At 42.6% G+C, this 288,358-nt stretch overlaps 1 protein-coding gene across 2 annotated transcripts; it reads right to left on the bottom strand.

The window, feature by feature from the left end:
* Positions 1–110,182: 110,182 nt before the first annotated feature.
* CRISPLD1 (cysteine rich secretory protein LCCL domain containing 1) lies at positions 110,183–218,234 on the bottom strand. Of its 2 annotated transcripts, none has more exons than XM_073631823.1 (15): positions 218,078–218,234; positions 216,410–216,737; positions 165,453–165,571; positions 165,237–165,369; positions 164,217–164,332; positions 162,628–162,728; positions 155,126–155,302; positions 153,623–153,683; positions 150,144–150,210; positions 147,272–147,402; positions 147,096–147,139; positions 146,930–147,002; positions 125,901–125,976; positions 123,361–123,494; positions 110,183–114,006 (listed from the first exon to the last, which is right to left on the bottom strand). In XM_073631823.1, exons 2-15 carry the CDS (start codon positions 216,665–216,667, stop codon positions 113,955–113,957), a joined length of 1,542 nt encoding a protein of 513 aa, XP_073487924.1. In that variant the 5' UTR covers positions 216,668–216,737; positions 218,078–218,234; the 3' UTR covers positions 110,183–113,954. The 2 variants fall into 2 exon arrangements, with proteins under 2 accessions (XP_073487924.1, XP_073487923.1); XM_073631822.1 differs by having other exon boundaries at positions 155,126–155,305; positions 218,078–218,233.
* Between the last annotated feature and the right edge of the window lie 70,124 nt (positions 218,235–288,358).

Below are 288,358 nucleotides of genomic sequence, written 5' to 3'. Positions count from 1 at the left end.
AAAATGACAGTTGTAACATAAAGCATCTATGATTATTGTGCAGTGAGCCCTTGTATGTCTACGCGTTTCGCCGTTAGGCTTCCTCAGGACACGGCCAAGGTTCACAGATGAAACAGAGAAGGAAATATGTCTCTATCTTAAATTGAAATGCAAAAACATGCAAATCACGGTAGGATGAGAAAGTTCAATCAGCAGTTAGAAAGTATATTGGATATAGCTAAATATCTCAGCAGGGGCATGTAGATAATGTTACTAATTATGGGAACAGCCATTAGAGGGAGGAAGGCCAACACCGGATGCACCAATTAGATCCAGGATTTAGTATCAGCAATGCTGAAGGCTCAATATAATCCCATCGCTGTATATTCAGGATACAAATACGCAAGCGTGCCCCTGGGAGACAGCATTACACTGTGTGCAGTGTAATGCTGATTGAGCTTTCTTATCCTACCGTGATTTGCATGTTTTTGCATTTCAATTTAAGATAGAGACATATTTCCTTTTCTGTCTCATCTGTGAACCTTGGCCATGTCCTGAGGAAGCCTAACGGCGAAAAGCGTAGCCATACAAGGGCTCACTGCACAATAATCATAGATGCTTTACCTTACAACTGTCATTTTGTTTTTTAGATATTTGTATTTTTCAATAAATTTATATTTTTATACTGCTATATCTTCTCCACTGTTTCTTAGCCTAAAAAGTCCGCCTCCCTGGTAATACTCAGTACTACCTTATTTTATATCCTCAATATTTTATGGACGTGGCTTATCTCTGGTGCACTTTCCTCCCCTTGTTTTGTGAACAAGGCAGACCACTGTTCTGTCAGGGAGTAGAAGAGAGATCTTGTGTTTCTGATAAGCAGAAACAAGGATCTCTCTTTTCATCCAGTGCATCTACCCCCCCCCCTCCTACAGTTAGAAAGCTAACCTAGGAGCACACCTCAAGTGTTACTAAACCCAGTAATATGAAAATAGTTCATCCACCCCTCCCAGCAATGCCCACAGCTTATAAATCTTCTTTTTACATTAAAATACTACCACTATATACCTTTTTGGCTGATCTGTATCAGTGAGTGCTGAGTGTTCAGGTAGGAGGAGATTTCCACTATAGCCTGTGTCCTCATGCTGTTATAGGAGGCGGATCATCAATCAACCAAGATGTGACATCCCACCCAACTGGGTTTTTTTTAATTACTGCAAATGTTGGAGGAGGGAGGGACTGGGCTGTCATTTATGATCTGTATACACGCTCACATGTGTGATGTCAATATCATGTGACCTGAAAATCTCAGCTCAACAAGAAAATGTTCTCTCCAGCAATAGCGACCATAGTGAGCATGTTCAGCTTTACTACCCTCACTGTGTCCTATCTGGCCTTGCCAAGAGAGATCCTGCAGGAGGGGAGGATCTGTCCATACAGATCAAAGAGCCTTTTTACACAATACAGAGAATTAACCCCTTAAGTTCTACAGTGAGTATAACAAGCATGCGATTCTTCATTTACAGACAGATTTTAGTGTTGTGGGTTTGGTAACACTTTAACTCCTTGATCGTCCCTGGTGTTAACCCCTTCCCTGCCAGTGCCATTTATATAGCGACAGTGCATTTTTTTTTAGCACTGATCACTTTATTGGTGTTACTGGTCCCCAAAAAGGATCACTTAGTGTCTGATTTGTCTGCCTCAATGTCACAGTCCCGCTAAAAATCGCTGATCACTGCCATTACTAGTAAAAACAATAAAAAAATAAAAAGTCCCTAAAAATATCCCATAGTTTGTGGATGGTATAACTTTTGCGCAAACCAACCAATGTACACTTATTGGGTTTTTCTTTTAACAAAAATATGTACCAGAATACATATTGGCCTAAATTGATGAAGAAAATAGATTTTTAAAATGTTTTAATTGGGTATGTTTTATAGCAGAACGTAAAAAATATAGTTTTTTTTTTTCAAAATTGTCATTTTTTGTTTAAAGCGCAAAAAAAAAAAAAAAAAAAAAACGCAGAGGTGATCAAATACCACCAAAAGAAATTTGTGGAGAAAAGGACATCCATTTTATTTGTGTACAGCATCGCACGACTGCACAATTGTCAGTTAAAGCAATGCTGTGCCATTTTGCAAACAATGGCCTGGTCAGGAAGGGGGTAACACCTTCCGAACCTGAAGTGGTTAAGGGAAGCTTCCTTTACAAGGTGAAAAGGTCATTTTCCTTTAGTAAATCAACCCCATTAAGTTTTCAGATTCATGGTGTCCCTGGAAATATCTGTCCAATCCCCTAGTCTGCAGTACCACCTCCCACCCCCAGTCCATTTTTGTCTGTCAACATTACTTAGATCATCAATTATGCATCATTGCAGTTTGCCTGAAAAACTCACATTCTTCATTTCAGGTGACTGCTCTATTTTTCAGATGTAGATCATAGCAAAACAATTACAGTTTAAAGTCATTGCATGTGAGAAAGATCTGCTTGGCCAACAGGCTTCCTGAAAGCTTTTCTACACCACCACACACCCCCCTTCCCCTCAGTCCACCTACCTATTTTTTAAATTGTATTTTTCATTGTTCCTGTACTCTTTGGGCCTGTCCATTGAGAACATCAGTCCTTCCGTAAGTGCTACTACCAATTTAAGGAGTAACAGGAACAGCTGAGGTGTTCCTTACTCCTCGACTCCAAGCACTGTTGGTTCTGCTAACATGATACCAAGGCACACAGAAAGTGAGTTGGATGATGCTAGGTATCATTATAGACTGGTGCTAGTTCAAGGAGTGGCAAGTCTTCAGATGAAAGAAGCTGGGAGGAGGTAGGTTTTGCAGTCAGCACTACTTTTATATTTGCAAGGGTGCTGGGCAATCATTTTTTAATAGTACAAAATATTAAACTTAGCGCTGTTCCTATACATCAAAATACATGAACTATAATTAAAGTGCTATTGCAATCATAAAGTTCATAATGGTGCAATCATGAGTGAAAGTCCATCTATGCAAAAAAAAGTGTCAAACGTGTTCAATTCCTGCTTGTGACAATTCCAGTGCCACTCTTTTCTCCCCTCCTGGGTCCCCACTCACCAGCAGTAAGCTTTAAAAACACAAGGTCTTTTCCTTACATCAATGGCTTGGATATCTCCTTCCTGCTCCTCCGGTAGTCAGGTTTTCATTGGGATGGTAAAGGTATGTGATATTCCAATAAAGAGAGATGTGTAGCCTAATATTGCTTAGGTTTATTGTAAAATCAAAAACAAATGCACTTACATCAAAGAAAGGCAATATAAGTAAAAATTGCCGCCTTGGGGTGCTATCAGCCGTCACAAGGTCTCATGTATCTTGTCCCCGCATGACGCATTACTCCCCTCCCACTGGGCTTCTTCAGAAGCTGGTAGCACCCCTTACTGACTGACAGCCACTACACCCAAACCGCCTGCTCCTCTCATGGAGTGCGATGACTGATTTGTCACTTCCTGCTTCGGCTGGAAATGTTGCAGCCGCCATATCATTTTTTAATATCTAAAAAGTGGAAGTGGAAGTGGAGGTGGATGTTAAAAACCCAAAGTGCTACTCAAAGTGCTACAAGGTTTGTACTGAAACAGAAGGGATCTCAAAAAGTAAGCTGAGACATTTTATTCCCGGAAAAATAAATATAAAATATTACAGTTAATACAATTAGACTCCTAACAAATGACTACTGCAAATAAAAAATAACTTTACGCCCATCAACCTCCACTCCATCGGTTTATATTTTATTTTTTATTGCCTTTTTTTGTTTGAAAAAAGGAGATGGGGAGGAGAGCTCCAGCGCACAGCCTGTGGTTCACAGCTACCGTTGCACTTGTTCACTGTGTAGAATGAGGAGGGGGTGTGTCCATTCCCGTTAATCAGGGCTCAGAGTTCTTCTCCCTTAACTGTGCAGTGTGTGAATTCAGATGCATGTTCCTGCTTTGTGCTGCTGAGAGATGCTGACAGACTCTGTGTTAATCTCTGTGTTGTAGAAGGTTGTACAGGACAAATCATTGCAGATTGTTAGGTACAATTTATGTAGGAGCATTTGTTTCATCTCTTTGTATAATCTGAGGCCAGTCAATTTACTGGGTATATGTGAAGGTTTATAACCAGTTTAGAGATAAAAAATCATCTCGCAGTGACTTCTTGGTAAAATTAATTGATACTGTGAATGGAATTTTAAGGTCGAAAGGAAAAGTACACCAATATGACTGGAAAATGTGGCCTTGTTTAAAAAAAATGAAACAGATGAGCGATTAGTAGAATACTGCCAAGATATTTTAATGTTTATGGCTTACTCCTACTTCCATTAACTTAACAAATGACTATGACTGAACATTGCTAGTTTTGCAATATTGACTATGCAATTTATCTACCAGACAAGGAAAAAAAACTATACATAATATTATCAAAAGTATTGGGACACCTGCCTTTACTCGCACATGAACTTTAATGGCATCCCAGTCTTAGTCTGTAGGGTTCAGTACTGAGTTGGCCCACCCTTTGCAGCTATAACAGCTTCAACTCTTCCGGGAAGGCTGTCCACAAGGTTTAGGAGTGTGTCTAATGGAATGTTTGACCATTCTTCTGGAAGCGCATTTGTGAGGTCAGGCACTGATGTAGAACTAGGACTAGAAGGCCTGGTTTGCAGTCTCTGATAGGTGTTCTATCAGGTTGAGGTGCAGGCCAATCAAGTTCCTTTACCCCAAACTCGCTCATCTATGTCTTTATGGACCTTGCTTTGTGCACTTGACTGGCCTGCACAGAGCCCTGACCTCAACCTGAAAGAACACGTTTGGGATGAATTGGAGCGGAGACTGCTAGCCAGGCCTTCTCGACCAACATCAGTGCCTGACCTCCCAGAACTGAGCTTTTTCTCAGTTTGTCATTTTAATAACATTAAAGTGAATCTAACCCCAAGAACAAAGGTCAAATATATTGCAGTTTACCATTCTCAAAGGAACAATTTATCATGAAGATTAGAAAACGTTCAAGTCATTCCCCTAAGGGTAAATAGCACCAGTAGCATATCATCACTCCCCTCTCCGCTACAAAGCAATAAATATGGTGCCCCAACCGTGTCAAGAATTAATGTTTATGTTATTCAACTGCATGACCAGATCATGCCTACATGCCTTCCAATGTAAAGGATCCTTTAGTGAACACTCAACCAAGACCATGGTTGCTGTGTAGGTTCCTGAGTCTCTACCTTTGGCACAATTATGCCCCTATTTTCCTGTAGTATTATAGCATTTTATGCAAACTATGAGGACTGTCCCAACTCCCAAGTGAGTGAATTTGGGCCGGTCAGAAATCTGATAGCCTTTGCAGCAAGGTTTGTGGATATTAATCCACTGTCCTTAATGTCCATTATTTTGGAAATGTGTGCGTTAGCTATGAGATTGCAAAACTCACTATATTACCCAACATCTGCTCTGACCCTGGATACAGCTTGGCGACTTGATGCAGCAGTTCATTGGCATTCTACCTATTAAATCCTATTATACAAGTGCAAACTACCTTTTGATGTAGTGCTTGGAAAAAGAGAGTGGATAAGAAGAGGATGTTTTAGGAGGGTAGCATCCCAAGCAGTTACTCACTAGTTCTGTATATGTCGCAGATGCTGACAATCCCAAAATCACTGTAGCTGCATTTAATTAAGAAAAATATGCAGTATATTTATAAAACAGTGAATGTAACATTCACCAAAGATTCACTGCAGATGTATCTTTCCAGTGCATGTACTTTGAATTAGAGTGTTTTGTTCACCTGCAGTGAATGTTTGGTAAATTATTATATAATTATAAATATGCCTGTAAGCATTTTTGTTTTGTAAATCCATGGTAGCGTTAGGCACAAGACTGACAATCTCCCAGTACGGGAAGTTGGAAAAAGCTTGGGAAAAAAATTATTAATTATTTTATGTCAGGCATTAAGATTACTGGTGAGCTGAAAATACCTGGGATTGGTTTGAGGTATAGGGTTCCTTCCACCTCCCCCTCCCCCTGACCACCATTTACACCAGGCCCTTAAGGTCTGGTATAAATTTTAGGGGAGAGCCCATGCAAAAACTAAAAATGCATTATATTCCCCCAAAATTATTGTTCAGGAAAGGGAGGGGCCAAATGTGTAGCTCCCCCTCCACACCAGTGCACATGCCCTCAACAGTGGGTTATTTTCTTTCAGTGGATCAGCAGGCTTTGGGCATCATGATTGACGTGGATCTACATCTCTAAATTACGTGATCTGATTCTTGCCAGCATTCTTACCTGGCCGGCACATATTCAGTATTTAGTAATTTGGATATAGCCTTAATAAATGAATCCCAAAATTGGGCACACATCTATTGCAATTCAGACTGCTGCTCATTAAGCAACATATTTGCAACATTTTTATTATTTATTATTTTTATTTATTACAACATTATTTTATTTGCTTATCTCCAATACTGAAAGAGTAAGAAAACAGATGTATATTAGTGAGTATGTTTGGAGAATGTTATCAATGATTTTGTTTTGAGAAGGAACATTACATCCAGAGCCAATCCATATCTATGCCTTGCGGTAATGTGCAACATGGTACACCAATGCAGCATTGTACCACAATTGCTTTAAACAACATTGCCAGCTCTCCTAAATGCCTTTCCTTCTGGCAGCAATGTTTTGGCAAAAAAAATGCTTGACATGTGTAAACACAGGTAAATGCATTTAGGTGCACCAAGTGCTTGGGCGTTTATTCATTTCATTGGCCAAAATAATAATTAGCCACTTCAGCCCTAGAAGGATTTACCTCCGTTAATGACTAGGCCATTTTTTGAGATACAGCACTGTGTTCCTTTAATTGACAATTGCACGGTCATGCAACGCTGTACCCAAATAAATTGTCCTTTTTTTTCCACATATAGAGCTTTTCTTTTGGTGGTATTTGATCACCTCTGCGGTTTTTATTTTTTGCACTTTAAATAAAAAAAAGCGACAATTTTGAAAAAGAAATAATATTTTTTACTTTCTACTATAATACATATCCCAAAAAAATGTATTCATAAGTTTAGGCCAATATGTATTCTTCTACATATTTTTGGTAAAAAAAATTGCATTAAGCATATATTGATTGGTTTATGCAAAAGTTATAGCGCCTACAAAATAGGGGATATGTTTAGGGACTTTTATTTTTTTTTACTGGTAATGGCAGCAATCTACAACTTTTAGCAGGACTGCGACATTGCGGCGGACAAATCTGACCCCAAGTGATACTTTTTGGGGACCAGTGACATTATCACAGTGATCAGTGCTAAAAAATGCACCGATCAATGTATAAATTACACTTACAGGGAAGGAGTTTACACTAGGGGGAAATCAAGGGGTTAACTGTTTTCCCTGGGTGTTTTCTAACTGTGTGGGGGGTGGGCTTACTGGGACAACATAGAGATTGCTGTTCCTGATCACTAGGAACAGCAGATCTTGGTATTGTGCCCTGTCAGAATGGGGATCTGCCTTGTTTACATAGGCAGATCCCTGTTCTGCCTCTCTGTACCCACAATCTCGGGTGGCCGGCGGACATCGTGCACGCCCACACTATTACATGCACGGACCGATGTACAGGTACATCAGTTTGCGCAGCCGAGCCTCCTTGCCGCAGTATACAGTGGGGCAAAAAAGTATTTAGTCAGCCACCAATTGTGCAAGTTCTCCCACTTAAAAAGATGAGAGAGGCCTGTAATTGTCATCATAGGTATACCTCAACTATGAGAGACAAAATGTGGAAACAAATCCAGACAATAACATTGTCTGGTTTTTGAAAGAATTTATTTGCAAATTATGGTGGAAAATAAGTATTTGGTAACCTACAAACAAGCAAGATTTCTGGCTCTCACAGACCTGTATCTTCTTCTTTAAGAGGCTCCTCTGTCCTCCACTCATTACCTGTATTAATGGCACCTATTTGAACTTATTATCGGTATAAAAGACACCTGTTCACAACCTCAAACAGTCACACTCCAAACTCCACTATGGTGAAGACCAAAGAGCTGTCGAAGGACACCAGAAAAAAAATTGTAGACCTGCATCTGGCTGGGAAGACTAAATCTGCAATAGGCAAGAAGCTTGGTGTGAAGAAATCAACTGTGAGAGCAATAATTAGAAAATGGAAGACATACAAGACCACTGATAATCTCCCTCGATCTGGGGTTCCACGCAAGATCTCACCCAGTGGGGTCAAAATGATCACAAGAACGGTGAGCAAAAATCCCAGAACCACACGGGGGGACCTAGTGAATGACATGCAGAGAGCTGGGACCAGCGTAACAAAGGCTACCATCAGTAACACACTACGCCACCAGGGACTCAGACCCTGCAGTGCAAAACGTGTCCCCCTGCTTATGCCAGTAGATGTCCAGGCCTGTCTGAGGTTTGCTAGAGAGCATTTGGATGATCCAGAAGAGGATTGGGAGAATGTCAAAACCAAAGTAGAACTGTTTGGTAGAAACACAACTCGTCGTGTTTGGAGGAGAGAGAAGGCTGAGTTGCAACCAAAGAACACCATACCTACTGTGAAACATGGGGGTGGCAACATCATGCTTTGGGGCTGTTTCTCTGCAAAGGGAACAGGACGAATGATCCGTGTACATGAAAGAATGAATGGGGCCATGTATCGTGAGAACCAGGGGCGGACTGACCATTGAGCCACTCGGGCACTGCCCGAGGGCCCTGGATCACTAGGGGGCCCCATCAGGGTTGCCAGCCTCAGTAAAACCAGGGACAGTATAGACCAGGGACAGCCAATAGACAGTATGGACCAGGGACAGCCAATAGAAACATGTCTGTGTATACTGTGTGTACATGTATGTGTATACTGTGTGTGTGTACTATGTGGCCCCATAATCTCTGATTGCCTGGGGGCCCCATAATCTCCTATTGCCCGGGGGCCCCATGAGTTGTCAGTCCGCCCCTGGTGAGAACCTCCTCCCATCAGCAAGGGCATTGAAGATGAAATGTGGCTGGGTCTTTCAGCATGACAATGATCCCAAACACACCACCCGGGCAACGAAGGAGTGGCTTCGTAAGAAGCATTTCAAGGTCCTGGAGTGGCCTAGCCAGTCTCCAGATCTCTTAGAAATGATAGAAGGGTTTGGCGCTGTTCCTATTTAGTTTCCTACCTCCATATAGGTTACTAGATTAAAATAAATTCTTAGGTGCACCGTGCATATATCAAATATTAAATACAAATTAACAATATGAATTCCCAAGTATACCGTGCATGTGTCAATTAAATATTCTGTGGCAATATTGTGCAATCATAGGTGATACATAGACATAACTTAAATGCTTACATATGTAATATTACTAGGGAGGGAAGAAAGGGGGGGGGGGAAGGAGGAAAGGGGGGGGGGGAAAGGGAGAAGGGAGTGAGATAGGGAGGTGGGGAGGGGTGTAGGAAATCTGTTCCTAAGGAAAATTACAATAACAAGATAAAGTGCAAATGTGCTGGTGCAATCCAAAAGGCAACAGTGACAAGATAAAAGTGCAAACGTGCTTCAAAATTCTTTAGTAAGTCTCTTGTGTCATATTCTTGTGCTGTGGTGATAATCCTTCACTTATAATATCTCTTTGCTCTGAAAGTGCAGCCACTCACCAGATCACTTCACCCCTGCGGGGGTAGTAGGCAGTTACAGTTTTATCGCCACTGTACAGCGATCGCTGGCGGGCTCAGGATCGTGGTATATCATATATAAAAAGAGAGGGAGTGCCCATAGCGTAAAATTGCTTTAAAAAAGTTTTATTACACAAAATGAAAGGGTACTCACACTTTTGCAGTAAAAATCAAGCGAAATGGTAAAAACGTCAAAACCGTCATTAATATCCTTCAGCGCTGGTACAGGAGGTGATGTTTGGGAAGCACAGATTAGGCCACGCCCTACGCGTTTCATCGTTAGGACGTCTACGGGAGCGTGACCTGTGTTGTGTCTTCCCATCCTTATATAGTGTGTGTAGGTGTCCCCTTGTTAAATTTTCAATTGGCATCCATTTTCCCGCGGACCGGAAGTTCGTCCGCGGCCATTTTGTTTGTATTTTGCAGACAGAAGTCCGACTTCCTGTGTTAATAGCAGTGGGACTACTAGTGGCCATTTTGCCTGAGCTATTTTTAGACAGTAGTTCAAGTTACCTGTCTCTGTGTATTTGTATTGCATAGTCCGGCGGCCATTTTGCCTGTGTTTTTGTGGACAATGGAGACCGGCGGCCATTTTGCCTATGTTTTTGTGGACAATGGAGACCGTAAACAATTCTCCCCATTGTTTGTATTGCCTAGTCCGGCGGCCATTTTGCCTGTGTTTTTGTGGACAATGGAGACCGTAAATAGATCTCCCTATTGATGAGACCGGCGGCCATTTTGCCTATGTTTTTGTGGACAATGGAGACCGTAAACAATTCTCCCCATTGTTTGTATTGCATAGTCCGGCGGCCATTTTGCCTGTGTTTTTGTGGACAATGGAGACCGTAAATAGATCTCCCTATTGATGTCAACTGCAGATATATGGTGTTAAATCTATCACACACTATAAAAGGTTTATTGTACATTAATCGGCTTGCTTTATATGACGCTAAAAATCATACTAAATTCAAAATGATTTAAAACCCATAAGAAATACATAAAGAAACATAAAGAATACATAAAAATCAATGCAAGTAAAAATTAAAATTAAAATTAAAATCATGAGGAGCACATAGAGGATCATGAGGAATACTTAAATGGGAGCTTACTAAATACATATCGTTCTTAAATTAAAATAAATAAAATAAATTGGAAAAAATTGGAAAAAAATTTATTAAATAAATAAAACTTAACTTCATATATTATATGGCATTTTTTGTGTATCTAAAGAGAGGGGGAACATATTTTTATTTTTAAGGGGGCTTGTTGTATATATTAATCTTTTAGGGTGTCCACATTTATACATTATATATCCTTATTTTTAAGAGTAATTACTTCTATAGTGCGTACGTGAGAAAGGAATCTTAGATTTTTTTATATTTAGCATTTCTTTCTGGATATTATGTCCCATACATGGACTATATGAAGAAGATATATGTAAAAAATTATAAAAATATTATAAAAGACAGTATAAAAATATATATATACTAGTATAAAATGGCTTAAGGAAGACAGGAAGAATAAAACGGGAGGAGAAGGGTTAATTTCGAAATCTGTATTATACTATTCGTGCGTGTATATATATATACTAGAGGGTGTACTGGGTCTGTTGGTTATTTTTCATGTTTATATCCTATTGCGGTACTTTCTGCTCATTTATAGGGAAGAAGGAAAAAGGGGGTAATTAGATGTCAGAGTGTTTATGTGTCGAGAGTATAGGTGCTCTATGTCTCCCATATTTGATATGAATATTAATAATTTGTTAGGAAGCAGTTGAGGTCGAGGTCAATGTTCATGCCCATAGGCTGCAGGGTATCTAATAAGAATATCCACTTGGTTTCGTTTTGTGAGACCTTAATTTTTTTATTTTCGCCTCTCCAGTGACCCTTGATTTTATCTATTGCGTAAAAGGTCATCTGTGCCGGGTCTCTATTGTGGTAATCTCTGAAATGCCTGGACACGCTGTGTTTGTTAAAACCTTTCTTGATGTTTTTAATGTGTTCTCTGACCCTGACATGCAGCTCTCTCGTTGTCCTTCCTACATATTGCTTCCGACATGGGCACTCTAACACGTAAGTGACGTGGGTACTGTGGCAGGTAATGAGCTCTCGAATATTGAACTCTTTTCCATTAGCAGTAGACCTAAATTTCGTTGTTTTCTTGCTGGTTCTTTTACTGGTTCTGCAAGGTAAACATTTGCCACATTTAAAAAACCCTTTTAAACCTTTTCCTATTTTTATCTCCCTAGGTGGATCTATTGCATTGTGTACCAGTTTGTTCCTCAGAGTTGGTGCTTTTTTGTAGATGAAAACTGGTTTCCTAGGCAATATAGAGTTAAGGGTCCTATCAGATTGTAAAATGGGCCAATGTTTTTTAATTATAGTCTCCACATGTTTGTATTGTCTATTGTACCCTGTTAGAAAAGCTACTTCCGGTTTTTCATTTTTTGTTCTTCTATGTTGTATTCCTGTTTCGTCTAACATTTTGTTTCTGTCCATTTTCCCGACGGTGTGTTTCATTGCCACTAGGTCCTTTCTTTTATATCCCTTTTCCACGAACTTGTTTATTAGAGTGTCCGTTTGTCTCTCATAATCGTGTTTGTTGGAGCAATTCCTATATAACCGCATGAACTGACCCTTAGGTATATTTCCTAGCCAACGGGGGTGATGGCAACTGCTAGTTGGGATATACCCATTTCTGTCCGTAGTTTTGAAATATGTTCTTGTTTTCAGCTGTCCATCCTCTTTATATATTTGTAGGTCCAGATAATCCACAGTCTCTTTATTCCAGTTTCCTGAGAAGGTCAGTCCATAGGCATTGCCATTGATCTCGTTGAAGAAATTCTGTAATTCCTCTATCGTACCCCTCCATACCATGACAATGTCGTCAATGTACCTCCTGTATAATTTCAGATTTCTTCTTTCCTTACTATAAATTTGTTCCTCCTCCCATTTATTGAGTAGTAAATTGGCTACGCTGGGGGCATACTTAGCCCCCATGGCTACTCCTTTTATTTGGGAGTGGAAGTCACCCTTGTGCCAAAAATAGTTATGGCTCATGGCCAATTTTAGTCCCTCCAAGATATAATTGATTTGTGTTACCCTTAGATCCGTTAGCGTGTGTAAAGCCCATTCGACACCACTAATGCCATCTTTCTGTACGATGTTGGTGTACAGAGAATTTATATCAACGGTTACTAGTATGTCGTTATCATTTATTTCAAAGTTGTTTAATTCCCCAATTAGCTGTTTACTGTCTCTCAGAAACGATCTCCCTTTTTTAACTAGGGGCTGTAAGTAGCCGTCCAGGTATGCTCCCAACCGGGAGAACAGTGAATCAATGCCACTGATTATCGGTCTGCCGGGTGGGTTCTTTTGGTCTTTATGGATCTTTGGTACGTAATATATAATTGGAGTTTTGGCTATTTCAGGGGTTAGATATTTGGCTTCTTTTTTTGTTAGAATCCCCATTTCTTCTCCTTTTTTGACATAGGTCTTCAGTTTTTTCTTATATTCTGTTCTTGGGTTGCCCCTCAGTTTCTTGTATGTGTTGGGTACCTCCAGTAGCTTCTTCATTTCTGACTCATAGTCTTTTTTGTTTAAAATGACCAGGCCTCCTCCCTTATCGGCCGGTCGGATGACTATATTTTTCTTCTTCTCTATTTCTTTAATAATGTTCCATATGTTTGTTTTTATTTTCTTCGGTTTCATCTTCCTAAGATCTTGTTCGACCATTTTTTTAAAAGTCATCAGGCTCTCATTTTGTTGAATATTCGGATTGAATGTTGAATTGTTTCTTAGTCCTGAATGTTGGAATAAAGGGGGGTCATCATCTGTTCGTACGTTCCTATTAATATCTCCTTTCATTAAGTAAAATTTTTTTATGTTAAGTTTTCTTACGAATTTTTGGAGGTCTATATATACTTCGAAGGGGTCAAGATTCTTATCAGGGGCATATTTTAAGCCTAAATCCAACACTCTCAATTCTTCCTCATTAAAATTGGCTTCGCTTAGGTTAAAAATTCCTGTACCTAATACTCTCTTCTTCTTTTTCTTCTTGATTCCTCCTCTCTTACCGCGTGCTCTTCTCCTCTTTCCCATCTCTGTGGTCTGTATGTATGCTCTGTTCTTTCTTCTCGTTGGGTTTCTTCTTGCATTCTGTTCCTCGGGCCCATGTATGTGTTCCTGGTGGTCCTCAGACCCAGTACCCAGTACACCCAGTACACCCTCTAGTATATATATATACACGCACGAATAGTATAATACAGATTTCGAAATTAACCCTTCTCCTCCCGTTTTATTCTTCCTGTCTTCCTTAAGCCATTTTATACTAGTATATATATATTTTTATACTGTCTTTTATAATATTTTTATAATTTTTTACATATATCTTCTTCATATAGTCCATGTATGGGACATAATATCCAGAAAGAAATGCTAAATATAAAAAAATCTAAGATTCCTTTCTCACGTACGCACTATAGAAGTAATTACTCTTAAAAATAAGGATATATAATGTATAAATGTGGACACCCTAAAAGATTAATATATACAACAAGCCCCCTTAAAAATAAAAATATGTTCCCCCTCTCTTTAGATACACAAAAAATGCCATATAATATATGAAGTTAAGTTTTATTTATTTAATAATTTTTTTTCCAATTTTTTCCAATTTATTTTATTTATTTTAATTTAAGAACGATATGTATTTAGTAAGCTCCCATTTAAGTATTCCTCATGATCCTCTATGTGCTCCTCATGATTTTAATTTTAATTTTAATTTTTACTTGCATTGATTTTTATGTATTCTTTATGTTTCTTTATGTATTTCTTATGGGTTTTAAATCATTTTGAATTTAGTATGATTTTTAGCGTCATATAAAGCAAGCCGATTAATGTACAATAAACCTTTTATAGTGTGTGATAGATTTAACACCATATATCTGCAGTTGACATCAATAGGGAGATCTATTTACGGTCTCCATTGTCCACAAAAACACAGGCAAAATGGCCGCCGGACTATGCAATACAAACAATGGGGAGAATTGTTTACGGTCTCCATTGTCCACAAAAACATAGGCAAAATGGCCGCCGGTCTCATCAATAGGGAGATCTATTTACGGTCTCCATTGTCCACAAAAACACAGGCAAAATGGCCGCCGGACTAGGCAATACAAACAATGGGGAGAATTGTTTACGGTCTCCATTGTCCACAAAAACATAGGCAAAATGGCCGCCGGTCTCCATTGTCCACAAAAACACAGGCAAAATGGCCGCCGGACTATGCAATACAAATACACAGAGACAGGTAACTTGAACTACTGTCTAAAAATAGCTCAGGCAAAATGGCCACTAGTAGTCCCACTGCTATTAACACAGGAAGTCGGACTTCTGTCTGCAAAATACAAACAAAATGGCCGCGGACGAACTTCCGGTCCGCGGGAAAATGGATGCCAATTGAAAATTTAACAAGGGGACACCACACACACTATATAAGGATGGGAAGACACAACACAGGTCACGCTCCCGTAGACGTCCTAACGACGAAACGCGTAGGGCGTGGCCTAATCTGTGCTTCCCAAACATCACCTCCTGTACCAGCGCTGAAGGATATTAATGACGGTTTTGACGTTTTTACCATTTCGCTTGATTTTTACTGCAAAAGTGTGAGTACCCTTTCATTTTGTGTAATAAAACTTTTTTAAAGCAATTTTACGCTATGGGCACTCCCTCTCTTTTTATATATGATATACCACGATCCTGAGCCCGCCAGCGATCGCTGTACAGTGGCGATAAAACTGTAACTGCCTACTACCCCCGCAGGGGTGAAGTGATCTGGTGAGTGGCTGCACTTTCAGAGCAAAGAGATATTATAAGTGAAGGATTATCACCACAGCACAAGAATATGACACAAGAGACTTACTAAAGAATTTTGAAGCACGTTTGCACTTTTATCTTGTCACTGTTGCCTTTTGGATTGCACCAGCACATTTGCACTTTATCTTGTTATTGTAATTTTCCTTAGGAACAGATTTCCTACACCCCTCCCCACCTCCCTATCTCACTCCCTTCTCCCTTTCCCCCCCCCCCTTTCCTCCTCCCCCCCCCCCCCTTTCTTCCCTCCCTAGCAATATTACATATGTAAGCATTTAAGTTATGTCTATGTATCACCTATGATTGCACAATATTGCCACAGAATATTTAATTGACACATGCACGGTATACTTGGGAATTCATATTGTTAATTTGCATTTAATATTTGATATATGCACGGTGCACCTAAGAATTTATTTTAATCTAGTAACCTATATGGAGGTAGGAAACTAAATAGGAACAGCGCCAAACCCTTCTATCATTTCTAATATATCTCAGCTGTCCCCATTTTAGGGTGACTGCCTGTTGGGAGGCAGCAGTTCCAAACTTTACCAATTAAGTCTTTATGTCCACTGCGCGGGTTCACCATCCCTTTACTAGTCACTGTTTAATTTAAAACTAAACAGAAACCTGCAGCAATGGATATCTTTAGATACCTAAACAACAGAAACATCAACCTCACCGAAGTCTTTAATCAAGAACAAGTAGCCATACGGCAGGATATAGACAGTCTATTTAAACATCTGAAACACAATATCGAAAAACAAATAAGAGTTTGGTGGGATATAGCAACTATTGAAATGTACATTACAGAGAAAATCACCCCAAGACGTTTGAGGTGGGATATCTCACCCAACGATGCAGTTAATGATAAAGGATTGATGGAAGATTGGTATAAATTCTTCAATGATAGCGAAAATGCACTGCTCGGGAAAATAGTAATACGAAGACGACATAAATTAAAGAACATAGAAACAGAAATACTACAAATAAGAGACCAACTCGTACCTTTCTTGGAATCCAGAGAATATAAAGAAAAAGAGAACAAACTACAAGAAGCCATGACTAAATATGATAAAGAAATACAGCTGAAGAAACAAAAAAAGTTTAGAAGAGATGTGCTGGACTACAAAAACCAGCAGGTATATAAATGGCAAATAGATGAGAATTACATGGAAGATAACCACAACATCTCTATGATAGACGAATCAAGGGAAAGTTCAGTAATAGAAGATACTACACCATGGCAAGAGATAAGACCCACAGAAATTAGGACACCAAGAACAAGACCAGAAGAACTACCAAATATAAGAATGAGAAGAGAGGGAACTAGCCCGGAACGTCGGTACTACAGGGATCAAGCTGGAGATGAGAATAGACCACAACAATGGAACAACCCCTCAAGTATTTTGAGGACACCAAGATATAATAATAGATACTCCCCTCTGAGGAATGAACAACATTACACCCCCTATGAAGAACCATCACATAGGCGGGGTTTTTTTCCCAGGGAATACAGAGGGAGACCCCCAGTCTTCAGAAACAGACGGTCTCCCTACAGGGATACATATGGGCCTCAAGACAGACAAAGGGGAGGGCAACCCTTCAGGTTCCCCACCAGGAACCGAAACAACGGAGACCCTCGACGGAGCTGGAACATGAGGACCACCAGGAACACATACATGGGCCCGAGGAACAGAATGCAAGAAGAAACCCAACGAGAAGAAAGAACAGAGCATACATACAGACCACAGAGATGGGAAAGAGGAGAAGAGCACGCGGTAAGAGAGGAGGAATCAAGAAGAAAAAGAAGAAGAGAGTATTAGGTACAGGAATTTTTAACCTAAGCGAAGCCAATTTTAATGAGGAAGAATTGAGAGTGTTGGATTTAGGCTTAAAATATGCCCCTGATAAGAATCTTGACCCCTTCGAAGTATATATAGACCTCCAAAAATTCGTAAGAAAACTTAACATAAAAAAATTTTACTTAATGAAAGGAGATATTAATAGGAACGTACGAACAGATGATGACCCCCCTTTATTCCAACATTCAGGACTAAGAAACAATTCAACATTCAATCCGAATATTCAACAAAATGAGAGCCTGATGACTTTTAAAAAAATGGTCGAACAAGATCTTAGGAAGATGAAACCGAAGAAAATAAAAACAAACATATGGAACATTATTAAAGAAATAGAGAAGAAGAAAAATATAGTCATCCGACCGGCCGATAAGGGAGGAGGCCTGGTCATTTTAAACAAAAAAGACTATGAGTCAGAAATGAAGAAGCTACTGGAGGTACCCAACACATACAAGAAACTGAGGGGCAACCCAAGAACAGAATATAAGAAAAAACTGAAGACCTATGTCAAAAAAGGAGAAGAAATGGGGATTCTAACAAAAAAAGAAGCCAAATATCTAACCCCTGAAATAGCCAAAACTCCAATTATATATTACGTACCAAAGATCCATAAAGACCAAAAGAACCCACCCGGCAGACCGATAATCAGTGGCATTGATTCACTGTTCTCCCGGTTGGGAGCATACCTGGACGGCTACTTACAGCCCCTAGTTAAAAAAGGGAGATCGTTTCTGAGAGACAGTAAACAGCTAATTGGGGAATTAAACAACTTTGAAATAAATGATAACGACATACTAGTAACCGTTGATATAAATTCTCTGTACACCAACATCGTACAGAAAGATGGCATTAGTGGTGTCGAATGGGCTTTACACACGCTAACGGATCTAAGGGTAACACAAATCAATTATATCTTGGAGGGACTAAAATTGGCCATGAGCCATAACTATTTTTGGCACAAGGGTGACTTCCACTCCCAAATAAAAGGAGTAGCCATGGGGGCTAAGTATGCCCCCAGCGTAGCCAATTTACTACTCAATAAATGGGAGGAGGAACAAATTTATAGTAAGGAAAGAAGAAATCTGAAATTATACAGGAGGTACATTGACGACATTGTCATGGTATGGAGGGGTACGATAGAGGAATTACAGAATTTCTTCAACGAGATCAATGGCAATGCCTATGGACTGACCTTCTCAGGAAACTGGAATAAAGAGACTGTGGATTATCTGGACCTACAAATATATAAAGAGGATGGACAGCTGAAAACAAGAACATATTTCAAAACTACGGACAGAAATGGGTATATCCCAACTAGCAGTTGCCATCACCCCCGTTGGCTAGGAAATATACCTAAGGGTCAGTTCATGCGGTTATATAGGAATTGCTCCAACAAACACGATTATGAGAGACAAACGGACACTCTAATAAACAAGTTCGTGGAAAAGGGATATAAAAGAAAGGACCTAGTGGCAATGAAACACACCGTCGGGAAAATGGACAGAAACAAAATGTTAGACGAAACAGGAATACAACATAGAAGAACAAAAAATGAAAAACCGGAAGTAGCTTTTCTAACAGGGTACAATAGACAATACAAACATGTGGAGACTATAATTAAAAAACATTGGCCCATTTTACAATCTGATAGGACCCTTAACTCTATATTGCCTAGGAAACCAGTTTTCATCTACAAAAAAGCACCAACTCTGAGGAACAAACTGGTACACAATGCAATAGATCCACCTAGGGAGATAAAAATAGGAAAAGGTTTAAAAGGGTTTTTTAAATGTGGCAAATGTTTACCTTGCAGAACCAGTAAAAGAACCAGCAAGAAAACAACGAAATTTAGGTCTACTGCTAATGGAAAAGAGTTCAATATTCGAGAGCTCATTACCTGCCACAGTACCCACGTCACTTACGTGTTAGAGTGCCCATGTCGGAAGCAATATGTAGGAAGGACAACGAGAGAGCTGCATGTCAGGGTCAGAGAACACATTAAAAACATCAAGAAAGGTTTTAACAAACACAGCGTGTCCAGGCATTTCAGAGATTACCACAATAGAGACCCGGCACAGATGACCTTTTACGCAATAGATAAAATCAAGGGTCACTGGAGAGGCGAAAATAAAAAAATTAAGGTCTCACAAAACGAAACCAAGTGGATATTCTTATTAGATACCCTGCAGCCTATGGGCATGAACATTGACCTCGACCTCAACTGCTTCCTAACAAATTATTAATATTCATATCAAATATGGGAGACATAGAGCACCTATACTCTCGACACATAAACACTCTGACATCTAATTACCCCCTTTTTCCTTCTTCCCTATAAATGAGCAGAAAGTACCGCAATAGGATATAAACATGAAAAATAACCAACAGACCCAGTACACCCTCTAGTATATATATATATACACGCACGAATAGTATAATACAGATTTCGAAATTAACCCTTCTCCTCCCGTTTTATTCTTCCTGTCTTCCTTAAGCCATTTTATACTAGTATATATATATTTTTATACTGTCTTTTATAATATTTTTATAATTTTTTACATATATCTTCTTCATATAGTCCATGTATGGGACATAATATCCAGAAAGAAATGCTAAATATAAAAAAATCTAAGATTCCTTTCTCACGTACGCACTATAGAAGTAATTACTCTTAAAAATAAGGATATATAATGTATAAATGTGGACACCCTAAAAGATTAATATATACAACAAGCCCCCTTAAAAATAAAAATATGTTCCCCCTCTCTTTAGATACACAAAAAATGCCATATAATATATGAAGTTAAGTTTTATTTATTTAATAAATTTTTTTCCAATTTTTTCCAATTTATTTTATTTATTTTAATTTAAGAACGATATGTATTTAGTAAGCTCCCATTTAAGTATTCCTCATGATCCTCTATGTGCTCCTCATGATTTTAATTTTAATTTTAATTTTTACTTGCATTGATTTTTATGTATTCTTTATGTTTCTTTATGTATTTCTTATGGGTTTTAAATCATTTTGAATTTAGTATGATTTTTAGCGTCATATAAAGCAAGCCGATTAATGTACAATAAACCTTTTATAGTGTGTGATAGATTTAACACCATATATCTGCAGTTGACATCAATAGGGAGATCTATTTACGGTCTCCATTGTCCACAAAAACACAGGCAAAATGGCCGCCGGACTATGCAATACAAACAATGGGGAGAATTGTTTACGGTCTCCATTGTCCACAAAAACATAGGCAAAATGGCCGCCGGTCTCATCAATAGGGAGATCTATTTACGGTCTCCATTGTCCACAAAAACACAGGCAAAATGGCCGCCGGACTAGGCAATACAAACAATGGGGAGAATTGTTTACGGTCTCCATTGTCCACAAAAACATAGGCAAAATGGCCGCCGGTCTCCATTGTCCACAAAAACACAGGCAAAATGGCCGCCGGACTATGCAATACAAATACACAGAGACAGGTAACTTGAACTACTGTCTAAAAATAGCTCAGGCAAAATGGCCACTAGTAGTCCCACTGCTATTAACACAGGAAGTCGGACTTCTGTCTGCAAAATACAAACAAAATGGCCGCGGACGAACTTCCGGTCCGCGGGAAAATGGATGCCAATTGAAAATTTAACAAGGGGACACCTACACACACTATATAAGGATGGGAAGACACAACACAGGTCACGCTCCCGTAGACGTCCTAACGACGAAACGCGTAGGGCGTGGCCTAATCTGTGCTTCCCAAACATCACCTCCTGTACCAGCGCTGAAGGATATTAATGACGGTTTTGACGTTTTTACCATTTTGCTTGATTTTTACTGCAAAAGTGTGAGTACCCTTTCATTTTGTGTAATAAAACTTTTTTAAAGCAATTTTACGCTATGGGCACTCCCTCTCTTTTTATATATGATATACCACGATCCTGAGCCCGCCAGCGATCGCTGTACAGTGGCGATAAAACTGTAACTGCCTACTACCCCCGCAGGGGTGAAGTGATCTGGTGAGTGGCTGCACTTTCAGAGCAAAGAGATATTATAAGTGAAGGATTATCACCACAGCACAAGAATATGACACAAGAGACTTACTAAAGAATTTTGAAGCACGTTTGCACTTTTATCTTGTCACTGTTGCCTTTTGGATTGCACCAGCACATTTGCACTTTATCTTGTTATTGTAATTTTCCTTAGGAACAGATTTCCTACACCCCTCCCCACCTCCCTATCTCACTCCCTTCTCCCTTTCCCCCCCCTTTCCTCCTTCCCCCCCCCCCCCCCTTTCTTCCCTCCCTAGTAATATTACATATGTAAGCATTTAAGTTATGTCTATGTATCACCTATGATTGCACAATATTGCCACAGAATATTTAATTGACACATGCACGGTATACTTGGGAATTCATATTGTTAATTTGTATTTAATATTTGATATATGCACGGTGCACCTAAGAATTTATTTTCATCTAGTAACCTATATGGAGGTAGGAAACTAAATAGGAACAGCGCCAAACCCTTCTATCATTTCTAATATATCTCAGCTGTCCCCATTTTAGGGTGACTGCCTGTTGGGAGGCAGCAGTTCCAAACTTTACCAATTAAGTCTTTATGTCCACTGCGCGGGTTCACCATCCCTTTACTAGTCTCCAGATCTCAACCCCATAGAAAACCTTTGGAGGGAGATGAAAGTCTATGTTGCCCAGCGACAGCCCCAAAACATCACTGCTCTAGAGGAGATCTGCATGGAGGAATGGGCCAACATACCAGCAACAGTGTGTGACAACCTTGTGAAGACTTACAGAAAACGTTTGACCTCTGTCATTGCCAGCAAAGGATATATAACAAAGTATTGAGATGACCTTTTGATATTGACAAAATACTTATTTTCCAACATCATTTGCAAATAAATTCTTTCAAAAATCAGACAATGTGATTGTCTGGATTTGTTTCCACATTTTGTCTCTCATAGTTGAGGTATACCTATGATGACAATTACAGGCCTCTCCAATCTTTTTAAGTGGGAGAACTTGCACAATTGGTGGCTGACTAAATACTTTTTTGCCCCACTGTATATACGGAAGGTGGTCGGCAAGTGATTAGACATGTGCGATTAATTTGGTTACAAATCTAATTTCAGACAATATTTTCTTTGTTTCAGTACATCTGAATCTCCGAATCACAATAGTAACCAATTTCAACTAATCTGAAATAAATTATAACAAACACAACAAAGTCTTTCATATTCATTGATTTCATTTGGATGACACAATGTGATAGTTTGGTTATTTTGTTAATGTTTGATAACATAACAACATAACTAATGATCCCAATTGATTCAGAATAATTTTGTTTTTATTATGCAATAAAAATTTTCATAATTATAAAAAAAGGCACTACATATGAAATGGAAACATGTTGCAATAAATACAGTAAGGTATAAAAATGAAATAAGATAATTCCTACTTATTGCATTTGGGTTGGATGGAGGTGGATTCATCAGAATCTGTGAATCATAACATAACAAATTAATCTGAAATTGATTTTGTTCCTTTCATGACTTTCAGATGCATCCGACTCCAGTCGATATTGTCTAATCAGCTCATTCCATTTCTCTTTCTGGGTTGAACTAGCAGAATGCATAAGCGTTCTTCTGAAATGATGAATCAACACATTAAGATTAATATAGCCCTACCATTGTCCTAACTGGAGCGTATTAATCTTTTAAAAATGAAAATTATACCAAAATGTATGTACCTCTTTAGACACTCTCCTCAGTGGCTTCCTGTCTCCTTTTTTACAAGATTAAATCAACTTTTCTCTTCCTTTTTATGGGGATCAAAGCACCCCAGGTATAAATTAATCACCCTGATATGCCCTTGTGACCAGGGTGTTTTGGCTTTTCCTGATTTATATAAATATTTTTTAGCCACTCAGTTGGTTACGGCCGTATGGTGGCTGAGTCCAGATTTGTCAAACTCCTCCACTCGTTTGGAAGCAGCGGCGGTAGGTTCTATAGAAGCCCTTAAGGTACTTGTATTTAGGGGCTGTAAAGTACCCTAAACAGTTGACTGCCTTAATGCTTAACACTCTTCGAGCTTGGGAGGCTGGCCTTAGATGTGAGCATTATCCTAAGGATGCGATCTCTCCAAATGCTCCTTTATGGCTTAATCCTACTCTTCCCCAATTTTGTAAGTTAACAGAGCCTATTGCATGGACTAAGTATATCATTGAATTACTTTCTCAGGTGGTTACTGATCAGAAACTGTCTACTTTCTTTACACTTAGCTCAACTTTTAATCTGCCTAGTTCTCATTTATTCATGTATATTGCCAGTGTTCCCATACTTTTCATGCTCAGTTCCCAAAAGATAGTTTAACCACTTCAATACAGGGCACTTATACACCTTCCTGCCCAGACCAATTTTCAGCTTTCAGCACTGTCGCAGTTTGAATGACAATTGCGCGGTCATCCAACACTGTACCCAAACTAAATTTTTATCATTTTGTTCCCACCAATAGAGCTTTCTTTTGGTGGTATTTGATCACCTCTGTGGTTTTTATTTTTTGCTAAACAAATAAAAAGAGACCAAAAATTTTGAAAAAAATAAAAGTTTTGCTTTTGTTTCTGTTAAAAAATTTTGTAAATAAGTAAGTTTTCTCTTTCACTGATGGGCACTGATAAGGCAGCACTGTTAGTCACTGATAAGGCGGCACCGATGAGGTGGCACCAATGAGCGGGCACTGATGGGCACTGACGATGAGCACTGATATGCGGCACTGATGGGCACTGGTAGGCGGCACTGATGGGTGGCACTGATATGCAGCACTGATGGTCATTGATAGGCGGCACTGATGGGCACTCATGGGTGGCACTGGGTGGCACTGGTGGGCAATGATGGGCACTGATAGGCGACACTGATGGGCACTGAAAGGCTGCAAAGATGGGTTCTTATGGGTGGCACTGATGGGCACTGATAGGCGGCACTGCTGGGCGCTGATGGGCACTGATAGGCAGCACTGCTGGGCACTGATACGTGGCACTAATGGGCACTGATACTCGGCACTGATAAGCTGCACTGATAGGCATCCCTGGTGGCCCTGGCAGTGGTAGGCATTGTGAGTGGGCACTGATTGGCAGCTGCCTGGGTATTGATTGGCAGCTGCCCGGGCACAGATTAGTATTTCCCTGGGGGTCTAGGGGGCATACCTGGTGGTCCAGTGTGGATGGCTTCCCTGGTGGTCCTGGGTGGCTTCCCTGGTGGTCTTAGGTGGGATCCGAGGGGGGCTGTGCTGATAAACAATCAGCACAGACCCCCCCTGTCAGGAGAGCAGCTGATCGGCTCTCCTCTACTCGCGTCTGTCAGACGCGAGTGAGGAAAAGCCAATCACCGGCTATTCCTATTTACATCGTGATCAGCCGTGATTGGATATGGCTGATCACATGGTAAAGAGTCTCCTTCAGAGACTCTTTACCTAGATCGGTGTTGCGGGATGTCAGACTGACACACCACAACAACGATCGCTGTGATGTGCCCCCCGGGGGTGCGCAGCGGCTCAATATCCTGTGGACGTCATATGATGCCCAGTCAGGTTATTGTAACCACTTTGCTGCCGTCATTCTGCGATATGGCAGGTGGTAAGTGGTTAATTACACAATCTACTTTAGACTCAGTACTTAGGTCTGAATGTTTGGAGAGGTCAATCTTGAGACTGTATTCTCATCTTACATTAGTTTCCCTCCTACCATTAGAGGGTCTAATGCCCTGTACACATGGTCAGATGTTCCGACGGAAAAAGTGCGATCGGATTGTGTTGTCGGAAATTCCGATCGTGTGTGGGCTCCATCGGACTTTTTCCGTCGGAATTTCCGACACGCAAAGTTTGAGAGCAGGCTATAAAATTTTCCGACAACAAAATCCGATCGGTTAATTACAATCGTGTGTACACAAATCCGACGCACAAAGTGCCACGCATGCTCAGAATAAATTAGGAGACGAAAGCTATTGGCTACTGCCCCGTTTATAGTCCCGACGTACGTGTTTAACGTCAACGCGTTCAGAGCGATCGGATTTTCCACAACTTTGTGCGACTGTGCGTATGCAAGACAAGTTTGAGCCAACATCGATCAATGTCCGATCGTGTGTACAGGGCATTAGAGTTAGGTGGATGCGAGATATACCGGATTTGGACTTGGAAGACTGGAGGAGTGTGTGTGATCTTCCTTTGCGATCTCTGGTATCCTTGAGAGACCATATGATCTAGTTTGAACCGGTACATAGAGCATATACCACGCCACACTGACTGCTTGTTCTTTTGAGTGTTGGTGGTGTGGAGCGGCTCAGGGGGATTTCACACACATCTTCTGGACCTATGTCTATGTCTGTATGTTTGTTGGGCCTGGTGGAGGCTATTCTCCCTACAGTGTCTTCTCCTATGTGTATATACTGGAAACAATTGGTAAAAAATAATCTCCCATTGTATAGAGACACCTATATGAATAGAGGCTGTCCTAATAGATATTATAAAGTCTGGGCAAAGTGGCTGTATAAGCCATATATGGCATCTAATGCCCATGGGGGTTGTGGATTATGAAATAGGTATTTAATATATAGGATATTCAGAGCCTTAGGTTTTCTTATGCATGTCTATGCTCTCTGGCTCACACTACCTGTAACATCGAGTGTGGATTTGTATGCTGTGCTTCTGACCACCTTCATGATCAACGGTCCACAGCATCATATGACTCAATTGGACATTTGAGGTCCCTGGAGGAAAAGGTCCTGGCTGGGTATTAGCCACAAGCATCAAAGCTTGTGCAGCTAGTAGTGCACGCTCTATGGTGGTGGATTCACTCTGTCCGTCCTTAAAGTCACAGGATTTTCATCAATTTTTGCTCTTTGTCTATTCACTTAATTTTCTAATTGGAGGAATTGCCGAGATTTCACTGTGCATTGGAGGACTTTATATATGTCACATGACTCACTCATTGGGACTTGTTATTATTTTTAATTTTTCTAAATTTGTTTGCATTCACATTTGACAATATGTCAATCTGAGAGCACAGCTCCTTATTTAATCTTTCTTTGTTTGTATGTATTTCATTTTGAGTTGCAGCTATAGTTTTAGGTTTATATACAGCTCAGTCTTTTTTCTTATATAGTATTAAACATCTGTGCACAGACACATAGGCTAACATGGAGGGGCATTTACAGGCAGAAAAAACAAACACCAGGCACCCCTAAAAGTAGGGTTTTTAATGCTCAGTGTGCATGAGACCGAAAAGATCAAATGTAGTATATGTCAAATATCTAATTTTTCAAATGGCCCTTTGGGAAATTATAACCATTTTCAAATATTAACATAAATTTTTCTTTGTTTCTGTTATAAAATGTTGCAAAGCAATCATCTTTCTTCATACATTTAGGCCAACATTTATTCTGCTTCATTTCTTTGGTGAAAATAACCCAAATCAGTGTATATTATTTAGTCTGTAGGAAAGTTATACAGTCCACAAACTATGGTATATATCTGAAAATTGATCAATTCTTATGTACTGACAGCCTATCTCATTTCTTGAGGCCTGAAAATGCCAGGACAGTACAGATATCCCCCAAGTTAACCTTTTTGGAAAGTTGGCAGTCCAGGGCATTTAGTAAGAGGCATGGCGAGTTTTTTGAAGTTGCAATTTTTTGTCATAATTTTTAGGAAAATGGAGAAATGAAAAAAAAAAGTAACATTTATTTTTTTCACATACTGTCACCAGTGCAGTACAGTGTCATAACTGATGTGGCCATGATTAGGGACACGGACTGGTGACAGTATGAAAAAAAAATAAACAATTCTTTTTTTAATACACTGTGACCAGAGCAATATAGTGTTATCATAGTAACACTGTACTACTCTGGAGAAGTGATCAGGATTTTTTTTTCTTACACATTATGATTGCTTATACCAATGAATTTCATTGGTATAAACAATCATTTTACTGAATTAAACTGATTCATTTATAGATTGTTGTTGTGATTAGCTATGATTGGCCACAGCTAATCACATGGTATAGATGGGCTGTGATTGGCCCTGTCTGTACCATGTGATCACGTGACCAATCACAGCTAGCAACACAATTGTACACAATGGATGGCATTAAAGGAAGCCATCCATTGTTTACAATTGTCATGGAATCTGCTGTGATTGGTCAGAGCGATCACATGGTACCAGCATCAGCCCGGTGCAGTGATCTACAGTATAATTGGCTGTGTCTGGTGGACACAGCGGGTGACAGATCATGCCCCCAGCATGACCGCATGGCTACACAAGGTGCATTCCAGGAGGACATCATATGCTGTCCACCCGGGGGGATGAAAGTCCTGCCCGGCCATCATTTTGCAATAGACCAGGCAGGAAGCAGTTAAAGGGCTGATTCATGAAAACTGAGAAAAGAAGACAAATACAAAATTGAAGGTGTTCCTCATTGTAGTGTACTTCTTTTTCATTTTTAATACAAAGAAAGCAGTTTAGGTGCTGCAAAATTGCTCTAGTATTGTTATGATGACTGCTCCCTGCATACACAGAATGCTTACACGGCAACTTTTGAAGGCATAGGAAGCAGAAACACCTGTTTGCAATTTACCACAATTTTTCTTGGCTGGGAGAGAGCTACAAGTCTTGGGATAACTCATATGCAGTGATTTTTTTCCTTTAACTCTTTACCTATTAAAGTGGCGTACGGCAATGTTTCTCACTTCTTTGTATTCAGTTAAATATTCAACAAAAATCTCTCATTGAATACTGACATTTTTTTACCTCTCTTAAAACAAACTTCAGCTACAGTGTTAGTCTGTGTGGCCCATATGTTTTAGATAATGTGAGCACTAGGTCACATTATGCATCATGTACTTTGACTGCAAATGTAGGTCAGAGCTGCCAACTATACGTTTTTTAGTGATCATATAAAATACTTTACATTTCTGGGCTTTTTCTGTATCGTTGGAAGTTCAAGTCTGTATTTGGTATGTAATAAAAAGGATAACTACGGTCAAGAAAGAAATTGTAGATTCTGGGCAAAATAGAATTCCTGCTTGACTGTGTATTCTAGCTGTAGCTACAATGAGGGTTCCTGTTCTCAGCACATACTTGACATTGAATTTTGTGTATATACAATGCAGGAATAAACCTGCACCCTAGAATATAGCATTGGGAAAACTCTTAGGGTCCATTTACACGTTAATGCTGTGCATTAAAATGTTACTAGACCCAGGACCCTGCATTCACTATATTTGGTCTCCCACAGTACACAGAACATGGAAATGCAATTATTTTAGTAAATATAAACTGATAAATATTTTTTCTCATCAGCAGTATATAGCAGTCTTGTGATCTTTGTCATTGTCTGGTTAAAGCTTCTAGGAGGAGTTTTCATTACCTCCTGATTGTCCTTTAAGGATGCAGTACCTCTGACCCTCTGTCTGGACAGTGCTGATTGTCCCTTTGCTGATCTCATGCACCCTCCCAAGAAAAAAAAAACTCTCTAGCAATACACACTAAACTGAGCATGTGCAGCTTGCCCCAAGGCTCTGTTCTATCAGCAGATAGATTGGGGACAGTGGAAGAAGAGGAGGTTAAGAGAAAACAGGATCAAACAGCATTTCTACACAATGCAAAGCATTAACCCCTTAGGTTCCACAGTGGGTATAACAAGCATGCTTTACTGCATACACAGACAGATTTTACTGACTTTCAAACAATACAGCATAATGCATGGCATTTGTGCATTGGGGTGCCGTTTTAGATAACTGAAGTCTCATTCGAAATTAAAAGCACTGCAACCCTCTACAGTAATTGTGTTGTTGTGCATTCAAGTAACCAGAACTCATAAGTAGAGATGAGTTCTGGCATCCTCCAAACTCCTCTCTATGCGAACATCAAAAGAATGCTTATTTTCTCTCCAATCATCTGTTGGCTGGGTCATTCTGCACCCTGCAGCGCACAGAAACAAAGAGGTAGGATGCTGGTGATGTCAGTCAATGCCATTGGCTAAATTTGGTCCTGTGTATGCAACTAATGACATCATAATGTCCACTCTAGACAGGGCCTCTGTAAACAGAGTGGATTCCCTTCTTAACAGTAACAAAAAACAAAAAATTAACCAGTAATCTAATCAAAGTAATTGGAACCAGAGGAACTACTGCAACCAGTATATAACAATAACCATAAGTATATAGATGCACACAGTATGGAAATAATGCAAGCTTTATATAAGAAAACATTTATATGGTATATACATCCAATGCACAAACAGGTATTATCAAGAAAGAGTCTTGGTGGAATTGTGCACATATTCCCAGGTATATATACATTTTCGCCTCTATGTGTTAGTCCACTAGATGATTGCCTTATTCTGCCAGCAGTTCACCTTTTGGTCTATGAAGCTCCTTAGAGCTCCATAGACAAGTAGGTACAAGTTAAGAGGTCTATTTAGTGGTTATTGTCTGATGGATCCATGGAACAATATAGCAGAGTTCCACTATATAAGAGCACACGCTTTGAGGAAGCCCACCGCAGTGAAATGCATTGGTTAACTTGTGGCACCATTATGGCATGAGACTCTACTTCCTGCAGACAGTGTTTCTGCCTTCTCCACTTCTGATTGCTACTTGTCTTGTTGAATACAGCATTAAATCCTCTTGTTTAAGCATTACTATCCTGTGGAGTGGAGAAGGATCTGGGGGTTTTGGTAGATCATAAGCTCAATAATAGCATGCAATGCCAAGCTGCGGTTTCCAAAGCGAGCAAAGTCCTTCTTGTATTAAAGAGTTTGTTAACCCAACAAATATTGATCCTGTTTCTTTAAAGTATGTTATACAGCACAGTACTTGTGCTGTGTGATTTGGCCCCCTGTAACACCTGTAATACCTGTTTGATCCTGCAAGTTTCTGCCCTCTCACCTGTAAACTGACCACGGTTCATCATGACTGCTGAGCCCTGACAACGTGGTCAGTTTAAGTGCCTTCGTCATACGCAGCCTGCTATCTGCAGCTCTCCTCTCTGCTCCTGTATCCTCCTCCCCCCTCCCCCCTCCCATCTCTGTCCATCAGCTCTGTGTGTTGAGTTATTTTGAGGGGACAGCACATTTACACTGTTATACAAGCTGTACACTCAATAATTTACATTGTAGCAAAGTGTAATTTCTTCAGTGTTGTCACATGAAAAGATATAATAAAATATTTACAAAAATGTGAGGGATGTACTCACTTTTGTAAGATACTGTACATCGTGTAATCCTAGCAGAGGTGCTGGCAGTGGCTGTGTGTACTTTAAACACTTTAACACAAGCACTCCAGAGAGAGAGATATCATTTTCCCCTGTTCAAATCATTAATAAGACCTCATCTGGAATATGCAGTTCAGTTTTGGGCACTAGTTCTCAAAAAGGATATCGGGAACTGGAGAAAGTGCAGAGAAGAGCAACCAAACTGATAAGAGGCATGAAGGAACTCAGCTATGAGGAAAGATTAGAAGAACTGAATTTATTCTCTCTTGAGATGAGGAGATTAAGGGGGATATGACCAACATGTACAAATACATAAGGGGTCCATATAGTGATCTTGGTGTTGAGTTATTCACTTTAAGGTCATCACAGAAGACAAGGGGGCACTCTTTTCGTCTAGAGGAAAAAAGATTTAATCTCTAAATACGAAAAGGTTTCTTCACAGTAAGAGGTGTGAAAATGTGGAATAAACTCCCTCCTTAGGTGGTTCTGGCCAGCTCAGTAGATTGCCTTTTTAAAAAAGCCTGGATTCTTTCCTAAATGTACATAATATAACTGGCTACTGACATTTATAGATAAAGTTGATCCAGGGAAAATCTGATTGCCTCTCGGGGGATCAAGAAAGTTTTTTTCCTGCTGTAGTAAATTGGAGCATGCTTTGCTGGGGTTTTTTGCCTTCCTCTGGATCAAATGTGGGGAAAGGATTGTGTATATGGGATTGAATTTTTTTGTTATTTTTTGGTTGAACTAGATGGACTTGTTGTCAGGGCTGGGCTCAGCCCTTCCTTCTCTGAGCTGGCCGCTCACCTGTCAGCTAATTGCCAGCTCCTATCTCTCCACATAGACTCACCTGTTGATGATATCCTGCTCGTCAGTCCTGCCTACTTAAGCCGTCCAGCCCAGATGATCTGTGCCTTCGCCTTGGTCAACATCACAGAGACTATCTCCTGTGTTCCTGTTAAACACTTGCTTGGCTGACATTCCTTCTGGCTCCAGATCCTGCTTGCTATGTTTTGACTACGTTTGTTCTATTTACTTTTATTATTAAACAAGTGTGATTTAACTGTACTTCTGTCTCGGTCTGATTCATGATTTCTGACAGTAGGCGAAGGCCATGAATTCAGAAGATGCAGTCAATCAACTTGTTGGTAATATTTTTTTCAGATTGGATGAGCAGGATCACCGCATGGATCAGTTAGCCATGGCGTTACAAATGCTCCTGATTTGCACGGCTCATCTCCCACTGTGGCTCCTCCAGTACAATCTGTGTTGCAGGCTGTTCCTGCTGTTGTTCCAGTCTCTGTGCAGGCACCCGCCTTGAGTATTACCTCTATAAGAGGTATGTCTGGTTCTGCTCCGCTTCACCAGCGATTTGGGGGCGATCCAGTTCACTGCAGAGGGTTTCTCAGCCAGGTTTAGATATACTTTGAGATGCTGCCCCAGGCGTTTCTCATGGACAGAAGCAAAGTAGGTTTCGTGATATCTTTGCTTTCTGAGAGAGCCTTGGCCTAGGCAAACCCTCTATAGGATATGCAAAAACCTGTTGTCTTGAGTTACCCTGAGTTTGTGGCTTCTTTTTTTAAAGGGTATTTGATGCTCCCGCATGCTCCGCTTCTGCTGCCAAGCGCCTCATGTCCATCAAATAGAGTATGAGAACTGTTGCCAATTACGGCATTGAATTCCGTACTCTGGCAGCAGAGGTTGCTTGGAACAATGAGACCCTCGTGGCTGCTTTTTCTCATGGTCTCTCGGATACCATCAAGGATGAGATAGCAGCCCAAGATATACCCACTGAGTTGGAGAGGTTGATCACGTTTGCTATCCTCATTGGCTCCAGACTCAGAGAAAGACTCTCTTTTAAGGAGCGCTTGTGGAAGGCTCCTGTACATTTGTCTCCAAGCTTTGCAGTCCCACCCTGGCCTCCCTCAACTCCCATGCCTCCTGGTACAGAGTTGGTCAGTGAAGATGAACCCATGCACTTGTGCTTCATGCGTCTCTCTGCGGATGAGAGAACCCTTAGGAGGAGGGAGAGATTGTGCCTTTATTGTGGCCAGGCAGGTAACTTTTTGAAGTCTTGTCCTACCTGTCCAGGAAATACCCGAACCTTGAGGTCCTGTCACGGACAGACCTTAGGTGGCATTGTTTCATCCCCAGTTATCCAGAAGGATAACCCCCTGGTTCCATTTACCCTTTCTTGGGCTGAGTCGTCCATTGAGATACAGGCTCTAATCGACTCTGGGGCTGCAGGTCTGTTCATTGATGCTGCCTTTGTATCGAAGCGCTTGATTCCGCTGCAGCTGTATGACACTTCACTTGCCATTGAGGCTCTTGACAGGAGACCTCTACAGCCTGCCCATGTGACTCAAGAGACTGTTCCATTGTCCATGGCCGTAGGGGCTCTTCACCATGAGATAATCCAATTCCAAGTTATTTCATCACCTAAGTTTACACTGGTTATTGGTTATCCTTGGTTACAGAAGCACAACCCTTCTTTTGATTGGCTCCATGCTGAGGTTCTCTCCTGGTCGCCACAATGCAGTAAGAGATGCTTCCAGAAGGTAGCCAAGGTCCTGTGCACCACTTCACTATCCTCCCTACCGGAGTAGTACCTTGATTTTAGCGATGTCTTTGACAAAGGTCAAGCAGGTAGTTTGCCTCCACACCGGTCATATGATTGTGCAATTGATCTTCAACCTGGTGCTATACCCCCTTGTGGCTGGGTTTACCCTTTGGCCATGGAGGAGTATGTTACAGACGCACTTTCTCAAGGTTTCATCCTTAAGAATGCCTATCCAGTTTCCCACTGCACATGCACCAGCCGTGCTGCGCTTTGTGAATGGTCCCGCAGTCTTCTGGGACCTGAGATTTGTCCCGGAAGGGGGCCGAACTTCAGCTCAGATTGCCACGGTGAACTGACCAGACTTGGTAGCCAGTACCTGTCAAAACAAGGTGCCCGTTCCCCCCCACCCCCCAAAAGAAGTGGCAATAATTAAAGAGGAGGGGGGAAGGATGCAAAAAAAGAGTGTTTCACTTTAAAGCAACTGAATCGTTAAACCAATCAACTCAATCACTCTTATTAACTGCAACCACTATGCCAATAGTAAGTATAAAATTAGGCATACACTGGTTAGACTTTTTATCTTTGACTATAATAGTCCTGCTCCTGGACAATTTTATACCGCTTTGTCATCTGCAGTCTTATAATTCTTAAGAACACCTGCCTATGCCTTCTTTCCCTAGTACATTACAACCTAGTCTTGCTCATAACAACTGTTCTGCTGCTGGCTAACCCTTTTCATTATATGCAGTCTCTTAGCTCTTAATGAGAGGTCAATAATAATTTACCAGTGGCAGTACAATTTGGCATCAACAAAAGCAGGGACAGCCTCAGGAAACTACTGATCTAATTTTGACTGCTGACCAAGGCAGGCCTGTTACTGCTTGATGAAAAAGAATGTGTCACATGTCAAACTTACCTGAATAAAAGTTTCAGGGGGTTTTTTTTGACTGAGGGCGGGTTCACACCAGGAACGTGCTTGCCATCCATTCATTTGAATTATAAAAGTGAAAAATATATACTTGCGCTATATCCTAAATAAAATGTGACCAATCTCCTGCAGCTGCTGTTCACTAAGTGTGAAACCACTTATAACTTAATTAATAAATAAAATAAAGAATGGGGTAATGGCGCTACCTAAAAGTAACAGAATAAATAAAGTGAAGGGAAAAGAACCCAAAGAAATATATATATATATATATATATATATATATATATATATACCTACATACAGGCAGCTGTGCCTATACATTAGCTAGGTAGAACAAATGGTGTGCAGTTAGTGAATTGTTACCATACAACCCATACAGACCATGAATCATGCAAAATGAAAAAAGATGTATTACTTTAGCCTGGATACAAGGCCATATCCTCTGTAGCAAAAAAACATTAATATGCAGTGATATTGCTATCTGATGTACCAATAGTGAATGTGATGGGCAAAAAACATATAAGATAAAATTGTGGATGCATGTGCCATATATGTGCTCACTGTGTGAATATCAACCAAATAACATAAACATAGTACAAGAAATAGGCTAACAATATAATGACTCCAGGACAGTCAGGCTGTCATACAGGGACAAATAAAGTCTGTAATGTACATCAAAATAATATGTGACAGTCCCTTATGCACAATAGGAAGTGTCTATGTAGGATGTAAACAGCATCAACAGGTGACTTTAAGCGCTTGGAGTAATTCCAGGTGACTTCTGTGCTCCCCCTCCAGGGTTCCTACTCACCAGATCCACTCACCCCCTGCAGGGGTAATAGGCATGTAGTACTCAATATGGAGATCACTGCTGCCTGGTGTCTGCTATAGGTGTCCCCGAGGTGTCCTTTTGATTTCAGATGAGTTGGATGTGCCCATAGACACGTTCCCTCAAATAAAAAAGAAAATAGCTCTCATGGTGTAGTAAAAATATAAAACGTCCATTTATTGAAGTAAGAAAGTATAGTAATCAGCATACATAGAATCCAATGCGTGTGTTGCTGCACCCAGCTTCCACACACTCTGCACCAGCGCAATTAAAATAACACTTACAGAGAACAAAACAGCCCTATCTGTAATAGTAGGCCTCTTCTGGGTTCGCCGCAACTCGGCGTGCATTCCACAGACAGTGGAAGTGACGTAGTTGGTTAGGGAACCGGCAATTGCGTCAATGTGTTTCGCCCCTCCCACAGGGCGTCATCAAGGACATCTCCTTGAGGATTTATTCAAAAGTTAAGTATGTGTAGCGCTACTCCCGCAGGAGCTGCTGGTTACTGTTCCCCCTATTCCTGCACAGCCAGACAACATGCATTTGCAACTTGCATCCAGACACAAGAATTCAATCCATGGGCTTGTTTTTGCTGTTTTATTGGGGAAAACATCTTGGATAGGGTATAGGGATTATGGGATGCCCATCTTGACTTGAAGAACAGATGAGGACAAACTTTCTTCACTATGTACAAAAATTAAGATCCTGGACTGTACTCCCTCTGGAATAAATCAGCAAATTGTATGCAGAAGTATCTTGCTTCCTCTGTAGAACTTCACCTAGCTCTGATGCTTCCAGATACTATCAGCCCACCTGGCTGCCTTGACTATCAGCCCGCCTGGCTGCTCTGAAGAACTCCCCAGGACAAGGGATCAGGATTTAGCACAAGGCTGTCCTTGGAAAGTATGCTGTGTCTGGCAGTCTTTCCCCTTGTATGCCCCTGGGTGTGCTGAGGTAATCACAATGTCCTTTGCTCACGGCTGTACTGGGCAAGACTATTGTTCAGGACTCCAACTGATCAGATCTTCCCATGCCAGTCCGGATGTCCAAAGGTAATGAGATTCCTCTCTAACGCCCTGTACACACGATCGCACATTCCAACAAAATCCATCGGATTTTTTCTGACGGATGTTGGCTAAAACTTGTCTTGCATACACACGGTCGCACAAAGTTGTCGGAATTTCCTAACGTCAAGAACGCGGTGACGTACAACACGTACCACAAGTCTATAAAAGGGCAGTTCAACACCAAGCGCGCCACCCTTTGGGCTCCTTTTGCTAATCTTGTGTTAGTAAAAGTTTGGTGAGAGACGATTCGTGCTTTTCAGACTCCTGGTTTTCAGATCGTTTTTCTGCTGTTCAGTTTGTGCTTGTGGGTTTGTATCTGGTCTTCAGTGCGTGCAGTGAGTTTGCATCGGTTTATTCAGTGTGTTCTTGTCTGCTCGTTGCTGATTTTCAGGTCGCTCTTCACAGGCCTTGCTGTTCTTCAGTGCGTTCTGTTACTTCGTTCTGACCAGCCGACCGTTTTGAAGCCATGTTGTGTGTACGTACTCATCACAGAGTTCGTGCTGTGCGGGGGCTTGGTGTTGGGGTTCTTACTTTGACACAAGCCCAGTCCATGAACAGGGTGAGGAGGAGTTCATGGACCAAGAATTGGTTGCTCCAGTGTGACCAATTCTCTCACATGCCTTTGCTCCGTGAGATCCGTGAAAATAATCCTGATGATTTCAGGAACTTTCTTAGGATGACGGACCCCGTTTTTCACCATTTGTTGGCTTTGCTGACCCCTTATATCAGCAGGCAGGATACCTGCATGAGGCAAGCCATCACTCCGGAGCAGAGGCTAGTCGCCACGTTGCGGTACTTGGCGACGGGGAGAAGCCTGCAGGACCTCAAGTTCTCGACAGACATCTCCCCCCAGGCTCTGGGGATCATTATCCCAGAGACCTGTTCTGCCATCATCCAGGTCCTGCAGAAGGGCTATAATAAGGTAAGATTTTTATCCTTTAACATCACATTTTATTGTATTTAATGTTTGCTAAATATATTGTATTTCTTTCCTCATTCCCTAAGTGCCATGATTGTAATATGCTGTGAATGTCCCCTTTATCCACATGCATGCTGGAATTTTTTTAAAGTTTGTTTTTTGTCCTTCATGCATATTTGCCTTCACTTACCTCCCCAGCATTCTATCCTGGACCCATATCCACCTTGTCTAGTCACTTAACAATGTATTTTGTCAGCTCCATTGTAGTGCTTTAACCTAAACACCCCCTAAAATGTGCAAAATGTTATTTGTGTCCTTAAATTCAGACAGAGCGCCAGAGGCTTTTTTTGGGGGTCCCAAACTCATTTGGAACCCTCCCTCCCCCCCAACTGCTAAGTCAACCATTACCAATCTTCTATCTGCTGACTTTGCTAAACCCATACACACTACACCTAACTCTTTTGTAGTCATATTTATGGATGAATTCCCCAAAGCATGTAGTGAAAGGGCCTGCCTGAATAATTTCAAATGGTACTGTTTCAAGTTTATTATTATCTTGATAGGTAATTGCAGTATGTTAAAATGTGCTTAAAAGTGTACAGTGTGTATTCATATTTTTGTATTATAACACTTCTTACCTGTCCAGTGGGCTGCCAGTAGTGTAAGTAAGGAGGGCCTGGCCAAAGTAACACACATTATTTATGCATTCATCTCTCAATGAAGTGGAGAGGGTTTCCTGTCCAAAACATCTTTTATATTGGGCCATCAGAGGGGGTGATGAATCTGATAAGTGAACCTTATACTCTTATCTTTAAATACTCCCTAAAATAAATGTTATACTGATGTTGGCCAAGAATGTTTGTGTCTAATCTGCTTTCAATGTTTATGTGCAAAATTACTATTTTTTTTTTCTTGTTTGACTCCACAGTTTCCTTCCACGCCACAGGAATGGCAGGCTGTGGCATCCCACTTTGCCCAGCGGTGGGACTTTCTCAACTGCGGAGGGGCAATTGATGGGAAACACGTCCACATAGTCCCACCCCCCAACTCGGGGTCATACTATTATAATTACAAGGGATTCAATAGTATTGTGATATTCAAACAAGAAAACTGCGCTTAGGATACGTCTGTGGGGTCAGAAGCCAAAGGTTGCTGCCTCCCTCACACAAAGTCCCTAAAAGGATACTTTGCAAAGCATAATAAATTATAGAGAATGGGTATGATGGCGCTACCTCTAAGTTTTAAACTGGGACAACCTAAAGTTAAGCGACTCAGTAAATGTGGTTTATGAGATGTTACACATATAGAGAGAAGTTTTTTCCCTTTAAACCACATTTACTGAGTCGCTTAACTTTAGGTTGTCCCAGTTTAAAACTTAGAGGTAGCGCCGTCATACCCATTCTCTATAATTTATTAATAGTATTGTGATGTTGGCGGTGGTGTCGACTACTTACGAGTTCCTGTATGTGGACACGGGGAAGAATGGCCGGATGTCGGATGGTGGAGTCATTGCCCAGACCGAGTTCTACAGACATCACCAGAATGGCAGTTTGGGCTTGCCACCTCCAGAAGACAATGGGGAAGGACTCCCATTCGTCTTCGTTGCGGATGAAGCGTTTGCGCTGGGGGACCATCTTATGCGGCCATTCCCTGGACCAGAGGGTTTTTAATTACCGGCTGGCCAGAGCCAGAAGAGTGGTGGAGAACACATTTGGAATAATGGCCAGTCGGTGCCACCTCTTTCTTACACCGATACACATGGCGGAATATAAACTCAATCACATCTTCCTCTCTTGCTGTGTTCTCCACAACTTTTTAAGGAGAAATTCTGTGAACTATGCTGCCATAGTTGGGCCTGAGGCCGGAATTCTTAATGAACAAACCCTGACGGCACTGGAAACTGGCCATCCTGGCTTGCCCCCCCAGAGGGCCTGCAAGGTCCGTTTAAGATACCTTAAATACTTTGCGGGTAGGGGGGCCATCAAAATGCCAGACAATGTCTGAGACATTTTTAAAATAAAATTATTTTTGAAATTGAACAATTATTTGCTTTGATTTACTGCCTGGCTTTTTTTTAGCTGTCTCCTCGGTTATCTTTTAATGGTATATTTTTTTGGCCTTGTTCTTCAACAGTGCAAACGAAATTTCTTTGAGACATGAGGTGACAATCTCTTCTTCGGCTAACTATTATTATTATGTTGTGGGTCTGCTACACACACCTTGTTTTTGTAGTTAATGTATGTAATGCATTACTGACAAAAATATTCATCATTTTCAGCACCATGGCCGAAATTTGGGGAGTCATGAAAATGGCGTGATTGTGTAAAATTATAAAGCACTGTTGGGTGTTATTTACTAAAGGAAAATCCACTTTGCACTACAAGTGCACTTGAGACTGCACTAAAACTGCACTTGTAGTGCAAAGTGGATTTGCCTTTAGTAAATAACCCCCATTGCCACGGAAAAAAACAACTATACTACAAAAACTGCTTTTGAGCATTGAAAGAAGAAGCCACACATTGTTGATTATCATACTTTTTACTTAAAGCACAATCGCATGTGCGTTTATAAAAGGGTTTTTGAACAAACCAACCTGTTTGTTGTATAACATTTTTTTAGGTCACATTAATGATAAATAGCCTTTTATAGGTAAAACAGGCATGTTTCAAACAATAAAACAATACACAACCCTGGAACTTACAAAGTTTAACTTTTAGAAAGTGAAGGCAATATCAGACATGAGTATGTACAAACTGTGTTTGATACTGCCTTCAGCAGATGGGGCGATGTCACCCCTGTAAAAGCCAAATTTTGAAGATGCACACAAATTGTCTTTCAAAATGGAGATTTCCCTCCTGATCCCATGGCTAAGGTCAACATCATGGGGGATCAATGGACGTGTTTTGTGGGTGCAACCCCTTCCTCTCACCTACTTTATTATCAAGGAAGGGTTTGCACCCACAAAACACGTACATTGATCTCCCGTGATGGCAGATAGCACATGTTGACACACTGTGTGTATCTGCAAAATATGGCTTTTAAAATAGGTAAAAAATTAGTCATAAAAAAAAAAACTGAAAAAATTTAGGGATTTCTGGGTGTTTTAGATTCTCCCTAAAACATCAATAATGTTCTTCATTATGTTTTGAACATCATTGATGTTTTCCTCTAGGTTTTCTAAATCCCTATTATACCCGACTATCTCCCCGATGAGGATCTGGGCACTTTCACTGATGAAATGACCTTCTTCCACAACATCCCCATCACCTACAAAAAAACAAAAAAACACCATGTATTATAAATATGCAGGCATCCATCTATTACCTGAAGCTGTGGTCGCAGACACTCACCTGTTGTGGTGACAATTTCGCCAATTTCTACAATGTCTCCCTCCTCCTCCTCTGGTTGGGTTTGGGGGATTTCACCTTCTTCCTGAGGTGTGGAGTCCCTGGTGTCCTCTGATGAGTGGTGTCCTCCGAGTCTTTTCTCCCCATGTGGACAAAAATAGGTATACTTAGCACAGATATTTGATGGCAGAAATAGGAATATGAAACATTGCTTTGAAGTGCTGTACAATTGTCTGTTTTAGCAGAGTTCCAAGCTGAATCATTTTTTTTTACCTTTGTAAAGCTTGAATACTTACCTGTTTTGTGCAAGCTTCACAGATGGAGACACCCCTATATTATTCACTGGAGCACCTGTGTGGGCCCCCCTAATAAAATGGGTGTTCTTTTGTCCCACACTAGTGCTCCAGCATCCAGATGTGTAAACAGCTGCTGAGTGTCCTCTCCTTACACAGAATCTAGTTTGCATTTCATTCTAGTTACAAACCCATCTAGACAACACACTTTTTTTAATAGAAGTAGGCCAGAAAAAAGGTATTGAACTGCATCTGGCCAAAACATCGTATTTTAGTGACCGAACGAACAATGCTTCCTACGAACGATTAATGTGCCCATGAACATGAAAGTTGCGATTTTAAACTGTACAACAATAAACAAAAGCACACGGAGCAGCACGAATGTAATACAAATAAAGAATAGGAATACAGGACAACTACTTACTTTTTTGCAGCACTCTCCTGATCCTTCTATACTGATCCTGCTCCCTTAATTTGAGGTCCGACCACCGTTTCCTCAGTTGATCCTTGGCTCGTCGTACCCCAAAATTCCTGTGCAGACTCTTCACAACTTCAGCCATGATCTTGGCCTTTCTGACATTTGGGTTTGGGTAAGGTCCATACTTCCCGTCATAGTCGGCCCCGTCATAGTCGACCATCTCCACCATCTCTACAAAGGCCATATGCAATGCCTTAATTCTCCTGCGGGATCGTGACGTTTCTGGCTCTGGGCTTTCCTCTTTGTCGTTGCTGGAATTATCATGCACCTGTTGTCTCTCCGTCATGTGCTCTTCCCCACTGCGCTGAAAGAGAAGGGGCGGGGAATAGACTAGAAAGAATGTCAGGGACAGGCGGAGTTTCACGCATGCGCAGTGTATATAAAGCGTAACACGCGTGCGTTATACGTACGATCTTTGAGCAGAGGAAGGAGTATTAGAAGCGCTGATCGTGATAACGAAGGTACAATTTTAACTTGGGCCTATACTGCTTATATATTGAGGCCTATATTGGGACAAGATTAGGAGAGTTTCACCTGACATTAGGGTTTGTCTTGTGTAGAGTCTTGCAGAGAAAATGGATCTAGTCAATGATCATGACTTTGTGCCAATATTCATTGATATGTTCAAGGAGCTGCCCTGTCTGTGGCAGGCAAACCACCCCAATTATAAGAATCAAACAAAGAGGAAGGCAGCGCTGGATCAATAGGTGGAATTAGTGAAGCCAGTGATCCCCACGGCAGACATCCCCTATTTGAAGGCCCTAATTGGTGGCATGAGGAGCACTTATATTAGGGAGTGCAAGAAGGTCCAGGATTCCCTGAGATCAGGAGCTGCAGCAGATGACATTTATGTACCCAGGCTGTGGTACTATTACAGACTGCATTTTCTGGCAGACCAGGAAGAACAAAGGCCAGCACTCTCCAGTCTTCCTTCAAGGCTTTCTTCCACCTCAGCTGAGGCTTCAGACAGCCAACCTGGACCTTCCAGGAAGCAACATGTGGAGGAGCCCAGCTTGAGCCAGGTATAGCATTCTTCTAAATATTTCTGGTTGTCAAATTAATGATGTTAAATATATGTTAGTTTTGATAAATAATTTCTGATTTCACAAAGTGTTTTACATATCAATAGACAGTAGTGGCCACAAATGATTGGGACAAGAATGAAAAATGCTGGGGTCAGAATGATAGTCTTTTCTATTTATTAACATTCAATTTGCAACAGTCATGAGATGAAAAGTGTGTGTGATTGATGAACCAAAAACTAAAACGATGTCCCTTTTTCATACACAGGAAAGCCTCAGCCAGGAGGTGGCGGGAATAAGTGGCAGCCTTGAGGTGGCCGGGCCCAGTAGCCTGCCTGATACCCAGGTCCCTCCCCTCCGCCTTCCACAAAAAAGTGGCAGGAAGAGGAGTAACCTGGAGGAGGCATCAATTGGCCTATTTTGGAAGGCTACTGCAGCCCTCAGAAACCCCCCCAGTGTTCGAGAAGACTTTGTCTATATTACAGCCTGCAAAATGCTGTAAATGGAGGAGGGCCAACGCCTACTATGTGAGTATCTCATCTTAGAAGCCCTAAATAAGGGGTGGAGGGTCCAACTCACAAGCCAAAGCCGCATTTGTGAGTTCAACCATGGTCCTCCTCCTCCTCTAGGTCCTCCTCCTCCTTCTCCTCCACCTCCTGCCACACCTCCAACACCGGAGCCATAGCCTGGAAGGAAGCATCTAAGGAAGACAAGAGAGTAATGGCCTGGGTTCAGTCTGGTCTGGCAATAGATGCAGGCTGTGGTATGACCACAGCCTGGGGACATATATGTCATCTGCTGCTGTTCCTGATCTCTTGTAGTCCTGGACCAGATTGTGCTCACTATTATAAGGACTCCTCAGGCCACCAATTTTGACTGTAAAATTATTGATATCTGCCCTGGGGTACAAAGGCTTCGCTAATTTCACCAGTTTATCCAGTGTTGCCTTCCTCTTTATTTTGTTATGACCCAGAATAAATGGCTATTTATTTTTCACAAATACTTGCCTATGTGTTTTAATTCAAAAAGGAAAGTTGGTTTGTGAGGAGGCAGGTACATTTCAAAAATACTATTTGAAATTAACAAGGGACACCAACCAATCTCCTTGAGATTCTAAAATACAATATAATAATGGTGTTGTGGTAACTTGACACACAAAACCCACAAAAATAATTATGGAGATCACCAAAAAAAATAAAAAAATTAACAAAAACAGGAGATCTTGATTAAAAAAACAAACAAAAAATTATCAAAAATCTAAAAACATAAAACCAAAAAAAAATTTGGTAGATCTGACGAATACAAATATTATATTCATGAAATCACAAGAAATAATAAAGAAAGAAGTTTGTGAGAAGTCTGTGTGAATATAAGCAGCAAAACAACTTCATTCTTCTAGCATTATAAAGAAGAAGAGAGTGTGCTGCATTAAACAATTTAAAACATTGCAGCGTGACGAAAGTGCTATATCCATTACGAACGCTAATTTTACCAGACCGAGCAGTCCATCTCGGAATTTATTCTGAGCATGCGTGGCACTTTGTGCATTGGAATTGTCCAAACACGGTCAGAATTTACGCAAATGGATTTTGTTGTCGGAAAATTTAATAGCCAGCTCTCAAACTTTGTGTGTTGGAAATTCCAATGGAAAAAGTCCGATGGAGCCCACACACGGTAGGAATTTCGAACAACAAGCTCCGATCGCACATTTTCCTTCGGAAAGACCAACAGTGTGTACAGGGCATTAGGCTCCCTCTCCTTCCTTTCCTCATGTCCAGCCTGGAGGCAGACCCCCTAGCCTGGGTTCCCCTCCCAGTCCACACAACAGCAACCTCAGCACTTCATCTTTCACCCGATTCCTCTGCTGGCCAGGCTTCACCCTATTTAAGGGCTGACCCAGCCACCCTGTAGGCCCTCTTTCTGGGATTTGCCAGATTCCCTCAAGTATGCAGATGATGACCTCCTGGCCTCTGCCCACTAACTTCCAGAAGCTTCTCCTAGGTTCTAGATCCAGGGGAAGGTGCCAGAGCCCTGTCCTGTAGAGCCATCCAGCCTGACCTGCAGTGACCCAACCTAATTACAGACTCACACAGTAACTATAAGTCATATCAAATAGATTTACCTACACTAGTTGCACACTAGAGGGTGCTCTCTCTCTCTCTCTCTCTCTCTCTCTCTCTCTATATATATATATATATATATATATATATAATATATATAACATTTTTGGCATTGGTATATGACCTTTGTTGCAGTGCTCATACTTTTTCTTTAAATAGCTTGCCCATTAGCCCTAAAAATTGCCAGAATTTTCAAACATGTTTGCCCCCCCCCATAGACTTGGGATTTGCCACTGATTTTGGGTTCTGTAAGTTGCAAACATGATTCACCAAACCCTGGGCAAATCAAACCCAGACCGGTTCGTTCATCAACTATTAACAACTTTACTCAACATGAACATGATAAGGTGAATATGTACTGGAGAACTGACCCAAAACCTTGGAGAGAACTTTGTCTATTGCGGTGCTCAAAATGACAAGATGGTAGATGAAAGAACTGAAAGCCATCCCTCTAAATCTGAGTTTTAACTTTTGAGTGGTTTGAAACTACCTATTCTAAAAGACAGTCAGTTCTGGTGGTAAAGGTAGAAAGGTCTGTGTAAACTCAGGATCAAGCTAATCAGAGCTTACACAGGGCTGAGGAGTCTCTCCCTGCCCCCATGTGACAGCACTAAGCACTAATCACCAGCACTGTCACTTGAGAGGAAAGGGAGTGCATCCAAGCTCCTCCATACTTGAAAGTATGGTGAATTTTCTTCATTTAAAACTGCCATAAGGAGCTGCAAGGAGTGAAGGTATGGTGAGTATATTATGCTTGGGAGTCAGTTATTAAAGTAAACCTGTTGTTTTATAACAATAAACTAGTATAGCGCTATCTTGCAATCCGTGATAAAGTGCATAAATATATAAATTTCATAAAGATAATAATAAAATCCAAATACACTTTACACATTTTAATTTTGCATGATATGTATTTTTACTAGTCTTGTTTTTATTTATTTAATTGTGATTTGCACATATTATGCAGATTTGCATAGGTTATGCACTGAGTTATGGAATATAAGGTAGCACCAGTTTTATAAATTATATTTTTTATTTATTTGGGTTTTATTATATATTTATTAATGTTTATATTTATGCACTTTATCACAGATTGAGAGATAGTGCTATACCAGTTCATTGTTATACAAATTGTTTGCATTTTGCACAGATTAGTGGATGCTTGGGGTGTGAGCAGCTCTACATACACATTTCTGTCTGCTATACTTATGCAGATTTATTTTGAGTGGTGTAAGTTTATTAGTTACTATATTGTGTTTTTGTGGATTAGCGCAGGAAGTATCTCATTTTGATTTAAATGTGTTATTTTGTCGTGCATAGGCTCTTATAAAAGATCTCTATTTTGCCACTATAGACTGATCTCAGAAATGAATGCGCAATTTACAATACACCATTTATAGGACTGAATGGTCAACTGGTAATCTTATGCAATTTTATATTGATTTTTCCATGGCTCAATGTTTATAACATTACATTTTAAAATCAAGTTGGTATTGCACCTAAATCATACATTTACTTTCTTTTATAGATTTGCCAAAAGTTTTTATAAATATGACATATCCGTGTCCAAAAAGGTCTTTTATCCCTACTTACAGTAAAAACCATGCCCAAAGTAAGGGTTTACCATGCAATTTGTGGACAAGATCTCTAATATATAAACCATGTAAATTTTAAACGTTCATCAAACTAATTGCTACTGTACAAAAACCATTTATATCATCCAAGTGTCACAACTCCCCCAAACTACTGCGTCATGTTCCTAAGACTGTCCTAAAAAATACAGAGCGTTTGTGACCCAAGCCTTGAGGGATAAGTTGACTGTGGCTTAGAGGTCAGTAACTGAAATAGACCAACACAGCACTCTTTCTGTATGCAATAATGCAAAATGATTTCTATTGACTAAGAGAAATAAAACGTTAATAAATAGACCACAGGTTGTATTATTTCTCAGCATAGGGCCTGAATGTGATGTTCTTGATGCGTGAAAATCATGTTTGTTTATGTGGGGAATGGAAGGAAAAAAGTCAAAGACATTGAATGGAAACATTGTAAATCCGTCAGCTGGGCAGGAGACCACTTTGGCACAGGGCATTTAATGGTTGTTATTCCTGGCTCCGACTGTATGCTGGCAAGTTCACCTACCTTCGCCGATGTAATACTAGATGCCGGCATCACTAAATAGTAAATGATGACAAAAAATATTCTGCAAACTTGTACAGCTTTGTCCGGGTGAGTAAAGGTGACTTTGAAGAGTAGATTTTCTTAACATTATAATATTTAGAATTCGAGCTATTTTGCTTTGACTTTATACATTGAAGCTCATTGCTGCCAAGGATAAGCTGAGCTGTTCACCTAAAGAAGAAAAACAAGATTGAATGTTATTACTGAGTGCTCCATGTAGAATCTTATATAAATATTCCCACTGGTCTGTACTTGTAAATAGAGATGAAAAGAAATCTCACAGATCTTTCTTATCTTATTTTAGCTCAAAGAAGTATTCTTTTCAATAGTCCTTTCATCTGGGAGATGGGTTTCCACAAAATGTATTTTAAAAAAGGTTTTCTAATGGGATTTAAAAGGGTAGGGAACATAAATTACAAATTGGTTTTATGAAAGAATGTTTGGTAACATAAGAATGTAAAAGGCTCAAGAATGCATTATAATCAAGGTTGGTTTTACTGGAGAACATAGTTTTTTAAATTGTCTCTTCTCATGATACTATCCACCACAGAGCTGGAGTTTAGTTGGGTAAAATGACATCAGTTAAAGAGTGAATTAAAGTGGTTGTAAACCTCAGACATGAAAAAAATTAACAAAGCATATCCCTCTATAGTGTGTGCTTGTCATAATCCAAAGCACTAAGTGTCATTTCTGTCTGCTGCTTTGTTCCTCTGCTATAAGCATGAATCACCTCTGACAAGTTTTCCTGACACCGAGAGAAAAATGGTGACAAGGGAGGGATCTCTAGCTGATTGACAGCCTCAGCTCTGTTCCTGTGTACTGTTTGAAGGGTGTGTGTCCATTCCCTCCAATCAGCTCTCGGAGCTCTTCTCACTGATCTAACTTCAGATCTCCACCCCCTGCTTATCAGACCTGAGCGATCCTGTGTAAATTCTGCACTTTGAATAAATGTAGGGGAAAGAAAGCTGCGAATAAAAAGGGAGAATTGATGTAGGGGCATTTGTTTCATCTCCCTATATCATCTGAGGTCAGTCACTTCCCTGGGTATATGTAAGGGTTTACAACCACTTTAACTAATTAGCACCATATGTACATTAAGATGGCATGAAACACAGACTTACAAGTATACCATATCATCAGTACTGTAATTATCCATATGTGGGCTTTTACTATTGTCAACAATGGGGCCTAATTTGAATCCAGGTATGGGCAACTATGTCGTTGATGACTGCTTGGTTAACTTATTTTAATGAACAGGATTAGTTTGTTGTGCAAGCTAAAAGGTTGTCCTCTCCTCTTTAAAACCCTAGTCTTAAACCTCAAGTCTTTAGATTTTATAGAGCACCAGAAGGCTATATGAAGATTTGGCCTTCATTACAGCATCACAGTACAACTTCATGAATCTGGCTATCAAAAATTAAAAAATAGAGAGAGATAATAAGATGGTGATAATGCTGGTCAGTCAGGTCTCCATGCTTCATATTCCTGTAATAACCTAGTATTAACCCCTAGGTGCCAACGGTACGCAAATATGTGGCCTCTCGGTGGGTGGGCCTTGGCGCCGAGTGACCGCATATTTGCATGCCAATTTACAGACACAGCTGTACCGAGAGCGTGTGCCCTGGGCGTTTCCACCACAGTTACCAGCGGCTAACAGGAAGCTCCCAATCGCTTCTTGCAATTGGGAACTTTCCGATCATGAGATCACATTGACAGCCAATCATGGCGGTCACATGAGCATAAACCCCATCTTCTGGGATCTGAAACCTTTTACACTGGCTGGAGGTGCTGGCACAAAGGGGTTCTATTTATACCGAATGATATCCTCCTAGTTGAAGTGCAGGTTATGTGGTTGAGAACTATTTATATGGCTCGTACATTTATACTACAAAAATGGATATCAAACTATTCACCAATGATACATCAATGGATCAAAGCAATTAATCTTAATATAAGATGAGAGGAACTGACATATAAACATAGGAGATGTCCTAAAAAATTTGTGAAGATCTGGCATTGGTGGTTAGTCTCCAATCTGCCTGAGCAATCAGTTGAATATATTAATGATATGGAAAATTAATAAAGAGATACAATCTTGGAGGAAAATAATTACATAATAATGCATGTACCATCTGGGTAAAATGTGAAGGAGGGGAATGAAAATATGGTTTGATTACTGCAAATAGGGAAGGGTGAGATTTTTTTTTTTTTTGTGTTGTTGTCGCTGTTGTTGTTGTATGGATGTTGGGTGGGGTAATGTGATAGAAATGTTATATGTGCTCTTTTGTTGTATAATATGAAAATTCAATAAAAATTATTTGATTGAATAAAAAAAAAAGGTCCCTGGATTGGCACTCACTGATGCTCCACAAGCATCACCTCTGCTGTCCTGCTGGGTGCCTGACTTGGCACTTGCTGAGGTTTTCCCACTTCTTCACCATCCCTGGCTGATGAGAAGTCTGCTCTGGTACTGTCCTCAGCTTACTCACAATGGTCTCCGGTAGCAAGGTGAATGGTCCCTTAGTGGTGACGACTTCCCCTCTACCTCCAACCACAGCTGGTTCCCCAGCTGGCGGAACTGCTACTTCTGGTTGGACTACAAGCCCGCAGTCCCAACCCTACGCTGCTCTCCTGCTTCTGGATAGGCCTCAGACAGCCTAGCAGCCAGATGCCCCTGAGATTGGCCTCAGGGTTCCGGCCTAGCAGCCTGGGGCAGTACAACACACGTTCGCCCAGACAGCCATCCAGGTGGCACAGAACCCCAATCACCTGACTCCACCCAAATAAAGAGGCTCTCCCAGCAGGCCAAGGGACTAAAGAAACCCCTGCCAATTGGCTGAGACACCCCATTTACTCATAATCTGTCCTTGCTATGCCCTTGTCATCTAACGTCACCAGAAAAAATGACACCCAGTGACATCAGAGGAAAGTGCAGCAAGTCCAGGATTAGGGGGAAATCAATCGATCTCCTAACAATTGGCCAAGGCAACTATCGCCTGGCAACTAAATTTAACCACTTCAGCCCCGGAAGAATTTACCCCCTTCCTGACCAGTGCATTTTTTGCGATTCGGCATTGTGTCGCTTTAACTGACGGTCGTGCGACGTGGCTTCCAAACAAAATTAACATCCTTTTTTCCCACAAATAGAGCTTTCTTTTGGTGGTATTTGATCACCTCTGCGGTTTTTATTTTTTGCGCTATAAACAAAAAAATAGCGACAATTTTGAAAAAAACGCATTATTTTTTACTTTTTGCTATAATAAATATCCCCCCCCAAAAAAATTTTTTTTTCTCAGTTTAGGCCGATACGTATTCTTCTACATATTTTTGATTAAAAAAAATTGCAGTAAGCGTTTATTGATTGGTTTGCGCAAAAGTTATAACATCTACAAAATAGGGGATAGTTTTATGGCATTTTTATTGATTTTTTTTTTTTACTAGTAATGGCGGCGATCAGTAATTTTTATCGTGACTGCGACATTACGGCGGTGATATTGGAACTTTTTGACACATTTTTGGGACCATTGTCATTTATACAGTAATCAGCGCTATACAAATGCACTGATTCCTGTGTAAATGACACTGGCAGTGAAGGGGTTAACCACTAGGGGGCAATGTAAGGGTTAAGTATGTCCTGGGAAGTGTTTCTAACTGTGGGGGGCTGGCTACATGTGACACGTCACTGATCTCTGCTCCCGATCACAGGTAGCAGAGATCAGTGACACTGTCACTAGGCAATACAGGGAGATGCTTGTTTACATTAGCATCTCCCCGTTCTTCCTCTCCGTGAGGCGATCGCAGGTATCCCCGTGGCAATCGAGTCCGCAGGACTCATGGAGCTCCCGGTTGGCGCGCGTCTCCGGTAGCATGCACGCAATGACATGGCAGCAAATTTAAAGGGACGTACGGGTACGTCCCCTGTGCCATTCTGCCAACGTACATCGGCGTGCGCCGGTCAGGAACCAATTAATAGCAGCCCTGCCTAAACATCAGGGTGATACATGTAATAGGCTGGTACAAAGAAAAATATGCATGACCTGAAGAAACTATAAAATAGTCCTATTATTCATTATGAGCTAGACTCTAAACAGTAAAGGACTATGCAATGAATATTTGTGCCTAAGTTACATATTAATCTTTCTGAAGAAAACTGGATTAAAGTATTTTAAAATTTTGATTGTCGCCAGATGTTTCCCCTCATTTTCTATCTTAGTGACTATTGAAGGACATTTTCCAATGGAGACACATACAGAAATAAAATAAGAAATCATGGGAGATCTAATATTTCCCTACTCACAAAGGGAAGCTTGCATTGTTGTCTATGTTCTTCTGGAAGATAAGGGTGGGTGGGCTCCCCATCCAGGCCAGAGAAGGTATCACAAAGCAAAATAATTTCAGTTTATGTCACCTACTAGGTAAGAAAGTTTGGTGCAAGTGGCAAACTAGATAAGCTGGCCACAGCTGATACAAAGCAATTTTCATAGAGCAGATAAAATTAATAAAGTTGACAACTTTATTAGGTAATCTGATCCTTTAGATCAGGGGTAGGCAACCTAGGCCCCCCAGCTGTAGTGAAACTACAAATTCCATCATACCTCTGCCTCTAGGAGTCATGCCTGTGATTGTCAGGGTCTTGCAATGTCTCATGGGACTTATAGTTTCAAAACAGCTGGAGGGTTGAGCTTGCCTACCCCTGCTTTAGATCAAGGATCAAGGGGTTTCAGTAACTCTGTAATCCAATAGATTTTAACACTTCATATTTATAAATCTTGAAATTGAAGTATAATTTATACACACATACAAAAATAATAGGCAAAGTATTACATGCACAGGAGGTTGCCCTTTCATAACTTGCAGAGGATAAGGGGCCTAAGCCTTTTTGATGACTGCAATTCTAAATTAGGATCATCAGGAGGACCCTATCAGAATACCCAGACCAGCACACAGTATCATGACATCTTTCAGTCTTTAGTTTCACTGCTTCCATAATGTTAGGGCTGGGCTCAACCCTTCCTTCTCAGAGCTGGCCGCTCAGCTGTCAAGTAATTGCCAGCTTCTATCTCTCCACAGTTAATCAGCTGTTGATGATATCCTGCTCGTCAGTCCTGCCTACTTAAGCCGTTCAGCCCAGTGGATCTCTGTCTTCACCTTGGTCAACATCACAGAGACATCTCCTGTGTTCCTGTTTAAAGACTTGCTTTGCTGACATCCCTTCTGGCTCCAGATCCTGCTTTGTGTTCCACTGCATTGATCCCTGACTTCTGGCTTGGCTGACTATCCATTCTGGTTACTGAACTTTGGCTATGTTTTGCCTACGTTTGTTCTTTTTACTTTTATTATTAAACAAGTGTGATTTAACTGTACTTCTGGCTCAGTCTGATTTCATGGTCTCTGACACATAGTCTAGCTTTGGAGGTCATAATCAAGTGTAAGGTTGCATACTTGGGAGTTCAAGCACTTAAGATTAGACTGGTAACAGAAAGATGTGGTTATTTACCTAGGCTAAATACTAGCTGTAAAAAATAAAAGGAGTTAGGTCATAATTTTAGCAAATAGATTTGTAATGGGGAATTCCAAAAAAAGTTACAAATATCAAGTTCAGTAGTACCTGGAGAAAATCTGACTTCTGCAGTATATACAAGAAAACTGCACAAGCAAATTCAGTTAAGAAATTAAAAGTGTTTTGTGTCGACTTTATCCACTTGTTACCAGTGGGCTAACTTGTGATTACCCCATGCAGGGAATCTTAAGAAGCCTGCATCCCCTACCCGACCAGGATGCAAGATGATCAGTTTTGAGTTTTTACACATGACATGAGCATGCCATTAGTTAATCTCCTTTTGAGAGGAATTCACCACACTACAGCCTGTGAAGACTAGAGTGATAAAATGTGGAGTTCTCCACAATGTTACTTTGATGAGGGAGTACTAGGAGTCACCCTTGTGTAAGTAAAAGAAAAACCCTTTGTTTACAATGTACTACTACAAACACATGTTTCTGACCATTGCCTGTTTGCTGAAAATTATTTAATTATAGGTTTTTATTTTTCAATTTAATAGGAAGGTGGCCTGTTAAAGAAACATTGCTGAAGCAACTATTTTCTGTCCAGTGTACACTCCTGTTTAAATCATCAGCATTTCAGCAAATATTGGGTATAAAGGGTCCTCTCTTAACTTCAATTGTTTTATCACCTCAAATAACTTACCATATTTGATTCTAAAGTTTTTTTCCACTGGCCCATTTTTTAACACCAACGTGCTGAGTTAAAATTAGTTTTATTGCATTCTGAGATGTTGTTTATATGGCACACACACCATTTTTACTGGCTATGAGACAATGCTAAAATTTAGCCAAGCTCATGCAAAAAGGAAAAACTATTATAACCCAATTTACATTAGTAATGATTCAACTTCAATCTGTCAGTTTACCCATTCCTTAGCCAAACACCAGAATACTCTGTTTCCAGTTAGGCCAAAACTCATGGAATTACTCTTGAATCCACCATCAACAATACCATCTTTTTGTTGCAGTGATAACATTAGGATTATTGCTTACCTGGGAAGATATAATTAATGTTTGGCTAAATATTTAAAAAGACAAAAAACAAGTGAAAATGTAAAATGCAATCAAATTGAATGTCTTTTTGGCAGCTAAATATTCATCTGTTTCAGTTGGCTAGCAACAAATTTAAATCTAAACCAGAAAAAGGAAAGAATGGCGGTTCAGAAAATATATTGCTGCTCGCTTTCAGCAAACTATTATTCAGTAGTGTTTTGAAACTTGAAAAATGTTGAAAAGAAAACAATAAAGTCCAAAAAAGCTAGCACTGATGATAAAATATAAGCATGTTGATATTAAAGTGTATTTAAACTTTAACAATACATTTTTCTTATTTGCCCCCTTTTGATCTCTTAAATATACCATTGAAAGTTTTGTTTTTCATATCTGTTCTATACAAAATAGAACAGATATCAAAATACCATGTGTGAGTGCCAGCCTTTTCTAATTTATTGCTCCCCTGAGTCCTATCCCTGAGCTACTTACTGTATCGAAAATAGAATAAGAAATATGTGTTTTGCCTTAACCACCTCAATACTGGGCACTTTCACCCTCTTCCTTCCCAGACCAATTTTCAGCTTTCAGTGCTCTCTCACTTTGAATGACAATTACTCAGTCATGCTACACTGTACCCAAATGAAATTTTTATCATTTTGTTCACACAAATAGAGCTTTCTTTTGGTGGTATTTATTCACCACTTCATTTTTTATTTTTTGTGATATAAGCGAAAAAAGAGCGAATATTTTGAAAAAAACCCAAAATTTTCTACTTTCTCTTTTAAAAGAAACCAAAAAAATTAAATTTTGTCGAAAATTTAGGCAAAATTGTATTCTACCACATGTCTTTGGTAAAAAAAATCCTGATAATTGTATGATCATTGGTTTGTGTGAAAGTTATAGAGTCAGGGGCGCATGCGCGGCGCGAACCGAGGAGGAAGCAAGGGCTGAGAGCTCCGTGAGCCGCGGAGACTAACGGCACTTCCCCGGGGCTATCAACGCACGTTATCCACCCAACTTATCCCCGCACCCCCGGCGGAACACTCAGCGCATGACGGGCACCAGAAATCGCCGTGAAAAACCGGCCCAAAGATCCTTAACGACTTATTTGTTGAGAGAGAAGGAGAGAAGCATGCAGGCCCAAGATGGCGCCCGGAGGACACAGTCACAGGCACATTCTCCTGCAGCAGCTCCCTCACCACCGCACTCCCAGGGAGATAGTGAGTACACGTTTCAACTTACTAAGGCTGACCTGGATGAGAGCTTAACCTTAATGTATGACAAGATTGCCCAGAAATTTCAGTCAGAGCTCCTCAAATCTACTAACACGCTGTCCCTGGAGATTGCGGCCTTGGGTAGCAGAACCGACTTACTAGAAACAAAACATGATGAGCTCACCTTGGTATATTCTGACCTAAGGAAGGAGCATGAGTCACTATCTGAAACGGTTCAGCAGCTTCAAGTCCACATTGAGGACCTTGATAACAGGAACCGTCGCAACAATCTAAGGGTGCGCGGTGTGCCCGAATCGGTCACCGATTTACTACCCACGGTTCAGAAGATATTCCAATCTCTTTTACCAGACTCCCCACTGTCGGCTTTCTCCTGTGATAGGATTCATAGGGCCCTATGCCCTCCCCCTCCCCCAGAGAAACCACCAAGGGACATAGTGCTCTGCCTTAAGGACTTCCTGATCAAGGAGGAAATACTTAGAGCTTCACGGAACACCCCTAATATTCGTCTGGAAGGCACCCCGATTCAAATCTACCCGGATATCTCCCCTACCACCCTGGATAAACGCAGGAGGATGAAGGAAGTCACTGCTGTTCTTCAAAATGCCAGTATTCGCTACCGATGGGGCTTCCCCTTCAAGCTGCAGGTGCCCCACAATGGCACAACTTACACTGTAACCACGCTAATAGAAGGAAAAGAATTATTGGTGAAACTGGGCCTCCTGGACGCAGCTTCCCTGCCCAGACTACCCTCCACTCCACGTCACTCAGCAATTTGGGCGACCCCTCCAACTAGAAGAGACCGCCGAGATCAACACCGTGACTGACGACAAGACACTCTTCTCTTTTTTTCCTCCCTTATTTTTTTTTGTGTTTATCTTTTCCCCTACCCTTGTTTTTCTCTTTGTTTTTCTCCCTCCAAGGTATCGAGATGTGAAAATCTCCCATCATGCCTACAGAAAATTGGACTCTCCCGGCTCATTACGGACTCCCGGTTGCATCCGCATGATTGTCCCTACACTCTTTCTTAATGAGAACTGACTGGCTCCCCGTTTGGTTAGTGATGTCAGAGCTGGTTGATCCTCTACAGGTAAATTCCTCAGACAAATTTATGTCTGCACGGAAGACACAAACACTATCACTTAGAGTGTTGGACCCTTTGGTCCGAAAGGACATTTTTTTTTGGGTCAATGGGATGTTTTCCCCCATGACCCCCCGGAGCTATGTTTGGCCATTTTTTGGCCTAGTACTCAGGTTTCCTGTTTTTTTCTTGCTGTTTTTTTTTTATGTTTATGACCTTATGTTCTTGTTTTTTTTTGGTGTTCTTCACACCAATTGGTTTATTCTATGTGATTTATGTGCTACTGTCTCTGAGTATAGATACACGCAGTCCCATAAGACTGTGCGTCATAGCTATGTCATGCCTCTGAAGAGGCCGGGTTGCTGTTTGGCGGCTCCCTCTCGGCCTGGACCTCTTACTGATCCTAGCAGATTCATTATAGACTGCCATGGGTATTAAAATAATTTCCCATAATGTTAAAGGGTTTAATACCCCTCAAAAAAGAAGAAAAGCATTCAAAATGTACAAAGCTCTTGGCGCAGATGTTATCTTGCTCCAGGAGACTCATTTCTCTAGAGATAATCACCCATCATACTTTGACAAATCTTTTAATCAAAGCTATTTTACCACGAGTGGGTCCAGGTCTAGAGGGGCGGCCATTTTTATCAAAAACTCAGTGATGTTTCAAGCTCAAAAGATTTATAAAGATCCCAACAGTCGTTTCGTTATAGTTCAGGGCACCATCCAAAATAAACTTCTAACTATGGCTTCAGTGTATGCCCCAAACGCCTCACAGGCTACATTCTTTAAGGAATTCTTTCAGACCCTAGATAGGTTCCATTCCCCCCATATGTTAATCGGTGGGGATTTTAATTTAGTAGCCCACTCAGGACTTGATAGAAGCCGAACATGCCCGACATCTAAGGCCTTTCCCAAATCCCTTCAACATTCCTTGAAATCCTCCCAACTCATAGATATCTGGAGAGCCCACAATGTCGGCTCTAGGGAATATACGTTCTATTCACACCCTCATGACAGTTATTCACGCCTAGATTATATTTTTGGCACCCCCTCTCTGACAGTAAATTCTACTACAGCCAACATACATGTTTGCCCCTGGTCGGACCATCACCTGGTATCAACCCATATCTCATGTTTAGGCCTCCCACATATAGCCAGGTCCTGGCGCCTTAATGACGCATTACTCACAGATCCTGTGATTATGGCTCAGTTGATGGAACGTCTTAAAGAATACTTTAGGCTTAATAATGTAGAGAACATTTCTCCGATCTCGCTGTGGGCAGCCCATAAGGCTGTAATGAGGGGCCACCTGATAGAGCTTTCCACGACCTTAAAACGACAAAAACAACAGGACACCCACAAACTCACCTTAGAATTAGAACAACTATATCATAGACACACTCAATCCCCTTCACAGGAGGTGCTCCTCCAAATCACCGAAAAAAGGAGAGCCCTTGATGATATATTGTCAGGTCACATCGAGAAATCTCTTAGATGGTCTAAAGCTCGCTTTCTCCTATACAGTAAATCGGCTTCTACGATGTTTGCGCGAAAGCTTAAACAGACCACCCAACGACCCACCTTTATAAATTAAAGGATAGCCTTGGAAACCTAACCTCTCATCCAAAACATGTTCTACAGATCTTCTCCACCTTCTATCAAAAACTTTTTTCTGGCCCAGACCCTTCTCACCCTCCCTCCATGCAGTCCTGGCTGGATGCCCTCTCGCTTCCCCGACTTTCGGGGGAACAATTGGATATCCTCAATGCCCCCTGCTCATCAGAGGAAATTGCCTCCATTATCTCCTCTCTTAAACCGTCCAAGGCCCCGGGCCCCGATGGCTTCTCTCCCGTTTATTATAAAAAATTTGCTGAATCCCTTCTCCCCACACTTACTAATATGTATAACCAAATACTCAAAGGACAATCCTTCCCTGAAGAAATGCTACTAGCCAACATGTCCCTTATTCCTAAACCCGGCAAAGATCATACCCTCCCCCAAAACTTTCGCCCCATTTCAGTTATAAATAATGACCTTAAAATTTTTGGGAGGATCCTGGCCGACAGACTGGCCAAAGTTATAATAACCTTGATATCGCACGATCAAACCGGATTTATCCCATCGAGGCAGATCACAGATAATATACGTTTAGCCACTAATATCCTGCAGGACGCCCATATGAACTCAAACTCAGTATTGTTTTTGAGTTTAGATATAAACAAAGCATTTGATAGCGTTCTCTGGACGTATTTAGATACAGTCCTATCTAAGTTTGGATTTAGTGGGGCATTTATACATGGCTTCAAAGCCCTTTACCATAACCCAAAAACTCGAATTAAGCTTCCAGGATGCTACTCAGACTATTTCTCCCTGAGGTGTGGCACTAGACAGGGGTGTCCTTTATCCCCACTTCTGTTTGCGTTGGCTATGGAGCCCCTGTCTAGATCCATTGCTAGTGACCCAAACATCAAGGGCTATAGAAAGGGTGATCAGGAATTTAAACTTAGCCTCTATGCGGACGACGTACTATTATTCATTTCAGACCCCCTGCTCTCCCTCCCTAACCTCATGTCCTCCCTTGACTCTTTCTATAAATTATTGGGCCTAAGCGTCAACCCCTCTAAATGTTCGGCTCTACCAATTCACCTCCCGCAACATCTACTGACCACTCTCACAGATAAATTTAAATTTTCATGGAACCATACCTCCCTACAATATCTAGGTGTTAAATTAGCCCCCTCTCTGAAACAGTTATTCTCATTGAATTATCCTCCAGCTTTTTCCAATGTCAAACGCCTTTTAAATCAATGGTCCTCCTATCACATATCATTTCTGGGGAGAATCCAGGCAGTGAAAATGAACATCCTCCCCAAGCTACTATTTCTCTTCAGATCCCTACCCCTATATGTTTCTCGATCAGTTATTCAGAAGGTTCAGATGGACCTGCTTAGGTTTATATGGCAAAATAAAAAACCACGAATGGGAAAAGTACTGATGTATAGAGCCCAGAGGAGGGGAGGCTTGGGATGCCCGGATCTATGGAAATATTTTCTGGCATCACGGCTTATCCAAATGGCACAGTGGCACATTGTCCCTGCCCCTGTGCCATGGCTACAATTTGAACAGATCTCGGTAACTCCATACTACCTCCCCGGCATTCTGTGGTCCCGCTCAGTCTCCCCTAGAGATATCACCCCATTAAATAATATTGTAGGCCAATCTCTTTATCTATGGTCTCTCTATCGCAAGAAATTCAAGTTGCACTCAGACGTCCCCCTTTTATCCTCTTTTTTGGGAGAACCTTCATTTCCCCCGGCCTTCTCCTCCAGTTTGCCATACCATAAATGGATTGCACTAGGCTTGGTGAATCTCGCATCCCTGCTGCAGAACGCCTCCTTTTGTTCCTACACTCACCTGCAGCGGACTTATGATATGGGCAAGTCTGGGTTTCACCAATACCTGCAAATTCGACACTTCTACTCGACTCATATGAAGGGCGTGGTGGAAGTGTCGAAAACCCCATTTGAACTTTTATGTGGAGGAGAGGCGAGGGATAGGGGGACCATCTCCGTACTTTATAAATACCTTAATGATCATAACTCCCCTCAAAAATCCTTGGCAATGGTAGCTTGGGAGGTTGAGATGGCCCAGGAGGTTCCTGACGGAGATTGGCAGGACATGATCAACAACATGCATAAATGCACACGTTCTGTGTCGATTAAGGAAACGGTACTCAAGCTTCACACCAGATGGTACTACACTCCAGAACGCCTTCATAGAATATATCCCCTGGTCTCTGGCACATGTTTTAGAGGATGCCAGGACAGGGGCACGTTGTTACATACGTTCTGGAGCTGTAAGGCCTTAGACACAGTTTGGAACAAAACTACATCCCTCATAAGGCTTCTCTCCGGAATATCGCTTACACTGACTTGTCAAATGTGTCTGCTGTTTGCGGAGCTTCCAGGTGTTCCCCTCCCCCTACAAAAATTAATCCATACTCTCTTCAGTGCAGTTCAGTGGGCAATAGCATTGAATTGGAAGCGCCCCCGAGTATCCTGGTCACAGGTGATTTCCCGTATGGAGTCCATCAGGTCTATGGAAAGAATACATCATACTCTCATGGATTCCATACATATATTTGTTCGAAAATGGAGCATCTGGACAGCTCACCTGCTTAGCAACAGCCTGGAGGACCCCTCGGAGCCCATGGCTGACCCCCATTAACGCGGGCCTTGATCCTAAATGTCGGAGCTTGCGGGGGGGTCACTCTTGGGCCACTACAGTATATTTGATTCTCAGAAAATTAGATACACCGTTTCTTACTCCCTGACAGCAATCTCATTTTAATAGAAATGCACATTTGTCACAACGGTATGTTTCTTATTTCTTTATTTTTTCTTTATCTGTTTGTCATTTCATTTCCTTTTTATTTTACTACCTTCGTTTTATGGGCTCATTTTGTACGATTATGAGAAATATTGTTCGCACTGTGCGTGATGTATCATCTTTCTGTTATGGGCATTTTAGCCATTATGTTTCATGTCACTACAGTGCCTGTACACCCAGATGTTATACTTTTCTACAATAAAAAACGTTTGAAAACGAAAGTTATAGAGTCTACAAGCCATGCTACGCATTATTGAAAATGTATCAATCCTAATGCACTGATGGCCTAATGCACTGATCTCATTTCTTAAGGCCCTAAAATGTCAGGACAGTACAATAACCCCCCAAATGACCCCTTTTTGGAAAGAAGACAGTCTGAGGTATTTAGTAAGAGGCATAGTGAATTTTTTGAAGTTGAAATTTTTTCCCCACAATGCTTTGGAAAATTAAGAAATATAGATTTTTTTTTTCCTTCACTAAATTGTCATATTTACAAGTTATTTCTCACACACGGTGCAGGCATAATTGCAATTACACCCCAAAATACATTCTGCTATTCGTCCTGAGTATGGCGATACCCCATGTTTGAGACTTTTCCACAGCCTGGCCCCATACAGAGGCCCAACATCCATATAGCACCATCAGGCGTTCTAAAGGCATAAATTACACATTTCATTTTCTGAGTACCTATCACATTTTTGAAGGCCCTGGAGCACCAGGACAATGGAATTACCCACAAAATGACCCCATTTTGGAAAGAAAACAACCCAATGTATATTCTATGAGGCATACTGAGTCTTTTGAACATGTCATTTCTTTCCAGAAGTTTTTGGAAAATGTGGAAAGAAAATGAAAACCTATTTTTTTCTCACACAGTTGTCAATTTAGAAGATCTTTCTAACACATAGCATGTACATAGCCAAAATGACACCCCAAAATACATTCTGCTATTCGTCCTGAGTATGGCGATACCCCATGTGTGAGACTTTTCCACAGCCTGGCCACATACAGAGGCCCAACATCCATATAGCACCATCAGGCGTTCTAAAGGCATAAATTACACATTTCATTTCCTGAGTACCTATCACATTTTTGAAGGCCCTGGAGCACCAGGACAATGGAATTACCCACAAAATGACCCCATTTTGGAAAGAAAACAACCCAATGTATATTCTATGAGGCATAATGAGTCTTTTGAACATGTAATTTCTTTCCACAAGTTTTTGGAAAATGTGGAAAGAAAATGAAAACCTATTTTTTTTCTCACAAAGTTGTCAATTTAGAAGATCTTTCTTACACATAGCATGTACATAGCCAAAATGACACCCCAAAATACATTCTGCTACTCGTCCTGAGTATGGCGATACCCCATGTGTGAGACTTTTCCACTACCTGGCCACATACAGAGGCCCAACATGCAAGTAGCACCTCCAGGCTTCTAACACATAGCATGTACACACCAAGAATTTCACCCCAAAATACATTCTGCTGAGCAAAAGGTAAAAAAAAAAGCTCACCTGTGGTTTTAGCAGGCAGGAATACCATTCCAGAGCAGCCAAAGCATTTGTCCAGACAGCCAAAGGAAATGTCCAGGAATTGTCCAGGCAGCAGACAGATATGGAAAAGTATGAACATGGTTCAGTACAGTCCAAGGTTTAGCAGGCAGTTCAAGTAACAGGCATAGGCATGGCCAGTCCAGGTGGCAGGCAAAGGCATGGCAAGGTCATGTGGCAGGCAAATGCATGGCAAGGTCATGTGGCAGGCAAAGGCATGGCCAGTTCAGGTGGCAGCAGGCAGCACTTTGTACATTGGGCCTTGGTCAGGTAAGACCTGAGGACAGGGGTAGAGGCTTCTTCCCACCCAAATCTCTACGAAGCCTCCAAGTCTCCAGACCCTAATCCGAGAAAACTAAAAACCCGGAGAAAAATGTTTTCTCCACTCGGAAAACCTTTTCTGGAGCCCCTCACATATGTGAGACCCCTGTGCTGTACAGTGGCAGGGCAAATGATCAGTTCAGGAGGCAGGCAAAAATCATGGTCATTTAACAATCTGGGTCAATTCACGTTGAAGGCAGAAAGATGTTTGGCAGAGGCATAGTCGTTAACAGTCCGGGTCATTCACAGAAATGGCAGATAGTGGAAAAAAATCATCTTCACTGTACTAATAGTGTAGTGAAGTATGATAGCTCCGATAGCACGTTCCAATACAGAGCCCTGGCTGGGAGGGACATTGGTGACAGTAGTATCGGGTGTCATGGCGAATTCCTCTACTTGCACATACACAACATTTTTTGGGGGGTTTGAGACCTGTTTGGGTAAGAGGGAGGATTTCGGGAAAGTGCCTTTCATGGAGTCTGGCTAACGCATCGGAGCGAATTAGTTGAGGGGCTTGGCCTTGGGGATAGAGAAGGGCTCTGAAAACTTCTTCTTGGAATTTTAGATAGGGTAGGGAACTTTGGGTGCACTTAGAAAAAATGATATAGGAATTAAATAGGGCAAGTTGCATCAAATAAATGGTGACTTTCTTGTACCAAAATAGTGATCTCCTGGTGGCCAAGTAGGGCTGCATCATCTGGTCGTTCATATCCACCCCCCCCATGTATAGGTTGTACTCATGCACACAGTTTGGCTTCTGTATGGGGCCTCCTCTTCTCTGAAGTTCCACCAAGGTGTCGTCATGTATTGTTGAAAGGATGTAGACATCTCTTTTTTTATCTCTCCACTTCACCGCTAGTACTTCTTCAGTTCGCATACTGGCCATTTCACCCTGCTTCAATTTCTTGGCGACCAATCTTTGTGGGAAGCCTTTGCGGTTGGTCCATGCTGTCCCACAGGCCACAGTGTTATTTAGGTACAAATGGCGGAAAAGTGGAAGACTAGTGTAGAAATTGTCTACGTAAAGGTGGTAACCTTTCCCAAGTAATGGTTGGATCAGCTGCCAGACAATTTTGCCACTTGTTCCCATGTAGGTAGGGCATCCAGGGGGGTTTAGCTGTCTTTTACCCCACGTCTGGCTCTTTTACTGGGGAGGTATTGTTTTATTCCCAGTCTTCCGGTGAAGTGCACCAGGGATTCATCCACGCATATGTTTCTATCAGGGGTAAACATCTCCTTGAAGCTGGCGCAAAAAAAATTGATTAGGGGCCGAATTTTGAATAACTTATCGTAACTGGGATGATTTCGAGGGAGGCATTTGGCATTGTTATTGAAGTGTAAAAATCTCATGATCATCTCATAACGGGTTCTGGGCATGAATGACGAATAGATCGGCATGTGGTGGATAGGTTGGGTAGACCAGTAGGAATGGAGTTCATTTTTTTTGTCAGCCCCATGTTGAGGGTTAGGCCAAGGAAAATTTTAAATTCTTCTACGGTGAGGGGTTTCCAAACAAAAGGACGGGCATATGAGGAACTGGGATTGTTGGCTATATGTTGGCTGGCGTATAGATTACATTGCTCCACAATGTAGGTTAGGAGATCATTGGTAAAAAATAAATGAAAATAATAAAGTGGGGTTACATTTTCCGTCTGCATCTGAGGGCCTGGCTGGGCTGTGAAAAGGGGTATTACATGTTCTACTGATGTATCGGGCAGCCATGTTGGATACAGTAGAACATCTGGGAGGCTAGTATGGGCACTGCCTCGTTGATGGGATCCGTTGCTAGCATCTGGCCTATCTTCTAGGAAGGTTGCAGAACTGCTGGTGGATGCCCGCCTATCCCAGAGTGCTGCGCTGCTGGTGGATGCCTGCTGGTGGATGCCCTGGAGTGCTGCGCTACTGGTGGATGCCTGCATATCATCCTGGAGTGCTGGGCTGCTGGTGGATGCCTGCATATCATCCTGGAGTGCTGCGCTGCTGGTGGATGCCTGCTGGTGGATGCCCTGGAGTGCTGCGCTGCTGGTGAATGCCTCCTCCTGCTCATTTCTCCTGATTCTCCTTGTTAGGATTGTATCTTCCTCTGTTTCCAACTCGGAGCCACTGCTTTCCACTGGCTAATAGTCACTATCCGAGTCTGACGGAGAGAATTCCCCGCTACTCTCGTCCGACATACTCTGGAGTATTTGGAGAGCCTCCTCTGCGCTGTAAGACCTTTTTGTCATGTTGGCGGGCAGATGTGTCAGATGGCAGGCGGCAGATGTGCCAGATGGTGGGCGGCTGTGCCAGATGGTGGGTGGCTAGATGTGCCTGATGTTGGCGGGCAGATGTGCCTGATCGCGAGCAGATGGCGGCTGGCAGATGTGCCTGATGGCGGGCGGGCAGATGTGCCTGATGATGGTGGGTGGCTGATGTGTCAGCTGTTGACGGGCTGATGTGTCAGCTGTTGAGGGGCTGATGTGTCAGCTGATGACGGGCTGATGTATCAGCTGATGACGGGCTGATGTGTTAGCTGTTGATGGTGTCAGATGGCGGGCAACAGATGTGCCTGATGGCGGGCGGCAGATGTGCCTGATGACTGGTGGGCAGATGTGCTTGATGACTGGCGGGCAGATGCGCCTGATGACTGGCGGGCAGATATGCCTGATGACTGGCGGGCAGATGTGCCTGATGACTGGCGGGCAGATGTGCCTGATGGCAGGCGGGCAGATGTGCCTGATGGCGAGCAGATGTGCCTGATGGCAGGCGGGCAGATGTGCCTGATGATGACGGGCTGATGTGCCGGCTGTTGGCGGACAGATGTGCCCGCTGTTGGCGGACAGATGTGCCAGTTGTTGACGGGCAGATGTTCACTGACAGGTGTTTTCACTGTTTGGGGACACTGTGTTTTGGGGACACTGTGTTTTGGGGACACTAGCTGGGTGATCAGTGGGTAAACAGCAGACAAACAGCTTTATTACTCACTGATCTCCTGGCTGCAGCACAGATCTCTCTTCCTCTCCTCACTGACAGGCTCTGTGTGAGGAGAGGAAGAGATGAGAGCAGTTACTACGCTCTCTATTTACATTACATGACGACTGTGATTGGACACAGTCGTCATGTGATCAGGAGGGCCAATCACAGGGCCCTCCTGTGTTGTGCTGTCTCTGGGGGACACAGGCAGATCGGGCTCGCGCCACTGCGCGGGCATGTGGCGGCGCGATCTCCTGTCATCTGCCACCCCCTCCCTCTTGTTTACTATGCGATGGCTGTGATTACACACAGCCATCGTGCGGATCAGGAGGGCAAATCACATTGCCCTCCTGCCGCTCTGAGATGCGGCGTGTCCGAGTGACACGCGCGCATCGGGAGCGCGCGGCTGCGCGGGAGCGCGCCCGCGTGATCCCGCTCCTTCTGAAGGACGTTCGGGAACGTCCAGTCAGAAGGAGGGAGCTCCCACCCGGCCGTATATGTGCAGTGGCCGAGTGGGAAGTGGTTAATATATACCATAAATCACATTGCTAAATGCATATTGTAAACTTGTTTGTAGCCTAATTTTGTAACTCTTGGAAATGCAAGTAAAAACTTGGCTGTGCCAGTAAATTTTGGGTGTCATGTCAGTAGATGTGCACTACCGAAAAATGTGTTCGTTTTTGTTTAATTCGTTTTTTTGGGGGGTCATTCGTTATGTAGATTCGAAAATTCGTAAATTTGAAAATCCACAAATTCGAAAATTCCGAAATTCGAAAATTCGAAAATTTAATAATTCAAAAATTTGGAAATTCAAAGATCCGAGAATAAGAAAGAAAATCCAAAAATTTGAAAGAACGAAAATCTGAAAATTCGAAATAATAACTAACTAATAATTAACTAACTATGAAATTATAGGTGTTGGAATTTCATTCCAAATTTGGTTGTTATTCAATGTAACGAATACGAATGTATCCAAAGTTACAAATTATCCAAAATAACAAATGCCGCATCTAAGCATATGAAATTGAACAAATTAATAATAAATAATAATAATATGTCTTTATTATTACTATTATTATTATTGCTATTTATTATTATTAATTTGTTACGTTCCATTCGTTTAGATACGGCATTCGTAACTTCAGATAAATTTGTATTTGTTACGTTCACTAACAGCCAAATTTGAAAGAAAATTCTAAGACCTATAATTTAATAGTTAGTAATAGTTAAGTTATTATTAGCTAGTTATTATTTCAGATTTTCTAATTTTCGGGTTTTCGAATTCTCGGATTTTCGTTCTTTTGAATTTTCGTTCTTTTGAATTTTCTATCTTATTTTTAGATTTTTGAGTTTTCGAAACTTCGATTTTTGGAATTGCCGAATTTCTGAGTTTTCGGATTTTCAAATTTAGAATATTCGAATTTACAAATTTACGAATTTTTGAATATTCAAATTTACGAATATTGGGAAAAATTTGTTAAACAGGTTTTTGTTAATTTGGATATTTCCGAATTAAATAATTTGTCAAAATTCATTAAAAAAAACGAATTCGGAACAAAACTAATTGCACATGTCTACGTGTTAGTAAATTTAAATCTGGTAGGTTGGCAACACTGGTTTAAATATACTTTAAATAACAGCCTTAAGCTTTCATTTGCGGAGACTAAGCAATTGGACTTGAGTATATTCTGTGAATTCTATTTGCCCCATGCAACCCATACACTTACCAAATCAATAATTACTTTTTGCAGACTCATATTTTTATCCCAGACACATTTCCAAAAAATCTTGATAATTCCCATACTGATCATAATAGTAATGATATTATGTATCAAAAATTTGCAATCAGGTATGACGGGATGGAAACTCTCTGTATAATGTTAGTGACATACAGAGAACTGTCTAGGGGAAGCCTCAAATTCATTTTTAAGTACTATTTCCTTTACGGTGTAAAGAAGAAACATATCTGTTACATAGCTTTTCATCTTGTGTTATAGAGAATACCAGAATAATGTTAATCTGTTAGGGGCTGCATTTTCTATATGAAGTCAGTGTAAATAATATACCGGTATATTGTTTTGGTCTCATGCTTCATTATAAGACAATGGTATTAATTAGAACAGTGCTAGTCAACTTGAACATTATAGACACTTTCAGAGGGCAGCACATTTTAGTGTATTGAGGTGCATTGGGGGAGATTTACTAATACTGGAATACACAGAATCTGGTGCAGCAGTGCATAGTAACCATTCAGCTTCTAACTTCAGCTTGTTCTGTTAAGCTTTGACAATAAAACCTGGAAGCTGATTGGTTACTATTGTAACCAATACTTTGACTTTGTGTGCATCACCCCCATTGTGTCAAGTAAGGCAACCTATTCAAAATGAATAGACTATAACGCACTTCAACGCCCAATGGTCCTGCTGCATAATAACCACCTAATATTGGTGTCAGTGAATGCAAAACATCCCTCAACATTGGTGTCAGTGGGCACAATTGTAATCCCCAGCACTGGTGTCAGCAAATTCTATAATAAGCCCCAGCATTGGTACCAGTAGATGCAACAATAACCCCCAGTATTGATGACTGTGAGTGCAATAATACCCTCAGCATTGCTATCAGTAAGCGCAATACTAAACCCCAGCACTGTTATCAGTGAGTGTATTAATTACCCCCAATATTGGACTCAGCGTCCGCAACAATAGCCCCCAGCATAGGTTCCAGTACTATTAACTTCCCCCACATGGTCACTGGCAATTCAATTATTGGAATTGGTGGCCATTGTAGTGAAATTTTACTCCCACCACCCCTACCCCCCACAAATGTGTGGTCACTGGGAGTGAAAGATAACCCCCATCCCCTCTATATTGGTGATCATAGCAGTGAAAGTTAATGCCCCATCCCCTCGCATTGGTGGTCATGGCAGTGAAAGGTAACCCCCCAGCCTCTACCCCTGCAGTCATGGCCATGACAGTGAACGTTAACCCCTCCCCTGTATTCGTGGCATTGGCAGTGAAAGTTAATACCTCATCCCTCGCATTGGTGATCACTTACCTGATCACACGCTCGTGCGCTGCTGTCTCTTTCTCCCCAAGCTGGGACTTTACTTGTACTGTGGGCAGAGAAAACTCACAGTACAGTCTTTCTTTCGGTGCCGATTTCTGGAATACAGAGAGCATTCCAGCACCTGACACCCACTTCTACCTTGCTGCCCAACTAGTCCTCAACAACTTGCACACCACAATCAGAGGGCCGGCGGGCAACGTATTGAGAACCAGGGATCTAGCACTATAGAAACATTTATTAAAACTGTTTAGTAGGAAATGAAACAAATATGGATCCATGGTAGGATAATTTATGAACATATACTGTATATAGCTTTAGGAGAAAAGAGTGAAAGGAAGCACAAAGAAAAAAGAGGTTTGAAGGAGTGGGTAAGGATTTGGGGTAAGGGAGGAGACATAATAAGAACTCCAGGCCCCCTTTGACCCTCTAGTCAGCATTTGTGTTTTGTTCACTTAACCCCTTTCCACCCATCCGTCATGGCCCTTTACCTGGGTCTTAAGGTGGGAGAGCAGGACGGACTTCACAATCACATGGCCACTATGATTGGCTGTCACAGTGGTCACATTATCAGGAACCCATCTTGCCAACATCTGATCATATTTAGAGACCAGGAGCTGTTGGTGACAGCTCAGTCAATGTTCTAGGAGCGTGCAGCAAGCACGCTCTCAGTATAGAAACTTCATCCTCCTTGTACGCATGTGTGGCATGTGAGCATTAAGGCCCACCCTCCTTGCTGCCACACATATTCATTATGTGTTTGGCAAGAGAATAATGTTATAAGTAAAGATGAAAGGTTTCCAAGGACAGAAATTTTCTCAAAGTAGCCATCGCAGTTGAGGGGCCTCTATTTTACTCATTGCCAAACATTTTCCATGTAGAAATATTCATTTTGCATACCCATTCAGCTAAAGCTGGAGTGTCATCTTTGCATCAGTTTCTGGATATGATCATTTGAGCTGCTAAAAAAAGTGTCTAAGGAGTCCCTGTTTGAACATTTTATACTATCAGCTGATCATAGAGAGTAGTGTAACATCTGGCATTTGTAGTATCTAGTAATTTTATAATTGCGGTCCTAGGTTTTGCAGGAAACTGACATAGTGGTGGAGAATTACTAAAACTAGAGCACTCAAAATCTGGCACAGCTGTGCATAGTAACCAATCAGCTTCTAACTTCAGCTTGTTCAATTCAACTTTGACAATAAAACATGGAAGCTGATTGGTTTCTATTCAGAACTGTACACTCTCCAGTTTTAGTAAATAACCCCCAGTGTCTGAGAAGATAAAACCTCTATCGTAATTTTCACAGCTCAAAGATGTAGTAGGCTTCTTTCCAATTTGATCAAAAATTTTGGTGGATCAGAGTAAATCTGCTTGAACCATAATATACCATTTTATGTGATAGTGGTTCTTTAAATCCATCTTCCCTAATGATGCATAATTGGATATAGTACTTGATATCAAAAAGAAAAATATATAAGCTCATTACATTCAGATTTCAGTGGTCCAGTAGAAGATCTTAAAGGAATAATCATATTGATTTCCACAGTCAATGTACTGAATTCAGCTGCCACTTCATGTTTTAGACAACACTCACAGATCAGCTGAGGCATATAAAACCAATGAAAGAACTCTGGAACACAATTAGTCAACTCATGAGATTTCTTACCTAATTTCCCAAGAGAATGACAGAAGAAAGCTGACTGGGTACATTGAGCAAAAACACCATTTTTTCCTTTAGTTTCTTGTTTTATTACTGCATCAGGCATAGGGTCTACTGCCAAAACACTACTGTAATGCTGAAGTCTAAGAGATAGAAACTCTCTCAGAAATTCATAATCGGTGTTGCATACACCCTTAGAACTTTAGTTGGGGCGCAGCACCAAAATTTACCATGCTTGCAACCAATTCATGTACCTGTCGGAGACAAGCAAAGGAATCTGCCAATGCTGCCACTAAAATCAAAGTGTACATACGAGACCCTACTTCTTCAGTGTCTTCCATCCCCCCTCCTGGCCACTGTACCTGTCACTCCGACAGGTGCACAGTCAAGGATTTACATACTAGGGGTGGACAGAGCCTGACGGGGAACTGAGACTAGCTGTCCATCAGGTCCGCTTTACTTTTGATCTACAGCATATGGCAGTGGTCAGATTTCTAGCCACTATTCAGTCCAACAGCAGCATTCAAATCCTCCCACTGCCATGTGCTGTCAATCACAAGCAAGACCAATCTGATGGTGAATTACTCTCAGAGCTCCCCATCACGCTCTGCCCCCTAACAGATGCAGCAGCCATGAATTTGAGTTGATGGGTAGACAGAGCCTGATGGGGAACTCTGAGACTAATTCCCCATCAAGTTTGCCTTTCCTGTAATTGAAAGTGCTCAGTAGTGGGCAGATTTAAGAACTGCTATTGGACTGAATAGCGGTTATCAATCCACCCTCTGACGTGTGCTGTCAATCACAGGCCTGGCGGACCTGATGGGGAACTAGTTTCTCATAGTTCCCCATCAGGCTCCACCCACCATCAGTTTAGTGTGACCTGCAATATTCTACCAACCAATGATGCACATAAAGAACACATTTAAACATGTAAATAAAGTTTAACAGAAAAGAGTTGCGCTACTTGATACCGGTGATAATAACAATCATAAGCAATAAATATATAACATGCAGTTTACACCGAATGAAGGATAAACTTAAGCAAATAAAATTCCAGGTGCAAATAAAAAGATTGTGCAACTGGAAAAGAGGATCCTCTTCTGAAATGCTCAAACAGATCTGTTCATACAGTGGACATCCATCACCATTTAAAAAGATCCAAGCTGTGACACCAACACCTCATTACAGGAAGAATGCAGGCTTACCAATTTCATAAGACCCTCTAATTAAAGAAAGGTCAAAAGAGCATGTGGCCAAACAACCTGGCCAGGGTCTTCCAGGAACGTTTCTAAAGGATTCCTTCAGAAGCAGTTGTTTGGACAGTAATGATCATCCAAGCGTCATCCCAAAAAGGCTCATCCTCAAAACATGGAAAAAATTGCTCCAAATAGTGTAAAACCTTTTTAGTAGATTTGGTAAATGTTAAATTGCACTTACATCAATAAATCATGAATAGCGCTAAGATAAGATAATAGATAAGGAACATCCTCTCCGGCCGAACATACAGCATACCCCTGCACCTCCAGGGAATGAGAACATGTGATGACGTCAGCACGTCGCTGGGTCCTACGCCTTTCATCACACATGACAAAATGCTTCATATATTGTAACTCCAATTTTTAGTTGGTCTTACCACCAGTTTACTTATCTGTGAACTGAAGGTAATTCTTTTAGAATCAGTTGCAGCCATAATGATAAATTCTAAAAATGACATTAGTAAGAACTACCTGTATGTGGCACATGTGTCACTAATAATACAGAAACTCACTCAAGGCTTTCATGAATTAGGTTAAAGGGGCCATACCACCAGAAAAGGGAAATTGCTGCTTAATTGAACTCCTCTGTCTGTGTTTGTTTGCAATTGGTATCTTTTCATGAGTTAACTTCAATCACTGGACACTGACAACATTGTACTGGTGTTTAGGTGGTCCTCAGCAAATTATTTTTCATGCAATTTCTGAGACACAAATATGAATGTAAGGAAAGAAAAAAGATAACAATAAAACCATATTTTTGTGTTGTTAGCATTATTTTTGCATTAGTGTTTTGTGTGAACGGGATTGCTGCCTAAATTAAAGTTTTGTATTTACAGATGATGCTGTCAATCAAAGTCAGTCAGCCAATGAGGAGAGAAAGGGGGTGGGGCGGGCCGCGTTTTTCATCTCAGAAGAGGAGGATCTGGGCTGCTCTGTGCAAAACCACTGCACAGGGTAGGTAAGTATAACATGTTTGTTATTTTTATCTAAAAAAACTGAGACTTTAGTATTACATTAAGCCATAGGGCTCGTATGATCATAAGTGCAACATGGCTCTAGAGAAAAAAGTATATTGCATCTACAGTATATTGGCCTTACTGCATCTCTAGCCATTCTAATTTCACGCAGGAACTGAAGATCGCAGAAACTTTGTTACTGGCTAAAAATCTGTTTCTACCTTTTCCGCCAATATATAAATTGCTGGGCTACTATAGTGAGCTTCCACAGGATACAAAAACACTACATAAGGCAGTATAGACCTGCTTCATTTCAATATCCAATCTCCTCAAAGGATACTGCAGCATCCATTGGCAGAATGACACATCTCGCCAGTCTGATGAAGATTCCTTAGCCAGCTCTGAGTTAGATGTAGACTTTTAATAGTATAGACCTTCTTAATTTCCATATTCACTCTCCTCCGAGGATAATGCGTTATCCATTAGAAGAAAGGCAGCTCTAGTCAGCTTGATGAAGGCTCCTTGTCCAACTGCCTCTGAGGTACAGGTGGACTTTAAACAGATAAGATATTATGTTATCCATTGGAAAGATTTTATGTTATCCATTGGAAGGATGACACATCTGGCCAATCTTATGAATGCTCCTTGGCCAACTGAGGTAGAGGTGGACTTTAAACAAATGTAGCTTTATGTCTTAGGGTCTTAGGCTTAGTATCAGACAATTATTATTTCAGTCAGTTTGATCAGAGTAAAAGCATTTGCTTTCTTTACCCCCTTGTCCACTTCTGACTCTGACAAGCACAATTGACATAACATCTTGACAGTTATGTCAGCTAACCTCAAGATCAGAACCATTCAAAAGCTGGATGATCATTGTAGCATGGGGTTTTCACTTTAGCACACCTCCAATGGTAGTGTCTTGAATGCATAGCAGTTTCTTCAGGGCTTAAAAGAGAAGTATGTTTTTTTTTCCCTTTTATACTTACTTAGGCATCTGTCCCCCAGCGTCTCTACACTGAGAGCCGAGCCATCGAACACCGCCAATGGCTCAGTTCTCACAGATCCCTGAGAGGAGAGCTGCTGACTGTCGATCAGCAGCTCTCCTCTCTGCTCCTCCAGGCTCACTGGAGCGCTGACCTGTGGAGGGGGCAGGGATCGGCCATCTCAGTCTCCCAGCAGCTCGCTGACAGGCTGACACAGGCATCAGTCCAGGCACCTGGCGGATCCAGACTTCATTGTCATGATGACGCGGTGCCTAGACTAATTCCAGTGATGTCAGCAGAGAGCTGACTTCGGACCATTCTCTGCAAAACGAATTGCACTCCTGCGACCCATAGGAGAAGCCCAGCCAAACGAGCACAGGCTGGACTTCTCATTTAAAGAGAACCTGCCATTGTGGAGGGAATGAGTCGCCCCTCTTTGGTGCTGGAATTGAGGGCTGGGGAGATTTAAAATCCATCATGCTAGGGTTGCACCAATACAGATACCAGTATTGGTGCCAATACTAAGCATTTGTACGAGTACTCATACTCATACTCGTGCAATTGTTTCAATACCTAAAACTGATACCTTTGCGGAGCGATCTTAGCCCATACACAATGAATAGGCTCAAACCACACTGCAAAGATTCACATGTGATTTGAACAGCAATGCAGTGCGATTCCTGTCTGAATCACCTGCAGTTCCCCCACTGCTCCTGTGTGAATCCAGGCTTGTCATAGTGACTTCAGCCGGGGTTCATATAGGAGCAGTAGGAGAAACTGCATGCAATTAGGAAAGGAATCACACTGCATTCCTGTTTAAATCGCATGCAGTTTTTTGTAGTGTGATTTGCACCCATTCATTTTGTATGGGTTTAAATTGCACCTCAAAACATAGGTGTGCACAGCGTGTGTATTAGCGTGTGCACCCAAAAGTTTAAACACACCCACACACATATATATATATATATATATATATATACAGTATCTCACAAAAGTGAGTACACCATCACATTTTTGTAAATATTTTGTTATACCTTTTCACATGACAACACTGAAGAAATGACACTTTGCTACAATGTAAAGTAGTGAGTGTACAGCTTGTATAACAGTGTAAATTTGCTGTCCCCTCAAAATAACTCAACACACAGCCATTAATGTCTAAACTGTTGGCAACAAAAGTGAGTACACCCCTAAGTGAAAATGTCCAAATTGGGCCCAAAGTGTCAATATGTTGTGTTGCCACTAGATCTGCACAATTAATCGTTAAAATATCGTGATCTTGATTCACCTCCCCTGACAATCTCTCCTGCAGAGGTTGCTGATTCTTTCATAAAAACAAGTGGAGAGACTTTATCTGCTCACTCAGCTGTCAAAAGAAAGCATCTGGGCATTCTGCCAAGTCTTTTAACTTGAAACATTGTAACTAAGCTTCCTTCTTAGATCAAAGGCATAGAACGTCTGTGTAAATAAATAATCCAGGTAGTCTGCCAAGTTTTCAACAACCTGATGAAGTCACAAGATGACGTAATGCATAGGGAGTGGCCGGAGGTTGAATAATACCGGAAGTGACGTGAGAACGGCATCCAAACGCCATACGATCTGTTATTTGCTTGTTTTTTAATACATTGATGTAAGAGTCCAGCCTATTCTATTAATAAAACTACATTTTAATTATAAACATACTACACTATTGGAGTTCTCTGTCTCTACCCATCCCTTCCTACTCCCCCCCTCCCCCCTCCGTCTTTGAGAGTACGAGGCTATATAAGGACGTGGATGTGAAGTGTCCATTCAGGTTTAATACTAGGTGGAACGGAGGACTCTCTGGTGGTGGATGTTGGAACAGCAGAACAGATTCCTGTACATTGTCTTATGCTGATATTTTAAGTTATCAAGGTGAGGGTTCTGTGAGCTCATTTATGGGATTGTATATCATTCGCCTTACTACTGTGTGGCTCTTCTAAAACACATTTTTTGAAGAAATCTCCCCCTTCTTTTCTTTTTGGACGTTTATTGCAAAATGCTGGATTAATGGACAATCACCACATTTAATCTAATACCCCTGGATTGTCATACCAATTTATGGACTAATCACCTTTATACTTTATTATTATTGGGCACCATTTGTACACTGTTCATTTATTTTATTTACTAGGCACTTTTGCACTTTATTATTGCTGTAGCGCGGAATCACTATATGAGTCTATATATGTATGAGTGAAATGTGAACACTGTCAGATTCTGCTGCAGACAGTTTTTTTTCACTGTATTGGATTGCACTTTATTGCACGATACGCACTTTGCTTATTTTCTAATTTATGAGGGTTGCCCTCTATATATCAATTAGTCTGAAAACATCTTAGTAGCGCGAGGGCTTTTTCATTTATACTCAAACTCAAATTGCCTGAGGGCCACATGACAAGTTTTCATATCCCATGGGGGCCGCATGTAAACTTTCAAAACTTCAAAAACAATAAACTATACCAGCAATAGTATACTATACCAGGGATCTGCAATTAGCGGACCTCCAGCTGTTGCAAAACTACAAGTTCCATCATTCCTCTGCCTCTGGGTGTCATGCTTGTGGCTGTCAGAGTATTGCTATGCCTCATGGGACTTGTAGTTCTGCAACAGCTGGAGGTCCGCTAATTGCATATCCCTGTACTATACTATGCCCAGCAGTGGTGTCAGCAGACGCATTATTAACCCCCAGCACTGGTGTCAGCAAACGCATTATTAACCCAGCACTGGTGTCAGCAAACCCATTATTAACCCCCAGCAATGGTGTCAGCAAACGCATTATTAAACCCAGCACTGGTGTCAGCAAACGCATTATTAAACCCCAGCACTGGTGTCAGCAAACGCATTATTAACCCCCAGCACTGGTGTCAGCAAAAGCATTATTAACCCCCAGCACTGGTGTCAGTAAACGCATTATTAACCAACAGCACTGATGTCAGCAAACGCATTATTAACCCCCAGCACTGGTGTCAGCAAACGCATTATTAACCCCCGGCACTGGTGTCAGCAAATGCATTATTAACCCCCAGTACTGGTGTCAGTAAACGCATTATTAACCCCAGCACTGATGTCAGCAAACGCATTATTAACCCCCAGCATTGGTGTCAGCAAACGCATTAATAACCCCCAGCATTACCCCCACATTGCACAAATACCCCCCACAGTTCATAATTGCCCCCACACTGCACAGATAGCCCCACACTGCACAAATCGACCCACACTGCACAAATACCCCCACACTACACAATTACCCCCCACACTGCACATTCACCCTCCACACTGCATAAAATACCCCTCACACTGCACAAATTTCTACCCAGTCACCCCACTAAGGACTTTGCCTCAGTGTGATGGCTCACTCACCTCTCCTGGCAGTCAGGATCATCTGCCTCCCGAGTCCTCTGCTCCTGGCTTCCACACAGGTCTAGTGAAAGGGGACTCAGAGAACACAATCTCCCACCCTGAGGTGGCAGCAGGACCCTGGATCGGGGCTCTGTTCGATCGTCAATGCCTAGGTGGGCGGATCGATGAGCGGATCCTTCCTCCGCTCCTTCCTCTGCTCTGTTCTCTCTCTGGGCTGCAGCAGCATGCAGCAGAGAGGACAGAGGAGATGGAGAGGTAAAGCTCTTTGGCGCCTCCCCCTCTGCGGTGCCTGGGTGCAGTTCAAAAAGACGTCCTGGATAGAGGTCGACCGATATGGGTTTTTCTCTGGCCGATGCCGATACCGATATTGATGGCCGATATATGATGCCGATTTTGGTGGCCGATATTTTAGGCCGATTTAAAAAAAAAAACGCACCCACTCCTCCCTGCTTGCTCCTGTCACTCTACCACACACTTGATGTCCTCAGTACAGATGGCATTTGTTGGCTGTGGCAGGTGGCACTGGTTGGCTTAGGCAGGTGGCACTGGCTGTCACTGGCAGGTGGCACTGGCAGGTGGCACGTGGCACTGATTGGCAGGTGGCACTGATTGGCACTGACAGATGGCACTGGCAGGTGGCACTGATTGGCATTGGCACTGGTTGGCACTGGAGGGTGGCACTGGCAGGCATTGAAAAGTGGCACTGGTTTGGAACTGGCAGGTGGTTCTGGTTTGGAACTGGCAGGTGGCACTATTGGCACTGGCAGGTGGCACTGATTGGCAATGGAACTGGCAGATGGCACTGATTGGCAGTGGCACTTGTTGGCACTGGAAGGTGGCACTGGCAGGCATTGGCAAGTGGCACTGGTTTGGAACTGGCAGGTGGCACTGGTTTGGAACTGGCAGGTGGCACTATTGGCACTGGCAGGTGGCACTGATTGGCATGGCACTAGCAGGTTGCACTGACTGGCGTGGCACTGGTTGGAGGTGGCACTGGCAGGCACTGGTTGGCACTGGCAGGTGGCACTAATTAGCAGTGGTACTGGTGCGGTGGCACTGGCAGGCACTGGTTGGCACTAAAAGGTGGCACTGATTAGCGGTGGCACTGGTTGGTGGTGGCACTGGCAGGTACTGGTTGGCAGCACTAGCGGGTGGCACTGATTGGCGGTGGCACTGGTTGGCATTGGCAGGTGGCACTGGCCGGTGGCACTGGTTGGAGGTGGCACTGATTGGCAGTGGCACTGGCACTAGTTGGCACTGGCAGGTGGCACTGATTGGCGGTGGCACTGGCAGGTGGCACTGGTTGGCACTGGCAGGTGGCACTGGCAGGTTTTACACTGAGCGGAGTGTAACTGTGTGTGAAACTGACAAGTAACAGAGAGGAGCTGTCAGAATTGAGCTTAATGTCGGGGTGGGCGGGACCCAGCAGCTATCAAACACCAGCCAATGATTGGGCTGCTTAAGAAAAGGGGCAGGCCACATACACGTAGCGCCCCGCCCAGATCTCATTGGCTGGTGTTTGACATTGGCCGGGTCCTGCCCACCCCGGCCGGGTCCCGCCCACCCCTGACATCAACCTCAATTCTGACAGATCCCTCTGTCTGTCTCCTCTGTGTTACGTGTCAGTTTCACACAAGCATCAAGCGCTGAGTGTGGAGAAGGGAGGAGGAACGGTGGTCAGTGTTATATATCGGCCTAATGGCCAAATATGGGTCAACCTCTAGTCCTGGATCGGCCCTGCCTGCGGGCCATTTTTAACCGGTCCGCGGGCCGGTACTTTGAGACCTCTGATCTAGAGCAACAATTCTTTTTTTCAGATCCTCAGAAAGTTCTTTGCCATTAGGTGCCATGTTGAATGTCCAGTGACCAGTATGAAAGAGTGAGAGCGATAACACCAAATTTAACACACCTGCTCCCCATTCACACCTGAGACCTTGTAACACTAACGAGTCAAATGACACCGGGGAGGGAAAATGGCTAATTGGGCCCAATTTGGACATTTTCACTTAGCGGTGTACTCACTTTTGTTGCCAGTGGTTTAGACATTAATGGCTGTGTGTTGAGTTATTTTGTGGGGACAGCAAATTTACACTGTTATACAAGTTGTACACTCACTACTTTACATTGTAGTAAAGTGTCATTTATTCAGTGTTGTCACATGAAAAGATAGAATAAAATATTTCCAAAAATGTGAGGGGTGTACTCAGTTCTGTGAGATACTGTATATTACATTACATTAATTCATTTCACCAGAGAGCTTGTCAGGTTACCTGCCACAAGATGCAGCTTGTCACTTGCCTCGTCACCTGCCACCAGATGCGGATTGTTACATACAGAGAGGCTAGGGTATATAGAAGAGAGGCTAGTGTATACAGAGAGGCTAGGGTATACAGAAGACAGACTAGGGTAGTACAGAGTTTCCTGCTTCCCCCTCCTCCATGATCTGCACCCACCTGCTGCCTCCGCAGCTCAGGAGCTCCTGTGAGAAAGTACCTCTCGACTCTATGATATGGGTGGAGCAAGGGAGGAAACTCGCTCTCACACTGATCTCCTGGCTCTGGCTGTCACGGAAGCTTCGAGTGCAGACTCAGTGAGAGTGCAGTGGCTGTGCAGGACAGCGCTGTGTCAGGCAGCTCGTGACACTCTCACGGTAGGGCCGGCCCTGGACTCGGGGCTATGGGCCCCAGATTCTGGGCTCTAGCTTCAATAGCCACCCCCTAATTACTAATAGTAAGTTCCCTGTGGAATTTCTAAAAACATTCTGAAGGAAACTACTCACTAGGGATGAGCTTCGTGTTCGAGTCGAACTCATGTTCGACTCGAACATCGTCTGTTCGGTCGTTCGCCGAATTGCGAACGATATGGGCCGTTTGCGCCAAATTCGAGTGGTGCGTCACGGCCCATAATTCACTGCGGCATCGCAGTGCATTGCTGGCTGATGATTAGCCAAGCAAGCACTATGACCCGCATGCTTGGCCAATCACAGCACAGTCTGTACAGAGAGCTGTAATTGGCCAAAGCCAGGGTGGCTTTGGCCAATTATGGCTCAGGGGGTTTAGTACACGCCCCACACTATATAAGGCCGCCTGCATGGCGGCCCTGTGTAGTGTGTTCCGGCGTTGAGAGACAGAGACAGAGAGACAGTGTCATTTGATTTAAGTTAGATAGATTAGGCAGGACAGTCAGTCAGTTAGCTGCACTTACAGTGTATTGTGTATATATATGCATCCCAGGTGTTGTATATATATATATATATATATATATATATATATATATATATATATATATATATATAATTTATTTATTTATTTATTTATTTATTTATTATTATTTATTATATATATATATATATATATATATATATATATATATATATATATATATATATATATATATATATATATGTAAAGCGCTGCGTAAACTGACGGCGCTATATAAGTACCTGAAATAAATAAATAAATAATAAATAAATATATATATATATATATATATATATATATAGAAACTGTATTCAGTTTAGCTAGATCTGTTCTTCTTATTCTCTTCCTACTGACAGGCAGGCAGGTGTTGTTACAGTATTTACAGCTACCTGAAGAAGATTGGTGGTGTTTTTCTGATCCTATCACTACCGCAGGCAGCTACATTATTTACAAGTTAGTGTAGTGCGACCTCTGCACAGTTTTTAGCTAAAGCTTCAAGTTAGTGTAGTGCGACCTCTGCACAGTGTTCAGCTAAAGCTACGAGTTAGTGTAGTGCGACCTCTGCACAGTGTTCAGCTAAAGCTACGAGTTAGTGTAGTGCGACCTCTGCACAGTGTTCAGCTAAAGCTTCAAGTTAGTGTAGTGCGACCTCTGCATAGTGTTCAGCTAAAGCTACGAGTTAGTGTAGTGCGACCTCTGCACAGTGTTCAGCTAAAGCTACAAGTTATTGTAGTGCGACCTCTGCACAGTGTTCAGCTAAAGCTACAAGTTAGTGTAGTGCGACCTCTGCACAGTGTTCAGCTAAAGCTACCTGTAGAATATTGCTGGTGTTTTTCTGATCCTATCACTACCGCAGGCAGCTACATTATTTACAAGTTAGTGTAGTGCGTCCTCTGCACAGTGTTCAGCTAAAGCTACAAGTCAGTGTATTGCGACCTCTGCACAGTGTTCCGCTAAAGCTACCTGTAGAAGGTTGGTGGTATTTTCCTGATCCTATCACTACCGCAGGCAGCTACATTATTTAAACGTTAGTGTAGTGCATCCTCTGCACGGTGTTCAGCTAAAGCTACAAGTTAGTGTAGAGCGACCTCTGCACAGTGTTCAGCTAAAGCTACAAGTTAGTGTAGTGCGACCTCTGCACAGTGTTCAGCTAAAGCTACCTGTAGAAGATTGGTGGTGTTTTTCTGATCATATCACTACCGCAGGCAGCTACATTATTTAAACGTTAGTGTAGTGCGTCCTCTGCACAGTGTTCAGCTAAATCTACCTGTAGAAGGTTGGTGGTGTTTTCCTGATCCTATCACTACCGCAGGCAGCTACATTATTTAAACGTTAGTGTAGTGCGTCCTCTGCACAGTGTTCAGCTAAAGCTACAAGTTAGTGTAGTGCGACCTCTCCACAGTGTTCAGCTAAAGCTACAAGTCAGTGTAGTGCGAGCTCTGCACAGTGTTCAACTAAAGATACAAGTTAGTGTAGTGCGACCTCTGCACAGTGTTCCGCTAAAGCTACCTGTAGAAAATTGGTGGTGTTTTTCTGATCCTATCACTACCTATCACTACCGTATGTCTAGAAGGTTGGTGGTGTTTTCCTGATCCTATCACTACCGCAGGCAGCTATATTATTTAAACAATAGTGTAGTGCGTCCTCTGCACAGTGTTCAGCTAAAGCTACCTGTAGAAGGTTGGTGGTGTTTTCCTGATCCTATCATTACCGCAGGCAGCTACATTATTTAAACGTTAGTGTAGTGCATCCTCTGCACAGTGTTCAGCTAAAGCTACGAGTTAATGTAGTGCTATACTACTAATAATGCTAATAATACTACAGGCAGGCAGTTGATTTTGCTAGCTGCAGTATCAGTATATATATATATATATATATATATATATATATATATATATATATATATATATTAATCCCAGCTTAGTGCAGCTACATCTCACTGCAGGCCATTAGTATGTCTGTAAGGCCAACAAAGAGAGGCAGACAGTCACAAGCCAATAAAAGAGGGCAAGCAGGCTCTGTGTCTAGAGGCAACAGTGCTGGTCGTGGACACGGTGCATCCTCATCAGCATGTGGCCGTGGGACACGCTTGGCCTTTTTTTTGACAGCTGACCATGTTGAGCCGCAACATGCGGAAGACTTGGTCGACTGGATGACCAAGCCGTCCTCATCCTCCTCATCCTCTCTCACCCATGCTCAGGGTACTTTGTCTGGCAAAGCAGCTGCCAACCCGGCCTCTTCCCTCTGCTCAATGGCATCAGTCACTCCTTCCCTAGCCCCACCATGTCCTCCTGAGTTGTCCCCCGAACTGTTTTACCACAGTGTTGGGTACATGCTCCAGGAGGATGCCCAGCGTTTTGAAGGCTCCGATGATGGTACTCAGCTAGAGGAAGGCAGTAACATGAGCCCAGACAGAGGGGGTGCCCAAGAAGGACAGCAATCTGGCAGTCATGTTGCCCCTGCTGCAGCATACTGCCAGGTTTGCTCCAGTGATGAGGAGGGAGGGGATGATGAGGTCACTGACTCCACCTGGGTGCCTGATAGGAGAGAGAAGGAGGAGGAGGCACATCACCAATGAGGCAGGATGCCCTCCAGGGGCCAGCTTAAGGGCAGCACACTGACTGCATCACACCCCAAAGCTCCGCATGTGCAGGGCGCTGCTGTCTCTGCGCGTTATTCCAAAAGTTCTTTGGTGTGGGCTTTTTTGAGACGAGTGCATCAGATCGCATCGCTGCTATTTGCAACATATGTCTCAAGCGTATCTCGCATGGCCAAAACATCTCCTGCTTGGGCACCACATGCTTGACCAGACATATGTTGACCTGCCATGCAGTTCGTTGGCAAGCGTACCTAAAAGACCCACACCTAAGAACAAAGAGGACCTCTCCTTGCTCCTCATCAGCTGAGATCTCCAACCCCACTATACCTTCAGTCCTCTCTGAGACCTGCACTGAGAGGAATGAAGGTGTAGAATTAGGTGTGTCATAATCAAGTACTTGTGGGCAATCTGCTATCGGTACACCAACGTCAGATTGTACCAGGCAAATTTCCCTGCCCCAGCTGCTGAACCGCCGAAAGAAGTTCGCTCCCAACCATCCACATGCCCAGCAGTTAAATGCTAGCTTGGCAAAATTGCTAGCACTTCAACTGCTACCTTTTCAGGTGGTAGACTCTGCCCCCTTCCGTGAGTTTGTGGAATGTGCGGTTCCTCAGTGGCAGGTACCCAAACGCCACTTTTTCTCACGGAAGGCGATTCCGGCTCTCTACTGGCATGTGGAAGGCAATGTCCATGCCTCGCTGGACAGGACGGTCAGTGGTAAGGTGCATATTATCGCTGACTCATGGTCCAGCAGGCATGGACAGGGACATTACCTAAGTTTCACGGCGCATTGGGTGACTCTGCTGGCAGCTGGGAAGGATGCAGGACAAGGTGCAGTAGTGTTGGAGGTTGTTCTGCCACCACGCCTCCAAAATGCTACTACTGGTGATTCTGACACACCTCTCTCCTCCACCCCCTCCTCTTCTTCTTCCTCCATGGCCTCTTCCTGTGCTTTGTCCTTGGAACCAGTGGTGCTCCGTAGGCGTTCAAGGGGCTACGCAACTACGCAGGCCAAAAGATGCCATGCAGTGCTTGAGCTGGTGTGCTTGGGGAATAGGAGCCACACTGGGGCAGAGGTTCTGTCAGCTCTGCAGGGGCAGGTTCAGAGGTGGTTGACGCCATGCCAACTTAAGGCAGGAATGGTGGTTTGCGACAATGGCACCAACCTCCTCTCCGCCCTCTGACAGGGACAAATGACCCATGTGCCCTGTTTGGCTCACGTCCTTAACTTGGTGGTGCAGCGGCTCTTGGACAGGTACTGGGCATACAGGATGTCCTGAGGCAGGCCAGGAAAGTCTGTGTGCATTTCCGCCGGTCATATAATGCCAATGCTCGGCTGGCTGACCTCCAAAAGGAATTTAACCTGCACAAGAACTGCCTAATCTGTGACATGCCCACCAGGTGGAATTCAACGTTGGCAATGCTGCAGCGGCTGCACACGCAGCAGAGGGCCATCAATGAGTACCTGTGCGACTATGGCACCAGGACAGGGTCAGGAGAGCTTGTTTTTTTTCCCCACGCCAGTGGGCCATGATCAGGGATGCATGCACTGTCCTGTCACCATTTGAGGAGGCCACGAGGATGGTGAGCAGTGACAGTGCATGCATCAGTGACACTGTCCCCCTTGTCCACTTGTTGGAGTACACGCTGCGTGGAATAATGGACAGGGCACTTGAGGCAGAACAGAGGCAGGAAGAGGAGGGCTTCCTTAGCTCTCAAGGCCCCCTTTATCCAGATAGTGTTCCTGCATGCCCGCCGATCACACAGGAAGAGGATGAGGAGGAGGAAGAGGAAGAGGAGGATTGTGTCAGCATGGAGGTGGAGCCTGGCACTCAGCATCAGCAGCAGTCTTTAAGGGATCATTTACAGTCCCAAGTAACCCATGGACTTGTATGTGGCTGGGAGGAGGTGGCTTCAGATTATGTCGTCCTTAGTGACCTAGAGGACTCCGGACTGAATGCCTCAGCAAACCTGCGCTGCATGGCCTCCCTGATCCTGCAAAGCCTCTGGAAGGATCCTCGTATTCGTGGTATCAAGGAGAGGGATCAATACTGGCTGGCAACCCTCCTTGATCCACGTTACAAGGGTAAGGTTGTGGACCTTATCTTGCCGTTGCAGAGAGAGCAGAGGATGAAACATCTTCGGGAGGACTTGCAGAAAGATCTGTGCAACGCGTTCCCAGAGACTGGGAGGTTACAAACTCCTGTTCCTGGACAACGTGTTGCTGAGGTATCGATCAAAGAAGGAGTGGTGGAGAAGGTGGCCATCTGACTGATACGTTCAGACAGTTTTTTAGTCCGCAGCCCCAAAGTATGATCGGTTTCAGCAACCATCGCCAGCATCTGTTTTATATGGTGCAGGAATACCTAGGGGCAAGATCTGACTTGAACACCTTTCCCACCGAAAATCCTCTGGGTTACTGGGTCTTGAGGATGGATCACTGACCAGAGCTTGCACAGTATGCAAATGAGCTACTGGCCTGTCCTGCATCCAGCGTTCTTTCGGAATGCACATTCAGTGCTGCTGGAGGTTTTGTAACCGATCACAGGGTGTGCCTGTCCACCGACTCGATCGATCGACTGACCTTCATAAAAATGAATCAGTCTTGGATCACCACCAGCTACCAAGCACCTGATGCTGATGTAAACGAATAATTTTTTTTGAAATGTCAGATCCCTTCAAGACTGCTTATGCTGATGCTGTGTGACTATCCTGTTATGCTGAGTGACTATCCTCTTCCTCCTCAATGATCATGTTGAAAGCTTGTAAGAATATTTTTGGTTCTGGGCGCCGCGACCAGTGGCTAAGGCCCAATTTTTCAGCCCCTGTTTAACAGGGGCATGTAATTACAATTTTTGATGTAATATTTTGCAAGGAGGGTTCGTTGCTGCACTCAACTAGAGTATTTGTGAGGGGTTGCAGTGTTGTGACACCAGCACCAGGGCTGTGTTTTGGCCTAGGCCAACAAGGCCTAGGCCTAGGGCGGCACTTTGCGGGGGGGTGGCAAAAAGGGCCGCCCCCCCGCATGAGAGGAAGCCCCCCCACCCGTCTTGCCGATTCCCGGCTCCCGCTGCCGCCTCCCGCACACATGCAGCCCACGGCGGCCGGCTTTCTGTAGCGGCGCCGCGGTGTATGGGCGTGCTTGGCAGAGGGTGGGGGCATGTACCTCACGCCCCCCCACTCTCTGCCAAGCACGAGGTGGCAGCCGGGAATCGGCAAGATGGGTGGGGGGGTTTTCTCATGCGGGGGGGCGGCGTGTGTCACTCGCGCCCCCATAAGCAGCAGGTGACAGGTGGAGCCTTAAGCTCCGCCTCCCCTCCCCTGCAGTGAATCTTCTCCTCGGCCCTGGGGCAGGATCTGGCTGTGACGTCAGATGGAGGAGAGAGAGGAGCACGAGGGAAACCCCCAGGACAGCAGGTATAATGATTAAATAAATTATATCAGTGTTATGGGCAGTGTTAGCATTTGATGGGCACAGTGTTAGCATTTGATGGGCACAGTGTTAGCATTTGATGGGCACAGTGGCTACGTTTGATGGGCACAGTGGCTACGTTTGATGGGCACAGTGTTAGCATTTGATGGGCACAGTGTTAGCATTTGATGGGCACAGTGGCTGCGTTTGATGGCACAATGGCTACATTTGATAGCACAGTGGCTGCATTTGATGGGCACAGTGGCTGCAATTGATGGGCACAGTGGCTGCAATTGATGGGCACAGTGGCTACGTTTGATGGGCACAGTGGCAGCATTTGATGGGCACAGTGTTAGCATTTGATGGGCACAGTGGCTGCGTTTGATGGCACAATGGCTGCGTTTGATGGCACAATGGCTACATTTGATGGCACAGTGGCTGCATTTGATGGCACAGTGGCTGCAATTGATGGGCACCGTGGCTGCAATTGATGGGCACAGTGGCTACATTTGATGGGCACAGTGGCAGCATTTGATGGGCACAGTGTTAGCATTTGATGGGCACAGTGGCTACGTTTGATGGGCACAGTGGCTGCGTTTGATGGGCACAGTGGCTGCGTTTGATGGCACAATGGCTGCGTTTGATGGCACAATGGCTACATTTGATGGCACAGTGGATGCGTTTGATGGGCACAGTGGATGCGTTTGATGGGCACAGTGGCTGCGTTTGATGGGGCACAGTGGCTGCAATTGATGGGCACAGTGGCTGAAATTGATGGGCACAGTGGCTGCGTTTGGCACAGTGGCTGCGTTTGATAGCACAGTGGCAGCATTTGATGGGTACAGTGGCTGCATTTGAGGGCACAGTGGCTGCAATTGATGGGCACAGTGGCTGTGTTTGATGGGCACAGTGGCTGTGTTTGATGGGCACAGTGGCTGCATTTGATGGGGCACAGTGGCTGCGTTTGATGGGCACAGTGGCTGCGTTTGATGGCACAATGGCTGCGTTTGATGGCACAATGGCTACATTTGATGGCACAGTGGATGCGTTTGATGGGCACAGTGGATGCGTTTGATGGGCACAGTGGCTGCGTTTGATGGGGCACAGTGGCTGCAATTGATGGGCACAGTGGCTGAAATTGATGGGCACAGTGGCTGCGTTTGGCACAGTGGCTGCGTTTGATAGCACAGTGGCAGCATTTGATGGGTACAGTGGCTGCATTTGAGGGCACAGTGGCTGCAATTGATGGGCACAGTGGCTGTGTTTGATGGGCACAGTGGCTGTGTTTGATGGGCACAGTGGCTGCATTTGATGGGGCACAGTGGCTGCATTTGATGGGCACAGTGACTGCATTTGATGGGGCACAGTGAGGCTGCAATTGATGGGCACAGTGAGACCCCCCCCCCCCCCCCCCCCCCCGTGATAGCATTAAAACTCAGCAGCTACAAATACTGTAGCTGCTTATGTTTAATATTAGGACACTTACCTGTCCAGGGATCCAGCGATGTCAACACCTCAGCCGATTTTCGGATTGGCTCTCGGGTTTTACCACTATCATTCATGGTAAGGGAAACCGCAGTCTCCCGGAAGTGGGGAAGGGTACCTGTCAGAAACAGGTACCCATTCCCCCCTGAAAGGTGCCCAATAAGCCTAAAGAGGAAGGGGTGTGGTTTACAGATGATAGGGTGGGTCTTAAACAGGAAGGGGTGTGGCCTTGGCAGGATGGGGTGGGTCGTATTTAAATTAGGGGGGTGCATGCGTTTAGTCAGGCCTAGGGCAGCACAAAACCTAAATACACCACTGACCAGCACCAGTGCCTAAGACCCAATTTTTCAGCCCCTGTTTAGCGGGAGTGTGTAATTACAATTTTTGATCCAATATTTTACAGGAGGGCTCATTCCTGCGCTCCAACTAGAGTATCTGTGAGGGGTTGCAGTGTTGTGGCACCAGTGCCTAAGGCCCAATTTTTCTGCCCCTGTTCAACAGGGACATGTAATTACAATTCTTGATCTAATATTTCACAGCAGGGCCCGTTTCTGCACCCACCAAGAGTAACTGTGAGGACTTACAGTGTTGTGGCACCCGCACCACCAAAGGCCCAATTTTTCTGACCCTGTTCAACAGGGGCATGTAATTACAATTCTTGATCTAATATTTCACAGCAGAGCCCGTTCCTGCGCCCACCAAGAGTAACTGTGAGGGCTTACAGTGTTGTGGCAACACCAACACCTAAGGCCCCAATTTCTGCAGAGTATATAGGGCAGGCCCCTACTTTCAAACATCCAACTTACAAACGACTCCTACTTGCAAACGGAAGGAGACAACAGGAAGTGAGATGAAATCTACCCCTAGGAAGGGAAATTCTCTCCTGTAAGAGTTAATATAGGAAAAACGTTTCTCCTTTCCACTGATGCTTTATCACCAATCCTTGTTTCACTAAAAACCCCAAATTGTCAAAAAACATTTGTCATTGGGACAGAAAGTGAGGTAAAATCTTCCAAAGAGGTGCACAGACAGCAAAACAAATGTCACAGGGGCGATATTCCTTCCCTATGTTTTCCAAAAAGCTTAAAAATAGATTTTTTGGCTGGAGCTGCACTTTAAAAATGTACCAGTTCAAAATTACAAACAGATTCTACTTAACAACAAACCTACAGCCCCTGTCTTGTTTGTACCGCCTGTATACTGCTGTTCAGAGGGCCTGGGGCCCCACACCTTTCCTTTTTTAATTTGGGTGCGGGGTTTCCCTTAATATCCACACAAGACCCAAAGGGCCTGTTAATGGAATGGAGGGGTACCCATGCCATTTGTCTCACTGATTTTCATCCATATTACTGGGACCTGACATTACATTAAAGCCGTAAGCAGTTTTAAATGACTATTATTCCTTTAAAAATGTCATTTTGTGCAGGGACTGTTCTAAGCACAGGAAACACGCGCCACTTTACAGGCATACTATAGACACCCCCCAGGTACAATATTTAAAGGAATATTTCACTTTTTTTTCACTTTAAGCATCATTAAAATCACTGCTCCCGAAAAAACGGCCGTTTTTAAAACTTTTTTTTGCATTGATACAGGTCCCCTCGGGCAGGACCTGGGTCCCCAAACCCTTTTTTAGGACAATACTATGCAAATTAGCCTTTAAAATTAGCACTTTTGATTTTGAACGTTCGAGTCCCATAGACTTCAATGGGGTTCTAAAGTTTGCGTGAATTTTCAGTCCATTCGCAGGTTCTGGTGCGAACCGAACTGGGGGGTGTTCGGCTCATGCCTACTACTCACCAATAGGCAGCTAAATTTTCTTTTTGAATTTTAGCGTAAACTCTGAGTGAATACTTGATGTAGTTTGCTGTCATTTACTTCTATTCTCTCCATGCTAAAGCATAACAAGCTTTGTATCAGGGATGAAAAACTTCACAGATGCTGTACTGTCTGCTGCTTAAGGTCAAGGAAAGAACAGATCGGCCTCTATAGAGGCTTCACAGCTTGACATTGGGGTATCTTTTTATCTGACACGAGAGAATACTAATGACTAACAGCACACAACTGCTGCAGAAATAACAATGTTCTATTGTAATATCTTATGAGGAAAGATTCAGATTCTTAACCGCTTCTGGACCGCCCCATGCAGATATACTGCGGTAGGGCGGCCATCCTGTGCGAAATCACTTACAGGTACGTGATTTTGTGCATGGGGTCTTGGACGCGCACTGCCAGCGACCCGCGACCACTGTGATTGGACACAGTGGGAGTATGTAATAAATGTTTTTTTTTTTTTAAATTGTCAGTCTTTTTTTGTTTATAGCTCAAAAAAAAAAAAAAAAAACCACAGAGGTGATCAAGTACCATCAAAAGAAAGCTCTATTTGTGGGGAAAAAAAGGACATCAATTTTTTTTGGGTACAGCATCGCATGACCGCGCAATTGTCAGTTAAAGCAAAGCAGTGCCATATCGCAAAACATGGCCTGGTCATGAAGGGGGTAAAACCTCCTGGGGCTGAAGTGGTTAAAAAATGCCCATTACGAGTTCTCTTTCAGGTGCAAAAAAACTAACTATATATCTGCGGTCCACCATGTAACAGTCATTATGACAATTCAGATTGAATTTGTGTGTGCAGCTGCTCTTCTCCTCCAGTAATAACTTACCTCCCATGGTACCTTGGGAGCCAAGAAAAGCAAAAGATGATATAATTTTGTCCACTGCAACTGGTTGCCCGACTAAGTGCTTTAAGTCCTTGCTGAGCCGTGTGTGGATTACTTATTGGTGTTTAAAACTAAACTGAAAGAACAGGGGAGTTACTTGCACACACAGTAACCATGTGCCAGAAGATATGCACTCCCTAATTTGCATGTTGTCCACCAGAAGATGATCAGAAAAATACAAAAAGCAAGCTAAATTATATATTTTAGTAAATGTACAAACATGCAGGTTTAGCTTGGTGTTGTAGCCTGATGCTCTCATTTAGCAAGAGGATGCCCTTTAAATTTAATTATGTGTCTGCATGCTTTGTGCGGTCAGTAGATGACCTTTGAAGTATGTACGTATACCTCTATATGCCTTTCCACAAACAGCACTGTCATCAAATGAGCTGCACAATACATACACAAATGAAGTAAGGTAGATGTGAAAACTATACTCTAGCTCTGATTAGTGAATTCTGCAGAAAATGTAGCTGGCACTGTCGTTATTGATCTTGGCAAGTGTAGTTTCCTGTCATAATTTTAAACAGATGGCTTGATGTACTTGCACCGTAGACCACACAATTAACATTAGAAAAGAATTTATAGAATGTAGAACTCTCCTGTGTATTTCTGGTCTATTTGCAAACCATGTTTAATGCTTATGTTGCATTTTTTTATGATACAATGTGTTACACTAAGGTTTGTGGCATGTATTTTGTTTTAAGCGAAAAGCAAGGCAGATAGCATAATAAGCAGTTTTTAGTGAAAATGTAAAATATAGAGTAAATGTCCCATATAGAACTTACATTGTTATTCTTTATAATGTTTGTGCTCTGCAAATATGTAACCTTAAACATTAGTTGGCATATGTGTAGCACCCCCTTAACTCGTAGGAGAAGATGAAATGAGTGGAACACTATCAACTAGCTTGGGTAGTCACTTTTGCCTAGGGCAGGATGGCAACATATGCTTTATTCAGAATGTGACTGCCATTTTAAAGGAAACACTGTAAATTGTATCTGAAAGAGATAGCAGCTGTGCTAGGTATGGCTCCCTAAAAGCTGGTACAGGAGAGCAGCAGTACCATTACATCAATGCTTCTGGACTGAAATAGAATTTGTCACTAATGTAATAACGAAGAACCTTATTGGGCTTTATTGTGCATTTGTTAGGAGCATTTAAAATGCTCTTTTTGTATCTATGCCAGAAGTTGCTCTTTCTGTTCCTTGCCCTGCAGCCACCATTCAGCCATGCTTTCTTTCTGGCCCTGCATTGTCAGCAATGCCCCTATGCTCTCACTTGCCAATGGCAGGAGATCTCCCTGTTGCTAAGCAGCATCTCATCGCTGCCTGTTCCACCTCCTCTGCCCTGATTTGTCACCAAGGCTGTGGTGCCCTTTTTAAACATCACAAGCCCAGAGCCCTGCACCTAATGCCTAACATTAAGCTTCCCAGCTCCTGTACCTAGTGTCTTGCCAGGTGTTATGCCTCTGACTGTTCCAGTTTGCTCTCCCTTGTCTGGATTACCGATATGCTACTGATTGCAGCCTGCCCTGACCCTTGGGACTGCTGGTGAGAAACCCAGTTCTGTGAATATAGGACTGCGCCTTAGGTCCTGGAGCATCCAAGTTAGTGAAACTATCTGAAGTGGTAAACCTTACAGCATTATGTTTATATCTAAGCGTGCATCAACTTGAAAATTGTAATGATAGCATTAAGCAATCTCTCTATTTACAAGGCTGACATCAACCAGTCTCTATCTGCAGACCAATATCATTTGTTTTTAAGCCTGTTATGAGGAAACCAAAGTAGTGTACATATTGTTTTTCACTGCCAAGCTTGTTTTCCATGGGATATCTCTTCATTTTGCTTGGTCTCTAGCTCTCACAACAGACGCACGTGTGCAATATATCTCTACAACTGTGGCACCTTGAAATGCATGAAATATGGAGTTTCTAAGGTGGGTGATGGTTTATGAGGTCACATGATCTTTTGCTGAGAACCTAAGATTTTTCACGAGGAGCATACCTAAAAGAAGAGTCCAGGGCTCAGTCCAGGTTTTAGTCGCTTGGCTGACTTTTAGTATTCCTAGTCATGGTTGGTATAGATCAGAATAGGGTGAGCCAATCCCTCCAGGAAATACCTCCACTCCTCCAAAGCAGACTTAAGCGGCATGCTGCAAGGCAGGGAATGCCTCCTCTGCCTAGGAATGGCTTTGACAGTTTCCTGACCTGATAGCTCAGTGCGACAAACATGCCTGAACTCATCACTTTCCTGTACCTCACTTCCACTCTAGGGGAGGAGCACTTGAGGATCAGCAAGGCAGGACTGTTAAGACGATCTATTCGTCACCTGCCGGACTCCTGCCTTATATCTTCCTAGTATATCTTCGGTCAACTCATATTCATTTTAACATTCTACTTCAACTATTGCTAGCCTGCTCCTATTAATCTACTTGAATTCTTTGAATTTTGTGATACATATTCAGTATGTCCTGTAAGTAGGCACTGCTGTGCCACACATTTCACATAAGCTGCTTTCTGACCTACAGAGGTGCTGAGTGGAGGAGTTTCGGGAGGTGGAGTAGGTATAGGAATCACTGAATCACTTGCAGGCAGTAAGGTACCATGAGATGTGTAGTCCTTAGAAAGTGAAATAAAACAGCATAGGAGAAGCTGCATGCACTAAATCTAAGAAGTTCTGGAAAGAGATGGCCAGCAGACAGGCAGCAACCACAACATGAAAGGAATTTTTTAAAGTAATCTTATATTGAATTGTTAAAAATAACTAATGTTTGTATCACTGTTACAAAGTGTAAGCTGTGACCATAGAAAAATCAGCAAATGCTTACTTGCAGTGTTTTAACGATCCAAATTTTTTTTTTTATCCAATTGTAACGTGCCTTTGAACTTTAAAATTGAATTAGTCAATTCCTAGCTCAGCTCCCTTTCTCCTTGCACATCATAGCCCTCCCTTCTTTTTGGAGTGTCTAATTACTCTCTGTGTTTGTCCAGTTCCTTCTCCCCTACCTTTGTCACCTTGCATACCCTTTCATACAACTGCTGGGGGAGAAGCGAAGGGGAATATGTCATTTGAGTGACAACTCTGAGTCGTCTGCTAGAGCTGCTGACATCACATCCAAGTCATCAGCAGTTTCAGGGCTTTTGTATGTCTAGTGAGGTTTATAGAGGCAAATAACATAGAAAAAATACCATAATATTTTATAAGCATTAAATATAATATGTAATATTTTTTTTGAAATGATTGGCCTGGTGACAGGGTCTCTTTAACCACTTGTCATTCAGAAATCTGTCTCCCTAGGCCTTCCCTTTGTGGTGCTTATGCAAACAGTGATTAGCACATTTTTTTGTACAAAGCCACCCCAGCATATTGTGCAGTCAGCCATTGTCCCTGATCACTAGCCTCCTCAATATCAGTGCTGCCACACCAGTGTAATGCTGTGTACACACGGCTGGACTTTGACCAAACTTGTCCGACAGACAGTTCGACCGTGTGTGGGCTTCATTGGACCTGCAGTGGACGTTTTCTGTTGAAAATGTGACGGACTTTAGATTTAGAACATGTTTCAAATCTTTCCGACAGACGAGTCCAGTCGAAAAATCAGTTCATCTGTATGCTAGTCTGATGGACGAAAACCGACGCTAGGGCAGCTATTGGCTACTGGCTATGAACTTCCTTATTCTAGTCCAGTCATACGTCATCACGGTCGAATCCGTCAGACTTTGGTGTGATTGTGTGTAGACAAGTTCGATTAAATGGAAGTCCGTCGAAAAGTCCATTGAAAAGTCCGTCAAAAGTCCGTTGAAAAGTCCGACGTGATTCAGTCCATCGAAAGTATGGTCTTGTGTACACAGCATTAGTGTTGCCTGACCTGTGCAGCCAACAACAGTGTTCCTGATTGCCACTACACCAGTGCCAATGTTGGCCAGGAATGGTGTTCCTGGTCACTAGTCACATCAGTCCCAGTGGCACTAAATCAGCACAAGCCAACAACAGTGTCCCTGATCTGTAGCCACAACAGTCCCAGGATCACCAGGCCAGTGTATGCAAGCAAAAATGTTTCTCATCCCCACCACACCAGTGGCAGTGAATCCAGCAACAGTGTTCCTGATCACCTCCCCAACAGTGCCAGTATTACCAGAGCCAGTGCAGCCAGCAACAGTGTTCCTGATTACTGCCACATCATGACACTGTCACCAGAGCCAGTGCAACAAGCCACAGTGTCCCTGACCACTGCCACACCAATCCTAGTGTCACCAGACCAGTGTGAACCAGCAATGGTGTTCCTGGTTGCCTCCACAACGTGGCCAGTGTCATCAGGCCAATGTATGCCAGCAACAGTGTTTTTGATCACTGCTACACCAATGGTGGTGTCACCAGACCAGAACAGCCAGTAACAATGTTCCTGATTGCTAGAAACACCAGTGCCAGTGTCACCACAGCCAATAAATACAGCAACAATGTCCCTATTCTCTGTTGCATCAGTACAGTGTCACTAGAGCCAATGCAGCCAGCCAGAAACAGTGTTTGCTGACAATGTATCTGCCTACTGCCTGAATTGACCCATCTGCACACCCCACTGACTATGTTCTTGTGAGACAGCAGTCACAGCCACAGGTACGCTTTTTCCAGCCTCCTGTACTTCCGGGCCAGTAAACATAGCATTGTGTATAATTCATGGGGGCAGCCACGTACCAGTAGGGTAGACCTACTTGTCTTATAGGAATGGGATCTACTATAGGTGGAACTATACGGTATTCCCTTACTACTTATGTAGAGGCAAGCATTACAGTACACTGTTTTTGATACAATATTGGTTGCTTACTATAATTCACAAGCTGCAATGTCAGGTGCATAATCAGTCTAAACATTGAAAAAATCTCACACATGTGGAATCCCTATACTCAAGGATACTTTTATATACATTTTTTTAAAAACTTGTGGAAAAAAAAAATCTTAAAAAGACTCATTTTGAAAATGACTTTTTTGGGCATTTCTATTGTGGTGCTCCAAGGCCTTATAAAGGGTGATGCCTAGTTTATGCCTCTTGAAAGTCTGAAGAAGCTTTTTGGGTTTGGGGCCCCTCTATGTGGGTAGGCTTTGAAAAAGTCTCCATATACAATATGATATCCTTATACTCACGAGAAGGAGCCCAATTAATTTTGGGGTATAATTCTAAATATGCCTATGCTGGGTGTTAGAAATATAATATTAATTGACATCTTTGTTAACAAAAAACATTCTTTCAATTTCCAAAAACTTGTGGCAGAATTTTTCTTTTAAAAAGACTCACCATGCCTCTAAAAAATACTTTTGGATGTTTGCTTTCCAAAATGTGTTAATTTTTTGCTTCTTGAAAGCTTGAAGGTGCTCTTGGATTTTGGACCCCTCTATGCAGCTAGGCTCCAAAAGAAGTCTCACACATATGGTATCCCCTTAAGTGGGAGGAGGGGCAGAATGTATTTTGGGGTAAAATTCTAAGTATGCAGATGCTGTGTGTTAGAAATATCTTAATCATTTACAACTCTGTGTAAAAAAAAATTAAATTTTCTTTCTGCATTTTCCAAAAAAACGTGTGGAAAAAAAAAATTCTAAATGTTTAAAAGATTTACTATGCCTCTTGAAAAATACTCTTGAAAAAATATAGGATATACTTTGCAAAATGTGGTAATTTTGTGGGTGTTTGTGCTGTCTTGGCACTTCAAAGATTGAAGAAATGTGATAGGTAGTTATTAAATCAGATGCAAAATGTATGCCCCTTGAAAACCTGAAGGTGCTCATTGGATTTTTGGCCCCAATATGCCTAGACAGGCAGCATATCTCATAAATATCTCACACATGTGGTATCTACACTTGGGAGGTGTAGCAGAATGTATTTTGGGTTTTAATTGTATGTATGCATGTATGAGAAATAACTTGTTAAAATTATAACTTTCCGGAAAAAAAAAATGTTTTATTTACTTTATATTTACTTAAAAAAACAAACATTGGGAGTTAAATACCACCAAAATAAAGACCTACCTATATCTGTCTCAAACAAATTATCTAAAATTCATTCGGGCACAGTGTTCCATGACCAAGCATTGGGCAGTCAAAGTATCACAGTGATAAACACTGAAAAAATGGCCTCAATAGGAAGGGGGTTTAATGTCGGTCTTCAAGTGGTTAAAGTACAGGTCTGTACAAACCTTTTTAGTAATACAATATGGTTAAAGCTATGTTACTATGAAAGTATTTATATTTATGGGCCCTTATATATACAGTCCATACAATAAACATGAGCCTATCAATAATGTTTACCTATTAGTTTAGGGGGATCATATTTTTTTGTAAGGATCAAATAAAAAAATCTTAGCATAATTACAAAACCCTATACAATATAGCCTTTGTGTAACGGCAAACCTTAAAAAAGCCTAGAAGACAATCTATGTATTAAAATGGCAGTTTTGTTTCAGTGCTGTGCTCAGCATGCTGCTTAAAGATATTTAAGATGTTCCAGAACTCAACAGAAAATACATGCTCCAAAATGTAATGATCTGCTAACTGAAAAATAAATAACAGATGCCTTAAAGTGTCCATTTTGCCTTAGTTTATTTTTATTCAGTTCATTTTATGATTTAAACAATATTTCAAATGGTGTGTTTATATGAAAATTGACTTGACACAATAGCACATTGTGTCTGTAGACACATGTGAAAGAGGAAAGCTAAAGAGATTTCTTAGAGTGTTTTCTGTTACCGTTGTAAAGGTTATTTCAAAGGAACGTGGCAACGTTCTGAACAACAAGGCTTATTTAATGACAACCAACTAGGTAACAGTTTGTAGCATCGTGACTGATTCGTGACTGATTCAGTTATAATGGGATGTTTTGAAGTATGTTATTTTATTTATTAGTTCTTATTTGATAGACCATACATACAGTATGGTTAATTTACGTGTTAATAATGAAGAAGTAAAGCTATGAACATGATGCAGAGAAGAGACTAAAAGAATCAAAAAGATCTTCATATGTCCCATTTAATCATATAACCCCACAAAAAAAGAGGATTAATCCTCATTTCAAAATAGTGGGCATGAAAGGGTATTCTGGATGCTCCAATGGCCAACTGTACATCCAGAATTGCTGATACATTTACAACTTAAAGTGTTACTAAACCCACAACAGTAAAATCAGTCTGTATATGCAGAATAGCATGCTTGTTATACTCACTGTGGAAACTAAGGGGCTAATCCTCCGCATCCTAAGACACAGTGTCTGGAGTCAGGCTGCACATGTTCAGTTTGGTCTCTATTGCTGGAAAGAACATTTCCTGTGATTATCACATGGTAATGACATCACACATTTGGACAGGTATACAGATCCTAAATGACAGCCCAGTCCCTCCCTCCTCCTCCTTGCCCAGTAACTAAAAATAACCCAGGGGGTGGGATGTGGCATTTTGATTGACGGATGATCCGCCTCCCACAAAAGCATGTGGACACAGGCTATAGGGGATTTCAAGAGGCACTGATTCCCATAAAAGAAAACACTCCTGTACATGCTACTGCGCTGTTCTATATTAAACATGCAGTAATTCAGCTATGATGTCCATCACACCTGGCTCCTCACTGCCACCTTGCTAACACCCTGTCGTGCCACCTTTCCGCACAATAATTGTGAATGAGTAATTTTCTGCAGGATAATATTTTTAAGATACAGGATCAGTCAATATGAACACAGACTAAAAAAAAAAAAATAGGAGAATTATTCACCAAACTTCTATTCACACCAAATAGTTATATATGAGGGTAGAGCGGTAGCCGCAGTTGCTGCTACTGTCAGCTAGCGTCTTGACCCCCAACAGGAGGAGGAAAAGGGACTATTACGGTACTCAATATCGGTATACAATAATGGGTATGGAACAAAGAAATAAAATTTATTTATAAAAAATCACTTTTAATAGAGAAAATATTGATAAAAATGCAATTCCACATACAATTGCGATTATAAACAACAACACTACATATAAACATAAAAGAGGAGATACCACATAGTCTGAGCCAGTGGATTCCACACAGTTTTAGATGGGAAGTGTATGTAAAGCTTTAATTCTCGACCGGTTTCGCGGTTAGCACCGCTTCTTCAGGAGAACCATATCTACAATATGACATAAAGTAGCTTTAACAACACAAGTATATATATATAGAGAGAGAGTTATTGCAGCAAGATTATTGACAAGATATCAAAACACTCCATACAAAAAAGGTAAAAATAAGGACAAGCTCACCCACTCAGGAGATTTCTGTGGGCACGCCGGACCCCGTATAAATCCCCCCGCAGCGGACACAGGGGATGACAGACAGCCTCTGATGGATAAATATTTGATTAACCGATTATGAACATCACCATACTGTGATATCATAAGAAGGTGTGCCATTGTCATGCAATTACGATAACCCGAGGTGGTGGTATAGGAAGGAAAATTACATGACAATGGCACACCTTCTTATGATATCACAGTATGGTGATGTTCATAATCGGTTAATCAAATATTTATCCATCAGAGGCTGTCTGTCATCCTCTGTGTCCGCCGCGGGGGGATTTATATGGGGTCCGGCATGCCCACAGAAATCTCCTGAGTGGGTGAGCTTGTCCTTATTTTTACCTTTTTTGTATGGAGTGTTTTGATATCTTGTCAATAATCTTGCTGCAATAACTCTCTCTCTCTCTCTCTCTCTATATATATATATATATATATATATATATATATATATATATATATATATACTTGTATTGCTAAAGCTACTTTATGTCATATTGTAGATATGGTTCTCCTGAAGAAGCGGTGCTAACCGCGAAACCGGTCGAGAATTAAAGCTTTATATACACTTCCCATCTAAAACTGTGCGGAATCCACTGGCTCAGACTATGTGGCATCTCCTCTTTTATGTTTATATGTAGTGTTGTTGTTTATAATCGCAATTGTATGTGGCATTGCATTTTTATCAATATTTTCTCTATTAAAAGTGATTTTTTATAAATAAATTTTATTTCTTTGTTCCATACCCATTATTGTATACCGATATTGAGTACCGTAATAGTCCCTTTTCCTCCTCCTGTTGGGGGTCGAGACGCTAGCTGACAGTAGCAGCAACTGCGGCTACCGCTCTACCCTCTTATTTTCCTTGATAATGATATTCTGGGATGATGCTACTTGTACCTATTAAAATTCTTATGGTAATACAGGCCATTCAACTTTGTAGTATACATAGGGTGGATAATACACCCATCTCTGTTGTGTATCTCTAGGTGGACAGCAACACCTATCGATACTTTCCTGTTTTTTGTGCCTTTATATGATTTTTCTTTACTATGGTTATTGGTTTGTAGTCCTTGTATCCCTTGTCACCATAACATAATTTAAGGGTTGTCTGTCGCAGTTAGCTACAACATGGACGTTTTAGGCACGGACTGGGTGGGCTTTATGTCCAACCTCAAAACTGCATGCTTGAATGAACACAAAATTGAAGATGATATCCAAACGTTCTTTGTTCGAATGTCGAAACTTCTTAAACGTAAGTCACACTTGCATTGGCATATTGAATACTTTAAATTGTATGTCAGTGAGAAAATCTGCCCCCTTGGCCTAAGGGGCCAGATATTTCCCACCTTAAAAGATCCTTCAGTTGATTTTAAGAAAGCATGGGAAGACATACTGACAAGGAATAGCCTTGAATTAATAGGACTCGTCATTACACAGTATGCTCACGATATGACCCTCCTTGATAGCGACATTGAGCGACTCAATACAGAGTATTCTCATTTGAGTATTCTCAATACGACGTTTAAAAATAAGTGGAAAGAGCTCAGAGAACGCTTGGAAATTATGAATAAGGACATTATTCTTAAGAAACAAATTAAATTTGGGAAAGATAAATCAGCCTTTGCTGAGGGCTTGGCCTACCGATGGCCCGGTAGGAGCCAGAGTAGACGAGGCCCTCCTCGGACTAATAATAACAGAAACTTCACTACGGACATCGAATCGGATTCTTCCCTCTCTTCTACCTTGTCCTCCTTAAGCACTATTCAACCGAATGCTTCATCTGCCCTTAACTCGTCACGCAAGAGACTTCGTTTTGGAGGTAACACTCCACCAACGAACTCCAAAAAAGATAAGAAAGGCCCGAAAGGCCCTAGATCTACACGTGCACCCCCAACACAAACCCCACATGACACCAACGCCCCCCTAGAAGGGGCAGTTGGTCACTCTACATTACATGGCACGATTCCCAAAATCTTAAACTCAGCTTTAATGACAAATAAATATACTAAAATTAATGAGGATGCTATTTTTTTAGATCTGAAGAAGCAACAGAGCAATCTAGACGCTTATGTCCTGAAACCTTCATAAACCTGTCATAAACCTCACCCCGTATACACTCAACAACGAGGAAATCTTGTTATTGCAATTAGGACTCGGTTTCTGCCCTCTTGTTGTGCTTAAGGTTACTGAGACAATTAAGGACCTGTACTTGTTTGCACGCAACTTGACTTTCAGATATATTTTTGATAAGGATCGTGTTAACCTCGGCCTGGAGCGTGAGCTTGCGGAGCGGACCAAAGGCTTCTCTATGGAGGAGTTTAGGGCGCTCCGTGACCTCATGCTCTTGTTCGATGAGGGTGATACCGGGGACCCTGTTTTGTCGCAAGACAATGGACCACCTGGTGATATCCCTTTATTGGGGCCCTTAACGGGGATGTTCCCCGCTGCCCCTTCCTTACCTAGTGCTTCTTGCCCAACCGTTCCTCCCAAACAAACAGCACTGCCCAAGTCTTTCCGACTACAATCACGTAGGTTTCCTGACTTGAATATATGCCCGGAGATATGGGCCTTTCTCCGAGTAACTATCAGTGACCTCAAAAAACAAAAATGGCCTGACTTTCCTTCGAACCTTAACCCGAGTCAAACGCGAACTCTCCAATCTCTACAGAGACGCTCAGATGTCGTTATAAAACAATCGGACAAGGGTGGGAATATTGTCCTTATGACACACTACCAATATCAATCAATGTGCCTTGCCATCCTTAACAACAGGAATTGGTATAAACCTATTACTCAAGTTCATGTATCGTCCTTTGCACATGAACTCCAGGCTCTTTGCACTGAGGCCTACATCACAGGCCTCATTGACAAAGACACCTTAGAGTTCCTGGTCCCCAAATTTCCCCGTATTCCCACCTTTTATTCTTTACCCACGACCCACAAGAATGTGCAAACCCCTCCAGGAAGACCTATAGTCTCGGGGATAGGCTCGCTAACTGATAATGCCAGTAAATTTGTTGAAGCATTTTTGATGCCTCATGTCCTCAGCCTTCCGTTCTATATTAGAGACACCACGGATCTATTGCAACGCCTTGAGGGAATCCAGATCCCTCCGGATGCCCTGCTCATGGCTGTTGATATTGAGGCTTTGTACTCTAGTATCCCCCACGAGCAGGGCGTACGGACGGCTGGTTCCTTTCTGTTTGAACAGGACACAACCACATGGCCCCTAAATCATTTCGTACTTGCATTGTTGCATTTCATACTAACGAAAAATAATTTTACGTTTAATAACCAATTGTTTTTGCAAATACAGGGAGTTGCAATGGGGACGTCGTGTGCCCCAGCTTATGCAAACCTATATCTAGGCGGCTGGGAGAGGAATTTCGGAATTTCTAAACTATATCTTTTATGGTATCATTTCATTGATGACCTATTACTGGTTTGGACGGGTCCCAGGGATAAATTACTACAATTCCTCCGTGAACTAGACATTAACGATTTAAATTTAAAATTTACGTTTAAGATCGATTCAGAGCAGATCTCCTTTTTAGATTTGAATATTATTAAACAACCGGATGGAACGTTGGGTACCGACCTCTACAGAGAGTCGACTGCTGGCAATACTCTTTTGTTTGCTACTAGCGCGCATCCGAGCTCCTTGGTGCGGAGCAGACCATATGCTCAGTACCTACGTTTACGTAGTAATTGCACACGGGATAGCGAATTTAAACTCCAGGCCAAGGCACTACGTGAACGCCTATTACTGCGTGGTTATTCCCCCACAAATCTACGTAAAGCATACAATAAGGCCATGTCACACTCTCGGACTTCCCTACTCTTTAAGCGTGGGGAACCTTCCCCTTTAAAGGATACCGTGAGATTCATCACGACCTACTCTGCACATCATAGCTTACTTCGCAATATCTTAACCAAAAACTGACATCTTTTGGCTGAGCATCATACGCTGGCCAAATATATTCGATCCACCCCGGAAGTTGTCTTTCGTAGGGCCCGGTTGCTACGGGATCAATTGACCTCTAGTCATTACACTTCTACTAAACCTCCTAGGACTGGACCCAACGGCACATTTAAATGCGGGGATTGTCCCCGGTGCCCTTGGGTCCACGAAGGTAGATACTTTGCTCTACCCAATGGGGAGACCCTGGTCCCATGTACCTTTGCCAATTGCGGCACAAAAGGGATGACTTACCTAATGAATTGCACATGTAAAGCATTTTATGTAGGCAAAACGATCCGGGAATTTAGACAAAGAATCGGTGACCATCTGTATGATTCGGAAAATGGGAAACTAACCACCATTGGCCGACACATTGGCTTGCACCACAGATTTGACAACTCGGTCGTCAAGTTTCTGGTGCTGGAGGTAGTTTAACCCAACTCCAGGGGTGGCGATTGGGATCGTTCGATACTTCAAAGGGAATCCCTCTGGATCAAGCGACTCAAAGCCACTATCTCCCCTGGCCTCAATTAGTCAGTATCATTCAAGGCATTTCTGTGAGGTTCTGGGTTTTTTCCCCTTGTTTTCCTCTCCCTTCTCCCTTGCTCTTTCCTTCTCCCTCCTTCTCCGTCCCCTTGTGGTTTCCCCCTCCCCTTCCTTCCTTTCCCCACCCTTCCTCCCTCCCTCCATCCCCTCCCCCCTTCTGAATTCCCCTCCCCCCTTCCTTCTCTTCCCCTGCCCTCCCCCTTTTTTCTCCCCCCTTTCTTTCCCTCCCTGTCCCCTTCCCCATGGTGCTGTTACTAATTTTACTTTAGGATGTTCTAACACGTGACATGTTTATCCACCTGTGACCACCCTTGACGCTGCTGGGACAAATATTTGTCCTTAGTGACATGTGTAATTATTATGCACTGCAATTATATATTTTGGTTTTGTGTTAATTGTTTGTTATCATGATCGTTCAAAATTTGCTGTAAAAGGACAATCTCTCCCTCCTCAATAAGGATTTGTTGGTGCTTGTCTGGTCCCGATTCTCCTTCTCGCGGCGGACACATGTTTGCCCTGGCAGCCTTTTGGCTGCTTGTGTCTCTGTGTCTGGGAACTTGTTTCCCTTTGACAGGAGCGCACGCTTGCGCAGTAGCACATTCTTGTGCACCTGCGCAGTGCGGGCAAACAGACCCAGTGACGTCAGGGACCGCCCATGTCGGCGTGCCCTGACTTCCGGGTTGGGAAGCTCTAATAGCGGCCAGCAATGGCTGCTGTATGAGCCTGATAGCCTCCTGACGCTGAGCCAAGTCCTGGATTGCTTCACATAAGGTCAGTTCCCTCTTTTCCCTTGTTTGTTATCTTGCTGCCTGTTACCTTGTGCCCCTCCGTTCTGTATATATGTGGCGCTGTTTGGCGCTCACTCTACTGCTCTGTGTGCTTAGAGTGTGTCAGACACTCAGCCTACCTCCACATTTTTGGCTATGTACCCCTATATTATCTTATGGATGCGCCTTCTCAGTTTTGAGAGGGAACTACTACGCTTATTTTTTTTATTTCACCACTCTTTCTCCTATTACTCTCTGTTATCCTATCTCAGTAATTTTGTTTAACATGAGACTGATCCTTGTAGCATATAATCTTTATAGCCCTCAGTATCTGCATGGATGGTGGTTCCTTGGGTCTCCTCCTTCCCCTCCCCTTCAGCCCTGTCTTTCCCCCACCCCCCCTTCCTCTCCTCCCCTAATCCCTTTCTCCTTCCCCGTTATGTCCCCTTTCCACTCCCTGGCCCTCTCCCCTTCCCCCCCTCACCCTTTTCCCCCTCTGTCCCTCTTCCCCTCCCTCTCCTTCTTCCCCTCCCCCCTCCCTCCCTGGTTTTCCCTTCCTACTTCCCTTCCCCTTCCCTTGTAGGTCGTTCCCCCTCCCTCCAGGCTCCTCCCCCCTACTTTCCCTAATCTTACTCCCTGGTCTCCTTCCTTCCCCCTTCCCCCCGTGCTTCCCCCTCCCCCTTCTGCCCTCCCTTCTTCTCCCGCTTCCCTTATTCTACATTCTGTCCCCTCATCCTTTTTCCGTATCCTCTTTCCTCTCTCCCCCCCTTTTTATCCCCCCTGTCCTTTTCCTCTCTTTCTCCCCTATCCCTTTCCTCACCCCTCCTTCTCCTCCTGCCCTTTTTATTTTCCACATTCCCTTTCCATCCCTGCCCCCCTCCCCAACCCTTTATTTCTCTTCCTCGTTGTTTCTCTCCTCTTTCCCTCCCCCACTGGTTTTTCCCTTAATTTTCCTTCCTATACCACCACCTTGGGTTATCGTAATTACATGACAATGGCACACCTTCTTATGATATCACAGTATGGTGATGTTCATAATCGGTTAATCAAATATTTATCCATCAGAGGCTGTCTGTCATCCCCTGTGTCCGCCGCGGGGGGATTTATATTGGGTCCGGCATGCCCACAGAAATCTCCTGAGTGGGTGAGCTTGTCCTTATTTTTACCTTTTTTGTATGGAGTGTTTTGATATCTTGTCAATAATCTTGCTGCAATAACTCTATATATATATATATATATATATATATATATATATATATATATATATACTTGTATTGTTAAAGCTACTTTATGTTATATTGTAGATATGGTTCTCCTGAAGAAGCGGTGCTAACCGCGAAACCGGTCGAGAATTAAAGCTTTACATACACTTCCCATTTAAAACTGTGCGGAATCCACTGGCTCAGACTATGTGGTATCTCCTCTTTTATGTTTATATGTAGTGTTGTTGTTTATAATCGCAATTGTATGTGGAATTGCATTTTTATCAATATTTTCTCTATTAAAAGTGATTTTTTATAAATAAATTTTATTTCTTTGTTCCATACCCATTATTGTATACCGATATTGAGTACCGTAATAGTCCCTTTTCCTCCTCCTGTTGGGGGTCGAGACGCTAGCTGACAGTAGCAGCAACTGCGGCTACCGCTCTACCCTCTTATTTTCCTTGATAATGATATTCTGGGATGATGGTACTTGTACCTATTAAAATTCTTATGGTAATACAGGCCATTCAACTTTGCAAATAGTTATATATATATATTGGTTGACAGAAATAAATGCTACATAAAATATTGAAAACTAATTGAAACACCCGCTAATGGGAGTGTTGTACTTTTTAAATGACACAGAAATGATAAAACTTCCCTGTGGAGTCAATAACCATGTATATATGACAATTAGACAGAACGTCTGTATTTCATGAATTCAACCATTACTATACTGCAGGTAAGTAAGTGATCAACAGAATGAAATAAAATAGATGCCTGCTATGTCAACAAAAAGAAAAATTACAAAAATTGTATGGTAAAAATGAAGCTACAGAAAAATCTACAAGGTGGTTATCATCGTGAGAGAAATAGTTATCCAACTGTTTATAATAATCCATAAATGAATATTTTCAAATAAAACATTTGAATATAGGGTAAAATCAATACAATATAATTACCCTTTCCAAAATGGCTGCTGGTCTAAAATGGTGGTTACCAGAGTTCTAAAATGGCTGCTGTGGTTTCCAAGATGGCTTCTACTTAAGGTGGAGCTGCGTCTTGTGTCCTCAGAGTTTAAGAGTATAAGGCATCAAGGAATCTTCATGAATGTGGGTGCGGTTACAAGTATGGTTACGTTTTTGGAATGTATGAAGTTGATGAAGTGTCTGTGTCTGTGTGTCTGTCCCTCCTTCGGGTAATGGGCAGTGGTCTTAAATACCACTATGAACAATGAACTCATAAAAATTTTCATAACCTAACCCACAAGGTGTGTCTTCGTTTCCATTGGATGAGGTTGCTAATAATTTACCTTCCTGCAAATCCTTTAGTTTGAATTATCACTGCTCCTTTAAACCACCAAGGGTCATCGTAGAGCAGAAATAATTAACCTTAAATATCTTCTAAGTAATATTTTGTAGAAAATGTTCAATCTTCATTATGTGTATCTGATTGTATAGTGTTGCTAATATATATATATATATATATATATATATATATATATATATAAATAATATTTAGGCACTCCGGTAACCAGTACAATGTGAGGGTATAATTTTATACATGAATATCACACAAAATAACTGAATATTAATAGGCGTTTTACCCCTCTAGCTACTATAATTACTTATGTATCCAGGTAAAAACACCTGCTATATGGATATATATTTCTGCATACATGATTAAGAAATTATAATATATATATATATATATATATATATATACATATATACACACACACACATACACACACACACACACACACACACACCATATTTATCAGCGTATAACGCACTTTTTTCCCCTTAAAATCAGGGGAAAATTGTGGGTGCGTGTTATACGCTGAACCCCCGCCAATTGTGAGCCTCTTGGCGGCTCTCGGCCATTCTTGGCAGCTCTCCCTGTCCCGCGTGAGCGGTCGAAAGCCGGCGAGAACGGGCGAGAACGGCCGAAAGCCGCCAAGAGCCGCCGAGAACGGGCGAGAGCGGCCGAAAGCTGCCAAGAGCCGCTGAGAACGGGCGAGAGCGGCCGAAAGACACCGAGAACGGCTGAAAGCCGCCGAGAATGGCGGCGCCATTTTTAAACGGGAGTTCAGTGTACTGACAAGTAAATGACACAGGGGCAAGGCTGCAATGATGGACAAGGCTACAGCTAAACACTGACAAGCAGGACCGGTACAAGGGGGGGGCGGAAGGGGCGGATGCCCTGGGCGGGACCATTTAATGGAGGAAGAGGGGCGCAATAGAAGCGCCAGTGAACTGGTGTTGTACAAATTCCTGCTACCTATGCAGAGTTTACAACACCGGCCGCACGAAAATTGATAATTTTTAACATGTGCCGAGTGCGCTCCTGCACCCGGCACAAGCCTGAGACCAGCCCCGCTCCGCCCCGCCTCTCACTTCCCTATCAGGGTTTCTATCTCGCATTGGAGGATCTACCCGTCAATCGCCGACAGCTGGCGCCTGACGGGTAGATCGAGATGCATGCAGAGCAGCGCAGGAAGCATCTGTAATAAGTTCTCTCTCTCATGTCACGCTGCTCCCCGGCGGCCCCTCCTCTCTTCTCGTCCTTCCCTATTTGCTTGTGACATCATCTGGGATGGACGAGAAGAGAGGAGGGGCCGCCGGGGAGCAGCATGACATGAGAGAGAGAACTTATCACAGATGCTTCCAGCGCTGCTCTGCATGCAGGCTAGTAAACAATGTGCCACACTTAATGTGCTATGTGCCCTATGATGTACCCTGATGTGCCCTATAATGTGCCATATGCCCCCATGCCCTGATGTGCTCCGTGCCCTGATGTGCTTTGTGCCCCGTGCCCTGTACCCTGATGTGTTGTGCCCTGAACCCTGATGTGCTATGTCCCCTGTGCCCTGCCTTAATGTCGTGTGCCCCGATGTACTGTGACCTGATGTGCTGGGTCCTGATTTGCTGTACCCTGATGTACTGTGACCTGTGCCCTGATGTGCAGTGTCCTGTCGCTCCGATTAGAACAGCGTCATTGTACTGAATGGGGCACGACAAGTTTCCCCAGTGTGAACCGCGCCTAAGTCACTGATCGCCGCCAATACTAGTATTTAACAAATTCCCAGTATAGATCCCATCGTCTGTAGGCGTTGTAGCTTTCACAGCGGCGGGGGGGGGGGGCGCAGTTTTCCATCTTTGCCCTGGGCACCAGATGACCTTGTCCCGGCACTGCTGACAAGGCTACAGCTGGACACTGACAAGGCTACACTGACACTGATAAGGCTACACTGACAAGGCTACGACGACACTGATAAGGCTGCATTGATGGGCATTTAAATGTAAGTTTTTTCCTTAAAATTCCCTCCGAAACTTGGGGTACGTGTTATACGCCGATAAATACGGTATATGTGTCATTCACAACAACAATTGGTATACTTAAAGCTATCTTCAATTCTAATATGCTCTAAATCAAAATAATATATTTTGTCTTATACAGAGTTACTATTGTGCCAGCATACACTGAAATCATAATTATATCTATGATATATTTCATTAAGGCAAAAAAGCGGTCCAAACCTGCCTGGCTTTATGTATAAAAGTAATTTCCCCTAAACCTAAAAACTGCATTCAAGTGTTTGTGATAACTGGCAAGGAGTCTTTCACATTGCTGAGGAGAAATTTTTGCCCACTCTTCTTTGCAGAATTCTTTTAATTCAGCCACATTGGAGGGTTTTCCAGCATGAATGGCCTGTGTAAGGTCATGATACAGCATCTCAATTGAATTCAAGTCTGGGCTTTGTCTAGGCCACTCCAAAACCTAAATTTTGCTTTGTTTGAACCATTTGGAGGTGGACTTGCTGTTGTGTTTCGGATCATTGTCCTGCTGCATAACCCAAGTGCGCTTAAACTTGAGGTCATGAACTGACGGCCGGACATTCTCCTTTAGGATTTTTCTGATAGAGCTCAGAATTCATGGTTCCATCAATTATGGTAAGTCGTCCTGAAGCTGCAAAGCAGCCCCAGACCATCACGCTACCACTACCACGTCTGACTGTCAGTATGATGTTCTTGTTATGAAATGCTGTATTAGTTTTATGCCAGATGTAACGGGACGCACACCTTCCAAAAAGTAACATTTTTGTCAACAGTCCACAGAATATTTGCCTAATGTTTTTTGGTAAATGTGAGATGAGCCTTTGTGTTCTTTTTGGTCAGCAGTGGCTGTGGCCTTCGAACTCTCTCATGGATGCCATTTTTGCCCAGTCTCTTTCTTATTTTTGAATCATGAACACTGATCTTACCTGAGGCAAGTGAGACCTGCAGTTCTTTAGATGTTGTTTTGGGTTCTTTTATGACTTCCTGGATGAGTCATCGTCATGCTCTTGGAGTAATTTTTGTAGGCCGGCCACTCCTGGGAAGGTTCACCACTGTTCCAATGTATGTCCAATTGTGGATAATGGCAGCGAAATAAACACACAGGTTGGTTGAGACTGGTGTCTTTATTCATGGACTGGTATCATTATTCTACCTTACAACTTTGTAACTATGTAACCCCCCCTTACCTTACCCATCTTTTTGGTTTTCCCAGAGCTGGAAAAAGAATGCTAGCTTGGCTACACCTGCATGATAGTGAAACATTTAGGATTAACCAATCATGCATTCAAGACCTGACAACTACTTCTAACAGTAGCTTGACTTGCACAAACTCATACGGGCCAATTTCCTCTCCATCTAGAACTAAAAGCTAAAGATGTCATTTTATTAGGGGTGATATCTACTTTAAAGCATTGTGTAGGGCTGCAACTAACAATTTTTATAATTGATTAGTTGGCTGATTGTTTTGAATAATCGGATAATAACTTTAAAAAAATTGTGGTGTATAATTTAGTTAACCACTTCAGCCCTGGAAGATTTTGCTGCTCAATGACAAGGCCATGTTTTGCGATACGGCACTGTGTCGCTTTAACTAACAATTGCGCGGTCGTGTGACGCTGTACCCAAACAAAATTGATGCTTCTGGCTCCTCCTGCCTTTAGAGTGCCCCAATAGCAAGCTGCAAAGTGTAATATAGCGTGCCCCTATAGCAAGGTAAAAAAACTTCTGACTTTAGAACCACTTACTTCCTGCCCAGGACTACATGTGCCATAAGGCATTGCTTCTCGCACATTCACAAGTTCTCAGGCACTTACTGACATGTATGGATGGTTTACTGAGCTGTATGTGTGCTGCACTGTATTTCCTGATATGTAAACAAATAATGTATTCTGTATGCAGGCCAACTAATCGACTGGCTGATTAATCGATTACGAAAATAGTTGTCAACTATTTTCATAATCGGTTCGTTGTCGATCAATCAATTACTTTTTTTGGCCCTAGCATTGTGCATCATAAACAATTATTTGTCACAACTCGGTGCTGATGATCTCCTGCAGGCTCCTTGAAACCATTTCCTTCCTCCATGCTTGTACTCCAGCCATGACTGCATGGCATTTTTCAGGACGGGTTTCCTGAAGATGGCAGTAACGGACCACGTCTATATAATGTGTATTGAAATGGCCACTTCAAAGCTGGCATGACAACCTAATAATGCAAAACATAACTGAGGGACAGGGACAGATGTATTCCCACCCCATAACAGCAAGTGCCTGAACAAAAACCTTCATGGCACAATTGCCAGTATAATATAATTGAAAGCTACAGATGTAAAAATAATGATGACTTTTTAAATGACATTAAGATGTTAAAGTTATGAGATTTCAGTGATTGGATTTCCATATAGTTGTAGGATCCGAACAAAAGGCACTGCCCCAAAAATTCACTTCTTTTCTTCAGTCAGAATCGTGACAGGTGCCCACCTATAGGGAGCCTGTCTCTGCCCCATGCAGCACCACTTTACCAAACAAAAGGCAGCACTGAGGACACAGGATCTTTGTGAAAAGCTTTATTAAGTAACCATGCTGGAAGTCCCTGTCTGAGAACCACCCCTCTCTAATGTGTTTCTCCCTTATGGGACACAATTAAACTCATAAGGGTGGAACATGTCAGCTGTGGTGGTTTGGTGGTTGTTGGTTGGGGACATCCAATGTGTGTGCTTTAGCTGAATGAAGAGTGGTATTATCAGTGACATTTTTATGAGTTACATCATTATAGTGCAAACTTTTTTTTCTGGTACATATACCTTAATGTTGATTGCCAGTTTGAACAATGCCTAATTAAATAAATACTAAGAGAAGATGATAGCAAGTCTTATAAAATATTTATTAGAATATCTCTAACAGAATACAAAACTCAAAAGCATGTATCATTATCCAAATGTGCCAAAAAAACATTTCAGAATAGTGCTGTTAATATGAGTTACAGACTATCAACAGATTTACAAAAACACACTCATCTGTAACATCTGCCTTCATCAAGCACAATTACTCCTCATACAAACACATTTCAAAATTAACATTTTTGTACCAACATGTGGTAAAACATTAAAAACGACCATTTTTCAATGAAAAACATTTAGACGGCATACCAAAACTGAATGCATATTAACTGCATCATAAACTACTTTGCTGTACACTTCCTGGCCTGCAGGAATATTCGCCAGGTTATTACAAAAAGTTGCAAATTTATATAGAGTAATTTATTCATCATAAAAAAAAAAAAAATAACAGACAAACCTATTTGAATATATAAACAATATGTACATAATATAAATTCTAAAATTCAAAACAATACAATAACCTTCTTATATGAAATAGCAGCAATAAATGATCCACTGCGAGTAAAACATATACTTCACATTTCTGAGTTGCTATCTACTTTAGGGCAAAATTCAAAGTTCCTATATTATTTTAAGGTGAAGTGGTGGAAAAATGGAAAAGTGATCAGAGAGTTGTATTTTTTTAGTCAGCAATTACAATACCCAGATCAGGTCTACCACATGTGTGTGTCAGTCACCTCAGAATGTTCCCGCTGTTTCTGCCTACCACTGTGTTGAAGTTGATGAAACAGTCAGATCACTCTAGCACAGTGGTTTCCAAAGTACAGCCCAGGGGTCAGATGGGGCCCTTTGCTTTTATCCACTGGCACAAAATAAAGGGCACAGTTCCTCCCAATGACGCCAACGATAGGGCCCGATGAAACCAATGATGGGGCACAATTCTTCCCAATGACACCAACAATGGGGCACAAATCCTCCCAATTACACCAACAATGGGGCCTATTGACACCAATGATGGGGCACAATTCCTCATACTGACACCAAATGATTGTTTACTCCCACTGACGCTGGGACATTTTGTACTCCCAATGGCCCCCTAAAGTCTGAAGGACAGTAAACCAGCCCTTTGTTTAGAAAGCTTGGAGACCCCTGCTCTAGCATATAGAGGCATCATGTACAGTAAGGGGAGGAGATTGGTGGGGGAACTTCATAGCAAGAGCACACATTCACAAAGGGGCTCCAGATGTACTGTAACTATAAAGTTACACACTGATCTCTATCCCTTTCTCTTTGAGCAAGTTAAAGAAAACCTATGCTGAAAGAAAAACCAGTCCATCATCGCCAATCTCTCACTTTAAATGTTTTGGTTGTCTGGCTGTTATCAGATTCAGTGGCTTCAATACATTGAGTCACTGACCCAGGGCAAATGAGGATCTGGAGTTCTCACTGGCTTGATATTTGTTCTAGGTCAGTGATTCAGAAAAGTACTGAAGCAGTTTTTATCTGTATGACAGCCAGGCAATTTTGCATTTTCAGAGGTAGGTGAGCAATTGGCAGCCTATAGGTTTTCTCAGTGTACACACAATAAAATCAATGTTATATTTAGCTGACTAGAACTAAGGACAGATATTTAGGGTAAGTAAAACGTATCTGTTATCTTATTTTAAGACCGACGTATTGGGGGAGATTTACTAAAACTGGCACACACAGAATCTGGAGCAGCTGTGCATAGTAACCAATCAGCTTCTAACTTCAGCTTGCTCAATAAAGCTTTGACAATAGAACCTAGAAGCTGATTGGTTAATACCATATTCTGTGTGCAGCAATTTTATTAAATCCCCCCCTTTGTATTATTATACTGACCTTTATTTTCTCACTAAACCAACAACACTGTGAAAACCAATTAGGAATCTACAATATGGTCATGTCTTATGTCCGCAGTCATACCATTAATGAATAACTATACTTTTGGAATTTGTGGCTACATATGCCCCCCAACCTCTCCCAGTCCTTCCATTTAGGTTTAGCTACCCGCAGTAGGATATAATGGAAAGCCCATTTTCTTTTCTGGGCATCATGGAGTAGGGAATTCTTACAGTCTCTGGTTGCCAGCCACACATGCACGTAAAATCACCTTCTTCCCTAGTCTTATACCCCGCTGTACACCACACAGTTCCTTCTTCAGCCAGGCCCTTCTTCCATGCACGAATCTCTATTCCTATAAATAGGCCTTCCACTGTTGGGACACTTCTGCATAGAAATGAATAGAGATTTCACCATGCATATGTCAAAGAAAAAAAGCTGGAGCAGGAAACATCGTCAGCGGTAACTAAGTGGCTACGGGGGGGGGGGCTGAAAATCAAAAAAGGTATTGGTGGAGTGAGCACAGGTATGTATAAAACTTGGGGATTGCCTTGAAAAAGGGAACCAACTGTATCTTTGTTGAAGCCTATCTCGTCAATCCTTATGACTTGTGATGCGCTTGAGCTTGGGGTTGGATTTGGTCCTAATGTCATTGACCTAATATTGTGGACATATTTGGTCAATGATGTCACATGCATACTGCCCCTTTCTATAAGTGCAGGAGAATCTTTTGCCCAAAGCTTATTGACCCAGCATTGACAGCTAACTATTGGATTTAAAGCAAATCCAAGCTCATCATTATTGACGTTGTAAAGGAAGCATAGACACAAATCTTTTTCAGGGTATCAGATAATAGACTGCATATTAGCTTTTTGCTATTGGATAAAAGAAAGGTAAAAGAGATGCCGTTTTTTAAACAGTGAAACCGTTTCATTTTTATGGACCCGAGCAATATATTTTAGAACAAAGAACAAAAGATAGTGTTCTCCTCTAAACATGGTTTTACACAGCAATAAGGTGAAATACAGTACATTAGCTTGTTTTTGAGAAAGAAAACAGCCAACTTCCTAAAAGTAGCAAAATTTGGCTGGGACAAGCACATTTTTTTCAAATTGATAACAAATTATTGTTCTACTAAATATATTTAAACAATTTCTTAATAGCAGTTTGTTTTAGTATAGGTGACCAACCTAACATTTGCCTCATTGGTAGGGTCAGTATCTGCCAAGCATTTCAAAACGAAAGGCAACATCAATGCCATTTTTAAATATATTCATCTTGTATAATACATTTTCAAATTACAGAACAGCAATTGCAAAATGACTCCTATAATCACACGATGGTTGTCTTTAAGAGTTAAGGCAAAAAAATAACTTTTAGCAACTGGATATTTTAGGCCTATCCTTTAAAACTTTCTGTATCTATTGAATGACGCAATAATACTAAGATTTATTGACCATATTCACAATTTCCACAGCTGATTTGGGTATTCTATAGCTGATAGCAGCTGCCCAGCAATTATGTTTCCTATCCATCTTTCATCAGTGACTCTTCTTCTTTCTATTAGCATGAGGCAAACATAGGAAACAGAAAATTGATAAAGACAGCAGCAGAAGCACTGCTTATTATTAACATATAAAGTATTCCTCACCAACTGTATGGTATGTAAAGATATAGTTTTTACAACACAAGTGGTACCATATAGCTTGAATGCTGACAAGGGACAAATTACAGCAGGAATTAATAAAATACATTAGTTTTCTTTTTAAAATTTTCTGCGTTTCATTCTGCCAAAATCTTCTTTGATCCACATACATACCATATTATATTAAAATGGGTGCTATATTCTGTACAAGAACAATACATCTTTATACAAACTTTGAAACAGTTACTCCTTGATTGCTGAGCTTTCCAAATGCCTCTTCTCAACAGTTTCAGATGACTGCAAATATTCTGAAAGCCTTGCTGCCTAGTGGGTTATGTAAACTGCAGAAACAAAAAAATAGGACACCCTTAGTAAAGGAATTTATAGATACAGTCCCAAGTTTTCCAAATGTTGCAGATTTTGGAAAGAATAATAGGTGATTGTTAGGCTGTACAGTATCTCACAAGAGTGAGTACACTCCTCACATTTTTGTAGATATTTTATTATATCTTTTCATGTGACAAAACTGAAGAAATGATACTTTGCTACAATGTAAAGCAATGAGCGTACTTGTATAACAGTGTAAATTTGCCGTCCCCTCAAAGTAACTCAATACACAGCCATTAATGTCTAAACCGCTGGCAACAAAAGTGAGTACACCCCTAAGTGAAAATGTCCAAATTGGGCCCAAAGTGTCAATATTTTGTGTGGCCACCATTATTCCCCAGCGCTGCCTTAACCCTCTTGGGCATGAAGATCACCAGAACTTCACAGGTTGCCACTGGAGTCCTCTTTCACTCCTCCATGATGACATCACGGAGCTGGTGGATGTTAGAGACCTTGTGCTCCTCCACCTTCCATTTGAGGATGCTCCACAGAAACTCAATAGGGTTTAGATTTGAAGACATGCTTGGCCAGTCCATCACCTTTATCCTCAGCTTCTTTAGCAAGGCAGTGGTCATCTTGGAGGTGTTTGGGGTCATTATGTTGGAATCCTGCCCTGCAGCCCAGTCTCCGAAGGGAGGGATCATGCTCTGCATTCGTATGTCACAGTACATGTTGGCATTCATGGTTCCCTCAATGAAATGTAGCTACTTAGTGGCGGCTGCACTTATGCAGCCCCAGACTATGACACTCCCACCACCATGCATGACTGTAGGAAAGACACACTTGTCCTTGTACTCCTCACCTGGTTGCAGTGTCACACGCTTCACACCATCTGAACCAAATAACTTTATCTTGGTTTCATCAGACCACATGACATGGTTCCAGTAATCCATGTACTTAGTTTGCTTGTCTTTAGCAAACTGTTTGTTGGCTTTCTTGTGCATCATCTTTAGAAGAGGCTTCCTTCTGGGACAACAGCCATGCAGACCATTTTGATGCAGTGTGTGGCGTTCGGTATGAGCACTGACAGGCTGACCCCTCCCCCACCCCTTCAACCTCTGCAGCAATGCTGGCAGCACTCATACATCTATTTCCCAAAGAGAACCTCTGGATAGGACGCGGAGCATGTGCACTCAACTTCTTTGGTCAACCATGGTGAGGCCTGTTCTGAGTGGAACCTGTCCTGTTAAACCACTGTATGGTCTTGGCCACCATGCTGCAGCTCAGTTTAAGGGTCTTGGCAATCTTCTTATAGCCTAAACCATCTTTATGTAGAGCAACAGTTCTTTTTTTTCAGATCCTCAGAGTTCTTTGCCATAAGGTGCCATTTTGAACTTCCACTGACCAGTATGAGAGAGTGAGAGCGATAACACCAAATTTAACACACTTCCTCCCCATTCACACCTGAGACCTTCTAACACTAACGAGTCCCATGACACCGGGGAGGGAAAATCCCTAATTGGGCCCAAGTCAGATATTTTCACATACTCACTTTTGTTGCCAGCGGTTTAGACATTAATGGCTGTGTGTTATTTTGAGGGGACAGCAAATTTACACGGTTATTGAAGCACTACTTTACATTGTAGCAAAGTGTCATTTCTTCACTGTTGTCACTTGAAAAAATATAATAAAATATTTTAAAAAATGTGAGGGGGGGAATTTGTTGTGCGGGTCCATGAGACACATACATGATGTTCTTGTATGCAGTGGAACTTTTGAATTCTGTCCATTGGACCCAGATTGCTTTTTCATCTGTTATAGGAAGAACAGTTACTGGGCTTTCAGCACGAGGTGCTTGGCAAAGCCCAGTAAAAAGCTTACAGTTGAAGGACAGCTATCTGTGGGACATGTCTAGTAAAAGGGCAGCAAAAGAACAGCATGGCATGGGTAGTATTCCATTGTCCATGAATGAGCTGCACTGCCTTAAGCCTCATCAAGATGGTGGGTGCTCCAAATGATACAATGGATTATGCCATTGAAGAGATAGCCACTAGTACTTTGAATATTTTTTTTTTTCACCACAGTGTAAAATCATCATGTGACTGCTAAATTGTGTCATGAATATTATGACATGATGGTTTCATAGTAAAGCAGTGAACCAAACTATTTAAAGTGCTGGTGACTTTGTACACTTAGTTGTTTGGAAGAGAATCAGCAAAGGGAGATGTGTGGGTAGGTGCATACTACTCCTGGCATAGAAAAACGAAAAGTTATATAACTACTTCCAGATCTGTTGCTTCTACAAACATCATTTGCTACAAACCTACACCACTTTAAGGTTTTGCTTACTTAGAAATAAATCAAATGTTAAAGCTAAATCTCTATTTACATCCGGCAGTTTTATTGCACTTCCAGAAGACAGCTATCACTATTTCCAGGAGCCTGACGCTGATGCTTCAGGTCCAAGCATCCTCAACATTAGAATCTGTGCACCTGCTATGGCTGCGCCCCCCTCCCCCCACCTAATCACAGAAGCCTTTGTATTATACAAACTCATTTACAAATTACAAAGGCTTCTCTGAATGGGCAGCAGAGGGGAGGGGCAGGCTTAGCTGCTTTGTGTGTGTCTCTCTCTCTCTCTTTTTTTACAGCCTTGAGTGTCAGTGCAGAGTCATAAACCTGTCAGATATAAATGTTAGAAATACGTTTAAAATATGCCATGCACCTCCTTGGACTAAAGCCTCGTACACACGATCGGACTTTATACAAATTTTTCCGTGGATTTTTGTACAAAGGGTGCTGGCCGTGAACTTGTTAAGCATACACACGAGAGGACTTTTTAGGCAACAAACACGGACTTGCCGCCGTCGGACTTTTGTTGCCGCCAAGTTTGTCTGTTCGCACAGCCAACATTTGTCCGATGAAAACCGAAAAAATTTGTCCGATGGAGCGTACACACGGTCCAATGTTGCCTTAAAACAGCTAATTTGCATGTTTGTTGTCAAAAAGTCAGATTGTGTGTATGAGCCTTTAAAGTGTTCGTCACCCTAACATTTCATATTCCTGATGTGCCTGCTGTACCATATATGTATGAAAAAGTATCCTGTTCTCTTTGTATCACTTTCTTTGTGTGAAATATCTGGTGTTCCTGCCAGTCCCTCTGCTTTCCTATTAAAAACTGACCATGCTAAGCAGGAGAGCACAGCATGGTCAGTTCTCTAGCTGTGCTGGGAACTCAGCCTGCTCTCTTCCAATGATCAGCAATGATCAGACATGTCCTGACACCCCCACCCCCTGCACAGCCTTTCACTGGGAAGATCAGTGTACTGTTGCTGCTCCTTCTCAGCTGCATAAGAGCTGGGGGAACACAGGGAATGTGATCTCTTATAAAAAAGGGGGAAAAAAAAAAAGTATTGATCATGTTCAATATCTATAAACAAATCTTTTTGAATTTCATCTCCATTTTAAACTGAACGGATTGTTTCACAAGGGAATCGTTTACAATCAATTTAATACACAATGTGCCTGCGCATTTTAGCTTTTCCTGGAACTCCGCTTTAAATGTTGCCTTCTGATATTCTGCATGTGCAAATCTAGAAACAAATCTTCAGAACAGGGAAAGAAACCACCAGCCGGGCCACTTGTGTCTTTAGGGATTCACATACTTACCTTACAACAGGGCTCAAAATTTTAAGTCCAGAGCTACTAGCCAGACTTTAAGGGTTACCCCCCACCAGTTGCCCCACCCCTAATTCTGCCCCTAAACACACCTTCATAAATTATCTCAAGTAATTACACTTAAATGTTTTATGCAGATTTAAGTTACAAAAAAAGTGCCCATCAGTGAAAGGAAAGGGATGGTCGGCACTCAGAGTGCCATCCAAAATAGTATTTTTTATTAAGTTCATGTACAAAGCCGTAAAACAGCTTTGTATATGTAGGTAATAAAGAAATTCTATTTTGGATGTCATCCTGAGTGCTGAGCATCCCTTTCCTTACTATAGTACATTGGAGGTGTCAGCAGCCTCAAGGTCTGAGCACCAGGTAGAGAGCTTTTATGCGGGAAGGTTGCAATGCCTATACACCAGTTTTCCTCAGTGCCCATCAGTGCAGCTTGACCAGTGCCCATCAGTACAGCTTCACCAGTGCAGAGGAAGAGGCGAGCTGCCCGGATCATCAGAGAGTGAGGATTGCCCACTGTAACAGCTTTTATTTGAATTGCTTGGTGTTCCCAGTGCTCACTGTCACACAATCCCACCTCCTAGCCCAGCGTCTTTGATAGACGACACACGGCCCGGCATTGGACTGGTGTTCTGTCTATCAAAGGTGTCGGGTCAGGAGGAGGGACTGTGTGACGGTGAGTGCCGAGAACAACGGGCAATTCAAAAGAAAGCTGTTACAGCGGGCAATCCCCGCTCTCTGATGATCTAACTGGCTCTCCTCTTCTGTCTTCCCCTGGCTGGGAAAACAGCTCTCATTCAACCCCGCCTGCTGGCGGTGCTCGCTCCCCGACCGAGGCAGCCCACGCTCGCCATCAACCATTTTCCACTCACAAAATGTGAGTGGAAAATTTGAGGGCTGCCTTATAGAGACTTTAAACTACAGGCAGATTTTTAAAGGAGTTGTAAAAGCAGAAGGTTTTTTTTCTATGCATTAAGATAAAAAGCCTTCTGTGTGCAGCAGTCCCCCTCAGCCCCCCTAACACTTACCTGAGGTCCCTCTCTGTCCAGCGATGTCCACGAGTGTCTCAGTCGTTCGAGATTCTCCCTCCTGGTTGGCTAAGACACAGCAGCGGCGTCACTGGCTGTCGCTGCTGTGAAAGTCAGCTAGCCAATCAGGGGAGAGAGGGGGCAGGGCCGGGTTGGGGCTCAGTGTCTGAAAGGACATAGGGAGCTGCAACTCAGCTCGGGTATCCCCATAGCAAGCTGCATTCTGTGGGGTCACTGAACAGGAAGGAGGGGCCAGGAGCACAGAAGAGGGACCAGAGAAGAGGAGGATCCATTCTGCTCTGTGCAAATCAACTGCAACAGAGCAGGTAAGTAGAACAGGTTTGTTATTTTTACAGGAAAAAAAATGAGACTTTACAATCACTTTGAGGAAAAAAAAGAATTTAAAACATGTATTATTTAAAAAAAAAAATCATTAGATGTATATTTTTTATGGTGGGAATGCAAATAACAATGTTAGGGGCCGCAACATTTTGGCCGAAGAAAAAATTTTAAATGATCAGTAAATGTATTTTTAAATATTTTGAGTTGCTACGGACAAGTATAAATATGTAGTAAGCTTGCTCACTGTCTAAATCAGTAGCCTCAGAACAAGCTGCACTGGTCACCTCTACTGTAGAAAATGGAGAAAACAAAAAACTGTAAATCTTTTCACAAGTAAATCTTTCACACTTTAACTGTGTATGTAGCCATCTGCCTGGACTTCAGGTTTCACCCATCAGGTTGCTCGCTGCACAGTTACCAAAACTAGATCCAATCTGATTTATTTCCACATTTTTTCAGCATTAACGTAGCCGTTACTGCATGTAATAATGCGACTTTAGTACAGTTAAAGTAGAACGAAAATGTACTTTTTATTAAAAATGAAAACACTTGGCATTATTTTTTTCTATTTTAACGCAAATTGTAAGTTAAAATAGTGAATAAATGCATGTTTGCAAAACTGCAGCTTGTGGCCTTCTCAAAAGGTTTTCCAGCTGCTGTGCACACATAATAATAAGTCCACCACCCCTCTCTGCCAATCCCTCCACTGGCTTCCCATTGCCCAACAAATAAAATTAAAAACACCAACAATAACATACAAAGCCATTTACAACTCTTTCTCAAGCTACATCACTAATCTTTTTCTCTAAATATCACCCAAACCATCCTCTCTGACCTCCTGCTCACTAGCTCCCTTGTCTCTCACTCCCATGCTCATCTCCAGGACTTCTCCTGAGTCTCTCCCATCCTCTTGAACTCACTACCCCAATCTGTCCAGTTATCTCTAACGCTGTCCACTTTTAAGCGATCCCTGAAGACTTATCTCTTCAGAGAAGTCTATCCTGCCTTCTGCTGATCACCGAATCTATTTTTCCCGTCAGTTCATCCCTCACAATTATTACCTTTTGTTCCACCAGCCCCTCCCTATTAGATTGTAAGCTCACAGGAGCAAGGCCCTCCTAACCCTCTTGTATTGAATTGTTTTGTCACTGTATTGTCTACCTTTATATTGTAAAGTGCTGCACAAACTGTTGGCGCTATATAAATCCTAATAATAATAATATTATTATTATTATTATTATTATTATTATTATTATTATTATTAATAAAACCTAGGGTTGTCTATGACGTCTTGGCTTGGCCACAGCTATCTGCACAGCTCAGAGGTCATAGGCTTTCCACACCTCCCTCTTAGCACATAACTATGCTCATACATTTGCATAGGGTGCAGAGAGCATCACCATACAGAAGAATGGCTTCTCCCTGCCCTGCCTTCTGTTAGTTGCAATTAAAAAAAAACTAACAAGCTTCTGACAAAAGAGCAGAAGAAGAAGGATTAGGGTGGTGATCCTCCATCCCTCTATTATACACCTATTTGACAAGCAAAGACAAAATTTCCTACAGAGAACACCCTGTAAGAAAATATTTACATCACTTCCCACAGAGGATAGCACTACCTTCATCACCTCCAGCTAAAATGGTAAATAGACTTTACAAGACAGCATATTGATATCATAAAATAAATGCCAACACAGATTTGAAAGTTTGAATAGATGCAGCATTTTAACTTACAATTTAAAAGTATTTGCATTATAAAAAAAAAAGTTAGTTTTGCTTTAAACAAAGTGAGTGTATTATTAAATGTCATTTATTAAAATAGAAACAAAATAATGAGTTCCTTATAATAAAATGCTATATAAATCACGTATGCACTCTTATAGAATTTTGTATGTACCTGGTATTATGGCTTAACTGATCAGCTTAGAATACTTATAGGAAGCAAAGTCTAGATGGAGACTGTGAGCTACAGTGAATGACTGGTTTTCTTCACTCATTGCATGCCTATGGCAAAATAGTCTTCAGATGCTTAGAGGAAAGTATCGTATCAAATATTACATTATACACAGAGGGAGAAGTGAACCGCAGAGCTGCTCTGACCTATAAGCAGCTTGCTAGGCTATGATTTATGGGATTACAGGAGACAAGCATTTATGGTACCACAGCTTCTCCTGAATTCACTTAATACAATCAGTTACACAATTTAAAAAGTAACAATGGTGAGTCTATTCAGCTCTTTGCACACAAACACAAACATGCATTTGTGTGAATTGCTACATTTTAATGGATATGCTTAGAAATAATTAAACTACATGTTACTTTTTCTCCTTTCAACTATTAGATCTATATTCACTTGCACAAGTTCTATTAATAAATGCTTTAAACAGTTGGAGCTACAGACATAGCTATTTTAAGGACATATGGTACACTACAAGTACACTACAAGTGTGATTTCCTGACCTATTTGTAACACTTTTATATGTTAATAAGTGTTATAAGTGTTACTAAACCCACAACAGTAAAACATCAGTCTGTATATGCAGTAAAGCATACTTGCTATACTCACTGTGGAACCCAAGGGGTTAATCCTGCATACTGTCTAAACAAAGCTGTTTGATCATGTCTTCTCTGATCCTCCTTTCTTTTACTGTCCCCAACCCATCTCCTGATAGAACAGGGTCTTGGGGGCACTCTGCCCATGCTCAGTTTGGTGTGTATTGCTAGAGAGTATTTTATTTCTTGGGAGGGTGCATGCAATCAGCACAGGTCAAATTAGCACTGTCCAGACAGAGGGTCAGGGGTCCTGAAGCCTCATAGGTCAGAGAATGAAAACTCCTCCTACAAGAGTTAACCAGACACTGATAGAAATCTCAAGACTGCTATATACTGCTGATGAGAAAAGGTAATTAGCAGTTTATATTTACTAATAGTATTGCATTTCCATGTTCTGTGGGAGACCAGATATAGTGAATGTAGGGTCCTGGGTTTAGCCCAACAAAGGTACCACATATGTAAGGGGTGATCTTATGCCTCCCACTGAACTGAGGTCCTGTAATATTCCTTCAATCAGGAGAAGGGTGCCATTTTCTGAGTGAAAAGGTGTTCCGCAGAGGCTGTTGAGAGAGTAAGACCGTTGAAATCTGCAACTAGGCCTGCCACGTGATTGACCTCCTGTGTTCCTCTCTATTGGGGGAACACATGACAGAGTCAGTGTTACCCAAGGATTCCTTTGATCTGAGAGACTGTGATGCGTGATTTAACTAGAGACCTTTTCTTCCAAAATGTTTTTGGAGCAGTGGATCAACATCATGCTGTTTAAAAGAAACCTGTACTCAGACATATATATGTTGTCATTGCTAAGCTTTCTTTCCAAAATGCCAGTCTCCTGGCTTTCATGCTGATTTTCGTACTTAAGTCACTTACATAGAGAAAATAGGCAGAAAGGAAGTTCTGACTTACGGTAACTACAACTTTCTTGTATTAAATGCTTTCCAGGTCAGTGACCCAGACAATCCTGAATCCAGAGACAGCCAAACAGCTACTGTTATCAGAATTGGCTCAGTAATACACATTTCTCCCAGTACAAGTTTTCTTTGATTAAAACAAACCTATGCCACATAATATTAAATACGTTGCATATTTAAATCAAACAAACAAGAACAACCAGATGAGTTATGATGAGATAGAACAAAAGAAACAAATATTCCTCCACCAAAGAAGTGTGAAGCACAGTAGATCTTTCTTAAAACAGAATGTGGGAGACTTTATAAAATTGGAGCACTTAGAATCGGGTGCAGCTATACATAGTAACCAATTAGCTTCCTACTTCAGCTTGTTCAATTGGGCTTTGGCAATAAAACCAGGAAGCTGATAAGTTTCTATGCACAGTTGCGCCAGATTTTGCGCCATGCAGTTTTAGTAAATAACCCCAATGTATCTGCAGGTCTCGCTTTGATCACAACTTCCAAAATAAGGGACAGTAAGTGGAGCCCTGCAAATCATTCCTTTCTGCCCATAGCTTGACTGCGGAACTTTCTTCATACTTCTTAGAAGCCATTGCTTCCATGTAGTGCACAAAAAGCAAGAAACAGCTATGTGTAGTCTGAAATAAATTGCTTTATAATATTATTCTGATTCTGTGCTGAAAATCAGCGGTTCTGGATGTACAGTTGACCCAGGGGCCTAAAGGAACAATTTGCATGACTTCATCCACAATTTTGAAGGGATTAACTCTTTATTTTGGGCATTTAGATGAAGGCGAGACAAGGAGACACATTCTGTTTTAAGAAGCCTCTGCTATATTTAATCATATAAATTTACCTCTCTGAAGTGATCCCATTCTGGGTTGATCCAAAGTAGTGTCTCTTCTTATCAATTGGCATAACGTCCACGTAGCCTCCTTGAAGATTGCGGACCACCCCAGCATGTAGAGCTGCTTTGCAAATACTAGATATCTATGGCAGAAAGAAGGTTTGGATTATTCACATACATGTTCTCTCCTTAGTTAATTGAAGACTACAAAGAAAAGGGACGGGTGGATTTTCCTCATTGCAGGAGTCTTCAAAGGAGAACCCAACTGAACAATACATCTTTCCATTTTCAGTATTGACCAGTTTTCCAGTCCCTACTGATGAAAGGAACCCCCATAGCATGGTGGTGGCAACATGGGGATGGTGTTCTCAGGGTAATGGGAAATGTTGGGTTGGTGCTACTCATAGCATTTGTTCTGATGGCCAACAAAGTTTAACCAAAAAGTCTTGTCTGATCAGAGAACCTTCCTTCAAGTGTTTGAGTCCACCACATGCGGTTTGGCTTTTTTTTTCCAGTAATGGCTTTGCAGTTTCTTCTTTGGTGTTTTTGCTGACCTCTCATTAATACTCTTTTTGCCCAGTTTGTAGTTGTGTGATTAGCCTTCTCTTGTCAGATTTGTAGTGGTGCTATATTTTTCAATTTTGCTATAACTGATTTAATGGTGCTCTGTGAGATGTTCAAAAGGTTGAGAATTTTTTTTTTTCTAACACAACCGTGATCTATACCTCAGTGCTCAGTGGTGTTGCAGTCTCGGATGTCTTTCAGAATAGGAGTATTGTATTTATACTGAATTCATGTGACAAATATTGTGACATTTTGAATGCACATAGATGGAACTTACATAAGAACTTTCATCTAAAACATGGGACCTCTTCTTAAGGGTGATAATAGCAGTGATTATAGCAAAGGGGGTGAATGCATATGCACATTCAAATTTGATGTTTTTTTGTCTTGAATATTGATTTTGTCAAAATATTTTTGCACCTTTAAAAAGGTCATTGGCTTGTTGTGTATATCACATGGTACACAGCCTCAAAACACATTTTAATTCCAGGATGTAATGCAACTGAAAAAACAAGGGGTGACTACTTTTGCAGGGACTGTACACAGTCATTTAATAAACCAACTAAAAACCAGTTACTATGTTTAACCCCAAGCTCCAGGAACAAAATGTAACCCTAAATTCCAAGTGTCCTCTAAATTTAAAGTGTATGTACACCCTAGCAATGAACTTCTCTTAGTTGTTCACTTTGGTCTGCTAAATGTGCCATCGAAAGTGTTTTGCTACATGTTTTATATGTGCAAAAATGACCTGTTGATTTTTCCTGGAATTCTGTGAGCTGCCAACTTCCTGCGCTCTCTACCTGGCACAAGGATGGGTTATGGAGATAAAAAGAGGGGAGGAGGAGGAGAGGTCTGTGTTTTTTTGTAATCCTTAAAAAATGAAGTAGGCAAGGCTAACACCATGTTTTGGAATTCAGAGCCAAAAACATACTGTTTTGTCTTGTCAAAGAGGAAGGTAGAAGTATATTATGAGGTCAGTTTACTGAAGGCAAATAGGCTGTTCACTCTACAAGGAAAGTTGCACTTTGCATGGGAATTTTCCCCAGAGATTAGTGGATGCAGTGAAAATTCACTTTGCAAAGAAAATAAAAAATAAACTTTTGCTTGAACATGACTGAACGATGGAAGTTAGCAGAGCTTCACCATAATTATTAAACTCTGGGGAAATGTTCTTCGAAAAGTGAATCTTTGCAAAATGAACAGTCCATTTGCCTTCAGTAAACCAACCCCTATATTTCTAGCAATCCAACAGATTTGTTTGTATTTGCAGTATGTTTAATAGGGATTAAATACGTATGGGGAAATGTGCATGTTTTGCAGATGTACAAAGCATGTTTTCTTTTAAATTTGCCTTGAAATACACTTTAATATCTGTATTCTAAAACTGATCTAGATATCGCTTGTAACAAACATTTTTCAGGTCTACACTTATGTCCAAGATCACATGTCTGCTGAGGTCAGAGGTCTCCAACTCAGGTCAAGGAGGATTAACTTTCTGCTGTCTTCTCATACACTTGCCTGGAGAGCTCTGGTCAACTACCAGTTTTAGTCTGTGGTTGGTATCATATAGCCCAAGTGAGCTCTTTTATTAGGACAGTTTGTTATTGCAACACAACAGGTGTCTTAGGCAGTAATCTCTTATAAAGCTGTCAAGTATATTCTAAGAACACTGCACTTAAATGTGAAATCGCCAACAGTACACATTATGCCAGGAAGGTATTCAGTGACTAATTAATCCTGCAGAATAAAATTATCCTAAAGATGTACACCTTAAATGGGTGACATTTAGCATACTAAAATGCTGTACATTTTTTATGCGAAAGCTGCAAATTTAAAAAAATGAAATATGACTTTTGAAATTAAAATAAGATGTTAAAGCTTATATGAGATTTTAGTGGGTGAGTTTACATACACTTTAAAACTTCTATTATAACCACAGGTCTACACGTTTTTCTAAACAGAATACTCTTAATGAAAGTACTTACATCAGAATAAATCCGGGTTCCAAAGACTCGAGCATAATGTGGACTTGCTTGAGCACAATTACGTGGACAGTATACTCTAGGAGACAAAAAAGTTGTAAAATGTTATTCATTAACTACATTGATGTATCTAGTTTTGTGTTATTCAGCCAGTGTTGAAATTCCATATCACTGACCAAGCTCTATGAAATTAAGCACATTTATAAATTAGCCACTTTATTAGGTACACCGGTTCAATTGCTTGTTAACACAAATTGCTAATCAGCCAATCACATGGCAGCAACTCAATGCATTTAGGCATCTAGACATGGTGAAGATGACTTGCTGAAGTTAAAACCGAGCATCAGAATAGGCAAGAAAGGACTAGGATTTTCAAGCACAACCATCTCTAGGGTTTACAGGGAATGGTCCGAAAAAGAAAAAAATATCCAGTGAGCAGCAGTTGTGTGGACGAAATTGCCTTGTTGATGTCAGAGGAGAATGGGTACGATGATAGAAAGGCAACAGTAACTTAAATAACTTGTCACCACCAAGCAGCAGAAGACCACACAGGGTGACACTCCTGTCAGCTAAGAACAGGAATTGGAGGCTACAAATTGCACAGGTCCATCAAAATTGGACAATAGATTGGAAAACGTTGCCTGGTCTGATGAGTTTCACATTCAGATGATAGAGTCAGAATTTGGTGTAAACATGAAAGCATGGATCCATCCTGCCTTATATCAACAGTTCAGGCTGGTGGTGGTGTAATGGTGTGAGGGATATTTTCTTGGCACACTTTGGGCCCCTTGAGCCCAATTGAGCATTGTTTAAATGCCCTGGCCAACCCGAGTATTGTTGCTGACCATGTCCATCCCTTTATGACTACTGTGTACCCATCTTATGGTGGCTACTTCCAGCAGGATAATGCATCATGTCACAAAGCTCAAATCATCTCACCACTGGTTTCTTGAGTTCACTGTACTCCAATGGCCTCCACAGTCACCATATCTCAATCCAATAGAGCACCTTTGGGATGTGGTGAAAGGGGAGATTCGCATCATGGATGTGCAGCCAACAAATCTGCAACAACTGCATGATGCCATCATGTCAATATGGACCTAAATCTCTGAGGAATGTTTCCACCACCTTGTTAAATCTATGCTACAATTAAGGCAGTTGTGCAGGCAAAAGGGGTCCAACCAGGCACTAGCAAGGTGTACCTAATAAAGTGGCCGGTGAGTGTATATTTGTGCAGTGTAGTCACACCTTTCCCTCACCACTGGTAAAAGTACCATATACAAAATAGGAACAGCTAAAATTTGATACTACACTTGCCAGTCAGTGACATGGACATGTCTGTGTAACTATTTACGTTAGTCAATAACCTTTCAAGGGTCTTATAATTAGTGATGGAATGTCCATCATATTGAATTACCTACTCCATTGCAAAACACAAGAAAAGACAGATAAAAGGTGTTGGTTTTCCATTAGTTATGGAGAAACAGGAGCCAGCTCCAATATCATATTAAGTCATTGATGAGTTTTGTGGGTAAAATGATTATCTCTCAGTATTAAGATGTGGACATTAAAGTCCAACTCTAGCCAGAGCTATTTAACTCATGATGGAATGGGAAGAGCGACCGTTCGAGGTTCCCCCTCATTTCCTGTCAGGACAGAAGTAATGGGAAACCTTTTCAAAGGTAAACACTGGCAAAACAAAAAATATTTTAGTAGATTAAAAAACTTTTGACAATGTGTTTTCCTTGCTGTCTGTGCCTTCCTCTGCTCGTATCAACTGGTGTGCACCTCTAGATCAGAAAATATTCCCAACAGGGTCACAGACAGTGGTGAAACCAGATGAATTGGTAACTATTCCTCATGACTCATTCCCAGGAGAGGTTAAAAAGAAACAAAAGCAAAGTGGTGAATAATATGCTAGTTAGGAGCAGAGACCACTAAATTCTGGTTGTACTGTATATACTGTACTTTATTAACTGGAAACCCACTTTTTTTATTTATTTTCTAGGACTTGACTTTCTTCATTTCAGAGTGAAACCCCCAAACAGTAAAGACATGGACAGAAAATGGCAGTTAGTGGGGCTTACCAAGGCTAAAGCTGGCCATACACATAGATTTCTTAATTCAGCCTATGAATTGAGCATAAGAAATCCAACAGATTCGTCCATCTTCACAACCGGTGTGAATGAACAAAATCTCCTTGGCCAGGATACTGTATTCTCCAGTGAAGAAAATAGCATACAAGAAACACTAAAACTTTGATGCAAATTCAAAGTAGTGAGAGGACAAAAACATTTGCAAACTGGCTCAGATTAGGCTGTTCACAACAGACAGGGCACTCCTGTGGATACCCATCAGGTTATCAGAAAAAAAAAGTATTCACCAATGGAAGGCGTGTCAGACCAAACAAAAAGAGTTTTGAGCTTGAGTTAAAAAGAAACTTGAATGGACACAAAATAGGGCTTTCCTGTGTAAATGTAAGAAAGCTAATTATTGTATTAGGTGACTTACTAAAAACCACCAAAGGAAAAAGACACCTATGCTGGGGCCAAGGGGGAGGGGTATAAGTGGGGTAGGGGTTTCCCCATCTTTTCCATGGTTGCTTTTACATGTATGTCCAATGAAAAAAATTTTGTATTGAAATTGATAGCCTTTGTAGGTGCGTTTTTCCTTTGGTGGTTTTTTTGGCATGTATATTTTGGAAGTATCTCCCCCCTCATTTAATAGGGTATAGGCACTTTTTTCACAACACTCCCAGGATCCATACAATTGTGTTTTTTTTTTTTCTTTCCTTAGGTGACTTACTAGCCTTCAGCATCTGCATGAGTAATCAAGATCTTGCAGTTGATTCGTTGCAGGTGCTGTTTGGCCTACAGTTTTTGGCCTCACGTTTTTGATTTTGCTGGCTGATGAGCCAAATAGCACTGTCTTCTGAAACATTCAGCTATGTATGAATGCAACCAACCCCCAATCCAAGTTTCTGGTTAAAGAGGAGTTCCACCCAAGGGGTCCATTAAAAAAAAAAAAAAAAAAATTAAAAAAGTCAGCAGCTACAAATACTGCAGCTGCTGACTTTTAATTGGACACTTACCTATCCCAGGGTCCAGTGATGCGGGGGATCGAAGCCCCGCTTGTCCCCCCCCTCCGCTCGTCGGCATTTCAACTGTGGGCACCGGGCTGTGGCTTCACAGCCTGGCACCCACAGTGCATGCGACACCGCGCCCCGTGATTGGCCGCTCAATCACCTGGGACCTGTAATGGGTCCCAGATGATTGACAGGAGGGAGGGAGCAGAGCCGAGATCTTCCTGTGCCGAGGGGGAAATGATGTCACCAGCCCAGGCAAAGGAAGAGGCAGACTACGAGGGACCACCTAGCAACAGGCATTTAGAGGTAAGTAAACAAAATTTTTTAGAATTTTTCAGGTATTTTTGTTTTTTTGGGTGGAACCCCACTTTAAGGCCCAGTTCATACTGGAGTGACATGCACACCGACCTTGAAAAAAACAATGATTTCCTAAGAGAGCTGTCTTAACTGGTCAGACTTTGGAAAAGGTTCCTGCAATACTTTGGTCCGACTTTGGTGCGATTTCAGCCTATAGAATGGAATAGAAGTCATATTCAAGGCGGATCAACATCTTAAAGCGGGGGTCCACCTATCTATCGTTTTTTTTTTTTTTTTTTGAGTTCATTCACAAACTTTTCTTCTTAGCATTACATACTCACATATTGTGTGTAATATGTCCGCCTGTGTCAGATTTCGTCAGAAAGAATAACTTATATTATTCACTGCAGGCGGTTTCCATCTTCATTGTGGGCATTTGAAGCCCACAAGCATTTATTTCCTGGATGTGGTGAATGCTGTGCTCCCAGCATTCACCGCTCGTTCCCGCACATGCTCTGGGAAGCCTGAGACTAGCTCCCAGGAGTCTTGGAGAGGCTAGAAACACGCCTACTCCCACGGGAGGAGAACCAGGAAGTGCAAAGAAGAATAGAAAAATAAAAGGTAATTAGGCGATTTAAATTTTTTTAAACGGCATGTCAGCATCTAGGCAAGGAAGAGAATACATACAGATATTGTTCAAAATTTGGGTGGAACCCCGCTTTAACTGATCTGACTTGTGGCATGCGACATGTGCTCCGAGGTAAAGTGAGTGCAATGTTAGCAATGCAAAAAAAAAAAAAAAAAAGGCATGGGGTCCCCCCCCAAAAATCCCACAAGACCCTTATCCAAGCATGCAGCCTGGCAACATGCACATAGCAGGCCACATGCCCGCAACATGTGGGGGGGGGGGTGCTTTGGCCCCACCCCAAAGCACCTTGTCCTGTTTATGGGGACAAGGGCCTCTTCCCCACAACCCTGACCGGAGGTTGCGGGGGTTTGTGGGCCAGGGGCTTATCGGAATCTGGAAGCCACCTTTAAGAAAGGGGTCCCCTACATCCCCCCCCTATGTGAATAAGTATGGGGTACATTGTACCCCTACCCATTCATCCCCAAAAAAGCAGTTTCATGTAAAAAAAAGAGATGGTTTTGATAAGGCCTTTAATAAAAGTGAATAATGTCCCCTGTGGTAGTTCCAACTCCAATCACGATGTCCACCACCCTGATGGAAAAAAAAAAAAAAAAAAAAAAAAAAAAAAAAAAAAACACTCCAAGGATGCTTGCTCCTACTTTTCTGTCAGATCTGGTGTCTGACAGTTCTTATATAACTATGAGGTCACACCCTCTTGTGGTGTCATGGACCGGGTTTTGGGAAAGAGGCCCTTGTCCCCATCAAGACCACATGCGCCCCCCCCATGTTGAGGGAATGTGGCCTGGTATGGTTCAGGAGGGGGGCCGCCCCCTTTCCTGGTCTGCCAGGCTGCATGCTTGGATAAGTGTCTAGTATGGATTTGGGGGGGGGCACGACTTTTTTTTTTTTTTTTTTTTTTTTTTTTTTTTTTAATTCTGGGGTCTCCCCTCAAAATCCTCAGGTGTGGTATGGATTTGTTTTTTTTTTTCTGAAAGTCGGATCATATTCGGATCAAGTTCATTAAAGTTGCATGGAAATCGTATCGATGTCGAACTGAAGTTGCAGGGCAAAGTCGAAACGACAGTCGCAGGACTTTCATGTCGCACTAGTGTGAACCAGGCCTTATGACCAGTGATTTCTGTGGACCTATAATCATAACAAATAACAGTTTCAAATTGCAGCCATAAGAGAATTTGGAGCAAGTCCACGCTGCCACAAAGACATTCCATGAATTATTTACACGTTTTCTGTTAGGAAGATAAACTTAGAACCTCATTCGGACACACATATGAAACATTTAATACAATGAGAAGGTTAAAACATTCATATTTTGCATACAGAGTCTCAAAAAGGGAGATTTAAATGATTTTCACACATTAACCACTTGACGACCGCCTCACGCCGATGTACGTCGGCAAAGTGGCACGGACAGGCAAAATCACGTACATGTACGTGATTTGCCTTCCGCGGGTGGGGGGTCCGATCGGACCCCCCCCCCGGTGCCCGAGGCGGTCGTCTTTTGTCCAGCGGCGATCCGTGATGAGGGGGAGACCATCCGTTCGTGGCCCCCCCCTCGCGATCGCCGCCGGCCAATGAGAACACTCCTTTGCTGCTGTATGCTAGACAGCAGCAAAGGAAGTGATGTCATCTCCCCTCGGGTCGGTATTTTCCGTTCCGGCCCGAGGAGAGAAGACATCTATGTGAGTGCACAACACACACACACACAGTAGAACATGCCAGGCACACAAAACACCCCGATCCCCCCCCCCGATCGCCCCCCGATCCCCCCCCAATCACCCCCCCCCCCCCTGTCACAAACTGACACCAGCAGTTTTTTTTTTTCTGATTACTGCATAGTGTCAGTTTGTGACAGTTACAGTGTTGGGACAGTGAGTATTACCCCCCTTTAGGTCTAGGGTACCCCCCTAACCCCCCCTAATAAAGTTTTAACCCCTTGATCACCCCCTGTCACCAGTGTCGCTAAGCGATCATTTTTCTGATCGCTGTATTAGTGTCGCTGGTGACGCTAGTTAGTGAGGTAAATATTTAGGTTCGCCGTCAGCGTTTTATAGCGTCAGGGACCCCCATATACTACCTAATGTTTTAACCCCTTGATTGCCCCCTAGTTAACCCTTTCACCACTGATCACCGTATAACCGTTACGGATGACGCTGGTTAGTTCGTTTATTTTTTATAGTGTCAGGGCACCCGCCGTTTATTACCGAATAAAGGTTTAGCCCCCTGATCGCCCGGCGGTGATATGCGTCGCCCCAGGCAGCGTCAGATTAGCGCCAGTACCGCTAACACCCACGCATGCAGCATACGCCTCCCTTAGTGGTATAGTATCTGATCGGATCAATATCTGATCCGATCAGATCTATACTAGCGTCCCCAGCAGTTTAGGGTTCCCAAAAACGCAGTGTTAGCGGGATCAGCCCAGATACCTGCTAGCACCTGCGTTTTGTGCCTCCGCCCAGCCCACCCAAGTGCAGTATCGATCGATCACTGTCACTTACAAAACACTAAACGCATAACTGCAGCGTTCGCAGAGTCAGGCCTGATCCCTGCGATCGCTAACAGTTTTTTTGGTAGCATTTTGGTGAACTGGCAAGCACCAGCCCCAGGCGTCAGGTTAGCGCCAGTACCGCTAACACCGACGCACGCACCGTACACCTCCCTTAGTGGTATAGTATCTGATCGCATCAATATCTGATCCGATCAGATCTATACTAGCGTCACCAGCAGTTTAGGGTTCCCAAAAACGCAGTGTTAGCGGGATCAGCCCAGATACCTGCTAGCACCTGCGTTTTGCCCCTCCGCCCGGCCCGGCACAGCCCACCCAAGTGCAGTATCGATCGATCACTGACACTTACAAAACACTAAACGCATAACTGCAGCGTTCGCAGAGTCAGGCCTGATCCCTGCGATCGCTAACGTTTTTTGGTAGCGTTTTGGTGAACTGGCAAGCGCCAGCGGCCTAGTACACCCCGGTCGTAGTCAAACCAGCACTGCAGTAACACGTGGTGAGTCCCATAAGTGCAGTTGAAGCTGGTGAGGTGGCAAGCACAAGTAGTGTCCCGCTGCCACCAAAAAGACAAACACAGGCCCATCGTGCCCATAGTGCCCTTCCTGCTGCATTCGCCAATCCTAATTGGGAACCCACCGCTTCTGCAGCGCCCGTACTTCCCCCATTCACATCCCCAACCAAATGCAGTCGGCTGCATGAGAGGCATTTTTATGTCCTCCCGAGTACCCCTACCCAACGAACCCCCAAAAAAGATGTTGTGTCTGCAGTAAGAGCGCGGATATAGGCGTGACACCCGCTATTATTGTCCCTCCTGTCCTGACAATCCTGGTCTTGCATTGGTGAATGTTTTGAACGCTACCATTCACTAGTTGAGTATTAGCGTAGGGTACAGCATTGCACAGACTAGGCACACTTTCACAGGGTCTCCCAAGATGCCATCGCATTTTGAGAGACCCGAACCTGGAACCGGTTACCGTTATAAAAGTTAGTTACAAAAAAAGTGTAAAAAAAAAAAAAAAATATGAAATAAAAAAAAATAGTTGTTGTTTTATTGTTCTCTCTCTCTCTATTCTCTCTCTCTATTGTTCTGCTCTTTTTTACTGTATTCTATTCTGCAATGTTTTATTGTTATTGTTATTATGTTTTATCATGTTTGTTTTTCAGGTGTGTAATTATTTACACTTTACTGTGCTTTATTGTTAACCATTGTTAACCATTTTTTTGTCTTCAGGTACGCCATTCACGACTTTGAGTGGTTATACCAGAATGATGCCTGCAGGTTTAGGTATCATCTTGGTATCATTCTTTTCAGCCAGCGGTCGGCTTTCATGTAAAAGCAATCCTAGCGGCTAATTAGCCTCTAGACTGCTTTTACAAGCCGTGGGAGGGAATGCCCCCCCCCCCCCACCGTCTTCCGTGTTTTTCTCTGGCTCTCCTGTCTCAACAGGGAACCTGAGAATGCAGCCGGTGATTCAGCCAGCTGACCATAGAGCTGATCAGAGACCAGAGTGGCTCCAAACATCTCTATGGCCTAAGAAACCGGAAGCTACGAGTATTTCATGACTTAGATTTCGCCGGATGTAAATAGCGCCATTGGGAAATTGGGGAAGCATTTTATCACACCGATCTTGGTGTGGTCAGATGCTTTGAGGGCAGAGGAGAGATCTAGGGTCTAATAGACCACAATTTTTTCAAAAAAGAGTACCTGTCACTACCTATTGCTATCATAGGGGATATTTACATTCCCTGAGATAACAATAAAAATGATTAAAAAAAAAAATATGAAAGGAACAGTTTAAAAGTAAGATTAAAAAAGCAAAAAAATAATAAAGAAAAAAAAAAAAAAAAAAAAAAAAACACCCCTGTCGCCCCCTGCTCTCGCGCTAAGGCGAACGCAAGCGGCGGTCTGTCGTCAAACATAAACAGCAATTGCACCATGCATGTGAGGTATCACCGCGAAGGCCAGATCGAGTGCAGTAATTTTTCCAGTAGACCTCCTCTGTAAATCTAAAGTGGTAACCTGTAAAGGCTTTTGAAGGCTTTTAAACATGTATTTATTTTGTTGCCACTGCACGTTTGTGCGCAATTTTAAAGCATGTCATGTTTGGTATCCATGTACTCGGCCTAAGATCATCTTTTTTATTTCATCAAACATTTGGGCAATATAGCGTGTTTTAGTGCATTAAAATTAAAAAAAGTGTGTTTTTTCCCCAAAAAATGCGTTTGAAAAATTGCTGCGCAATTACTGTGTGAAAAAAAAAAATGAAACACCCACCATTTTAATCTGTAGGGCATTTGCTTTAAAAAAATATATAATGTTTGGGGGTTCAAAGTAATTTTTTTGCAAAAAAAAAAAAACTTTTTCATGTAAACAATAAGTGTCAGAAAGGGCTTTGTCTTCAAGTGGTTAGAAGAGTGGGTGATGTGTGACATAAGCTTCTAAATGTTGTGCATAAAATGCCAGGACAGTTCAAAACCCCCCCAAATGACCCCATTTTGGAAAGTAGACACCCCAAGCTATTTGCTGAGAGGCATGTCGAGTCCATGGAATATTTTATATTGCGACACAAGTTGCGGGAAAGAGACAAATTTTTTTTTTTTTTTTTGCACAAAGTTGTCACTAAATGATATATTGCTCAAACATGCCATGGAAATATGTGAAATTACACCCCAAAATACATTCTGCTGCTTCTCCTGAGTACGGGGATACCACATGTGTGAGACTTTTTGGGAGCCTAGCCGCGTACGGGACCCCGAAAACCAAGCACCGCCTTCAGGCTTTCTAAGGGCGTGAATTTTTGATTTCACTCTTCACTGCCTATCACAGTTTCGGAGGCCATGGAATGCCCAGGTGGCACAAAACCCCCCCAAATGACCCCATTTTGGAAAGTAGACACCCCAAGCTATTTGCTGAGAGGTATAGTGAGTGAGTATTTTGCAGACCTCACTTTTTGTCACAAAGTTTTGAAAATTGAAAAAAGAAAAAAAAAAAATGTTTTTTCTTGTCTTTCTTCATTTTCAAAAACAAATGAGAGCTGCAAAATACTCACCATGCCTTTCAGCAAATAGCTTGGGGTGTCTACTTTCCAAAATGGGGTCATTTGGGGGGGTTTTGTGCCACCTGGGCATTCCATGGCCTCCGAAACTGTGATAGGCAGTAAAGAGTGAAATCAAAAATTTTCACCCTTAGAAATCCTGAAGGCAGTGATTGGTTTTCGGGGTCCAGTACGCGGCTAGGCTCCCAAAAAGTCCCACACATGTGGTATCCCCATACTCAGGAGAAGCAGCTAAATGTATTTTGGGGTGCAATTCCACATATGCCCATGGCCTGTGTGAGCAATATATCATTTAGTGACAACTTTATGAAAAAAAAAAAAAAAAAAAAAAAAAAAAAGTGTCACTTTCCCGCAACTTGTGTCAAAATATAAAATATTCCATGGACTCAATTTGCCTCTCAGCAAATAGCTTGGGGTGTCTACTTTCCAAAATGGGGTCATTTTGGGGGGTTTTGTGCCACCTGGGCATTCCATGGCCTCCGAAACTGTGATAGGCAGTGAAGAGTGAAAGCAAAAATTTACACCCTTAGAAATCCTGAAGGCGGTGATTGGTTTTCGGGGCCCCGTACGCGGCTAGGCTCCCAAAAAGTCCCACACATGTGGTATCCCCATACTCAGGAGAAGCAGCTAAATGTATTTTGGGGTGCAATTCCACATAGGCCCATGGCCTGTGTGAGCAATATATCATTTAGTGACAACTTTTTGTAAATATTTTTTTTTTTTTTTTGTCATTTTTCAATCACTTGGGACAAAAAAAATAAATATTCAATGGGTTCAACATGCCTCTCAGCAATTTCCTTGGGGTGTCTACTTTCCAAAATGGGGTCATTTGGGGGGGGTTTTGTACTGCCCTGCCATTTTAGCACCTCAAGAAATGACATAGGCAGTCATAAACTAAAAGCTGTGTAAATTCCAGAAAATGTACCCTAGTTTGTAGACGCTATAACTTTTGCGCAAACCAATAAATATACGCTTATTGACATTTTTTTTACCAAAGACATGTGGCCGAATACATTTTGGCCTAAATGTATGACTAAAATTGAGTTTATTGGATTTTTTTTATAACAAAAAGTAGAAAATATCATTTTTTTTCAAAATTTTCGGTCTTTTTCCGTTTATAGCGCAAAAAATAAAAACCGCAGAGGTGATCAAATACCATCAAAAGAAAGCTCTATTTGTGGGAAGAAAAGGACGCAAATTTCGTTTGGGTACAGCATTGCATGACCGCGCAATTAGCAGTTAAAGCGACGCAGTGCCAAATTGGAAAAAGACCTCTGGTCCTTAGGCAGCATAATGGTCCGGGGCTCAAGTGGTTAATAATTTGCTTCCTGCACAGATGTATCAATCTACACTCACCAGCCACTTTATTAGGTACACAGGTTCAATTCCTTGGTAACACAAATTGCTAATTAGCCAATCAACGTGGCAGCAACTCAATGCATTTAGGCATCTAGACGTGGTAAAGATGACTTGCTGAAGTTTAAACCGAGCATCAGAATGGGGAAGAGAAGAGGATTTAAGTGACTTTGAACGCGACAGGGTCGTTTGTCTCAGATGGCTGGTCTGAGTATATTTAAGAAGCTGCTGATCTACTGAGATTTTCATGCACAACCAACTCTAGGGTTTACAGAGAATGGTCCAAAAAAAGAGAAAATATCCAGTAAGCAGCAAATTTATCCACTTTTATCCAGTAAGCAGCAAATTTATCCACTTTTAGGCGATCCCTGAAGACTTTCCTCTTCAGAGAAGCCTATCCTGCCTCCATCTAACAACTGCATTATTTTCTCCATTAGCTCATCCCCCACAGCTATTACCCTTTTGTATAACTTGACCCTCCCTCCTAGATTGTAAGCTCTAACGAGCAGGGCCCTCTGATTCCTCCTGTATTGAATTGTATTGTACTTGTACTGTCTGCCCTAATGTTGTTGTAAAGCACTGCGTAAACTGTCGGCGCTATATAAATCCTGTATAATAATAATAATAATAATAATAATAATAATAATAATAATAATAATGACCATAGAAAACCAGCAATGCGAAACCCTGGGGATACTCCCTATAGATTATTTTAAGAGACAGCACAGGAGAACAGCTTGCTTTGCATTTCAGTTTGTCTGATAAAAACCTTTAACTCAGATGCCACAGCTCTGACAATTCATTCCAGTTGAGTAAACTTTTTTAGCACAGCTGAAAAATAATCATGCTAATAATGTAAAATAAATCAGAGCTCAACCATCTGGCTGGAAATAGGAAATTTTTTTTTTTATGCATGTTTTACTGGTGATCTTTTTTGTTTTAGTCCTAACCACAAAATTCAAAAAGTAAGCATATGTTCAAAACCAATATACATGCCATTTAAGAAAAGTGGTAAAATTAGGAACAGTTGGATCAAGGCTAGGTCACCAAAATTACCTAGAACAGGATATATTTTTATCTAAACTATGTAAAAAAAAAAAAAAAAAAAAAAAAAAAAAACTACTGAAATTTCTAGTGTGTATTTAAGTCATTTTAACTGTGCACAGTGACATGTCTGTTTTCTTGTGAAAAGTTCAGGACAAGAGCCACAGATGTAACACGTATTCTTCTACAGTAAATCAGCAGTGCCAGCACAAGGCCTGCACTGCATATCACATTACTTAATTTGAAACTTCATTCACTGCTGAACTGGAAGGCAGCATACATGAAATAGCCACAGGCATAATAACCTGCGCGTAGGAGGGGATTTCTGTGGACCTATAATCATAACAAATAACAGTTTCAAATTGCAGCCATAAGAGAATTTGGAGCAAGTCCACGCTGCCACAAAGACATTCCATGAATTATTTACACGTTTTCTGTTAGGAAGATAAACTTAGAACCTCATTCTGACACACATATGAAACATTTAATACAATGAGAAGGTTAAAACATTCATATTTTGCATACAGAGTCTCAAAAAGGGAGATTTAAATGATTTTCACACATTAATAATTTGCTTCCTGCACAGATGTATCAATCTACACTCACCAGCCACTTTATTAGGTACACAGGTTCAATTCCTTGGTAACACAAATTGCTAATTAGCCAATCAACGTGGCAGCAACTCAATGCATTTAGGCATCTAGACGTGGTAAAGATGACTTGCTGAAGTTTAAACCGAGCATCAGAATGGGGAAGAGAAGAGGATTTAAGTGACTTTGAACGCGACAGGGTCGTTTGTCTCAGATGGCTGGTCTGAGTATATTTAAGAAGCTGATGATCTACTGAGATTTTCATGCACAACCAACTCTAGGGTTTACAGAGAATGGTCCAAAAAAAGAGAAAATATCCAGTAAGCAGCAATTGTGCGGACAAAAATGCCTTGATTTTAGAGGAGAATGGGCAGACTGGTTTGAGTTGATAAAAAGGCAACAGTAACTCAAATAACCACTCATTATAACCAAGGTATGCAGAATACCATCTCTGAATGCACAACACATCGAACCTTGAAGCAGATAGCTACAGCAGCAGAAGACCCCACTGTGTGCCACTACGGTCATCTAAGAACAGGAAACTGAGGCTACAATTCACACTGGCTCACCAAAATTGGACAATAGAAGATTAGAAAAATGTTGCCTGGTCTGATAAGTCTCAATTTCAGCTGCAACATTCAGATGTTAGTGTCAGAATTTGGCATAAACAACATGAATCTATTCTGCCTGGTATTAGGCTGGGCAGACATTATTGTGAATTGGATGCGGATTTAACCGCATCCAATTTGCATAGCAGGAGATTGTGACCGGCTCTCTATGAAGCCGATTCACACATCTCCGCAGCGGCTCCGGTGCGAATTGCACCAGAGCCCGGTGCGACTTTTGGTCGGTTTCAGGTCCGAATTCAGCCCAAAATTCAGGCTGAAATCTGACCTGAAATGGTGAATGGAGACGCACCGGACTTCTGCTGTGAGTCACTGCGTGCTCAAGTGCGAACCCAGCCTCAGAGGTTCAGGCCTCATGGTGGTGGTGTAATGGTGTGGGGGATATGTTTTTGCCACACTTTGGGCCCCTTAGTACCAATTGAGCATTGTTTAAACGCCACGGCCTACCTGAGTATTGTTGCTGACCATGTCCATCTCTTTATGACTACAGTGTACCCATCTTCTGATGGCTCCTTCCAGCAGGATAATGCACCATGTCACAAAGCTCAGATCATCTCACCACTGGTTTCTTGAATATGAATATGAGTTCACTGTCCTCCAATGGCCTCCAGGGGCAGTGTAGATTCCCAGACAAGCAGGTGCTACAATTTTACACCATGCCTACTCCCCCCATAATTCTTGCAGTGAAACAGGTTATGACACTACAGCACATACTGTCAAATGTGTTTAGCTAGTGATTTATTAAAGGACAAGGAGGGCACCAAGAGAAGAAGTAGGTGGGTATGTCTTCAGAAGAAAGGCTGTATGGTGCCAGAGATTATGATTAAGCGATTTGGTTCATGAAACATGTTAACCTTCTTGCTACAGTCCTGCTGTATCGTTGCCTAGTGATGTTATGCGTGGATTTTTACAAATAAAGCATTTATACTTCTGAAGATTGGAGTGCAGTGACCTCTTTTGCACATACTTTGACAGTCTTTCAGTTCACGGACTGGACCAGCACCAGATATTCAGTAAAACTATTGTATCACCTGGAGCGGTGTTGCAGCCTCGCTTTGTCTTAATGGCGCCAAAGATTGCTGGAACAGGTAGGAGGGTAGGTATTATACACCGCAGGCTGCACTCAGGGGGTGGAAGAAAAGGGACAATGTCTGTGTAAAGCCCACCAAACCTATTTATAAATTGGTTGTCCAGAGCTTATTCTGTGGTTGCCACTGCAAAATACTCAATGCTTCCCACAATGGATTGGTTGGGCCTAGTGGCCAATCACTTGCCCCGAAAACTGTTACATGACAGAGGGGTAACATCTGTACTCCAACTGATACCCAGTATTGGCTCAGACTCCAGCCTACACTGGGTATTTAGGTGGTGGCGGGAACAGCAGCAGGAGAGAACAGAACAGAGGAGTATATAGTGGTTGGTGGGTGGGCTTTGCGCAGACCGTGTCACTTTGCCCTGAATGTCTCATTAAGACCGTGAAAAAAAATAAACATTTCATTAAATATTAGATACTTGGCCTTTTTTTTTTTTTACTGCTATTAACAGCAAACTACAGGCTATTTTCTTTCATCTGTCTACACATACCTTTTCCACCATAATGGCTCAAAAAGATTTATATATGCTGGGATAATTATCCCTTTATTAAATGTTTCTCTATCAATTTTTACCATACCCATATAGAATATGTGCAATATGCAAATGCATACTTTACTCCGCTAAAGTCTTTTAAACCTGTACATGCATAAGAACTGTGTATACAAGCAAGCTTTTGCAAAACTTTCCGTAAGTTTAGATCTGACCGTCACATTAAACAAGCTCTTAGAAGACTTCCAGAAAACTTTCTGCACTACTTAAAACTTGTTGAAAGTCTGCTGAATCCTCCTAGCAGATTGTTAAAAGTGATAGTCACCAATCCACATGTGTGCTTAACATCCCCAAGCTAAAAGTAAATGCTTTGTAAATGCTTGCTGTACACAATGGTCTTATACAGGCTGAGGCCATACATAATTAAGATATGAATTTGAGGCCCTCAAGATATAACTGATTGTATATCTCTGCTCATCAGTCCAGGAATCAATAAAGCACATGATGAGCAGTCCAACACCAGGAAATGCTAATAAAATTAATAGTGATGGTGACATTGGCCCATCACTGTCTGGAACAAAATACAGGCATTAGAGGTGACAGAAGCGGTCTATTACTGTAATGGGGCAAAACACGTACAGGAGACACAACTTTACAAGAACCCCCCTATTTGTCCAAGTATCCAGTTTAATAATTTTCAGGTAATGACAGGTCTACCGTTAGCATACATTATGTTTTTCAACCTTCGTCATCTAAAATTTTCACAGCTGAAGTAAAGTAATTTTTAGGTAACACTTCAGCTGTCACAGAAAAACATGTTATATTATGGAAGAATCTGTTCATCAACAGCTGCAGTTAAGTGTTGTAAGGTCTATGTCCCATCCTTCCTTCAATCAGCACTGATCATTTTCCTTTTGGAATGACTAATGACGTCATTCAGTAATTATATTTCAAAATTAGCACTAACATCCTTCCCATAAGTCTTGCTTGAATTTACTGGAATTGACAGGAAGATATAGTTTTCTTCTCTTCAAGCTACACCTAAAGGTTAAAAGTAGGGCAATGCTGTCTATTCTAGGAATTTGAAGAGCAAGAATGCACCAGATCATCATCATAAGAAAAATGGCAGCTAATGAATGATGTAAAACATTTGGAAATAAATGATCAAATATTACCTTTGCTTTCAGGATGGAAGGGGGTGGTGGTGAACCAAAAACCATAAAGTACATGCAACATTTAGAAGCGCAATAAATCTACACATACTACCTTTGATTGTGTTAGAATGGTAAGACAACAGTATAGGCCATGGAACATGGAGAGCCATATGAACGGAAGCTGGATAAGAGTAATTTAAATTACCTGGAAAATGAATGTGGCTAAAATAAAAATTTTCAACCACAAACTTGTGACAGTGCTGACGCCCTTATTCAGCATCAGCAACAACACGCTCTTGGGCTCTCCATGACACAGTCCTATACTTCAACAACAATATATGCAGCTGATACTTAATATCATATGTCCATGTCACTCATGGAGCCAGTAAAATGGTGCAGGCCAGCAAGAGCCGCTAGAATTTGGTATGCCAGCGTTGCAGGGTACAGAAAAATGGTAGCTGTCCTGAGAATTGAGACTAAAGGATATAGATTTCTGAAATCTGGTAGGACAAAGAATAACTGGACTTTCAAATTACAAAACTAACATGTGGGAACCCCAATTCTCTCAGGTCACCCAAGAGCTTAGCGCTTGGCTGAAAAAAATCCAACCCATCTGATAGCAGGTTCCTCTCAGAGCTACCTACTGCTGCAGAACAAAAATAAGAGCATCTGTGGACTGGTCCATGAACATCATGGCAATCTCAGACCATAATAAGTATCCTTAGAAGGATGCTGTCGGAAAAGCCCACCAGCGTGGAAGGACTTTCCAGTAGACCAATATTTATTGTGAAAGCAGCGTTAGGAATGTTTTCCATGCATACCAATGAACCCACTTGTAAAATTCAAGCAAGTATATATACATGCATCTCAAGTCAATTGGATATTAGTAAATGTATGGCCTGGTTAAAAAAAGAAGTATGGGGTTTCCACAAAAAACATTTATACTCACCTTGGTGGATGCAGCATCGGCCAGATGCCGCATGTGGCCCCTGCTGGCTCTGCACTGAGAACTGAGTGATCAAACACCACTAATCATTTAGTTCTCCCCTCTGCTCCAAGCAGAGATTGGTGACTATCAGTCGCCGGCTCTCTACTCTCCCCCTCTAGCACTCACTGGAGCGTTGGGCTGTGGAAGGGGCGGGGGGGCTGGCTCAGTTTCCCAGAAGCTCACAGAGGGGTGAGCCAGCTGCCAGTCTGGGCATCTGGATGGATGTTCACTGTAAAGCCCTGGATCAATCCAGCATCTGGACCAGCTGGGTAACATCACTTGACAGCAGTCTTTTATAATAGCCAATTTTCTGTCTCCCTCTCTTTCTTTCATTGCCTTGGAGCTTGTTGTAGGCGGAGGAGTAGGGTGGGAGAAGCCGGCATTTGTAATTTTTTTTTTTTGGCACATGCACAGTACCTGGACATAGCCTGGAGAACCATAGGAATTGTTGTACACATAGAGTGAAGCACACGACCAGGAATAATGGGTACAGCTTGTGCTACACTAGAACCAGTGAGGTGCATTAGCGGAGAATCAGGAGCACGCACAGGACACAAATGAAGCGTGAAAACAGTGGGAGACGTTTAAAAGACAAACAAACACAGCCACGGTATAATTTTCATTTAAGAAGAACTGTTGTTAGAAAAAATATTCATGAATGTAGAATCAGATTAAGCTTTCTGATTAGAGAGCTTTAGCTCTGACTTAGCAGGAGGCATGGCAGACCACTTCAGACAGACCACTGCTCTCACATAGAGTAGCAGTCTATTTCTGCAGTATGGTGAGAGACAGACTGATTTACTATAGCTGTAGCGGCTTTAAAACTAAACCAACGAGATTGTGTTAGTTTTCCCTTTCATTTCACCTGGAATGCATCAAGAACATTAAGGGCCCATGCACTCTGGCTTAAAAAAAAGTTCCTTCTACTGGAGTATTGTGTTTTGCCTGTAGAAGCAGCTCAATGTTTTCCTAGGTGTCCATACACATTAGGACCATTACAGGCATATTTTGAGCTCAACATTTAGAGGTAGAAAAAAGAAAACCTTCTGGTTTGAGTTTCTGATTGGAGCTTTCTGGCAGAAGAAAACCCACAAAACTCTCCTAAACGGTGTACAAAAACGTTAACCAATTGCCGACCAGCCGCCGTCATTATACTGCGGCAGGTCGGCACGATCCCGCGAGCCATCGTAGCTATACGTCGGCTCCTTTAAGCGGGATAGCAGGCACGCGTGCGGCACTGCGGGGGTGCCGATGTTTGTGGGCGACGGTCACGTTGACTGCTGGGCACGAGTGGCAGAACAGGGATGTGTTCTGTCACTCAGTTCTGTTCTGTGAGGTGAGACGGATCGTGAGTTCCTAATAGCTATGAACCATGATCTGTCATCCCCTCTAGTCAGTCCCCTCCCCCTACAGCTAGAACACACAGTCAGGGAACACAGTTAACCCCTTGATCGCCCCCTAGTGATCCCCTTCCCTGCCAGTGACATTTATACAGAAATCAGTGCATTTTATAGCAGTGATCGCTGTATAACTGTCAATCATCCCAAAAATGTGTCAAAAGTGTCCAATGTGTCCGCCATAATGTCAAAGTAACGATAAAAATTGCAGATCACTGCCATTACTAGTAAAAAAAAATATATAAATGCCATAAATCTATCCCCAATTTTGTAGACGATATAACTTTTGCGCAAACCAATCAATATACGCTTATTGCAATTTTTATTATCAAAAATATGTAGAAGAATACATATTAGCCTAAACTGATAAAAAAAAATTAGCTTTTTTAAAAATATTTTGGGGATATTTATCATAGCAAATTTTGAAGATTGTCACTTTTTTTGTTTATATCGCAAAAATAATAATAAAAAAAAAAAAAAAAAAAAAAAAAAACGCAGAGATGATCAAATACCACCAAAAGAAAGCTCTATTTGTGGGGAAAAAAAAAAAAAGGACATCAATTTTGTTTGGGTACAGCGTTGCACGCCCGTGCAATTGTCAGTTAAAGCGACGCAGTGCCGAATCGCAAAAAATGGTCATTGAGCAGCCAAATCTTCCGGGGCTGAAGTGGTTACATTTGAGTTTTTTTCTGCCAAAGGAACTGGCATTTTTTTTTTAAGCCCAGTGTGCATGGAGCCTTAGGGATCATTTACACTGGCAGCATCCCTTGCCAACCCTCTGAAAACCAATCTGTGCTTGATTGGTTTTCATAGGGTTGTTGACAGCCAGCTGGAGGTCATTATGATGCCTTCTCATCAGCCGTTTTAACCCTAAAAAGCCTACACCATCCCATCGCACCAGTATGCACTGCACAAGGTTGCAGGGCAGTCACAATGTGACCCCGTTCACTTAAATAGGTCACATTTAGCAGCAGGGGGTAGGATTTTTGCCACACTCACAAAGTAACCTTGTCCGGCTTCTGTATTAGGATAGGTGGCCAGTCAGGGGATGGTAAAATCATAGCTCAACCACCTATTTTACAGCCCTTTGGCTGCATGTCTTAGTGAGCCCTAAAAATAAGAATGCAGTTGGGTTTAAAGTTGTTCTAAAGCCTTAAGGTTTTTTGTTTTTTTTTTAAACCTTAACTGCTTGCCGACTGGCTCACGCCGATATACGTCGGTAGAAGGGCATGTACAGACATATTAACATACCTGTACGTTGCCCTTTAAGAAGCGGCTTGCGCGCTCCCGACACGAACTCCGTGAGTGTGATCGCGGGTCCTGCGGACTCAATGTCTGCGAGGATGGCCATGATCGACCCCTACAGCACCACCTAGTAGTTAACCCCTTCACTGTAAGTCACATTTACACCGAAATCATTGCATTTTTAATCTCTCTAATCGCTGTATAAATGTGAATGGTCACAAAATAGCGCCAAAACTGTTCGATCTGTCCGCCATAATGACGCAGTCACGATAAAAATCGCTGATCTCCGCCATTACTAGTAAAAAAAAAAAAAAAATTCTTAATAAAAATGCCATTAGACTATCCCCTATCCCGCTATAACTTTTGCGCAAACCAATCAATAAACACTTATCGCGATTTTTTTTTACCAAAAATATGTAGAAGAATACGTATCGGCCTAAACTGAGGAAGAAAATGTTTTTTGTTTATAGAGCAAAAATAAAAACAAAATACCACCAAAAGAAAGCTCTATTTGTGGGGAAAATAGGATGTCAATTTTGTTTGGGAGCCACGTCACACGACTGCGCAATTGTCAGTTAAAGCGGCGCAGTGCAAAAAGTGCTCTGGTCTTTTGCCAGCCAAATGGTCCGGGGCTGAAATGGTTAATGCAGTTTATGCAATAAGGTAAAAAAAAAAAAAAAAAAAAAACCCTTCTGCATTTGACTCCCCAGTCCCTGCTTATACTTACCTGAGCCTCAACCCAGCATCGCTGTGCATGAGAGCAGCGTCTCTCCCGGCTCGGTCCCTGCTCACTGGACAGATTGATAGTCAATCAAACTCTGTGATGATAGAGCAGGAGGCAGGGGCCAACCACCCTGTCAGTGTCAACTGACACAGACAAGGCGGCTCAGGAGTGAGCCGCTTCCTTAGGGGCACTTTCCAAAGAGAAGGAGCCAGGGGCGCCGACGGGGGGACCCCAAAAGAGGAGGAGGACTGGGGCTACTCTGTGCAAAACCATTGCACAGAGCAGGCAAGTATGCCATGTAAGTTATTTTAAAGGAAAAAAAAAACAAACAAATACTGTAGCTGCTGACTTCTAATATCAGAACATTTACCTGTCCTGGTAAATGTTGGCACTCCAGCCAATGTTTCCATAGGCTCTCGGGTGCTACTGCCGCCCTTCGTAGTAAGGGTTCCCTACTGTGCATGCGCGAAGCACATTGCGCTTTCTGAATGGCCCGGCGGTGGGGGGCTGAACTTCCGAGTGATCGCTGCACGATCTCTCGGAAGTGGGGACAGGTACCCGCTCTCCAAAATATGGCACCGGAGGGGGGGCACCGGAGGGGGGGGGGGGGAGAGTCAGATAAGCAGAGCTTCCACTTTTGGGTGGAACTCCACTTTAATGTTTCTATGAGGAAAAGAGTACAAGGCAGAGTTTTCTATTAGAGTATTAATGTAATAATGAATTAAACTCACCTGGGACAATGTGACGCTGGAGCCTGAAAAGGGCACATTTGTTCTACGGTTGTTTCACACGTCACAGCCTGAACTAGAAAACACATGATTATATGTAACTATTTAGCTTACACATATTACGCAGCATACAGAACAGAACAATGTTTAAACAAGATAAAATACTCACAGGATACTTTGGAAATTGTGAATGTGTTTGCAGACTGATATTTGCTGTAGGATAAAAAGAAAAAAAAAAAAAAAAAGTTTATATGATTAAATTGTAACATATGTTGTCACATGCACCACTGTAATCTATCCTGTTATTTGTTTTGTTGAATTAGAGGAGTGTCTGACATGGCTCACCCAATTGACTGAATTCCATTTCTATAGGATTTGATGAAATAATTTCTTCTTCCTTGTCTTGTGACATCCACCCATCCTCCATTATTGTCTATTATCCCAGCATGTATGGCTGCCCTGCAAATACTTGATTGCTGCAACAGAAAAAGTCTCACTAAATGTATCAATGTGACAAACTATAACATTTGCAGAGATCACTATTATTAAAATGGCCCCTTAAGGCGTCATCAATACATTCCTGGCATGTCACGATATACAGCAACTGTACCATTTTTTTTTTTTTTTTTTTTTTTTTTTAGAAAAGCTCCATTTTGTAGCATTAAAAATTAGTAATTGAGCTCTAGTGATAGGCTGTGCTGGTCTGCTGCAGGCAGGAGGAAGCAATTCCTCAGTCTTTTCTCCCCATTGATCAGACTAACATTTTAACTTTGGAGCAAGTCACAAGGTGGCAGGCTACAGCATGGGGGTGATCTATGTCAGACATACTGTATGTCAGCTGCATAGGCACCAGGATTTATATAGTTATATCAGGATGTGATGCTAATGTCTGAACAAAGATGGCCTGGTCCTTTTGGAGAGAGAAGCAAAGGGCATTGTCAGAGGAAGTACCATGCCCTCTTGGAGAGGTAATACATACCTGTAAGGCCCCTTGCACACCAGCAGGCTGATCAGGTCCGCCTGTCCATTTTTTCAGGGGGACCTGATCGGACCACCCATTGTTCCCTATAGGGCGGCGGATGTCAGCGGACAGCGCTGTCACCCGCCTGCATCCGATCCGTTCCATTAAAAACGGATGGAAGGTCATATGTTCGCCATCCATCTGGCAGATTGGACATGGAGTCCTTTTCCATCCGACCGCCCCATAGAGAGCACCGGGCTGTGCCCACTCTGCATAGAGGAGCAGACACAGACCGGTCATCTGCCTGCTCAGCAGGGATCAGCGGAGAGATCCCCTTCTGAACAGGTGCATCCGCTTGGACGGATTCCGCCCCTTGTGAAAGGGGCCTAAGTATTAAGCCAGCATACCGATTGATTTCTCTACAACTACACTGTCAGATGTTCCCTACTCAATCAGTGCTGCTGGATATAGCCTGCCGTGAGGATCAGTGTATTGTGTCAGGGAAGTCTCCTTGCTGTCAGAATGCAATAGCTTAGTGGGAAGTAATAACTACATTTCCCCATCCACCTCAATTAGGTGGAAGGGAGAATCTAGTCATTCCTCCCCACTGGTTGAACAAAAAAAAATAAATAAATGACTCATCTATGGCCAGCCTTAAACTTACACAGCTACTCCAGATTCTGTCTACTTCAGTTTTAATAAATTCCCTCTATGTGCATGACAACCAATAAGTTTCTATCCTTCATTTTCAAAGCTTAACTAAAGATGATGAATAAACTGATCTGTTGCCATTCAAAGCTTCTCTAAATTCTGTCTGCTTCAGTTTTTATAATTTGCCTCCATAATGTATCAATATATCTGATGGTAGGCTATGCAGTTAAAAACAACTCTTAAGGCCCCTTTCACGCGGGGCGGATCCCACCAGCGGATCACCTTGCTCAGCGAGGGATCTCTCCACTGATCCCTGCTGATCAAGGGGATGACAGGTCTGTGTCTGCCCTGCAGATGTAGAGCAGACACAGACACAGCCCGCTGTTCTCCATGTGGTGGTCAGATGGAAACAGAGCACCTGTTACTTTCTATCTGACTGTCATTCGATCCGCTAGATGGATGGGGAATGGATCTCCATCCGTCTGTTCTTAGCGCACAGGATCAGTTCAGATGTTGCCGGCTGTCCGACATCGGCAGCTCCCATAGGTGTGCGCAGCCTATTGCATTAGGGTGTGCACCCCAAAGCTCAAACATATATGTGTGTGTGCGAATGTGTATATATAGGAAAGGTGTCAGTAGAGCAGTGAATGGTGTCATAAGGGCAGATATTGGTGGTGTCAGTAGGGCAGTTACAATATTATTTTATTTTTTTAGGAGAAAAAAAATAGATTTTTTTTTTAATTTGGTGAAATATCAGTGGACTAAACATTGGAAATATGCACCACACGGGGTGATTAGGGTGTGCCCAGGCATACCTGGCACACCCTGTGCGCACGCCTATGGCAGCTCCATAGAGAGCAATGGAGGCTTCGATCATGTCTGCCTGAAAAACGTATGAAAGGGGCCTTATAGTGATGGCTTTACACGTATAGAAAGGCATAGCTGTACAGATCACTTATAAACATGTATTGTCAGTTTTACAAATGATTAAAATCTGTTAAAGTAATTATTGATAGGTAATACAAAGGCTAACACCTGCCTCTTAACAGGAACAGGAGGTGGAAGGAAATCGACATCTGTTCCAGAGACAACTAACATTATCCCTCACACAGGTGGCTGAGCTGTGATTTTACCTCCCCTGGTCGCTCACCCAAATGTATCGTTACAGACTGACAAGGTTGTACACATGCCGCAGCGACAATGCTTTGCTTTGTGACTGCTGCATTTTTTTCTACTTGGGTTGCAGAGTTTGACAAGCGGCACCACCTTTCAAACTTGCCCATTGAGTTTAAGTGCTTGGCTCATGGTTGCAGTGTGATTTTTTACTACCAAATCTCCCTTGGTAATAAAAAATGAAAAGGAAAAAAAAAAAAAAAAATCAGATGTTGCTATGCTGCCCTCTGCAAAGCGATCCACCGTGGTTCGCTTTTCAGAGAGCGGTAAGCATTTGTACCTGTCTGAAAGAAACCTCTTTTGTGCTTTCAGTAGAGGAAGTGAAGAGAAGGTCCCCCAAACAGGACAGACAACAAAACAAAAATCTTACAGCGGTTTTAAATGTTCCCTCTTCTATCCAAAAAAAAAAAAATTGTAAAAAGACCTACTTACCATCTCATAATGTACACTTCCTATTACTTTCGCTGTGTTCTCCAAACAGCCAGCTGAACATTCATATCTGTGAATTCAAACACCACAAAATGTACCTTATCACTTCTACAGTATAAGATCACACTGATCAGCAGTTTATTTGCACAGTATACAATGCTGACATTTTGAATTTTTATCCATATTAAGTATTAATGGTTCAAGTCCTGCTCTAAACCTAGATGCAAACTAGACCGTACGGGTGATTATCAATTTTGCATTTTGCCGACACTTCAGCCAATGGACTGTTATCCCCAGTGAAAAAAAGATACAAACATGGGAGCTCTTTTCTAGATTGATTTTAGTTTATATGGCCTTTAACATCAATGGAAGGGATCAAGAGGGGGTTGGCCACCCAAATTAGATCTTCACAAAACACCAGATCTTCTATTCCTGAGAGGAGGTAAAGAATTGAAGGGTCTACAGTTTGCCAACTCTCCATTTTCAAAATAAATTCCAATTAAAAAAAATCCTGCTAGTATTAAAAACTATTTAAAAAGAGAAGTATGGGCTTTGCAAAAAAAAGAAAAAAAAAAAAAAAAAAAAAAAAAAAACACCACACACACACCTTATGCTCATCTGGATGCAGCATCGATCCGATGCTGCATCTGTCCCCGCCGCCTCTGCGGTAAGAACTGAGTGATCAAACATTGCTGATCGCTCAGATACCCCCTCCGTTTTGAGCAGAGAGCTAGGACTGTTGGTCACCGGCTCTTTGCTCTGCCCCTCCAGCGAGAGGGTGAGAGCAGCTGGTTCAGGCTCTTGGCAGATTGGTGAGAGGCTGAGCCAGTTGCCAGTCGGGATCTTTTTAGTGCCTGTACCGGCTCTGTGACGTCAGGCGACAGCAGGACTTAACGCGCTGTTGGCTGAAAACGGGTCACAGGAATGCAGAATGATCTGCACTCCTGTTTGGCTCTAGGTCACCTTTAAAAAAACCTTCCAAACCTTCCCCATTTAGAGTTGCCTCTCCTTTCCCTTGAAGAAACCCACTTAGGGTTAAAGTAGAACTAAATACAAAACTTGTTCTTCATTTTGGATAGAGTAAGGGAGGCTTACAACCCATGTCAGTTTTTTTTTTTGCCATCTGTGTCCCATTGGCTAGATTTCCCTACATGTCCTGTCCCGTAGCCAAACAGGAAGTGAGAGGAAAGCCCTCCAATGTAAGGGAATCTCTGATTTTTGGCAGGGTCACCAGAACTAGTGTCCCTATTGGAACATTTCCTCTCTATACTTGTTCTAGGGACATCCCGAATTGTGGGATTTTCTTTTAATTTTACTTTCGATGATAATGGTAAGCATGACAAATAGAGAGGGTGAATCTCTCTAATGGGAGCACAGACAGCAATAGAAGCATGACGAGTGTTCTAATCCCTCCTCACTCTATTCAAAACTAAAAGAAAAAAGAAAAAAAAAATGCCTTTAGTTAAAGTGGTTGAAAAGCCACTATAGTATATTCATGTCACCCCTCTGTTAAACAACAATATATGCCCCAGTGTCTGAGCTATATAAAAAAAAAAAATGCAGATTTCTACCTTATATCAGCGCGTCTCCCAGCACTCGCGTGACTCCTCGCCTCTCTCCTCTCCCAGGCTGACAGCTACAGCGGGAGGGGCCAAGAACCCCCACTGATGTCAGCCAGGAGAAGGAGGAGAGAGAGCCAAGCAGTCACACGAGCACCAGGAGATGCTCTGATATAAGGTAGAAATCATCATATTGTGCACAGACACTGGAACACATATAGTATTTTTATTTAACAGAGGGGATGGCATGAATATAGTATAGTTATTATTGCAACAGGAGGGGAGTGATTGGCACTGTCAGAAGCTGAGAGGCGGGGGGGGGCAGAGGAAAGCTGCGGATGATGGAGGCACGTAAACTGACCACGATGTCGGGGCTCAGCAGCCAAATTGTGGTCAGTTTACAGAGGGGAGGGCAGAACCAGGCAGGATTAGCCAGGTATTTCAGGTGATAGAAAAGGGCCAAATTACACACCACAAGCACCTTGCTATATAACATGCTTTAAGGGAACAGAATCCATTCTTTTTTAGGGTAGCAAATACTTTAAGTTGGTTGGAGTCAACCTCTCGCACATTTCAGTCTCTGCAGAAACATGCTAAATAAAAGAATCCCATGGGAATTCTTTTTCGTAACTAGAATATGGGATTCCTTGAGATTCCCACAATCGGATTGGCACCAATTGTAAACATGGTAACAGGCTTTGTTACAGTGTTTCCTATTTTTAAATCTATTTGACCATTCAGACTCTGAAAACAAAAGTGTGGAAAAACCTAAACAGGCCTTGTTATGAAGAGTAATCCTTATACGTGGCAGGAAGGAAAGTACACACATTGGATGCTGCACATCGTGGTCTTTTAATGTAATGTGCTGCTCATAGTATCCTGGTGTGGTAAGCATTTCTACACTTCAATACACCAAGCACTTCATCTCCAATATATTCAGTCATAGGATGGAATCCTATGACTGTGGGGGCCATGCCCCAAGAAATTCAGTAAGATATGGCAATCATGGTTGGATGCCTCCGAGTCGCTTTGGGGCGAGGTCTTTTAACTGTCTGGGTTCATTATTTCAGTCCTCTATTGTGGTATTTTTGGGGGGACTGGGGCAATGCAAATGTGTTCTGGGGTTCGGCACCTATAACATTTGGCAAAAGAGTGTTGATACCCCCATATTGCACTTGTATTGGGTCCAGGGATGTGCTAATACTCAGGTTTAACCTTGGTGCTGAACATCTACTCATTCTACGTACAAAAACTGTAATGTATGTTAGTGTGGTGGCTCTATTCAATGTTTATTAGTCTGTGTTTATACAAAATTTAAATAAACACCTATTAAACAAAAAACACAATGGGGGTAGGATATTACATGTAGTTTAATGGAGGCTTCACCTCCCTCTTATTGCAAGACACAGGTTGGAGGGGCATGACACAGACTGACTGGAAAAAATCTGCCCACACCATGATATTGCCAAAAAAATAATAAAGTTTTGATTTCAAATATATATTTGCATGACCAATTAAAACAGTTTATTGATATTATTTGTTTTTACTCTATATTCAGTTATTTTATGTTGAACCAGCAATAGAGGACTAGAAGCTCCTGCTGCTCATGTCTCCCTGCAGACAGGCTGGGAAAGATCTGGGTCATGTGACAGCTGTATATTGATTAGGAAGAAAGTATTTAGATGTTTTGTTTTATTAAAATAATTACAGTGCCATCATCCACATACAGAAATAGAAGGGACAATGTAACTTAAATAATGTATGTTTAGTATCACTTTAAGTTTAATTCTATTGTATAAATGGTACAAAAAAAAAAGAATCAGTCAAATGAAAACCTCATCAACATTAATATTTGGGTGCCAGAATATGCTTGCAAGGATAGATCTTTTCTGATAAATAGATTGCTAGTAGCCGACTGATTACCTGTTGCACGTTGTCCCTTTACACTGGTCCCTCAGTCGTACTTCACAAGACACAATTTGAGCTGTAAAATTCCAAGCAAAACATTATTTACATGCATCAAAATTATGGGCGCCTAAAGTGGAACTCCAGCCTTTTTATAAAACTATCAATGTAAACATTTTACAGCAGAGTTGCAAATGTCCTGGTTCATTTAAAGCCTGACTCTCTAGGTAAAAAATAAATTGCAGTTCTCTCAGGCACGGTCCCCTAAAAACTCACCAATTTGAGGTCCAGCATTGGTCAGGATTAATGTCCAGTATCAGCGGATGTCCTGCGAGCCCTGGCCATCATGAACAGTAGACCAGAGATTAGTGACCAAGCTGATCTGGGCTTACAGAAGAATACTAAAAGCCAAACTCCAGGCAGAAAAACTACTACTACTACTACTACTACTAGTGCAACCCTCCATCTAACTCATTTATCTTTGTACCCCCGAATAGACCTGAGCAGCAGGTAATCAAACTTCACTCTTTACAGCAAAGAAATAAAGAACTGCAAAGAAAATTAAAAATTGGCTGGCCATAGTAAAATTTTGTTTGAAATCTTTCGTTTTAAGAACATTCATTTGATTTTCTAATCTTTTGTAGGGCCAAATCGACATTTGTGTTTGTCGGTGTTGGTGGGAGAATTCAAAAGAACAGGTTAAAAAAAAATTTCCCAAATGAATACATTTCTAACAGCGCATGCGGTTTTTGTTTGCTTTTAACATTCGATGTTGGAACGAACCAAACAAATTTTTGAAGTACTTTTGAACTACATTCTTCAAGTCATTGAATGTACTTAGAATTTTGTTTGTTCAAAAATCTGCTAGTGTATGGCCGGCTTGTTGTAAGCAATAACAACTACTCATATTTACTTGGCAAATAATATATACAAATATTTAACTTTTAGTCCTGAATGTATTAAAGTGGTTATAAACCTCTGAAATGAAGAAAGAAAGCATATCCTTCTATAGTGTGTACTTGCCTCTATCCAAATCACTGAGTGTGATTTCTGTCCTGTCTCTCATTCCTTTGCTATCTGCATGAGTCACTTCTGACAGTCTATGCTGACACCAGACACACCCAGGAGACAGCGCGCACCACCCCCCAAGAGCACGCAGCGGGTTGTTGACAGCATTAGCTGTGCATGTTTCCCTAGGAGACTGTAAAGGGGGGGGGGGCATATCCATTTCCTCCACTCAGGTCTCAGACTACACTGAGCTCTGTGCTTTGTGTTGTGCAGTGTGTGATATCAGATCCCCCACCCCCTGCCTTCTGTAGCTAGGAAATGCTGTGTACATTTTGGACTTTAAATGACTGTAGAGGAGGGAGTGCTACAGAAAAACAGGTATAACTTATGTAGAAGGATTTGCTTCACCTGAGGCTAGTTGCTTCAATGAGTATATGTAAAGGTTTACAACCACTTTAAAATACGAAACACTCTACATTTCCTTTAGAAATACACAAAACATGCTTTTCTTACACATTTGCTCTGTGCTGACCACTTCATTGCTATCATAAGCATCAGGCCTGGTTGAAGAGGTTGGGGAATTAGTTCTTGCTCTGCTCTGTGAGGTGGTATCAATAGCTTTGGATCGCTGCCTCTCAATTTCATTTGTCTCTTCCTCCGGTCCAGGTATAGGATAGTGAAATTCTGAACCTTCTGGAAAAAAAAAAAAAAAAAAAAAAAAAAAAAGTTAAATAAAAATCTGACATTATCAAAAATAAAAAGGCATTCCTTTAAATGTATTTTCTGAATTAGCCCTAGATGCTCCTTGTCTGCTGTACTTGTAGGATGGTTACGGGCCCAGAAGTACATTCTATATGAAGTGACCTTGTTTGATCTCCAGGAACAAGCCTTCCTGAGACCAGTAATAAGCATCTTCCCTGCACGGCTGCCAACTGTGTAAATCTCAACCTAATTACTAGTTGTGGTTTAAAAAAGAAGACTCTGGTTCACTGGAGACCACCAAACTATTTCTCCAGGGGACATCAAGATGGCCATTAATCCTTGTGTTAGGAGGCATGACTCCAGTGCAGAAATGTCTTACAAAATATGGATTATTCCCTATGAATGCACAGATATATCAAATACATAGCCCTTTCACAGCAATAGGTAAATATTATTATCCACAGCGGAGTGCCAGGCTATTTAGAAAAACAATACCCTACAGGTTATTTTTATAGTCTGGCTATTGGATAAAATTATCCTAACAGTGTGCGTATTCATTTTCAATATGAATGGTGACCCTGCTCAAATTTGGCCAATATGGGCCAATGTTTTCATGAGTACACAGAAATCTCAAATTAACTCCTTTCTCAAGAAGCCTTTTTTTGCCAAGTTATAATTTTGTGTATAGCTATAAATGTTAGATGAATAACCTGGATGTATTTAAAGCGGTAGTAAACTGGATTTTTTTTTTTTGCTGAACCCTGTAAGAAAATTGCATCGCATACTAGCACATTATGAAATACTTACCTTAGAACAAAGCCTTCCAGCGGTGCACTGTCATCACCGAAGTCACTTCCATCTTCACCTGGTCTTTCTTTCGGGTTCACGTCCTCCGGCTGTCTGATTGGCCGTGCCACAATGTCATCATGCCCGTGCGCATGTGGCATCAAGCTCTGAAAGGACGGCACGGGTATGCCGTCCCTTCAGAGCGCATGTGCTAGTGACATCACCAGCTGTATGCAGCGTGAATATCCCCTAAACCATGCAGGTTTAGGAGATATTCACTGTACCTACAGGTAAGCTTTATTATAGGCTTACCTGTAGGTACAAGTCAAAAAAAGACTTTACTTCCACACCGCAGTACGTCATATGACGTCCTGGGCTTTCAGTGGGGATATCTGAATGATGGCTGCAGCTACAGGCATCATTCAGATATCATCTTTTTCAGCCGGCGATTCCCTGCAACTTAAAAACAATCATAGGGGCAATTCAGCCACTTGACTGTTTTTACAGGTGGCGAGAGGGGACGTATACCCCACCGCCCACCCTACCCCCCACTCCGATGCTTCTACCGGCTTGTCCATGCGATCGGCGAGCCGAAGAAGGAATCCGCGAGCGGCGGAGGTTTACCATAGAGCTGACCGAGGACCAGATGGTCCCTAGTCATCTCTAACTCTGAGGCCGGGAGAGACATTATGGCGTCACATACAGCCCTGGCAGTTGCAAACACTACTGTGTGTTCGGCTGGAAAGCCTAAGATAATTTCTTTTTTTTTTTTTGATCTCATGCTTTCCAGCCTAGAGGAGAGATGTGGGGACTTATAGACCTGTCATGCACTATTCCTATTACAAGGGATGTGTACAGGAAAGTGATAAAAAAAAAAAAAAAATGTAAACACAACAAACAATAAAAAAATGATAGATAGATAGATAGATAGATAGATAGATAGAGAGAGATAGTGCTCCCTTCCCTCGCATGCAGAAGCGAACGCATATGTAGGTCACTTCCACATATGTAAACAACCTTCAAACCACACATGTGAGGTATGGCCGCAAACATTCGAGCGAGAGCAATAATTCTAGCACAAGACCTCCTCTAACTCTAAACTGGTTACCTGTAAAAAAATGTTAAAGCATAACCTATAAAGATTTTAAAAAAGATACCAAAGTTTGGCACCATTCCACGAGTGTGTGTAATTTTAAAGCTTGATATGTTAGGTATCCATTTCCTCGGTGTAACATGATCTTTCACAGTATACAAAATTGGGCTAACTTTATGGGTTTTTTTTAAATTCATGAAATTGTTTTTTTCCCCCAAAAAAAACACATTTGAAAATTGCTGCGCAAATACCTTGTGACATAAAAAATGGTCATTTTATTCCCTATTCTCTGCTAAGAAAATATAAATAATATTTAGGGGATCTGAGTAATTTTCTAGCAAAAATATGATGACTTACACATGTAGGAGAGGAATGCTGGAATTTGGTGATATGGAAGTGGTAAAGACCTTCAGATAAAAAAAAAAAAAAAAAAAAAAAAAAACACAGACACAGCTTATGCAGTTTTTAAGCTGGAGCCATTTACAGCTTTTCCAAATATAATCCGTTTTTTGATCTGTGATCACATGTAGACTTGGAGCACTGCTCAAAGCTGGAAGATAACAAGTGTCCCTACCGGTATTCAGAAAGTGGGAGCAGGCGTCAGGCACAAATTCAGAAGCGTGGGCATATGTGGAGCAAGACGCCGCTCAAAACTGACCCAGTGCTTCAGATGTGAATATGGCTGTGTATAGCTTCAGCCAGCGTTGCTCCAGTCACGCCCCCTGACATGTTTCGCCCCCGCCTTCGGGGGCTTGGTCACACTACGTGACCAAGCCCTGGCAAGCGGGTTGGACACATGTCGGGGGGAGTGGCCGGAGCAGCGCTGGCTGAGGCTATATGCAGCCATATTCACATCTAAAGTACTGGGTCGGCTTCTTATCCCACATATATCCATTTTTAACCTCTTAAAGTACATATTAAGCTATGGATTTTTTTTTAGTTTTGGATAGTGCTAGAAGTGTTGGAACCCTTGTAAAGTTTTTATTACTGCCTTTATCCATGCTAGGTAGATTCACCCTCTTTATTTGCCTGCTGATCATTGTTACTGGGACAAACAGTGACAGGAAAATCCCAGTATTTGATTGTTTCCCAGAACAGGAATAAACAGATATGTTTCCATTGGGACACCTGTTCTGGTGACAACTGTCTAAGAGGAAGTTCCCTTCACATTGAAGAAATATTATGTCATTTGCCGTTGGGTCTACAGGACAAGTATTGAAATCTCCGCAATGGGACATGCATGGCCGTGTATATATATATATATATATATATATATATATATATATATATATATATATATATATATATATATATATATATATATATATATATATATATATATATATATATATATATATATATATATATATATATATATATATATATATATATATAAGTCTGACAGGGTTGAAACCACTTTTTACTGAAGTCCTAAAACTAAAAAGGAAGGCTCCATGCACACTGGCTTAAAAAATGCTGCTTCTACAGGAGGAGTTTTTCATTTTGCATGTAGAAGCAACTCAATGTTATCCTATATGTACATGCACATTTGGATGTTTAGAGGCATATTTTAAAGTGTTACTAAACCAAGGACCCTGCATTCACTATTATCTGGTCTCCCACCGTACACAGAACATGGAAACGCAATTATTTTAGTAACTATAAACTGCCCAATACCTTTTCTCATCAGCAGTATAGAGCAGACTTGTGACTATCAGTGTCTGGTTAAAGCTTGTAGGAGGAGTTTTCATTCTACTCTGACTGTCCTATGAGGCTGCAGGACTCCTGACCTGTCTGGACAATGCTGATTGGCCCAGTGTTGATCACATGTACACTCCCCCAAAAAAATCAAAAAACAAAAACAAAAAAAAATACCTCTCTAGCAATACACACCAGACTGAGCATGTGCAGAGTGACTCCAAAGGCTCTGTCTTATCAGGAGATGGATTGGAGACAATGGAAAAAGAGGAGGATCAGAGAAAACAGGATCAGACAGCCTTTTTACACAATGCGCAGGATCAACCCCTTAGGTTCCTCAGTGAGTATAACAAGCATGCTTTACTGCATATACAGACTTCTTTCACTGTTGTGGGTTTAGCATTTACAGGCAAAAAAAAAAAAAGGAGTAGTTTTCTGGAAGAAAAAAAAGACACTAAACACCCTGGCATTTTTTTAAGCAGAGTGTGCATGGGCCCTAAGAATATAAGTTGCTTGTCAAGAAAGCTGAACTATGCTGCATCTCTGCCAACCCCTTCACTAAATTATCACGACTGTCACGAACAGGAAAGCTACTATTAGTTCATTGGAGCAGACTTCTTTTTTTAAACTCAGCAGGGATGAAGTTCAAATTCACCTTGACCAAGGATTTACAGCTAATCTTGCAGGTTCAAAATGAGTGGTAATGATAAATTTATGTGCAAATTCACTGCAATGATTTTTTTAACTATAATGCACACAGAGTTGATTTAATGGCAGCTGCTGTCCCATTCATAGCAAACTTTTCTTGTTGCAAGGGTTCTTTATAAAAAACAAAAAAAAAAACAAAAAAAAAAACAAGCTTACTTTTGTTTCAGGGACTAGTATTTTGGGGTTTTCATTTTCTTTGGGGGTATAGTGTTTTTTTTTAGGTTATGTTATTAGAGCCTTTTTCTGTTTAAAGTGTTCAAAGTGCAGCAGGCTATCTATACTTAGAGCTCCCATTTGTTCACAGCACTCTGCTGCATCGATTGAAAGGAAAGAAAGTATAAGAATGGTATTTACCAAAACCACCTCACATTCACCATACCCCCCATCCTCATTGTAAAAGAAAAAAAAAAAGAAGAAGTTAAGCATATACCAGTTAACCCCTTCCCGCCAACCAGTCCTTTAAGGGTTTTAAAAGCCGGGAGGTGGGCATTCGGGTCATGTGATGACCGCTGTAATTGGCTGTCACATCGGTTACATGATCGGAAAGCTCCCAATCGTTGGTATGCATTGGGAGTTTTCCGGTACACACCAGCTACCATGCTGGAAGTGCACTCTTAGCATAGTAAGTAGTGTTAACAGAGCCGCATACTGTATATGTGACCGCTTGGTATTAAGGCCCACCCGCCGAGTGGCCGCATATATGTGTATGGTCAGCGTCTAGGGGTTAAGCCTATTCTTTATGATAAAAACTGTTCTGCTACTGGCCAATTTTAAACCTGCTTTACTATCTGCGGTCTCATAATTCTTAAGTGAAAACACCTGCCTGTGCCCTATGTCTCTAGCACATTTTGGCCTAGTCCTCTTCATCAAAACTGTCCTGCTCCTGGCTAGTTTTACACTGCCTCATTTGCAGTCTCCTAATTCTTGAAAAAAAAAAAAAAAAAAAAAAAAAAAAAAAGCTTGTTCTTGGTGTCTCTTCTCATACATTACAACCTAGTCTTGCACATTTAAATCTGCCAATGTTTACACTGCTGTATAATCCAAAGTTTAATAATTCCTAATGAGAGTTTTATAGAAATTGGTCAGTGGCAGTAGTTTTGCATCAGGAAAAACAGGGACGACCTCACTGAACCACTGGCCAACTTTTATCTGGCGGTCAAAGCTGGCCTATTACCACCTGATGAAACAAGCATGAAAAAGCAGTCTGAATTGAAATTAAAGGGGTTGTAAAGTCTCAAGGTTTTTCACCTTAATACAATCTATGTATTAAGATGAAAAACCTTCTGTGCTGCAGCTGCCCCCCCAGAGCCCCCCTTTTTCTTACCTGAACATGATCGTTCCAGCGCGAAGCACAAGCCCAGCAGCTCCAGCCGCTGTCTCTGTCCTCATTGGATAGATTGATAGCAGGAGCAATTGGCTCCCGCTGCTGTCAATGAAATCCAGTGACACGGGTGCTGGGGGGCGGGGCCAAGTCCTGCTGTCTGTGTCAATAGAGGAGGAGCCAGGAGCGCCGACTGGGCACCCCAGAAGTGGATGATCAGGGGCCGCTTTGTGCAAAACCCTTGCACAAAGCAGGTACATATAACAGGGTTGTTATTTAAAAAAAACAACCAAACAAAAAAAAAAAAACTTTACAAACACTTTAATTATATTGGGGTTCTCCTGCTCTATGTTTTTCAAGATAACTTAAAGGAAAACCATTTCCACTGCAAAATTTGCACTGCCATTAAAGCAGTCTGTGAAAATCACACTGTTCTGTAACACCCACGTACAATTTTAAGGCATTGGTACATATACCCTTTGCAAATGCCCAGCTTCCCATGTCCTTTTTTGGCTATGACTTGCCTACTAGCCTAAAAAATTACCAGAATTTACTAACAGGGTCCTCTCTTCCTCCATAGACTTCAATTAGATTTACCGCTCTGGTTTACATTCACTACAGGAATCACCAAACCCTCAATAAATTGAACACAGGTGGATTCATTCATTTTTAAAGCAAAAGGGTAGGCATAACAATTGGGTCCAATTTTTTGTTTTGTTCTTTCATAAGCATATGTAAAACTGTGATTGAGACCGTATTAACAGTTTACTTTTTCAAATAGTTTTGTCGACATTACATGGAGGATATGTTATGTGGACAGTTAAGATGCAATCAATGCTTTGCACAGTTCTTTACTAAAGATGTTGGTTCAGGACATTAAAGGGTTAGATTGCCAAAAACGGGAATTTCAGATATGGGTAGGGGTTTATAGACTGAATTGGCTTCTGGAACGTGAGTGGAACTGCATGCCTGAGTTCCTGGCTCTGACCTTGCTGCTATGCAGCTTTGTTCCCATTGCTGTATAATCTAAAATGCAAAACACATGGGAAATCTAGTGGAATGCAAGACCACCATAAAAGCCACAGCAGGTGGGCAGAGTATTCAGCTCCATCTCACCATTCGTATCTTGGACTGATTCAAGAAACTAGTTTGTGATTACACCTGGTGGCATCTATCTGAAATGCGTCTGTGAACTGACCCTATGTATAACAGATCATTATTATCATAATTTGCATGATGTAGGCAGAAAGGTATTGCATGTAAAATGACTGTATATTTCTAAAGATTAAACAAAGCTGATATTGAAGCAAACTGCTATATACACAGATGAAATACATATCACATATGATAGCTTGCCAAAGGATATGCATTTTTGTCCACACATTCCTGAAATTTACACAGACCTGCCACACAGCACAGTCCTGTCTGGCAGTGCAGCAGATAGGATTATTCTCTGCCACAGTTATGTTACACTTACAAGTTGTGTCTTCCTCCCCAGCCTGTGGCGAGAAAAGTTGAAGGAGAAGCAGCAGAGTCGTGAGCTAATATCTCTGCTACTTTGCTGCCTCCTCCTTTCAGCATGCTGCTTTTTAGCACATGGGCATTGCAGCACACCTAACTGGTTGCTTCTCCCTCTAAGCTCTGCTGTACAGGAACTGCAAATCAAACTTGGGTACATAATTCAGCTTTAAATATCACATAACTTACCTCTGTAACAAAGATTGTCTCTGCATCCTCCTCCATAGCTGGGTGGGCAAGCAGAACAAGAACGACCATGTTTATATGGAGCATGTCCCCACCAGTTTCCTCTTTAGAAACAAAAATACAATATGTAAACCAATATTTGCTTTTACTGCTAATTCATTATTGTTTGCATTGGTAAACTAATAAAACAAATGAGAAACTAAAGCTTAGTATCACCCTACAGTTGTACAAGAAATAAGAATAAGAAAAAGACAAAAAGTACAAATGTACAAAAGGCAGTAACTAAAAGCAATATTATCTTTCTCTAGTTTGACTACAGTAAAGTAAAATTTGCACAGTCAGAAGTGGTTTCTTAATACTATCCACATTCCTCAGTTCAGCAATCTTTACCCAGCTGCCAGGGAGAAAACATTTAATGGATCCTGCAAGCCTAAAAAGTATTTGGCCAAAAAACACCAGTCTAAGGTTCATGCACATGGGCGTTTAACCCTGGTGCAAGAGATTCCAAGAGCTGTCCAGCACTGCTCCTATGTACTTCCTTTTCACATATAAAATCATATTGACACTCATTGCATTATTCTCCCTTGAAGGGGGGTGCTGGAAGTTTTGCCTCGCAGATTTTGTGAACACTGCAAATCCTGCTCACTTTTCGTAGCCACGGGACTCATCTTGCACTTCAGGAGCCGAGGTCTGCTTCAGGAGAAATCATAATGAAGAGTGGGAGGAGAACTGAACTGCAGTTCACCAATCTCCTTTAGGCTGAATGAACCCAGAAAAGTTCAGCTGTGAGCATTTCTGTGTTCAGAGCTCTCAAATGCCAGTTGCAGTACAGGTTATGCAGAAGATCAAAGACTCAGTCTGACAAAGACTTAACCACCAATTGCGTGACACTCTTTTCTCTTCATGCATGCCAGAGGTAGAAGGATAATTTTGGGCCAACACTTAGCTTTAAAGTAGAATTATGGTCTTCCATTAAAAACACGTGCTGCAGAACATAAGTGCAACTGCACTTCGTTTTCTTTTAGTTCCCTTGTAAAGTCCTACAAATACCTGTTGAGCCTGCCAGTAATGCCCATACAGCTTCCTATGATGGTGTGGCACTGCTCCAGAATTCAGATCAGAGTGGCCACTCTCAGGGCACTTTCAAACTGCCAACGCCCAGGCGTTGGCGGTAAAGAGCCGCTATTATTAGCGACGATTTACCGTAGTTTTTGCAGCGCTTTTCGGCCGCTAGCGGGGCGCTTTTAACCCCCACTAGCGACCGAAAAAGGGTTAAAAACCGATGCGGCGATGCTTTGCCGGCGGTTCGGCGGCACTGCCCATTGATTTCAATGGGCAGGGGTGCTTTAGGAGCACTGCTTGCTGATTTTTACACTGCTTTTTTTTTTTTTGAAAGTAAACAGCTAGAGAGAACATTGCATTTTCAGAAATTATCATGTAAAAACTCTGCATTCAATTTAATATAATCTAACATTTTTCAAAATCCACTCATGAGATTTATGATATTAAATGCAACCAACAACCCAACACAATATATTTGTACTTTAAATTATGTGATTTTGCAATAGAAATCAAAATGAAATCTTACTTACTTTGGAGAATAATTGCACACTAAATATATTGCCTTCGCCCAGATTTGCCCCCAAACGTTCATGTTATGACACAGGTTTATGGCACAACCAATTCTGCTACTCGTTGCCCAAACCACCTAAATGGGAAAATACAAACACAATAAATGACTAAGTAGATTATGTTTAGTTTCAAAATTACAATCATTTGTACAGTGTATATTTTGAATGTACAAATAAATGAATAACACAACCTGTATAGTTTCATAGTTTGTGAGGTTGAGCTAGTCCATCTAGTTCAACCAAGAAAAGATATTGAAAACCCCCATATACACAATCCTATACTCACAGTTGATCCAGAGGAAGGCAAAAGAAACCCCAAGTGGGGGGGGGGGGGGGACCTTCCTGATCTCTGGGAGGCAATCAACTATTCCTTGGATCAACCATCCCTGGTGTTATTACCTCTAAATATTAATATCAAGTTAGATTATGTGCATTTAGGAAAGAATCCAGGCCTTTTTTAAAACAATCTACCGAGCTGGCCAGAACCAGCTCTTGAGGGAGACTATTTCACAATTTCACAGCTCTTACTGCGAAGAAGCCTTTCCTTATGTGAAGGTTAAATCTCTTTCTCCAAGGGTAAAGAGTGCCCCTTGTCCTCTGCAATGGCCTGAAAGTGAATAACTCTACAACAAGTTCACTATATACACCACTTATGTATTTATACATTTTGATTATATGCCCCCTTAATCTCCTCTTCTCGGGAGGGAATAAATTCAGTTCAGCTAATCTTGCCTCATAGTTGAGCTCCTCCATGCCTCTTATCAGTTTAATTGCTCTTCTCTGCACTATGTGTGGAATGGTTTCCTCTCTTCAGTACACATAAGCAGTGGACTTTAAAGGAAATGTTCTAAAAGAGAGTTGACAGGTGAGAGTGAAATTTTTGCCAATCACACCCCCAAAGAAAGGGTTCCCTGAAATTGTTCCAAGGATGGAAATCTCCTTAAAAAAAAAAAAAAAGGAATGAAATAAACATGACCCTACCTGTGTATAGTGAGTGCAAACAGGTCCTGAACACCTAAATGGGCAGTAGGGGTTACATTCTTGTGGATATGGAAATGTGTAATCTCTCACTTCATCATACCAAGCCTGGACATGGTAGGTTGGAGGCCTGTATCTATATAGGAAAGAACATAATGTTATAGTTTATCATATCATACTGTATCATCATCTGGTATTGCTAAGAATCAAATCACCTACCTCCCCCAGTGAGCCCCAAGGTTCTGTCCAATGGATGGAAGCAAATTTGCTGGACCATGTTCCCATAAACAAGTAGATGCCCATTCTTCAGCAGATCGTTCAAGCTCCACGTCCCATACCTATAAAACAGAAAATAATAACATATCTCAGACTGGAGACAAGAAAGTGAGGAGGTCACATTTATATCATACTACATTTAAGTACCTTAAATTAAAGCTGATATAAAAGGTAACTCTACCCTTCAGTATGTTTTCAGTGATAAATTAAACATTAGTACACCAATACATGTAACAATATCATACATAAAATGTCGTGATTAAAACTTAAAAAAAAAAAAAAAAAAAGTCAAAATCCTGTGAAAAATACATTACGAAAGGGATTGTAAACACATTTTTCTTTTAAAAATAACATGTCATACTTACCTGCTCTTGCAAAGGTTTTGAACAGAGCAATCCCGCTCCTCGGGTCCCCCACCAGCGCTCCTGACTCCCCCCCCCCCCCCGCTGTGTGCCCCCCATAGCAAGCCACAAGACATGGGATAGAACCCGTGCCATGGTTTTATTACTTTGTGTCTTCCTGTCCCAGTGACAACAGCACCTCTCATTTTATTGTCCTACAGTCTCAGGGACAGGAAGTGAGGTAGCAATCTCCCCAACAAGGTCACACTCAGCAATTACAACTTGAGAAGTATTTACCTTTCCTAAGGCCGGTCATACACAGTTTGAATTTGGGCCAGGTCAAAAGTAACCAGCCAAGATTGGAACTGTGTATGGGCAAGCTGAATGTACCCAGCTGAAGAAGAGTCCTCGAAATGTATCCTGCGATCCCACTTTTACAGGAGACCATCGTCCACTGAGAGCTGTCCTTGGGATTGAGCTAGCCAAGCAGGAGCGACTTTTGGCATCCAGTTCAGCTCTTCATCTGTCAGCTGGCCACACAGTGATCTGGACACTCTGGCTGCTCATCCAACCTTTGCTTGTGACTGTGTTGTGTGTGCTCTGTATCGTAGACTATAAGCATTCTTTCACATTTTATTTTGTACATAATATTTTGTTTTTAATAAAGCTCTTGGTCTCCTTTACTACACTAGAGGTCTGCACTGTTTTCTCCCTTCCCTTGCATGTACCAAGCTGTTCAATTGAGCAACTTGGGTACAACCAGCATGCCGGATTTTATCTGCAATTTTTCGCTAGCGGCTGCTATAGCCGCTAGCAATAATCAGTCTTCTCCCAGTGGGGATGGCTCCCCCCCGCCCCTGGGAGAAGACAATGGCCTGGAAGGAGGGATTCACGCATCAACACTGTCTGTTGATGGGGAAACAAGCAAATTTCCTTCCAGAAAATTTGCTCAGTGTATGACAGGCCTTAGTCCATTCTAAATGAAGAAAAAAGTTGTCAAAGATAGTTCTTGATCCCCGCTAACAATCCGTAGCTGCCAGAACTGTAGCAGTCAAGCACAGTGGTCATATGATCGCCAATCATTCTTGCCCCCTGGGCATTTAAAACCTTTTAAAGGGATTCTGAGGTGTACATATAGTGAAATGTATGTTATGTATAGTGAAATAATTGACACAAACAATAAAAGACACTGGTGGTAAGTTTAAGGACAAGAGGACAAGTGATAACTGGATAAGCTTTTAAATAGTGGTACAACACTGACTAGGGTTTGATTTAAAATAAAAAAAAAAAAAAAAAAGCATTTTTTTAAAGTTTTCTTGCAGGTGATTGGGTATTCTTTACAAAAAGTGAAACTTTTCCACATTCACCAAGCTCTGAGGCAAAATAAACAGCCTATTTGCCTTTAGTAAATCAACCCCACTGTAGCAAATGAACGTCAGCTCAGAGAAGGAACTTGCTATCCTAACAAAACACCTGCCTTGTATAATGACCTCTGTAATAAGCACAGGCAAGGTGTTAAATGGAAATCACAAGCGTTTTTCTCTTAATCACAATGTATTTACTGTTGCCCCAATTTAGTTTACGGCAGCATCCTACAAAACTATTTTCTCTTGTTCTTTCACAAATATTTTTATTAATGCAATTTCCCGCTCGCTGATTTTTTTCCCCTAAACATCCAAAAAGAGGTTTTATATTCTGCTTTATACTTGTTTTGGCCCTTGCTCGACACACCAGAGCTGCCATGTTGGCCTCAGAGAGGCTTTTCTCACCTCTTCAGCAGTTTCTTTAACTTGAAAAAGTATCTGTCCTCCGTTAATAGGAGTTTAAATTATAGATGTAAAACAAGGACACGTTTTGGTTACATGGCAACTGTCTGACTTTCCCCTAGTCATTTTTATCATAGGTTTTTCAACCATACATAGTTATACATTAAGCAAGGCCACAGCTGTGCAGTCATAGTCATTTTCTATTTTAAGGGTGTAGTATCATTTTAGGTCATTCAAATATGTACATATGGACACTTGACTACACATTTGGAAAAAGGTCCAAAGTGCAAATAAGGGCAGGATTTTAAGTTTATTTTACCAAAGTGAAAGCTGCTTTTTGCTGTTGCCCACTTTCCACCAACTTCTCTGATTAATTATACGTTTTATTGTGGTTTCTGATCCTACAAGGCTGCCTATACTTGCTGTGCTACGGAATAACCTTTTATATTTGCTCAGATAAAAAGTATATAGTTGAAGTAAACTGACAATTATGCTAAAAAAATTGTATTAATAATGGATATATTATTATGCCATCATATTTGTTTGATACTAGTTTTAACATTTTCTAAATCACCTGTTTTTAGATACATTTATCCACAGAAATAGCTGAATGAGGATATTACTACTACATACCTCTGTGATATCTCATATCTAGATACAGTGCCTTGAAAAAGTATTCAGACCCCTTGAAATTTTCCACATGTTGTCATGTTACAACCAAAAAGTAAAATGTATTTTATTGGGATTATATGTGATAGGCTAACACAAAGTGGCACGTAATTGTGAAGTGGAAGGAAAATGATAAATGGTTTTCAATTTTTTTTTTTTACAAATAAATATCTAAAAAGTGTGACGTGTGTTTGTATTCAGCCCCTGGGAATGTCTCTATCAGATTTGCACATCTAGACAGTGAAATTTTTGTCCATTTTTTTTGCAAAATAGATCAAGCTCTGTCAGATTGGATGAAGAGCTTCTGAACAGCAATTTTCAAGTCTTGCCACAAATGCTCAACTGGATTTAGGTCTGCACTTTTACTGGGTCATTCTAACTCATGAATATACTTTGATCTAAACCTTTCAATTGTAGATCTGGCTGTATGTTTAGGGTTTTTCTACAATAAAATATTTTTAATATAGTAATAATAAAGTGGTGTGCCACATAAGTGACCTTCTTGGTAGGATTTCCTTCTTTTTGTAGATGTATGTTTAGGGTCGTTGTCCTGTTGGAAGGTGAACCTCCAGCCCAGTCTCAAGTCTTTTGCAGACTCTAACAGGTTTTCCTCTGATTGCCCTGTATTTGGCTCCATCCATTTTTCCCATCAACTCTGACTAGCTTCCCTGTCCCTGCTGAAGAATAGCATCCCCACAACATTATGCTGCCACCACCATGTTTCACTGTGGGGATGGTGTGTTCATATATAGCGTTTTGCTTTTAGGCCAAAAAGTTAAATTTTGGTCTCATCTGACCAGAGCAGCTTCTTCTACATGTTTTTCTGTGTCCGCCACATGGCTTCTCTCTAACTGCAAACGGGACTTCTTATGGCTTTCTTTCAACAATGGCTTTCTTCATGCCACTCTTCCATAAAGGCCAGATTTTTGGAGTGCACTAATAGTTGTCCTGTGGACAGATTCTCCCACCTGAGCTGTGGATCTCTGCAGCAACTCGAGAGAATGGGCCTCTTGGCTGCTTCTCTGATTATTGCTCTCCTTGCCTGGCCTATCAGTTTAGGTGGGCGGCCACGTCTTGGTAGGTTTGCAGTTGTGCCATACTCTTTCCATTTTCGGATAATGGATTGTACAGTGCTTTGTGATATGTTCAAAGCTTGGGATTTTCTTTATAACCTAACCTTGCTTTAAACTTCTCCACAACATCTGGTGGGTTCCTTGGCCTTCATGATGCTGTATGTTCATCCAGGTCCTATAACAAACCTCTGAGAGCTTCACAGAACAGTTGTATGTATATTGAGATTAAATTACACACAGGTGGACACTATTTGCTAATTAGGAGACTTCTGAAGGCAATTGGTTCCACTAGATTTTAATTAGGGGTATCAGAGTAAAGGGGGCAGAATACAAATGCACGCCACACTTTTCACATATGTATTTGTAAAAAAAAAAAAAATGCAAAATTATATAATTTTCCTTCTACTTCACAATTATGTGCCACTTTGTGTTGGTTAATCACATAAAATCCCAATACATTTACATTTTTGATTGCAACAAGACAAAATGTGGAAAGTTTCAAGGGGTATGAATACTTTTTCAAGGCAATGTAAGTCTTCTCTTTATCATTTGCAAAGCCACCACCTGTGCATCTGCTATTATTTATTATTAATACTATACAGGATTTATATAGCGCCAACAGGTTACACAGCGCTTTACAATATAAAAAGAGAGACAGTACAGTTACAATACAATACAAGAGGGTTAAGAGCTTACAATCTAATAGGGTGGGGAAAGTGGTACGAAAGGTTATAACTGTGGGGAATGAGCTGATGAAAGTGATAAACGATTAGTTGGAGGCATGGCAGGCTTTCCTGAAGAGATGAATTTTCAGGGATCGCTTAAAAAGGCAGCCAGACTAGGAGATAGCCTAATGGATAGAGGCAGAGAGTTCCAGAACATGGCAGAGCCTCTGGAGAAGTCTGGGAGACAAGCATGGGAGGAGGAGACGAGAGCTTGAGAGCAGGAGGTCTTGAGAGGAGCGGAGAGGAACGATACTTTGGGCGATACTTGGAGACAGGATTAGTGATGTAGCTCAGGGCAGAGTTGTGAATGGCTTTGTATGTTAGTATTTTGAATGTAATTTGCTGGGCATTTGGAAGCTAGTGTAGGGATTGGCAGAGAGGGGTGGCAGACACTGAGTGGTTGGTAAGTTAGAGGAGTCTGGCAGCTGCATTCATGAAAGACTGAAGAGGGGATAGCCTATGGAGAGGTAGGCCTATGAGAAGGGAGTCGCAATAGTCAAGGGGAGAGATAACAAGGGAGTGAATGAGTAGCTTGGTGGTTTCCTTAGTTAAAAAAGGGAGAGTTTTGGAGAGGTTACAGAGGTGAAGTCTACAAGGTTTTGATAACAATTGAATTTGGGTCTGAAAGGACAGGTCAGGAGTTTAGGATTACATCTAGTGAGAGGAGGTATTGATAGTTGCATTATTGACCTTGATGGAAAAGTAATGGAGGGGGGCACGGGTGGGGGGATATTACCAGCTCGGTTTTAGAGAGATTTCATTTAAGGAAGTGGTGCGACAACCGTGCTCAGTTAGTAAGTTAGTAATGCAAGAGGAGACTTAAGGAGTGAGTTGAGGAGTAGACAGGTAGATTTGGGTGTCATCAGCATAGAGATGGTATTGGAAGCTGTGGGAGGCTGACATCAATTAAGATACATGGTTAGATTTTCATTCAAATGTTCATATGGAAATCCTGAACAATCCTTAGTTAGAACATTCTTTCTTGATATTACGGAGTCAATTATTTTGTATGAAAGTCCTTAAAAGTTCATCCAGACCTGCTATTTGAATGGAATCCCAGACATATTAAACAGGTTTCATTACGATATGTACAATTCCAACCTGTTCTTTCAAATTTTCTTGTCACTACATCCAAAAATGAACATCTGTTTGACCCCATCAACCATTAGAAAATCAAATGTTTTAAAAACATTTTTGAACAAAATTCTACTGGTGTAAGGCCATCTTTAAAGTAAAGTAAAACTAAAAAGCCCCCACCCCCATTTGTATAGGATAAAGAGAAGAAGGAACTGTAGTGTCAAAAACAGCGCCTTAGCATTCTCTTACACATCTTCAACCCTGCTGGTTCATGGTCACCTTTTCTGTGATCTTATGAGGATCCTGCTTCAGATTGTGGGGGTTGATTTACTAAAACTGGAGAAGAAAAAGGCAAAACCTGGATTCACTTCTAATTTCAGTTGGTTTCAATTTGACAAACAAAACTGCAAACCGATTGTTTGCAGAGCTGCACCAGATTTTGCACTCTAGTTTTAGTAAAATCAGCCCGTTGCCTTTCAGAATACAGATTTGGTGCCTTTTCCAATTGGCAGTGTTCGACACTCAGACAGATGTAAAGGCAGAAACTGTTGATCGCCGACAGGGTGCACTTGCAAGTGTGAATGCACCCTAAGGCCGGGATCACACATATGTGGCCACGGATTTGTGCCTTGGGTCCCGTGCGTCCATGTTCACCAGTTCAGGTGCGAATCTGGTCCGAATTTTCACCTGAATCTGAGCCTAAGACACACAGGACCCTTTTTGAATGCCAACCACTGGCTGTGTGAACCAGCTCTATCGAGAGCCTGTCATACGAATTGGATGCGGGTTAAATCCACATCCAATTCGCATACTCGTGAACCCAGCCTTAAAGTTATTCTTAACTAATAATGTTTGATCCTTGTAGTGAACCTTTACTAGGGCTTGTGTTGATGAACTTTGTTTATGTAAGAGCTGCTTCTCTCCACATAAAAGTAAATTGGAATACAGAAGCAGCAGGCATATGGATGTCTGCAGGCACAAGGGAGCATTAGCGTAAAACTTTTGGTGACTTCCCATATCCGGGGAGCCACAAGTGGTGTGTACAAGTGCCCATAGAAGTGTGGAAGATGCTTCCTTGCTTGGGGAATAGGTCATATGTGAGTGAGCGAGTAGAGCCGAATATAGGCCAGTTTCTACTGAACTGGCCTATATTCGGCCATGTGTACTAGGCTTAGGGTTGTAAGCTCAAGGGCGGAGACTGATGTGAATGTACAATATATGTAGAGCACTGCATATCTAAATAAATTGCAAAATATTTAGCATGAAAGGACAAGGAAATGGTTTTCACTCAAGTGTCATGCGGCAATAGTTGACAGAAGATAAAACGGGCAGATAAAGGCTTCTGTGGGTTCCAGGAACATTTTGAAGAGTGCAATGTATTATGGTCATGTTGTGAGAGAAAATGAAAGTACACTGGTAGTAAAGCAAATTTGATGGAGAGCTTCTGCTTAGCACTGTGGTATACTGTAGCAGTGTATATGGATGGTACACAAGAAGCATTTCATTGTATGGGACTTGGACTTGGACAGGATTGTGATGGGTATACAGACTTCGCAAATCTAAGTCAAGCAGTTAAGTTACCACTAAATCACCAATATAGACAAAATATCCCTACCACCACTTGCCAATGTCTGGATAAATACTGATAGGTCAAATAATTGAAGGTTCTCTAAAAAAGGGAGAACCTTGATGCTAGAGAAATTTTAAGTTAGCAGGAAAAAAAAAAAAAAAAAAAAAATTAGATCCGGACTTAAAATTCACCTGCTGAATCTTCATACACACACTGATGTGTGGAGCTGGCCAGCAGCTAAACACGGTTACTCATTAGCATATTAGCACTGCCTACGAATCATTTGTGTCAATATGCAAATCTCACTTCCTGTGTACTGAAGTAATGTACCAAATTATGGAGAGGAATAAATAACTAAAATTATTTTACTTAATTGTTTCTTTTAAAAGACATTTTTGAACTTGGTAATGCAAAGAGAAGAAAATAATGAACAAAAGCTGAATAATTAATCAAGCCAAAATGTTTCAAAGAGAGGTCTGTGTCCTTTCCAAACATGTACCGTAGAGAGCTCTGCTGTGCAAGTCATACTGGAAGCAAAGTCAGTTTCTTTAACTTGTATTTCAGCTCCCACGCCACAAAAATATAAAATCTGCAGAGCGGATGATGAACAACAATGAAGGGGTATGTTTCCTTTTATGAATGGAAGCCTTTCTAAAGACATCTGTCCAACTAACCAAGAGGAAGGAAATATTCTTTTAGGATTCTGACAAACATAAAATTAGCATTTTGTTCACTGTAGATGTCTTTAAAGGGGTAGGAAAGGCAAAACCAAAATTTCACCTCTGTAAAATTGTGTTAGACAAAATGGGTCTCCCAATTTCTTCATTTCATTTTATTTTATTTTCCTGAGATCCAGAGCTGTGATTTCAGATATTGTCACCCAGTACACACTGCTGTACACAGAAGGCTTTTTATCTTAATGTATAGAATGCATCACGATAAAAAACCTTCTGCCTTTACAATCACTTTAATCTCTGGGAAACACCATTTCCAGATCAGTTCACACAGTATGGAACTGTATTACCGCTGTTAGTTTCAGCAGAGATGTTAACTGCAGCATGTTACATAAGAAGCCACTAGAGGGCACACACATTTATATATTTATGTATAAGAAAGGTAATGATACAGCAATTACAGTGCAAGCATGTGAAAATGTATATCTACTGTCATGGAATTCTGGGACCAAAAAAGATGCATACAGGAATTGCAGCCTGCCTTAGCAGTTTTTCATCTGGGCATTGGTGTACTGTATTGGTCCACCTGGTTAATTTTGTCAGTAATATGGTGATCTTAAAATCACACCTGATGGCCATAATGGAACACCCCCTTCTTGCATCTTAAATACAGAAAGCCTTGTGTCAGCTAAAATGATCATTTGTGCATTAAAGCGGAGTTCCAGCCTCTTAAAAAAAAAAAAATAATAAAAATTAAAAGTCAGCAGCTACAAATACTGTAGCTGCTGACTTTTAATATAAAGGTACTTACCTGTCCAGGGATCCTGCGATGTTTTGGCTCCCCGAAGCCGATTCGTTCATCAGCTCAGGTGCAGGCATTGCAACTAAGGGAAACCGGCAGTGAAGCCTTCACAGCCGTTTCCTACTGCACATGCACGAGTTGCACTTTCTGAATGGCCCTGTTGTCTTCTGGGACACACACAGGTCCCAGAATGCAGCTGGGGGCAGGAGGAGCCCCCCTCAGTTCTAAATCCGGAGATGACATACCTCACTGCGGCGATGTAGGACGGAAGCCCCGCTGGAAAAACCAAAAAGGTAAAAAAAAAAAAAAAAAAAAAAAAGAAGAAGTGTTATTACCTGTTAACTACTTTTTCCAGGAATTTTCCAGGACGGCTTACAGAGAGATAGGCTCCTCCCACCTAGCACAGGAAACACATGATCCACATCATAAAAGCAGCACACATGTATGAGCCCCTTAGTATGAACAAATAACCGAAGGCTTCAGAATAAGCAATCATTAAACCTTTGTTAGTGTAGCTTCATCTTTACTCTATGTTCTACATTGCTAATCACCAACCAAGAAGGGAGGGAACTGACACCGTCCTGGAAAAAGTAGTTAACAGGTAACACTGTTTTTCCAAGTCATCTTCCAGGACGGCTTACAGAGAGGACAAAATAGGACTACCTGATCAGGGCGGGACCACAGCCTGCAGCACTTTCCTGCCAAAAAACTGGTCTTGGCTGGCAAGCAGATCCAGTCTGTAATGCTTTACGAACGTCTGGAACCTGGACCGGGTTGCTGCCTTGCAAATCTGGAGGGGAGACGCTCCTGCCCTTTCAGCCCAAGAAGTAGAAACCGCTCTTGTGGAATGAGCATTTATTCACAACGGAGGTGACCGGGATGCTGCTTTGTATACCTCCGTGATGGCAGACTTCCTCCACCTTGCAATGGTATTTTTAGATGCCCTTTTACCCCTATTTGAACCTGAAAACACCACAAACAGGCTGGTGGAACGTCGCCATTCCTTGGTGCGCTCTATGTAAGCGATCAAGCATCTCCTGACATCTATGTTATTAAATGCTGCCTCCTTGTCGTTTTTAGGATCTCCACAAAATGATGGTATCACGATCTCTTCCGACCTATGGAAGTTAGATGGTACTTTGGGGAGAAATGCCGGAACCAGCGAGAGGATAATCTTGTCTTGCAAGATGATGCAGAAGGGGTCAATCACTGAAAGCGCCTGTATCTCCCCAACCCTCCTAGCAGAGACTAGGACCAACAAAACCACCATTTTCAAGGTTAAGAGCTTTATGGGCAGTTCATCTATTGGCTCAAATGGTGATTTACAAAGACTTTGCAACAAAGTGGATAAGTCCCAGGGAGGGAACCTCCTTGATTTGGGGACCCGCTTACGGCTGATGGATGCAAGAAATCTCTTGACCAGTGGCTCTTCTGACAGTCTTTGATTTAGAAAGCTAGATAGAGCCGATACCTGCACCTCAAGGGTACTGACTGCCAGATTTAGATCTGCTCCGGCTTGGAGAAAATCTAGGACCGCCGGGATCATGGCTCCTGACACTCTGTTAATGAGCAGGCACCAGGCCCTAATTTTTTTCCAGATTTTATTGTAAATTGCATTAGTGGACAGCTTCCGGCTGCTAAGAATGGTATCGATTACTTTTGCCGATAACCCTCTCTGCTCTAACAGCTCCCTCTCAGAAGCCAGGCCGTCAGAGAAAGAGCTCACTTCTGGATGAATTACCTCTTCCTGATATGAGGTCTGTCCTGTAAGGCAGTCTCCAAGGCTCCGTGATGCTGAGTCTTAGTAGTCCTGAGAACCAAGACCTCCTTGGCCAGAATGGTGCGATCAGGATAAGCTTTGTGCTCGACACTCTTATCTTCCGGATAATCTTTGGAATGAGGGCAAAAGGTGGAAACGCATACATCAGATTTGCCTTCCAGGACTGGGATAGGGCATCTAGGCCCAGACTGAGATGATCTCTCTGTAAGGAGAAAAGCTGTTCCACCTGCCTGTTCTGCCTTGTAGCAAAAAGGTCTACTTGTGGGATTCCCCACTTACTGTGGTAAGATTGTCCGAAAGGACCTGCACATGTCTTCCCCTCAGAGTCGGACCAAAGTCTACCTTTAGAACTGTGCTCAGCTCCATGGCATTGGAGGAGAGGCAGGCTCCCTGCCAGTTCTAGACCCCTTGGGCCATCTGTCCAAGGGGTCTGGCGTCGTCTGGCGTCCGCTGGCGTCCGTGGTGACTGCCAGAGAGTTGAGTTGGGACCAAAGTCGACCTGCAGAGAGATTTGTAGGGATCAACCACCACTCTATTGAGAGTTTTACTTTCTGTGGGATCTCTGTCTGCCTCTGAAGAGATTCCTTCCTCCCATCTCAGACAGAAAGCATGAACGCCTGAAGTGCTCAAGTATGGAATTGTGCCCACTGGACTCCTGGGATGGCAGCTGTAATCAATCCAAGAACCCTCATTATGGGTTGGGGGGGATGAAGCTCTGTAGGAGGGAAGACATAGCTGTTGCCTTCTCCACATCTTTCGAGAGAATGCTTGTGTGAAATTTTTGAGGGGGGCAGCCCAAGAGCTCTATCCTGTACCCCGCTTTTATCAGATCCAGGATAAAGCTGCTGCTGGAAATGGTCTGCCACTGTGGGAGGAATGACCCCAACCTTCCTCCCACATGGCTGACTGAGTCACTGGGTTTAAAAAAGGAAGCCACCTCTGCCCCTACCCCTCCTGTATTGCCACCCTCTTTTCTTTTCCTGTGTGGCTGCAAAACCCTTGTTATGCTGTCTTTTGTCCCCCTGATGATAGTTCCTTTCACCTGATCTCTGCAAGGGACGAAAATGCATTTATTTATTTATTTTTTGATGTTGTTTTGTGGGAAAAGGAAACCCTTTCTTTTTATCGGCTGACCTCTCTAGGACAGAATCCAGCTCTTTACCAAAGAGCAAATCTCCATTAATGGGGAGGGAACAGAGTTTGACCTTTGAGATTGTGTCTCCTCCCCAGGACGTCAGAAAGATAGCCTGCTTGGCTTCATTAATTAATGCTGTAGACCTGGCTGAGAATATTGCAGACTCCGTGGACGCATCTGCTTTAGCCTTATTTAGCGTTGGTAGAGCATCCAAAATTTCTTCACTGGGAGTATTTGATTCCAGAAGAGTACAGAGCTGTTTAAGCCATAAATCAAGCGTACGAGCCACGCATGTAGTGGCTAGTGCTGGCTTAAAGTTAGCAGAGCAGGCTTCCCACGTTTTCTTTAAATATCCTTCCGCCTTTCTGTCAATTGGCTCCTTTAGAGTGCCCGAGTCCTCAAAGGAAAGCTCTGAACCCTTTGAAACCTTAGATAGGGAAGCGTCCAGTCTGGGGCACTTTTCCCACAACATTGTATCTTCCTCTTTGAAGGGAAACCTTCTTTTCAAATTTTTTAGGGAAGAAGACACCCTTTTCCGGTTTCTTCCATTCCTAAAGTACTGTCTCTTTTAGGGAGATATGTACTGGAAAAGTTCTGCTCTGCTTAGGCTGAAGGCCTGCATATAAAAAGGTCATGTACAGACAACTCCTGGTCCTCTGACTCCTCCAGCTCCAGGGTGTCATATATAGCCTTTAATAGTTCCTCTGTTTCCTCTGCAGGAAAAAGGGATCTTTGAACCTTGCTGGGTCTTTCCTCATTACAGTCCCCTCCTCAAGCTCTGAGGCTGACTCTGAGCTCTCCTCCAGTACTCCGTGCTGGCGGGCTGCCCGTGCCTGGGTCAGGACCATTGGCCTAACACTAGTACTGGTGCCGGAAGTACAGGAGATAGGTTCAGCAAGAGCCTCCTGCTGAGAAGAACGGAGAGATCTGGAAGCAGCACACCGGTCTGATGATAAGTGCCTTTATTGGTAAAAGAGCTGGATCATGGAGATATACAAAACACTACAGCAGAAGTGTACAGGGATCATCTGACGCGTTTCACACTCACAACGAGTGCTTACTCAGAGCCAAGTCACTCCCTGTCAACAGCCCTGGAAGTTACCTCATCACTCTGCGCCACCAGCACGATCCACATGCTGGGGAAAGAGAAGCCCTGCACATGGAGATCTCTGTAAACAGCAGAAAAAAAAAAAAAAAAGTACCCGAACCATGCGGCGGCCTGCGCCTCCACTAGGAGAACACCCTGCTGTGCCATTTCGGATGGACCCACTGGATCACTTCCTCCACTCCTCACAGGTACCTCACTGAGGCTACAACTCAATCGGGAGAGGGGGTCCCTTACTTTCACCCCAGTCCGCTCTGTCAGGTCTCTGGGTGGCCCAAACTGACTCATACCCCAGGAGTACTACCTCCGTTTGCCCTGCCCTGGGTATGGACGTCGGGAAGCCCCTGCCACCTAGCACGAAGGCCGGAAAAATAACAAACATCTGTTTGGAGTTCCTGACTGGCCGGAGGAAACACAAATACTGAGGGGCTAATACATGTGTGCTGCATTTATGATGTGGATCATGTGTTTCCTGTGCTAGGTGGGAGGAGCCTATCTCTGTAAGCCATCCTGGAAGATGACTTGGGAAAAAAAAAGGACATCCAAATAAGAAGGCTGGGGGTCGGGCGCTGGATTTGATTACACCTACATTGATTTTAGCCTGGAACTCTGCTTTAATTTGTGTTGCTTTAAGACAGTCCATTTAAATGAGTGAGCTGGCAACTCTCCTAAATGCCCCCAAAAATTGACATTTTTGCCAAAGCTATGTACTGTAATGTTGTATGTAACACATGTGCATTGGAGCTGCATTGCCTTAGTACATTGGGGTGCGAACACGCTTAACGTGTGTTAAGTGTTGCAGTAACATGCATGTTACTGCAATGAAGAGTGGGAACCCAGCCTGAATGAAAATGCAGAAAGAGAAATTAAGTTACACAGGCTCAGGTTGCACACTCCTATTGCCCTTCTACTGATCCTGAGAGGTGGTTTGTATGATGTGGCATTGAAGTTCATCTAAAGCATTTGTAAACCATTTTGGATAGAGCAGGGTATGTTTTGCTACCTGTGTCTATTTGGGAAGATATTCCTTCAATTTCTGTCCTGTAAACACCACAGGAAAAGAGGGAAGGCTCCAAAGTGCATATCCACCATAGGAACATGTGTTCCCAATGGAAGTTTTCCTCTCTATTCCTATCCTATCTCAAAAATTTGAATTCCCCATCAATTTCAGTAGTGGTGACAATGGACACCAGAAAAAAAAAATAGAGAGGGTCAATCTCCCCATTTAGGACACAGACAGAAAATAAAAATCTGAAAGAAGTTCTAACCTCTCCCTACTCCATCCAAAACTGAAAAAAAAGGTTTTGATTTAGATACACTTTAAAAGCTCACCGATTGCCCAATATTGTTCTTTAAGTTATTACTTTGTAGCTGAATGGTAAAATAATGAAAAAATAATATTTAAATCAAAGTAAGAGTTTACCTCTTACACTTTGAGAGTTTAATATGGTTGTAACCCCCCCCAAAAAAAAAAAAAAAAAAAAAGGATCAAGTTACTTTAAAGCATAATCAATAGCATAGTGCTTGTGCAGTGTTATTTGTTCCATTCTATACTGTAAAATGCCTGGTTGGTCCTGCCTGTTCCTACACCCCATTTGTGTCCTGACCACAGTAATCATGGTTGCTGATCCAAGATACCGCGGTCCGTTTACATGCCTCCCTCATCCTGCTGTGTGGGCAGTCTCTCCCTCTCTCTCCCTTCCTGCCTGCCTGTAGTCTGTAGAGAGCCGATCTCCTCCCTGCCTGCCACCCCTGCCGCTATTCCACTGCAATATCTAAACATAAGGACTCGTATCCCCTCTGATTATAAGGACAAACTACAGTTTGTGTTTTATTGAAAATGATGATGCCTTCTCACAAACACTACTGTGCAGTCACGTGATCTCCCTCTGCTGGCTGGCATATGTCAGAAGGGAATATTGGCCCCTCCCACTGCTCTCCTTAGATCGGGGAAGGAGAGTGTAGGATAATCACATGACTGCACAGTGGTGATGCGAGAAAAAGGGTATTTATCATTATCATTTTCAAAACACACACACACACACACACACACACACACACACACACACACACACACACACACACACACACACACACACACACACACACACACACACACACACACACACACACACACACACACACACACACACAGTAGTTTATGTCTTTGAAAGCCAGAGGGGATACTGGTAAGTTATTAATGTGACATTACAACCATTTTAATCCCTCCAAAGTGAAGAAAATCCCAGGCTTACCAGAACTAGTGTCCCCATTGGAAAATTTACCCTGTATTCCTCTTCACCTTAATTTTTTCGGTGATAATGGTACATAGGACAAATTGGAGGGTGTGAATTTCCCGAACCAAGAAACAGACACCAATAAAAACCTGACAGGTGTTCTAATCCCTCTCCACCCCAAGTAAATCTTAAAGGGTTAGCCTTCCATTCTACATTAAATAAAAATGGTATTACACTAAGATATCCTTCCCTATCAATTCCAAAAAAATAAAGCCTGGTTTCACATAACAATGGCCTACTGTCCACTTTGCTCACTGGTGTTTTAGTGACAGAGCTGTGCTTTATACATCTGAAAATCCATTAAAGACAGGAAGAACTGGATCTGGTTTCACTTCAAGGACACAGGATCAGCTTTGGTTGCTGAAAGCAGGACTGTTATCTGACAAATCAAGCAAAAACTCTAAAATAAGTATTCTGTTCTTGGCTTCTACATGTTGTGTGCTGTATCGGTGATACACATCAAATAAATCAAAGAAAGAAAAAAGAACATAATGAAATGTATGCATAGTATTGGCATCATAATACTAATTGAATCTGAAAGTTTCATCCAGCTGAAATATTGCTTTCCTTTCTACAAATAAGTTTTTCTTCTCTATGATTACGAGAGAGACATTGTTGAGGAGAATAAATTTTTTTCTCAAATATATTAAAGCGATATTAAAGCCTTGTTTTTGAAAAAAATAAATAAATAATAACAAACATGTTATACTTACCTGCTCTGTGTAATGGTTTTGCATGGTCCTCCTCTTCTCTGGTCCCACACCAGCGCTCCTGGCTCCTGCCAGGTGCCCCTACAGCAAGCAGCTTGCTGTGGGGACACTCAAGCAGGCATGATCCGTGAACCGTGGCCCGGCCCCCTCCGTCTCCTGATTGGCTCACTGGCTATGACTAACAGCAGAAGCCAATGGCTCCCGCTGCTGCCAAAAGCCAATCAGGAGTGTGAGTCTCTGGGGGCTGAGGTAAGTATTGGGGGGATGGGACAGGACTGCTGCACACAGGTTTTTTACCTTCATGCATAGAATGCATGAAGGCAAAAAAAAAAAAAAAAAAACCCTGTGTCTTTACAACCACTTCAATAGTAAAGGTCAGAACATATTGGCCCCAGAAGAGATGATCAGGGGAAGTTGGTCTCAACCGACAGAGGAGGCAACTGTATTAAGTACATGCTTCTTCTCAGTTTATACAAATGTAAAAAGGAGGGTATTGTATAATGAACAAGACAGTGATGTTAACATTGTATAGAATGCACCATTGTGGCTGACAGAAAGCGGTGTTTAAGCTAGATTAGGAAAACAATGTGAATAAATCATCAGGACCAGATGGCTTACACCCGAGAGTTCTCACAGAACTTAGCCATGCTATAGCCAGACCATTATTTCTAATTTTGTAAGGAAGGCTTACTATTTGGAATGGTACCAGTAGATTGGTGAAAAAGCAAAGATGGTGCAAAAAAGAGCCAAGATATAGATATACACACACACACTACCTGAAAAACTACAAGACCAGTCAGCCTAACATCAATAGTATGTAAACTATTGGAAGGAATGAGAAGGGATCATATCCAAGAATTTGCTGGTAAGAATATTATCTTTAGTAGTAACCAACATGGATTAATGAAAGATGGTTCTTGCCAGACAAAATGACAGTTTGTTGTAGTTTCAGTTATTTTTGTGTTTCTGACAGAGAACAAGTTTGAGCCCTTACTTTACATGTTCAATGTCACCTACAGGTACGACTTATTATAAGCCGTACCTGTAGGTACAAGTTAAAAATTCAGAATTTTCTACTGCTTTATTAAAAGGCAGACAGAACTGTGCATAGATGTCACAATGTGACATGTCACAATATATAAGATAGAGATATAAGATAGAGATTATATATATATATATATATATATATATATATATATATATATATATATATATATATATATATATATATATATATATATATATATATATATATATATATATATATATATATATATATATATATATATATATAGAGATAGATAGAGATATAGATATATATATATATATATATATATATATATATATAGAGATAGATAGAGATATATATATATATATATATATATATATATATATATATATATATATATATATATATATATATATATATATATATATATATATATATATATATATATATATATATATATATATATATAGAGGGAGGAGGTCAAAACATTGAGTTGGCCTTTAAAAAGGTTAATTCACCTTTTCAGAAAAAATACTACACCCTCCTTACCCCCACTGCCTCCCCCTCCTATAATGCTAGTTCAAGCCCTCACAACAGCCTAGCTCAGATAAAAAAAAAATGCCAGCTTACAGCGTGGCTGCATGTATTACAAAATCCTATAGAGAATCCAGAACGGAGTATGTCGTGTAGCAGTGTGGTACCCCACCAGGGTAATGACGCATGATTTTCAAACAAAGCCCTTAAAAAAAAAAAAGAAACAGCGAGTGGCGGTGTCCTTAAAGTTTTACACTTGGAGTGAACCCCTTACAGTTGGTATACTGCTTGGCAAGTACTTCAAGCAGGGTACCTGCCTGAAAATGGGCCTGGGGAATAAGGAACTGTTAATCAGCTTCCTGGACCACCCAAATAGGTATTTATTTACATGTCAAACCATAGAATACTATACTACTAAATAGCAAAACTATTTTGTGGATTTCTCTACATGTCACTGGGCTTTCAGTAAATTGCACTTGAATCACCTAAAAGTTTGTCACTCTTCCAATTTTTTACTTTGATCTCAAACAATCACTGTCTGCCTACTGCTAATGAACCAGCACTTGTCTGCGACCTTAATTTGCCTTCTACGTATCCCTCACCTTGGCTTGCCACTTCTGACGTGTTTGCCGCCTGCCTTTGTTCTTAGTCTGCCTTTTCTCCTCTGATCCACTTGTGCCTCCAGATGTGCTCTGTGACCATTTACAGTTCAATAATCACTGCCCAAAAGAATTAAACCCAACACTACACTGCCTTAGAACACAACTGCCACTTTGCACGCTGTGCTCTGATCTCTGGCTGAGGAGGAAACCAGAATATTGGCACTCATCCTGTTTGTGCGACACAGTAAGGGAATTATAGTAAACTATAATCCTGAAATATATGTACATTCACAGCCCCACAGGAAATAGGATCTAAAATAGATATATGCATCATATAATTTACCAGGAAATTTGGAAGATGCCTGGCAAATCAATCTTGGAGCCTGTCTACTAAATCTTGTTCTGCTTCATGGATGAATCCAACGTTAAAGACAGGAGCTTTCACATTTTCTTCGACTTAAAGTGTATGTCAAAACTAACTCACCACGTAGTATGCTTTATACCTGACCCGCACTGTGCAAAAGCACTGCCAAACAATTAAAAATTGTACATAAAAGTACTATTTTCCGAGTTTTTTGGGGGGTAATCATATAAAAACCTCTTCCCCAGGAACCTGACTTCATTGCCGGTTCACACTACAGCAACTTGGGATCCGACTTGTCAGACCTCAAGTTGCCCCAAGTCGCGGGACAGAAGAAACTCCATTGAAGTGAATGAGAGCTGTCTTAATGTACACTACTGAAGTCGCTCCGACTTCAGAAAAAGTTCCTGTACTACAAGGCAACTTCTAGGCAACTTGTACCCATAGATTTCAATGGAAGTTGCCCCCAAGTCGGATCTCCATCTATATTGAAGCGACTTTACAGGAAAAGAAATTAGTTTACCCAGGCAAACCCATCCCCTCCAGAGAGCTGATTATTCTGTGATTGGCCACAGCCAAAGTCACTTGTCCTGGAGGCAACTTTAAGTTGCGTTGTAAGTTGCACTGAAGTCGCCTCCAAATCGCCTTGCAAAGTCGCGCTGTAAGTCGGGTTGCTCCTGTGTGAACCGAGCCTTAGTGGGGGTTATCAGCACCATAATTCAATATCTGGAAGGGAGGCTGTACTCAATGCTTGATGTACTAAACAAATTCAAATTGAGAGAATGATTACCCCAATAGGGACTTTAAAAGGTAGACTAAGGGAGTAATTAGGAGGTATAACAAGAGATAAGATAAAAAATTTAACAAAATTTAATTGGTTTACAAATCTAAAAAACATAGCCCAAAGGGAGCAAATACACTTCACATGATAAAAACATATAGCATGATGACACATATGAACAAACACCTTGTAGCAACCTGCCCTTTATCCCACCTTGGCTGGCTTGGTGCTCTGTCATGCTATGTTTTTATCATGTGATGTGATTTGCCCACTTTGGGCTATGTTTTTTAGATTTGTAAACCAATAACATTTTGTTACATTTTTTTTTTATATCTCTTTATACTTCCTAATTACTCCCTTAGTCTGCCTTTAAAGTTCCCATTACAGTAATCATTCTCTCAATTTAAATCTTATTGGGATGTTGGAAGCATTTTTTTCAAGAATATCAGGCCTTGTGTTTTACAGATGGTGACGATCATATTAACCACTTGAAGACCAGGCCTTTTCTGGCACTCTGTTTACATAAGAAAACCATGGGGTTTTTTTGGGCTAGAAAATTAGTTAGAACCCCCCCAAGCATTATATATTTTTTTTATTTAAAGCAGGGCCCTAGAGAATAAATTGATGGGTTTTGCAATTTATGTCACATGGTATTTGCACAGAGGTTTTTAAAAACATTTTTTTTTTTTCCCAAAAAAACAAACACACAATACATAACTCAATTGGGTTGTAAAATATTAAAGATGTTACGCCGAGTAAATAGATACCAAACATATCATGCTTTAAAAACGTGCACTATCCATAGGCGACCCTTTAAAATCCTTTACATGTTACCACTTTAGATGTACAGGAGGAAGTCTAGTGCTAGAATCACTGCCAATAATCTGATGTTCGTGGTGATACCTCACATGTGTGGGACAATCGTGGTTTGTGTGCATTTGGGACCGACGCACACATTAGCCTTTGAGCGCTAGCACTGGGGACTTTATTTTTTATTATTCATTTTTATTATTTATTTTTTATTTTTACACTGTTGCTTTAAAAAAAAAAAAATTGATCACTTTCATTGCTGTGACCAGGAATGTAAACATCCCTGTGACAGCAACAGGTTCTCTTTATGGGGGGATCTGGGGACCCCAAATCCCTCCTTTGAACTTGAAAGCATTCAAAAACACCAAGATCTGCTTTTTTAGAATACTTTTGATTTTTTAAAACTGATGCCTTTAAGGCTCCAGTAAACCGGAAGTGATGTCATGACATCGCTTCCGGGTTACTACATCTGAGACCCGATCAAAGCCAATCTCAGCTTTCTTCGGGTCTCTGGCCAGCCAGCGGAAATGCCGGCTGGTCGTTCAGGTCGCCTGGTAGGACGGGAGAGCCTGGGTGAGCGGCAGAAGGGGGAACGTCCCCTCCCGCTGCTTGTTATATGAGCATTGCAGAGTGCCTAGGCTCTGTAGTATCAGGAGATGGATTGGGGATTGTGGAAGAAGGGGAGGGTCAGAGAAGACAGGATCAAACAGCCTTTTTATGTAATGTAGAGGATAACCTCTTAGGTTCTATAGTGAGTATAACAAGCATGCTTTAGCGCATATATAGACCAATTTTACAGTTGTGGGTTTAGTAACACTTTAATAAACAAAATGTTGGATTTCAAATCACTCATTGCCTGCACAAATGTTTGGTAGTCTTATAAAGCCCCCGAGAACCTTCAAAGTCAGGTTGCTCTACTGTGCAAATTTCTACTTGAGCTTGGAAGCTAGAGATTTGGCCTTGGCCTTTCCTCGATATCTTCAATGCTTTATTACTGACCTCCAAGTATTGCACTCTCATGAAGCATCAGATCAAGTCTCAATAAAAGGTGCAAAACTTGTCTCACAGCTCTAGTACATCCAAAATTGTCAAATAAGGCTTGGCTATTGCTGGAAATGTAATATATGCAACATAAAAAAGCGATGGCAGAAAAAAGACCAAGTGGTCCATTGAGTCTACCCCACCATTTTTCTTTCTTAATTTTTTTACTTATCCATAGATCTGTTTGTCATAAGCATGTTCGAATCCACTTACTGTTGACTGATTCACAACCTCTGCTGGTAGCATAATTCAAAGCATCAACTACTCTTTCAGTAAAATAATATTTTCTATGATAAGTTTTGAATGTGTTCTCGATCTTAGCTTTATATTGAAAATACTGCCTTCCTGAACCTAAACACCCTTAATTTATTTACAGGTTTTAATCGCGTCTCCCTTTTCTCTTCATTCCTCCAGACTCTACATATTAGAATCTCTCGAGACCTTTCAACATTTTAGTTGCCCTTTTCTGGTCTTGTTCTATCTTAACATCTTTCTGTAAGTAAGGTCTCCAGAACCGGACTCTAGGGGAAATTTACTAAATTTGGACAGGACAAAATTTGTAACTAGTGTACACAGTAGCTAATCAGCTTTAACTTGTTCAGTTAAAGAGTAACTCCTTGTTGAGAAAAAAAACAAAACAAAAAAAAAAAAAACAGAAAAACAAACACACAACATTCCCCTCTGGGCCTTCATCCCTTTAGACGCGATTTCCTATTGGGAGTATCTCACCAAAAATGACTTTTTTGTTGCAGGGGATGCCTGAAATTTGACTTGTATCTTAGTGAAGACTTCTGGGAAAATCAGAGAGCCAATCACACAAGCTGGAAATTATGTTTCTGGGGGGCGTTCTGCACATATTCTGTATACAGAACACCTCCAGGTAGCCATATTGTATTTTACAGAAATTTACAGCGCTGCAGATTGAAAAGGAAAAGTAATTTTTAATAACATTCAATCACAATAGGACTTGTGACGCAATTGTATACGCTATATTTTTCTTTTTTTTATTTGCTATTTTTTTCCCCACAAAAGTGGAGTTGTTCTTTAAGATTTGAATCTGAAAGTTAGGACGCTGATTTGTTGCCATGCACAGCTTCTCCAGCTTCTTTCCACTCCAGACTTGGTAAATTACCCACAAAGTATTCTAAATGAGGACCTACTAAAGATCTATACTGGGGAATCAGGACTTTCTTCCGCTTGTTGATGATCGCTCTAGTGATTTTTGAGTATGGAAAACTGAGGGAAAAAAAAAATAAATAAATAATGTTCCTTAAAATCGGAACTAAAGGGTGAATACTTACCTGTCCAACGGTGCTTCGCCAGCGCCAGTATCCTCTTTTGAGTGCTGGTCTTCAGGCCTCTTCATTGGCCGCCAGGGGATGATGTCACCTCAGGACTCAGACCAGCACTGCAGGCGGAACTTCAGTTTCGCTTTAATGCTACCATGGGAGACTGTTGGGTGCGATAGTTAAGTAATTAAAGGGGTATTAAACCCAAAAGTATATATATTACCGTATTTATCGGTGTATAACACGCATCAAAATCGGGGGAAAATCATGGGTGTGTGTTATATGCAGATTCCTGGTGGCCTCAGAGGGGAAGGAGGAGGCAAGCACTGCCAGATTACACAGAGCTGCCATCTCCTGTGTACCCAGCGCTCAGTCACACACAGTCCCACCTCCTGGCCCGGCATTGGACCACTGTTCTGTCTATCATAGGAGCCAGGCCAGGAGGCAAAACTGTGTGACTGCGCCGGGTACACAGGAGATCGCTGCTCTGTGTAATCTGGCACTGGTGAGGCTGCAGACGAGCAATGAGCAGGCTGCATTGAGGCAATGAAGAGGCTGCAGATGGGCACTGATCAAGCTGCAATAGAGAGGCTGCAGGTGGGCACTGATCAGGCTTCATTAATGGGCAATTGTAAGGCCGCAGGTGGGCACTGAGCAGGCTGCAATGGAGAGGCTGCAGAAGGGCACTGATCAGGCTGCATTGATGGACAATGGAGAGGCTGCAGTTTAGCACTGAGCAGGCTGCATTTATGGGCAATGGAGAGGCTGCAGATGGGCACTGATCAGGCTGCATAAATGGGCAATGGTAAGGCTGCAGATGAGCACTGAGCAGGCTGCACTGATGGGCAATGGTGAGTCTGCAGATGGGCACTGATCATTCTGCAATGGTGAGGCTGCAGATAGGCACTGAGCAGGCTGCAATGATGGGCAATAGAGAGGCTGCAGATGGACACTGCTCAGGCTGCAATGGAGAGGCTGCAGAAGGGCACAGATCAGGCTGAATTGATGGACAATGGAGAGGCTGCAGATGGGCACTGAGCAGGCTGCATTGATGGGCAATGGTGAGGCTACATTGATGAGCTATGACCCTTATTTGGATTCAAAGTTCTTTAATTTGAAAATGTAAGTTTTTCCTGAAACTTCCCTCCTAAAATTAAGGTGCGTGTTATACGCTGATAAATATGGACTATTGCGACTTACCAATTTTTAGATGTGGTGCTTGCATTACTTTTCTTTTTTAGGCTCTCTTTCCCTTATTTTCACCTGGTGATTAGCCAGTGAGTCTGTAGTTTTTCTAAAGAGCAAGTTCTCCATTTAACACTAGCACTGGTGCTTACAATGATTAGTTTTTGTTTGTTTATGTAAAACCTTTATCCCAAAAGAAAAAAAAAAAAAAATGGTTTGCATTAACTGCCTATAGAGTGTTCGCTGGTGGTTGGCTTCAGTTGTGTATGTAGCACCCTCTAGTGTGTGCTGCTAGTAGTGAGAGTGGGCAAACTACACTCTGACTTATGTTACATGGAGAGTCTAATTTGCTCATCCTGGCAGCTCTCTGGTGCCAAGCCCCCCCCCCCCCCCCCCATTTTTAGAATGTTGGAGAGTATTCTAAAAAAATAGTGGGTGGGGGCCAGGAGGGGCTGCCTTGAATATTTATAAGCCCTTAGCCAATCCCCAGGAGTGGGCCTGAGAAACCTAAAAATAGACATGGCAGCAGGGGTGTCAGGTGGAAGATGGAAAAGCAGTGCTGAGAATAGGCTGTCAGTGGGCCTTGAGACCCCTGTCGGGGATGGGTTTTGCCTTGGGCTGGAGCTCGGGAAAGCTGGCCCAGAAGGATCCCACCACAAGAGGCAGTTGGAGGGGTTCATGCCAGAGAGGCAAGGGGAGAGACGGTCAGCTGAAGCAGTGCTCTCTTGAAGACAGCGGTGTGCCAAGTCTTCATCTAACCTTGCCCTGGTGGATCTCCATGTGTGTGTCCCAGTCAGGAGGACTGGGGGAAGCAATCAATTAGAGCCCTTGCACACTGGGGCGGTTTGCAGGCGCTATTGCGCTAATAATAGCGCCTGCAAACCGCCCCGAAAGTGCCGCTGCTTTCATTCCAGTGTGCAAGCCCCAAGGGCTTGCACACTGGAGCGATGCGCTGGCAGGACGGTAAAAAAAGTCCTGCCAGCAGCATCTTCGGAGCAGTGTGTATACCGCTCCTTTACCGCTCCTGCCCATTGAAATCAATGGGACGGCGCGGCTATACCGCTGGCAAAGCGCCTCTGCAGAGGCGCTTTGCGGTGGTATTTAACCCTTTCTCGGCCGCTAGCGGGGGGTAAAACCGCCCCGCTAGGGGCCGCATACCGACGGTAAAACGCCGCTAATAATAGCGGCGTTTTACCGCCGACGCCGCCCCCCGCCCCAGTGTGCAAGGGCTCTTAGGTGGGCTGGTAGTCTTCTGCAGTGGTAGAACTGGGCTTAGTGTCTACAGGGAGGCAGAAGGAGATGATGTTTTCTCCAAAATGTACCAATGTATCCACAAAGGGATGGGATGTTCCTAGGCTGTAATGGGCTGCTGCTGAATTGATAAGAAACTGTTAATTCCAACTGGAGTGATCAGCAGGTGCTGTACATAGTGAACCAAGTTTGTACAGGAGGAAGGAATAAGGATTCCTTTGCAAATAATCCCCCAATAAACAAAAAGAAGCAAAAAAAAAAAAAAAAAAAAAAAAAAAAAAAAAAAAAAAGAGGACTGTTTACCGCATTTGAGTGAATGAAGGAAATGTGTGACTGGCTGTGCAGCACTGGGGAGGCGTACAACAACAGCGACCCCTACGGGGGTAGTGCTACATGTATCTAAAACTGCTAGTACATCTAACAATCCCTACCCCCCGGACAATGTTGCTGTCCAAATGTGCCCCTGTGCTCCTCCATCCAGAGTGGGATTACTCTAATGAAGAAGGTGTGTTACTGGCCAGATCACCAGGTGAAAACAGAGGAAAAAGCTTAAAAAGAATATTATGGCAGCCTCCCAATCTAAGGATTGGTAAGCTGCAATATGTTACATCTATGGATTTGGGTTTAATACTGCTTTAAGCCTACAGGATGTACTCGAACAGGAAAGAAAATCACCCAAGAATCACTAAAATGAGCAATTGCTGAACAATAAATATCCTGTTTAATAAAAATTTACATAGTGTATTAAATAGCAATGGTTTTAGCTATGCCATTTCACTGCAGCATTGTGCAATGGTGGGAGATCGATCTCTCAAATACGCTACTGAACTCTTTTGTGAAGCAAGTCATATTAAAAAGGTAATAGAATGCAAAGAAAGTGACCTGATATTTGTGTACCGTGACAGAGTTACTAAAAATCACCCATGTAGTCCTTTGCCTGGGTTTATATACAGCGGATAAAATAAGTATTGAACACGTCCCCATTTTTCTAGGTAAATGTATTTCTAAAAAGGTGCCATTGACATTAAACTTTCACCACATGTTGGTAACAAAAAAACATTGAACACATGAAGAAAGGGAGCTGCAAAAAGGCATGGAAAGCCAAGACACCAGCTGAAGTCTATCAGTTATCAGAAAGCAAACCTGCCCCTTGTCAGTGCAAATTAATATCATCTGGTTCAGGCTCAAGTGATGGTCTATAAAAAGGTGTCTCATTACCAAGGTGTCACACGAAATCTCATGATGGGTAAAAGCAAAAAGCTCTCTCAAGACCTATGCAATGTTGCAAAACATACTGATGGCATTGGTTACAGAAGGACTTCTCAATATTCCAGTGAACACTGCTGGGGCCATAATCCAGAAGTGGAAAGAACATAATTTCACCATAAACCGGCTATGACCAGGTGCTCCTCGCAAAATTTGACAGAGGAGTGAAAATAATTATCAGAAGAGTTGTCCAAGAGCCAAGGACGACTTGTGGAGAGCTTCAGAAAAACCTGGAATTAGCAGGTACAAATGTTTCAAAGAAAACCAATAAGTAATGCACTCAACAGCCATGGCCCGTATGCACGCTCACCACGCAAGACTCCATTGCTGAAGAAAAAGCACATTAAAGCTCATTTAGAGTTTACTGCACAACAACATTTAGACAAGCCTATGAAATACTGGGAGAATATAGTCTAGTCAGATGAGACCAAAATTGAACTCTTTGGTGTGTCATTTGACCTTCAAACACACCATGTTTGAAGGTCAAATGGCACTGCACATCACAACAAAAACACCCCAATACCAACAGTGAAGTTTGGAGGTCCATAGTGTGGGGCTGTTTAACATATGGTACTGGCAAACTTCATATCATTGAAGGATGAATGACTGGAAAAATGTACCAAGACATTCTTGATAAAAATCTGCTGCCATCTACCAGGATGATGAAGATGAAAACAAGGGTGGACATTTCAGCAAGACGGTGATCCCAAACACAAAGCCAAGGAAATTCTCAATTGGTTTCAAAGAAAGAAAACAAAGCTGCTAGAATGGCCCAGCCAATCAACTAACTTAAATCCAATAGAAAATCTATGGAAAGAACTAAAGATCAGAGTTCATAGAAGAGGCCCACGGGACCTTAAAGCTTTGAAGACAATGGAAAAATGGGCAAAATCACACCTGAGCAATGCATGCAACAATGCATTTTCTCGATACAGGAGGAGTCTTGAAGCTATCACTACCAACAAAAGGATTTTGTACCACGTATTAAATAAAATGTCACTTAGCGTGTTCAATACTTTTTCCCTGTGTCATTCCATTTTATTACACATAACTTCATTTCTGAACGTATTTGTTTTGGTTTCTTTGTATTTATGGATTGCATGGGTCGTTAGAAACGTCATGAAAATTTCATGTCAATACCACCTTTAGAAATATATTTACCTAGAAAAATGTGATTTGTTCAATACTAATTTTACCCTCTACATACCTAAACAAAAACCTGCCTTGTCAGAGGGTAGAATAGACTAGTTTACCTGCAGGCCTCCCTTCAAACAGGGTTATCTTTGGCTATAAAAGTTAGCGCACATGCATGTAACCCTCCACAATGGCTGATCATCTGATCTAAGCTTTTTGTTTTCTGAACTGGAAGGTGGGGAGGGTGTTGATTTTATCCTTTTATAGTAAATGGGCATCATTTGAAAGCCATAATATAGCTGACTATATGCATTGTGGATATTGGAGAGCCATATAACCGAGGCAACGTTATATTCTTGACTCAGTTCATAGAAACATAACATAGTCGCAGCATTTTGTTCTGTTCTCGACTTAGTTCATGGAAATACCACCACAATATTTTTACTTCAATTTATTACAAAGTCAAGACCAGTAAGAAAAAAAAAAAAAAAAAAATGAAGATAGAATTACATGACGCCAAGGCTGAAAGTTCTTCAAACCATTTTTTATTTTTTTTTAAGGGAAACCGAATTCTATCCTCCCTGTGCATAATATTTGTGCTATTTTAGCCAACTTTAAACAAGTTAGTAGCAGTGGGATTTTTTTTTTTCCAGTATCGCTATAAACAACATTTAAAATGCTAAACATATGTCCCACACATGCAATTATTGGAAAGTTTTGCTTTTAAGAAATAAGACTGAAATGGATTTTAGCTGGTAAACGTGACAAGGCTAATTAGTCTTTTTTCCCCCTCTCATTCTCACTTTCAGCAGGTTGAAGAAAGAACTGCAATGCTGTAAATGTTAGGACTTAGGAGTTTCTAGTCACGAACATGTCGATTGGACAAAATCCAAAAGTAATCAGCAGGATTTCCTTATATAGTACAAGTGGAAAGGAAGAGTGTATTATTTCCTCCCTGCCCAGCTTTTCTTGAAAATTGAATGCACATGGGTACAGTGAAGTAGATGGATATAAGAAGCTACCTCTTTACAATATATGCATCATCATTAACATTATAAGGTTTACAACTCAGATTTCTAGTGCTTTAGACCAAGGAGGACAAAGTATATACCGTCTTCACATTAAAGAATATGTAAACCCTTACCTTGTACAGAAACTCATTCAGCTTAACCACAATTTATATATTTGTAATTATTTTATTATATCTTTTCATGTAACACTGAAGAAATGACACTTTGCTGCAATGTAAAGTAGAGAGTATACAGCTTGTATAACAGTGTAAATTTGCCGTCCCCTCAAAATAACTCAACACACAGCCATTAATGTCTAAACCACTGGCAACAAAAGTGAGTACACCCCTAAGTGAAAATGTCCAAATTGGGCCCAATTAGACATTTTCCCTGTGACTCATTAGTGTTACAAGGTCTCAGGTGTGAATGGGGAGCAGGTGTGCTAAATTTGGTGTTATCGCTCTCACTCTCAGATACTGGTCACTGGAAGTTCAACATGGTACCTCATGGCAAAGAACTCTCTGAGGATCTGATATAAATAATTGTTGCTCTACATAAAGATGGCCCTAGGCTATAAGAAGATTGCCAATACCCTGAAACTGAGCTGCAACATGGTGACCAAGACCATACAGCGGTTTAACAGGACAGGTTCCACTCAGTATAGGCCTCGTCATGATGGACCAAAGAGGTTGAGGGCACGTGCTCAGCATCATATCCAGAGGTTGTCTTTGGGATATAGACATACAAGTGCTGCCAGCATTGCTGCCTAGGTTGAAGGGGTGGGGTGTCAGCCTGTCAATGCTCAGACCATATGCCACACGCTGCATCAAATTGGTTTGCATGGCTGTCATCCCAGAAGGAAGCCTCTTCTAAAGATGGTGCACAAGAAAGCCTGCAAACAGTTTGCTGAAGACAAGCAGACTAAGGACATGGATTACTGGAACCATGTCCTGTGGTCTGATGAGACCAAGATAAACGAATTTGGTTCAGATGGTGTCAAGCGTGTGTGGCAGCAACCAGGTGAGGAATACAAAGACAAGTATGTCTTGCCTACACGCAAGCATGGTGATGGGAGTGTCATGGTCTGGGGCTACATGAGTGCTGCCGGCACTGGGGAGCTACAATTCATTGAGGTAACCATAAATGCCAACACGTACTGTGACATACTGAAGCAGAGCATGATCCCCTCCCTTTAGAGACTCGGCCGCAGGGCAGTATTCCAACATAATGACCCCAAACACCTCCAAGACAACCACTGCCTTGCTAAAGAAGCTGAGGGTAAAGGTGATGGGCCGGCCAAGCATGTCTCCAGATCGAAACCCTATTGAGCATCTGTGGGGCATCCTCAAAGGAAAGGTGGAGGAGCACAAGGTCTCTAACATCCACCAGCTCCATGATGTCATCATGGTGGAGTGGAAGAAGACTCCAGTGGCAACCTGTGAAGCTCTGGTGCACTCCATGCCCAAGAGGGTTAAGGCAGCGATGGCACACAAAATATTGACACTTTGGGCCCAATTTGGACATTTTCACTTAGGGGTGTACTCACTTTTGTTGCTAGTGTTGTGTTGAGTTATTTTGAGGGGACAGCAAATTTACACTGTTATACAAGCTGTACACTCACTACTTTACATTGTAGCAAAGTGTCATTTCTTCAGTGTTGTCACATGAAAAGATATAATAAAATAATTACAAAAATGTGAGGGGTGTACTTACTTTTGTGAGATACTGCGCGCGCACGCGCACACGCACACACACACACACACACGTTCGCCAGCACACCATGGATCTCGAATTGCAGTCCAAAGCTTTTATTGTAGAAAGCTTATATCACAACAGGATAAGTGCAACGTTTCAGAGCCACGCAGGACCCCTTCGTCAGGCCAGTAAAAGCTTTGGACTGCAATTTGAGATCTATGTTGTGCTGGCGAACGTGTGTATTTATCATTAGTCACTGGATCGCTTTTCAAAGACGTGGGAGGGCCCCCCTTCATCCCGTCGCTCACTGGTGTTTCTCGGGCTTACCATTTTCAGCGGCACACTTGAGAAACGATCCAACGGTGCAGCCGGCTGTTCATAGAGGCACTGAGAGATTAGTTATTCTCTGATTGCCTCTATGGGCTTTGAGGTCCGGAGCGACATAATTTCTGGTCCAGGGCAGAAGTAAACATTATTTTATTTTATTTTTTAAAGCAAACAATCAAAAAAGTCCATCAAGACATGGATGAGCATGTTTGGTCAGGCCTTCTCATCCAACATCAGTGCCTGACCTCACAAATGCGCTTCTAGAAGAATGATCAAATATCCCCATAGACACACTCCTAAACCTTGTGGACAGCCTTCCCAGAAGAGTTGATGCTATTATAGCTGCAAAGGGTGGGACAACTCAATATTGAACCCTACAGACTAAGACTGGGATGCCATTAAAGTTCATGTGCGTGTGAAGGCAGGTGTCCCAATACTTTTCACAATATAGTGTATACACAGATCTTCCAAATTACTCCCACTGCTGTCAATCATAGCTAATGAGGAGGTAGTGGGGACAGGGTGGGGCAGGGCCGAACAGCACTCTGTATGCAGCTTGCTATAGTGAGCACTTAGCAGGGGGAGGGGCCAGGAGTGTCAGCTGGGGAGCCGAGAAGAGGAGTATCGGGGCTGCTCTGTGCAAAACCATTGCACAAAGCTGGTAACTATGTTTGTTATTAAAGTATAACTAAAAGGGAAAACATTTTAGTTTTGGATAGAGTAGAGATGGATTAGAAGACATGTCCGTTTTTATTGCTGTCTGTGTTTACCATTATCACTAAAACTGAAAGTAAAAGAAAAACCCCAAATTTTGGGTTGTCCCCAGAAAAGTAAAAAAGGGGAAATCTTCCAATGGGGACACTAGTTCTGGTGACCTGGGGGACCCCAAGGAATTCTTCATTTTCAGGGATTTTCACTCACTTGCGGTTTGGCTATTGGACAGGAAGTTAAGGGAAATCTCCGCAATCGGACGCAGATGGTGAACAAAAAAAAAAAAAAAAACCAAAAAAAAAAATTCTGAGGGATTATAGCCCACCTTTACTCTATTCAAAATGAAAAAAAAAGTTTATCCTATAGCTCTACTTTAGGGGGGGGGATATAATTGTGTCACCTCCATGCCCCCAGCCAGTGATTGCACAATTAAAGCATAGCAGTACTATGGACTTCCCTCCTGTAAGCATCTTCACAGTGTTAGACTGACAATACTGTGTAAAGCAATACAGCTCTCATTGGTGACACCGCTGGTTCCCCCACTCCCAGTAAGTTCTACTTTTCATATGGCTAAAGTAGTTTAATTTAACCCCTTGGCACTGGCTCTACTCAAATATGCGGCCTCTCTGTACCAGATCCTTAGTGCTGAGGGGCCGCATATTTGCACGAATTGCTGCCAATACACCTGTGCTGAGCGCATGTGCTCCTGGCACAGTTACCATCGCCTCACGATTGCTCCATCCGATCGGGGGTTTTCAGATCACATGACAGACAATCACGGCGGTCGCATGATCTTAAGCCCCCACCTCTCGGTGCCATAAGCCTCTTAAACAGCCAGGAGGCGCAGGCGCTAAGAGGTTAAAGAAAAATGCCAATCAAAACATTTGTCAGTATTGGGTGTAAACGGATAGATTCAAAAATCGACCAGGTTTTTAGTGCACCTAGGAGACTTATTTCATTTACATTTGCCTTAATTTCAGATGGATCCTTTAATAGTTGTATTTAAACTGACAGACAAAATGTAAGTAAATCTAACTGGTAAATATTTCATATGTCCAATTTTGGCTTCATAATGAATCAGATTCCCACCACAGTCAATGTGTAAAAAGTAAACATACTCAAGTTGGAAAGTATCAGCTGCTTAAATGCAAAAAATGAGAGAAGAGGGAGATCACCTTACCAGGGAGTCATCCAAATTCCCTGTAATTCAAGCACTGTCAGAGTGTTTAATCAGTTCCCAACCTCATTACTGTCAAAAACGTCAAATACTACATTGTTAGGTTTTGCCTAATTATTTGTCATACAGATTGATGAAAATATATTTAAAGTACACCTGTCACAAAGCTGAAAGAAGAAAAAAAAAAAAAAAAAACACAACACATGGATGTTAATTGAAAACTGCTAGTTAAAAAACGAGCGGTAGGTCCAGAGATGCAGGCAGCTGAGATCAGATGAAAAATGTGACTTTCTGTATATGTCAATCTTATGTCTGGCCTAAAGTAGAATTCCAGGTAAGGCACTTTTTACATAGTTACAGTGCCTTGAAAAAGTATTCATCCCCCTTGAAATTTTCAACATTTTGTCATGCTACAACCAAAAACGTAAATGTATTTTATTGGGATTTTATGTGATAGGCCAACACAAAGTAGCACATAATTATGAAGTGGAAGAAAAAGGATAAATGATTTTCCAAATTTTTTTCCAAATAAATATGTGAAAATTGTGGCGTGCATTTGTATTCAGCCCCCCTGAGTGGTGTGCTGTGAACTAGGCTTATCACCGAAACGCGTCTGTCACTGTCTCACTGGTATGGCAAAATAAAATACTTGGACTATGGAGTTGCCAGCTGTGTTTTCTCTGACTGTCTTGTCTTTTGGTGGATGGGAGGGCACCACAGCTTAAGCACCCAGATGGCAACTTCCAGTTTTCACCTAAACTCCACTGCTCTGAGCGATGCATCATTTTGTTTGAACCCCTGAGTCAATACTTTGGAGAGCCACCTTTCGCTGCAATTACAGCTGCAACTCTTTTTGGGTCTCTACCAGCTTTGCACATCTAGAGAGTGAAATTTTTGCCCATTCTTCTTTACAAAATAGCTCAAGCTCTGTCAGATTGGATGAAGAGCGTCTGTGAACAGCAATTTTCAAGTCTTGCCACAGATTTTCAATTATATTTAGGTCTGGACTTTAACTGGGCCATTCTAACACATGAATATGCTTTGATCTAAACCATTCTATCGTAGCTCTGGCTGTATGTTTAGGGTCGTTGTCCTTCTGGAAGGTGAACCTCTGCCCCAGTCTCAAGTCTTTTGCAGACTCTAACAGGTTTTCTTCTAAGATTGCCCTGTATTTGGCACTATCCATCTTCCTATAAACTCTGACCAGCTTCCCTGTCCCTGCTGAAGAAAATCATCCCCACAACATGATGCTGCCACCACGTTTCACAGCGGGAATGTGTGTTCAGGGTGATGTGCAGTGTTAGCTTTCCGCCATACATAGCGTTTTGCTTTTAGGTCAAAAAGTTCAATTTTGGTCTCATCTGACCAGTGCACCTTCTTCCACATGTTTGCTGTGTCCCCCACATGGCTTCGTGCAAACTGCAAACTTATGGCTTTCTATAAACAATGACTTTCTTCTTGCCACTCTTCCATAAAGGCCAGATTTGTGGAGTACACGCCTAATAGTTGTCCTGTTGACAGATTCTCCCAACTGAGCTGTGGATCTCTGCAGCTCCTCCAGAGTTACCATGGGCCTTTTGGCTGCTTCTCTGATTAATGCTCTCCTTGCCCGGCCTGTCAGTTTAGGTGGACGGCCATGTCTTGGTAGGTTTGCAGTTGTGCCATACTCTTTCCATTTTTAAATGATCGATTGAACAGAGCTCCGTGAGATGTTCAAAGCTTGGGATATTTTTTCTTATAACCTAACCCTGCCTTAAACTTCCCCACAACTTTATCCCTGACCTGTTTGGTGTGTTCCTTGACCTTCACGATGCTGTTCACTAAGGTTCTCTAACAAACCTCTGAGGGCTTCGCAGAACAGCTGTATTTATACTGAGATTAAATTACACACAGGTGGACGCTATTTACTAAATTAGGTGACTTCTGGAGGCAATTGGTTCCAGCACATTTTAGTTAGGGGTATCAGAGTAAAGGGATCTGAATACAAATGCACGCCACACTTTTCAGATATTTGTAAAAAAAAAAAAAAAAATTGAAAACTAGTTGGTCTGTCACATAAAATCCCAATAAAATACATTTATGTTTTTTATTGTAATATGACAAAAAATGTGGAAAATTTCAAGGGGTGTGAATACTTTTTCAAGGCATTGTGCATGGATCCAGCTTTGACCTATGCTACTATGCATTTACCAAACCTGTGGGATCCCTTTAGAAGCTGGTAATCACTGTAGTAGACACCACTACCCCAGTGATCTCCACCAGTTACCGGGTCCCGTACTGTGCAGTTGCCCTGCTGCATGATGAACACAAGAGGGTTGATTTACTAAAACTGGAGAATGCTAAATTTGGTGCAGCTGTGCATGGTAGCAATCAGCTTCTAACTTCAGCCTATTCAATTAAGCTTTGACAAAAAAAATCTGGAAGCCGATTCTGTGCAGAGCTGCACCAGATTTTGTACTCTCCAGTTTTAGTAAATCAACCCCAAGAGGTCGGCCACTTGGCATAGGCACCATTCAGAGAATGCTTTGCATTTTCTCAATGAATGTAAAGCATTATATGAATGGATGAGGTAGTGATGACATCACTCTCTTCACTCGAGCAACTAGGTAAAAAAATGCCATACCTGGAATTCTTTAATCTCCCTGGTGGTATGATCATTTCAGATTTTTGATGCTGAAAGCGGTAGTATTATTTTGCACAGAAATTTGGCGTTTTATATTATAGGCCTGTAATTCTTAGGAAAAAATTCACTTAAATCTGTCCAAACAAGAGTCTAGTAGACATCCCGGGTATGATAAAGTTTGAAAAACGAAATAAAAAATGATAATAAATAACTATAAATAATAACAAATAATAACATAATAATAAAAATTCTTCAATAATGTAATCAAATCAAAAACACTGAAATTTGCTCAGTTGCAGAATTGTCGCTTTTGTTACTTTTAGTGTTTGACGGATCTGCCCACAAATCACTATCGCTCAATTCTGCAAGTGATTCTAATTTATTATTGTGGTTTTCTAGCTGGTCTAAAACCACTTTTGATGTAAAGGGACAGTTTTGGCTGCTATGGACAATCTCCAGTTTCCAGGCAGAAAGAACAGTTTTTATAATATAAAAAACTGCATGCAGGACACTGGACAGACCACTAGGGACAAAGGGGATGTGTAATTATTTGATACAGTATACTGTACTGTGTTTTTTACTTTTTGAATGTGGCGCAGAACTCCGCCCCTGTGCATCGCAACACTCGCGGGGAACGGAGCTCGGCACTGTGAATTGAGCGAGACACGGCGGCTCGCAGATCACAGCGGGGAGACATCACAGGATCCAGGGGACAAGGTAAGTAACATCTACAAGGATCCTGCGATGTAATCCCGAGTCTGGCTCGGGGTGGATTTTCAATACCAAAAGCGGTATCCCCGAGCCAGACTTGAGAAAACCGCCGGGGGGTTAACGTGGAACTGTACTCTAATCTCTGCCCAAAAAGGCAAACAGAGGGCAAAGGACTAGTCAGAAGCATTACCTGTGGTCTCAATTATGTACTTACCATACCACCTTATCACCTTTTTCTGAAGTACGTCTCTGTGTGTAGGTGGCCATTTTGGTAAAGGCAGGGTTTCGCTTTCTCATGTCAGAGCCACCACAATAGCTCTTGCATCCAAGGTGCACACCTGAGCTCTGTGAGGATTTGAAACTTACAGTATTTGACCACTGCCTACTCTAGGACTACATGTCCTGTGATCCATGATGTCATTGGCTGACAACAGGCCTCTACAGGCATGACGTGTGTGCAGTCCCAGGGTAGGCGAGAGCATGGGATGGTGACAACGTTGACACAGCATGCATAGCCAGCTTTTATTAATGGTGTCACCTGGACAAAGGAAGGGGCAAAATGCCCAGGATCCCCAGTTATTTGCATTTAGATGTGATCTAAAAAAAACCATGATATAATTTAGCTGGTCATAAGAGACTCAAAAGCAGTCAGAACTGGGATGAAGGTGATTGCATTGTCCGTCCATGGCCAGTGGTCAAAACATTCTTATCCTGAACACGATTCTTCTGCGTTCAGGAGAGGGAGGTGGTATGGCACCTAAACTCTGCTAAAAACCTATGTGTACATGGACACACAGGCTTTTATGGAGTGGAGTTTAGGCTTTGGCAAAACTATGGTCCGGATGGCAATTCACCGCCGATCACTTTTCAGACAGGCAGCAAGGTGTGCCACATGTGTAAACTTAGCTTTAAAATCTTTGTGAATTGAACCTTGCATGCTTTTTATGTACATACTAGATTTATTGTCATGTAAAAAAAAAAGTTAATAAAATCATATATAGAGTAAATATGAATATCTTCATATGGCCTCCAGAGGCTGCTTAGTTTTATTACAAGGATTAGTAGTTCACGGTGCAATTTACAACAGAATGCAAGACAAGCTGCTATTGTGTTGCTCAATTATTCTCTTTTTTATGCATTTAATGTTTATCACACAACCATGTTATTATACAAAATAAAATTGTAAACTTATAGTAAAATTTATCAAGTACTTACCACAAATTTTCCTTTCCAGGCACCAATACATGGTAGCATCCCCACCTACGTTTTGTATAAAAAGTGTTGATGCCCACACAACAGCTCATTCCCTGTAAAGAGCTAGGAACTGGGAGGGTTCAGTATGATGCCAAGGATTAGGGCAAAGAAAGTAAAAGAATGGTAAGTATTTGACAACATTTTCCTGGCACCAACATGGCAGTATACAATGTACATGTGGTAGACCAATAACTTGCCACCAGGGTGGGAAGCTTAAGAAAATCTAATTTTATAAGGAAGTGATGGGGGTTCCTGACAATATCACCTGCAGTGTGGACTGCTGAGCCCATTAGTAGCGCTGAAGGAGCGTGCCATAAGAGGACCAGTTGGCTGTCCTGCCTATCCGTCGGCATCCTAAGCAAGGTACCCATGATGTCCAGATACTTCTTAGTCGAATGTGCAGCAATTATTCGTGGTGGCTCCAACATGACCATATAGCAGGCTGTTTGAATTAACTATAAGAGCCATAAAGTGATTTGTGCAGTGATGCCTTCTACCCTTGTTGACGCCTAAAGAAATAGGTATAGCCATTCTGACTACTTAAATGATTCATTTGCAAATGTGCTCTCCTTGTTTTAGACACACAGAGAGCATCTAACCTAAGAATGTTCAAGAGTAATCCAACTGTGTTTTAGGCAAACAGCAATCAAATGTGAACAGGCCTGGGACAAAACAGCGAAGCTGTGTACTGGCTGCTGTTCAGAGCCTGCTTGAAAGGTCTTATATCCAAAGCTGACTTCAGATTAGAGCTGCACGAATCTGGCTAAAATGAGAATCACAATTTTTTTGCTTAGACGATAGATCACGAATCTTGTGGAGTAAAATCATATTTCACATTAAACAAAAAAATTGGGCTAACTTTACTGTTTTTTTTTTTTAATCAAAGTGTATTTTTTCCCCCAAAAATTGTGTTTGAAATACCACTGTGCAAATACTATGTGACATAAAATATTGCAACAATCGCCATTTTATTCCATAGGGCCTTTGCTAAAATTATATATATATATATATATATATATATATATATATATATATATATATATATATATATATATATATATATATATATATATATATTATATTATATATATATTTGGGGGTTCCAAGTAATTTTCTAGCAAAATACTGATTTTTAACTTTGTAAGAAACTAGTATCAGAAAAAGGTTTAGTCTTTAAGTGGTTAAACTTCCTGCATTTACACACAGAAGTTTATCCCTTTAATCTAAGAGGAAGAGTTACAATGTTTCTAGTTATCTACTAGCATGGACAATGTTGTTAAAAACTTGTCAGACTGCCTGGTTTTTTTTTTTTTTTTTTTTTTTTCTTTTGACAGCTGAGTGAGCAGAGAACTCTCTACACTTGTTACATGAAAGAATCGGGAAACTCTGCAATAGAGATCGTGAGGGGGGTTGAATCGAGATCACGATTTTTTTAACGATTAATTGTGCAGCTCTACTTCAGATGAGGTCAAAAGTCCACCTGGTAGACCTTCGAGAAAAGTGAGGATAGAACCCCAGGTGGCAAGCCTTGTATATCTGAAAAACAGTTTTATGCAGCCGCTCTGTGCCAAGGCCCATCCGCTGAAAAGCCACATATTTGTGTGCCATCAGCACCAACAGGTTAATCAATAGAAAATATAAAAAAAACACTAGGGAAGCTCATGCCCAGGGTTGACAACCCATTGATCACGATCTGGGCTTGCTGACCCGCCATCCCAGAGCATCAGAGTGCAGTGAGCCGCACCTGCAGCGGAGGGGGCAGGTGGCCATGGAGGGAGCAGGAGCCACATAAGCCAATGGTTCCTCATACAACCGCTGAAATACACAGTCCTTGTAAAAAGTAAACAATGTCAGTATTCATCCACTCTTTTTGCAATTGTGATTAAACAGTGGGTAAACATCCAACAGGGGATTGGCCCCACGGAAAATTATGCTGCTGATGGTTTTAAAATCTTTATTATGCTATTTAAAATGTAAAAACAAATTTAATTCTGAACCATTTCCTTTCATTGTGGCCCATGACCGATTACTAAATCACCGAAGTGGTCTGAGGTCTTCAAAAGGTTGAGCACCCCTGAGCTAGGACTTGTGTCTTCACCTTTTGTCTGTGTCGCTTCTCTATCTGCTCTGCTGTCTCCTACAGTCCAAAAAACATATTGGTAAGATAATAGGATCCAGCTTACATTGGTCTTTCAGTGTGGTCACTCGTGTAAGATGGGGTTTACACAGGTGCGCGGTGGTTTGGCCGCTGCGTGACTGTATGTGCAGCTTATCGGGGATTTTAGGTGCAATACCATTCAATTCTGTTAGACCGCACATTTCGATGAAAGCGCCTGCAAAGTCTGCTTTCAGAAAATGCACGGTCTAATAGAATTCAATGGCAGTGCACCTTAAGTGCCGGTTCACACTGATGCGAGTTCATGGCGAATTTGATGCGTCAAAAACATTCTAAATTCGCATATCATCCCTAAAGTCATTGTTTTCTATGACCGTCATTCACATACATGCGTTGCGATTCCTCTATGAATGCAATGCGATAAAAAAAAAAAAGGTCTTGTGCGAGTTTACAGCGTTGCGTTGCGAATTTAGCCTCCATAGACATCAATTTAAATTGTTCTGGAATCGCATTGTTGGTTCAGATATGTGCGAATTCCACCACACTACTCTCCACAAAAACCAGGAAATACACAGGAAGTTAACACCCCTTTTTTTTTCCCCCCCCCCCCATTATGATTCCATTGGCTAGAACATCAATCGCAGCTATGACCAACTCCTGAAATTTGCAGTAAATTTGCGGTTAAAAAAAAAAAAAAAAAAAAAAAAAAAAAAAAATCGCACCTCACACAGAACAAAAAAAACGGAACAAATTTGCAGCGCAGCAGTGTGAACCGGCACTAAATCACGGATAAACCACACATACAATCAGGCTGCGGCCAAACCAAAGCGCACACAGTGTGAACCCACTGTAACTGTAGAAGTGAGTCTGTAAAGCTGTCCAGTATAGCAGTGGGGGAAATCTGACAGCCAATTCACCAGCTGACAGCATGCAGCTTCAAGCCACCAGAGAAGGACACTTGCTTTCTGTGTGTAAGCAGTAGGCTCTTTGTGGAGGTCCAACATGCGCCCTGTTGGGTCACCCTATACTGCAAGCAATAAAGCTCACACTTCCTGCTGATTGAAAAGCGCTGGCTTTGACTCATTAGGGGCCATGTTGAACCTCTGCAGAGAGACCATTGCTTCCACACAGAGAGCAAGGGTCTCTTTTTGCAGCCTGCTGGCAGGGGACTGGCTTTTCTACTCAGGATGTCGCGGTTTTCTATAGAAAACAAATTATTAAACTTTGAACAACTTTTGTTTTGGTGTACCTGAAATGTATTTAGCTGATCTGAAATGAATGTCGAGCTGGACTGTAAATAGTTAGCTTCTGTACAAAGATGCTGAACCTTTAGGCTTAATGTACACGGCATGTTTTTACAACCTCTCCTGAACTATTTAACTTGACAGATAAAAACCCACGTTTAAAACGTCCGTTTTGCCATGTTTACATGCCGCGTTTAGCAGCGTTTTGCCACGTCTGCATTTAGAAGCGTTTGAAAAAAATTTTTTTTTTCCCAAAATAGCCAAAAATGAAAAACGCCTGTAAACGTAAGGCGGCCAAATGCCTGGTACCGCGTTTAGCATCTGAAACTTCGGCGCAAACTCATTTTTTTGCCTTCAAAGAAAAGCCTCTAAACGCAACTGCCTAAAAACGACATTAAACGAACCTGTGTACATGTACACATAAGATAACATTGGAGGAGTTCAGGGGCAGCTGAAAAAAACAGCCAACTGCCTCTGAACGTCCATTTATCAGCAGCAGTGTACATGAGGCCTCAATATATTTATTAAAATGCAAGACAGAGAAAAAAAAAAAAAAAAAAGTATTTTGAAAAAAAAAAAACAAGAATTAACTAAAATAAACAAAATAAGCATTCATAAATAATAGAAGTGCCGACTGACCAAACCTCCCCTTCTGAAGTCCCCAGCTCGTGATCTTGGCTCTTCCTCTTCTTTGGGTTTCCCTATAGCAAGTTACTTGCTTCTGGGGTCCCCTTGCCGGTGATCTTGACTCCTCCTCTTCCTGTGCCCCCATAGCAGGTCGCTTGCTATGGGGGCACACAGTGCGTGCGCGCTCCCGAGCTGTGTGTGTCTATGGAGCCACACTCCATAGACACACACACAGCCAGGCTTAGAACTACCTCCCACTTCCTCACAACTGCATTTGATTGACAGCACCAGGAGCAAAAGGATCCCGCTGCTGCCCCAGTCCCTGTATGAAGAAAACAGGAGGGAAGAACAGATGCAGCCATGCACAAAGCTAGATCTCTTCTCCCCTCTATTCCTCTTTACACAGGGAAGGGCAAGGAAAGAAAGCAATAAAATGTTTTTTTTATCTTAAGGTTCGGTTAACACCTAAACAGTTTACTGTTAATCTATTTCTGCAGTGTGTTTTGTGTTTTTCTTTCCACACGTTTTTCACACTTTTTTATGTGTTTTGCGTTTTAAATGCCTTTTTTTATTATTTGGCCAATTTGAAAATGCGTCAAAAACGCATCAAAAACACGCCAAAAATGCACTACATACTTTCCTGCAGCATCTCAATTGAAGTCTATTGAGCCAAAAGGCACCATTTTGCGTTTAATAAAGTCCCTGACCCTTTACAAAATTGCAGCAGCTGAAAAAAAAAGAAAAAAAAAAAAAAAAAAAAACAAACAGATGTGAATGTGTCCCATAGGAAACCATGTTAAATGGACTGTAGTGCGTTTCTGCAAAATGCACCAAAAACGCATAAGTGTGAACCTAGCCTTATGCAGGGAATGCATTAAGGTAAAAAACATTTTGCCTTTAGAACCACATTAAAATTTGCATATGGAGCTTCCATGATTTTAGGGAGTGAGGAAAAGCCATGGCTCAACTTCCTGCTTTTACCGCCCCCCTGGCTGCTAATTAAGTTGTTTCTAATAACTTAATCTCAACTGCCTTGTTTGGTTGGTGCCAACAATACCTGCTTTCCTAATTTTTCTTTTTTTTACCTGTCAGTTTCTGAGTCTTATGCCCCATACACACGGTCGGACATTGATCGGACATTCCGACAACAAAATCCTAGGATTTTTTCCGACGGATGTTGGCTCAAACTTGTCTTGCATACACACGGTCACACAAAGTTGTCGGAAAATCCGATCATTTTGAACGCGGTGACATAAAACACGTACGTCGGGACTATAAACGGGGCAGTGGCCAATAGCTTTCATCTCTTTATTTATTCTGAGCATGTGTGGCACTTTGTGCGTTGGATTTGTGTACACACGATCGGAAATTCCGACAACGGATTTTGTTGTCGGAAAATTTTATACCCTGCTCTCAAACTTTGTGTGTCGGAAAATCCGATGGAAAATGTGTGATGGAGCCTACACACGGTCGGAATTTCCGACAACAAGGTCCTATCACACATTTTCCGTTGGAAAATCCGACCGTGTGTACGGGGCATTAGAAGAAGAGGCCCTCTCATGCGAGTTATCTCATCTAGGTTATCACCAACTGCATTCCTTAAGAAAAACATTCGGAGAAGAGATTTCTATGATATTTTATCTTTTTTATCATCTTCAAAATACATTTTTTATCAAAGTCCGACAAATAAACAGTTGATGGACCTAAGTAAGATAGTGGGAGTGCAGTGGCTTTCTGAGTTACAGAACTAGCCTAAAGCCTCATTCACACGAGATGGATCCGTTTAGCGGAGTCCATCAGCTCAGCAGGGATCGCTCCATTGATCTCTGCTGACACGTCCGTCTCTGCTCACTGCGTGGGGAGGGGCCTGTCAGAGCGCCGCTGATTCCTATGGAGAGATCAGACCAAAAACGAACAGCATGTCCGTTTTCATCAGATCTCATCCGATCCACCAAGACGGATGGCGAACATATCGCCATACATCTGATTTTAGCGGATCGGATGGCAGATGGGTGTCAGCGGACACATCTGAGTCAATGGGTGGCCTGCTCGGATCCACCTGAAAAATGGACAGGCGGATCCGAGCAGGCTTGCCATGTGAAAGGGGTCTTAGGTATTTTGTAAGTACACTTCTGTTATTGCCGAGCATTTTACAGAAAAGTGTTCTGGATTGTTTAAACTTTTGGATATTATAGCAGAAGCATTTTGGGGTTAATTACAACATAACTTTTAGGCAAAAGCTGTTGGTTCATCCATCTCTTCATTAAAGTGGGTGGAACTCCGCTTTAAGATGTAAGGCCTGTTTCTCATGGGCTTCAGCTTGTATATGAGCAGTGTGAACAGCAAGCATTTATAAAGCATTTGTAGAGCTTTCAGCAAGCTTTGTTGAAGCTTTTAAAGTACCATTCAGCTCCAGTTTGTAAATGTTCAACACAGATGTGAATAAGAGTGCCAATTGCCACTTTAACTACCTCCCGTATTGTCAAGTGACAGGTGGGCGGAGGCCCTCTTGTTCTGGGAGGACGTCCCTTTACCCATATGATCAATCACAGGTAAACAAGGACATGCCAGTTATCGGCATTCCTTTCCTCACGCTGACAGCGAGAGCCGATCAGCGGCATTTCCTCACAGGGAAGATCTGCACAGATAATCAGGGCACTGATCATCAGTGCCTTAATTTTCAGTGCAGCCACAACTGTGCCCATCAGTGATGCCAGTCAGTGCCCAGTAATGCCAGTCTGCTCAGTGCCCAGTGACCCCAATCATTGCCCATAAGTGCCGCCTATCAGTGCTGCATATTAGTGCCTCCTAATCAGTGCCCTTCAATGCCACCTCATCAGTGCCCATCAGTGATGCCACATCTGTAAAAGGAGAAAAATTATTTATTTCCAAAATTTAATAACAGAAACTAAGATAAATGTTTGTTTGTTTTTTTCAAAATGTTCGGTCTTTTTTTAAAAATTTTTTAGCAAAAAATAAAAAACCCAGTGGTAATTAAATACCAACAAAAGAAAGCTCTGTCTCAAAAAAAATTATAAATATTTAGTTTGGGTACAGCGTTGCATGATCACGCAATTGTAATTGAAAACGTGACAGCGCTGAAAGCTGAAAGTTGGCCTGGGCAGGAAGGGGGTAAAAGTGCCCAGAAGGCAAGTGATTAAACAAAATGCTAGCAGGCTTCAGCACTTCTTGAAGCTTGTGGAAAGCTTTTGTAACCTGCTAGCAGCTTGCTTAAAGTGGCAATCAGCAATCCCATTAGGATCTGTGTTCAGCATTTACAAACTGGAGCTGATGGTACTTTAAAAGCCTCAACAAAGCTTGCTGAAAGCTCTGCAAATGCTTTATCAAAGCTTCCTGTTCACACTGCTCATATACAAGGTGGTCAGGAAGGTGTTGAAGCAGGAACTAGTGAGGAGTCCTTTTTTAAAAATGAAGTGGAAAACAACTACAAGCTTAAAGGGCTGGTTCACATCGGAATGTGGTGCATAAAAGGTGCATTCCGTGTGCGTTTTCCACACTGCATACTCCCTGGCTAAACGCGCAAGGGTGCCAATTAATTGGTAATGGCATCCCAAAATGCAGTACAATGTGGCTTGGTGTGGTGTAATCTGAAAAAGTACCTGCACTACTTTTTCAGCGCTTCAGTACTTTTGGCCGCCCATTGAAATGAATGAGCTGTCAAAACCAGAACGCATGGGAAGGCATGTGTTCCAGTGTGAAGCAGCCCTAACAGAAAAACACACAGCAAACCAGGTAAGTGCTGAGGTAAGCACTAGAGGCTTTTTATATTTCAGGGTTTAATAATTCTTTAAAGTAAACTCCATGGCCATTTTAAAAGGACAGTTCAAACAGTGCACAAGAGCAATGATATATACCTCTCAGCTATTACAGCAACCTGGGATGTTGGTCTCACAGCAAGGTTTCTATCAGCCCACAAAAGGTCAGCGGGAGTCACTTCTGCCAAGGTTTCCTGACACCAAGATGAAAAAGGTGACAGAGGAGGGTGCTAAAGCACACAGCCTGATTGACAGCCTCAGCTCTGTTCCTGTGTGCTGTGTCAAGGGAGGTCTGTGCCTTCCCTCCACTCAGCTATCAGAGCTCTCCTCATTGAGCTCTACAGAGTGTCATTTCAGCTTTCTGTCCCTTTTTTTCTGACAGCTCAGACAAGCTTTGAACTGGTCAAATGTAGAGAAGACAGTAGATAACCAGGTAAAACGTATGTAGGAGGATTTATTTAATTCTGTGTATCACCTGAGGCCCATCCCTTCACTGGGTATATGCAAGGTTTACAACCACTTTGCCTTTGTAAAGCTGAATGGGTGGATTTGATTTAAATCAAGTCAATTTAAATGAAGATTTAAATCACTAGTAAAAAGGCTTTATTTAAATAAACTCGATTTAAATAATTTTTCAAGAGCAACTATCATCTCTGTCCCACATTAGCTCCTCCTCTGACCCGCTGTTGACTCACCGACAGTCCCATTCACTTTAATGGGGCGGCTGGTGATGCGGCAGTGACACAAGGTGAGGGACGTGGCGGCAGCAGGTGAGTGGATGCCGCTAACAGGCACTGCCATGATGGATTTGAAATGAAAGGTGCTCTTTAAATGTAAGGACTTATTCTTGCTGGTAGTTGGAATCTTTAATATTTGCAAAAAAAAAAAAAAAATGAAGGTTTCCTATTTAGAATAATAAACTGTCAGGTTAGTAAATATTCCCAAACTGAGTCTTTTACAGCCTGCTGCCATTTTGCTCCTCAAGGGAGGAATAAAGCACTTCAAGCTTTGTGCAGAAAGATCACAAGGTTTATAAGCTGCTTAGATTTCACTTTCATTTTTACTGCTTGCCCTTCCTCACACTTAGAGCCTGGTACAGATGCATTTCTCTTCAAACAATCATACGGTTTGTATTGTACATGGATTTGCAAAACACTGGGATAAAGTATTCCTGAACTTTGTTTTATCTCATGGTTACTGTGACATTGTGTGAATGCATCAATGCAGTGCATGTTATCTCAGCTTGCATTTATTGAATTTACCAAAAATTTAAATATTGCAGAATATACAGCCTCATGCTACATAACTAAGCTCCATTTCATGCTGAATAAACTAAATTATTAATGTATATTAAATAGAAAAATATCTTTAGATAGATGTTTACTCCAAAAGCATATTATTAAAATAAATAAAAAAACATCTGATTTAAATAAAAAAAAAAAAAAAAAAAAAATCATAGATTTTTATCCACCCTGTTAACAGATCATATCCGGTACTTAGCCTTTGACATTTTTGGACAGTTCGAACAGCAATGATTTGCAACCTCTCTAACTATTCAAGTTTCTGCAAATTTAGACCAACGGACCAAGAAATCTGATTGGTTGTACAGATTTACAATGCTCTGCAAGTTGATATCTGTATATTAACAGATCGAGAACAGATCTTAAGACCAGGCCTAATCTGACACTTCTCTCCTACACGTAAAAATCAGTAGTACCCCCCAATCAAGTCCAATCAGTATAATCAGACACAGCTGGACTCAAAAGGTGTAGAACCATCTCAAGGATGATCAGAAGAAATGGACAGCACCTGAGTGTCACAGCAAAGGGTAATAAATCTGCAAAAATGTCAACAATTCTGTGTTTTTCTGTCAATATGGGGTGCAGTGTATACATTAATGAGGAAAAAAATTAACTTAAATGATTTTAGTAAATGGCTAAAAAGAGTGAAAAATGTAAGGGGGTCTGAATACTTTCCGGTGTGTATATATATATATATATATATCACACACGGGTTGATTTACTAAAACGGGAGAGTGCAAAATCCAGTGCAGTTGTGCATGGTAGCCAATCAGCTTCTAACTTCAGCTTGTTTAGTCAAGCTTTGACAATAAAAACTGGAAGCCGATTGGTTTCTATGCAGAGCTGCACCAGATTTTGCACTCTCCAGCTTTATCAAACTCAGTATCTCAGAAGTGAGTACACCCCTGACATTTTTGTAAATATTTTATTCTATCTTTTCATGTGACAACACTGAATAAATTACACTTTGCTACAATGTAAAGTAGTGAGTGTACAGCTTGTATAAGCCCCGGTTCACACAGGGGCGGCACGACTTGCAGGTCGCCTCAGCGAGGCGACCTGCAAACGACTTCCGCGGCAACTTGCAAAACGACTTCTGTATAGAAGTCTATGCAAGTCGCCCCCGAAGTAGTACAGGAACCTTTTTCTAAGTCGGAGCGATGCGATTAGAGCGGTTCCATTGACTAGGTCGCCTGACAAATCGCCCCCGTGTGAACCGGCACTTACAGTGTAAATTTGCTGTCCCCTCAAAATAATTCAAACACACAGCCATTAACGTCTAAACCACTGGCAACAAAAGTGAGTACACCCCTAAGTGAAAATTTTCAAATTGGGCCCAGAGTGTCAATATTTTGTGTGGCCACCATTATTTTCCAGCACTGACCACTGCCTTAACCCTCTTGGGCATGGAGTTCACCAGAGCTTCACAGGTTGCCACTGTAGTCCTCTTCCACTCCTCCATGATGACATCACTGAGCTGGTGGATGTTAGAAACCTTGAGCTCCTCCACCTTCTGTGTGAGGATGCCCCACAGATGCTCAATAGGGTTTAGGTCTGGAGACATGCTTGGCCAGTCCATCACCTTTACCCTCAGCTTCTTTAGCAAGGCAGTAGTCTTGGAGGCGTGTTTGGGGTCGTTATCATGTTGGAATACTGCCCTGCGGCCCAGTTTCCGAAGGGAGGGGTTCATGCTCTGCTTCAGTATGTCACAGTACATGTTGGCATTCATGGTTCCCTCAATGAACTGTAACTCCCCAGTGCCGGCAGCACTCATGCAGCCCCAGACCATGACACTCCCATCACCATGCTTAACTGTAGGCAAGACACACTTGTCTTTGTACTCCTCACCTGGTTGTCGCCACACACGCTTTACACCATCTGAACCAAATAAATTTATCTTGGTCTCATCAGACCACAGGACATGGTTCCAGTAATCCATATCCTTAGTCTGCTTGTCTTCAGCAAACCGTTTGCGGGCTTTCTTGTGCATCATCTTATTAGAAGAGACTTCCTTCTGGGACGACAGCCATGCAGACCAATTTGATGCAGAGTATGGTCTGAGCACCGACAGGCTGACCCCTCACCCCTTCAACCTCTGCAGCAATGCTGGCAGCACTCATACGTCTATTTCCCAAAGACAACCTCTGGATATGACGTTGAGTATGTGCACTCAACTTATTTGGTCGACCATGGCGAGGCCTGTTCTGAGTGGAACCTGTCCTGTTAAACCACTGTATGGTCTTGGCCACCGTGCTGCAGCTCAGTTTCAGGGTCTTGGCAATCTCACATGACACCAAGGAGGGAAAATGGCCAATTGGGCCCAATTTGGACATTTTCACTTAGGGGTGTACTTAACTTTTGTTGCCAGCAGTTTAGACATTAATGGCGGTGTGTTGAGTTACTCATTACTTTACATTGTAGAAAAGTGTAATTTTTTCAGTGTTGTCACATGAAAAGATATACCGTATATACTCGAGTATAAGTCGAGATTTTCAGCCCTTTTTTTAGGCTGAAAGTGCCCCCCTGGACTTATACTTGAGTCATCGCCGTCTGCCTACATGATCAGCGTGTCATGCAGACAGACAGCGGCCAGCGAGAGATAACATTCGGCGGCCATTCCACTGTTTAAAAGCCGCACCTCCTCCTCGTCTGTGATAGGCAGAACACTCAATTTCCCAGCAGTCAGTGTGCAGCCTATCACGGACATTCTCTCATCCTTGTCCATGGTATGAGGATGAGAGGATGTCCGTGATAGGAAATGGAGTGTTCTGCCCATCACAGACGAGGAGGAGGCGCGGCTTTTGAACAGTGGAATGACTGACAAATGTTAGTATGACACGCTGATTGGTGGATGCAGATTGGCACACGGAGGCATGCACAGGACACAAGGACACATACACAGGGACACATGCAGCTGCAGATGGGCATTGTTGACCCTCTTTTCCACTTACAGTAGCTGCTGCTTTCTCACCCTCAACTTATACTCGGGTCCAGGGGCGTTGCTAGGGGGTGGCTTTTGGGGCTATAGCCCCGAATCTGAGGCCAATAGCCCCGAGTCTCTGCAGGGGTCCCCAAGGGGAGGGGAGGCTCTCTGGGGACCCTTATGTAAGTGGGGGGCTCTCTGGGGACCCTGATGTAAGGGAGAGGCTCTCTGGGGACCCTGATTTTAAGGCCTAGGCTCTCTAGGGACCCAGATTTAGGTGGAGGCTCTCTGGGGACCCTAATGTAAGGGGGCCTCTCTGGGAACCCTGATGTAAGTGGGTGGGCCCTCTGGGTACCCTGATGGAAGGGGGAGGCTCTCTAAGGACTCTGATGTAAGGAGACTCTCTGGGGACCCTGATGTAAGGTGATGTAAGGGGGGGCTCTCTGGGGACCCTGATGTAAGCAGGGGGCTCTCTGGGGATATATATATATATACACCCACACGTATATTACTGTATATACATGTGTATGCCCGCCCAAGCGTATGATTTTCTTTACTACGCTGCTATGGGCTCTAGCCCCAGATCTTTTGTAGACCTAGCAACGCCCCTGCTCGGGTCAATACATTTTTCCCAGTTTTTTGTGGTAAATTAGGGGCCTCAGCTTATATTGGGAACGTCCTATACTCGAGTATATACGGTAATAAAATATTTACAAAAATGTTAGGGGTGTACTCACTTTTTATGAGAGAGAGAGAGAGAGAATTTTATTAGTGATGCACCGATACTAGGCATTTTCACGAGTATTGGTACTTGCGAAAATGCTCCAATACCAAAAACTGATACCGGAAGCGACGTCAGCTGGGGGCGGGACGCCTCCTCCTCCTCCCCTCCAGCAGCGGGGTTCGGAGTAGTACACATCCTGCCAGGACTGACTGCGCATGGTGATCGGGCAATACAAACATGCAGCAGCACAGTGGGAACAGTCCGGCCACATTGACACTCCTGCTCCCGGCTCTTCTTTCATTATACAGGTTCGCCTCGATCCTCTCCTGCCTGTGTAAACAAGAAGAGGGTGGGTGATGTCATAACTCCTCCCTTCCTGCACAGAGAGAAAGAGCTGCTAGGCTGGATGGCTGGCTGGATAGAGCAGCTGCTATCCAATGACAAGGAGTGGGCGGGTCGTCAAGGGGAAGGGGCTGGACAGCATCAGCATGTGTGTTTCTATATGAGGCAGCTGTGGAAGTGTCCCTGGAAGCAGAACCAAGTACTGAGGGGAGCAAGTCCTGCAAACAGGTTAGTGTAGTATGTACAGTACAGTGTCAGCAGGGTACAGACCAGTCTTATACACTGACGCCGTACATTATACAGTCTGTACCCCAACACCATACATAATATACAGACAGACCAGTCTGTACACCATACTATATGTTATACACACACCAGTCTGTATATAATGTACAGTATGGTGTCAGGCTACAGACTGGTCTGTACATAATGTACATTTCGGTGTCAGAGTATAAGACTGGTCTGTACCCAACACCCTGTACTGTGCCCTCCTAACAAGAAATATAAACCTCCCATGTGATAGCAATAAAGCATGACAGGTCCTCTTCATGGAGACATCTGGGTTCTATAAGACCCCAGATCTCACCTCTACCCTTAAAAGCATGGGATTTAAGAAAAAAAAAAAAAAAAAGAAACACACACACACACCTCATACTTTCCAGAAAAAAAAAAAAAAAAAGACTTTACATTTTCCCTAAACGGAAGTGACAAAATGAATGCTCATCGCTTCCAGTCTCCAAGACCATAGAGATGATCAGGGATGTTCCGGTCCCCGAACACCTCTATTGTCAATAGCCGCAACCACTGGATCAGATCCCAGGCTCTCTAGTGGGATGAAAAAGCCCAGAAAAGCACCGGAAATTGGCAGGAGCTGGGAGGGGGCCCGCCACTTTTAAAAGGGATCTAGTGGCTCCGCTGGATTTGGCCTGAACAGCGGCTACATCCAATCAGATGGGTGTTGGGGCAGGCTGTCAGAATACAATAGCCACAGCAGAAAATAAATTCATCTGTGCTGTACAGCTGTAGGCTGAATGAAAAATCTTCCTGTAATGTCGGATCCAAATCACATCAATATAGGTGAGGATCCGACTTGGAGGCGACTTTCATTAAAGTCCATGGGCACAAGTGGGATAGAAGTCACCTTGAAGGAGTACAAGAACCTTTTCTAAAGTCAGAGTGAATCATATTTCTAATAAAGACAGCTCTCCTTGACTAACATGGGATTTCACATGTCATGTGACTTGGGGTCTCACAAATCGGATCCCAAGTCGTGGCAGTGTGAACCCAGCCTCACAGTATATGAATGGGAACACTTCTTCAGATCTCTAAGAAAAGAAAGAAACGGCTCTTACCATATACTCCATATTCGAAGCCGGTGGATACACTTCTCCTCTTAATTTATTATGCAGATCCAGAATGAGCTTCATGTCACTCTCAGTGATGGCTCTTTTTCCTCTCTGCTTGGCAACCCACCACTCGCCATCCTCGTCCATGTACTTTTCCAGGAGGCCTTCTAATTGTGTGCCATTAGGAATGAGCATTGCAGCAACTGTTGGAGCTATGAATAGCAAGACAGTTACTCTGAGCCATGCTTGTCTTCTACCATTCATGATCAGAGGTCTGGGGGGGCTGCTGGCTTCAACTCCAGGACAGAGCTGGCTCCTGGTTGCTGGGTTTACCCTGTGTGAAGGAGAAGACAGTCAGTGTATGTATGTATGTATGTATGTATATATTTATATTTATTACAGAAGTCTGATCTCTGTTTATGCAGCCACTAGAGTGCATTGTTCTGCTAATCCCTTTCACAGAACACTCGCTGCTCAAGTGTCTGCAGGATCCAGCAGAATCCGACAATGCAGAATGCAGAGAGAATGTTTAACAAGTTTGCATACATCGCACCCCCAGCACTGTACTGTCTATGGAATGTATATATTGCACCCCCAGCACTGTACTGTCTATGGAATGTATACATTGCACCCCCAGCACTGTACTGTCTATGGAATGTATACATTGCACCCCCAGCACTGTACTGTCTATGGAATCATTGCACCCCCAGCACTGTACTGTCTATGGAATCATTGCACCCCCAGCACTGTACTGTCTATGGAATCATTGCACCCCCAGCACTGTACTGTCTATGGAATCATTGCACCCCCAGCACTGTACTGTCTATAGAATGCATACATTGCACCCCCAGCACTGTACTGTCTATAGAATGCATACATTGCACCCCCAGCACTGTACTGTCTATAGAATGCATACATTGCACCCCCAGCACTGTACTGTCTATGGAATGCATACATTGCACCCCCAGCACTGTACTGTCTATGGAATGCATACATTGCACCCCCAGCACTGTACTGTCTATGGAATGCATACATTGCACCCCCAGCACTGTACTGTCTATGGAATGTATATATTGCACCCCCAGCACTGTACGGTCTATGGAATGGATACATTGCACCCCCAGCACTGTACTGTCTATAGAATGCATACATTGCAACCCCAGCACTGTACTGTCTATAGAATGCATACATTGCAACCCCAGCACTGTACTGTCTATAGAATGCATACATTGCACCCCCAGCACTGTACTGTCTATGGAATGGATACATTGCACCCCCAGCACTGTACTGTCTATGGAATGGATACATTGCACCCCCAGCACTGTACTGTCTATAGAATGCATACATTGCACCCCCAGCACTGTACTGTCTATGGAATGGATACATTGCACCCCCAGCACTGTACTGTCTATGGAATGCATACATTGCACCCCCAGCACTGTACTGTCTATAGAATGCATACATTGCACCCCCAGCACTGTACTGTCTATGGAATAGATATATTGCACCCCCAGCACTGTACTGTGTGTATGGGATGGCAGAGCAGTGATCCCTCGCTGGTTACATTGTAATCTATACTTGTATAGGAGGGGGAGGGGGGTGTACACGGGATCTGCTCACCCAGACCACACATCTCTCCCCCCCAGTACTCACATCTCTCCCCCCAGTACTCACTGTTGGCGGATGGGATCGGTGGAGCCGGGTGTATGGAGTCCGGGGCTCTGTGGGATCAGAGCGCAGTACAGGCAGCCTGTCACTCAGTGATCGCACCGGCTCATACAGCGCAGCTTTCAATGCCCATCTCCGGCTGGCTGTGGGCGGGGCCGGCCGCCGCTGGGATTGTACGGAGAGTAGAGAGCCTGCGGGTGGGCGGGGTCTTCTCTGCTCCATTCACATCAATGGGACGGATTGCTCAGGTGGGTGGCCGGCTGTGTACAGAGAGGAGCCCTTTGTATGAAGATGTGGAAAATCTTCTGTACACCACTCCAGACAATTACTACATCTACCCCCGATTGTGTGCCATTTTACTGGCAAAAATACAACAAATTAAAAAGTCTCTTCAATTTTATTTATTCTAATGTATAAAAAAGTGTTCCATATAAAAAAGTTTTGAATGTTTTTATACATTTGAATAAATAAAATGCATGAGATTTTTTCATTTGATGTATTTTTGCCAGTAAAGTCCCACACAACTGGGGGTAGTTCTTGTAATTGTCTATAAAATATCAGAATAAAACCTTTATGATCTGTCAGTACAGTACTTCGGTGAGCCGAGGACATGTGCACCTAGCATAGATCTTTTCTAGATTTGGTGGCGGCACATAATGCAGGGCGCAGGGATGCCAACCCCCCCCCCCCCATATTTTTTTTTAAGCATGTCATTAGAGCCACAGGCTCTAATTGGCTTCAAAAAAGGGTGGGCTCAGAGAGCAGAGCACTGCGTCCCGTGCCCACCCACTTGTGTGACAATAGCAAATTATTATTCGCTATTGTCTTCCCAAATCTCCTCCCAGCCCATCAGGAAGCGGGTCACCCATCACCCGATTGGCCAGTAGGTGAAGTGAACCTATTGGCCCGCCTAGGAGGAGGAGGGAGGAGACGCCCGGCGGAAGCCGCCGTGATGCTGAGTAGGAGGAGGTGATCCCCATCGCCCAGAGGAAGAGCTGCCCACAACCTAGATGGGGTAAGTGCGGGGCTGGTGACCCAACTGGGGGGCTGTGGGTGCATTGTTTGCCACCCCCCCCAAAAAAATATACCACCACTGTATATATTTATTATAGGTACTTATATAGCACTGTCAATTTACGCAGTGTGTACATTCACATCAGTCTCTGTCCTCAAGGAGCTTACAATCTAAGGTTCCTATCCCACATTCATATATTAGGGCCAATTTAGACATGATCCAGTTAACCTACCAGCATGCCTTTGGAGTGTGGGAGAGAACAGCAGTTTCCAAAGGAAACCCATGCAGGCACAGGGAAAACATTCAAACTCTAGGCAGGTAACGCCATGGTTGGGATTTGCGATCCCAGTACTGCTAGGTGGAAGTGCTAACCACTTAGCCACTGCGCTGTCCAATACTCTATGTAGTATCAGATTTATTATACATGTGTGTGTGTATAGTATAAGATATATTTTGTCATATTAAAGTTTAACTCCGAAAAACCTAACAGCCCTCTGCTCATTTACAGTGGCAGTAAAAAGTATGTGAACCCCTTGAAATTAACAGGTTTTTTGCAGTTAAATGTGATCTGGGCGGCGCAGCTCTCGTTCTGGGTGGACATCATATGACGGCCCTCCAGCACGACTACTCTCGCGCGCCCGTGGGAGCAGGCATGGCAGCGATCGTGGTGTGGTGTGTCAGTCTGGCACACTGCTACACCGATCTCAGTAAAGACGGAGGCTCTTTACCACGTGATCAGCCATGTCCAATCACGGCTGATCACGATGTAAACAGGAAGAGCCTGTTTACATCAGTGCTGCCTACCAGTGCCCATCAGTGCCGCCTATAAGTACCAATCAGTGCCACCTCATTGGTGCCACCTTATTGGTGCCGCCTTATCAGTGCCGCCTTATTAGTGCTCATCAGTGAAGGAGAAAACTTATTTATTTAAAACATTTTATAGCAGAAACAAAAGAAAAACTTTTTTTTTTTTCAAAATTTTTAATTTTTTTTTTTATTTGTTTAGCAAAAAATAAAAAACGCAGAACACAGAGGTGATCAAATACCACCAAAAGAAAACTCTATTTGTGGGAACAAAATTATAAAAATTCTGTTTGGGTACAGTGTAGCATGCCCGCGCAATTGTCGTTCAAACAGCAACAGCGCTGAAAGCTGAAAATTGGCTTGGGCAGGAAGGGGGTGTAAGTGCCCGGTATTGAAGTACTTAAAGAGAAGGTTCAGTCTGGGCAAAAAAAAATAGAAATACAAATCAGATGGAGGCTACAGACACTGTAGCTGCTGACTTTTAATATTAGGGCACTTATTTGTCCAGAGATCCAGCGGTGTCCTCACCTGGGCTAGTTCTTCACTAGCCTTCGGGTTCCCGGTATTGCCATCTTAACTGGGGGCAGCTGCCTGTGCAGCTTTTGGCTTCAGAGCCAGATGCCCACTGCACATGCTCAAGCCGCACTGCGCTTTGTGAATGGTCCCCCAGTCTTCTGGGACCTGTGACTTGTCCCAGAAGACTGTTAGGAAAGAGAACTTCTGCTTGGATCGCCTTGGCGATCCGAGTGGAAGTGGGGGCAGGTACCTGTCAAAACTAGGCACCCGTCCCCGAAAAAAATAACATGCCAAATATGGGAGGGGGACTTAAAGTTGAACTTCCCCTTTTGGGTGAAGCTCCACTTTAACTGAACGAGCTGAAGTTAGAAGCTGATACCATGCTCAGCTGAACCAGATTTTGCACTCTCCAGTTTTAGTAAATCAACTCTAATGTATTTAAACTGCTAACACACAAACTATTCAAATTTCTCATGTCTTTATTGAACATAGCCATTAAACAGTCACGGTGCAGGAGGGAAAAGTAAGTGACCCAAATGACAAATTCTTCGACAAAAGCTAATTGGAGTCAGTAGTTCAATTAATGAAATTAGTTTGGAGGTGTGTTTAGAGCTACTTTGATTGATAAAAGACACCCAAAGATTTTAGGATTGCTGTTCATAAGAAGCATCAGCTGATGTGAACCATGCCTGGTAAAAATTAGCTCTCTGAAGACAAACAGGGGTTGATTTACTAAAACTGGACAGTGCAAAATCTGGTGCAGCTCTGCATAGATACCAATCAGCTTCCAGATTTTTTGACAGAGCTTAATTGAACAAGCTGACGTTAGAAGTTGATTAGCTGCCATGCAAAGCTGTACCATATTTTGCACTCCAGTTTTAGTAAATCAACCCCACAATCAAGAGTTGTTGATCTGTATAAGGCTGGAAAGGGATACAAAGAAATCTGCAAGTGTTTAGGCACCCATCAGTTGAGAGTTAATCCCCTTTAATCTAGGTGGGTCAGAGGGCAGTCAGGTGTAAACAAATAGCCCATAAAGCAGGTTGTGCTCTGTTCATGTCTGCTCTGCATAAACTGAACGTACATGGACCTGTCATCCGCCCACTCTACACTGATCAGCATGGGATCAGTGGACAGATCCCCTGCTGATCTAATTGAAGTCTGGCCCGTGTGAAAGGGGCCTTAGACAAATTGTCTATAACTGGAGACAGTTTAGTTCTGTGGCTACTCTTCCTAGCAGTGGGACCCAACCAAGATGACTCCCAAGGCACAATGCAGAATACTCAATGAGGTAAAGAAGAACCCACGAAAAAACGGCTAAAGGCTTGAAGACATCACTGCAACTGGCAAACATGCTTCTTCATGAGTTTTAGCATATGTAAGTCTTTAAACAGGCAGGGTGCCCATGAGAGAACACCACAGAGGAAGCCACTGCTCTGGGAAAATGTTTTGTGGACTGATGAGACAAAAGGTAAATTTTTCGGGAAGAATGCTCAGCACTATGTATGGCATCAAAAAGGGCACAGCTTACCAACATCAATTCATCCCAAAGGTAAAGTATGGTGGAGGGAATATTATGATTTGGGCTTGCTTTGCTGCCTCAGGGCCTGGACCAGTTGCACATCACCAAAGGGAAATGAATACCCAAGTTTACCAAAATATCCTACAGGATAATGTCAGCGTGGCTGTCCATCAGCTGAAGCTTAGTAGAAGTTGAGTGATTCAGGAGGACAATGACCCCTTAGTAATGAAGCAAATCCACCACAGGCTGGCTTCAGAAAAAGAAAATGTGCCTTTTGGAGTGGCCTAGTCAGAGCCCAGACTTTAACCCCATAGAGATGCTGTGGAATGACCTCAAGAGAATCGTTCACATCAGACATCCTACAGACGTGTCTGAGCTGAAGCAGTTTTGTAAAGAGGAATAGTCAAAAATTCCTCCTGAACATTGTGCAGGTCTGATCCATAGCCCCCAAAAGCACTTGCCTAAAGTCATGCTGCCAGTTATTAACTCTAATGCCGTGTACACACGACCAGATTTTCGACAGCAAAGATCTGACGGAACGAATCCGCCGGACAATTTGATTGTGTGTGGGCTTCATTGGACCTTTGCTGTTGAAAAATCAGACAGACTTTAGATTTAGAACATGTTTCAAATCTTTCTGACAGACTCGAGTCCGGTTGAAAAATTTGTTCGTCTGTAGGCTAGTCCGACGGACAAAAAACGACGCAAGGGCAGCTATTGGCTACTGGCTATGAACTTCCTTATTCTAGTGCCTTCGTACGTCATCACATTCAAACCAACGGACTTTCGAACGGACTTTAGTCCGTTGGTGTGTGGGGAAGTCCGGTTGTTTGAAAATCCGTAGTAGCTCAGTTGAAAGTCCGTCGGAAAGACCGTCGGACCTTTGATGCTGAAAAGTCCGCTCGTGTGTACGCGGCATAAGTGCCAGTTCACACAGGGGCGACCTGTCAGGAGACTTAGACACCTGACAAGTTGCGCTACATACATTGCAATGGAAACTCGAGTCGCTCCGACTTAGAAAAGGGCTCCTGTACTACTTTGGGGCGACTTCGGGGTGGCTTGCATTGTTTTCTATACAGAAGTAGTTTTGCAAGCCGCACTGAAGTCGCACTGTACTGGGTGGCTTCAGGGTAGGATGACTTTGAAGCCGCCCCATGTGAACCGGCACTAAGGGTTCTCTTCATTTTTCTTCCAGCACTGTGAATGTTTAATAGGTGTGTTCAATACAGACACTAGAAATTAAAATTGTTTATGTGTTATCAGCTTAAAGCGGTAGTAAACGTACTTAAATAAAAACTTTCTCCCTGGAAGGTAAAGCCATAATATACTAGTATGTATCGTATATTAATTCCCAAGTTTACCAAAATATCTTATAGGGTAATGTCAGGGTGGCTGTCTGCCAATCAGCTGAAGCTTAGTAGAAGTTGGGTGATGCAGGAGGACAATGCCCTTAAGCATCACCACATGCTGGCTTCAGTGCCCATCAGTGCCTCCTCATCACTGCCCACCAGTGCCGCCTTATCAGTGCAGCCTACTAGTGTGCATTAGTGCAGCCTAATGCCCCATACACACGGTCGGATTTTCCGACGGAAAATGTGTGATAGGACCTTGTTGTCGGAAATTCCGACCGTGTGTAGGCTCCATCACACATTTTCCATCGGATTTTCCGACACAAAGTTTGAGAGCAGGCTATAAAATTTTCCGACAACAAAATCCGTTGTCGGAAATTCCGATCGTGTGTACACAAATCCAACGGACAAAGTGCCACGCATGCTCAGAATAAATAAAGAGATGAAAGCTATTGGCCACTGCCCCGTTTATAGTCCCGACGTACGTGTTTTATGTCAGCGCGTTCAGAATGATCGGATTTTCCGACAACTTTGTGTGACCATGTGTATGCAAGACAAGTTTGAGCCAACATCCGTCGGAAAAAATCCTAGGATTTTGTTGTCGGAATGTCCGAACAAAGTCCGACCGTGTGTACGCCCTATAACAGTGTAGCATGACCGCACAATTGTCATTCAAAGTGTGACAGCACTGAAAGATGAAAATTGGCCTGGGCAGGAAGGGGGTAAAAGTACCCAGTAGGCAGGTGGTTACCTAAACCTATTAAGTTTTAATTGACTAAAATGATTTTAGTAGACTAAAACGTACTGGAGATTTTTTTTTGACTGTAATATGATTAAAACTACAACAATTCAGATGAATACAATACGACTAACTAAATTTGCATTTTAGTCAAAAGACTATAACTAAAACTAAATTGAAATTTGATGTCAAAATTAACACTGCTGTCCTCCAAGATTTGTAGGCTTTAGGTAACTTGCACCCTCAACCCTCCTCCCTGCATTTTGTTTAAGACCTGAAATACATGTGAAAATAAACTTTAGGCTGCATTCACACCTGAGCGTATCGTTTTATATGTAGTCCTTAGAAAATGAAAGTAAAGAGCAGAGGAAAAGCTGCAAAGCAAGCAGAGGATCTAGGAACTTATGGACAGAGATGGCCAGCAGACAGGCGACACACAATATGAAAGGAGATGTTTTAAACCTTATATTAGATTACCAAATATATATATTGTTTGTATTGCTATTTCAATGTTGATGTTTAAAAATGAAAGTGCATGATGTGACTATACTGTAGATTTCCTTTAAAGTTGTATTAAACCATTATTTATTTTTTCGTTAAAAGAGGTCTATGCTTACATTAGATGATTGTTTTTCTTTAACGTTATTCCTTTCCTTCTCCTCCTTCCAGTCCCAAAACTGATGGCACCCCTTGTCTGTTTGCAGGTGTCTCCATTAGCTAACCGGCTGCTAAGTAAACACTGGGGCTGCCCCATTCGGGACTGAGCCAAGCTGTGTTCACCCATAGACACACACAGCTCCCAGCAAGCCACAGCCCTGCTCCCTCCTCCCAACAGTACTTTGACTGACAGTAGGAGGAGCCTATCACTCTGCTTCCCTCAGTACCCTCTTCAACCTGGAAATTTGGGGAACAGCACGGATCATTCCTGTCCTGTTGGCCGTAATAAGCGACCTCAGGTAAGTGTTTGGAAACAAGGGGGTATAGAAATATACTGGGGCGATTTTTACTTTAAAGCAAATGTCATGAAATCAAAAATTCTAAACAGGCAGACTCTTTTTATGGAGAAGAGACATGTAATGCCTCTTCTGCAATAAATTACACTTACCTGCTAGTTCACAATCCCCTGTAAAATGTACACTGAGCTACGCATGCACACGACTGCACTCCTGCACATGCTTGGGATAATGTTATTTCACACCGGCCTATCAAGACGACGAATACCAGCACCCAGAAGTACAGTAGCTTGGAAGAAGATGCTGGCACCAGCGAGGGCACTAGTTCCTGCCCGCTCTGTGCGGTATATGACGAAAGCACTCAATCGGAGTGTGGGACGTTTCGTTTTTTTTTAGACTTTTTTCTTCACCCACTGATCCAGCCAGTAACACACTTGCTATCTTAGGATGTCTCTACTCTAGCAATGGAGATATCTTTGGACAGCAGTTCCATATGCTTACCGCTCTAACCGTAAAGAATCCCCTACAAAGTCTAAGGGCTTTCAAGTCGCGTCATGCTTCTCAATCGCCCTGTGAAATGTGTGATTTTATTTTTTACATGGCTAAAATATTAAATGATCTCTTTGTAACAGAACCTTAAACGCACTGTAAATGCCATAGGCACACTTACAACACATTTGTGGCGCAGTTCAATAGAAGTGAATAAAAGTGGTTGTGTGTCGGGATGAGTAGCTCTTTCACAGAGTGACGTCATTCAAAGGCGACCAATGAAGATGGTGGAAACCCGACACACCGGAGTATCCTCACCTTAGTTCCGCTTTGATAAATTTTCATTTTGTTTTAGATAGAGCACGAGAGGATTGGAGTCATGTTAAGTTTTTATTGCTGCCTGCATCTTTGCAATAAAGAGGATAGAGACAGCAATATAGATCTAATGACGTTTTTAAAAACACATTTTTAATAGAGGAGGGAAAGGGTTGGCTGTCAGTGTTTTTAGTGCTGTTTGTGCCTTATCTTAGTGACATCAGCTGGATTTCATCTATGGAAGTAGGGGAAGACTTTCCCATGAGAGATACAAATTATTTTTTTTTTTTAAATACCTTTCCTGATATCATCTAAATGTGTTTGTTGTTAGTTTTAAATGTGTATTCCATTCAAAACTGAAAATTAGACCTTGAGATGCTGAAGGAGAAAACAGCCTACCTGCTCAGGAATTAAAGCGGCATACTGCAGCTGCTGACTATTAATAATCTGACATTTACCTGTCCTGGAGTCCAGAGATGTCGGTGCGGCAGCTGATGTTTCCATCAGCTGTCGGGTGCATGCCACCTCCATTGCGAGTAAGGGAACCCGGCAGTGTAGCCTTATGGCTTCATGCCGGGAACCCTACTGGGCATGCGCGAGGCTCCACTCCTCTCTTCTACTGGCCCGGCGGCCAGGGAAGGAGGAGGGAGCCCCAGAAATGAGGCAAATACCTGCGGCTGAGGCTCCCGGAAGTGAGGACAGGATACCTGTGAAAGACAGGTATCCTGTCCCCCCTCACCCCCGAAAGGTGCCAAATGTGGCACCAGAGGGGGGGGAGGAGTACAATAAGTAGAAGTTCCACTTTTGGGTGGAAGTCTGCTTTAAGTTATTCACAAAAGCATGGCTATGGAGGCAGCTGCCATAGTGCCCCCTAACCTCCCATAGTGGCCTGCAAGGCCCCTCAACTTCCCACAGTGCCCCTAGACCCTCTTGGATACCTCAGCACCGCAGTGACACCCAGTGTTCAGCTAGCTTGCCGTACTATCTCCAGCCCCCAACCTTTCAAAGTGCCTCGCATCTACCATAGAGGCCCCCAGTTTACCATAACACCCCTCAACCTCCTATAGTGAACTGTTGTGCCCTTAAACCTTCCACAGTTCCCCAGAACACCTTAGAAGCTACAGTGGCCCTTAACCTCCTACAGTGACACCCAGCACCCTGCAGTCTCCCCTAGCTTGCTGCAGATCCTCCAGCCCACCACATACGGACCCTAACCTCCAAAAACGTCCCCACAGGGCAGTACAGTCTCCACTGCGTGCCTGCAAAACCCCCAGACTTTTTGAGAGATCCCACACCCCACAATTTCTCCTATCTCCTTCCAGAGACCTTTTTTCCCTACAGGGCCACCAAGTCTGCTGCAGAGTCCCCAAACTCCCTCCAGAATCCATACCCCCCCCCCCCCCCCCACAATGACACCCAACCCCATCCAGCGCCTTCCATCATTTCAATACATATTTTGTATTCCCATACTTTTATTGTATGAATATTAACTTTCTTTTGGTTTTGGAAAAATGTACTGGGCCCTAGTATCAATAAGGTTGAGAAGCACTGCTATAAAGCATCCTTACACCAGACATCTCAAGTCTCCCGCGAGCCGCAGGAGTCTCCCGCATTTGGCTGCGGGCTCCTGGACACCTGCGAGTGCAGGGAGATCTCCCGGCTGTGCCTGTCACTCAGCCACCCGACAGACAGAGCAGCCCAACGGCCGAATGGAGTACGGCCGCTCTGTCTGTGGCTGAGTGACAGGTGGATGTAAGGCTGCGAGCTAACCAGAGGAGGGACAGCCTATACTGCTGTCCTCAGTTTGCTTAGGCTGTTGCACGGGTACTTTTTTTTTTCAGGTCGGTCGGCCAATTCAGCAGGGAACGGAAGGAGGGGAGTGGGCAGAGGCAGATAGAAGACTGTGCGCACGTGTGATCTGCAATTAAAAGAAAAACTGCAGTACTCAGGTAAAAGTTCCCCTCACTTTGGCTGGTTCTTTTTCTATAGGTCAGTTCTGTAAGGTAACTATCTTGTGTCCAGCTATCCTAATGTCTCTCTCCCTCCCTGGCATCTTCCTCCCCTCCTCAGCCACTATCTCCTCCTGCTTTCCTTTCATCCTCACACAGACCTATCCATCTCTGAATGTCACACTTCTCTTCTCCCAGATGTTAACCCTCGCTGCTTGCTCCTTGCTAATTTTCAGCCTCTTCTACAGCCGTCCAGACATTCTTTTCCTGACACTTTACAAACAATAGTCCCTCACTCCCCTCCCCCCTCCCAGTCTTCTTCTCTGCAGACACTTTACCTTCACACAGGTGTGTGCCCCCACCACCTTCACACAGGTGCCCCACCACCTTCACACAGGTGTGTGCCCCCACCACCTTCACACAGGTGCCCCACCACCTTCACACAGGTGTGTGCCCCCACCACCTTCACACAGGTGTGTGCCCCACCACCTTCACACAGGTGCCCCCCCACCTTCACACAGGTGTGTGCCCCCACCACCTTCACACAGGTGCCCCCTCACCTTCACACAGGTGTGTGCCCCCACCACCTTCACACAGGTGCCCCCCTCACCTTCACACAGGTGTGTGTCCTCACTACCTTCACACAGGTGCCCCCCCCACCTTCACACAGGTGTGTGCCCCCACCACCTTCACACAGGTGCCCCCCCACCTTCACACAGGTGTGTGCCCCCACCACCTTCACACAGGTGCCCCCCCACCTACACACAGGTGTGTGCCCCCACCACCTTCACACAGGTGCCCCCCTCACCTTCACACAGGTGTGTGCCCCCACCACCTTCACACAGGTGCCCCCCCTACCTTCACACAGATGTGTGCCCCCCCTCATACACAAGCACTATAACTGGCTGGAATCCCCCACCCTGCACACCCCTAACACTGAATCTTTACTAGTTAAAGTGGAGTTCCGCCAAAAAAATTTTTTTTCTTTAAAAAGTCAGCAGCTACAAATACTGCAGCTGCTGACTTTTAATATATGGACACTTACCTGTCCAGGGAGCCCACGATGTCAGCACCCAAAGCCGATCTGGCCCTCAGCTCCAGGTGGAGGCGCCGCCATCTTCGGTAAGGGAATCAGAAAGTGAAGCCTTGCGGCTTCACTTCCTGTTTCCCCACTGCGCAAGCACGAGTAGCGCTGCACGATCCCACAGGTCCCTGCTGTCTTCTGGGACCTGTGTGTCTCCTAGAAGACAGCGGAGAGGGGGGGCATGGCATATGTTGTCGCAGGTACTGCGGCTATCTATGCCTGGAATTGGGAGCAAATACCTGGATTAGACAGGTATCTGCTCCCTCCTCCCCCCTGAAAGGTGACACCGAAGGGGAGGAGGGTTTCCGAAAAGCGGAAGTTCCATTTTTGGGTGGAACTCCACTTTAATGGAATTTCACCCTCTGCCCCTCCCTGACAGACAGCCTATTTGCTTTTATTATACTCTGGCTATTCCTCACCAGCCAACAGTATTCCCCGTGCCCATCCCTGACCATCCCTCTCCAGTCCCCTCCACCCCCATCTATATGCCCCACCCCCTTCCCTCATTCTATCACAAATCCTCCTCCTTTTTTTTATCCCTATACAGACCACAATTCCCCCAGTCTCACTCCAGTTCTTCTCTACCCATCCCCCATCTCCTACCCACCTCCACCCCCCATCCTCCTTCACCCTTACCCCATGGTTCACATCTCCACACACCCCCCCCCCCCCATTTTTTTCAGGGTTAAGGAAGAGCCCCAAAGTGGAGCATCTTATTACTGCTGCTGCTGCTTGTGTGGGTGGGATGTGTATTGCGCCAATCCCTGCTGAGCCTCCTCTCCTATTCATCCCATGTGATTGGCGCAGTACACATGCCACTTACACAAGCAGCAGCAGTAATAAGATGCTCCGCCTTGAGGTTCATTTCTTAACCCCTACAAAGCACCAGAAGAAAGCCAAAAACTCTGGAGGGGAAGGTAGAGGGGGAGTTGTTCTTTCATTCATAGATTTGGCTCAGTGGCAGCCTGCCAGAATCTGCAATGTCAGCTTCCCTGCACAGCTCTTCTTGAGGAGACCATATCCGTATAATAATACATTGCTGCCCCTATACTGTACCCTGTACTGTACCCTCCTGCCCCCTGTACTGTGTCCACTTACCCTCTCCCTGTACTGTACTCTCCTAACCACTGTACTGTGCCCTCCTGCCCCCCCCTTACTATACCTTCCTGTCCCCCTTCTTCTGTGGCCCCCTGTACTGTAACCTCCTAACTGCTGTACTGTCCCATCCTGCCCCCCAGTACTGTGCCCTCCTGCCCCCCTCTGTACTGTGCCATCCTGCCCTGCCGTACTTTACCCTCCTGTTCCCCCCATTAGTTTGTAAATTATGTTGTGTTTGTGTCCACTAATGATGATTTTTGTGTATTTTTAGCGAAAATAATTTCTTTGATATTTTTTAGGGGGGCCCTGTCAGGTAGGTTGTACGGGGCCCCGTGATTTCTAACAGCAGCCCTGCCGGTGTGACAAGTACATGACAGTCCTGGTCTGCCCGGCGGATTGATATGGAAGAGACCAGGACTGTCAAGTACATGACAGTCCTGGTCTCTTCCATATCAATCCGCCGGGCAGACCAGGACTGTCATGTACTGTACTTGTCGCATAGGAGACCACTGCCAGCAGCACCCGAAAGTGGAGAAAGAGTCCGCTTGACCAGGGAAAGTTTTTATTTTAATTTCTACAGCCTGCAGATCACGATGCCCAGTCTTCTCTCTGGCTCTGCCCACTCCCCTCCTGCTGGGGAATTCTCTGACTGGGATGGCTCCCCAGGACCAGCAGCCCAGCTCCAGCAACCAGACCCTTGGCCCTAGCAGCCAGACCTCAGGCTCCAGCAGCCAGACCCCAGAACCAGCAGCTGTGTTATCAGGCTGCATTTCATGGGCACTGGTAAGGCTGCAATTCATGGGCACTGGTAAGGCTGCATTTCATTGGGGGGGGGGGGGCGGCGCACCGCGCCGCGAAGCGTCACCTCCCTGAAATGAGTTTGAGACCTCCCTGAAATTAGTTTTTGCAGGTTGGGATGTCTGCATACACCCCATTACCTTCAATCATTTTTATGATGACCTGTGACCTCCTTATGCTTACGTACCTGTTTCCAATGCAGGAAAGCTATTTCTAGGTATATCCATTGTAGGTTCCTTGCTGCTTCATTCTGGCTGCCTGGTAAATTAAACTCTGCTTAGGTTGGATAGGATTCATGATAAGTTAACTAGTGAGAGAAAGTAACATTTTTTTCAGGAGCAGTGAATAATGCTTAAAGTAAAACAATAAAATTAAATATTCCTTTAAATATCGTGCCTGGGGGGGTCTCCTTAGTCTTCCTGTAAAGTAGCGCATCTTTCCCGTGTTTATAACAGTACCACATCAAAATGAGATTTCCAAAAGGAAAAAAATTTAATTTAAAACTGCTCGCGGCTGTAATGTATTGTCGGATCCCGGCAATATAGATAAAAATCTTTGAAAAAAACGGCGTGGATTCCCCCCCCCCAGTCAATTACCAGGCCCTTTGGGTCTGATATGAATATTAAGGGGAACCCCGTACCAAAAATATAAAAAAGAAAATGGTGTGTATGTCCCCCCAAAATCCATACCGGGCCCTTCAGGTCTCGTATGGATATTAAGGGGAACCCTGCCCCAAAATAAAAAAAAATGGCATGGGGGTCCCCCAGGCCCTCAGGTACTATATACTCTGAACAGCAGTATATATACTATACGGCCTGCCCTATATACTCTGCAGAAAAATTTGGTGTTGGTGATGGAAGAACACTGTAACCCCTCACAGTTACTCTTGTTGGGCGCAGGAACGGGCCATGCTCTGATGTATTAGATCAAAAATTGTAATTACATGCCCCTGTTAAATAGGGGCAGAAAAATTGGGCCTTGGGTGGTGGTGGTGCCCTAAACCAAAAATATTGTTGGAGTCCTCTGGGTCACTAAGGATCACATTATTCGTAACTACCTCCTCCCAGCCACGTAAAACTCCTTGGGTTTCTGGGGACTGAAAACCATTCCTTGAAGACTGCTGCTGAGTGTTATCCTCTACATCCATGCTGACACCCTCCTCCTCCGCTTTGCATGCATGAGAAGCTCTGCAACTGCTCCCTAAGTCTTCTGGGGCCTGTCATGTGGGAATGTGGGAGGAGGGAAGGAGAACTTCCACTTCTGATTGCCTAAGGCGCCCGGAACGGAAGTGGGAGTGGGTACCTGTCAAAATCGACTACCCGCTCCCCCCCCAAAAGCTCCATTTCACAAACAGGAGCCGGGGAGGAGGCCTTAAAGCGGAACTTCCCCTTTTGGTTGGAGCTCTGCTTTAAAGTGGTTGTAAAGGCTGATTTTTTTTTTTTTTTATGAATTCTCTGCATTAAGGTAAAAAAAACTTTCTATTGTCAGCTCCCCCCCTCCCCGGTCACTTACCTGAGCCTGATCTCAATCCAGCTCTGTGCCCGAGAGCAGCGGCTCTGCTCACTCTCTCTCTCCTCACGGGACTCCATGAGAGTAGCAAGAGCTGTTGGTTCCTGCTGCTGTCAGTCAAATCTAGTGAGGAGGGAGCAAGGGGTGAGGCCGAACCGCACTGTGTGTGTCAATGGACTCACAGAGCAAGGCTCAGGATTGAGCCCGCACGTGTGCCGCCGTAGGAAGCGGCACATGGAGAAGAGGAGGAGCCAGGAGCACCGGCAGGGACCAGAGAAGAGGAGGATCTAGACTGCTCTGTGCAAAACCACTTCACAGAGCAGGTAAGTATAACATGTTTGTTCTTTTAAAAAAAAAAAATAGATTTACAATGACATTAACATTAGCACTAACTGATTCATTTTATCTAACAGGATTTCCTGACGCCAACATGGCAACATACTAGTGATAGAGCTCCGACTCTTGGCCACTCCCTCAGGACTAGTGAATAGCATAAAAAAAGTACTAGTTAAGCCGCCCCCCCCCATTCTTCTTTTTTTCCTCGTGTCTGTGGGCTGAAGCTTGGGGGGGCAGCTAGTTCATTCCTTTTCATTCATTTTCCTTTTTTGGTTCATTGCACCATACAGGGCTGTCTATCCCTTTTATTCTTTCTGTCTCCTCATATGTGTTCTCCCTTACCTTCTGTTTTTCTTTTGAAGGCCTCCCATGTCTCCATTATTGTTAGTGTTCTGTTCCTCTCTTATTTGCCCATGTGGGGATCTAGACTCCGCTGCCTGAGGCATCCCAGGCCTCCCTATAGGGAAAGAATGGCCGCCCAGTGCTGTTTTTCTTCGGCCAGGGCGCCCTTAATAACATCATCGGCTGTGCCGACCATTGGGAGTTCCGACTGCCGTCTTGCTTATGGGCAAAAGCTCCCTCTTGCCAACAAAAGCTCTCTCGGCTCCCCCTACTGCTTTTTAACAGGAAATACACCCAAAAAAAGAAGAGAAATGCATATATATTTATTTATTTATCTTTTTTTTTTTTTTTTTAAGAGCAATGTGTATATGTATTAATTTAACTCATTTATTTCTGGTTTAAAAAAAATATATATATATATATATATATATATATATATATATATATATATATATATATAAAGGCAGATTTTACTTTTTCTCCTCTCTCTTAAATGTCAAAAGCCCTTCCTTCTCTAGTGCTATTTTCCTTTCTGGCTATCCTCATTTCAGCTGGCCGTCCTATTTATCCTCAAGCCATGAGCCAGTCACCGCCTGTGCAAAAAGACCCTCAAATTCAAAGGTGCGGGACCACCGTGTTGGTAAGTTTCCAGGAAAAGAGTGTCTCCTTATGCGGATAGCTTTGAGTTTTTTCAGCCCCGCATACTGATGCTCTCAAAGATCAAGAGCCAGGGAAAGGCGGACGGTCTTCGGAAAAGTGTAGCTCTAGATGCCGCATCCACTCAAGGGAAAAGTTCCAAGGAAGACGTCTTATTGCCTCTTCCCCAGAGCAACGCCAGCGCCCCAGCAAGAGTCCTGCAGGGCCTGTGGCGCAGCGCCTGTACCCAATAGGTTGGTGAGTAAAGACTGCCCAGAGGAGTTTGCAGTTAACAGGTAACACCAAATGTCTTTAATATTTATGGTGCTAGATTCTATTTTGAACTCACTTCAATTATACCGGCTAGGCAGCTCCCTCCTAGTTGCTACTAGAAGAGCAACCTGGCACCTTGGCATGTGGCGCTCAACCACTCAGTTCTGGCGAGTGGACAGCCTGCAGATAATAGTGGTTCCTCTTCATCAGAGGAAGACCTGGAGCTGCTTGGTTTCAGTTTTTTCCTTCGTGGAACAGTGTATCCAGGTGGCCAGGCAGGCCATTACATGGGTAAAAAGACAAACTCATATTTACCTTTTCTTCAAAATTGTAATCCCTTCTACGTTTATGGAAGAAATTTAATCAGAGGGATGGCAAAGTCTGGAAAGAGTTTCTCATGTCTTTACAAGTTTTATCCCTGTCAGAGACCGGATATAGCATCACTGAAATCCACTGCTCCTCCTCCAGACCATTTCTCTCCCAGGGAGCTGCCAAATCCACCGCAAAAGCGGATGGGCTGCTTCAATAATTACAGACACTTCAGACTCAGGGGGTCCACATTCTGGTCTCATTCACAGGAAAGATTCCATGTTTTCTACTCAACCCTGTTTGTAGTTCGCAGGGGACAGGTCGGAGGAGGTTGAACCTTTTTGGCCCTCTTAGAGATCTTTAAGATGGAGTCCATTCAAACAGTACAACCAGATGGCTGGATGCTACTACTGGATCCTCTCTCATAATGAGATTCCTCTTGAGCCTGTCAAGGGAGAGCATGGTTGTTATAGCCAATCCTCCATATTGGCCAGGAAGTCATTTCCCCTCCACAAAATACACAGACTGGGGCTGCAAGCAGGGGAGCTAAAAGGGGAGGCTGGGCAACTCAGGTTGCTCCAGATTTTTCTCCAGAGTGATCTTTACCTTGTTGTTTGCGAGTCGGGCACTCTACTTACAACACCTATGCCCAAATCTGGAACAAAAGAAAAATGCTCTAGCGAGACATCTCATAATGCATCCCACCTGATAATATAAACAGGTGCTGGCTCTGCATGTAGGAATGAATTAAAGTCAAAGGCTATGACTAAGTACCTCATAGTGGTGTGAAACATGACAGCTTTTCATTGATCCTGTGCCTCTGATGTCTTTGTACCAGAAGAATTTTTAAACGGTCTTTAATAAAGGTGTCAACAGAGTGCGGCCGTCCAGTCTTTTCTTCGATTCATTCCTAAATCAGGAACAAGTTTGCGTTTTCTCGGTAGAGCGAAACATTGATCCTACTGCCCCTACAGGGACAGCTGTTCTATACTTCCTCTAGGCCGTATTGGACATGAGCCTTAGCCTATCCTCATTGAGATTGCAAATGTCATCTATATCGGCAATAACAAATTTAAATGGGCCAAGAATCCTTCAGTTTGAACCAACTTTTGAAGGCAGTTGTGAGGATTCGGTCACCAAGGAAAAGAGATCTATTGGTATTGCTGGATCTCATGTCAGGCATCTATTGCAAGAACTTTAAGCAGAAGGTTGGCTGAGATTCAAGCACCTGGAGCTTCAAGGAAAGAAATAAATATATATATAAGGAGTAGAGTTGGGTCTTGTAGATCATTTTGCATCAAAAGTAGCAACAGCCCTCTATTTAACCGCTTGCCGCCCGCCGGCTGTCATATGACGGCCAGGCGGCGCGGCTCTCGTTCTGGGAGGGCGTCATATGACGCCCTTGCCTTCCCTACCCACCAGGGGGCACGCGCGCCCGCCGATGGCAGTCGTGCGCACCCGTCGTGTCACTGGGCACCCGATGCGTGTGCCCGGGGGCCGCGATGTCCGCCAGACACACGCGATTGCCTGGTAACATGGCAGGACGTGGATCTGTGTGTGTAAACACACAGATCCACGTCCTGTCGGAGAGGAGACCGATGTTTGTTCTCAGTATAGAGCAACAACGATCGGTCTCCTCCCCTTGTGAGTCCCCTCCCCCTACAGTTAGAAACATTCCCTAGGAACACAGTTAACACCTTGATCACCTGGTAGTGTTAACCCCTTCCCTGCCAGTCACATTTATACAGTAATCAGTGCATTTTTATAGCACAGATCGCTGTATAAATGTGAATGGTCCCAAAAATGTGTCAAAAGTGTCCGATGTGTCCGCCACAATATCGCAGTCACAATAAAAATCGCAGATGGTCGCCATTACTAGTAAAAAAAAATAAATAAATAAAAATGCTATAAATCTATCCCCTATTTTGTAGACGCTATAACTTTTGCGCAAACCAATCAATATATGCGTATTGCGATTTTTTTTTTACCAAAAATATGTAGAAGAATACATATCGGCCTATATTGAGGAAAAAATTTGTTTTAAAAAAAAAATTGGATATTTATTATAGCAAAAAGTAAAAAATATTGTGTTTTTTTTTCAAACTTGTCCCTCTTCTTTTGTTTATAGCACAAAAAATAAAAAACGTAGATGTGATCAAATACCACCAAAAGAAAGCTCTATTTGTGGGGAAAAAATAATAAAAATTTCATTTGGGTACAGTGTTGTATGACCGCGCAATTGTCATTCAAATTGTGACAGAGCTGAAAGCTGAAAAATGGCTTGGGCAGGAAGGGGGTGAAAATGCATTGTATTGTGGCCATACCCTAACTTTCCAGAACCTCATACAGTAAAGTCACACAAACTGGTCATTTTCATAACTTTAAAGAAGTACCTGTCCACAATTGCTCCTTTCAGGTCATCTACTAATCCTTTTGTCATTCCAGCTGGAAATCATCAAGGAAAAGAGGTTACTGCCTGGACTCTAGCAGGCTTGGTTGTGCATATAGGACAAAGGGTTATGAGCCTCCCTCAGCGGCGGCGGCACACTCTACCAGAGTGGTTGCAGCCTTATAGGCAGCACATTCGAGAGCATCTATGGTGTCCATCTGTAGAGAGGTATCATGGTCATCCCAGCATACCTACTCAAACTTTATGGAGTAGACCCGGGTGCCTTGTCATCAGGGGACTTTGTAGGAAGGACTATTCAGTCCTCTGTCCCACATGAATTAGAAGATTGCTTTGGCAAGCAGAACCTACCCTGTTAGCTAGTTATTTATTACTAGTATGCTGCCATGTTAGCGTCAGGAAAACTGAAAATTGGATCAAATACTTACCTTAATTTTCCTTTCCTGACACCAAACCATGGCAGCATATGGACCCACCCTGTACATTTCGGTATGCGGCTTGTTACAAAGAAGGGGGGGGAGCGGCTAACTAGTCCTTTTTTTATACTATTCACTGGTCCTAAGGGAGTGGTCAAGAGATGGAGCTCTATCACTAGTATGCTGCCATGGTTTGGCATCAGGAAAGGAAAATTACGGTAAGTATTTGATACAATTTTCAGTTTTCCTGTTAATAACCTTTCTATGTATGTAGTAAATTGTATGCATTAAATTGTATGCATTTTGTCTTGCTGACTATTTTTGTTATTTTCCCCATACACCACTGTGACCTAATGCTGTCCTCAATCCATTGAATGTTTTTGTCACAGTTTACCAAAATTTTCAGTGACCATACCTTTTCAAAATCAAAGGTGATATACAGTAAACTATTTTGGCAATGGTACGAACATAGCCTAGCTCCTATTATTTTTCTTTAATGTATAATTGAAGGCAAAACATTTTTTTTTTTAAGAGCCCTTGCACACTGGGGCGGTTTGCAGGCGCTATTGCGCTAATAATAGCGCCTGCAAACCACCCCGAAAGTGCCGCTGCTGTGTATCCAGTGTGCAAGCCCCGAGGGCTTGCACACTGGAGCGATGCGCTGGCAGGACGGTAAAAAAAGTCCTGCCAGCAGCATCTTCGGAGCGGTGAAGGAGCGGTGTGTATACCGCTCCCTTACCGCTCCTGCCCATTGAAATCAATGGGACGGCGCGGCTATACCGCCGGCAAAGCGCCTCTGTAGAGGCGCTTTGCGGTGGTATTTAACCCTTTCTCGGCCGCTAGCAGGGGGTAAAACCGCCCCGCTAACGGCCGCATACCGACGGTAAAACGCCGCTAATAATAGCAGCGTTTTACCGCCGACGCCGCCCCCCGCCCCAGTGTGCAAGGGCTCTTAGTTTTGGATAGAGTGGGTCCTGACAAAGGGGTCCTGCGTAACTCCGAAACGTTGCACCTTTCTTGTGTTGTGATCATGCAATAAACCACCCATTTGGACGATCCTTGGTGTGCTGGCAAATATCTACGTTGTGACTTGAACCAGTATCCAGCTGGTTGTTGCTGTAGCACCCAAATCTTGAGAGCTTATAACAGGAACGTGTGCGATGGGAATATGAAGTATTACTGGAAAGAGATTAGAACACCTGTCAGTTTTTATTTGTCTGTTCCCCCATTAGGGAGATTCACCCTCTCTATTTGTCCTTCTTACTGATATCATTGAAAGTGAAAGTTAAAGAAAGTCCCAATTTTTAGGTTGTCCCCAGAAAAGTAATAGAAGGGAAATCTTCCAATGGGGACACTAGTTCTGGTGACCTGGGGGTCCCCAAGGAATTCCCTTAATTTGCAGGGATTTCCTCTCACTTCTTTTTTTGGTTATGGGAAGGAAATCTCCCCAATAGGACACAGATAACAAAAAATAAACTGACATGGGGTTCTGACCCTCCCTTTCTCTATTCAAAATGACAAAAAAAAAGTATTTTATACTATATCGTTGTTGTTTACCATTGACATGACCTTTGCATTTTTTTAATTATCATAAAAGAAAAGCACACACTAAACAATAACTGCTATTAAAATAACACTGTAGTGCAGCTAACTATAATAAGGGATGACTTTATGACTGTATCATGTATGCTTATTACAACTTCTAAACATTTCTAGGAATGAATTTCAGGTTTGCCACTACAGTGAGTTTGAGGAGAATCCTGCAGAAATTTGCACCCTTGACACATTTATTTGCAGAATTCTCCAGGAGAGGTTTTTAAAAATAAATAATGTTTTAACCCCAATGCACTGCACGGCCTTTTAACTATGGCCAGCATGCTCAAAGGGGCCAATAAAGGGTTTTTTTGATAAGGCTAGATTCACACGTTTGTGATTCATGCAGATAGAGTTTGTGCAATCACAGCACCCTATTCATTTAAATGGGCTGCTGTACCTGCTGAAGCGCAGGGCAACGGTCCCTGCACTTTTTTAAAGTCACAGTTGCACAGAAATGACATGGTACTTTTGCACTATGCGATTTCCCACACTCACGCCGAGGGTGCCTGTGGGTGCAGGAATGCGTGAGACTTATGCACATTCCCACACCTATATACATATGTGTGAACCTAGCCTAAGCCAGCACTCTCAATATAAAAAGGGGGAGCACTGAGCAGCCATAGTAACAGCGTATTAAAAGCTACTGTAGGTGAAGCATGGGGAAACCTAAACCTGAAAAACTGCATAGGAAATGATTAAAGTGTTACTAAACCCAAGACTCTTCAAGCACTATATCTGGTCTTCCACAGTACACAGAACATGGAAACGCAATTATTTTAGTAAATATAAACTGCTAAATACCTTTTCTCATCAGCAGTATATAGCAGTCTTGTGACTTCTATGAGTGTCTGGTTAAAGCTTGCGGGAGGAGTTTTCATTCTCCTTTGACTGTCTTATGAGGCTGCAGGACCCCTGACCCTGTGTCTGGACAGTGCAGAATGACCCTGTTCTGATCACATGCACCCTCCCCCCCCCCCCCAAAAAAAAGAAAACTGTCCAGCAATACACACCAAACTGAGCATGTGCAGAGTGACTCCAAGGCTCTGTTCTATCAGGAGATGGATTGGGGACAGTGGAAGAAGGGGAGTATCGGAGAAGACAGGATACAATATAGAGAAGACAGGATACAGACACAATGCAGAGGATTAACCCCTTAGGTTCCAAAGTGAGTATACCAAGCATGCTACTGCATATACAGACTGATTTTACTGTTGTGAGTTTAGTAACACTTTAAAGCCAGTTAGGATAGTGTATTTTAATTCTGATTATTAGTTATTTGGATAATCAACCCCCTAGTTGTTTTTATTTTATTTATTTTTTTTTTGTTCTTATTATCAGGAGCATTTTTGTCTTTTATTTTATTTTGTGGTTGATTTAAGATCATCAGTCATTTATAACTGCTGTTCTCTCTATAGCAAACTTTATTTTTTGCTACAAAGCTTCCTTTAAAACTGTTTTGTTTTAATGGGTGGTGTTTTGGGGTCTTTCTTTTTGTTGGGGGTATATTTGTTAATATTTTATGTTAGTAGGGTCTTAATTTTAGGTTAAACAGCTTTTTTTCCCTTTTGTATTAGTGGTTTTATTTCATGTTTTTATTTTTCTGTATTTTATGTTGATAGTGGGGCTTTGAAATGTTACTGACCATTCTGTTCCTGGAGCTGCCTTTGTTTGTAGCTTTGTTTGAAAGGAAAAAAAAATAAGTGTAAGCACAGTGTGCAACTAAACCTCTTATGCCGCGTACACATGAGCGGACTTTTTGACTGGACTGGTCCAACGGTCTATCCAACGGACTTTCGGCGGACTTCCGACGGACTTTCCGAACAAACGGACTTGCCTACACACGATCACACCAAAGTCCGACGGATTCGTACGTGATGACGTACGACCAGACTAAAATAAGGAAGTTGATAGCCAATAGCTGCCCTAGCGTCGGTTTTCGTCCGTCGGACTAGCATACAGACGAGCGGGCTTTTCGATAGGAACTGGGTCCGGCGGAGTTCCGACGTAAAGATTTGAAACATGTTCCAAATCTAAAGTCCGTCAGATTTTCGACCAAAAAAGTCCGCTGCAGGTCAGAAGAAGCCCACACACAGTCGAATTGTCCGCCAGACTCGGTCCGTTGGACCAGTCCGGTCGAAAAGTCCGCTTGTGTGCAAGCGGCATTACATTATATCAATCATATATACACCACACCCCCCTATCCCCATGTAGCACCCTCTAGCTAGTGTGCTAGTGTACACAGTTTAGCTGTTAGTGTACGTAAATTGGCTTGGCTGAGAGCCAGGCCTGGGTTGTGAATCTGAGTCAAGGTTGAGTGACTTGGGGAGGCTAGATGACTCATCTGACAGGTCTTCTAGTGCCTCCCCCTGTATTCTGGAACCTTAGAGAAGGCTCTAGATGTAGTTGGTGTAGGTTAGGAGGGGCTGTCATGCATATTTATGAGGTCCTCGACAAATTCCCAGCAAAAAGGGGCTGGAAGGGAGCAGGCCACCTCAAAAAATAGACATGGGCCATTCCAGCAGGGGCAATGAAAGATGGAAATGGAGTGCTGAGGAGGCTGTCAGTGGCCCTTTGATTGAGCCCCCTAGTCTGGGGGGGTGACCTCAGGCCTAGGGCTCAGGTGCTGGAAGATTCCCCCTACAAACACACAGAGGAAACCCTTACTGGAGGCACGTGAGCAAGGAAAGAAGACAGCGGGAGTATGTCAGCACTGATGGGAGGTCTCCTAAGAGTCAGCTGGCTGTCAATGGAGGATTAGCCTGGAGGGCTAGTGAGGGGGGCAGCTGCAGCCAGGTGGGCTGGCAGGGCCTGAAGAGGCTGTGCTGGGATCAGTGACCACAGAGAGAAAGTGCTGGGAAAGTGTGAGCTGTGTTACCGGCTCTGTTCTTCAAGTATAGGGGCTGTGAGTCTTTCCCTGTAATGGGCCTTTGCTACTAAATTACAACAGAGTGACATAGCTGGGTTCTACAAGCAAGTGTGTGCTGGAGGAAGAAGAGGAGCTGTATATAGGACTGTATATAGGAGACGTTGTCCCTGAAGTTTGTTTGAAGTCAAATGGGCATCCCATAATCTCCCATCCCTATACAAATTATATCCCTCAATAAAACAAACAAAAAAAAAAACAAAGTCACGGAATGTTCTCTGACCCTGGAGTGACTATGACGCCTGCAGTGTTAATTTCGTCAAATAAATATTTCTCGAGTAAATGAACACTATTTTAGTAGAATAAAATACAATTAAAGCAATTCAGATGACTAAAATACGACTAAAGCTAAAAGGGTATTTTAGTCATAAGACTAAACTACGTTTACAACTAAAATGGCATTTTAGTCAAAAGACTAAAAGTAAAACGAAAATTGACATCAAAATTGACATTACTAAATCGGCAACACAATTCCATCCATAACCTATAATAATAGCACATTAAAATTGAAACATGTATTGCACTATTCTACTACCGCATAAGGTTAAGTAGGGAGCATCTACTAAGCTGCTGAAAGAGAAAAAAATTGGAAAAAGGCTTTAAAGGGCTTTTTTTATATTTTTTCTTAATATTTAATGTTGGTAATAATATTTAGGTAATATGTGCAATGGCATTACAGCCAATAGAGTTTACAGTTTTTTGGGGTTTTTGTATTTTAAAGTTGCACTTCTGTTTGTCAAAAAGCAATATTTTTGTTTGTTTATGAAACTTGGTTTTATTTATAAAGCCGTTATATATCACAATGGCAAAATCAGTGTCTGTAGTGCATGTTCAAACCTTAATACCATAAATAATAACATGTTATTAGAGTTTTACTCCAGGAGTATATAATGAGTTTGGCAATTCTAGAGAAATGTTTAAATAATGCATTATAATTTAACTAAACCCTTTAGATTTTAGTTGACTAAAATGTATGAGATTTTAGTCGACTAAAATATGACTAAAACCATTCAGATGACTAAAATACGACTAAAACTAAAATGGCATTTCAGTCAGAAGACTAAAATATAACTAAAACGAGACTATAGCTTGGAGAACTGGGCGGACTTCTCAGTCGGTCACCAGTTCTATAGAGGGGACGGAATACACCTAAATGGGGAGGGTGCAGATCTGCTGGGAGTGAAGATTGTCAAAAAGTTAGAGGGGTTTTTAAACTAGGCGATGGGGGGGGGGGGGTTCAGGGGTAAAGATAGTCAGCGTGGAACATATTTCAGAGGGTAGTATTGGGGGCATTAGTGGTAGGTTTACTAAAGCACCTAAACCCGAGGAAAGTATAGTAACAAGTCCTATTTGCAACCTCAGAACACCCAATAAGGAGACAGTATGTGACCGGTCTAAACTATGTAGCATGTTCACCAATGCCAGGAGTCTGACAGACAAGATGGGAGAACTAGAGCTATTGTTGTATGAGGAGGATTTAGATTTTGTAGGAATTTCAGAGACTTGGTTCACAGCTCTCATGATTGGCTGGCAGCCATACAAGGGTATTCCCTATATCGCAGGGATAGAGAGGGTAAAAAAGGGGAAGGGGTATGCGTGTATATCAAAAATGATGTACAAGTGAATGTGAGAGATGACATCACTAAGGGAGCAAGGCAGGAGTTGGAATCCTTATGGGTAGAGCTGCAAAGGGATGAAAGTAAGGGGAAAGTAATACTGGAAGTATGCTATAGGCCCCCTAACTGGAGGGAGGAGGCAGAGACGGACCTCCTACCACAATTTGGATTAGCGGCAAGGATAGGAAGTGTCATCATAACGAGGGATTTTATTTATCCAGACATAGACTGGGTGGAAGGAACCGCGTATAAGGCTCACCAGTTCCAAAATGTCTTGCAGGACAATTTCATGGGTCAGGTGGTAAACGCACCAACTAGAAACAAAGCGTTACTAGACCTACTGATTACCAATAATACAGACCTGATCACGGACATGGAAATACGGGGCAATTTAGGAAACAGCAATCACAGGTCAATTCACTTCAGTATAAATAACACCAATAGGAAACATAAGGGGAATACAAAGACACCGAATTTCAAAAGAGCCAACATCCCTAAACTACGAGCCTTGCTAAAAGATACTAATTGGGATAAAATCTTAGGAACAAATAACACAGAGGAGAAATGGGTATGCTTTAAGAGCATATTAAATAAGGGCATTAGCCAGTGCATCCCAATGGGAAATACATTTAAAAGAGCTAATAAAAGTTCCGGGGGGCTTAACTCCTACTTAAAAATGCTTATAAAACCAAAGGAGAAGGCCTTCAAAAAATACAAGGTTGAGGGATCATCATCAGCATTCCAACTTTACAAAGAATGCAACAAGAAATGTAAGGGTGCAATCAGGGTGGCTAAGATAGAACACGAAAGGCACATAGTGCAGGAGAGTAAGAAAAATCTCAAGAAATTCTTTAAGTACATAATTAGTAAGACAGAGAGGTCAGATCATATTGGTCCCATAAAGAACGATGAAGGGAATCTGGTTACTAAGGATGGAGAGATGGCAAAGGTATTTTATATTATTCTTCTCCTCAGTCTTCACAAGGGAATCAGGGGGCTTCAGTAACCAAAACAGAGGACAGAATTAGAAATAGACTTGAAAAACTTAACATTAATAAGTCACCGGGACCAGATGGCTTGCACCTGAGGGTCCTTAGGGAACTCATGCAAGTAATCTACTGACTGGAGTAATACTAGATGATTGGAGAAAAGCCAATGTAAAAAAGGGCCAAGATACATCCCTGGGAATTACAGACCAGTTAGCCTAACATCAATTATATGCAAGCTCTTGGAGGGGATGATAAGGGACTATATACAAGATTTTAGTAATGACAACGGTATCATTAGCAGTATTCAACATGGATTCATGAAGAATCATTCTTGCCAAACCAATCTATTAACCTTCTATGAGGAGGTGAGCTGCCATCTAGATAAAGGAAGGCCATTAGATGTTGTGTATCTGGATTTTTCAAAAGCATTTCCCCATAAACCTTTACTGTACAAAGTAAGGTCTGTTGGCATGGACCATAGGGTGAGTACATGGATTGAAGATTGGCTACAGGGGCGAGTTCTGAGGGTAAATGGGGAGTACTCGGAATGGTCAGGGGTGGAAAGTGGGGTCCCCCCAGTGTTCTGTCCTGGGACCAATCCTATTTAATTTATTCATAAACGACCTGGAGGATGGGATAAACAGTTCAATCTCTGTATTTGCGGATGATACTAAGCTAAGCAGGGCAATAACTTCTCTGCAGGATGTGGAAACCTTGCAAGAAGATCTGAACAAACTAATAGGGTGGGCAACTTAATGGCAAATGAGGTTCAATGTTGAAAAATGTAAAATAATGCTTTTGGGCGGCAAAAATATAAATGCAATCTCCTCACTAAGGGGAGAACATCTGAGGGCATCTTGGGTGGAAAGGGACCTGGGGGTCCTAGTAGATGACAGGCTCAGCAATGGCATGCAATGCCAAGCTGCTGCAAGCAAAGCAAACAGAATATTGGCATAAATTAAAATGAGGATTAACTCCAGAGATAAAGCGATAATTCTCCAACTCTACAAGATTCTACAAGACTCTACAGGACTCTGGACTATGCTGTCCAGTTCTGGGCATTAGTCCTCAGGAAGGATGTGCTGGAACTGGAGAGAGTCCAGAGAAGGGCAACCAAACTAATAAAGGGACTGGAGGACATTAGTTATGGAAAGGTTACAAGCACTGAACTTGATCTCTCTGGAGAAGAGACACTTGAGAGGGGATATGATTTCAATGTTCAAATACCGTACTGGTGACTCCACAATATAGATAAAACTTTTCCGCGTGAGAGAATTTAATAAGACACGCTGCCATTCACTAAAATTAGAAGAAGAGCAGTTTAACCTTAAACTGCGTAGCGGGTTCTTTACTGTAAGAACAGTAAGAATGTGGAATTCCCTTTCACAGGCAGTGGTTTCAGCGGGGAACATCGATAATTAAAAAAAACTATTAGATAAGCACCTGAACGACCACAACATACAGGGATATACAATGTAATACTGACATATAATCACACACATAGGTTGGACTTGCTTCTTTTTTCAACCTCGCCCACTATGTACTATGTAAAACTATATCAAAATTTGCTGCCAAAATTAACACTGGGTCCATGTATGCATTTCAAGGTTTAGTTTTCAGTTTTCACTTGAGAATACTTTTTTACCTCACAGCCTAGTCTATTGCAGTTTTTAGTATTGATTACTTTTTTACCTCACAGCCTAGTCTATTGCAGTTTTTAGTATTGATTACTTTTTACCTCACAGCAGTTTTTGCTCAGCCCCCAACTGTTGTACAATGGAGTTCAAATAGAAAGTGCTTGTGTAGTTTCCATGGGGTTTTTTTATTCATTTTTGCTTTTTATCCATTCAAAAGACATTTTATTATGCTATTATCGTGGTTTTATTTGAAAAACATTTTATTCAATAAACATTTTATTTCATTTTAACGAACAATTCCCTTTTTTATAGAATTTGACACACTCCAATTTTTAATGAATACGTTTAGAAATTCATGTCTTGTTTGTGCTGTGGCCCTGAAGAAGTGGGAAGTTCTGGGTTGTCTTTTGTGAACCAATACTATTAATAAACTTTATTGGACTCTCATACTGTTTGTTTGGCCCTCATAATGAACTTTGTGCATATGAATCTTCAAATCTGGGCTCCTTGTTTGAGGGTTCCCCGTTTTTGTTGAGAGCTGCTTGCCAGAACCACTGTGCTTTCCAGGACCACAAACCGGGCTTTCATTTGGTAGTAAAATGTTATGGATATCCCCTGATTTTTTTTTTTTATTATCAAAGGACAACTGGCTCAAATAGTAAAAACAAATAATATTTTTTAACATGTAGCTGTATATTTCTTATTACGATCATAACATACCACCAAAGAGCAATCCAAAGTAAATTCTCCTGCTCCTGATGATTGCAGTGATGCAATATATGAGTATGTTATTTGTTGTTTGTACCCATAGTACAGCCAAGAAGCAATAGTGTACATTTTGCTTTTTTTTGTGTCCTACCTAAAACACATAACTGACACTTAACACTAACTGACATTGATCCTAAAAAAAAAAAAAAATCCTGGCCAAAATATACTGACCCTGACCTTGACCAAAACACCAATGCTGGCACTAACCTAGATCAAACCTTGTTCTAGGTATTTTTTCTTTATTTTTTATTTTATTTTTTTATATTCATTTTTTAATCACTTTTTTTTTTTTACACACTTTTTTTCCCTCTCTGCAAGGAAATAGAAATACATTGTATCTTTTCTCTCCATTCACAGAGAGAGAAACACAGGCACGGGCTTCACAGTGACCGATCACTGGTAGCCAATCAGAGGCTTTTTCCTCCTCTTCCTCCCTCTAGCTGCACTGCAGGGGGATCTGTATCTGTGCCCTCACCCTCTCTCTGATCACCCCCACCCCTTTGATGTCCAGGCCCCCCTGTGTGCCCCGCTCCCCCACTGCACTGCTGGCTTCCCTTCTCTCCCGACAGCTGCTACTGGCACACAGGGGGATAGGTTTCAGTATGGAGAGTTGGGAGCTAGTAAATATGTCCCATTTCTCTGATTTCTCTTCCTTTCCTGAATTAACACAGTGAGCAATCGGTACTGATTGCTCCTGTGTCCATTCATCACTGAAGCGTAGTAAACCGTGTTTACTATGCTTCAGCTTGTGAATGAACAGGAAGTCTCCAAGCACTTCCTACTCATTCATCTGTGTAGCTGATTCCGTATACTCTTTCTCAAAAGTCAGACATCTGGGATATGTTTAGACCCCTGATATTTCACCAAAGCCCCCCAACAGGGAAAAAAAATAACATTCTAAAAAAAAAAAAGAAAAAAAATACAATTCTAATAACAAAAAAAACCCCAAAAGAACAAGGGGCTCATTCATGTACTTTGCTCTCCAAATCGTGGTCAGCATTTGGATTGCTCTTCAAAGGGGGGCATTTGACAGAAGGTGAGGAGGCATATCGTCTCCTCGCTGCCTGCTTTAACTGCTGTGCACATGGTTACGGGGTGCTTGCAGAGCAGTGCCTTTCCCTTAGGTCTTGTTGGATGGGGATATCATTTCTGCCATGGCTGCAAAGCATAGCATTATGACCATGGCATTTGTACACCCCTAGACATTGCATCTGTTGCTAAAGGGGGTAGCAGTTGGTGGGCCGGTAAAAGTGCAACTCAATCATTGAGTTTTACAACCCCCCCAACCTTACTTGTGAATGAGCCCCAAAGACTGATTCATACAGGTACTCTGGCCGTGTGAATGAGTGGATTGTTCTTACAGCTGGAGCCACCTGTTGCTCTATGTCATGAGGATGCAACAGCTTTACGAACACAACCACAGGTCCTAATTTGACAGGTGGGCAGGTGTGTGTGAGTGGCCCTGAATGCACACTGTCTGTGATCGGAGCCATACACCTGCACCCACCTGCCTGTCAACTTAGGACCTGCGGCTGTGTTTGTACAGCTGCTTCATCCCCATAGCATAACATAGGTTGCCTGCACACAGCTCCAGGTGGCTCCAGTCACGTAAACAGGCCACTGATTCCACTGTTTATTAACTCAATTTAGTTTTAACTTTTAGATTTAGCAGGGATGTTCTTGTGTTTGTGTCCTCTATGAAGGATTTGAATTTATTTTTTATAAAGAGAAAATTAGATATTTTTGGGGCGGGGGCCATCAGGTAGGTTGTTTTGGAGCCCCATGTTTTTTAACAGCAGTCCAGACTATGCCAGTAATTTTTAGCTTCTATAGGGATCGCTCTGGTATTAGATATGCATACATGTATTGGCCCAAGCTGAATCAATGTAGTTATGCAATTTAATTCACAGCTAAACTTCAACTGTAATGATTACAGAGCTGCAATAATTTGTGGCTTAAAGATCTGCCTAGAGCTCAACTTTAAAATGATTGTGCCAGTGTTAAACATATTTAATGTGTCTTATACTGTATATCAGTTGTAAGGCAAACTCTTTACTGATTTAGAGTTATGGTATGTATTAAACAGCACCAGGTCTACACAAACATAAAATTATATTAATATATTTTTCATGTATTACTATGCATACTTTATAGGACAGAAAAATGTTTTTATTCCAAATTATGACTGAGTGCAATATCTGCAGTTGTGTCGAAAAGCAGACGCGGCAGTATGGTTCCATCTCTCATACATAAATTATTTGAAAACTACAGGTATATCACACGTATAATATTCATGAATAAAAGCTGAGATATGTTGTTCCTTAGATTTAGTTATACCACATTTTTATAATACTTTTGGACTTTTTTTTTTCCAAATAAAGGAAATTACGTTGGTGAGGTAGTAACATCAGCAGTGGATGTTTGAAGTAGGAATGAATGAACAGACCTTCAACATTTACTGTGATCTCTGGGTGACCAAAACTGATGTTTATCCATCTGTTTTTACTTTTAGGGCTAGCCACAAATTTTCTTAACATACTGTACATGTGGATGATGTCACAACCATCTCATGACCACCTTGTAAAACATTCTAAAAAAATTTAACTATATGTCTCAGACGTGTAATTTTATGCAAAATAGTCTAGGGGAAAGCTTGTGGAACGTTACTAGATAAGCTAAAAAAGATGACATCAGAGGATTCAAATGTTAAAGAAGAACTCTGTGAGGTTCTGTTTGAGTCCAAAAAGTTAAATATTATCACCTCATCTTTAAGGGCTCATGCACACTACAGCTTAAAAATGCCTGATTTAAAGGACTTTGAGCTTTTTTTTTCTTCTGCCTCTAAACACCCCTCCATGTTAGCCTAAAGTGGGGTACACACTATCAAAAAATTGGGCGAACGATCAAGCGATTTTCCCCATTGTTTCACCATGAAAAGAAACAACACATAGTGCTTTATCTTTAGTCTTTTTATTAAAAGCTAATATTGATACACTCACATTTGCAGGGTGCTATGAGTGCAACAGAATGTTAAAAACATATATCCAAATCATAAAATAGTACTGTATTTCTGGGTTAGTTTACCACGATTACTTGTGTTCCCAACACGCCGTGATGTCAGCAGATCCCTCCCCTACGGGTTACTCCACAGGTCATGTGGCTTCCTCCTGTGTTGTCCCCCTGAGGAAGCCACGGTGGAGGAAAGTCACAATTGCATGTTGTTCATGTGTTACACAAAGTGGTGGTTATTTGTGGAAGATCAGGACAACAAATCCATACTTTACTGATGATTATACAACAAAGACTTTAGAACTTTTTTTGGATGAACTCTATAACAGATTTAAGAGCAGTTGATGTTTTTTCAAAATAACAAAAGAACTTGATTTTTTTCTTTTGTACACAAGTTTCATATTTCTATATGTATATTATATATATGTCACAGTATTTCACCATATGATTGAAGTCCATGCCATTGGCTCCTGATCCGAAGCCTTGACCAAGTGAGATGGTGACAACTCAATAACAACCCCCTGCCACCATGGATGCATTTGTGCGGCAGCTGAGGTGTTAATGTCGACCTTTCTTGCTACCACATATATGCGTCAGCCAGCAAGAGGTTAAGCTTCTCAATAAGAGAAACTGAGAGTCAAAATTTTGCCAGTTAAAAGACAACATTATATGCGGATGACATGGTTTTATGTTAACGTGATTCTGACATGTTGGCTCCTATGAGGCACTAGATATTATGGAATTGAGAATAATGGACTTTAAAGGCACGTATAAAAGTAATTTCAAATTTTAATAGTTCACATAAAACACACATCATATACAGACAGACAATGATGTAATAAAAATACATAGGACTCAAAGTGGTTCCCCTGGAGGATATAATGGAATATACTTCCTATGAGGCAATACTGGATATACTGGAAATATGCCCACACTGATATACTGTATATATACTGTATATACAGTATCTCACAAAAGTGAGTCACCCCTCACATTTTTGTAAATATTTTATTCTTTTCATGTGACAACACTGAAGAAATTACACTTTGCTACAATGTAAAGTAGTGAGTGTACAGCTTGTATAACAGTGTAAATTTGCTGTTCCCTCAAAATAACTCAACACACAACCATTAATGTCTAAACCGCTGCCAACAAAAGTGAGTACACCACTAAGTGAAAATGTACAAATTGGGCCCAAAGTGTCAATATTTTGTGTGGCCACCATTATTTTCCAGCACTGCCTTAACCCTCTTAGGCATGGAGTTCACCAGAGCATCACAGGTTGCCACTGGAGTCTTCTTCCACTCCTCCATGACAACATTACACAGCTGGTGGATGTTAGAGACCTTGCGCTCCTCCACCTTCCATTTGAGGATGCCCCACAGATGCTCAATAGCCTTTAAACATTAATGGCTGTGTGCTGAGTTATTATAAGAGGACAGCAAATTTACACTGTTATACAAGCTGTACACTCACTACTTTACATTGTAGCAAAGCGTCATTTCTTCAGTGTTGTCACATGAAAAGATATAATAAAATATTTACAAAAATGTGAGGGGTGTACTCACTTTTGTGAGATACTCTATATATCAGTGTGGGCATATTTCCAGTACATCCAGTATTTGGAGCTATTTATTACAGCAAAAAGTACTACATAGTGGTTTTTATTTACGAAAGGCAAATCCACTTTGCACTACAAGTGCACTTGGAAGTGCATTCTCTGTAGATCTGAGGGGAAGATTTGAAATGAGGGGAAGCTCTGCTGTTTTTTTTCATCCAATCATGTGCAAGCTAAAATGCTGTTTTTTATTTTCCTTGCATGTCCCCCTCGGATCTACAGCGACTGCACTTCCAAGTGTACTTATAGAGCAAAGTGGATTTGCCTTTCGTAAATAACCCCCATTTTGTTTTTTTCAAAATTGTTGCTCTTTTTTTGTTTATAGTGCAAAAAATAAAAAACGCAGAGATGATCAAATACCACTAAAAGAAAGCACTATTTGTGGGAAAAAAACAGCGTCAATTTTGTTTGGGTACAGTGTCGCACGACCTCACAATTGTCAGTTAAAGCGACACAGTGCCGTATCACAAAGAATGGCCTGGTAATTGAGCAGCCAATTCTTCCGGGGCTGAAGTGGTTAATAAAGCCCTTTCTTTGTATAAAGCCACGTATACTAGTAGGGGTATACCCAATACATTTATTAAAGTGTGGGGTGGGTGGATGAATAGTGCATCTACAGTGTCTGACTAAATCAGTATGGTATTAGGCTCCTGGTGGTTACAATATTCTATGCATGTGAAATGTGTAACAGTTCTTTTGGGATTTAGTACAGAGCTTCCCTTGATGCAGGTAGGGTATTTGGGTACTGTATCCAGGGTCTATTGCATATTTTTATAGACTCATACAATGTTATTAGTAATGGAAGCCAGTAGAACTTACATTTTAAGAATTTATATCCACGTTAATGTAGAGTGGAATATTTGATGTTTTAGCTGTGTAGCTATACTGTTGGCCTAGTGCTGTGGTATTGTTTTTTAAATGTATAATGTGTGGCCTGGTTGTCAGGCTGTTCTTCATTGTTTTTTGTGGTTTTTTTTATATTGCTATGAAAAATTTAATAAAAAAATTTCTAAAACAAAAAAATTTTGGCAAGTAAAAAATCTTACTGCAAAATGTTTCCAAAATCACTACACTTTTCCCTACTGCAGATCAAACACATTCTTTTATTTTCTACAAAGTTTATCTTAAATAAATCACTAAACATTTGCTCATATCCACTTTGGGGCACTAAGGGTCCCGTCACACAAGCTCTGTCTGCTCCATTCAGCAGGGGATTTGTTCACAGATCATGTGCTAAAAAGAGCTGACTGATTCTGTGTAAAGGAACTGAAGCTTTGAGCTGAATGGGACAGATGGCAGTTTTGTGGCATCCATGCCTATTCAATTTTCGTCTGCATTTTGACATTGGACCAATGATGGATCTAGGGGCAGCCAGGTAAAAAGTCTTGTTTCAGTTTACATCAGCCTACTTCTGACTTGTCCGGTTTAGGTCCAAAAAGCATAAAAGGATGCAGTCCTTTTACCTTTTTTTCCTGTCCAGGACAGGCACAGAGGTAGGTGAGTTTAAATGGTTAAAAAATGTTTAAAGGGTCACCTATAGAGATTTTTAGGTACTGTAGTTTGTCGGCATTCCACAAGTGTGCGCAATTTCAGCATGACTTGTTAGGTATCTTTTTACTTGGCGTAACATCATCTTTCACATTGTACAAAAAATTGGGCTAACTTTACTGTTTAGTTTTTTTAATTCATGAAAGTGTCTTTTTTTTCAAAAAAATGCATTTGAAAGGCTGCTGGACAAATACTGTGTGACATAAAATATTGCAACAATCACCATTTTATTCTCTAGGATCTCTGCTAAAAAATATATATACAATGTTTGGGGGTTCTAGGTAATTTTCTAGCAAAAAATACCCATTTTAACTTGTAAGCAACAAATGTCAGAAATAGGTTTAAGCGTGAGAGGGTTTTTAATGATAGATGTATGTTAATTTTTTACCTGGTGGGGAAGGGGTGGCTTGTGCAGGCCCATGGACTAAAGCTGAAAAAGACGAAGAATTAGAAGAAGTGTTCATACAGAGAATTAGTAATGTCAAATCATATATTTATGTTTGTTTGCTCCTAGTTCAGAATTCCTAGTTCACATGCTATATTTGGAGAGCCTAGAATCCGGCTTTACATACCAGAAGTCAGCACTTACAATATTTAGTAAAGCACACAAGCTTACTGTACATATCTAGGACTTATAACATAAAATGACTTGGGATATAGAGAAAATGTGTGTGTTTTGGGATTGTTAATGCAGTAAGAACCTCAAAAAAATAAAGGATTCATTATTTTGGATGGGTTCTCTTGAAAAGACTGCCACCTAGCAGATGCATATGATTATGCAGAAAGCTTTAGTTTTTAAGTTAGAACTGTTGAATTAACAATTGTGAAATGTAGAGGACTAAGCCTTTTTTGCAAGTCTTTAATGAAAGAAAGTCCATTAAAAACTGAAAATTAAGTCTGGATATGCACACATGAAACAGTCTACTTATCCATGGATTCTCATAGAAACTAGGCATTTCTGCAGGGCATCCACATTCACAGAATCACCTATTCCTTAAAACTGTCCTTCTGCTTCTGGACAATTTTACCAATTTTAATTTGGCCAATTTTACACAGCTGTATCCTCTTTAGTATTTTAATTCTTGTGCTCTTTGTCTCTAGTAGATTTTGGCCTAGCCTTGTAATAGAAATTGTCCTGTTGTTGACCAATTTTAGACTCCTGTGTCATCTGTGGCATCCTAATTTTTGCAGTAAAACACTAGTTGTACATGCAATCGAACATATACACATAGGCAATTCACATAAACTCTTTCCTACCTAATAAACCCTATTCCTAACTTAAGTATATCAACAGGTTTAGTGCAATAGAATCCTGTAATGTATTCTTGTAGCATCTTGATTGTAGACACTCCAGGTGAAATCATCCTGTAAACAAATGGTTAATCATATGGTTAGCAAACAGTATCAAAGAGTAAAACATCATCCTCAGGAAGATGATCCTCCACATCCATACTACATGTCCTACTCTAAGTAATGCCATAAAGTCTATAAATTAACACTAGGCTCTCTTAGAATATATTTTAGTCATAGTTTTCTCCAGCTTCTTGTTTTCAGTGATGAAAATGAAAAAAAATAAAATTCTGTTTCAATTCAGATGACTAAAATACAAGTAAAACTAAAATGACATTTTAGTCAAAAGACTATGACCAAAATGAAATTGAAATTTGACATCAAAATGAACTATAGTCAAAAAGCAATAGAATAAGTTTATTTAAGAAACACATATAATACTTATATAAAACGTATATAATATAATATGCAATAAAAGAAGTTTGTTTAGGAAACTTGGTTTTATTGATAAAGATATTACTTGATACTTGTTTTCATTATTAACAGAGAACTGTTAAAGTTTTTATATTCAAGTAGTATGTGCAATGGCATTACAGCCAATGTTTGTTTATGATAGTGGAGATTTTAGTTGACTAAAATACAACAAAACCAAAACATTTTAGGTGACTACAACACAACTAAAACTAAAATGGCATTTTAGTCAAAAGACTATGACTAAAACTAAATTGAAATTTGATATAACAGTTAATACTGGGCTACCATGCCTGTTTTGGCAATAGTTTAGCCCTAAATATCATCAGAATTTAACAAGATGTACCCCCCAAAGACTTCAAAGGGATTTCCCTCTAAGTGCGGGTTTGCTGAATTTGAAAGGGGTTGTAAAGGCAAAAGTTTTTTTATCTCAATGCATTCTATGCATTAAGATAAAAAGCCTTCAATGTGCAGCAGCCCCCCTCAGCCCTTCTAACACTTTCCTGAGGTCCCTCTATGTCCAGCGATATCCACGAGTGTCTCAGCTGTTCGAGATTCTCCTTCCTGATTGGCTGGGACACAGCAGCGGCGCCATAGGCTCTTGCTGCTGTCAATCAAAGTCAGCTAGCCAATCAGAGGTGGCAGGGCCGGGTCGGGGCTTTGTGTCTGAATGGACAACAGGGAGCTGTGACCCAACTCAGGTGCCCCCATAGCAAGCTGCTTGCTGTGGGGGCACTGAACAGGAGGGAGGGGTCAGGATCACAGAAGAGGGACCCGAGAAGAGGAGAATCCAGGCTGCTCTATGCAAATCCACTGCAACAGAGCAGGTAAGTGTAGAATGGTCCCCTTGAGGACTGCTTGGATTTACCTGCTCATCTGCATTACCATGACCCTGTGAACCTTCCAACCCACCTGACACTCTGGGTTCTGACAACACCTTTAAATGACACGTCACACAAGTCAATATATTTATGGTATCTCAGCTTTTACTGAAGTAGCAAAGTAGTATTAGTTTGTAAAGTAGAGCAATAGATCAACCAAGTTCTGAATAACAGCACAGACTCAGTAGAGGAATTTCCCCAAAGACAGTTTAACAGTTTAACATCAGGAAGATACAATATACATACATCTACAATGGCATACCACCTGTAATATGACCCGAAGGACAATGAATGGTTAAGTGTTTAATGCAAGTAGTTACACAGTAAAGGGAACCCCAGGCTGGCCTATTCAACTTTAAAATCCTAATGAGAGATCTGGCATAATAAGGATGGTATAGGGCCCTATAATTAGTGACAACAGCAATGTCCGTGGTGCAGGCCTGATAGTCTTCACCAGCAGTTGGAGCTCATTACTAGATTATATCCAATAAGGCACAGTGATGAATGGACAGACTGACTGGCTTAAACAGGCTAATGGTACTCCTTGAAGTGGTTGTAGGTAAAGGTGTCTATGTACAGTGTTCAAATAGAAGTGCAGTAAAGTACTCCAAAGGTAAAGGTGTCTGTACACAGTGTTCCAATAAAGTAACCAGGGAAATAATGCAGAAGGTGGGCGGTTGCCCTCTCACCAATGACTGGTCCGAACTAGAGACCTTGAAGTCAGCGACCCGGAAAGAGACGTCCGACGATGGAGCCGCCAGTGATGACACATGGATGTGGAGTGCTACTGAGTTGGTGCCGTAAAAATGTCTGGCAAACAGCCACAGAGATAGGTCCTACGAGGCCAGGCTGGAGTTTCTTGACACCATGTGGTAGGCCACAACTTCTCTGTCCCCGTCACCGAGAGGTATGCCTTACACAAGGCCCAGGAAGTACAGAGCATGAGACGGAACTCCTGTCTCCTTTATAGTCTCTCCCCAGAAGTCCCCTGGATGGTTGCAAGGATCCCTTGGATATGTAGTCCTGGTGTATAGTTATGTAAAAGAACCGCCGGTCACAGAAACTACTAGTCTCACATTCCAGTGGGTTTGCTAACCAATATGATGACAGTCACCTTGCGTCCAGCATTAAAGGGACAGAACTATAGATGATGAATGGCGGGGACGGCACATAATGTTACACTTACAGTCTGCCATCGCTACATCGGTATAACATGTTTATTATTTTGTTTAGGAAAAAAAGAGCCTTTACAGTCACTTTAAGCAAGATTCTCTAAAACCTTGGACAGATTTGACCGTCACTATTCTCTTACTAGCAAGGGAACACCAATTCAGTAATGTCAGCCAGAGAGGAAATAATGCCATAGAAGATGGTAAGTGATCTCCCAAAGATCCTTTCACTAGTGAATTGTTCCCTAGACAAGGCCATTAGTGTTACTTGGCCCTTAATCAGTGATGCAATTTAATCCATTTTCCACATGCACAGTTTCCTTTGTAGATTAGTAGTGATAAGTGAATCCATTTGAAAACCAGGTAAAGAGGGCAAATCTACTCATTGCAAATGTGCTGGCTTTCTTAAACAAACACATGCAGATTTCTCCAATCTGCATACAGCCATTGAATTCTGGAATGATGATTGCTTTGCTTCCAAAATTGCTTGATTCTTTGTAAATCAGATGAATATACATGAAGGTGAATCAAAAAATGATCATCAATTCTCCCGATTTTATCATTTCTATTGATTTGGCGTAAGTTACTTACAGTACCTGACCGTGAGAATGTGTTTCCAGTGCGATCCCATTGCGCTGGTTCTCGTTGACAGGATACTGTACATCTCACGCTGGCTCGCTCGTCGGGAAAGGAAAACTGCATTTTTTCCTTTCCCGATGAGCGACAAGCATTGCTGACAGGTGTCTGGTATAAATCATGAGGGGGAACGCCGTGACAAATTTTAAATGAAAAACCGGCATGGGTTCCCCTCCAGGGGCATACCAGGCCCTTAGAACTGGCATTGATTTTAACCACTTGCCGACCGGGCCATAGCCGAAAGACGGCTGCAGCGCGGTCGTCTAGTTCTGGGTGGACGTCCGTGGGATGTCCTCCCAGAATACTGCTCTCGCGCGCCCCCTGGGGCGCGCACCCGAGAACTTCCGTGACCGCCGGGTCCGGAGGACCCGGCGCATCACGGATCACGGTAAACGGCCGCTAATCGCGGCCGTTTACCATGTGATTGCTCCGTCAAATGACGGAGCGATCACATGTCAACAGACCGGCGTCATGTCATGACGCCGGTTCCTCCCGCCCCTCTCTGTACCGATCGGTACAGTGCGAGGGGAGAGGGGGAGGGATCGGATGGCAGCACCGCTGTGGGCTGCATGTGTAGTGCTCACAGCGGTGCTCAGTGACAAATACAGTCACATCCATCCATCCCTCCATGCTCAGCCATCCCTGCAATATGCCCAGCAATACTCTGCATAATACCCTGCAATACTCTGCATAATACCCCGCAATACTCTGCATAATACCCTGCAATACTCTGCATAATACCCTGCAATACTCTGCATAATACCCTGCAATACTCTGCATAATACCCCGCAATACTCTGCATAATACCCCGCAATACTCTGCATAATACCCTGCAATACTCTGCATAATACCCCGCAATACTCTGCATAATACCCCGCAATACTCTGCATAATACCCCGCAATACTCTGCATAATACCCCGCAATACTCTGCATAATACCCTGCAATACTCTGCATAATACCCCGCAATACTCTGCATAATACCCGCAATACTCTGCATAATACCCCAAAATACTCTGCATTATACCCCGCAATACTCTGCATTATACCCTGCAATACTCTGCATTATACCCTGCAATACTCTGCATTATACCCTGCAATACTCTGCATTATACACGGCACTACTCTGCAATATACACGGCACTACTCTGCATAATACCCCGCAATACTCTGCATAATACCCCGCAATACTCTGCATAATACCCCGCAATACTCTGCATAATACCCCGAAATACTCTGCATAATACCCTGAAATACTCTGCATAATACATACAATACTCTGCATAATACCCCGAAATACTCTGCATAATACCCTGCAATACTCTGCATTATACCCCGCAATACTCTGCATTATACCCCGCAATACTCTGCATTATACCCCGCAATACTCTGCATTATACACGGCACTACTCTGCATTATACACGGCACTACTCTGCAATATACACGGCACTACTCTGCAATATGCCCAGCATTACTCTGCAATATGCCCAGCAATACTCTGCAATATACCCTGCACTACTCCGCAATACTCTGCAATACCCCGCAATTTTTAACCAGTTCCCGCCCACAGTCATATGACGTCCTTGACTTTGAGCGGGGATATCTGAATAATGGGTGCAGCTACAGGCATCATTCAGATATCAGCTTTTTCAGCCGGCGATTTCCTACACCATAAGAATGATCATAGTGGCTGTTACACTGCTTGATCGTTCTTACGGGAGGCGAGAGGGGACGCCCCCCCCTTCCCGCCACCCTCCGGTGCTTCTACCTACTCACCGCTACGATCGAAGCCAAGATCGTTTTTTTTTTTTTTTTATTTCAGGCTTCCCAGCCTAGAGGTGAGATGTGAGGTCTTATTGACCCCATATGTCACTGTAAAGAGGACCTGTCATGCCATATTCCTATTACAAGGATGTTTACATTCCTTGTAATAGAAATAAAAGTGATCAAAAATTTTTTTGGGGGGGAAAAAGTGTCAAACTAAAATAAATAAAGTAAAATAAACAATAAAAAAAAAAAAAAAAAGTTTAAAGCGCCCATGTCCGTGTGCTCACATGCAGAAGCGAACACATACATAAGTCCCGCCCACATATGAAAACGGTGTTCAAACCACACATGTGAGGTATCACTGCGAACGTTGGAGCGAGAGCAATGATTTTGGCCCTAGACCTCCTCTGTAACTCAAAACATGTAACCAGTAAAAAATTTTAAAGCATCACCTATGGAGATTTTTAAGTAGCGACGTTTGGCACCATTCCACGAGCGTGTGCAATTTTGAAGGGTAACATGTTAGGTATCTATTTACTCGGCGTAACTTCATCTTTCACATTATGCAAAAACATTGGGCTAACTTTACTGTTTTATTTTTTTTTAAAGCACAAAACTGTTTTTTTTCCAAAAAAAACGCGTTCGAAAAATTGCTGCGCAAATACCGTGCGAGATAAAAAGTTGCAACAACCACCATTGTATTCTCGAGGGTCGTTGCTAAAATAAATATATATAATGTTTTGGGGTTCTATGTAATTTTCTAGCAAATAAATTATTATTTTTACATGTAGGAGAGAAATATAAGAATTGGCCTGGGTGCTCCAGAACGCCTGGAGGTGCTCCGTGCATGTTGGGCCTCTGTATGTGGCCATGCTGTGTAAAAGTCTCACACATGTGGTATCACCATACTCGGGAGTAATAGCAGAATGTGTTTTGGGGTGTAATTTGTGGTATGCATATGCTGTGTGTGAGAAATAACCTTCTAATATGACAATTTTGTGAAAAAAAAAAAAGAAAAAAAAAAATCTTGATTTTGCAAAGAATTGTGGGAAAAGATGACAATTTAAAAAAACTCACCATGCATCTTTCTAAATACCTTGGAATGTCTTCTTTCCAAATAGGGGTCATTTGGGGGGTATTTGTACTTTTCTGGCATGTTAGGGCCTCAAGAAATTAGATAGGCCGTCAGTACTTCAGGTGTGATCAATTTTCAGATATTGGCACCATAGCATTTGGACTCTCTAACACTCACAAAGACCAAATAATATACACCAAGTTGTACTTATTTTTACCAAAGATATGTAGCAGTATAAATTGTGGCCAAAATTTACGAAGAAAAATTACTAATTTGCTAAATTTTATAACAGAAACAAAAAAAAATTCATTTTTTTACCAAATTTTCAGTCTTTTTTCTTTTATAGCGCAAAAAATAAAAAACCCAACGGTGATTAAATACCACCAAAAGAAAGCTCTATTTGTGTGAAAAAAAGGACAAAAATTTTATATGGGTACAGTATTTTATGACTGAGTAATTGTCATTCAAATTGTGAGAGCACCGAAAGCTGAAAATTGGTCTGGTTAGGAAGGGGGTTTAAGTGCCCAGTGGTCAAGTGGTTAAGGGGAACCCCCTACGCTGAAAAAACGACATGGGGGTCCCTCCAAGATCCATACCAGACCCTTATCCGTGCACGCAGCCCGGATGGTCAGGAAAGGGGGTGGGGACAAGGGAGCTCCCCTCCTCCTGAACTGTACCAGCCGCATGCCCTCAACATGGGGGGTGAGCGCTTTGGGGCGGGGGGGCGCCCTGCGGCTCCCCCACCCCAAAGCACCTTGTCCCCAGGTTGATGAGGACACCGGGAGAAGAGGCTGGAGAAGTCGGAAGAAGACCCCTGAAGTCGGAAGAAGACCCCCGGAGCTGCCTAAGAAAATACTTGAAAAACCTGTCTAGTGTGTTTTTTTATTGACACTTTTCCCCCCAGGTGAATGCGTAAGGGTATGATGTACCCCATACTCATTCACATAGGGTGGAGGGCCGGGATCTGGGGGCCCCCTTATTAAAGGGGGCTCCCGGATTACGATGAGCCTTCCGCCCGCAGACTCCGACAACCAACAGCCAGGGTTGTCGGGAAGAGGCCCTTGTCCTCATCAACATGGGGACAAGGTGCTTTGGGGTGGGGGGGCCGCAGGGCGCCCCTCTGCCCCAAAGCACCCACCCCCCATGTTGAGGACTGGTACGGTTCAGGGGGGAGGCGTCCCCACCCCCTTTTCTGACTGGCCGAGCTGCATGCTCGGACAAGGGTCTGGTATGGATTTTGGGGGGACCCCCACGTCGTTTTTTTGGCGTAGGGGGTTCCCCTTAAAATCCATACCAGACCTAAGGGCCTGGTATGCCCCTGGAGGGGAACCCATGCCGGTTTTTTATTTTAAATTTGGCGCAGCGTTCCCTCTCATGATTCATACCAGACACCTGTCAGCAATGCTTGTCGCTCATCGGGAAAGGAAAAAACACAGTTTTCCTTTACCGATGAGTGAGCCAGCTCGACGCTGGCTCCCGTGACGAGGCTCACAGGTGTCAAATCTCGCCAATAACAGCGGCGAGATTGATATAATATCGCAGTCACCTACTGTGTGCATGTACCTAAAGACTGGCCATAGACAGTTCAAGCCTTGGCCCGCTCAGCAGGAACCGGCTGGGATTCGAACAGTGTGTGAGCAGGCTGAATGTACCAAGTTGGTTGATCAATTAATCAAGAGGTGATCAAATACCATCAAAAGAAAGCGCTATTTGTGGGAAAAAAAGGATGTTAATTTTGTTTGGGTGCAACATCGCATGACTGAGCAATTGTCAGGTAAAGCAACGCAGTACCGTATCGCAAAAAAATGCTCTGGTCAGGAAGGGGGTAAATCCTTCCGGGGCTGAAGTGGTTAAAGGAATTTTTCATTTTTATTGTTGCACTTTAAGTATCCTTAAAGATCACTACTCCTGAACAAAGTTACTCTTTCTCCGAAAATAAGACCTACCCCGAAAATAAGACCTAGCGTTATTTTCCAGGAAGGCTGCAATATAATTTCTAACCTGAAAATAAGCCCTAGTTTAAAATGCTTGTAAAATCCTATAACCCCCTCTATTACAGTAGTACATAATGTACAATGTGTGTGTTTCTGTAATATAAATGCGGGGAAGAGAGCTCCAGCGGGTCACAGAAGCACAGAGCGGCGCTATAACGAAGGTATTTGGCACAATTATATAACAGAAACACACACATTGGGGGTTATTTACGAAAGGCAAATCCACTTTGCACTACAAGTGCACTGAAAGTGCACTTGGAAGTGCAGTCACTGTAAATCTGAGGGGTAGATCTGAAATGAGGGGAAGCTCTGCTGATTTTATCATCCAGGGGAGAGAAGACATTACATGGTAAGACCTACCTCGAAAATAAGCCCTACTGTGTCTTTTGTTGCCAAAATTAATATAAGACTCTGGTTTATTTTGGGGGAAACATGGGAATTAACAAAAAATAAACACAGGTTTCAGGTAATTACATGAGCTAAATTAAAAAGGTCATAAGGAATGGGAAAGTCAAATATACTATATTGTATACATTTGCTTAGAGATGTTTTTTAAGAAATTATAAATATATTCTGATTTCTGAGCATGACCATCCAGTAACCCATTTTGTGCAAACATTTGTATCTCATTGTTTTGTCTTCTGCAGAAGTGTAAAACATTATTTTTTTTAACTAACCAACTGACGTCATACTCAAAAGTGCAATTAATAAACCACAGGCCGAAAAAAAAGAAATACTGCTGAGAACTGTGCACAGATACTATATAATGAAATATTGTTTTTGTAGGAGCTGCAAATGAATCAAGTGAATACTTTGGGAAAAGAAAACATTTGTTCCCTCCTTAAAAATATAAAAACTTTGTTTTGAAAAGCCTAAAGAAATTCCGCTGCAAGGTGTTACCTGTGAAGTTTGTGGGTTATTGGTTCCTACGTCATGTTACCTTCTGGCCTGCAATGGAAACGCAATAAAGTCACGCAGGGTGAGGTAACTGCTGGGGAGAAGCTGGGTGGAGTGATATGTTCTGGACTGAATATCTAGAGTATTAGGATATTGCTGACTCCAATTTATCCCAAAAAGACATCACTTTGCATTCTTTAGTACAAAATAAATATTTTTTAATGGGAATCTGGATTTTGATGTGTTTTAGCAATTTAGTTTGAGATGGTTCAGAATGTATACTCAAGTAACAAACTAATCAGATTCCTTCTTGACCTATGAAAAAATAGAAAAGGGATTTATTTTTGTCATAATAACTTTAATTATAAATAATCAATACAAATAATTAAAAACAAATAATTGATAGGTATTTATAAAATGCTAATGCACTCTAAAGCTCTATTCATACCAATGTGATTTTTCATGCTTTTTGCAAAAATGCAGGACATTTTTTTTTTTTACAATACATTTTTTATTAATTTTTTAAACATATTAAACATACACGAGGTTTTGTATTTTGCATACAATCACAAATGTTTTACAACATGTATACATCGGATTGGACACAAACAACATCGTCATATTAATTTAAAGCCAAATTAACATTTAGTAATCAAAGTATATTAATATGAATACTAATAATATAAAAGTATATTAATATGAACCATTTAAGATTAAGATATACAGTAGAAGTAAAAAAAAATTAGAAAAAAGAAAGATCTGAGTTAAAATAATAAAATAATAAGGATAACAGTAAGCGATGTAGTGTAAACTCATAAATAAATGTTTAAATAAGGGTCCAAACATATCTAATTGACTTGACTGGTGTATGCTGATGCATGTTTTTTTAACCTGTTAACCACCCCACTCTTGTATTACTTACCCTTACCTTCTCAATAAAACACACCACACCTTCTGGATTAAATGGCAGTCTGGCCCCTTTATTAACAACCATAACAAAATTCCATAAATTAACTTCCATTTAAATATATATATATATATATATATATATATATATATATATATATATATATATAACAACTTTTTAACATATACAGCATCGGCTGTACCACCACCACTTCCGTATCCTGGCCCCTAGCCGCGATCCCACCAGCTCAAGGACAACTACTTCTTGCCCAATACAGCCAGATGACCGATAGCCCATGATTACCATATAGGGAAGGTACCCATCCCGAGATAGGCCCAACCCGTTCCACACCATATACTGTATACCTTCCACCATTCCGACCTTCACGAACCAGAGACCCCTGCCACAGGTGCCCACTAGTGACACCTTACACATGGGCGGCCCGCCACAGCCGCAAGGCCCATTGGAGACCTTCCTGGAGCCTCAGGAACCACATATCTATGCCCACAGCTGACAAGTGAACCCCGTCTCCCCTTAAATACAGGCCAAAATCTCCTTCTAACTCACAATGGTGAACCACCAGCCCCCCCATTACGGACCACAAATTTTTCCACTGCTTTATTGACCTTGATCCTGGCCTTATTTATCCTTTCCACTGACCTAGCCCCCCTCCAAGCTGCTCTGCCAATGATGTCTGACCATAGTAAGACAGTATATGGAAAGGCTGTACGCAACCGAAGGAAATCTCACTTTATGTCTCTAATGAGGTCCCTGGATGCCCTGATACTAAGGTAATTGCCCCCAACATGCAGAAGCAGAACATCAGGAGGCCTATCCATCCTGGTGTACCACTGTATTGCCCCGTACACACGATCAGACATTGATCGGACATTCCGACAACAAAATCCATGGATTTTTTCTGACAGATGTTGGCTCAAACTTGTTTTGCGTACACACGGTCGCACAAAGTTGTCGGAATTTCCGATCGCCAAGAACGCGGTGACGTACACCACGTACAACGAGACTAGAAAAAGGTCAGTTCAGAACCCTTTGGGCTCCTTTTGCTAATCTCGTGTTAGTAAAAGTTTGGTGAGAGACGATTCGCGCTTTTTCAGACTCGTGGTTTTCAGATCGTTTTCTGCTGTTCAGTTTGTGCTTGTGGGTTTGTATCTGCTCTTCAGTGCGTGCAGCAAGCTACGCGTGACTCATTGTGTTCTTGTTCGTTCGTTACTGTTTTTCAGGTCACTCTTCACAGGCTTTGCTGTTCTTCAGTGCGTTCTGTTACTTCTTTCTGAGCAGCCAACCGTTTTCTAGCCATGTTGCGTATACGTACTCCTCGTAGAGTTCGTGCTGTGCGGGGGCTTGGTGTTGGGGTCCTTACCTTGACACAAGTCCAGTCTATGAACAGGGTGGGGAGGAGTTCATGGACCAAGAATTGGTTGCTCCAGTGTGACCAGTTCTGTCATATGCCTTTGCTCCGTGAGATCCGTGAGAATAATCCTGATGATTTCAGGAACTTTCTCCGGATGACGGACCCCGTATTTCACCGTTTGTTGGCTTTGCTGACCCCCTATATCAGCAGGCAGGATACCTGCATGAGGCAAGCCATCACTCCGGAGCAGAGGCTGGTCGCCACCCTGCGGTACTTGGCGACGGAGAGAAGCCTGCAAGACTTGAAGTTCTCGACAGGCATCTCCCCCCAGGCTCTGGGCATCATTATCCCGGAGACCTGTTCTGCCATCATACAGGTCCTGCAGAAGGAGTATATTAAGGTAAGATTTTTATCCTTTAATATCACATTTTATTGTATTTCATGTTTGCTAATATATTGTATTTCTTTCCTCATTCCCTAATTACCATGATTGTAATATGCTGTGAATGTCCCCTTTGTCCTCATGCATGCTGGATTTTTATGTAATTATTTTTTTTGTCCTTCATACATATTTTCCTTCACTTACCTCCCCAGCATGCTCTCCTGGCCCTATATTCACCTCATTTAGTCTCTTAACAATGTATTTTGTCAGCTCCATAGTAGTGCTTTACCCTAAATACCCCCTAAAATGTTTTGAAATGTGATTTGTGCTTTAAATTCAGGCAAAGTGGCAGAGACTTTTTTTGGGGGGGTCCCCAAATCATTTTGAACCCTCCCTCCCCTCAACTGCTAAGTCAGCTGATAACAATTCTCTATCTATCCTCAATCGTCTATCTGCTGACTTTGCCAAACCCATACACACTATAGCCATCTCATTAGTGGTCAGATGTATGGATGAATTCCCCAAAGCATGTAGTGCAAGGGCCTGCCTGAATACTTTTAAATGGTACTGTTTAAAGTTTTTGTATCCTATTATTATCTTGATAGGTAATAGCAGAATGTCCAAATGTGCTAAAATGTGTACAGTGTGTATTTATATCTTTGTATTATGACACTTCTTACCTGTCCAGTGGGCTGCCAATAGTGTAACTAAGGAGGGGCTGGCCAAAGTAATACCCATTATTTAGGCATTCATCTCTCAATGAAGTGGAGAGGGTTACCTGTCCAAGAGCTCCCCCCCCTAAAATGTTAGAAATGGCCCATGAGAGGGGGTGGGGAGGGGGAATCTGATAGGTGTACCTTATACTTTGGTCTTTAAAAACTCCCTCAAATAAATGTTATCTTGATGTTGGCCAAGAATGTTTGTGTGTAATCTGCTTTCCCTGTTTATGTGCAAAATGACTAATTTTTATTTTTTGGTTTGACTCCACAGTTTCCTTCCATGCCACAGGTATGGCAGACTGTGGCCTCCCACTTTGCCCAGCGGTGGGACTTTCCTAACTGCGGAGGGACAATTGATGGGAAACACATCCACATCGTCCCACCACCCAACTCGGGGTCGTACTATTACAACTACAAGGGGTTCAATAGTATTGTGATGTTGGTGGTGGTGTCGGCTACTTATGAGTGCCTGTATGTGGACGTGGGGAAGAATGGCCGGATGTCCGATGGTGGAGTCATCGCCCAGGCCGAGTTCTACAGGCATCTCCAGAATGGCAGCTTGGACTTGCCACCTCCAGAAGACAATGTGGAAGGACTTCCATTCGTCTTCATTGCGGATGAAGCATTTGCGCTGGGGGACCATCTTATGCGGCCATTCCCGATGAGAACCCTCACCCCGGACCAGAGGGTTTTTAATTACCGGCTGGCCAGAGCCAGAAGAGTGGTGGAGAACACGTTTGGAATCATGGTCAGCCGGTTCCGCCTATTTCTTACACCCATACATATGGCGGAGTACAACCCGAATTATATTATCCTGGCGTGCTGTGTTCTACACAACTTTTTACGGCAACATTCTGCCAACTATGCTGGCTAAGTTGGGCCTGAGGCCGGAATTCAAAATGAACCAACCCTGACGGCGCTTGAAAGTGGCCGTCCTGGCTTGCCCCCCCTGAGTGCCTGTGATGTCCGGGTAAGATACCTTGAATTCTTTGTGGGTAGGGGGGCTATCAATATGCCAGACAATGTCTAAAACCTTTTTCAAATAAAAAATATAAAAATAATCAAATCTTTGGTGACATTTACTGCTTGTGTTTGTTTTAGCTGACCCTGACAGAAATGTGGTGAGTCCTGAAAATGGCGTGATTGTGTAACATTACAAAGCACTGTTTGGTGTTATTTACTAAAGGCAAAGAAACTTTGCACTACAAGTGCAGTTGAAACTGCACTTGTAGTGCAAAGTGGATTTGCCCTTAGGAAATAACACCCATTGTCACAGAAAACAGCAATTAGAGCACCACAAAAGTGTTGTAGCATTGAGACAATAATCCACACATTCTTGATTAACAATCTTTTTAATACCAGCACAATCACATGCGCATTTAGAAAAGGTTTTTAAAACAAACCCACATGTTTGTTGTATAACAATTTTTGGGGTCACATTAGAAAAAGTAGAAATGTCCATTTAAGATAAAACAGGCATGTTTACCCGCTTCAATACAGGGCATTTTCACCCCCTTCCTTCCCAGACCAATTTTTAGTTTTCAGCGCTGTCACACTTTAAACGACAATTGCGTGGTCGTGCGACGTTGTACCCAAACAAAATTGACGTCCTTTTTCCCCACAAATAGAGCTTTCTTTTGGTGGTATTTGATCACCTCTGTGGTTTTTATTTTTTGCGCTATAAACAAAAGAAGAGCGACAATTTAAAAAAAAACTCAATATTTTTTACTTTTTGCTATAATAAATATCACAATTTAAAAAAAAAAAAAAACAATTTTTTTCCTCAGTTTCGGCCGATATGTATCCTTCTACATATTTTTGGTAAAAAAAATCGCAATAAGCGTATATTGATTGGTTTGCGCAAAAGTTATAGCGTCTACAAAATACGGGATAGATTTATGGCATTTTTAAAAATAATGTATTTATTTATTTTTTTTACTAGTAATAGCAGCGATCGCTTTTTTCGTGACTGCGACATTATGGCGGACACATCGGACACTTTTGACACATTTTTGGCACCATTCACATTTATACAGCGATCAATGCTATAAAATTGCATTGATTACTGTATAAATGTGACAGGCAGGGAAGGGGTTAACCACTAGGGGGAAACGAGGGGTTAAATGTTTCCTAGGGGAGTGATTATAACTGTCGGTGTTCCTCTGTACTGGGAACACAGATCGGTCTCCTCTCAACTGACAGGACGTGGATCTGTGTGTTTACACACACAGATCCACGGTCCTGCCCAGTTAACGGGCAATCACGGGTGCCCGGCGGACATCGCGGCCGCCGGGCACACGCACACGCGGCGGGCGTGCACGCATGCCCCCTAGACGGCCGGGAAGCCCAGGCCGTCATATGACGTCCACCCAGGATGGGAGATACCATCTGTGGACGTCATTTTACTATACGCCGGTAATGAAGTGGTTAAAACCAACAAGAAAGACACAAATCTTGAACTTACAAAGTTCACATTTGGTAGAACTTGAGGGCAATGTCAGACATGAGTATTTACAAACTGTGTTTGATATTGGGTTCAGATGGGGTGAAGTCACCCCAGGAAAAGCCAAATTTTGAAGATGCACATAAATTTACGAATGTCAACATGTGCTACCTGCCATCACAGGGGATCAAGTGACGTGTTTTGGGGGTGCAACCCCTTCCTCACAGCTACTTCATTATTGAGGAAGGGGTTGCACCCCCAAAACGCGTCCATTGATCTCCCGTGATGGCAGATAGCACATTTTGACACACTGTGTGCCTCTTCAAAATTTGACTTTTCTCCAATTTGTCAACAAATGTCAAAAATTTGTAGCACATCAAAAAACAAAGGGATTTGGAGGGGTTTTAAACTCTCCCTAAAACATCAATAATGTTCTTCATTTTTTGAAGAACATCATTGATGTTTTTCTTGATGTTTTCCAAGTCCCTATTACACCCCATGATCTCCCTGATCAGGCTCTGTGCACTTTCCGAGGTGAAAGGATCTGGATCCACAACATCACGATCACCTAAAAAGATAGAAACCAAAAAACACCATGTATTATAAATATGCCGCCATCCATCTCTTACGTGAGCCTATGGTCGCAGACACTCACCTGTTGTGGTGCCAATTTCCACCATGTCTTCCTCCTCCTGCTCTTCTTGTCTTGGGTTGATTTCCCCTTCCTCCAGAGGTGGGGGGTCTCTGGTCTCCTCGGATGAGGGGTGTCCTCCGAGTCTTTTCTCCCCTATGTAAAAAAAAAAAAATGGTATACTTAGCACACAGATATTTGATGGCAGAACTATAAATATGAAACATTGCTTGGAAGTGGGGTACAATTGTCCAAGATGTAGAATTTTTAGTGTCCTTTGTGAAGCTTCAATACTTACCTGTTTTGTCCAAGCTTCACAGATGGAGACACCCCTATAGTATAAACTGGAGCACCTGTGTGGGACCCCCTAATAAAAAGGGTGTTCTTGTGTCCCACACTAGTGCTCCTGCGTCCAGATGTGTAAACAGCTGCTGAGTGTCCTCTTCTTACACAGAATCTATTTTGCATTTCATTCTGGTAACAAACACATCTACACAACCAAATTAGTTTCAGACAAGTAGGCCCTAAAAAATGTGGGCAAATGCATATGGCCAAAACAATGGTGTTTTCTAGGCCGAATGAACAATGTTTTATATGAACGAATAATGTGCCCATAAACATGAAAGTTGCCTTTTGAAACTGGATAACAGTTAATAAAAGCACATGGAGCAGCACGAACATAATAAACATAAAGAATAGGAACACAGCACAACTACTTACTTTTTTGCAGCACTCTCCAGATCTTTCTGTACTGCTCATACTCTCTTAATTTGAGGTCCGACCACCGCTTTCTGAACTGATCTTTCGATCATCGTACCCCGAAATTCCGGTGCAGACTCTTGACTACTTTCACCATGATCTTGGCCTTTCTGACATTGGAATTGGGGTAAGGTCCATACTTCCCATCATAGTCGGCCTTCTTCAGGATGTCCACCATCTCCAACATCTCCCCAAAGGACATATTCGATGCCCTAAATCTTCTCCTTCTGGATCCAGACGTTTCAGGCTTCGGGCTTCCCTCCCCCTCCTCCTCGTTGCTGTAATTAGCACGCACCTGCTGTGTCTCCGCCATGTGCTCTTCCCCCACTGCGCCCAACGAAAAGGGGCGGGGAATAGACTAGAAAGAGCGTCAGGGGCGGGCGGAGTTACACGCATGCGCAGTGTGTATAAAGCGTAACACGTGTGTGTAGTACATACGATCTGTGAGCGGAGGAAGGAGTATCGGAGGCGCCGATCGTGATAACGATGGTAAGATCTAAACTTGGGCCTATACTGCTTCCAGATTGAGGCCTATATTGTAACAAGATTAGGAGAGTTTTGCCTGACATTAGGGTTTGTCTCGTGTTGTGTTTTGCAGATAAAATGGATGACTTCAATGACCACAACTTCCTCCCCCTGTTCATAGATAAATACAGGGAGCTGCCCTGTCTGTGGCAGGTGAAACATCCACATTATAATCATAAACAAAAGAGGCAGGCAGCGCTGGAGAAACTGCTGGAGTTGGTGAAGCCGGTGGTCCCCACAGCAACCATCCCCTATTTAAAAGCCAAAATTGGTGGCCTGAGGAGCACTTATCTAAGGGAGCGCAAGAAGGTCACAGATTTCCAAAGATCAGGAGCTGCAGCAGATGACGTTTATGTCCCCAGGCTGTGGTACTATGAGAGACTGCGATTTCTGTCAGACCAGACTGGAGTCAGGGAATCCTTCTCCACTCTTCCTTCCACCCTATCTTTCACCCCAGCTGAGGCTTCCGATGTCCAACCTGGGACTTCCAGCCAGGAAGAAGTGGATGAGCCCAGCTTGAGCCAGGTATAGCATTGTTCTACAGATTTCTGGTCAATAAATAAATGATGTTTACTAGATGTTATTATTGATCACTAATTGCTGATTTAATAAAGTGTTTTACATATCAATAGACAGTAGCGGGCAAAAATAATTGGGACAAGAATGAAAAATGCTGGGCTCAGAAGGATAGTCTGTTATATTTGTTAACATTCAATTTGCAACAATCATGAGGTGACAATTGTGTGTGATTGATGAATAAAAAAATAAAACAATGTCCCTTTTTCATACACAGGAAGACCTCCGCCAGGACGAGGCTCTGGAATGTGGCATCCAGGAGGAGGCTGTGGAATGTGGCAGCCAGGAGGAGGCAGGGGTTAGTGGCAGCCAGGAGGAGGCGGGGCTAAGTGACAGCCAGGAGAAGCCTGGGCCCAGTAGGAGCCTGACCGAATCGCAGGTTCCTCCCCTCCGCCTTCCATACAAAAGACCCAGGAAGGGGAGTCACGTGCAGGATTCTGCGCTCAGGCTCATTCAGGAGGCTTCTGCATCCCTCAGAGCCTCCCCCACTCCTGAAGAGGCCTTTGCCTGCATGGCTGCCACCAAACTGCAGGGCATGCAGGAGGGTCAATGCAAGCTGTGTGAGGATCTTCTGTATAAAGTCCTAAGTAAGGGGGTGAGTGGCGAAAGCACACCCAATACCCACCTGAGTGAGTTGGCCCATCCCCCTCCTCTTACTCATCCTCCTCCTGCTGCCACAACTCCACCACCACAGCCACAGCGTGGAAGGAAGTGTGGAAGGAAGACCAGAGAGTGATGACCTGGGTTCAGTCTGGTCTGGCCAAAGATGCAGTCTCTTGTATGACCACAGCCTGGGGACACAGATGTCATCTGCTGCTTTCTGGATCTCTGAGACTTGTGGACCAGACTGCACTCCCTTAGATATGGACTCCTCAAGCCACCAATTTTGATGTTAAATAATTGATGTGGGGGTCAAAGGCTTCACCAATTTCTGCTGTTTCTCCAGCGTTGCCTCCCTCTTTGGTTGTGAGCCCTTAATAAAGGAATTTTTGTTTCAATTAGGGCCCTTTCACACTAGGGCGGGCGTCGGCGGTAAAGAGCCGCTATTGTGAGCGGCGCTTTTCCGCCGGTATGCAGCCGCTAGCGGGGAGGTTTTACCCCCCCACTAGTGGCCGAGAAATGGTTAAAAACCACCGCAAAGCGCCTCTGCAGAGGCTTTGCTGGCAGTATAGCGAGCTGTCCCATTGATTTCAATGGGCAGGAGCGGTGAAGGAGCGGTATACACTCCGCTCCTTCACCGCTCCGAAGATGCTGCTAGCAGGACTTTTTTTACCGTCCTGCCAGCGCATGGCTCCAGTGTGAAAGCCCTCGGGGCTTTCACACTGGAATGAAAGCAGCGGCACTTTCGGGTCAGTTTGCAGGCGCTATTATTAGCGCAATAGCGCCTGCAAATCACCCCAGTGTGAAAGGACCCTTATACACCTATGTGTGTTTTCCTTCAAAAAGGACAGTTTGTTGGTGAGGAGGCAGGTACATTTCAAAAATACAATGTGAAATTAACAAGAGACACCAACACCAAGCAATCTCCTTGAGATTAAATAATACAAGATATCAATGGTGTTGTGGTAACTTGACACACAAAACACACACAAAAATATTCTGGAGTAAAACCCAAAAAAAAAAAACAGCCTTGAAAAAAATAGAAAACAAAAATAAAACAAAAAAATTGAAATTTGGTCAGATGTGACAAATCAAAATATATTGAGGGAATCCCGATAAATAATAAAGAAAGAAGTTTGTGAGAAGTCTGTGTGAATATGAGCAGCAAAACTACTTCATTCTTCTCACATTATAAAGAAGAAGAGAGTGCGCTGTATTAAACAATTTTTTACATTGCAGAGTGACGAAAGTGCTGTATCCATTCCGAACGCTAATTTTACCAGACCAAGCTGTTCCGTCTCGGAATTTCTTCTGAGCATGCGTGGCACTTTGTGCGTCGGAACTGGCCACACACGGTCGGAATTGACGTGATCGGATTTTGTTGTCGGAAAATTTTATAGCCTGCTCTCAAACTTTGTGTGTCGGAAAATCTGATGGAAAATGTCCGATGGAGCCCACACACGGTCGGAATGTCCGACAACACGCTCCAATCGCACATTTTCCGTCGGAAAGTCCGACCGTGTGTACGGGGCATATCTCCGGCACTACTGGGGACCACAGCACCTATGGCTGGACCGTGGCCTCCACCCTGGAAAGACCCAGCTGCCTGCCTTCCGGTCTAACCAGAGCCCTCCTAGCCCCCCATTGAACATAGGAGTGACCCTGGATCCACATCAGGCACACCGGGCCTGAAAAACAGAAACACAAAAAAGAACATAGGCAACAAGACCCAAGACACCAAACACAGAGACCACATTGCACTACCACCCCAGACCAGAAAGGCCACACACAATCAACACCACACAACAACACCAAAAAGGACGTAGACCCCCCATGACCCCCCAACCCCTTAAGTTGAGGGCTCCACATCCCCCTTGCCCCTTTTTCACCCGCTTCAAAGGAGATGAGGGCGTACATATAACCGAAATCAGTGAGATTCCCAACGACCAATATGCTGAAGTATCTGATTGCGGACACCCCAAGGCGCCGCCTTAGTGGCCGCTCCAATCCTTAATGAATGAGAATAATAGTCCCTCAAAGAGAAACCATCCGCCTCCAAGCATTTTTGGAACACACTCACAAACTGATACCGAGACATAACTGTGGACCTAAAAGGGGCCAGACCCAGCAGGCCGCAACCCCACCCATTCCCTTTTCACCGCCACTGGGCACAACGCCAGACCCTCCACTGCCCCAGTACCACCCTGGCTCCTTTACCCATCTGATTGGTTTTTGCCTAATGAATAAGGAGCGTAGCAGTGTCGCCCCGGACTGTCCGAGACATCCAAACCCCCAGCCACCGATTTGGAAGGACTGGCCAACTCACCCACCCTCAGTGCCCCAAAAAAGGCCACTACAAAAGCTGTCCTAAACAGCTGAACCTCAAAAGGGGTGAAATATACACTGGGCAGCACCCCCGTCAACTTTACCAACATTCCCAAAGACACTGGTCGCCGTATATCCGGCCTACCGCGTCCTTTTCTGTAACCTCTCAACGTCTTCCAAACTATGAAAGCCTTTGTAACATCCTCCACACCACCCAATTTAGACAAAAAAGCTAGACTCGCCATCTTACTGTTAACCTGAACAACAGACACTCCTTCCTTGCAATTCTTACCCAGAAAGTACAACAACGTGTGTAGCCGGTCTTCATCGCTGGAACAACCCCTGACCCTACTTACCAGCTCATGCCATTCTCTCCATACCCGCTCATAAGCCCGCCAAGTAGCCTCTGCCACTGACTTATGAACCAACGACATCACTGTCAATATGAGATACCACAAAGGACCGGGGCATGGGACTGCAAGCTGCTCTGCCTCCGGGGCCAACTGCCGGAATCTGTTCCACTGTAATCGAGAAAGTGCATCAGCCACCTTGTTCTCAATTCCTGGAATATGAACAGTACACACAAAAATATTCAACTGTAAACACAACAACACCAAGTGACGAAGCAAAGGGACCACAGGCAGGGAAGATGCTGACAAGGATGGCCTGCACCACCCCCAGATTATTGCAATGAAAGCAAACCCGCCGGTAAATCTGACCCTCAAAGCTCCACAGCCAGCATGATAGGAAAAAGTTCCAACAACACCTCCGGCCACCGACCATTGAAATAAGCTGCATAACCCACCGACCCTGCTGCATCAGTAAAGATATCCAGCTCCGCCGCCTGCACCATTGGCCCTTGCCAAAAAGACTGGCCGTTGAACTGCTCCAAGAATACGTCCCACACCCGCAAATCCTCCCGGTGTTCCTGACTAATCCGGACAAAGTGATGCTTTCACCCCCGCTGTGGCAACCGCCAAGCGTCTACAAAACACACGCCCCATGGGCATGATGCGACAAGCAAAGTTAAGCTTTCCCAACAATTATTGCAACTCCCTCAACTGCACTTTTATACGGCGGATCACCTCAGGCCACCGTTCGCCAGAGATCCTCCAGCTTGTCACTTGATTGGTATCGATGACGATCCCCAAAACCGTAGTGGGTCTTATCTTTAGCCTATGGAACCCCAAAAACTTGAAAAATATTCTGTAAGGTGGCCAATAAGATGAGACATGACCGATCACCCCGTGGGCCTACAGTATAACCACGGGGTGATCGGTCCTAGTGTATTTAGGTTTTGTACTGCCCTAGGCCTGACTAAACTTGTGCACCCCCTAATTTAAATATGACCCACCCTTTCCTGTCAAGGCCACACCCCTTGCTGTTTAAGACCCACCCTGAAATTTTTGAGTAGGGACACTAGTTCTGAGGGCCTGGGGGGGGCAATGGATTCCCTTAATTTGCATAGATTTCCTCTCACTTCCTGTTTGGCTATGGAGCAGGAAGTGAAGGGAAATCTCTGCAATGGGACAGGGATGGTAAAAAATAAACTGATAGGGGCTATAACCCTCCCTTATTCTATCCAAAAGTAAAAAAAAAAAAGTGTTGCTTATAGTTCTACTTTAAGCGCACATTTCTGATAATTTTATGGAGAGGGCTAAGAAGATATAACCATGCCAATGGTGCAGCAGAAAACATATAGCTGAGTGAGGAAGGTTTGTGGTCCAGGATGATAGGACAGTCAAAATTAGAAGCGGCGCCCCCCCCACAGTTGCGGAATGCCGGCCTCCTGCATACCGGAAGCAGTGTGCCAACTTTATGAGGGCGCTAGACTAATCTGCCTCTCAGCCCAGTCCGCCCCATAAGACTGGCGCTACACTGTTAGCTGGCGGGGACTCTGTCCGTGCTGCCCCCCTGCAAAGTGCTGCCCTAGGCCTGGGCCTTGTCGGCCTAGGCCAGGATACAGCGTTGCCTATAACCAAAAAATCATCCAGATTGCAAAATAGCACTCAGGCCAGACAAATCCTTGATGACCCATTCCAGAAAGGAACTGAACATCTCAAAATAAGAACAAGAAATGGCGCCAGCCATTGGTAGACAACGGTCCACAAAATACTTCCCCTCCCAACGACAACCCAACAAGCGAACACTGTCCGGGTGTGCCAGCAATAAACGAAAAGGCGGACTCTATGTCTGCCTTAGCCATAAGAGCTCCCTTACTGAACTTCTTCACCCACCGCACTGCTTGGTCAAATGAGGCGTAAGATACCGTACAAAGGGAAGGATTGATCGCATCGTTCACCAACCCAACCTTAGGGTGAGACAGGTGGTAAATGAGCCTAAATTGATTCGGTTCCCACTTGGGTACAACACCCAACGGTGAAACCACTAAGTCCCCCACCGGTGGCAAAACACAAATGGGCCTTCTGCTGCCGAAACTGCTCATCATAGCACAGCCATGCCACGGCCCCATACACCCTCTGGGCTTCACTGATGTTAAACTTTTCCAGTGGTAGCAACAAAAAAAATTCTCCACGTAGTCCCCTTTTCAAATCTCCTCACCTCCTCTTTTAAATGAGAACCCAAGGGGCCTTCATAACAGACATACAGTTCACATTGCGCAGCATCTGCCAGCCGCATGCCATCTGAAGACGACACCCCTGGGGCAGCCCCTACAACCGTACTTACCTGGGAAGATTCTGTACTTCCGGGGAGCACCAAATCCAACCTGGGAGCCTTGGCAGGTGGTTGTTGTGCCGCCTGCACCACCAGCGGAACGATAGGCGGTGACACGGCTGGAGCTGACCCACCCCCCCCAGACGTCCAGGCTAAAACCGATGACACCGTGGGTGCGAGGGGGCCCGCAATTGCACCCCTCCCCACCATGTCCCTGAAGCCCCCCACCAGAGCCATCAACAGGTGCTGTAGCAATGCATCCCCTGTTCCCGGGAAGGAAATCCAACTACCCAGGGCCCCCCCAATCCCAGACGCCATGACCGGCGTCGGGACCAGCCCACCCCCTAATGTACCCCAGATGACCCACTAACAGGGGGGTGAAGACACAGACAGCATGTTCACAGACACAGGGACAGATGTGGACTTACCAGGCTGCCCATGGGAAACTGACCAACCAGCCGCTGTTCCAGATCCCTGAAGAGGTCCCTGCTGGCCGTCGCCACTCCGGGCCCCTCCGAATCTGTGTCCGAGACTGCCGACGTCCACATCGGGCTGCGCTGAGGGTGGGGGAAGGTCCCGTGCGGGCCACTGAATCTTGTGCCTGCCACAATGGCGGCCTGGGAGAGGAATGCGGAGTGCACCCTCCGGGCCGGGTCCCGCCTGTGCTGGGGATTCCTCCCAGCCCCAGCAGCCGAAGAAGGAGCCAGTCTCTTTGCCCTGGGAGCTGGAGGATTCGCGATTGGGCTCCATGAGCGGCGGCTCACCCTGGGCGATTCCTCCTGTCTGAAGCACGCAGGAGGCACAGACCTCCTCACACGTGGACCGGCAGGGGAAGGGGAATCAGCAACCTGCCCCGACCCCCACAGAAGCGCAGCCAGCTGCGTGTTAAGACACTCTGGGCAGTTCGCTGTGGCAGTTGAGCGCAGCTGCCCCAGCAATCGATCAAAATTTTCCATTGTTAGCGCAACACAGAAACAAAAAGTTTCTATGGTGTTACCTCTTCCCCTGCTCACCCCCAACTGACTAATCCTCCCCCCACTGACCATGTTACCTATGTAAACCACAACTCTTATCTCTCTCATTGCACCAAACCCATTCTAAAACCTTTTTAAGCACCCCCTTTCCAGGATACACCCTGTGCAACCACTAACAGCAACCCCCAGTCATGGGAGCCCTCCACCCAGGTTCCTTTTGCTCCAGGCCTGTTCTGTATCGCTAGGTTGTAACCTGAGCGAAGTCTGGAGAATTACTGAAAATAACCCATGGTGACTATATCTTATTAAATTTCTCTATTGATTCATTAGCTGTTGCTACTAATTCCTCCATGGCATAAAATTCCTGAATTGTATTAATCCATTCTTTAATTGATGGTAGATTTCCAATATCATGGGATTAGGACTTTAGCTGCTATCAACAGGTATCTTGTTAAAGGTTTTTTGAATTTTTTCATAGAGCAGTTAGAAATATGATGTAAGCAACAGGCTGGTGTCAATTTAATATTAGTATCAGTAATACTTTTTATCAATGCACGCATTTTTTAACATGGGTTCCTATGAAACAAGTTCACATCAATGCATTTTTTTGCCTCTCTGCATGTTTGGAAAGGTTCAGGGACTTTTTTAAATGCAAAACACTGCTTTTTTGGTTCAATAGAATTTAATGGAGATGCTGCAGAAAAGCATGTACTGTGTTTTTGATGTGTTTTGCATTATTTAATCTGCCCAACAACAAATTGGCCAAAGAAAAAGAAAAAAGCATCAAAAATGCATGTCCGAAAACGCATTAAAGCAAATGCCGGAACCCCAGCCGATGTTTCCTTTCGGCTTCCCAGTCGGTTCCCTACTGCGCACTGCGCTTTCTGAATGGGGCAAGGAGGAGGGGGGTCGAACTTCCGAGTGATCACTATGCGGTGAGATCTCTCGTTAGTTGGGATTGGTACCTGTCAAAAACAGGTACCTGTTGCCCCCTCCCCCCGAAAGGTGTCAAATGTGGCACCGGAGGGAGGGAGGAAGCAGATAAGCAGAGATTCCACTTTTATGTGGAACTCCTCTTTAAAGTAAAACTAAAGGCAAAACTTTTTTTTCATTTTGGATAGAATAAGGCCCCTTTCACACTGGGGGCGGTGGGTGCATCAGTGGTAAAGCGCCACTATTTTTAGCGGCGCTTTACCGTCAATTTTGTGGCGCTATTCGGCCGATAGTGAGGCGCTTTTACACCCCCACTAGCGGCTGAGAAAGGGTTAAAACCACCCACTAAGCGCTGCTGCAGCAGCGCTTTGCCGGCGGTATAGCCGCGCTGCCCAGTGATTTCAATGGGCAGGATCAGCGGAGGAGCGGTATACACACCACTCCTTCACCGCTCCAAAGATGCTGCTTGCAGGACTTTTTTAGCGTCCTGCCAGCGCATCGCTCCAGTGTGAAAGCCCTCAGGGCTTTCACACTCGAGAAACAGGAGCAGCTCTTTCAGGGCACTTTGCAGGCGTTATTTTTAGCGCTGCAGTGCCTGCAAAGTGCCCCAGTATGAAAGGAGTCTAAGGCAGGGTTGTGGGACATCTCCCTGGAGGCTGAGGTGTTGGCTTACAGTTCTGTTAGTGACTGATGCAGAGGGATCATAGATCAGAAATGGACCACACTTGGTGCTTTGGATTCAGGTTAGTACTGTACACACTATAGATATAGAGGGATATGCTTTGTTCAATTTCCATGTCTGAGGTTTATAACCAGTTTGAGGAACTGTAGTGCTCTCCCTGCTAGTACTGGATCAGCTGGAATCTCTATCTTCTGTCAGTAAGAACACCTGTCTGTTCACTTTCTCCTTAAAGTGGATGTAAACCCTCACATATACCCAGTGAAGTGAACAGCTTCAGATTATACACAGAGATGAAACAAATCTCCCCCCATATAAGTTTTACATTTATATCTGCTGTCTTCAGCTTGCTATATTCTTTAGAATTCTAACATCAGGTTGGATTTTTTACTTCCTTATTCAGCACTGGGAGTGAAGTCTTGGCATACATTGTGTGACAGCTGATTGGAGGAAATGCACACACACCCCCTTAACATAGGCAGAGGAAGGAAGATACTTTCAGGGCTGTGCTGTGACAAGACAAGCTCTCTGCTATTCTATTTATAGCACCCCCCCCAACACAAATGTCAGACTGCTTTTATCTCCCATCTCTGAGAACTTGTCAGAAGTTATGCTGATAACAGAGGAACGAAACAGCGGAAAGACACGGGACTCATGGCTTTGGAGAGAGATAAGTAAACACTCCAGATATATGTGCCCAGGTCAGATTTCATGGATCGGGTTTACATTCACTTTAAGGCTCCATTCACACTAGAGCGTTTTTTGATGCATTTTGCATTTTGCAGAAATGCATGGGAATTTTTTAACATGGGTTCCTATGGAACATGTTCACATCAATGCCTTTTTGTACCTCTGCGTTTTTGGAAAGGGTCAGGGACTTTTTTTCATGCAAAATGCAGCATTTTGCATGTAATAGAATTCAATGGACAAGCATCAAAAACGCAAGTGCAGTGTTTTTACAGCGTTTTTGATGCATTTTTTTATGCGTTTTTGGCGTTTTTTTGTTTGTTTTTTTTTTTTTGTTTTTTTTTTTAGACTGTATAGAGTCTAAAAAAAAACTGTAAAAAAAAAACAAAAAACGCAAAACGCTGCAAAAAAGCCGCAAAAATGCTGTAAAAACGCTACAAAAACGCTGCTCAAAAACGTGGCAAGCATCACAAAAAAAACTCCAAAAACGCTCAAAAGCAACATGCATAGATGTGAATCGAGCCTAATGCTATATCCACTGGGAGCTAACAGAGAAAGCTCTTTTGTACATAGGGACTTTTTCCAGTAAGCACATTGAAGCGGTGACTCTGGCATATTAACTCACTGAGGATAAGTTGCAAAGGTGTTCCCTTAGCTTAATCAATGTGCTGAAAATTCACTTTGCAAAGAGTACCCAACCACATGCAAGGAAAATAAACAGCATTTTTGCTTGCACATGATTGAATGGAGGAAGTTAGCAAAGCTTCACCTCATTCTCTAAGTTCTGAGGCAAATTTCCTTGCAAAGTTCAACTTACCTTGCAAAGTGAACAGACTATTTGCTTCTAGTAAATCAATCCCACTGACTCTGGCATGTAAACTCAACGGGCTTGATTTACTAAAGGCAAATAGACTGTGCACTTTGCAAGTGCAATTGCTCCAGAGCTTAGTAAATGAGGTAAAGCGTAAGAATTTCCAGTCACATGCAAGGAAAATAAAAAACAGCATTTTTTCTTGCACATGATTCAATGATGAAAGTCAGCAGAGCTTCTGCTCATTTACTAAGCTCTGGAGCAACTGCAAAGTGCACAGTCTATTTGCCTTTAGTAAATCAAACCCACTGACTCTGGCATGTAGGCTCAATAACTCTGGCACAGGAGCGCAGGTGACCTTTATGTATGAGTAAAGAGACCAATACATGTTGTTGCATCTGTATGTTAGTGCTGTGACTCTGTCATACCTGTGCAGTGACCCTGGAATGTGAGTAAACTGACTCAGATATAAGAGTAGTCAGGGCTTTTTTTCTCAGAGAATAGGTGCAGGAACCCACCCTCCCCAGTCAACTGCCCGCCCTGACCCCACCGCCTATACCACCCCAACCCCACCCCCTCCTGCCCCCAATTGTGCCATTCCTTGTGGAAGAGAAGTAAAATGATGCCAAATAATGGGTGTGGTCAAGGCTCGCGTTTCGCACACAATTAAAGGTTCAGGAAAGTGTAACACACAGGGGTTGATTTACTAAAGGCAAATTGACTGTGCACTTTGCAAAGTGCAGTTGCACTCTGCAAAAGCAGGTGCTTCAGAGCTTAGTAAATGAGCAAAAGCTCTGCTGACTTTCATCAGCCAATCATGTGCAAGCAAAAATTCTGTTTTTTTTTTTTATTTTCCTTGCATGTGATTGGGCATTCTTTGCAAAGTGAAGCCTTACCTCATTTACTAAGCTCTGGAGCAATTGCACTTGCAGAGTGCAACTGCACTTTGCAAAGTGCACAGTCTAGTTGCCTTTAGTAAATCAACCCCACAGAGTTGTGCAGTGCTGAGGAGTGTGTATCACACAGTGTGCAGAAAAAAATTAGCATCCCCATCCACAGCTCACCTTCTCTCCTCCCGTCCAAAGCTCACCTTCTACTACCCCGTCCACAGCACACCCCCCACCCATCCACAGCTTGCCTTCTCTCCTCCCATCCAAAGCTCGCCTTCTACTACCCCCCGTCCACAGCACAACTCCCCCCCATCAACAGTTTGCCTTTTCTCCTCCTGTCCAAAGCTCACGTTCTACTACCCCGTTCACAGCACAACCCCCCCCCCCCCCCCCCATCAACAGTTTGCCTTCTCTCCTCCTGTCCGAAGCTCATCTTCTACTACCCCGTCCACAGGTCATCTCCCCCCCTATCCACAGCTTGCCTTCTCTCTTCCCATCCGAAGCTCACCTTCTACTACCCCATCTTCTCCCCCCCCCCCCACATCCACAGCTTGCCTTCTCTTCCTCCCATCCAAAGCTCACCTTCTACTACCCCGTCCACAGCTCAATCCCCCCCATCCACAGTTTGCCTTCTCTCCTCCTGTCCGAAGCTCGCCTTCTACTATCCTGTCCACAGCTCAACCCCCCGTCCACAGTTTGCCTTCTCTCCTCCTGTCTGAAGCTCACCTTCTACTGCCCCATCCATAGCTCAACCCCCCCATCCACAGCTAGCCTGCTGTCCCCCTGTCTGAAGCTCACCTTTTACTACCCCGTCCACATCTCAACTCCCCCCTAGCAGCAGCTTGCCTTCTCTCCTCTTGTCCAAAGCTCACCTTCTACTACCCCATCCACAGCTCAACCCCCCCCCCCATCCACAGTTTGCCTTCTCTCCTCCTGCCCAAAGCTCACCTTCTACTACCCCATCCCCCCATCCACAGCTTGCCTTCTCTCCTCCCATCCAAAGCTCACCTTCTACTACCCCATCGACAGCTCAACTCTCCCCCCTCCCACATCTGCAGCTTGCCTTCTCTTCATCCCATCCAAAGCTTGCCTTCTACTACCCCGTCCACAGCTCAACTCGTTTACCTTCTCTCCTCCTGTCCGAAACTCACCTTCTACTACCCCATCCACAGCTCAACTCTCAACCCCCATCCACAGTTTGCCTTCTCACCTCCCGTCTGAAGCTCACCTTCTACTACCCCATCCACAGCTCAACCCCCCCCCCCCACATCCACAGCTTGCCTTCTCTTGCCCTGAATTTCACCTTCTACTACCCCATCCACAGCTCAACCCCCCCCCCCCCCCCCCACATCCACAGCTTGCCTTCTCTTGCCCTGAATTTCACCTTCTACTACCCCGTCCACAGCTCAACTCTCCCCCCATCCACAGCTTGCCTTCTCTCCTCCTGTTCGAAGCTCACCTTTTACTAGCCCGTTCCCCAGCTCAACTCCCCCCCTTTCAGCAGCTTGCCTTCTCTCCTCCCATCCAAAGCTCACCTTCTACTACCCCGTCCACAGCTCAACTCCCCCCTCCATCCACAGTCTGCCTTCTCTCCTCCCGTCCGGAGCTCAACTTCTACTACCATGTCCACAGCTCACCCAACTCAATCTCTCCCCCCTGTCTACAGGTCCCCCTCTTCCTCCCCATGCACAGGTCACCTTCCCTTCCCATCCACAGCTAACCCCCCTAAGCTCACCTTCTCCCTCCCCATCAACAGCTAAACCCCCCTCCTCTTCCCCACATTCCACAGTTTACCTTGGCATACCCCCCAATCCACAACTCACTTTTTTAGCCTCTGTCAACAAGCCACCTCTGCATCCCCATCCACAGATAATCCCCCCCACCACATTTCACTTCTGCACCCCTATCTACAGCTCACCTTAATCCATAGCTCTCAACCTCTGCAACCTCCAATCTTTCACCTCTGCACCCCCAGCTCCCCCCCACAGCTCTCACTGTGCACAGTCTAATACCCAGTACCCCCCCATCCCCAGCTCTGACCTCTGAAGAACAACCTCAATGTCTCCACAGCTGTCTCTCTGCACAGCCACCCGTCCCCCCTTTCCCTTTGTAGTTCCCTCACCTCTTCCTAATTTACAGTCACAGTTTATCTGCACAGCAATAGAATAGGGCAGCCGGCTCTGTTCTATTAGGTATAACAGCCTTTTTTCTCACCCTACTGTGCAGTCTCCTCTGTGCAGTGTCACCTGTCAGATCAGTGTAGCACAGAGCTGGGGAGAACTTTCAGAGTGCTTCAGTCGGCTCGGTGCTACACTGATCTGATAGGCAGCAGGCGGGGACAGAAGCTACCGCTGGAAGCCCCAGATTAAAAAACTTTTTACAGTTGCCGCATCTGGATCATGCCCTGGGTGTCGACGCTAGCACACAGCTGGTGGATGAAGTAATATAGAAAACTTCCCCTACCGGCTTTAGGGTTGAGTGACAGCCTGGAAAGGAGAAGGCTGCCTGACAACCACACTGTTCCGCCCCGTTCCCGCTGAAAAAAAGCCCTGAGTATAGTAAACCTGACATGACAAAACAATGTGGTTGATTTACTAAAGCCAAACAGACTGTGCACTTTGCAATATGCAGTTGCACTCAAAAATGCTGTTTTTTTTAAATTTTCCTTGCATGCGATTGGGTATGCTTTGCAAAGTGAAGCTTTACCTCATATACTAAGCTGTGGAGCAACTGCACATGCAGAGTGCACAGTTACATAGTTACATAGTAGGTGAGGTTGAAAAAAGACACAAGTCCATCAAGTCCAACCTATGTGTGTGATTATGTGTCAGTATTACATTACATATCCCTGTATATTGCGGTCATTCAGGTGATTATCTAATAGTTTCTTGAAGCTATCAATGCTCCCCGCTGAGACCACCGCCTGTGGAAGGGAATTCCACATCCTTGCCGCTCTTACAGTAAAGAACCCTCTACGTAGTTTAAGGTTAAACCTCTTTTCTTCTAATTGTAATGAGTGGCCACGAGTCTTATTAAACTCTCTTCTGCGAAAAAGTTTTATCCCTATTGTGGGGTCACCAGTACAGTATTTGTAAATTGAAATCATATCCCCTCTCAAGCGTCTCTTCTCCAGAGAGAATAAGTTCAGTGCTCGCAACCTTTCCTCATAACTAAGATCCTCCAGACCCTTTATTAGCTTTGTTGCCCTTCTTTGTACTCGCTCCATTTCCAGTACGTCCCTCCTGAGGACTGGTGCCCAGAACTGGACCGCATACTCTAGGTGCGGCCGGACCAGAGTCTTGTAGAGCGGGAGAATTATCGTTTTATCTCTGCAGTTGATCCCCCTTTTAATGCATGCCAATATTCTGTTTGCTTTATTAGCAGCAGCTTGGCATTGCATGCCATTGCTGAGCCTATCATCCACTAGGACCCCCAGGTCCTTTTCCATCCTAGATTCCCCCAGAGGTTCTCCCCCCAGTGTATAGATTGCATTCATATTTTTGCCACCCAAATGCATTATTTTACATTTTTCTACATTGAACCTCATTTGCCATGTAGTCGCCCACCCCATTAATTTGTTCAGGTCTTTTTGCAAGATTTCCACATCCTGCGGAGAAGTTATTGCCCTGCTTAGCTTAGTATCGTCTGCAAATACAGAGATTGAACTGTTTATCCCATCCTCCAGGTCGTTTATGAACAAATTAAATAGGATTGGTCCCAGCACAGAACCCTGGGGAACCCCACTACCCACCCCTGACCATTTTGAGTACTCCCCATTTATCACCACCCTCTGAACACGCCCTTGTAGCCAGTTTTCAATCCATGTACTCACCCTATGGTCCATGCCAACGCACCTTATTTTGTACAGTAAACGTTTATGGGGAACTGTGTCAAATGCTTTTGCAAAATCCAGATACACCACGTCTACAGGCCTTCCTTTATCTAGATGGCAACTCACCTCCTCATAGAAGGTTAATAGATTGGTTTGGCAAGAACGATTCTTCATGAATCCATGCTGATTACTGCTAATGATATCATTCTTATTACTAAAATCTTGTATATAGTCCCTTATCATCCCCTCCAAGAGTTTACATACTATTGATGTTAGGCTAACTGGTCTGTAATTCCCAGGGATGTTTTTTGGGCCCTTTTTAAATATTGGTGCTACATTGGCTTTTCTCCAATCAGCTGGTACCATTCCAGTCAATAGACTGTCTGTAAAAATTAGGAACAACGGTCTGGCAATCACCTGACTGAGTTCCCTAAGTACCCTCGGATGCAAGCCATCTGGTCCCGGTGATTTATTAATGTTAAGTTTCTCAAGTCTAATTTTAATTCCGTCCTCTGTTAACCATGTAGGTGCTTCCTGTGTTGTGTCATGAGGATAAACACTGCAGTTTTGGTTACTGAAGCCCCCCGATTCACTCGTGAATACTGAGGAGAAGAATAAATTCAATACCTTTGCCATCTCCCCATCCTTTGTAACCAGATGTCCTTCCTCATTCTTTATGGGGCCAATATGGTCTGTCCTCCCTTTTTTACTGTTTACATACTTAAAGAATTTCTTGGGATTTTTTTTGCTCTCCTCCGCTATGTGTCTTTCATGTTCTATCTTAGCCATCCTAATTGCACCCTTACATTTCTTATTGCATTCTTTATAAATTCTGAATGCTGTGGATGATCCCTCAACCTTGTATTTTTTGAAGGCCTTCTCCTTTGCTTTTATATGCATTTTTACATTGGAGTTAAGCCATCCAGGATGTTTGTTCGCTCTTTTAAATTTATTACCCAATGGGATACATTGGCTAATGCCCTTATTTAATATGCTCTTAAAGCAAACCCATCTCTCCTCCGTATTCTTTGTTCCTAATATTTGATCCCAATTTATGCCTTTTAGCAAGGTTTGTAGTTTAGGGAAGTTGGCTCTTTTGAAATTCAGTGTCTTTGTGTTCCCTTCATGTCTCCTATTTGTGTGATTTATACTGAAACTAATTGACCTGTGATCGCTGTTACCTAAATTGCCCCGTATTTCCACATCTGTTATCAGGTCTGTATTGTTGGTAATCAGTAGATCTAGTAATGTTTTATTTCTAGTTGGTGCGTCTACCATCTGACCCATAAAATTGTCCTGCAAGACACTAAGGAACTGGCGAGCCTTAAATGAATGCGCGGTTCCCTCCGCCCAGTCTATGTCTGGATAATTAAAATCCCCCATTATGATAACACCTCCCATCCTTGCTGCTAATCCAATTTGTGATAGGAGATCCGTCTCCACTTCCTCCCTCAGGTTAGGGGGCCTATAGCATACTCCCGGTATTATTTTCCCCTTAGCTTCATCCCTTTGGAGCTCTACCCATAAAGATTCCACCTCCTCCCTAGCCCCCTCAGTGATGTCATCTCTCACATTCACTTGTACATTATTCTTGATATATAGGCATACCCCTCCCCCTTTTTTACCCTCTCTATCCTTGCGGTATAGGGTATACCCTTGAATGTTTGCCAGCCAATCATGAGAGCTGTTGAACCAGGTCTCTGAAATTCCCACAAAATCCAAATCCTCCTTGTACAACAGTATCTCTAGTTCACCCATCTTGTCCGCCAGGCTCCTGGCATTGGTGAACATGCCACATAGTTTAGACCGGTCGCATATTGTCCTCGTATTGGGTGTTTCAAGATTGCAACTTGGACTTGCTACTATACTCACCTTGTGTTTTTGTGCTTTGGTTAACCTACCACTAATGCCCCCAATACTACCCTCTGGAATATCTTCCGCGCTGGCTATCACTGTCTCTGGACCCTCCCCCCCATCGCCTAGTTTAAAAACCCCTCTAACTTTTTGGCCATCTTCATTCCCAGCAGATCTGCACCCTCCTCATTTAGGTGCAGTCCGTCCCTTCTATAGTACCGGTTACCGACTGAGAAGTCGGCCCAGTCCTCCAGGAACCCAAACCCCTCCTTACTACACCAGCTCTTCAGCCACTTGTTTACTTCCCTAATCTCCCTCTGCCTCTCTGGTGTGGCTCGATGTACCGGTAGTATTCCTGAGAACACTACCTTGGAGGTCCTTTTCCTCAATTTAGCTCCTAAGTCCCTAAAATCGTTCTTTAGGACACTCCATCTGCCTCTGACTTTGTCATTGGTGCCAACGTGCACCATGACAGCCGGGTCTTCCCCAGCCCCTCCCAGTAATCTGTCCACAAGATCCGTGATGTGCCGAACCCGAGCGCCCGGTAGACAACATACTGTTCGGCGCTTCAGGTCTTGGTTACAGATTGCCCTCTCTGTCCTTCTAAGAATTGAGTCCCCTACTACCAGAATCTGTCTTTCCTTTCCCTTTGCTGCCCCCCCCACTCTCACTGGAGGAGTTCTTCCCCTGGCAGCTAGGAGAGTCCCTCATCTCCAGCAGTGCTGGTCCCTGACTGGTTACACCAATGTCACTCAATGGAGCGTACTTATTGGGATGCTCCAGTCCTGGATCGGCCTCCCTGGCACTTCCCCCTCTACCCCTCCTGACTGTCACCCATCTACTCTTTGCTAGTGCCTGCACCTCTTTGTCTCCACCCGCCTCTGTGCTGGCCCCTGCCGGCACCTGCCGTGTACGTTCCTGGCTCACCTTTAGTATGGAGGGACTTCTCAGTGCTGACAGTTGCTTCCC

Source organism: Aquarana catesbeiana, linkage group LG05 (genome assembly GCF_042186555.1).
Source record: "Aquarana catesbeiana isolate 2022-GZ linkage group LG05, ASM4218655v1, whole genome shotgun sequence".
In the NCBI taxonomy this organism is placed as follows: Eukaryota; Metazoa; Chordata; class Amphibia; order Anura; family Ranidae; genus Aquarana; species Aquarana catesbeiana.
Note: the sequence above shows the minus strand (reverse complement) of the source record. Positions and strands in the feature narration are given on the sequence as shown.

Coding starts and splice junctions, on each gene's coding strand:
- CRISPLD1 (XM_073631822.1), bottom strand. CDS start 216,667: ATGAATGGTAGAAGACAAGCATGGCTCAGAGTAACTGTCTTGCTATTC. Junction 164,333..165,236: donor TTTGCACTCACTATACACAG/GTAGGGTCATGT, acceptor TTTCCCATTTAG/GTGGTTTGGGCAACGAGTAG. Junction 147,140..147,271: donor AATGGAATTCAGTCAATTGG/GTGAGCCATGTC, acceptor TTTATCCTACAG/CAAATATCAGTCTGCAAACA.